Source organism: Furipterus horrens, unplaced genomic scaffold (assembly GCF_987537825.1).
Source record: "Furipterus horrens unplaced genomic scaffold, mFurHor1.1.pri manual_scaffold_12, whole genome shotgun sequence".
Taxonomy (NCBI): Eukaryota; Metazoa; Chordata; class Mammalia; order Chiroptera; family Furipteridae; genus Furipterus; species Furipterus horrens.
Window position 1 is genome coordinate 3579876 of NW_028327182.1, and position 286861 is coordinate 3866736.

The window sequence follows — 286861 nt, forward strand, 5'->3', positions numbered from 1 at the left end:
TATACCCGAGTACATATAAGTTTCTTTTATATAATAACTGCTCTTTGAGCACTTAATATTAACCTTTTTTACTGGAGGTGTTATAAATTCATGGCTTTTTACCGATGCAAATTCCTACGTATTAGGAAGCCCCTGAAAGCTGCTCTAGTCATTCTTTTACTGCCTCTTACATCTTTCAATGCATCCTTGTTTTCTGACAACTGATTTTTCTCCTGACTTAAAGCATGATGTCAAATGCATCTGATGAGAGATAGTCCCTTTTGTGGAGAGGACAACATTTGGAGGTCGAACGACATATGGACACGAAGCACCCATAACAGAAATGATGAGGGGCAGAAGGCAGGCAGCACTGTTGGGCTTGGGGGGAAAGGCAGTGTCTGAGCTAGAAAACAGTATGTGTATTCAGAAATGTGCCTTCAAGCTGATGTTTCCCGTGTTTCTCTCTCGTGTTTCTGTGCCCTTTTTCCTACACTATGCATTTCATCAACCACTACGATTTTCCCCCTGCACTGACAATGAGGACCACAATCGTTCACCAAAGGAACTAGCAGAATAAAAGAGTTTAGAATTCCACATTGCTCATACACCGCACACGATAAAGGACTTCCACGAAGCTAAATCCTGTTTCACAAGCTGCAGCGGTGGAAAATCGATGCTGCCCACGGCCGTCTTTCCCAGCCACCGAGGGAAGCTGTCTGCGGAAGAGAATCGGGTCAACCAAGAAGGAAGATTCCAGAGATGGAAATCCAGTCTGCATCTTGTGAGCCACACCTGAGTCCCAGACGCATCCCTGGGCTTGGCAATTCCATGAAGTTTCCTTTGATGGTTCTTTGACTTGGATTTCTGCCAGTTGCTCCTAATGATCCTGAATAATGCAACTGCTGTGCCTAAAAAGAACAAGCTATTTTTCATTTAATTTTTGTCATAGTATTTATTTTTTGTTTCCTTCTATTTTTTATTTTTCTCAGTTACCGTTTAGATTCAATACTATTTTGTATTAGTTCCAGGAGTACAGGATCATGTTAGACAACCATGTACTTTACAGAGTGTACCCCTGATATTTCCGGCACCCACCTGACACCACACACAGTTATTACAATGTTATTGACTATATTCTTTACGTCCCACGACTGTTTTGTAACTGCCAATCTGTACTTCTCAATCCCTTTGATGCAAAGAGAGCTGATGAAGCTCCCTGCAGAGAAGTAGGAGGGGCCATCGGAGGAGGTTGCCGAGGAAACAGAAAGCAGTCTAGGACGGGATTGGCTGAGAAGCTGAAGCCTCCAGAGCCAATGGAAATACAAAGAGGGCGGGCCCCGTGGCTCAGGAGCTTTTCTGGCTCCCGGGCTGGCTCTCCCTCTGGCTCAGGCTCCGGCTCGGACTCAGGCTCTCAGGCTCTTCTTCCTCGAGGACGCCTGGATGACGGCGCTGCAGCTGCCCGCGTTTCCCAGCGGATGAAATTTTGCATAGGAAGGAACTCCAGGCGCAGCCTAGGATCAGCTGGGCTGGCAGAGGGGGGCAGGTTTATCCCTTGGGTGTCCCAGAGGGAACGGGCTGAGGCAGAAGCCCGCCCTTCTTCCAGAACCATGTAGCTTTTGTATCGTATGTTGTTTTACTTTGCAAACTAATCCTACAGAAACAAACAGGGGAATGAAAGGGGAACTCAGGTGTCAAGTGTTTAGCCTTAATTGAGAGGCTTAAGTGATTACGGCTGTGACGTGATGGGCTTAAGTGAGTGCTTCTGAATAAAGACTCCTTTCCTTTACCCCAAACCTCTGCCTCTGGGCTTTTGCCTAGAGGGTGGCGGCGGGCCACGGGACCCCAACTTGCTGTTCAGTAACACCCTCACCTTTTTCAGCCAGTCCCCCAATCCCCTGCCCATGTGGCAACCATCAGACTGGCCTCTGTGTCTGTGAGTCTGATTCTGTTTTGTTTGTTTATATTGGAGAACAAGCAATGTTTTAACAATCTCAACTTGAAACCAATATATCTTGATCATGGCTAGAACATAAGACCATCCCTGGCTCTCTTCCTATGACTTTTAATTAAATTTTAAATATTTTAAAATAATATTCTATGTTTATAAATATAACTCATGCATGCTTCAGAAAATTTATAAAATCTAAAACATAAGAAAAAAATGACCAGATGCTCCTTGGCCCAGATGATTGCTGTAAACATTTTAAGGCATCTCCTGTTAGTTTAGGAATCTATTCGTGTGTTTCTTAAAGTTGAGTCATACTCTTATCTGCGATCTTTATCCTGCCCTTCTCAAGAATGTGTGAGCGATTTCCCACACAATGAAACACTCTTCAAGTATGTGATTTTGTAAAAGCCTCCCAGTATTTCACTTGCTCCCTCTCTTCCCTGAAATACTTTATTCTCTTGGCTCCCAGGATACCACACGGTCTGCTTGTTCTCCCTCACTGCCCGCAGCCCAGCACCTTTGCTGGCTCCTCCTCCTCGGCCTCACCTGTAAGCGTTAAGGTCGCAACTGGATTCGGCCCCTGGATGCCTCCTTCTCTCCTCTGAGACCAGGGCAGCCTCATCCTGCTTCACGGCTTTCAATACCGTCTTGTACTGACAATATCCTAATTTATACCTGCAGCCTGGACCTCCCTCTCCCCTCTGCTCCAGACCCTTTATTTAACTGCCTTACAGACACAGTTACTCATTTGTCATAAGACAGCTCAAGGTTAACCTGCCCCGAACAGGTCAGAATTCACCCAAGACGTGCTCATCCCGCAGAACTCCCCACACCAGCCGAGGGCAAAGCTATCTTTCCAGGTGCACAGATGACCTACGACCTCAGATCTAAAACCTGGTCACCTCTTCTTCCCATGCCACACCCTGTCCCTGTCCATCCACCAGTTCTGCGGGTTCTGCTTTTGAAACGCGCACGGAACCTGACGGGTTCTCAGACCCCTGGCCTCGGCCCCAGTCCAGCCTGCGATCATCTCTCAGCTGACACGTGGGTCCTGCTTCCATACTGGCCCCGACCCACCCCTCACCCTTTTCTGTTCTCAATAAAGCAGCCAACGTGACCCCGTGGACATATATCAGAACACGGCACGCTTCTGTCCTCATCGTCAGATGGCTTTCCTTGGGGCTTGGAGATCTATGCCACGCCACCCACAGCCTGGAGCCCCCACCGGCGCGTTTGTGGCTCCACCCACACTGGTCCTCACACACCCTACTCACCCCCCCCAAGGCCTTCGCAGCTAGAGAGCAAGTGCAGTCTTCTGTGTCCATTCCCCACTCCCACGCATCCACAGAGATCATTCCCTCTCCTACCTCCAGCCTTGGATCAAATGCAACCTCCCACAAAGCCTTCCCTGGCCACCTACTCCTACAAATCCTCTCCCCCCACTACCCCGCCGGTGCTCTATTTTTCCCACGAGCGTACCCCACAGTTTAGATCCTCCCACCTCACCCTTGGCGACCTCTTCCCCTACGGCTGTCACGTTGCTCTTGCACACGTTAACACTCTCAGAGATGCTGCTCTTATTCAAGGTCACCGACAGACCCACATGGCCAAGTCCCGTTGACTTTTCTTTGCCTTCATCGTAATAGACATTTCGTGATTAGGGGACTTCTCAGTGTGCTTTTCTCTGTTGGATGGTACAACATCAGACTTCCACACGAAAGCCGTCCTACTGCTTCTCCAAGGGGTGTGTCACGGACTGCCTCACCTCCAACCCTTTTAAGTTTAGAATAGAATCAGAGGTTGGCATGCTTGTTCTGGGTCCTCTGCTCCTCTCTGTGACACCCTTTGCTTTTTAAAGTCCTCTGAACTGCTAGAGTAGTGACCCCCACAGAGGTCCGTACCTTAACCCCCCAAACTGGTAAATGTGTTACCTTAAAGGATAAGCAAGAGGGTGAAGGGCCCAAGGTAGAGATGAGCCTGGGCTTTCTAGGGGGGCCCAAGGGAATCACATGAGTTCTTAAACGTGGAGGCTGCTCCCTACAGGGAGATGACAGTATAAGAAGGACCCAACTTGTCGTTTTTGGCTTTGAAGATGGAGGAAGGGCCCACAGGCCGTGACACACACTTGTCCTCCAGAACCCAGAAGCAAACTAGGTCTGAGCTGCCGCAGCCCCTCCAGCAGGAGCACAACCCAGCCTACACGTGGCTCTGGGCCCAGCGAGGCCCGTGTCGGACTCCTAACAACCAAATCTGTAAGATAATAAATTTCTGTGGTTTGAGGTGACTTGTTATGGGATAGAAAACTAGCACATTAACTACTACCTGTATAGGCCAACGACTCCCAGATGTATACCCCCTGCCGCAGCTGCTCCGGCACGTCCTGATTCAACCGCCTTCATACGATTGCTCTTGGACGTCTGGGCCAAGCCCGCTAACTGCCTCCCAGCTCCCACCCCCCCTTTCTGACTCGGCAACAGAAGCCCCCACCTGTCGCCGAGTGCCCGGGCGGCCGGAACGGAGACTACGTTTTCCAGTCTCTTCCCCGTCCCTTCCCTTGCATCCTGCACGACCACGTAGCCAAGTTTAGTCACTAGAGATACTCAAAGGTGTCTCGTGTGACCCTGGAGGAAACTGGGGAAGACACGGTCTTTCTCCTTCCTGCTGGCCAGGGGGTGCCCCAATGGCCCAGGCTCAGGCACCGCAAAGCTTCACAATGAGGGCAGCAGAGCAACTAGACAGGAAGAGCCTCCGTCCCTGTCCCTGATGATCAGGAAGGTCTCACGTCGGCTCTGGACCTGCGGGCTTTGTTCATGTGGGAAAGGAAATCCCCGTTACCCTGGAATTTTTGTCCCAGGACGCTCAACTTAATTTTAACTAAAATAATAAAATCAGACTCTCTATGACAGAATGATTGATTTCCCCCCTAAGACCCAACTCTCAGTCTTCCTTCGTTTCCATAAAATGCATTACGCTCTGCCCCGTTGTTCAGTCCCAACGCTGAAAAGCGGTCCTTGATCTTAGAGCCCTGGCCTTCCGCTCCCGCTGCCCCCCTCGCATGAAATCAGCAAGTCCTGGTGCTTTTATTTCTAAAATAGAAACATCTGTGAACGTCTCTCCACCTCCCAATCCCAGCCCGAGGCTGAGCTCCCGCCTCCTGTCCTTGAGCAGCACAATAGCTGTTAACTGAGTTCCCTGCCCTCACTCCTGTCCCCTTCTGAGCGTTCTTCCTACAGCCCCACAATCTTTATAACAGAGCATGTGATGGCACCTCCCCCCTTAACACTGCATGTGGTTTCCCACTGCACTTGGGATAAAGTCCAGGCTGTATGGATCATGCCCCAGAAAGCCTTACGTGGCGTCTGACCATCTCTCGGGTCTCATTGCTCATCTCACGCCCACCAAACCTCCTCCTCCCCCCAAAAGTCCTCAGAACCTAGTCCCTCTCCCCTCCCCCCCCCCCGCCCCCACCCTCAAGCTCGGTCCAGCCTCAGGGCCTCCCACATGCTACTCCTGCTAGGAGAGCTCATCCCTCTGTGCTCAGCTCTGATGTTACCCCCTTCCATTAAAAAACTCTCCCTGACTTCCCTATGAAAAGCTGTCCCCTAGTTTCGATCACAACACAACTTCCTTTATAGAACTTAAACAATCGGTGAAAACATTATTTCCTCTCCAAACCAAAATGTAAACCTCACGGCAAACTCTGAATATCATCTGACATCCACACGCCTACCAGCTGCTTGCACTTGAACCCACATGTAGTCTGTCTTCTCTCCTGGTGAGGTAGGGGGGGGCACCCCTTCTTGTACCCTTATCGGTGCCTTCTCACCGCATCCAGGACATTGTCCCAGCAATTCTCTCCTGCCTCTGTGACACTGTCCTGGTCCTCGTTTCTACTAAGTCATTCGCATCATCGCACACACGCACAAAGTTACAGTTTACCTTATCTTGAAAAAAACAAACAAAACTCTGCTTCCTATCACCCTTCAATGACCACTTCATTTTTCTGCTGTGTTATCCCCCGACCAGAACATCCTCAAGGCAGTTCCTAGCCTGTCTGACTCATCACCACTTCCTTCCTCTCTTCCCAATTGTCTCTCGTTCTCACTTAGTTGGGTCATTACTCCAAACACTCCCCAGGAGCAGTTCCAATCCAGGTCACCAAAGACTTCCATTTTTACAAACGTGGTGGTCATTTCGTAGTTCTCGTTGTCCCCTGCCAATCAGGAGCGTATGACCCGGCCGAGCTCTCCCTCTCCCCCTTTCCAAGTCTTTCTTCGACTGACTTCTGGAATACCACTCTTGATATTCCTCCTTCCCCACTGGCTTCTCCTTCTTAGTCTGCCTGACTGATTCCTCCACACCTTCCCGACCTCAGGACACTGGAGTGACCCCGGGCTCATTCCCCTGGCCTCTAGGCTTATACCTCTTCCCTGAACCCTACCCTCATATTTCTTACCACCATGTCTTAAGTCAGTTAATGAAGGCAGGAACCTTGTCTATCTTCAGGGTTATACGTAACAATGAAAAGAGAGCTCAGCACAGAATTCAGCACTAATCTTTAAATTTATAAGTATTGTTAAAAGAAACACGAACGTGAGAAAATTGGAAGGGTAGATAACAATCATTAGCTAGTTTCCAATAGTGGCACCTTTGGACGCTGCCAATGGCACGACAGAAGGGAATTCGGGGCATTGTTTTCCAAGCGTGCAGTGTTGGCTGATCTGGCTCGTTCCAGACCTGAGAATTGGAACATCTGAAGAAAGTGATGGATTGCATATCATTCAGAAAATTTGCTGTGAAAATCTGTTCTCATTCTCAAGCCATCTGTAAGACTTGGAAAGCAAAAATCTCAGGGATATGTTCTCAAAGAAAGAATATGGGGGAAAAAGAAATCTTTGCTGACACTTCAGAGCAAAACCACCGACAACCGATGAGCGCACGTGACGGTCGGCACTCCCTTGAAAAGTTAAGAAACCAAAAAAGACGGACAAAACAAGGGTCTAGTCTACGGTTCTTTGAACAAGACAAAAATATATAAATGATTGATTTTCAAAAAGTCCAGGGCAATTAATAGTTTCTCAGACTACAATCCATAAAAAACCAATTAATCTCAGCAACAGAATCGATCTCACATACATACTGTTGAGCAAAAGTAACCAGACGCAAAATGGGTACCTATCACGTGTTCCCATTTCAGTGCAAGTCAACAGGGAGCAGGAGGGGACTTTCGGTAGTGATGGGAACGGTGGTTTTCGTGATCTGGGTAATGGTCATACAGGTGTGTGTGTTTTCCAAAACTCAGACTAAAGACTTACAATCTTTACATTTTAAGTTGAGTTATAATTGATATTCATTAAACAAAGGAACGTGTCCTGCAGAAGGCAGGGGAGTGGGAAAGATCAATATAAGCAAATTTCTACACTGCGGGATTTCTCACAGCCTGCTACATGTTGAGGGGTTCTGCAGCTCTCTAAGAGGAGCCTATAGGGTGCAGTGTTTTCTAGAATCCATTGCTCAAGAAACATTTTTTTTTTCTCCTCACATATAATAGCACCATAAGGCACTGATGTTGCAGAAACCAATAACTCTAGCCTGGAAAATAATTCAAGCAAAGGCTCTGAATACCACTGCGGCCATTTAAAAATAAAAAGTCAGCATCTAACTTTAAGCCATCCTGGTCTGGTGAACCATCCAGAATAAACGAGTTACAGAATGCGCCCCTACAGGAGGCCTCCGCAGATCCCATGGGGAGTCCTGGGACCAAGGGGCCCTTCGGGAGTGTCCAGCCCCAAGGCAAGCGGGCCAGACTCTTACACCCTCACACCATACCAGTCACTGTGTGGGTTTTCACAGGGAGGACCAGCCAAGAGCCATCGGCCACTCATCCCAGCTACAGAGAAGGGTGAGCGCCTCCCATCTGAGGTGGACGGGGCTGAGCAGCCCACCAGTATCTGCTCCTACAGCCAAGACCTACCACTCTTTCTCCAGACCTGCAAGAAACCCATCCTACCAAGTCTGAACCTCGTGCTATGAAGAGGCAAGCCAAGAGCCTAAAGTTTACCCATATTGCCTGGCCCATAACAAGTATTCCTAAAACTGCACTAAAAACTGCAAATCATCAGACGGTTACTAACAAGGTTATTTCACAACAGAAAACATATACCGAGAGACTCATTGACCGGCTTTGCCTAGAAACCTAGCTGTTCTTCATGAAGGATGAAGGCCCGAGTACATCAGATCTCTCCAAGGAGAACTATACCACAGGGATCCATAAAAAATTTTAACATCAAAAAGCTTTTTCCCAACCCTGGAGTTTTTGAAATCACATTTATTTCCCCTTGCTTATTTTCATACAATTCAATTAGTGTCCCATTGGACAAAGTAACGAAAAAGGAGTTCAAGGGTCTAGATTTGTCACTGATTCTGCTTTTTAATCTATGCTAACAATCAAGGCATTTTTTCCTCCAAAACACGCCTTCTGAGGACTTCCCATCTGGAAACATCATGCTTGTACTGAAGGTATAGAGAGGAGTAAGAGGTGCAGCATCTAACAAAGACAGGCCCGTGAACAGGTAAGAATAAATCAGCCACCCATTCATTCAACAGACACATCAAAGAACCGATTATGGGCCTCACCATGAACAAGACAAGCATAGCTTTTGCCTCTCTGGGGTGTGCCCGCGGTGTGAGGGGTGTTAAAGACTGCAGAAGGGGTGACAGTGTTGGCCTGCGCGCAGAAGGGGAGCTACCAAAGCTCAGTGACCACCAGCTTAATAATAATCATAACACCAGCTCATCTCTGACAGCTTAAAATGCGCCAGGCACATACATAAACGCACTTACCTCACAAGTCAGTCCTGAGGTGGGTGTTATCTCCTGTTTCCAAGTGAGAAAATTAAAGAGAAGAGGGATTAAGTAGCTTAATCAAGGTCACGAAGGTGGTTAAGTGGCAGAAATGGGATTCGCAGAGGACGTAATTTGGAACTGAGTCTTGAAAACTGAGTAAAAGTTTGCCAGACAGACAGAAAAGGAGTCGGGGGGAGTGGGGTGAGGGCACCCCAGTCACAGGGAACAGCAGGTCGGAATGCTTAAGAATCACTAGCCGTAGGCAGGTTCCTTTGCATGTAGGTTGCTTGTGGGGCAGGAACAGGTGTCCGGGCCTGAGGTGTGGGAGCTGTGGGGGGCGGGCAGAGGTAAGTCATATGCCCCCCAGGGAGAGCCTGAGGGAACGGAAGCATGAGCTGATGGGCGTGGCGTTTTGTTTTTTAATAAGGATAAAAACTGGCCAACGTTCACTAAAAGCATCTTATAAGCCAGACATAGGCCAGCCATTCCCACACGTCACCTCATTGCGGCCTCACGGCACTCTTACAAGGGAGGTACAACCGTCTTCTTGACAAGAAGGAATACTTGAGCCTTAAAGGAGGCAGCTCAATGGTGTCCAGGGTGCTACTCGCTTAAGTGTTTACGGAGCTGGGATTCCAAACCAAGGAATGATGAGCCCAAGGCCAGCTCCCAGCTGCCTTCTCCTAGAAGGGGGGAGGGGTGGTTGGGGGAACAATGCTGCCACCCAGGGGACAGGACAGAGCCTTTAAGCAAAGGCAGAGCTGTGGGCTGGAGAGGAGATCTGGGAAATACGCACCCAGAGGTGACGCTGGCACTGGGAAGGAAGGCAGAGACGTGGGTGTCAGCCCGCTCTGAAGAAACGCTGAACCAAGGGAAGGGGTGGCGGAAGCCCCCAGGGGCAGCAGAGCCATGAGGATGGAGGGCCGGGGCGCAGCTGCATACCTAGGTCTGGAGCTGAGGATGGTGACCTGCTAAGAAGGGACAGATCTGGCCCCAACCAGGCTGGAGCCACAAGAGGAGCTGAAGTTGTCTAGGGAGAAGGCAAAGAGGGAGAACAGGAGGTGGTGACGGACAGAAACCTAGAAAAACCCAACTGTGCAGAAGAAAAATCCATTTTCTCATCTGTAAAAATAAGGAGCTGTGTGTGTGTGCACGCGTGTGTGTGTGCGCGCGCGTGTGTGTGTGTGCGCGCTCACAGCCACGCACACACATGTACCTGCCTTCTTTTAGAAGCCTGATGCGGGGCTTTCTCGCCAGGAAAGCAGGCTGCCTTTGCTGTTGTTCCTGAGCAAACCCCTTACTCCCTTTCACGTGTGGGTTTCTGCTGAAGGAAACCAGCTAGCGGAATGGGGAACGCACTCACCACTTAAAAGAGCATGAGCAGTTTCAGAGTTCCCAGCCCCAATCCGCTTGGCCACTCGGAGTTCAAGTCACCGACGTGGCAATTCCGCCCCCAGGCTCGGATGCTGGAGGCTCTGGGGGCGTGGGGCGTGGGGCGGGAAGCGCCCTGCTTCCAGGGACCCCTTCCCCAGGATAAACCATTCTCCAGCCTTGTTTCTGATCTCTTCGCCCTTCACACCGAGGAATATCCCAGGGCAGCTCACCTACCTTCGCTATCGGTACAAAAGGCGATTTCTCCGGTTGCTCTCTTTGAAAAACAAAGGAAAACCTCCCAGCATTGACATGTAAAAGGAGACAAAAGCAGCTCGGCCGTCCGTCCTCCCGGCTGTTGCTACCTCGCGGTTTATGACACAGGCCGAGGGAGGTCTGATGCCAGGGACCAGGCAGCCCGAGAGCTGGCCGGTCCATTCCCGTGGAAACCACACGTGCTTTCCAGGCGGCAGCTCCTCTCCGTGGCTGTGAGATTCCTTTTGTGACTCTGTGAGCCGCTGCTGAATGACTGAATGATGTGTCAATGTGTGCTTCCCTGAGGCCGGCCACCGGGGAGGGGGAACCCCGCCGAGCAGGGGGTGGGGGCGGGGGCGGGGGGCGGCCAAGGAAGCCGGCGGAGACCCGGGGACCTCGCAGGGCTGCCGCTGGCTCGACCCTTACGTGCCGTTTCTGCAATCGGCAAAACAGAAATCAAATTACAATCGCATTATGCTGGCAGCAGCCCGAGGAGCAGGGACGCGCTACCAGCTTAATTATCCTGAGAGACGGGGCCAGTCACCGAGCGGCGGTGCGCGGAACGTGGGGACCCTGAAGACAGACGTAAGCTCTCACAGCCTCACGCTGTATTTTATAGCTGTGTCATTTTCTTTCTGGCTTGAAATCACGCTGGGTCGAAACGTAATCATTTCGCAAGGAGAATTTCTAGTGTGGAAAGTTGTTAATCTTTGCCTAAGACTTTTTTTATTTTTATTTTTGTTCACTAAGCAGCCTAAAACAAGCTGAAATTCCCGGCAGCAGCTGTGGCAAGTTAGCCTAAGACAGAACTAGAACCCAAAGTACATTCAATTACTATGGGATTAACCCGGGGTGCATTTTTAATTGACTTTCTCCACGTCCACAGCGCACTGCCCTGCTGTTTCGGATTGCATGCTATTTTAATCCTGCTGTGGCTGACCCAGGGTGCGCGGCGGAGCCCACGGAACGAGATAGAGCCCCAGCAGGTTCCTGCTAGTCACAAACTTTTCTTTTTTGGCCAGGATCACATTTCTCTCGCCGAAGGCTCCACACTCGGCAGCCTCTATGCTAAAAGTTCATTCTGCCTTTCTGACCTCGCTTTGGAGAGAACAATGGAACAAGACCGAGGACTCTGCTAACGTTGTGAAGGAAGGACAGAGAAAGAGCCCCTGCAGGTCTTTCAACTCCTATTGTAATCACGGGAGGAAAGAGGCCCCCTCGGGGAGCCCAGCAGGTCCACTGGCTTCCGGGTGACCGAGTGCGGGGACATAAAAATGGATGGTGAGCAGAGCCCTGCTAGTCTCTCTACACGTCGTCTGCTCCAAGTTCCGGCTTAGAGATGGATATTCTTTGTGAAGAAAACAATTCTTTGAGCTCGAGTACAAACTCCTTCATGCCACCGAGCGATGGCACCAGGCTCCACAGTTACAGCTGTAACTCCGGAGCAGCTAACACTTCCGATGCGTTTAACTGGACCGTGGACTCGGAAAACCGAACCAACCTCTCCTGCGAGGACTGCCTCTCACCGCCCTGCTTCCTGCTTCACCTGCAGGAAAAGAACTGGTCTGCCCTGCTGACGGCCGTGGTCATCATTTTGACCATCGCGGGGAACATCCTGGTCATCATGGCTGTGTCCCTGGAGAAAAAGCTGCAGAACGCCACCAACTACTTCCTCATGTCACTTGCCATAGCTGACATGCTGCTGGGTTTCCTTGTCATGCCTGTGTCCACGTTAACCATCCTATATGGTGAGTGACGTTAGCTTCCCCACCCTAGTCATGAAGAGCAAGTGCATGTCATTAGCAGAGGAGCCGCGGCTCAGGGGGACGGAATAAACACAAGGTTTTGGGGGTAAACAAGGGGACCGTGTGACGCTAGTTCCTTAAACTCCCCTCTTAAAATGGGGCATCGCATGTTTTTAAAAAAAAAAACAAAAAACAGACAACCTATTATCTGTGATCCTGGAGAGTTTTTGTGCTTGGAAACATGTACCTGTTCTGTAGAAATAATTATAACTGCCCCGAAACAGCCATAAAGCAGTAACTTATCTGTCACCCTGAAGCCTCTTGATTTTCATTCCTTCGTATTCCAAAATGCTCCAGCCAGTGGCACAGAACAGTTTAATCTCTGTCACTGTTCTCCACACTTCTAATGGAGTGAGAAAACCTTCCCAATTGCCCTGGAACATTTTCAGGGAGAACATCGTGGTGCAGTGGATTTACGGTGAAAATATGCAGAGTCTCCATTAGAAGAAATGAATTACTCCCGGTTTCATTGTTCCCCGCCCAGGGAAGCTCATTTGGACCCGTGCCTTTGAATTCTAGCCTCCACTCTTGAAAAATGCATATGCATCCGCTCCGCAGGTCTGGCGGGGAGGAGGGTGGAAAACGCAGGCGGAGAGGGTCATCTTGCTTTCTTGGGAGCAGAGTTTGAAAGTCAGACCTCTGGGTGAGCCAGCCGGCACTGGGCGGCGGCTGCTGGGAGCGGAGTGTGATCTTCTTTCCAAATTATGAGTAATATAGTCAGAGGTCTCCTTAGAGGGGCAGGGGGTGGGGGTGCGGGGAGGGGGGAGGAGGGAGGGGGGAGAGAGAGAGAGAGAGAGAGAGAGTATGAGAATATTGGGGCTGCTGGCATCCGGAGCTAGAAGCACGTTGAGTGCTGTCTTTAAGTGGGGATTTCCTGGCAAGTCTGAAAAAATATATCAGTCCAGCCCCGGCGTGGGGCGGAGGGAGGCGGGCAGCCAGGGAGAGCAGGCACGGCTCTGCACGGGGTGGCTGATGCTCCCTGCAAAGCCAGCCGCTGGGGCGCTCCAAAGCCACAACAGGTCACTGCGTTACACCGGCCTGCCCTTTCCCAGACGTCCTGCCTGCCTAACGCCGCACCCCGCGCCAAGGCCAGCTCCGGGAGTGGGGGATGAGTGTCCACACAGCCTGTGCAGGAACCAACTGCCCAGGGAGTGTGTGGGGGCGGGGGGAAAGAACGGCAGGTGGGGGGGGGGGCAGGGGAGCCAGGCACCCACCCGCTGGGTTCGGGAGCCCAGACCTGCCCGGAGACTCTCTGGCTGCGGGGACAAGGGCGCCCCTGGCGGCCACCGCCCGGAGTGCGCACCCCTCCAGAGGGGTCCTCTGGGGGAGGGAGAAGGCTGCGGAAACCAGGACTGGGACCTGGGGCTGTCCCTGTGCAGGGAGAACGCCTGTTGCGGCCACCCGAGCAGCTGAGCGCAGCTACCCCCAAGCGCGGTGAAGGAAAGGGCTCTAGGGGTAGCTGAAGCCCTTTGCAAAGGACGGCTGTGAAAGGTACCAAGTTAGGCTCCTGTCCTGCAGCCTTCACGTCCCTAATTACCGGTGGCAGCGTTTTGTAGCGACACTATGTTTGTTCCACTCTGGGGTCTGGAACTGTGGCCACGAAAAGCTGGCCTGTATTATTTTCCTCCTCACGTGCGCACAGACCTGAGAACATTGCTCGTGCTCCTATCCACATGCATTAGGGTTATGTAGTCATCTGGTCGCCACTCAGAAGACAAACCAGGAGCTGGGCCTCTGGCGCCCTGCTTATGCGCATCAGGGATCAGCTAGCTCCCCAGTGCAGCAGGGGGCCCTGCTGCGGTTCTCCTGGGACAACCAGTAGGACAACCAGCAGGACAAGCACTAGGACAACCGGTAGGACAACCAGCAGGACAAGCACTAGGACAACCGGTAGGACAACCAGCAGGACAAGCACTAGGACAACCGGTAGGACAACCAGCAGGACAAGCACTAGGACAACCGGTAGGACAACCAGCAGGACAATCACTAGGACAACCGGTAGGACAACCAGCAGGACAAGCACTAGGACAACCGGTAGGACAACCAGCAGGACAAGCACTAGGACAACCAGTAGAACAATGACTAGGACAACCAGTAGGACAAGCACTAGGACAACCAGTAGGACAATCACTAGGACAACCAGCAGGACAATCACTAGGACAACTGGTAGGACAACTAGCAGGACAAGCACTAGGACAACCGGTAGGACAACCAGCAGGACAAGCACTAGGACAACCGGTAGGACAACCAGCAGGACAAGCACTAGGACAACCGGTAGGACAACCAGCAGGACAAGCACTAGGACAACCGGTAGGACAACCAGCAGGACAAGCACTAGGACAACCGGTAGGACAACCAGCAGGACAAGCACTAGGACAACCGGTAGGACAACCAGCAGGACAATCACTAGGACAACCGGTAGGACAACCAGCAGGACAAGCACTAGGACAACCGGTAGGACAACCAGCAGGACAAGCACTAGGACAACCAGTAGAACAATGACTAGGACAACCAGTAGGACAAGCACTAGGACAACCAGTAGGACAATCACTAGGACAACCAGCAGGACAATCACTAGGACAACTGGTAGGACAACTAGCAGGACAAGCACTAGGACAACCGGTAGGACAACCAGCAGGACAAGCACTAGGACAACCAGTAGGACAACCAGTAGGACAACCAGTAGGACAACCAGCAGGACAAGCACTAGGACAACCGGTAGGACAATCACTAGGACAACCAGTAGGACAACCAGTAGGACAATCACTAGGACAACCAGTAGGACAACCAGTAGGACAACCGGTAGGACAACCAGCAGGACAAGCACTAGAACAACCGGTAGGACAACCAGCAGGACAATCACTAGGACAATCACTAGGACAACGAGTAGGACAATCACTAGGACAACCAGTAGGACAACCAGTAGGACAATCACTAGGATCACCAGTAGGACAATCACTAGGACAACCAGTAGGACAATCACTAGGACCACCAGTAGGACAATCACTAGGACAACCAATAGGACAATCACTAGGACAACCAGTAGGACAATCACTAGGACAATCACTAGGACAACCAGTAGGATAATCACTAGGACAACCAGTAGGACAACCAGTAGGACAATCACTAGGACAATCACTAGGACAACCAGTAGGACAACCAGTAGGACAATCACTAGGACAACCAGTAGGACAATCACTAGGACAATCACTAGGACAACCAGTAGGACAACCAGTAGGACAACCAGTAGGACAATCACTAGGACAACCAGTAGGACAATCACTAGGACAATCACTAGGACAACCAGTAGGACAACCAGTAGGACAATCACTAGGACAACCAGGACAACCAGTAGGACAATCACTAGGACAACCAGTAGGACAACCAGTAGGACAGTTGTAATACCCTTCATGGTGCCTGACCTGCCGCCTCCCACCCTTCTGGGCAGCGGGACGTCTCTCCAGCTCTCCGGCTGATTCTCCTGTGAGGCCAGGAGTGAGAACCGCCGCCCTGAACAGTGGGTGCCCGGGGTGGGGGGGGGGTCTCTGGACCAGCAACCTCAGCACCCTGGGAACGGGCACCCCACTATGGACTCACAAACGGTCAGCGCCTCTGGAGGCGGCTCCCCCTGGGAGCCCCGAGGCTCGCTGAAGTCTGAGAACCACCACCTGGAAGCAGTTCTCAGGACAAGAACACCCCACTTTCCTTCACCATCATCTTCATCGCCCCAGCCCCAACCACAAACCCCAAAGCTGAGTTTAACCCTCAAAGCATTACTAGGTAATTATGTTTTATTTTTACGAGTCAAGCCCTATTCTCATTCGGGGTTTTCAGTCATTTATTCCTTCACACCACCAGCAGTTACCGAGAGACCAGTAAAGGCCCCCACAGGACAAGACTGAGCCGTTATGCTAGGGGCTCGGGGAAGGGCCCGCCCTTGGGGAACCTAAAATGCGGGAGTAAGTAAGGACCGGGCGCTGCGAGGGTTTCAGCAGAGGAGCCGAACATATGTCATAACCGATGACCTGAGTAATTGGAAAACAAACAAAGACATTAACACAAATGAAACAGCAGGAAATAAAAGACATGCTCAGTCAGGCAGAAGAGAGGGAGGGAGAGCCCATTCCCCCGACACAGCAGAGCTGCAGCCAGAAGGCACGTCCAGGCCTGGGGCCGTCGGCCGGGGACCCTTATGCAGTTCGCCACGGTGGCCAACGGGCGTTTCTGAAACCTTGAGAAGAGCCCGTGTCGCCCTTCGCCACCCCATGCGCCTTCCCCAGGGGGGCGCACACCTGCCCGGGCGGCGTAAGCTCGCTGACTGACCCTGACCCCAAGCTCCCGCCTCCCAGGTTACCGGTGGCCACTGCCCAGCAAGCTGTGCGCCGTCTGGATTTACCTGGACGTGCTCTTCTCCACGGCGTCCATCATGCACCTCTGCGCCATCTCGCTGGACCGCTACGTCGCCATCCAGAACCCGATCCATCACAGCCGTTTCAACTCCAGGACGAAGGCCTTCCTGAAGATCATCGCGGTGTGGACCATATCCGTAGGTAAGCGGGGCCGCTATTTCAGAGCCTCGTTGGAGACGACGGTGCGTGCCTTCCAAGGAGACCTTGTTCTCTTTCGTTGGAACGTCCTGAATCTGTTGTTTTGTTTGTGGTGAGCTATGTTGCAACATAGTCATTATCAGATTGGCTTTAGGAGAGGAACATCCATCCATGTCACCGGCTGACACTATAAATTTGTATTGCTGTGCACAAGTAAGAACATATATATCAGGGGCGTCAAAACTGGAAGTAACTGTGACTAGGGACCTTCAAAAACATTTTCTGCGTCTCACACTTTCAGACCCACGGTTCTAAATCTGGAGTTTTCCAGAGACCTCCGTGTTTGTAATCACTGGACTTGTGGTCAGTGTGAGAATACAGAGCCTCATACAGGAGAATTCAAAACTTCTGGAGGCCGGAAGAGGCGCCGGGGGCTGTAACTCAGTGGGAGAAGGTGGCCGGATGTGCTCGTGGGGCTGGGGTTGGAGCCTGCCTGGCGCCTCTGCAACCCTTCCTTCTTTCATGACACCTCACTCCAGGGACTTCCTTTCTTAAGTATATTTTATTGATTATGCTGTTACAGTTGTCCCAATTCTGCCATTGCCCCCCTCTGCCCAGTACCCCCCTTCTCTCCAGCAATCCCACGCCCCTTAGTTCATGTCCATGGGTCTTGCATGTAAGTTCTCTGGCTTCACCCTTTCCTATGTTATTCTTAACTTCCCCCTGTCTGTTTTGTACCAACCGATTATGCTTCTTAGTCCCTGCGCCATTTCCCCATTTCTCCCCCTTTCCCCTCCCAGCTGATACCCCTCCAGATGATCCCCACACCTATGATTCTGTTCCTGTTCTGGTTGTTTGTTTAGTTTGTTTTTTTAGAGTCACTTGTTGATAGTTGTGAGTTTGTTGTCATTTTACTGTTCATAGTTTTTTTAGTGTTCGTAGCTGTGATCTTCTTTTTCTTAAACGAGTCCCTTTAACGTCCCAACGCGCTTCCCTGGGGTTGGTGGCACCCTCTCTCCTGTAGCGTGGAATGACCTGTCCCACACCTACCTGACAGTCAGGAAAGCCCGGGTCATGGAAACCAGAGCTTCCGGCAGCGGAGTCAATTGCACTTGTCACCTCAGCGGGCTTGGTCTGTAACCGAAGCTTCCCTGGGATTTGTTTTAAAGTTGCCAAGCTTTGCAGGCAGCAATGCGGCACCTGCTTCCCGCCTCCCGGGTGTCCGTAGCTATTAACTGAGAGATGATGGGATTTGACGGCAGGCGTGAGTCTAGCCACAGCTTTGTTACAAAACTGCAAATGTGTAACAAGCACACAGTGTTAACGTCTTGTGTTTTGGTTCCCGTTGCTCCTTAAGGTATAACCTGCAGAATAGGCAGCTCTATTCCGTAGGTGAGGAAATTGGGGGTCAGGAAGTGCAAGGCCCACCTCAACACAGCAGAGTTTTCTTTTGATCATGAGCAAAATACTCACAAACCACATCTGTGTGGTTTTCAGAATCTGGAGACTTCTATCTGTTTTCTATTTTAAACTCCATGTAGCAGTCTGAGGGAGGCAGAACGAAGGATCTTGCTCCCCTTATCTGACGGACTGAGGTGGGGAGACTGGTTTAGGGCCTGCAACCAGCCACAGGGCTAACCCTGCAGCCCCAGGCTCTGCTCCACCTGCCCAGTGCGCCTCCCAACTTAGGAACGAGTTCTTGCACCCCAAACTGTTGTGGTTCCTGGGCCTCTGCAGTCCTAGACCCACTGTACTGGGAGCAAGAGAGGGAGAAGTGCAGAAGCCATAAGGAAACATACCATCATAGCTGGCTATGTGGCTAAAATCAGCTCTCAGCAACATCAAAAGAAAACTATTTCAGTGTCTATGAAAAACAGGATAAGGATTGCTCGCCTTAACATATATTTTGATAAAAAAGGAAAAGAGAAACAATCCAATAGAGAAATGAACTATATGAACAGGCAATTCCCAGAGACCTATCTTGACAGGTTTAGCCTCTTTAACAGTCATAGAAATGTAACTTAAGACAATAATGCAATGCCATTCTTACCCATCCGGTTCGCCAAATTAAAATGAAGGAAAACACAGTGCGGTGGGGAGAGGGCCCTGGGTACTGTCATAACCTGCTTGTGTGATATCAATAGTTTGTTCTGGGACAGTCTAACAGAATTTATTAAAACTTGGCCTACCACTCCCACAGGAGAAGCTTTTCTACAACAAAGACAAAAGTGCAGATGAGAATCTTTACTACAGTGATTTGGGGGAATAGCAGTTTTGAAAAGAGTAGAGAAGGTTGGGTTATGGTCTTTTTATCCAAATTACGGAATATTATGCAGCTGTTAAAAATATTGGGTTGGGGTTATTTGATATTCATGGAAGAATGTCTATGATGTTAAGTGCTAAAAGCAAGTTTTGGGGTGGTACGCATGATCTGAGCCCATTCCGATAAAATAATAACAGTATAATATAGGGAGAGAACTATGTATTAACACTGAGAGACTGTTCAGAGGCTTCACATTTGTCAAGATGGTGAAATTCAAAAGAATGGCAGGATTGTTATGTTTTCCCTGATGTACATCTGTATAGTTTTGTTACAGATATGGTGGCGATGATGAAGTGTTTTGGATGCTCAAGAATGAAAAAATCAGTTGTAGCTGCAGGTGGGAGGGAAGGCTTCCTGGAGGAGGTGGCTGATCTTCAGAGTTTGCTAGGATGTAACGGCTGCAGCCTTGCTCACCACATCATCGATTACTCAGCTTCCTCACACTGGGTATTTCTAAGAGGTGCTGCCTCTTGCCCACTGCCCCCTGCTCACCGATACCAGCATGGTCACTTGACTTTTTCCCAGGCTTCCACCTAATGCAGAGGAAAGTGAATATAATTACAAATGAGCTGCGTTTTCTATTTGCGAGCTTCTCTGCCTGAAGGAGGGGTGACAGAGAAGACCAGCACGTTAGATTAAGAACAACCCTAGGATCCTCTGGGCGTTTCATTTCTCCTTCACAAGCCCAGTGCTCATGATCAGAGGTCACAGTGATTTCGTTACATTATCCAAAGTGATCAAACCCTTCCCCATGATGTCTGCCTTGCTGATGCCAATGAGAAAAGAGAAAGGATGCTACTTACTCCTCACCCGTCTTTGGCAGGGAAAGACGTAGATCAGATCAAAAAAGAAAATGACTATTTTCACATTGTCATATTTTGACAGGCAAGCAAAGACACCAATTTAAATCTTATTGTACTTATTTCATTTCAGAAATATATTTGTACTTCATGAAGGAATTTTGAAGTATAACGGATTTAAAGAGGAAGATTTGCTTTCCCCTCAAGGCCAAACATGATTCCTTTTATAGAGAAAGGGTGAGCAGTGTCAAATTTATTAGGGGCCTCTGCCTTTTCAAACTGTGACAAGAGTGCCCGAACCCTAAACTCAATGCCTCCCTGGGTCCTGGGCCCCCACTCTGGCCTTCAGGAGGGTCAAAAACCCACCTTCCCACCTAGACAGGGAAGATTTACTAAGCTCTGAGAGACAGCAGAAATGATGTACGTCACTGTGGTTTTAGCTTCTTATTTAAGATTTTGAGTATCTTTTCTTATTTAGGAGCAAAGTTCTATTTTGGTTTCTAAGGCTGTTGCTCACGGTTTTTGCTGTAGAACTTGGCGTTTACAAGCAAGAATTCTGGAGTGAGATTACCGGTTCTGTCGCTTACAAGCTGTGTGACCGAGAGCAAGTTACTTAACCTCTCTGTGCCTTCGGTGCCACTGAATAAATGGTGATAGTAACAGCACCAAGATCACGAGGTTGTTTTCATGATTCGGTGAAGCAATGCATGTGTGTGTCATGAGTGTTACAAGTTTACAACATTATTTGAACTTTTTCCTGGAAGGTTCTTGGTTTCTTCCAACATGAATTAGAGGGATTCGCTCTTGGGCTGTTTTCACACTTTTTCTAGGTATTTTTCATGTGTGACGAGTCCCTGAACATGGCTCACAATGGCATTTTCCACATGGATTTTTATTTTTATATAGTTTTTATTTATAAATTATTTTCTCCTTTACAACTTCTGAATTTTGAATCATTATTAAAATTGCCTTTTCCACCACAAAGTGACAGAGGAGCTCTTCCATGTTTTGTTCCATTACCCCCATGGTTTTAAGGTTTTACTTTAAACCAATTAGGATTTAACCTGTGATTTAATTGTTTTTCCTACACAGCTCCTTATCCTGGCGCCAATCACTTCCCCCATCGGTCTGAGATGCCCCCTCCACCATATACTGAGTTCCCATATGTGCAGGGTGGGGCGGACGTCGGTGTGCGGTTGTGAGTGTGTGAGTTTGTTTTGGGGTTATTATGGATTAATCGTTGCATTATTTTCCATACGAACCCCTGTGAGCCTACTTTCTCCCCACCCAGTACGTAGATTTGCATCTGGCCTTGGTCTGTAGCCTCCTTTCCATCCAGGACGTAGAACTATGGCCTCCAGGTCTCCTCAGACCTAGCGGTCCCTCCTTGTTCTTCTTTGGCAGACTTCTTCCAGCCGTTTTCGTTTGCTTCTCAGATGAGTTTTAGAAACTCGAAACTCAACTTCTATCCGCAAAAAGAATTCTTTTTCATTGGAATTGCGTGTAACTTTATAAATCAACTCCTTAGACCTTTTGGCATACCTATGTACTTTGTTTTGGTCCTGTTCTTTTTTATTTTTATTTTTTTGGAGTGTGTGAGCAATCTTACATTCTAGAAGGAATAAAGTGAATATACTTAAACGACTGTAACTACTAAACATCTTAACACTTAGGGTTTAAAAAATTACATGCACATTTAGGTCCCAGAGGAATGATAATTAAATGTGCATGTTTAAGTTTTCTCTCGTGCCCTATCTTCTGAAGAAAACGCTTAGGAAAATAAAAAATAAATCAGCTGTATAAAATTGGCTCCAAACCAGATGGTGTTCTGTTGGCCTTTCTTGGGGACGTGTTGCCAGCTCTACCGCCTGCAACAGTGTCCGGGGAGCCCCCAGGGCTCCCTCCTCTGGGACCGGACAGGTCTTTGCTCGCCTCGCTGACTGCCAGGGGTCAGCCTCACAAGTAGGTGTCGGAGGCTCATCAGGCCACCTGTTCACCGTCCCACTGCTTGGAGACCTCATCGTAGGGGAGCACCTGCCCTATCGGGGTAGAGAAGGAGCCTTGTGAAGAATTAGTTTAGCTCTGCGTCTTCTCTCCTGGGTGAAAGGGACGTGTCTTCCCCTTTGCTCCGTCTTCCTGCCCCGGCCACACCGCGTTCTCTCACCCGGAGCTCCAGGACGGACTCTGGGCTCTGTCCAGCTGCAGGTGAGGAGGCCACACGCTCCGCACTGTCACTGCGCTGAAACAACAGCTCTGCAGGGCCATGTCTTGCTCTGCCACCCCTTTCTCTTGTCCTGTCCCCTTCTGCCCACAGGTGCAGGAGAACTTAGGGGCATCCCCCCTGCCTGACCAGCTCTGCCCCCATTTAGGAGCCTCGCACAGCAGGAAGGCTCCACTCTTGGAGGACAGGCTGTCCTTCAGGGTGCCCACTCGTGGGTAAGAGGCTGCTCAATGGCCCAGGCAGAGTGGCAGCTGACTTCTCTCTGCATGGCAGACTCCAGCCATAGCTGTGGGAAAACACGCTCCACAAAACAGCACTTAGTAGCATGCTCCCTCCATGGCCGCAGGACGCTGCCGAGAGAAATTAAATGATCCAGGGATACAGAAGGAGCGCTCTACCCTTGGCCAGACAGTGGACGTGGCCTACTTCGTGGACTGTGGGGGTCTTGGTTCTATGGCTCATCACTCTTTTAAGCAGGAGGAAGCAGGGAAGGAGGAACCGGCGTGGGACAGATGTTGCTTCTGGCCACTTAAAGCAGAGGACTCGTGTCCACAGACTTGGCCCTCCTGCCCACTCCCTGCCTTGGGCTGTCAGGGACCTGCAGGCTTGGGAGGCGTCCCTCACATTCGCTCCCTTTGAGGGTGCCCCTCAGACCCTTCCTACAGGCACAGCCTTTGACACAGAGGCTGTTCTCCCCAGACCCCACCGACTTGGGAGGCAGCTCTTTCTTGTACTGCTTTGGGCCGCTTTCTTCAAATTCTGTTGCTCTATAAACCAGGTCCCATCTCCTGTCTGTCTTCCAATGATTCCTCCATCATCTTTGAAATACTGATGAAAGGAGACCCTTTTTCTTTTCCCAGGTTGTTATCATTTGTTCTGATCAAGGAGATTTATCTCTTTTAATCATTAAAGGAAATTTTAGGAGTGACGTAGTATAGACCCATGTGCTTGGGTACTATCTTGATCCACCAAAAAATTTTATAGGTATGTATGTATGTATGTATGTATGTATGTATGTGTGTGTGTATATATTTATCATTCCTTATTATCCTTCTTGTCCTTTTATTTGATTCTATGAGTCGATGTCTCCTCTTCCAAACTGTCTCCTTCCTCGGCTTCTTCCCTTCCTCCTCTGATCTTTCTCTGCTGCTTTGGTAGACTTCTTTTCCTCCGACTCCTTTAAGGATCGAATTCTCTAGAGACTCATGCTCCACATTCTCATTTTTTATTCTCGCTTCCTTCGCTGGGTTGTCTCCATTCCCATGGATTCAGCTGTTAGCGGAACCCTGGTGACCTGATCCAGCTGCATTGCAGACCGCAGAGTCGCCCCTGGGGCTTCAGGCTCCTGCCTGCAGCTCTGAGAGGGGCTTCTGGCCGGAAGTCCCACAGGAACCCCGTCTTATTCTGCCAGAAGCGGGGCTCATTGTCTGCCTTTCCTCCTCTACCTGAGACCATGGCGTTGGTGTCGATGTAGTCGCCAGACGCCCAGGGTTGCTCCTCCCCTCCCTCCCCTCCACGTCCCAGGAGAGGACGAGGCCTTGGGTTTCACTCATTAGCTGTTTCGGAAGCCACTCTTCTGCTTCCATCCAGCCCCTGCCCTCTCTCTCCGGTGCCGTCATAAACATTTTCCCGTCCACGGGCTTTTTGCTGTCATTCTTCACGACGTCAACAACGTCCACCGGATAACACGCAGGTTTAACGAGATCGCTCTCCTGTTGGAAAGCCCCGAACGGCTTTGCTCCCAGCAGATCACAGACGCTGAAACGACAAGGCCCCTGTAAATGCAGCCCTGGCCCTCACCTCCGTGCCATCTCCTGCCCGACCTGGCCTCACGTTTATTCTCCAGCTACAGTGATCTGCCCATAATTCCCCTGTCGCTTCACCGACATTTTTCTATCTTCTGCTTCACATTCCCTCTCGTCCCCTTGCCTGGCTGATTTCTGCTTTTCTTTTGGCATCGCCTCCTCCAGAAAGCCCACTCTGCTTACCCTCCATCCCCAAGGATGAGGTACTTGCCCCTTTTGGGTCCCTCTGTGATCAGTCCTTCCGTTATGACCTTCCCACATACCACGTCCTGTGCGTCCCCCACTAGGTCACGAGTTTCCAGAGAATGAGAAACGGAACACAAAACAAAAAAGTGTTATACTTCCTCTTGAGTCCAAACCGTTTCACAGCTGAGGCCTATCCGGGAATGCATGCACCCCAAAGTCAGTTCTGCAGCCTCCCACTGAAAGCTCTTGTAACGAAGTTTGTTTCCTTATGCGCTTGGTTTCAAAGAGCAGTTTTTAGACAGGCCTTCATATACAGTACAGGGAAAACAAGTATTTATATAAAAAAGACTACTTTTATTTTTCTACTTTATGCCAACCATGCAGTAGCTATGATAAATGCCGGCACACTGGGCCTGTAAGAAGGAGATATTGGTGCATTGCCTGCCACCAGCTGGGGAGCTTTGGTTTGAGATTTTAAGACTTACTTGGGAAGCAAGTGGCGATCATCATTCTCTAAACCAGATTCTGTCCAGAGCCCCTCGGCGTAGTTTCCCTTGAACTTGGCTTTTTAAACAGCTGTGAGAAGGGGTGGCATGTGTCTCCTGGATGGCTCACGGGTCTCCCAGGAGGGATCTCACCATTGTCCTTGTCGTTTGTGGGGTCTCCACCCTCTACAGTTCAGGCCTCAACTTTGCAAGTTCAGGGTTCCTTTCTTTTTTCCTTTCCTCATGGATAATCACACTCAGGAAGCTGGCTTGCGTTAGGTAAATTCCACTAAACGGACTTATTTACCACATAGGTATCATAGACCCACTTTCCTGGCTCCATTCACCTGTCAGGCACATTCCTTCCCGGGAGGGCAATCCTCGCACAAAGCCAGAGCAAACAGCAGCCTGAAGCTACTGCGCGAGCCCGTGGGGGGCACAGACAGGAGCAAACGAAGGGGTGGGCACTTAGCAGAGGATACGATGCAAACATTTCCAACCTTTGAAAAACGTGAATTAAAATATAGGTACACGGGAAAATGCTTCCAGTCTGACGGAGGAAGACCAGCTGTACTAGAAAGCAGAGTTCGCCGTTGGAGCAGACTCAAAGATGGAGAGCAGGCTGACAGCTCTGGGGGGGGCGGGGTGGGGGTGGAGGGATCAGTAGAAGAGAAACGGGACTCGTGGACAGGAACAGTGTGGTGACTGTGGCCGGGGGAGGGGTGGGGGAGGCAGGAGAGGGCACAGGGGGATAAATGGTAAGGAAAACTGCAATGCAAACAAAACACTAAAGAGACAAAAGGTCAAATGCAAAACGATGCCAGGAACTCAGCAGAGCCGGGGATGAGGCTGGGGGTACAATGATGTCGAGATGTTGGAGTTGGGCTTTGAAAGAGGACCAGAAGTTGGGAAAATGGAGAATGAGGTGCTTCTCCAAGAAGAGAGAACACTGTGGAAGGAAAACATTACAACAGAGCTTGGTCAACAGAAGGCTGAGGTGTACGAACGTCAGAGTCCTTTAGAGGATATGTTTACAACTCCATTACAGTGATGAATTGCCTTTTCCACTCTAGGGATGTTTATCTCCGAATAAGCAAGAACAGTCGTCTAGACTTAGGACCTCCCTCCCTTGAACAGCACTGAGGCCATCAGACTTGTTTTCAATATTTCATCTCAGTCATCAAAGTAGTCTATTACGTATTATGCCACAGTTCTAAGACCAGCCCTTGCTTATATCCGTCATGCGATGTAGGTGCTGCCTGACTTCTAGAGAATCTTGGACACATAGAGAGCTGTGTTTTTATCAGAAACATCTTCAAACCTTTCCTCTAGAAAGTTGCTTCTAGAAGGATTTCTGCAGGTGAACCATGTCATCCATTTTTATTATAATCCTTCTTGGTTTTTATTCCAGAAGGGGGTGTTTTCTGACCTTTCCCTGTTTCCTGGTCCCTTGCTTGGCTGAGGGTCACAGCCTTTGTCTCATCCACAAGGAGGCAAGAAAGATGAAGGGCCCAGCACTTTAAAATATCTTCCTACATTTAGTTTCTAATCTGTCCTCATGGTTAGTTTTTAAATTAGTACTTGATTCCTGGAATCAGGACTGTTGGGGATGAAGGTGGAAAGAACCTTCTTGCTCAATTCCTACTAGAATGTGTCCATAGGAACAGTTATTAACGCTTGCCATGATCTAACTTTTTAAAACATCTCCAGAATGATGAGTTAATTGGTCTCCTTTATTACCCTAATTTCCATGGAATGGATTCATCATGATTTCTTTTCATATTCCTCTTCCTTTTTTATTTTAAAATCATTTTTAATTTTTAAATTACTCTTTACATACAATATTATATTAGTTTCAGCCATACAATCCAGTGGGTAGACATTATTTAACTTGCTAAATGATCATCCAAGTAAATCTTGTACCAATATGACACCATATATAATTATTACAAATTATTGACTCTATTCCTTACACTGTACTTTACATTCCCGTGACTATTCTGTAACAGTTTGTACTTCTTAATCTCTTCACCTTTCTTACCCATCCTCCCAACCCATCCCCCCAAAAAAACTGGCAACCATAAAAATGTTCTCTGTGTCTTTGAGTCTGTTCCTGTTCTGCTTGTTCATTTAGTTTTTTAGTTTCAAGTGTTAATAGATACATATTTACTTCCATTTTATTGTTCATGTTTTTATCTTTTTTTTCTTTTTAAAGAAGACCCTTGAAAATTTCATGTAATACTGGTTTGGTGGTGATAACCTCCTTTAGCTTTGTCTTTTCTGGGAAGATCTTTAGCTGTCCTTTGAGTCTAAATGATAGCTTTGCTGAGTAGAGGAATCTCAGGTGTATGTCCTTAGCTTTCATTACTTTGAATATTTCTTGCCAATCCCTTTCAGCCTGCAAAGTTTCTATTGAGAAACAGCTGACAATCTTATTGGAGCTTCCTTCTAGGTAACTAACTTCTTTTCTCTTTCTGCTTTTAAGAGTCTCTCTTTGTCTTTATCCTTTTGCATTTTAATATGCTGTATCTTGGTGTGGGCCTCTTTGGGTTCACCTTGTTTGGGACTCTCTGTACTTCCTAGACTTGTATATCTATTTCCTTCACCAGGTTAAGGAATTTTTCTGTCATTATTTTTTCAAATAGATTTTCAATTTATTGCTCTTAATCTTCACCTTCTGGCATCCTCATGATGCAAAAGTTGATATGCTTGAACTTGTCCCAGAGGTTCCTTACACTGTCCTCAACTTTTTGGATTCTTTTTCCTTTTGTTGTTCTGATTGGGTGTGTTTTGCTTCCTCGTTGCAAATCGCTGATCTGATTCTTGGCTTCACCTACTGTACTATTAATTCTCTATAAATTATTCTTCATTTCAGTTACTGTGTGTTTCATTTCTGATTCATTGTTTTTTTATGGTTTGCATGGCCTTTTATATGCTGTTGAAGTTCTCACTAAGTTCCTCTACTCTCCTCCTAAGTACATGGAGCATCCTTATATCCAGTGTTTTGAACTCTGCATCTAGTAGATTGCTTACCTCCATTTTGTTTAGTTCTTTTCTGAAGTTTTGTTCTGTTAATTCATTTCAGATATGTTTCTTTGTCTCTGCAAATTAGTGAATAAAAAAAGGAGAGAGAAAGAAAAGGAAGGAAGGAATAAGGACATAAAGGGAGAGAGAAAAACAGGGTTTCCTTTGTAGATTCACTGTTCCCTGCTCCCCATGGCGTAAAGTAATATGTCCACCTGTGGCCCACTTTTTTGTCTATCAGCAAATGGAATTTTGTATAAACATCTGTACAGTAGCTCTTCCAGGATTTTCACAGATTTAATGTCTGTTTCCATAGAAACAGGTTTGGAGAAGCTGATCATAGAGAGAAGCTAAGAATGAGAGACACATCCCAGGAGAAAATGACATTCTAACTTCTGGCAAAAGCTAAACATCACACTTCCGTCTTTTTTCATAACTTGGTGCTGTAAACTCAGCAGGAAAGAGCCTTACTGAGCCAAGCAGGAAATATTTTCATTATGTTAATGGGGTCTCATTTTTGAATGTTTATATTTCTCATAAAAGTGAAAGCAATTACAGTAACAACGTTAATAGGGACTGTTCCTCAGGGGAATGGAGAACTTATAGATTCTGGTTGTGACCTTCAGAACTCCCATCACCAGCCCTTCCCTCAGTGAACTGTACTTACAACTGCCTGTTCTGAGCTATTTTCTTCAGGTTACACTAAACCACTTGTAAGAGTATTAAACAAAAGGGAACGAAAGACTCCGAGAATGAGCCGGAACTATGAAAGCAAAATATTTCTCTAATCAACCATAAGAAGCATGTTTGGACTAGTTTCTGAAACAATGTGAAATAAACAAAGATAATGACCCGTATGTAACTGAAGACCGTTTCGCTGTTGGACCAGAACCTATTTTGTTTCTGTAAATGATGACTTCCCTATCAGGAAACAATGCAAGTGCCTTAGAATTAGTGGCAAATGTACATCCCTAGGGACTATTCCCAGATCATCTGATTTAGTAGGAATGGAGGCGAAGTCCAGGAAGCACTACCTGTACTATCTATCAGCTTAGAATTTGGATAGATTTTTTTCATGTATATTCTCATAGATTGCATTGCATATGTAAGTTTTAAAATGTCAGATTTGTACACTGCATGAGCACTTATTTGCAAGAAACCATGGAAACTCTTCTCCTGGTAGTCCACAGAGCTGTCAAACCGTGCACTAGAGCATGCTGGGTTTTTCGCCTCCCTAGAGCAGAGTAGGGCCATGTCTTATTTGCCTTTGAGCTTCTCACCACGAGCACAGTAGCCGCTCAGTAAATGCTTGCCAAACCGGCCATTAATGAGCCAGTCCCGATTTCCTCATGAAGGTGCATTGGCCTTGACCCTCTATAGTCTCTTCTCATAGGACCTTTGGTGTGAAAGCTAAATTTAAGACTAGTGCTTTGATCAATGTGGAGTAAAATCTACTCTGTCACTGAACTCCACATTGGTCAAGAGACTAAGGGACCTTCTCAAACGCCAAAGAGCGCCATGATCTTTTAAAGACGTTACTGCCCATCAATAACACATTACCAGAATTTAAGAGGAAAAATGAAAGCTACGACTAAAGTAATTTCCCCAGAGCTCTTTGGAAATAGCTTAGGAAAAATCCGGTCTCATGTGAGATTTGTCTAGAATTAAATTAGGTTCTGATAACCCTTTGCACCTCTATAATCCCATTTTCTACCGTTAGGTCTCAATACCCAAAATTGTCAGCAAGCCTCTGAGCCAAGATGTTTTTATTCTTGTTTTTTCTAGTAGCGAGGGATTCTATTTCTGTGTTTCTGCTGGACTTTCAACATCACACTCAGAACAAGGTGGGTGTCAATACACAGAGACGGGCACTGTCACCTCTTATTGGCTTGGCCAAAACCTGTGATGTATCTACAACACCCGTCTGTTCGCCTATCTGGGGAGCCTACTAACACTTTGTAATTTTTTAGAAATAGGGTTGGTTCCTGGCTGAATCAACTAAATCACTGACCCTAGAGGACGAGTAATGCCAAGCAGTCTATTTTCAGGAGGACTTGCTTGTTTCCTTTTCTCTAATGGTCGAATGCAGAGCAGACAACGGATAAGTTAGCAACCCTGTCAGAGACTTGGCCACCGGCAATGGAACTGCAATAGAATCGGACGAGAGAGGACCAAGGCACAGCAGGTGTTCCGTTGTAATCCAGCCCCTGCATCAGGAGCTGAACAGCTAGCAGCCATAAAGAAGGAAAGGTTTTATGATTGATTTCCCTTGGTTTATTTTTTAGGTTAAAACTGGCCTGTTTCAGTTTATGGGCGTTGAACAGATTTTTCACAAGGTCAGAATCAGAAATCAGAATCAGGTTGTCCTCATCATTCTTTTTGGGAAGCTTTCTCGGCATTAAGCTTTAAGCGTGTACTGAAGTTCAGTTACTGAGAAGCTGAAATGATTGTCACAATGTAACAGATTCTTAAAGCTGAGAGGGAGGGGAGAAGGGACGACGGGCTCAGTTGGTTTCGGATAAATTAACAACAATACGCTAATGGCATTTGAAGGGACAGCTTCCGTCCCAGCTCCTCTGTCTGTGGCCACCTTCACGCAGAGCTCAGCATGGGGCACGAAGCTGCCCTGGCAGAGGGTTGGGAGCCGGGCAACAGCGCTTTCTGGCTCTTGTCGGCAAGAGAGCCCCTACGACAGTCTCCTCACGTGACAGCGAGGAGCCTGGGCTGCTGGTTCCTAAGCTCAGGGTCACCCCTGCACGCAGTCCTACCGTTCTATCGCCTGAACCCTGAAGTGTGGCTATGAAATGACATGTTTAGTGAGATCCCAACCAACACTTCATAGGAATTTAACTTACCTTTATTGTTTTAAGATTTCTTTTCTTTTTTATTCTATTTTCTTGATTATGCTATTACAGTTGTCCTGATTTTTCCCCTTTTGCCCCCCTATCCACCCAGCACCCCCAACCCCCTCAGGCAGTCCCCCACCATGGTTCATGTCCACGGGGCATGTATAAAAGTTCTTCGGCTGCTCCATTTCCTATACTGTATTTTACATCCCCATGGCTATTCTGTCACTACCTATTTGTGCTTCTTGGCATTTAACTTATCTTTAAACCCCTGGTTTATCTCTACTGTTATTAATTTTAGCCCAGTTTAGGCATAAAAAAGCTTCAGGTTAAAATGGAATATAACTGAAACAGCTCCAGGATAAAGAAAATCGACCTCAAAACTCCAAAGTTACTTCAATTATACTAATAGAGAGGCAAGGTATTGAGCCAACCGATATTTTTTCATTTTTCCTTTTTATAATAAAAAAATTAAATAAAACAATAGCATTTGAAATATTTTAATTCCTAGAACCACTTTTTTTTATGTTCTTCTCCCCCACATACAATGTATTTCAACAAAGATAATATCGTTTGTGCTATTCTATATTCTGATATTTGCACATGAGGAGCTTCAACTACTGAATTCCTAAGCTAATTATCAATAATTTCCATTTTTCCAAATGGGCTTCATAATTATGATTTTAATGGCTGCAAGCTACTCCCTCATGTTGGTATAACACTAAAATCTATTAGGCATACTCCCAATTCTGTTTCTAGTTTTGTCTAATAAAGTAGAATATTCAAAACATTAATTTGGGGGGGGTGGATCTCTGGCCAGGTAGCTCAGCAAGTTAGTATTGTCTTGATACACCAAGGTTGTGAGTTCGACCTCTGGTCAGGGCACATACAAGAAGCAACCCATGAATTTGTAAATAAGTGGAACAAGAAATGGATGTCTCTCTCTCTTCCCCTTCCTCTCTCTAAAAATTCAATAGATAAAACAAATTTTGAAAAAACAGTAAGTTAGCATTTGATATGGTTTGATTTACTTTATCCTGTCTCTATAGTAGTCTGCATTTGGTTTCATTTGCCTGTTATTACCTCAGGTATATTTAGTTTGGTAATTTCCTCACCTTTTTCTGTGTAAGAAAGCTTTTCTGTGATCAATTTAGATGTTGCATTCTGTTTTCTAAATCACGGATAAAAACATGCAGTTTCACAATTCTTGTTGTAACAGATTTGCCATCTTAACTATTTTTAAGTATTAATTCGTTGGCATGACGCTGACAATCTTGTGTAACTACCACCATTATCTATCCCCCAACTTATTACCCCAAATGGCACTCTAACCACTAAGCAATTCCTCCCCATTTCCTCCTACCTCAGCCCCTGGCAACCCGTAATCTACTCTGCGAATCTGTACATTCTAGATATTTTACGTAAGTGGAATTATATTTGCCCTCCGGCATCTGGCTCACCTCACGTGGCATGTCTGCGAATGTCTTCTATATTAGAGCACGTATCAGAACTTTACTCTGTTCTGTAAGTGAGGAATCTTTCCTGCATGGACATTTTGTTTATTGTTTGTCTGCTGGTGGGCACTGGGGTCCTTCCCGCCTCTTGCCTGTTGTGGATGAGGCTGAGGTCAACCGCGGGGAACCAGGATTGGTTCTCGTCCCGTTTCCAGTGCTTTTACTGCCCCTGGGGTGGAATGGCTGGGTCCCATGGCGATTCTCTGCTTAGCTTTTTGAGGAGCTGCCAAACGTCCCCACAGCAACGGCAGCATTTTACATTCCCATCAGCAAGTTAGGAGAGTTCCGTTTTCCATCGGCAAAGCCTTTTATTTTCTCGTTTTTATTCCAGCCACCCTCGGAGTGTGCAGTAGCATCTCGGGGTGGCATGAATTTGCATCTCCCTCGTGACCGATGTCATTTCCTCTGTCCGCTGGCGTTTCACTGTCATCGGTGCTCATTCAAGTGCTGGGTCCCTGTCATGGGGATGTTTCTTTTGTTGAGTGTTAGGGGTTTTTAAAATAGATCCCGAATATTAAAATGTTCAGATATGATCTGCAAATATTTTCTTCCACTTATAGGTTATTGTTTCACTTTGATAATGGCCTTCGAGGCCCAGAAGTTCAAGTGTATCTCTTTTGTTTTGTTTCCCGGTGGCTGCGATTTTGGTGTCACGTCTACGTTTCTTTCATCTGTTTTCCCTTTTTACTTCCTCCGAGGCCTTAGGTGACTTTAACCCCACGGGTTATATTATTAAAACTTGGAACAAAAGAAGTGAACATTTTTGCCAAACGTTGTTTTCCTAAATTTCTTATTGAAAAATAGTTCCGTGAGCCTTGAAAACGTTCCGTTTGGCAGTGTTAATTTGGCCATGAATAACTTTTTACCCACCTTTATAAATGGCAATATTTTAGTAGCCAGTGAGTCTAGATGTAGTTTATAAAGCACTCCTGGATTGTTTCCGGATGAGTAGCCACGCCGGCCCTCCTTGTGGAAGTGCCTGATGATAAATAATAACAGTTGCTGCATCAGGGATAAAACAGGAGTTCGGGTAAATGTAGGAAATTTAAGATGTTTTCCCTATGAGCAGGTTTTCTCAAAGAACTGGGTGTAATCATTATAAATACGTCTCCTGGGGTGCTAGTTCCCTCCTTGAAGAGAAGTGGTGGATAGGAGGTGCTGTTATTCCTTGAGTGGACGTTTGCTTGTGGTCCTGTGGTTGATTCCTCCAAATGGGCGCCCTGCTGAGCAGTTTCTGTTCCTGACGATGTCGTCCCCCTCAGAGACCTTGTACGAAGGTGAAGTCTCAGCACCGAGGTGTCCGAGCTTCACGTCCGTTTCATCTCCAGGTCGCATGTCCAGGCGTAGAGCAGTTTTCAGCCGCTTCATTCATCCTGACTCTCTGCCCCAGCTCTGGCAGTTCTGCGCGTCTGAGGACGCTAACCTTTCAGATCATGTAAATGTTATGTGCCTCCTGAAGTCTGACCTTTCTAGGGAAAAAACATGCCTATAGTTCAAGAGAGATGAAGAGAAAGAGTGTTTTAAAATGGAAACAGAATTTCCATGGGCAGTCTGTTGAATTCACAAATTTACGACCTGGGTTTCCAATTAGCTGCCTAAGAGACCAGCTCATAAAGGATGGGCCATCTCTTTGCAGAAGGGCTGGACGATTGATGAACTATCCTTTTTATGTTCCATTTTATAATATGGGTATTGCGTACTTCAATCAGGGCAAAGAAGGTTAAAAGTTAGATTTCAAAAACCTTCAATAACTTGTTTATAAGGTTCGGCATTTTTTAAATGCCTCTATCCTCCCGTTCAAACAAAACCTCTATTGCATTCCAACAGTAGATGGGAAGGCTACAGGGCAGGCCTTGGATTTTGCTTTATTTGCAAAGCTTCCAAGTTCACCTCCCACATTTTCGGGGATGCTGGCAGACAATACGAGAGCCTTGGATCTCAGGTGGGGATCTGTGATAACAAGAGCCAGAATATTGTCAATCATTTTGTTACGCTGGGTGCCTGAGCCCCAGGCCCCACGGGGTGATGCCGGACGGTCTCGATACAGTGACACACAGGGTAGACTGCAGTCCCGAATCGTTTATGATAACCACTAAGCAGCCTGCCCTCTGCTCCCCGTGGAGACACGATCGCTGTCACTGGGAAATATTCCGGAGGAACAGGAAACCAGGGGCCCGTGGAGAATTGCCTCCTCAGTTCTGTATGACACTGAACACTCCCGTGTATACCTGGCTCTGTCCTGATGCTGATACCAATTCATCAGCGGTAAGTCACAGAGCAAGACGGATTCAAATTGAAAATGGCCTTTTCCCTGAGACAAATCATTTGTCAAGATGTTAGCCTTCACTTTCTGGGCTGAAGGTCAGCTGGCGCCAGCTTGCAGGAATGAGGTAGATGGGAAGTACTTTAGATGTAAAATACGTGCCAAATGCTTCACGATCCCCCAGTCCTGGTGTATGGTAAGCATTTGAAGGAAGCTTTCTCCCTGTTCTCAGGTCCAGATGAGGGTGAACAGCTAGTTTTTCTTTTCCTGCTTTCGTTTTTCTGTTTCTGGACTCAGACCTGCCCGGTGTGGTACATGTCCCAGCGCCTCATTCCCTTCAAGCCTTTGCTCGAGTGTGGATTTCTTAGCGGGACCTACCCTGCCCCCGGCCCCAAAAGTTATACTCTCTCCCATCTACTCCCCATCTTTTTGACCCAGATATTTTCCACCCAGCTTTTTCTCTGGAGCTTCGTTTATTTATTCCCTTCTCTTATGTAATACACTCACTTAGCTTCTATCCTCAGCTCCCCTCGCTGACATGTAAATTCCATGAGGGGGAAGGTTTCTAGTCTAGTTCATGGATGATTCTGCAGCCCCCAGCTCAGTGCCTAGCCCGTGGTCGGTGCTCAAGAACTTGGCTCAGTGAGAGAACTAAGGCTCAGCGAGACCGTCAGGACGTCATAACTAATAAGGCAACATTGGGAGTCAAATGCAAGTCTTCTGACTTCAAGTCCATGACTATCTCCGGTGCGCAATACTGACTTTCCTCTGCCTCTTAGTACCCTGACACCTCAAAGGCAGGTCTAGGCTAGCTCTGTCCAGGCGCTGAGAGACCCCAGGAAAGGGAAGGAGGCAGAGAAGGGAGGAGCGGAGAGGCCAGGCTGGGGCTGCAGGACAGGGAGGCCTTCTAGGTCAGCAGACCAGGGGGCAGGTAACCAGGTCCCACCGTATCTTCTTGAGCCAGCCTCAGGCAGGCAGAGTTCTCCCCGAACCCCAACAACGTGAACTGTCGGAAGTCTCACCTCCGTAGGTCAGGGCTGCCCGCAGTCACAGACACTTTATATAGAATTTTAATCTGCAGAGCGATTTAGAGAGCAGGCACACACGAAGCCTCCCAGGATTCCCAGGGCAGGGGCAGAACAGAGAGAGCAGAGTTTTAAATAACGAGGTGTGTGAGGGAAAGACAGCAGGAAGGCCTCGTGGGCTGGCTAAAGAAAGCCCAGAAAAGCTTACCTCAGTCTGAACGTCCAAATGTTTCATCACGGCTCACGGCTTCGGGGAGCACTTGAACTCCAGCGTTGTAAACTTTCCAGTCAATGATAATACAGTCTTCTACAGATTCTGAAATAGTGGCGTTTACATAAAATTTTATATTAACCAAAGGACGTATTATTTTTTATTTCTTGCCTTACCATAAGTCTTTGCCTAATTGTTTGTGTTACGGAAAATGTTACCTGTAACAAAAACATGGACTCACCAACTTCTGCCATAGTTAGAAAAACTAAAGCTCCTTCATACAATCCCATTAAAGGTTGGATTCCAATACTTGATAAAATTCACGTTAAAGAAAGAATCATGCCATCATTCACTTCAATGGCCCATGGACTCTGTAGATTTCATTTTCTTAAAAGGCCTTAATGCTAATCAAGTGATCAGAAGAGGGCCAAGGTTTTTATATACTCATTAAATATACATACCTATCAACCCAGCTATCTGTGGCCAGGCACTTTAGTGTTTGATTTTAGGTATTCAGCAGAATTCAGAGATATGAGCTGTGTAGGTAAAGATTTTTAAAATATCTCAATGGCTTCCCACGGCTTGGAGGCTGACCCTGGAATGCTGGCACTGGGTGTAAATGCTGAATGAGTCCTTCTGCCCACAGACACCTGTCCTTGTCTCCACCCTGGTTTCTCCTGCTCCTTGTTCCCCTAAGACCTGACTCCACTTTTTCCGGTTTGCAGGCCTTCCCTGGCTTCCAGGTTTAAATACTGTATCATTCACCCTTCACTCCGCTTCCTACTCTTCCTTCAGGGTTCGGCTCAAAGGTCGGTAAGGGGGTGTATTGCACCCCTGCAGCCTTGTTATCATCAGTAGAGGGATGCTCAGAGTTGAATGACCCAGTATCAGTTATCAGTTGTCTTAGGAGAGTCCATTTAGTAGAAACCACTAACAAAGTCTCGGCCAATTTTTATTTTTCCCATGTTCCTTTCTTATCCAGGGGTTTCTCATTGGGGGAACCTATACGTCCCTGAAAGCCACCTTTATCGCTCTCAAAGTGAATGCTACAATATTTTGTGCCCTGCTGATTTTCCTTGTTCTGTTTATATTTTATTACCCTCGATGGTAAAATAGTGTTTCTTTTCGAATAGTACATGGATGTGCGCAGAACATATGTTACACCGTGTTCACATCTGTACACTTGGGTGACAGCCCCGACCACAGAGTAGACCCTTAATAGTTGAAGCAATACACAGGAAAAAGAGATTTTTAAAAGGTACCTGTTGTGAGTCTGTCTCCTCTAAGGTGTGATTTTTGAACTAAACTGATTAGTTCAAAACTACCCATGCACTGCCTCTGTGCTATGATTTCAGATACACTTCCAGAAGGTTCAGTTGTTTTATTAAAAACGAGTCAAATCTGGCAAGGACCTTGCATGTCCCCTGGCTCTTTATTTTGCATGCTTGGACAGATGGCCTTTTGAAATCCATAGCTAATTTCTAATGTAAGAAACCAGCAGGACCACTAACCCCAAAACGAAACTAAAAGGCAATAGCGGGACAGAATCCATTTTTGTTTTACGTAAGAAGTCGACCTCATGTGTAGTCAACCGCTATCCTCATCCCAGGCCCTTTGACAGGGTGGAAAGTCATAAAACCGAAACTGGCTTTGGTTGGGGAATTGGTGATCTGGGAAGTTTTGACAGTAGAGATTGATGAAGCCAGAGAAGGAACTGCCCCTTTGGAGCTAGTGAACGGGCAACGAGGGACCCTTCCACCTCTTAAGAGTTCCGACGTTTCCCTTTTCCAAATGCTAATTTTGCCAAAAAGAACAACGCATTCCACCGGCTTCATCTGCACAGGACCGGTGAGTGCTAGCGAGTTCTAAGTCACTGCCTCTGCCGGAAATGCACATTTTACGCAGGGCATTTCAGAAAGGTCAAGGCGATGGATAGGTACGAAGACATGAATCTCGGATGGGAATATTTCAGGAAGGTGAGAGAGGAGTTGGGAACGGGCCTCTCCAAGGTCTCCCAAACTCTGTCACAGAAGCCAGGGCGCGCCTCTGCCCACCGCTGATTCTGTTTGGGGCTCAGGGGGAGGAGCTGTCTTTCATTTCTTGTTGCTGAGTCATGTGTCTGGAGGTCCTAGGAAGTTAATAATGGTTTTGAGGATAAGGACAGGAAAATTTTCATCATCCAAAAGTATGTCAGTGAGAAGAAAGCTGCTTAGAAGAGAAAAATAAAGCCACGTCCTTTGTCCGTCAGCCAAAATTTCAGAAATGCCAGCACTCAACAGGATTTCATCTTATTTATTCTCCTTTTCTTGCTCCTAAGCTGTTCTCCTCCGCATCCCTCTGAACTTGATTGCCTTCTTCATTTTATCATTTTAGCTCAGTTTTCTACCAGCTGTTGTGAAATAACTAGGACTTTGAAGAGGATAAATTCTTATCTTCCCATTTCGCTACCTATAACAAAAACACCTGGCGAGTCTCATTTGAAGTAATCAACTTTTTCCGTACAGTGATTAAATGATATGCGTCTGCGTTTGCATTTATTTGTAGAGAGTATTCCTGGGGGCCACCCTTTTCTCATTAGGCTCCCTGTGCTCTTCATTACTGCCTTCCTCCCCTCCCCCCTGTGGGCAAACCGCCTGAGTGGGCAGCCCTATCTCGCCCCAGTGCAGGGCTCTGCAGACGCAAACCCATTAGCAAGCATTAATGACGGCGACCCAGCAGGCTTCATTATTTCTGTCATGGAATCTGTCAAGGTCAGTCACGGATGGCAGCTGCTCACGACCACTTCGTGGGTAGCCAGGGGGAGACTACCACAATATTCATCTTAAGCAAATAAAACGTGTTCTGGTTAAGAATTCCTCCTGCCCCGTGGGAATCCAATTAAGACAACTTCTGGAGGACGGTTCATTCAAGGTGAAAAATATAGCCACACAATTGGCATTGTGTAAATTTGGCTTCTTTCAGGAAAGCTTTCCTCTTTCTTTGGAAGCAATAACACTGTCTCTTTCCAAGGAGAATAAAACGCTGCCCCGCAATCCCCCTCGGCCACAGGCCCCCCCTACCCGAGACCCCAACACACACCCAGACACATAGACCCACCTCCCCGTGTACCAAGCCTGGCAAGACGGTTTGCTTTCGCTTGTTGTGTGCCGCCATCTGGGATCCCTCCTAGATCAGCCTAATTATTATGGAGATTTCCATGTATTACATAAAGTAGCTTCTGGCCTCAGACAAGAAGTCTAGCCAGGGCTTGCAGTCAATTTACCAACCTGTACCACGCAGTCCCCAGCCCTAGCCCTTCAGCGTGGTGAGAAGACAAATACGTAAACAAACCCAAAGGTCATTTGAAGCTGACGGAAGTGCTGTGAAGGGACGGGACCCGGTACCAGGGTACTAATAACGGGAACTATTAAGAGACGGTATTCAGGGAAAGCTTTTCTGACCATTTTTATTTTAGCTGGAACTTGAAAAATGAGAAGAAATAAGCCACTGAATAACATTTGAAGCCTGGGACAAATGATTACAAAGCGTTAGTTGCAGAGATCCCCATGGGATTTGGAAAAGAAACATGTCCTGAAGATATACCAAGGCACGCTAGTGCCATGTTTTCCCCTCACATGTTGAGCACCATCATCCCTTGAGAAAATAGGAAGTTCTGCAGAGTATAGTGACTCCTGAACCTTCGTATTGATAGGAAAAAGTAAAACGACATCTTTACTACAAGTCCTCTCTTGCAAATGAAAGTCATTAAACTTGCTGTTTCCCGTCGTGAACACAAATGTCTAAAGCAGCGTCGCACTGCACGACCACTCCTCAGCAAGCCTGGCTGGTGGGTTACTGCCTGCAGAAGAGGGCATTACATGTGCACTGTTTGCTACCTAGCGATGGAAATGACAGAGCTGAGAAGCCCACCACCAGCCACTGCGGGAGGCAGCCTCCCTCTGCAAGGCTGGGGGTGATGGATACACGGGTTCCCTAACAGCTCTCTGCTCAGAGGAGGCACGCAAGGCACAGATATTGAAACTAAGCTATGGTGGCCCCTCGGACCTTGACCTTAATTTCTTCAGGAAGGCTGTTCCAGAAGCAATTTGTTCAAACACTGAAAGACGCGTGACTGATCACACACGTGTCTGCATGAAAAGGTTGTCGGGTTGAGAACTGAAATTTTGTTCGACAACTGAGACATGTCTTTCTGTGAACAATTTGGTCCGGAACCAAATTTCTGGAGATGGAAGATGTTCCAGAACTGAAGTTCGACTTGTCTAAGAAAGACAGCAAGCTGGTTGCCATGTCTGTTAGAGCCAACCAGGCGATGCAGGGAGGAGGTTTCGACTACAGAAAGGATGTTTGGGCAGAATGGAGACCTCGGCCCGCGATGGGATGCTGTTGAACATTCCCCTCTGTGGTTTCTGTCTGCTAGACGGGACTACAGGTGGCCCTTGAGTACACGGGCTTGAACCGCTGGGGTCTGCTTGTATGAAGATTCTTCTCCAATTGACCCCTCAATTCAGCTGACCCCCCTCACCCCCACAGCTCAAACGCATGTTGTCCAAGGCCCGCATGGTGGTTGGGAACCCGCACACGTGGAGGGCCCACTTAGGCTATACATAGATTTTCAACTGCATAGGTGCCGTTCATGCGTCAGCCGTATATTTACTACCAACGGCCTAGCAATTCTCTCGGATGTTCCTCATGATGATCCTCTAAGGGGGGTTCTATTAAATAATGCTCATTTTATAAAAACAAAGCACAGAGAGATTACGTGGCTTGCTGAAGGTCAGAGGGGATCCAGACTTGGGTTTTCTGATTCCAAGCTGATGGCTTTTTCTTCTCTATCAGTGGTTTTCAAAGTGAGCTCGAGCATCTCTGGGATGCTTCAGGAAGTCCGGAAGGTCAGTGTAATTTTAATAATAGTAATAATAATATCTAAAGGAAATTAAACCATCGTATCAATGACAGATCTGCACCCCTGTGTTCACTGCAGCATGACTCACAACAGCCAAGACATGAACGACCTCAGCGTTCATCGATGAATGGATGGAGGCGCCACTGTACACCATGTATATGACTCAGCCATGAAAAAGGAGGCAATCCTGCCATCTGTGACAAGGACGAATCTCAGGGCAATACACTCAGGCAAATAAGTCAGGCAGAGAAAGACATATATGTTGGATGACCTCCCTTATACGTGGAATCGAAACACATTAAACTCGCACTGAGAAGACTGGTGGGAGCCAGGAGGTGAGGGGGAGGGGAAATGGGGGTACAGACATTTTCTTATACGATGAATAAATTCCAGGGATCCAAGGGGACTCTAGTCAATAATACTGTATCATATCCTCGAACGTTGCTGAGTTTAGAGCTTTGATGTTCTCAGGATAGAAACAGTAGCAAAATGGTAATGATGTGAGGTGAAAAGGTGCTGACCAGCCCTGTTACAGTAAACATTTGGCTCTGTGTATGTGTATCAATCATTACACCGTACCCCTTAACCTTCCACAAGGTTACGTGTTGGTTGTAGGGAACCGGTCCGCGTGGCACTGGCGAATGTAGCTCAGCCCTGGCGCAGAAAACCCATGGACGCATCATTTCTGTGCATACACGACATTCTTTTCTTCATTAGCTGTAAACGACAACCATCTAAAGCAACCTCGGCAAAGAGATCTGCAACTCTGCTTGATGTGATCTGCCCAGAGGGGAACAAAAGCCTGTCCTGGCCAGGGTCAGTGAGCTCTCTCTCACCCTGACTGACTGGCCGTTCCGGGCCTTTTCTCCACCGGATCAGGGCAGTTCCTGTGATTTTGTTCGTCGCGTTCACAACACCGCGGTCACCTCTGATCGGAGTTCGTGGCAGTTAGTTTTATCTCAACAAAGCTGGGGAAAAGCCAGGTGTCATTGGCCCTTTCCTGTGCCGTCCTCTTCTGAGGGCACGGGGGAGAGTTCTGGAGGACGCATGGTGTGTGAGTAACAGCAGACAAAAGCAGAAACAGCTAGGAGAGCCCGGCGGTCTTCTCTGAAGGCAGACACAAAAGAGCCGTTCAAAACTGTCACACAGTGCCACTATGTGATTTGCTCTGGAAAATATATTTTTCATAGAAATTGTATTTATGGTAGGGAATGGGCTTATTTGCTTTATTTTTAAATGACATAAGTTATGATGTTTGTGTTCTCCATTTGCATTTCTAATACAGCGAATATTAAAAGAGGTGACCCACAAACACGAAAACTCTTTAGGAGCCTGAAGAAGTTTTAAATGTGTGAAGGAGCCTTGAGACCAACACATCTAAGAACTGCCATCCTACATTCTAGCTGCCTTAAAAAAAAAATCCAGGTTAAAGACAGATTTAGCTTGATTGCATTATTCTTGAAATTCCGATGCCAGGGCTAGCCTGAGCTTTTCTGCTCATACCTCTGCACACTCGTCCTGTAATCGTATTCTGGATGGATGAGCTCATGAATGACAGTGACAGGCTTGGATGGTAAAGTGGTGACGATAGACCCACGCACCTCCTTCCCCTCGAAGTCCTGACGTGCCTTGTCTACTGGATGTCCCGTGAATATCTGATTAGGGGTCAAATGGCTGAAACGGATTGCTGTCACAGAGAGAGCCCTTGTCTGCTGGATGCCTCTGTGTGTTTGCTCCAAAGGCCACAGCTGCACGCCAGGCACAGCTGGACTCAGCCCCAGCATGGCCAGGTGCACCCCGGCCCCGGTGGACAGGGGTCACATCCTGGCCTTTGGTCCTGACCCCTGTGCAGACTCCATTCACCCCAAGGCCCAATTCCTGCACAACTCTTTCCTGGGGACACTACCCCACAATGAGCATCGCGATTTGACGTCACAGAGGAGCGTCATCCACGGTGGCCCGTTTGCTTCTTGATCTCACGCTGTCCTGCGCTGCTGACATACTAGATCGCGGGTGTATTGTTTCCCTGCAAAATCTCAGGCTTCGTGAAGGGTCTCAACGGTCCCTGGCAATACCCACAGAGCCTAGCGTACTGGTTGGCAAATTATAATCACTTCAATGTTAAACTTTACAAAATAATTCCAACACGGAGCCGTACTGTTTTCTCACTTGTGCCCTCTGTGTGAATTAGGGAAGGCCTGTTTTTATGATCACCACCGTACAGAGAGAGGCTTTAAAATGAAGCTGCACAGGGTCCCCCAGCCAGTGACTGACAGACTCAGGACGCAAGCCTGTGTCCTGTGAGGCCCGTCCAGCACTTGTCCTCTGCGCTCTTGTCTCATGAACTTGACAAAGAGCTCTGAGAAAAAGAGCAGAACAGACAGTAGTAGACCCAGGTGTCTCCGGGGGACTGGAGCTGTTGAGGTGGTCAGCCTGCAGCTCTCCCGAAAGAGGATACACACCTGGCATCACAGAAATTCACGTTTTCCCTCTTCTTGTCCCACGAGGCCCACTGGCAACCTCGTCTACTGTGTCTCTGCCGCAAAAGCGAAGGAAAACATTACGAACTAATGCAGTCAATTCAAGCTGTGCCTATAACATGTACCGTAATTTGCATCCGTGATGGCTCCCTGCCCTTCCCTGTTTCTCACTCATTCGCGTGCCTGGCCCACAAGCCTTCCTCGCTAAGCCCCTGGCGATAGCAGAGCTGCATCGGACGCTGGAGCGCCTTACAGCGAGCCCAGGAAAAGGTGTCCCTGCATTACTGAGAGTCCCCTCTAATGGGTGAGATGGTGTGGCCAGAAAAGGACTTAAGGTGTCAGAAGTGTGAGTGAGCTCAGCGCAGATTATTTATGGAGGTGACGAAGGACGGTAGAGTTTTTATTCAAAAGAGAAATACTTGGGGGAAGGCGTGTATGGGGAGGGGATGTCTTGAGAGAAGATGTCACACCATATGTCTTAAAAAAAATGTAGGGTATTGTTTGGGAACATAATCTCCTCGGCGACCCACACACCACCCCAGTAATCACCACACAGTCTACGTGGAAGCGGTGGGCTTCCCCCGCAAATGTAGCTGCAAGACAGGTTGCTTGTGCTCCCACACGCCACCAGCTGCCACCCTGAGGCCCCTGCTGCAGAGAAATTCTAGGGCCACTGCTGAGGGGGACAGTGTGTCACGGAGGGAGGCAGCATCAGGACTGGTCCAGGGCCCAGGGCAGACATGAGTCTGCGCTTCCCTTTCACTATGCACCCTGCACTGCCCCGGCCTGGTGCTCAGGGCTCATAGGGACACCCCAGCACGCACCGATACCCCATCTCTCCCTGACCAGCACCCCTGGGGTGTCCTCTGTGTCTTCTCCCCGATGACCCCCTTCCCCTCAGAGGCCCATTCCCCCAGCAGTCTCCCCTGCTGTGACTCTCCCAACCCTGGCACCCTGAGCTGGGGCTGGTGGTTAACCCTCCGATGTGCACAGGTGCCGAGTGGGACCTCCCCGTCTAACAGCGGGCACCACTGTGCACCGAGGAGGCTGCCAGGAGAAGACACACGTGGGAGCAGGCAGATGGCAGGAGCTGCTCAGATCACACTAGGTGATTAGCTGAAAAAACATCAAGCTACATGTGTGTGTTCGGAATAGTTCCAGGCATCACACAAAGAGGGGAGCGCACCACGTGACTATGCCAGAAACCGAGGAAGCTGGGTGACTGCCCTGAGAGCAGATCACATAGACTTTGTAGAGAGGGCTCGGGGGTTAGGGCAGGGCCAGCCCCAGGGATGCTGCAGTGTTTCATGAAGTAGCATGATCTCCGTGGCACCTGAGAACGGTGTGTGTGAGAGAGAGGCCAGGAGAAGGAGGATTGTCTGCCTGTGGCCTGGGTTTGCGTGCGTACCTGCTGCAAGCTAATCGCCCAGACGCCCTCACGGCTTCTGCATCCCTTCCAGACCAGACTGACTACCAGAAATGAGATGTCCCAGGTCCGACTCCTTCTCCAGGGTTTCAGAAAGAAGGACTCCCAAATCTGTCTCCTTTAACACAAAAGGAAGAAAGGATGTCATACTTTAAAGGCGAGATTCAACAAGATGGAGCAGAGATGAATTTTTGTGGCTGTAGGTAAATAAATCTTTGCTCATGAGCATGTTGCTAAATATGCAGTCTAGAAAAGAACACTTTCCTATTGTTTGTGGATGCTCTAATTCCAATTATTAAAAAAGAAAGAGTCGTGGCCCTGGCCAGGTAGATTTATTTGTAAATGAATCGATAAATTATTATGTTGTGTTCTCAGTTTGCATTTCTAATACTACCAATATTTACAGACACAACCCGCAACAACAAAAACTCCTTAGGAGCCTCAGTAATTTTTAAATGTGTGAAGGAGTCTTGGTTGGAGTGTCATCCATACGCCAAAAGGCTGGGGCTGCAGGTGTGACCCCCAGCTGGGGCGCGTATGGCAGACCACCAGTCGCTGTCTCTCTCTCACATCGATGTCTCTCTCTCTCTCTCTCCTTCCCTTTCTCTCTAAAATCAATGAAACACATCCTTGTGTGAGGATTAAAAAGAAAAAAGGAAGGGGATAGTGGATGACAAGTCAAATTCAAGAATTTGCAAAGGGGCCCAGTTCCTTGGGAAGGGAGTAGGGTCAGGAGAGCAAGCGACGGCCTCTCTGGGGAACAAGGACAGGGACGCCCAGGCCACCAGCCCGGGCAGGGCACACCTGCTCGCTGCTGCAGGGCCACGAAGAACTCCTCCCAAGGGTCACAGACTGCCTGGGAGGGAACACCAGGCTTAACACCTTTATGGAGATTTAGCCTTTTTTCGTTATTCAGATAACTCCTGAGAGCAGGTCTCTTCCCCTCTCCGGCAGTTCTCTGCTTTGCCTCGGAACTTAGCCAGAGCCTGTGGGGAAATTAATAACTGTATTTAATTAAGGCAAGAGGCAGAGCTGTAGCATTTTACTTGATTCAGTTCTATTTCAAAATAAACACATTTTTGGCTACAGTGTTAACCCTATATGTCCGGGATTCTCCACAGTGGTTGGCTAGTAGGGTCCCCCGGGGGTATTTTGTTTTATTAATAATGTGCATGGGGTTGGGGGGGGGTGTTGAGCCTTACTATTTTTAAAGCACTAATACCACAACCTCCAAGAATGGAGATCAGGCAATATAAGTCTTAAAAGCTCCCAGATAATTTGTATATGCAGCCAAACTTGAGAATAACTGTTATATAAAAAAGAAAGGAGTTCTGGATAAGAACTTCAGTTGTTAAATATCAGTCTTCCCTCAAATAAAAATGTCTCACTAGAGGAAATGTAGGCTTAGAGGTCAAAGAACAAAAAAGGAAAGAGAGTGTCATGGTACAGGGAATCGTAGGGGAGAGAGAGAGAGAGAGAGCGAGAGAGTGTCTGTGTGTGTGTGTGTACTCTGGCCAGAGGGCATTGATATAACTCAGTGGTTACTAACTACATTGAGAGCAGAAGCTTTCCTGATAATCTGATGAAAACTCTTTCTCCCAAACAAGGTACACATATGCAAATTTTGCAGATTTCAGGGTTATCACAGTCTTCCCAAAACCAGTGTTAGGTCACCTGATATAGGCAGAGACTTTCATAACTACCATAAAGGGGACAGACAAGCAGGTTATAACAATCAACCATAAAAGCTGAGAAACCCAAGGCTGATCTTGATTTTGTCCCTAAATTGCTACGTGGTTCTAACTAGAGCATCGAAGCTTGCTAAGCCTCAGGTTTTCTCTAAAACGGAATGTGTATCTGCCCATAGAGCATTGTGGCTAATATTTTTACAGTTTTATTTCCTTTTAAATCAATTGAGGGCCCCAGCTGGGTAGCTCAGTTGGTGAGAGTGTTGTCTTGATATGCCAAGGTTGTGGGTTCGATCCCTGGTCAGGGCACATACTAGAAGCAACCAATGAATACTTAAATAAGTGGAACAACAAATCAATGTTTCTCTCTCTCTCTCTCTCTCTCTCTCTCTCTCTCTCTCTCTCTCTCCTAAATGTTTCTCTCTCCTTCCTCTCTCTCTAAAATCAATCAATTTTTTAAAAAAATTATTGAGAGTAAATTTTTTAAAAATTATTGAGAGTAAATGAATATAGGTGAAAGTACTTTGGAAACGTACGATTTATTATTAGAGATACTCAGAATCAACCTCAGAGGAAACCCACCATTTCTTGGGATGTAGCCCCCCCTCCACCCCCACGCGTGTCTGCCTTGGCAGCAGACCAGCGACTACACAGAGCAGCGCAGCGCCCGAGCCCTGCGGTCTGTGCTGTGCGGGCAGGAGTCCCAGCCCGGCTGCCCTGTCCCCCCATCCCTCCCTGCCCGCAGGTGCCGCCTCTCCTGCAGCACCCACCCCTGCTGCTTTCTGTCCCTCTGCTGGTAAGTCCGTCCTGACAACCTGAAAACACTCAGCGCAAGTTGAGATGCAAAAGAAACTCCAGTGGAAATGAAACCTATGGGCCCAGATGCGCCCTTTTTCACAAGCGCCCTGAGGGGTTTGCTTCTTTCCCCTCCACCCCCTGCCAGGCTGGGGGGACTCCCCCTGTCCTGCCCTACCCGAGATGGCTCCCTAGTCGAGCAACCGTCCTATTCCCCACGCAAGCACTATCCCAGCATCTCCTTCAGGCCCACGAGATCCCACCTAGAACTAAGAATAAAGGTCTTCTCCTGCAGCCGGGGCTTTAGAGTCCAGGCCGTTCGGCTATCCAGACGGCGGTCAGGGGCGAGCCGGAGGGGCAAAGTCCGTGCAAAGAGCGAGCAGGGTCCCCGGAAAGAAAGACACCAGGCAGAGCCTGTGCGTGGCCGGGTCTCAGTGTCTCCCATTCCCTGCGTTGTCTGAGTCGTCATAAAAAGAAATTAACATAGGCATGGAGTGTCCAATACAGATCCTGAATGTTGGTCGCCGTTTTTCATTTTTCCCACTCCTCGGAAAAGCATATATCAAACAAAATGCAGTGTCACGTAGTTCAAGCTACTTTCTGTTTGCTCATAAAGAAAAATGCTTGATGTGCAGAAATTTCAAGGGAGAGGAAATGTCAGCGCTCCAGCAGCAGCTGTTATCAAACAAAGCAGCCAGAAAATGAATGCGCTGTGAGGGCCAGGCCGGCAACCCCGGACCCCGGCCCGCAGCGCCGTCTCCTGGGAGGAGTGTGGTTTTGATCTGCTGATAGTCCCCGCAGAGCCCTCCTCGCTGTTCCCGTTCGTAAAATGCTGTCCCCCCTTTCATGGAGTGTTGCCTTAACTGCCTTGTTATCCTTCTCACAAACCCTCAAACCCTTGCTGAGGCTCGGGGCAGGCCCTGGAAAAGGCTGGTCGCTTCGAACGTTTTTGTTATGCAGAAAGAGCAACTGCCTGTTAAAAACCTAATCAGTCTCCAAATCGAGGTGCCCCTCCTCGACTGCCTGCCTGTGCCCCCTTGCCACATCCACTTTAAAGTGGCTCTTCATCCTGGGCAACGAAGAGGGGGACACCGCTACTTTACTGAAATGGCTGCCTCAGCCTTTCCCTCCCCAACCACAGAAGGGGAGCCATTCTGGAAGGCTGTGTGTGTGCGTGTGTGTGCGTGTGTGTGTGTGTGTTCATTTCCCCAAACAAGAACGCTCATCTGAATTGCAGATAATTGAAGAATTTGATATGTTAGGTATTCCCAGGTTCCAGCTGACACAGAATTGTCCTTACTTAATCACCAGGTTGTGACCAAATATGGCAAGAAGCTCTCAAGGTGACGATTCCCTTTGTATTAATCAGACAAGGGCCCACCCATGAGTTTAATAACAAAATAATATACCTGTTGTGGGACCGTCTGATATTTTGTTTATGTGTATCGTGGCTACTAGTAATGGCTATAATTTATCACATTAGGAAAGCTATCAACAGTTCAAGCTATGCAAAATTAGAATTAACTGAGTCCCTTTGTTACCCTGGCAGAAACTAACAATTACATCATCATTAATTATGTAGCCAATAGCCAAGATGCTTTTTAGTTCCTTTTGGGTTAAGTAGGTCTATTACATATTAAAGTCTAGCATATATGAACAAAGTGAACTAGAACAAAATTAGGGGGAAAAAATGAAAGCTACTCTAGTTGGGGAACATCCACTCTGCACTAAGCACTGTCCTCGGTCTCCGCATGTATGACTCACTTTAGCCTCACCACATCCAGAGGGACATGTGTGGGCCACCGTCATAAAGTAGATGAGGCACTGGGGCCTCCAGGGGTGAAGTTACAGGCCCAGGAGCTAAGTACCAGGGCAAAGACTCGAACCCTGATCGGCGTCCCTCCAAAGCATCCGTCCCAATCAGTGAACAACCGCACTGCAAACAGACCTGTAGGTGAGTACAGGGAACACCTTTAACAGGTATAGTTTCAAACCCTTGGACAACAAAACATTCTTCTTAGAAACCATGTCTTAACTTTTACAATCGAAAGGTTCCCATGCTCGTTGCAGCGTAATTTACAATCGCCAAGATCAGGAAGCAGCCCAAGTGCCCATCCGTAGAGGAGCAGATAGAAAAGCTGTGGTTCATACATACCATGGAATATTACTTGGCTATAAAAGAATAAAATTTTACCATTTGCGACAGTATGGATGGACCTGGAGGGTATATTATGCTCAGTGAAATAAGTCAGTCAGAGAAAGACAAGTACCATATGATTTCACTTATTTGTAGAATCTAAAGAACAATATAAATGAACAAACTAAATTGAAACGGACTCATAGACACAGAGAACAAAGTAGTGGTTGCCAGAGGGGAGAGAGTTTGGGGGGCTGGGTGGAAGAGGTGAGGGGATTGGGAAGGACAGATTGACAGATACAAATCAGTCCTGGGGATGTCAAGTCCAGCAGAGGGAATACAGCCAATAGTGTGATAACTACGCATAGGCCAGGTGGGTGCTGGACTAACTGCGGGAAACACTGTGTAAAATATATGATTGTCTAGTCACTGTGCTGTACACCTAAAACTACTAGAAAATACTACTGAATGTAAACTGTAATTGAAAACTAAAATTAGAAAAATAAAACTAAAAAAAGAAGGGTTTTCCGAAGGCTTAACAAAACTGGTGTGTATCGGGAGTTCCTCTTGGAGACACAGTTATTCCCGCTCTTCTCGGCTCCGGGAAGGTTCCCAACAACAGGCCAGGGACAGAGGGGAATGAAGGACATGAAGAGTCCTTAACCACACTAAGTGTCCTTAAGAACAGTTCTGATGCCATTGGTCTCCCCCTTCCGAGCAGACTGGGGTGGCCTTGCACAGACAAGTGACAAATGTTGTCAGTTAAGTTGGTGAAGATCTTGCGAAATGCTCCTGAGCAGGGTCCGTGCTGAGCGTCCCCCCAACTGAAGCCAGTGTCCTCTCCTGGTGAGGACGGACCCTGTTGGGGGACGGAGGTCAGGGCGGGCGGGTCTGTGGCCGGATGGAGCTGAGCCCTGCCCTGAGTGTGCCCAAATGAGATTACGGGTCTGCAGAGGAAGTGGTTCTGGATGATAGCGAGAGGCAGGCTAGCAGGAGCCCGCAGCTCTGCCGGGAACCCATGTTCGTGGCCGGCTTGCGACCACGTGGTGGACTCTGAAGGGTGGTCGGAAGCAGTGACGCTCCTGTCGCCAGCTCTGAGGGACCCGAAACCCGAGGCAGGTGTGTTAGAAGGGAGCTTGGCTCTGCCTTTCTCCCGGGGTGCCCCACTGCCTCTCCCTCTAACAAGGTCCTCCATCGCGGGGGAGAAATCAGCGTGATGAGAGGAACCGTGTGTGCCTTGACGCGGGCCACTCCCTCCTCCGCCTACGCCCTGCGGCTGAGCGGGCGTCACCGGTCCCCACATCTGAGTGACAGAGCAGCTGACATGGGCTCGTGTACTGTCTCCTTCTGTGCCTAACTCCTGTATTTGCCAGAAACAGAGGAGTCTGGGGCTGCTGCTCATTCTGTAAGGCACCCGAATGAATGTTCACTACTCAAGGTCTATAGTGACCTTGATGGGACCACCGGAAATTCTAAGGCTGACTCTATATTTAATTATATTAAGGAAATCTTACATTTCTATTAAGGAATGGGAATGGCATTCTGACAGTATTACATATATATATATATATATATATATATATATATATAGAGAGAGAGAGAGAGAGAGAGAGAGAGAGAGAGAGAGAAAGATCACGAGAGGTCTGGACTGGTCTCTGACCAACACAGGACGATGGCAGAGCAGCGAGGGTCATGGGTAAACCAGAGCAGTCCTGGAGCTGGGTAATAACTTCATTGTGCTAGGATTTGCTTTGCCCTATACTAGAATGTCTCTATAATAAACAGCTATTTTAAAAGGAATGAAAATCAGTTAGTGTTACTTTAAATTCCCATTAGAAAATCCTACTTTTTGAAAATCGTTTAACATGTGCCATTTTCACGATTGAATGGTAAAGGGGTCACGTCGGACGATCTGAAACTGTCCACGAGCTACCGCAGACATGTTTACATGTGCATGGAAGTAGAAGAAACCACGCCAAACGGCTAGAAGAGGAGCATGCCATCTCTTTGAAAAATGGACCAAACTGTTGAACTCAACATACTAGATGTGTTTGTAAATAAACTTAGGGCATGAAAATAAAATAAAATATATGGCATCATGTTGTGAGTGGTGGGGGTTGGCATTGTTGGTCATTTTTATTTTTGTTTCTTTGTCTCTGTGCATTTTCTTCAATTGACAGGGATAATGTAATGATCAGAAAAATAGAGCCTGAAAAATTAAAGCTAGATTTATTGTACTTCTTTATAAGACTTATATATAGGGTGACATAACATACAAGTATAAGGAACTATGTATTATGTTATATATAGTTGATATATATTATCTGTTAGTAGATATTATAATTAATATACAGTATTCCCTCACTTATCACGGGTATTATGATCCAGATGCCCCCGCAAGGTAGGAACCTTACATTTATCCTACACTCTTAAACCTACGTAACTTTAACAACATACGCATACAGTACCGCAGAATCCCACAATATAGCGACAAATCCGCGATAAATAATTAAATACAATATTTTTAAAAATCCCGCGATACAGTGAGGCTGCGATAAGTGAACCGTGATATAGCGAGGGCCTGCTGTATATTAGAATGAAATGCGATCACTACATGTTATAGTATGTGTAATATAATATAGCATAACTATATAATAACTAATGTCTGTAAGTAAGTTAAGAGAAGGTTCAATTTTCTTTGAAAGTATCTGTCAGGCTGTGGAACGATGTTGGTGTAAAATCCTTGGCACGGCCATGTCCTCGCTTCCTTAATGATCGTACTTCGTTTGCTGTCCGACTGCAGGTATATCCATGCCCATCCCCGTCTTTGGGCTGCAGGATGATTCCAAGGTCTTTAAGGAAGGGAGCTGCCTCCTCACGGATGACAACTTTGTCCTGATCGGCTCCTTCGTGTCCTTTTTCATCCCCTTAACCATCATGGTCATCACCTACTTCCTCACGATCAAGTCCCTCCAGAAAGAAGCCACCTTGTGTGTGAGCGACCCTGGCCCGCGGGCCAAGCTGGCCTCGTTCAGCTTCCTGCCTCAGAGCTCCGTGTCTTCGGAGAAGCTCTTCCAGCGGTCCGCCCACCGGGAGCCGGGCACCTACGGCAGGAGGACCATGCAGTCCATCAGCAACGAGCGGAAGGCCTGCAAGGTGCTGGGCATCGTCTTCTTCCTGTTCGTGGTGATGTGGTGCCCCTTCTTCATCACCAACATCATGGCCGTCGTCTGCAAAGAGGCCTGCAACGAGGACGTCATCGCGGCCCTGCTGAACGTGTTCGTGTGGATCGGGTACCTGTCCTCGGCCGTGAACCCGCTGGTGTACACGCTGTTCAACAAGACCTACAGGTCGGCCTTCTCGCGGTACATTCAGTGTCAGTACAAGGAAAATAAGAAACCGCTGCAGCTCATCTTAGTGAACACGATCCCGGCCTTGGCCTACAAACCCAGTCAGCTCCAGAGGGGACGCAGAGACAGTTCGAAGAGGGAGGCCAAGGGGACAGACAATGACTGCACCATGGTTCCTCTAGGGAAGCAAAGTCCAGAGGCTGCTCCTACGGACAACGTCAACCCCGTGAACGAAAAGGACAGCTGTGTGTGATGGACTCATTGCCCTGGCAACGGCGGAGGGCACCCGGGCCGGGGTCTTGCCTCTCCAGAAAGAAGGAGAAGCTAACGGGGAGACAGGAAAAAATGAAGCGTCAGTGAAAAGCAGGGTCGAGTGCCACAGGACGGTGCCACTTCAAAAATGTGGTGACAGCGTTTCGGCTGTGAGCTTTATGACACTCATTTTTAATGTTGTCAGTGATAGGTCTTTGAAATAATTAGCTTTTATTGTATAATTATGACAAGGCCACAAATAAATCTAACATGACTTCTGTTTTCAAGGGGAAGCCTTGCTATTATGTCGTTAATTGATGGCATGAGTCGGTCACCTGCTGCTGTAAATAAAAATAGCTGTCAAGAGTGACAAGTTGGTGCAGACAGTGGCCTCTGAAGGGAAAATTCTCTTCCACACTCACCGCGATACGCATTTGGAGCGACGACAAAAACATCAGTCGCTAAGAACAGTGTGATAAAGCCAGTCTTGCGAAGATACTTCCGTGAAATACTTGACAACTTTTTCATTCCTGCTTTTCCACGGATGCCGTTTTGAACTCTTCCCGAAGTGGCTGGCCCGTGCTGCCTCTCAGGTCCCCCATGCTTCGCTCTGGATCGACAGCTTGGTCTTGTTTCATGTTCATCCCCGTAGTTGTCCTGTCAAACGGGTAATGGCACATCCCCAAATGCGTTTCTAGAAACTGCTTCTCCTGAACCGCACCGCATGCGCGCTTTGAGCCGTCGGCAGTATGGAGGGCACTCGCTGTGTTGGGACTGAGGAGTATAAACTCAGGGCTTTGGCTAATGACAGCAATAGAGTCTTAGGACGTCTCTAAACTGCCGGTGACTTTCCTACGGGCACCAACCAATCAGGTACACCGATGCTTTCGGAGCCATGGATCTATAGTATTTACCGTTAGCTTTGGGTTCACGATCGTCTACGTCTACTGAGTGTATATGACGCGTGTATCTGTGAAGAAATGTCCCAGGTGCTAAGGATATATAAATAATTATAATTTGCCTTTAAAGAAAATGACCTCATTGGCATGCTCCTTGGCAAAAATATTAACGGACTTAGGTTGAGAATCAATTCAAGTTCTTTCTTTCTGACCTGGTTCAGAAAGTGGTTTGTTTCTACTCTGAGGGTAGTTTTCTCAGTAAGTTTCTGACTGGTTGCCAATGAATATCAACCAAACGCAGGAGGGGGACCATATCACTTGAGGTCAGAATTTGCAATGAGTTTAGAAATAATGCACTTTACCCTGGACCCAACCTGTGACTACCAGAGTTTTGGAGAATGCTTTTGTTCCACTTCCCTAAAAATGCACTCATTGGTTGCCCACCGACCCTGACCTCCCTAATTAAAAAATAAAAAAGCAGTAATATAATATTTTCTATGGAATGAAAAATAGTTTTTTGCTTTAAACCATCTGAAAAAATTATGGATTTGAAAACAAAAGAACGTGGGAGGTGCCACTGTGTGGTTTGGAAGTGTGTTTAGGGTTATCCTAATTACGTCCTTATAGATACACCGGAAGGTGTTAATTTCAAAGCTGGAATTTACGGTGAGCTCCTAGGATCGAGGCTACTTTTGATCTGAATTACTTTAATGGTTACATCATACTAACTGAGAAAGATCCAAGTGTTAAAAAGTCTCTGCTCTTACGTACTTTGCCTTAGTTTCTAACTCTGCCCATCTCATTTACATAGTAGAGAAAAGATTACAGATTCCACCCACGGACTCCATCTTGATCAGGATGAACATAAATGCTGCCTGGCAGATGTCTTTTGACTACATATATATTGCAAATGTGTATGTTTTCTCTCTCCATAAATAACTATTCAAGTGTATAATACAGACAAACATGTATCTGTATTCATGTACAGACATGTTCCCATGCACTTTATTTGATATTTATATATTTATATGGAGGAAAAGCAAGAGTCATTAATGAGAACACTCAGTATATACACATGTGTGCATGCTGGTGTCATGTTGATTAAAATGTGAATTCATGTACTGATGTTTCTATGACTTTCCACTGCTCTCAAAGCGGGTTAAAAAAAAAAATGTAACAAGTATGAGTTCTTGAAATAAACTGGAAGTTGACCTCAGTTTATGAGAAGACTGTGATACAATTCTATGAGGGTTGTGGAAACACTGGTTCTTATACATAGTTGATTGGTTTTAAATAAAATGGTTACCTTGGACCCTTTCTTGCGTCTGGAGACTTTCTGACTACGAAGGCTTTTTAAACATACCCCTCACCGCAGAGAAACACAATCCTGGAAGAATTAATGGCCCTGTAGTTAAAGAACTCAGTCCTAGTCAATGTTATTGAAATAGAGTGAGCAACCTGATTCTACTTTAAGTTGAGGAGTAGCCTCCTCCATATTTAAAGAAAAACGCCGTCATTAGGGAAAACTGGCTCGACGTGCCTCACTCTGTGGTCCACAGCGCCATCTCGTGGCCATTTTTTTATAGCGCCACCGTGGCCCAACGGAACAAGTTTGGCAAAGGGGGGCTTCTCCCGTTTGTGCATCCATGAAACCTATTTATAAAGTGTTAAATTACTTTGTGCCATATGAAACAAAAGATTAAGATTAGTTTATGTAATGATTTTAACCAAGTCTATGCTAAAAGATTTCAAGAAAGAACGAATACTCGTAAATAAAGTACACTCGAAAACAAAGGCAATTCTGTGAGTCCACAGCTGCGTCTACTGAAGAGAGTCGCCTGGAACCTTCCAGGCTGGGAGCTCCCAGCATCGCTGAACCGTGCTGAGAGCGCACAGAGCCCGTGTGTGTGGGGCTCAGTCACAGGAGCCACTTTTCTGTTATCTTTAGCAGACAAACGCTCCATGTTTGATTGCCGTGCCTGGTTCCACAGAGCCTAGAGGCATAGATGAGCTGACGCTGCTGTACCCCAACACATCTCTACAGGTGTGCCCCAAGACATGCTCAGCGCAGTCACACACCCACATTTTCCCCAGAGCTCGAGGCAGGAATTCAGCTACATCAAGGAGACGCTGCACCACTGAATAAACTCAGAAGTTGCCCTGATTCTCCATTTCGCCTGTAAGTGCAGGAAAACTCCGTGAACTAAGCACAGTAGGTAGCTTTTCCAGGTGTTGGTTGTTCCACGTATTGAGCACCTGCCGGGTCCAGGCCTTAAGCTGATGGCTCTGCCTGTTTAACCGGATGGAATCCTCACCCCACAGATGAAGAGGCTGAGACTCAGAGGTAAGTACGGTGCCCGAGGCCACGCTGCCGCAGGAAAAGTGGCAGGTTCAAGCCTGGGTCATCAGACCCTGGAGCATCAGTCCTTCCCCTGCTCAAGCCGGGAACGGGGCAAGAGTCCTGGGTTCAGAACCAAAAGGAGCAAGTCCCTCACCTCAGCTTCCCTCCTCACTGGTTATATAAACCTGGACACGTCACTTAAAAGTTCTGTGCTTCCTTTTTAATATCCCTAAAATGGAGCTTCTAGAACCTGTCCTGGCTAGAACACTAATAAATAATTAAAGCTGACAAACCGTTGTCTATCACAGAGACCCCAGCTGCCGCCCACCATAATAATAACCCAAAAGGGAAACATTTGAGGCACCGGGGAGGCAAGTGAGAAAGAAATCTGGGCACAAATTTCTGGTATTGGTCCAATAATCCACGAAAAGACAAGTACCTTCCGTTTTAGAACTTCGCATTGAATTTTAATTTACAGTAATAATGATTTTGAAAGAAACATCTGTGGCTTTTAAGATTTTATCCCAAACTGAGAGCATTAATAATATTACTAAGCTCTTTCTCAAGTTTTACAGTCGATGGATATTTGCCCCAATAAATATGCAGTATGACAAAGCTTCGTTGTTGATGTTTTCAATTATTTTCGCAGGTGTCCTGCAAGAGCAAACCGTTTTCCTTTTCTCTCTCCATGGTATACACACCCATCCTCGCTTCGTTCTTCCTTTTTGCGCTTTAATTCCAGCATGTGCACCTGAGCCAACACACGATGGGACGCGTTTACACCTGGAGGGAGCCTCGGGATCTGCCGTGAGCACGTTCGTCACAGCAGGAGACCGAGACCGGAAACCCGGGTCTCGGCGGCTGCTCCCGGGTCCCCCGGGCAAGTTCAAGCCTCTCCCTCTCACGTGCGGAATGAAGGGCGTGAAGTCAATGGCCTTTATAGAGAGTCTCTTGTAGATCCACGCTTACCTGAATCCTCAGGAAGCTTTGGGTAAACCAAGGCACAGCTTCGCGTGGAAAGAATATTCTGGAACTCACAACTCTCACATTCTCTTAATTTCTTTAGATGCAGTTCAAATAAATGACAGCTTTAACTTTTATAGTATTCCCTCACTTATCGCGGGTATTATGTTCTAGACACGCCGCCCCCATAGGTGAAAATGCGCGAAGTAGGAGCCTTACATTTATTTTAGCGTCTATATATATTTTAAGGCTTTATAAACCCTTCCCACACACTTATAAACCGTTCCCAGTCCCTTATTAACCATTCCCACTCCCTTATTAACCTTTTCCACACTTTTATAAACACTACTTATGTTCTTAAACACATTCTACACTCCTAAACTTACATAACTTTAACAATATACATATACAGTACCACAAAATCCTGTGATATAGCGAAAAATCCGCAATAAATAAATGATATTTTTTTAAATCCCGCGATACAGTGAGGTTGCGATAGGTGAACCGTGATATAGAGAGGAACTATTGTATATGAGAAACTTACAAGAAAAATAAAACTGTTAATGACCTAAGGAGTTCCTAAGATATAAGACCAAGAGTCAGATATCAGCATAAATAATTCCCACTGAAGCATTTTCCTCAGAGGTGGCCGCTCCTTTGCCCAGGTGAGCTGTATGCGATACTGGGTTGCTCTTCTAAATGCCTCCCAGGCTTTCCAAAGAACAAGTGCTCTCACTGTTATTTGAGTTCAAGTCCCTTGAAGGGTTAGAATTCAAAAGCTTAAATAATCCTGGCTGGTGTAGCTCAGTGGCTTGAGCACTGGCCTATGAGCCAAGGGGTTGCCGGTTTAATTCCCAGTCAGGGCACCTGCCTAGGTTGCAGGCCAGGTCCCCAATTGGGGGTGTGTGAGAGGCAACCACACATTGATGGTTCTCTCCCCCTCTTTCTCTTTCTCCTTCCCCTCCCCTCTTTCTAAAAATAAACAAATAAAACCTTCAAAAAAATCTCAAATAGATTTAGAATTCATGACGCAAAGAAGACCTTATTTTTAAAGCTAGACATTTTTGAAAGTGAGCCAAGGTCGTTCAAGTTTTCATTTATAATTAGGATTAGGAGCTCTTAAAAAGGTGTTTATTCTGGCTCCTACAGAACAGCACAGTGTGTACTTCCTGCCCCACATTAGTTCAGATACTGAAGGGTAGGCAATAGTATGCCATTATTCAGATGACCCGGTCTTAGTAGGGATGACCCGCAGTGCAGAGCCAAGACGTTAACCTGGGTTTGTGTGCGAAGAGATCCCAGGAAGCAGAGAGAATCAGGGAAGAAGTTAAAGTCTCTTTGAGGGTATATGGTATCAACAGTCTTGCAATTAGGACGCAGTTACGCTAGTACCAGGAGGTGGCTTGGACCCCGTCACTGTATTTGCAACTAAAATCAAGGTTGGGCCAAAGGCACCTGGCGGAGATCGTGCATGAATGTTTCACCCAGCTGCTCATTAACTGAGGTCGCAAAACTCAATAGGCCTCCTCCACAGAAAGTAGCACTATTATGGTTCGTAACAATTTTTAAATAAACAAACATTTATATTGCACAATCACATCTAAACTTATTCCTGAGACCCCGGGACCGGCACACACGTTTCACATAGAATCAAACTCAGAAGCACGTAGGCGTTTAAATTCATTGTAAGACCTCGAAGGCATGTCCCAGGGAGTTCCTTCCAGCCCTGCTCAGATAGGTCTAGCAGGCAGTACCGTTCTACTGAAGCTGGGGAAGACCTGAAGAAGCACCCCGCCCCCCCAGGACACAGGCGATCAAGTCCGTGGTCGGGTGCTACTTAGTGAGCCCGACTCTCTGGATGAGCTCCATTTGTTTAGCCCAAGTGACGGATCTAAACTACTGAAATGGAATGAACAAAAAGAAACATGCTCACTACAGTGAAGAGCGAGAGGCGCTCAGCCACCGTCTGGTCCGAGCTCCGTACTTACCAGACGTGGTGATGAAGGGCGATAAGATTTAGAAGCGAGGCGGCGGCCAGCGGCGGCTAACTTGATTCCGAGGGGAACTCGAAGATGACAGGTTCTAATGAGTTCAAGCTGAACCAGCCATTGGAGGACGGCATCTCCTCGGTGAAGTTCAGCCCCAACACCTCCCCGTTCCTGCTGGTCTCCTCCTGGGACACGTGGGTGTGCCTCTACGATGTGCCGGCCGACTCCGTGCGGCTCACCAGCACAGCGGCACAGCGGCACCGTCCCGGACTGCGCCTTTCACGCCCCAGCCCATGCCCGGAGCGGGGGATTAGGTCATCAATCGAAAATGCATGATCTGAACACTGATCAAGAAAATCTTGTTGGAACCCATGATGCCCCTGTGAGATGTGTTGAATACTGTCCAGAAGTAACATGTGACGGTCACTGGGAGTCGGGATCAGACAGTTAAACTGTGGGACTCCAGAACTCCTTGTAACGCTGGGACCTTCTCAGAGCCTGAAAAGGTGTGCACCCTCTCTGTGTCCGGGGCCAGGCTCGTCGTGGGCACGGCGGGCCGCCGCGTGCTGGCGTGGGACCTGCGGACCATGGGCTACGTGCAGCGGCGCCGGGAGTCCAGCCTCAGGCACCAGACGCGCTGCATCCGCGCCGTTCCCAACAAGCAGGGTTACGGCCTGAGCTCTCCCGATGGCCGAGTGGCCATGGAGTACCTGGACCCGAGCCCCGAGGTGCAGAAGAAGAAGTCCGCCTTCAAGTGCCACCGACTGAAGGAGGACAACATCGAGCAGATCTACCCCATCAACGCCATCTCCTTCCACAGCGTCCACAACACGTTCGCCGCAGGTGGTCCTCATGGATTCGTAAGTACCTGGGGTCCGTGGCGCAAACAGCGGCTGCGCCAGTTCCATCGGTCCCCACCAGCGTCGCGTCACTCGCCTTCGGTGACGATGGGACCACACTCGCAATAGCGTCGGCATAGAGGTATGAAACGGACGACACAGAACACCCTGAAGATGCCATCTTCATTCGCCAAGTGACAGACGCAGAGACAAAACTCAAGTCCACCTGCTCATCTCGTGGAAGTGGCTTCTCTCTGGAAAGACCTGTTTTCCTTCCTACAGATGCGTTCTTCCCCCTAAGGGACGCGCTGTAGTCGTTGGGGGTCCCTTACTCAGCGTGTGGATTTCCCTGTTTTCTGTCTGGCACGAAACCTGTCTGCGCCCTGTCACGCTCTGTGTGGGACGAGGGTCCTGGTGTCCTTGTGCAGTGGTCGGGAGAGTCATTTTTCTCCCAGCGAGCCCAGTTGCTTTTTCTGAGCAGCTTGGGCTCTTTTTGTAAAATAATCTGAACCTGTTATATCCATGCCGTCTAATAAATCAGAGATTCAGAACCTTTAAAAAAAAGGGGGGGGGGTGAGAAGATTTAGAGAAATGACCCGAGGTCACCTGGCCTAGCCAGCGGCCTCAGAGCCAGCCATGGGATTCAGGTCTCACACACCCCCAATCTCAGTTTTTCTCCTTTTATACAAAAAAAATAAATAAATCTAAAAAGGGCCCATTGGTTCATGGTTCATATAATAATTTGGTCATATAACCAAAAATATATTTAAGTCTGGCTGAGACCAGTGGGGCAGCCTCATTTATTCTCCCAATAGGTGTGCTGTTGAGGGTCCATTACCTGTATGTTCTATCTGAGACATTAAGTGTGACAAGTCTGGGGATAAAGTTACTTTTTATAAAATAAGATGGCTCTTGGGGAATTACCCAGTCCCCTTTATAAAAGTGGTGTTTATTACGTTGAGCCCACTGGCTTTGTCAGAGGCTGGCCTAATTAATGCTGACAACTTCACACACCTCCCCGAGGAGGGCCCCTGAGAGACTATGAGCTGTCCCCAGAGGCCAAGCCACCACCTGAGGCTGATGTTTCAGCTACTGCAGACCTCAGTGATCAGCAGATCCGTGTGGGTGACTGGCAGAGTGTTACAAATATACAATTTGCACATTCATTTTAAGGGAAAAAAATGAAAATTAGAATGTTCAAAATCACTATCTCCAGGCTCCACTGTTAAAGTTTTACATTCTATGACTCAGGGTTCACAACAGGGATAAATTAAAAAAAGAATATCCCAAAGGGGGAAATGAAGTCAGCATAAACAAGCAAACCAAAATGCATTAAAAAAAAAAAAAAGAAACAAAGAAATTAAAAAGAAGTAAAACAATCATTTAAACTAAAACTAATTTGCTCTGCATGTACACACTTAATCGTTGTCTATATCAGTATTTAATTTTTAAAAATAAGATAGTGGGTTTTTTCTGAATTTGCAAAAAAAAGTAGGATTGCTGGGTTGCAGAATCAAGATTCTGTAAAATGTCTCCTAAGTGTGTGTCAGTGATGTTATCTTTAAAGCAAAAAGCAGAAACTAGACATCTTGTGACCACCAACCACTATTAAGTTATCACTTTGTGCTGAACTATTTTTTTATTCTCTCAAGCAAAGTGTGTTTTTAAACATTTCTCCTGGAACCTGATTGACAGGCAGTCCTTCAGAACATGACTAACACGCTTTCTTAATCTTTGACCATAAGCTACGTGACAACCAAATCAACGGACACATTTAGTTAAAGCCTCTACCTCTATTCTAATTCAGGATTAAATTATTTAATTCTAGCTGCCAAAAATGCTCGGGGCATTAACATCACTCAGTTTGAAGAGAATTTTTGTTCAGGGATTTGTATTTTAAAACAGTAGAGAGAAAGAAACGCTTTTCATTTCAATGCTTTCTCAGGATAAAAACATTATTTTGAGTAGCTAAATATCATCTTCAGGCTGAGTCCCGACTGATCCACAGGTTCACAGGTTCGGGCCACAGGTCAGTTCATTACGGCCAAATGGCCTGGGCCGCAGGACTGGTTCTGGCACGTGATCTGTGTGGTCTCCAGATTTACAAGGTCAGTTCCCAGAGAGGTCACTCACCTCACAGTCCTTCCAGTGGCGCCCAGCGCCCGGGAAAATACGGGGCCTCTTGTTCAAAAACCATAAACAAGGTGGTAGAGGAGTGAAGTAAACCAAGCGGAGAATGAACCAGACGCAGGTCCTTTTGAGCTAGGAACGCTGTTCTGCTGCACGGGGGGGCACGCCCAGGAGACCAGCCCTGCCTTTCAGATATTATAGCTGTTGGTTTTTTAAAAATTAAGCCTTTTGGCCTTTAGATTAATTTTCGCAACAGGCAAAGTACACTCACAATCGGTTCCATCAAGCAAAAGGTCAAGGGAAGATTGGTTGCAAGCCATCAACTGGCAACTCTTACTCAGCTCAGCTTTCATTGAGAGAAGAAAAGGAACGGGGGTGGAGGTCTCCCTGGATTTAAAAATAGCCCTTGTTTTAACTCCGGGTACCAACTGGATGAACTGGCAAGAGTTTGGTGGGGGGGGGGGGGACAAAATTAGGTCCTGGTTTCCCAGTAACTTCGGAGCCACGTGCAAATCTTGGCCACCAGTTAGGCTGGACCAGAACGGGCCTTATTCAGGCCCCGGCACTTCCCTGCGCCCCCGGGAAGAGCGCGCGCCCGCGGGGCAGACAGGGCTGGAATGTGCGCACCCAGCCAGCCAGCCAGCCGCTGGGGCGCGAGGAGGGAGGGGCGGGGACCGTGGGGGGCGGGGCCTAAGGGGCGGGGCCGCGGAAGACGAAGGCGAGGATAGGCGGGCCTCGGAGGGGGCGTGCCGGGGGCGGAGCCCTGGCGACCATGTTGAGGCCCACCCTTCCCGGCCCGAGGGTGCCCTGCGTTACCGCCGCCTTCGGCGCAGCAGGTAAGGCGGGGTCCGTGCAGAGGCCCGGCGTCCTCGGCGCGCCTGGGTCTCGGGCTGCACCGGCGCTCGGCGGGGCCTGGGCGGGGCGGACGCCGAAGCCACCGGCGAGTCCCGCAGGCGCGAGCGCCGAGATGGCAGGGGGCCGCGGGCTGGCGCGCTGGCGCGGGCCTGCGTCCAAATTCCCGTCGGTTCCCCGGGGATTCCGAGGGCGCGCTGCCCGGGGCGCCCGGGCGTGCCGTCTCCGAGACGCGGTTGTGGGTTCCTCGGGTGTCCGCTGCATTCCCACCGGTTTTCCCGAACGCACCCCCAGTTTATTGAGCGGACAGGCCGCAGAGCGCGTGACGAGCGCCCCCAGGGGCCTGGTTGCGGGGGATCGGCGGCCACCGGGGCTGCGTCCGCGTCGGGCCGGACCTTCTCCGCAGATGCGCGGCTGGCTGGGGAAACGCAGCTCATCCACGCTCAAGCTTCTGTCCGCCCTTGGAACCACTCCTGCTTCCCCGTTCTTTGTCTTCCTTTGCATCCAGGCCCGTCCTGCCCACCCCGTTTAAAATGTCTTCAGGGTCCCCCTTCTTTGACTTCCCGCCCTAACGATCGAGAACAATTGGACCCAGAGGGGCCGACTGCGGCTCTCCCATCCCCGAAGCGTCGTCGGCACGGAGGGGGTGGGAGTGAGTGGGAGAGAAACACCCAGGGGGTGAACACACACGTGGCGGCCCGCGGTTCCCAGGACCGTCCTCCAGCGATGGTGGGGAGGCCTGGGCCGGTTGTGACAGGGAAGAAACCGGGGCGACATCAAGGCGCGTGGGCGACGCGGAGCAAAACCGCCAGGAGAGCGGATGGGCAGCGCCCGGGACCCCTGGAAGAAGGAGAGGATGGGTGGGCATCCGAAGAGCGGGTTTCTGGAGGCCGATGGCACTTAGTTTCGAGGGGTGAGAGAAAAGGAAAGTAACGTGTGACAGTGTGGCCTTTCGGAGAAATGTCTGCTTTTGTGAATGAAGACGACTTTGCCTGGGTTTTACCTGCTGGCTTGGCGCGGATCACGAACGCACCGAGGGACCCCTCTTCTCCGGAGAACAAGGATGGCCATGGCGTTGGCTTTCTAGGAACATGGAGCAGCTCCCACGGGCACCATGCCGTTGTTTTTGTTTGCGGTTTTTCTTGGGAAGGGGGTAGTCTGGGTTTTTGCTCTGCTCCCTTATTCTGTGACTCCATTCCTCCCACCAGAGAAGGAAAACTCTGACTCCAAAAAACCTCCGCTGCCTTGCGGCATACCTCTTCAGGGGAAAGGCTAAGGGAGTAAACCCCGACAGAAAATCCGGAGCCGGAGTCCCTAAGGCGGTTTGAAGTTGTAGTCAACACCGGCAACTCCTGCGGCGCACCTGAAGCCAAGCTGTATGGACTCCGTCTTTCCCTTGGACCCTTCAGCTGCGAAGAGAGGGGGGGGTCTGCTGCATGGGCAACAGCAGACCCTCCATATCACCCTGCCCAGGCTCTGTAGCTTCAGCTTCACTGGAGAGGACACTCCAGCGTCATCGCAAGATGTCGATTCAACACGGGAGGAGACAGATACCGTGTCACTCCCGAGTCGGACTGCACAGCCATTCTCGGCGGTGCAGATAGACTCTTAAGAAGCTACACCATCGTCTCTCGAGACGGACGGCTGCCGACGATTCCTCCCACACAAGCTGTTCTGGACCTTACGTGCAACATCTGTAAGACAGACGACATGGTGTGCACAGTGTGCGTTTCTGTTGACTTAATGGTTGGTTGGTTGGTTCGTGCCAATCACTCGAGCCTCAGCCATGAGCCCAGCCAATGCCTCACCAGTTCATCCTTTCTAGCCAGGCGGCCCCGCAGGCCGTGAAGTCTTCCCTCCGCGTTCCTCCCTGAACCACAAGTCTGACCTGCAGCTCTTGGCCAGACAGATGTGGGCTTTTTCATCTTTCCTTTTCTAGTCCTCCCGTCTTCTTCGCTCTCACGAGTGGACTCCGATGTATACTTCAAAACTTTTTTTAAAAAGTTTTATTTAAAAGGAAAAGTAGATAAACTTTGTTCCTAGGAGTCCTATTCCAGCAACAGTTTTTGACTAGACGCCAGGCCTTGTGGCAAAGTAGGCATTAGGGTGATGACATTAATGCCAAGGTGAGGTGGCGGTGCTGGTCCATCCGCGGCATTTTCCCTGCTCCTGCATCCAGGGTGGACAGTCACCTGCCTCAGGAGAAGGAAGTGTCGCCTGGGGACGATGAGTCACGGGTCTGTATAACCTTTGTGATGAAAAGTACGTCCTGTTCCTAAACCACTGGGTCTTTTTTTTCCAGGATCATCCACCCGTGGGTGCAGACAAAAGAGCAAGTAGCCGTTGGACAGGTGAATTTAAGGTTTATTTCTTGCGTGTTACTTTAAAAGTTGAATGGAAAATCTAAAAGCTTGGTTTGAAACATTATTTTGCTCATAAAAAAATTTAATGAAAAATGCAAATTACCTAGGGTACCATAAGTCAGAGTATATATCATATCTAATTCTTAGTTTATGTCATATTTCTTATTGAGCCTCACTTTTTTCTTAATTGGTAATTGAAGGTAGTTTTGAAAATGGGTGGTTAGATGGAAAAAAAAACTTTAAAGCTTTTATTTTTTTAAATTCAATCTACCAAGTAAAAAAAAACAAAAAAACAGTACTTTAACTGTTTTATCTGACCAAATAGGAAATATCTGATTTTGAATTGAATGAAGAGCAGAGGAGATAGACTCACTGTCATTGACTAAAATGAGTAATAAAGTGTAGAGTGATAGAGGACAAGCTGGTTTTTAAAACTTTTCCATAAGAGCTGGTAGGAGGCGAAGAGTGAATTAGTCAACAAGTGACTCCTAGGCACCTCTTCCGCACTAGACACAGACCCAGTGTACGTTCCATGCTTTGGGGCAGCACAAAGAGTCCGTACTAAGTTTACGAAAATAAAGTTTTCTCATAGACTAATGCAGCCAGTCAGTTTTATCCCTTAGTCACGTGTGTGTATGTGTTAAAATTTTGCATCTGTTAGTTCGTTATTTAAGATAGGATCATGAACAAGAACAGCTAAAGTTAATATTCAATAATTAATAGCCTCTGGTAAGCAGTGTATTATTTAAAAATTTGTTATAGATTAAAAGCATAAACCAAGAATCGTTTATCTGAAAACAGTTTTGTTTCAAATTTTTCAAGAACTAATTCTCTAGAAATTAATGAAATTAATCTTCCCTAATAGGAAAAAGAATGGCATTAAGACAGATTTCCAGCAACAAATGCTTTGGGGGACTCCAGAAAGTTTTTGAACATGACAGGTAACTACTAAGAAGATATAATTTGGTATCTCTTGTTCTGTTTCCATCCATTTGATTCTTTAAGCCCATGAAAGGTTATTGTTGCATGAATTACTATTTACATGGAAAAATATTGTTTATCAAAATTATCTAGCCTTGATATTAGCGGTTTTAATAAGATATTAGTGATAAAGACCAAATGAAGGATGTGGTACATACATTTCAGTGCCCATGGGCAAACATGTAATTTAAAATCTTTAGAATTTATTTTTAATAAAATGTTATACATTTTTTATAGAAATAGAAACAGTTTTTCTTTTAGTAATATAAGTGCTACACTAAGGATATTAAACTTTTTTTTTTTTTTAAACTTTTTTTGGCCACAATGACTGTTGTGTGCACAGCATAGGCTCAGACTGATTAATATATCACCATGCTGAGTTGGCCCCATTCTTTAAGGGCCAAAGTACAAAGTCCGTCCAGAAGGTATCCAGCCATGTACTATGAAAAATAGAGACATTTATTGAAGAAGATACAAGATACAAGAAACATTGTACACCGGACAATGACGTCTCAGTCCCGTTCAAGACAGGCACCTTGGGACCTCACACAGGTCTCCCAAATGCCATCAGCTGCCCCGTCGTATTTTCCTGAAGCTCATCAATGGCCTGAAATCTCTTCTGTTTCAAAGGAGATTTTAGTTTTGGGAAAAGCCAGAAGTCACAGGGCACCAAATCTGGGTAGTAGGGGGGCTGAGTCACCTGGGTGATTTGATGTTTTGCCAAAAAACTGCCCGAGACAAGATGTATGAGCGGGTGTGTTGCTTTGATGAAGCTGGCAGTCACCAGCTGCCCATAGCTGTGGCCTTTTGAATCATCTGAACAGTTTTTGTGGAGAAATATTAGAACTTAACGCAAAATTGGATGTGGATTTATTGCTGTAGTCACTCCGTCATTTTGAATGTGACAGCCACACAGTACACATGCTCACTCAATGGCATCTACCGCCCCCACTGACTAGTACAGTGAGGTCGTCATTGTTCACGCATGTGCATTCCAGTCCCCTCTCCTTGGCTGCCAGGTCACATCAATGTTGTGCAAACCGTTCTCATTATATTAACAATGGCTGGACTTATTCTGGACAGACCTCCTTACATTCCTTAAATGTTGATGGCATCGCTTACTTCGGACATTAAACCACTTATATTATGTTTCTTTTTTGACTGACGAGGAGCATTGATCTGTTGTGTGTGTGTGACTATTAAAATTACAGTGTGGAGCTGAGTTGCAAAATGAAATTTGCTGTCTACTTGCCACCAAAGGCAGAGACCGGGAAATGCCCCGCGCTTTACTGGCTCTCCGGTAAGTGGTGTACGTTTGGGTTTTACAACGGAAAGGAGTGTCTCTTTCTTTTTAACTGGCTAGTGTTACCGTTTTATCATGACTCATCAGTGTGCTTGCGGAGCCGTTTACAAAAGGTGTGAGGAGCCTGGCATAGTCTACTCTCCCTTCGTCCTGAGAATCATTTCAGGCTACTGATCTGCATTGATTTCACTGCTTTTTTGTTTTGTTTTAATTTTAGCTAAATTTCACCTGTTAAAAACTCTAGGGAGAGGAAGACTAACACCACTAGGCGTGGCTTTCCTCAGGCCACAGCTCCCCCAGGACAAACCTTGATCCGATATTGGGGCCCACCCCCAGGTAACGGTTTCCTTATGAAAGGCTGGGAGAGTAAATCTCGTGTAATCAGAAAACGTCATGACTCAAAATCACGCCTAGAAGTCTGGGTTTCAGACACTAATGCCTGATACACGTATCACCACCACGCCCCCCCCCCCAAAAGTAAAGCTGTTTTACTAAATACAAAATCACCTCTTTTTTTAAATTTATTATTTTTTAAATTAAATTTATTGGGGTGACATTGATTAATAAGATTATATAGGCTTCGAGTGTACATTCTCTGTGCATTGCATTGGCTGCCCACCACCCAAAGTATTTCACTCCTTTTTCAGTTAGACCAAGTAATTTAGTGGAGGATGTCAAGTTCTGGACTCAGGGGCCAGAGCTTAGGAAAGTGACGTACCTGGTTTGCACCTACCCAAGCGTTTCTCGTAGAGATGGTGCCGCTAACACAGACCATATTAGGTGAGACCTGGGCATTAATTAGCTATCGTCTCCGTCCTTCTGAGACTAATCCTACTGGTAGAATTATCTTCATTTCTGTGAGTCTACAGTTCACTCCCTATGACCCTAATTGAGAAATTGGTGTTCCAACTAGAAAAGTTTTTTTTTCCTCTGGTCTCTAAACAGAGGACATCTCCCAAGTGCCAGATACTGTGCCCCGTGTCCCAGACACAATGCAGAACTCTCTACATGTTATCACATGTAGTCCTCACACCGCCTTAGGATGTAAAAGTAGGCACGATTGTGCCATTTCTCCAAGGAAAGCTGAGGCTCAGAATATTGGAGTTACGGCCTGATTTTGATTAGCGAGTCAGTGGCAGAGTAACCTGTAAAGCCAGGTCCTGCCTGGCATCCAAAGCCCATGCTTTCTACACTATTAGCCTGCCTCCTGTGAACACCATCACGTTATCAGTATTTGGGGCAGTTGGCACCCTGACGTGGCTCTCATACCTCTGCGTGCAGTGGACAAAGACGTGGTTCTCTTGCCATGACTAGCGAAAGCACGTATGTCCTCACAGTTTACTTATATCCATAAACTCCCAGAATACGTCATCCAGTGATACTTTATCGCTTGAACTCATTTATTCCTTTCACAGATCTTTACTGGGCTACCGTTTTCATAAGTCTCTGTGCTGGCAGTTAGGGGATAGGTGGAAACTATGAAAGTGTTCTGTAGTTAATTCAGACTGCATTACACGCATCAGTAGCCTTTGGCAGTTAGCACTGCTCATCTCGGGTGTCGTGGGACGTCTGCCATGGGCCGCTGGGAAAGGGCTGTTGCGTTAGCTGCTGTGCAGCTTGGGCGTCTGGCGCCTGTTCCTCCTTGGCCTTCCTCACGTCGTTAGCGTCTTAGACTCCTGTAGCGAGAGGAGTAACTTGGCTTGTCTGTCACGTGACCAGAAAGCAGAGAGGTAGAAAAAAGGGGAGAAACCGTTGTAAAAACTGGGGCTCAAACTCAGTTTCTCAATTTAAGGAAGGTATACGGTGGCATTACTCTCTTCTTGGATGACGAGGCTGAATTTTGTGGTTATGAACTACTTGTATATGAAAATATTAAGTTATGTATATTATGGCGACCGTAGTATTTTCTGAATATTTATGTTTTAATGTTGAAACAGTAGCATGTTTGATAGCATCTCACTGGGGCTGTTACATTTGTTTCATGCACCATGTCGCTGTTCTACAGCTTGAGAAAGTCTGAATTCCCAAGCTCACCCCGTCCTGAGGATTTACTACTTGGAACTTCAGGGAGCGCGCCTTTCAAAGGACAGCCACGGGAGCATTTAATCTACGACAGATCTTAGACTAATACTGTTACAAAGTTTATGAGAAAGGGATCTTGAATGTCTTTAGAATTATGTCAAAAAAAAAAAAAAAAAGCTTTTCGATAATACCAAGTAAGATTGTTTTCCCGAATTATGGAAACACGAAAGCCTATGAACCATTTTTAACACAGCACGAGGTCCTGTTTTTGATCCTCAGGTTTAACGTGCACAGAACAGAACTTCATATCCAAATCCGGCTACCACCAGGCTGCCGCTGAACACGGCCTGGTGGTCGTTGCACCGGACACCAGCCCTCGTAAGTGTGCTCGCCGCTGCGTCCCTCCTCGGCGCTGGGGACCGCTAAGCCTAAGTTCTCAGTGGGGCGCCGGAGACATGGGGAGATTGATGTCATAGTTCTGCTCTATCTCTGTTAAACTTTCCAATGACGTCGTGACGCTGAGGTGCCACGCTGCATGCATTTTCTGTTCTGTAGGTAAACTGTGTATCACAAGATAATTGTGTGTGCCTCATCTGTTAGCCATCAAATAACCATAGCATTTAAACAGTACTGGCTTTAACATAAATGATTAGAATGTTTATATGAGAGAATATTCAACTTCGGGCAGCGTCGTCCATCAGATAGGTAAAACGTGTTTGGTGACCCTGGGAGTCTCGGGAAATTTAAGTGCCAGCTAACACAGTCTAGGAATAAACTTAAAATATGAAGATTAATTTTTTTAAGTGATAAAGTTTGCTAAAGATCATCAATGAAAACCTCAGTACATGGGAAAATGTCATGTTCCCAGATGGGCAGACTGAACATCAGGGAGAAGGTCATTTCCCTCAAGTTCCTCTGCCTGTTACTGTAATTCTATTGAAAATTCCAGCGGTTGGCTTGGCTTTTTACCTCGTGCCACGCATAACATAACCCCTAACAGATTAAAAAGGAGCCCAGGGAGGTCCCAGTGGGGGATGGGCAGCCACCATGGAAGGAAACATGATGGGATGAGTCCCTGGTCCCGGGGGAGACGCCTCAGTGCAGGACAGTGCACTGGGCAGAGGCGTTTGTCCCCCTCTTCGTCCCGAGGCCACCGTGGGAAGGAGAATCGTGGGCATGTTGGTAACAGGGGAGGGTTGCCCGGGAAGGGTCCCGACGCATTTCTGAAAGATAAAACAGGATGGAAGCCCCTGGACGGGTGGGACGGGGGGTTGGGGGGGTGGATGCGCAGGTTCCTAACACCCTGGAGGGCACGTCAGCAGAGACGAGCACAGCCGCCCGGCCACCCCTTGGCCGTGAGTGTCCCGCCTCGCTGGCTGGCACGTGGCCCCGCTGCAGGGGCCAGGAAGGGTGCGCCCCAAAGGGCAGAGACAGCGCCCACCGTATTTGGTCAACGGTTTTAGGGCAAATATGAACTTCCAGGTTCATTGCAGAGGGTATGATGGACCCTGGGCCGTGACTACAGAGCAGAGGGAACAACTGAGTTCTCCTTGCTGTGCCCAGGTGGCTGCAACATCCAGGGAGAGGACGAGAGCTGGGACTTCGGCACCGGGGCCGGGTTTTACGTGGACGCCACCGAAGGGCCCTGGAAAACGAACTACCGGATGTACTCTTACGTGACGGAGGAGGTGACTCAGTCCCTGCCGCGGTCATTTAGGGACGGCGGCCCGGGCCTCGGTGTGGGACCGCGCGTCCTCCTAGGCCCGAGGGCTTTAAATGAGGACGCGGGGCGGTGGGACCTGCTGGGGGCAGGTGTCTTCACTGTCTTAGTGAGAGTTCCAGAGGTCACTCATACTGTCCCTCTATTCACGGCCATTTGAATTAATTTAACAATTACACTGATGCCTGTGTGGGCTGCCCAGGTCATGCAAAGAAAATAGTTTATGAAAAATCTTATTTCTCTGGCAGCTCGTTCCCGCAGACATTTTATAGTGATTAAGCAAGGCTTAGTTAGAAAGGACAAGAGGTAAAACATTAGTTTTATTAATATTTATGTGCCGATTATGCATTTTTCTAAATTTTATTATTGTTGATCTCTACTATATCATGAAAACTCAGAAACAATAATATAAAGTTGAGTCACACATAATTCTATTGCTCCAAACAACAACTATGTTTTGGTATATTCCACATTTTTTTTTTTTGTATAACTCGTTTTTCTATAATTCTAAAACATTTTTAATGTGTTCTCTTTTTGTAAAAAAATTAGTATTTTTCAATATTCTAACCTATTTCTAACATAATTTTAATAATTGCTGTCATATGCCATAATTTACTTTTTCCTAATGTAGGACATTTATGATTTTACATATCTTTTTTACCATAATAAATATTGCTGCCTTTGGTTATCTTTTTGTATAATTCTTTTCCCTCCAGGACTTTTCTCTTAGAGTAGATTCCAAGAAGTGAAATTACCAGATCAAAAGTTTAGGACACTTTAAAGGTCCTTTCTGCATCTTCTTAAACTTGCTATCCAGGGAGGCTCTACCAGATACTCTCCAGCGATAAATTAATTACTATTGTCTATGTGAGGTTTTTAAAAAAATCTTTACTGGTTCCTGCCTTTGTAAGACTGTGATTTAGAAGTGTTGATTGTGCGATTATTTTATATAACTGAAAAAGTCTGAACTTTTATATTGTTTGTCACGCTGTTAAATTATTTCTAGCTTCCCCAGCTCATCAACGCCAACTTCCCAGTGGACCCCCAAAGGATGTCTGTGTTTGGCCATTCCATGGGAGGCCACGGAGCTCTGGTCTGTGCTTTAAAGAATCCCGGAAAATACAAAGTAAGGTTACCTGGGCTTCCAGTGGCCAATATCCCTCTTAGACATGATGATGTTAGGAAGCTCCAGAGATTGAAATTAGGTGTTATTGTAGTATTGGGACGAATCTTCCCTAGAATTTTGGGGATTACAGGAGCCTGTGAGGAGCATTCAGTCTGACCACACAGTGTGTGCTGCAGAATCAGACGCACACGAATTCCGTCACAGTGGCTTCTTGTTGGTATACTGCGAGGATTTTTTAAATTTTTTTTAAATTTTTTTAAAATTTTATTTATTTATTTTTTAGAGAGAAAGGGAGAGAAACATCGATGTGGCAGAGATATATTGATCGCTGGCCTCTCACATGTCCCGTACTAGGGAGCTGGCCCATAACCCAGGCATGTGCCCTGACCAGGAATGCAGCCAGTGACCCTTTGGCCTGTGGCCTGACCAGCCCACTGAGCCACACCAGGCAGGGCTGCTCCAAGGATTACAAACCTGTATCTTACATTTCGTTGCTTCAGTTCCGCTCTTGGCATTTTCTTTCCCTGAAGGTTATTCTTGATTAATGTTATTATTGCGATATCTCCCATTTACTTACACTTTCACCAAGAATATCTCTATGGAGTTGGTGTTGGTTTTCTGAGGGAGAAGCTACTCACGATTTATAAAAGTTTAAGAATTCTCTGCTCTTCATGCCCCTGATGAAAACTGGAATGCAGCTTGATTGAAAAACACTCCTCCCCGCCTTCCTACTCATTTATTTGAAGCTTGACTCCTATTGTTCGCTGAAGTGACCCCTGTATGTAGAGCGGGGTGCTGCGCAGCCCCGCGGGCCACCGCGCGGAGAAGGACGTGCGGCCCTGTGGCACCTGCAGGTCGCTTCTGTCTCTCCAGCCCCAGGGCTCCGTGTCCTTCCCTTAGGAAGAACTTGTCCTCACTTGAGGTGAGCTACCGAGACGCGAAACTGTTCCTCAAGGCGTTTCTTTTCGGTGGCACCAAATGCTTTCCTTCTGGTGAGCTGTGTTAGAAAGTGGGGTTAACTGATGGGGTGACAGGCTGATGGGGTGACAGGGGTTCTTAAATAAGGATGTGTGTGTGTGTGTGCGCGCGCGCAGGAATCGGATTTATTGTGTTTGAGGAAGAAAATCAAATTCAGTTGACTTTTTTTATCCTTTCAAAATGCTAGTAGACATTGATAACCGTAAGGTGGGTAAGCGCCCTGAAACCAAGATCCCATCTCTGCCTCTCATCCAGTGACAGACAGCAGCGCACAGAACACAGAAAGTCCTGCCGCATTTCAGGGCGCTGCTCAGTACGTTCTTGGCGCCATTTAAGAGAAGTCATGTGTCTCAGATTTTTTAAAAAAGAATGGAAATTTCCATCCATGCCTTATTTAACAAAAGGGTAATGTGTCACTTTGCATTATTTTAGCACCTGTAACTCATTAGCTCTTAATAGAACACACAAAATATGTGTTATGGGAAGACCTACAACTTAAGCTCGTAATATAGCCAATGGGACGTTGTTCACGGCGGTTCTCAGGGCAAGTCAGAGTTTATCATCAGGTCGTAAGTAACTTCTGAGTTGTTGAGCAGGCTGCCAAGGTGTGTTCATGTGTGATTTAGCCTAACATGGAACTTGTCTTTAATTTTTACTTTTTGTTTCGTTTCTGTAGTCTGTGTCAGCATTTGCTCCAATTTGCAATCCAGTGCTTTGTCCTTGGGGCAAGAAAGCCTTTAGTGGGTATTTGGGCACAGACCAAAGTAAATGGAAGGTAGGTGCAAGATGGCTCCCTCGGTCCTCATTCCGAAGGGCTCGGATTTGTTCAGAGGCTGTGTACTGCAGACATTGTATTTCTAGCGCACTCAAGTTAAGGATCCAGAGTTAAAAATAATGAGCAAAAGTGTAAACACAGAACGATAGCAAAACACCTCCTTTCTAATTGTATTGAATTACAGCAGATATTCTGAGGCTACTTTTTTTTCCCCTGCTAATGGTCAATTTATACATTACTTCTAAGTTAAATTACTGCTCATTAGCATTACCAAAAATGCCACATATTATCACTGAATTTAGATTTGCTTTTTATTAACTATATGCTCAATTATGTACAATAAGAACCATGAGACCTGGCTTTTTAATTATTTTGTGTATCTTTTTCCAAATCCGTCATCTCTCAGATTTGGATTTTAAAGTCCAGATTTCAAAGTCTATAAAAAGAGATATTGTGTAATGTACATTTATGAGCATATTCCCAACAGCAAGATTACTTTTTCAAGCATAAGAGCAGATGCTTCAAAACGAAAATAAAATTGGCTCTTTCTCCTGAGACTCATTTTACTCTTATGTAGAAGTGAGCCATTGGCAAACTCCACCAAGAGTGTCTATTTTACAAGTGAACTCGTCATCATGGGCCTGTTAACAAGTAGGAGCAGATTCTCAGATACTAAATTTGAGTTGTTAATATAATTCAGATTTTTAAAATCAAGTCTTCCTGAAAATTCAGGAAGACCTTTCATGCTGTACAACAGACAGGAGGGCGGAATGTATTTATATCCGGAATTAGAGCTAAAAGAAGAAACCAGAGAACAGACGATTCGAAATAGAGAATATTTGGAAATAGAAGAAGATAATGGAATTTGAAGAAATAGTTTGTGGAGGGATTTACAAAGAAAAAGTTATCGTTTTTATTATTACTATTATTATTATTATTTATTATTTTTGAGTTGAGGGGCAATTAAGAACCTGAAAGGTTTAGAAGAAGAAACAGCTACACTTGCCTGAGGTGCAGGATTCTTACCACTGGCCTTGGGCTGCTTGAAAGTGAGGGAAGACGCCACCGCTGGGGAAGAAAATTCTGAAAACCTTGTAAATAACAATTTGGCAGGTCAGATTTTAAGCTAACTGAAAAGCGTATTTCCAGCTTAATCAGCTTTAGAGTTTAAATGACTTTAAATTTCTATTTGGTCCTAGTCTAGTATAATCTGAAGTATATGTTTCTGGGCACTTTTAGATTTATTTTTAACATTTTTCTTTTTATAGGCTTATGATGCTACCCATCTTGTGAAGTCCTACCCAGGGTCCCAGCTGGACATACTCATTGATCAAGGAAAAGATGACCAATTTCTTTCAGATGGACAGTTACTGCCCGATAACTTCATAGCCGCCTGCACAGAGAAGAAAATCCCCGTTGTTTTTAGGTTACAAGAGGCAAGTCCCAAGAAGCCTTAGCTTGTTCTAAACAAGAATTAAAAAGCAGAATTCTAAGTACTTTTTAAATTTTACTTTAGAAATGCTCCCTCTAGTGAGATAGTTTTTAATTATAGTAAGACACTTAAAATAAAAGGCTTTCTATTATGTGGGCGATATCTGAGACCAAATTCTATAGACTGTGAAAGCTCGTGGTGCTGAAGATTAGTTTACTGACCCACTGAGAAAACAGTAAATAATGAGCCTAATCCTTAATGGTACTGAATGATCAACGTTCCTGGACTGCTGCTGTCGCAGAATAAAAGGGACACGGGCTCACCGTTACATGCACATCTGTCACACACATACAACTTCAACTGTTTGAATTAGATCCTAAGCTCTTTGTTGTGCTGTTTGGCATTTCTAACTGCTTAAGAATTAATGCGTTTCAACTGGTTTGCAAATTTTCCTCAACTGAAATAGCTTTTGACTATTTATTAATCACTCAACTGTCCGGCACATCCGGTTTCTCTCTGCTTCCGGGTGGTTTTCAAGGATTCATTAACTTCTGACCCGGTTTGATTTGTTGCTAACGGGTATCAGAGTTTCACGGACTATTCCTTTTCCCTTCAGTAGAGATACGATGGGCGTTTACTGTGTAGGCGGGATTCCTAACGTGATCTATGACTCTGTTTGACTCCCCAAACAGTAATGCATCATGCGGGTGCTTCTGCAGTCATTCTCTGTGGTGCTGGGTCCGCTCATTTTGTGTTTTGACGTGACCTCTTTTAGTGACTTTAGTGCCCTTCCGTGAGCTGAACCTTCTTATCCGTGTTTCTAGGCTCTAAACTGATCCTTTTAGGCCTCGTTGATGGGATCGTGTTTACTCTGTACATTTGTTAGCTCCTCTCTCTGCATATAAATGGCAGCATCTAGAAACAGCGCTTTGCAGAATTTAATTTTTTGTGCTAGTTTTGCTGCTCTTTCCAGTGCAGGATAAGCTGGATTTTGAATATAAGCCTTCCTCACTGTAATACTTTGTAAGCAAACGAAGAGATGAGAGAGCTGTTTAACGCTTCTAATAATTAATGTTTCTGAAGGGCATCGTCTCCGTTTCGTCTTCTAGGGTTACGACCACAGCTACTACTTCATTGCGACCTTCATTACCGATCACATCAGACATCATGCAAAATACCTGAATGCCTGAAAGACTGCCAATGAGAGACCCTCTTCAGGATTACAAAAATTGTAATAAACTGATGCAGGGAAACAAAGATTTCAAAACATCGTATTTCATCATGCTAAAAATGCTTCTTTGTAAAATCACCTTCTGAATAAATACGTGAAACCTGCTTCTGGCTTCCAGTTCCTTGGCCAACGCTCACACGGGGAATCTCTAATACCGGACGGCTGGCAATTCTCGCTGCCATGAGCTCAGGTCACAGAACGCGGCTCTAATCCCCCTCAGATCACAGGACGCTAACTCGGGCACAGGATTGGAAGGTAATTTAGCCAAACTCTCCCCTTTTCCAGACTCGAAGCCCCTGAAGGCGCGCACTGTGGGGAAGCAAGAGTGCGGTCCCTGGACGCGCAGGAAGTGGGGGCACAGAAGCCACTGTGACCCAGCATCAGATGGCACAGGAGGCAGCTGGGAGGGAGAGCCAGACCCTGGGGTTTGACAACACAGAGCCTGCAGGCCTCCTTGGACTCCTCCGGAGCCAGCGCCCGGGGACAGGTGAGTGCCCGCCCCCACCGCCACGCCAACAGCCCCGCAGTGAGCCACGGTGTGCTCTGTGGTCCCAGGTGAGATTTAGTGTGGAGGTTTTACACATGCACACGCACACACACACAATGGGGCTACAGTCTGTTTCAACGATGACCCCCCAGGAGTTCTTTTGTGTGTTAACCTTTGCATCACATGCGTAGGCCAATCAGAAAATGGTTTCTTTCAATTCACTTTCAATGGCACTACGTACACTCTGTCCACCGACGGTAGTGTCAGCCGGTCACGCACCTTTTACTGCTCACGGCAACAGTGTGCAAGGACCTTAGAGACGTCTTAGCTCTACCAGGGCTGCGTGGAGAAGGAAGAACGCCATTTCACAAAATATAAAAGCCGTTTGTACCATACAGACAACTTCAAGGAAATACGGAAAATGTCAAAAGAATTTTAATTTTGAAAACACGTCACAAGGATTACAGAGCTTCACGTTGCCATACATACGTTTAAGAAACAAACTCCAGGACCCTGCATTCTGAGTGCCGTCAAGGTGCAGCCATTGAAAGTCCTGTTTGCATAACCACCCTCGGAAGGCGGTTTACATGGAACACGCTCCTGGGTCAGGATGTCCCTTTTCATCACCGTGCGGTGGGACCACAGGTGTTGGAGCAAGAAAGCAGTAAAATACATCTTGTCAGGTTAAAGTGCACAGTACGTTTAGTAGGAAGTAACTGACAGCTGCCAATTCAAACGCTGTTTCCGGTAACCCTCCCACCGCGCCCTGAGCGTGGCCTTGGCTGGTGTTTGAGTGCGCTCAGGGGCACGCACGAGACCGGGACAGGCGACAGGCTGGGACGCCGGGCCTGCTGGGCGAAGGCTCGCGCAGGGAGCTGTGTCTGGGAAGCCCTGCGTGATCTTAGACCAGCGCGGGCCCCGCTCCCTTGCCTGCTGTCTCCTGGTCACGTGTCGTCTGAACTCTCTCCCTCCTGGGCCGCTCGGCCTCGCACGGGCCACTTACTTAACCTTCTCCCGAACCCACCTCGGGGCGTGGGCGGCCGCCTCTCCAATGGGTGGACTAGCTTCTAGAGTGTCCCACCGGAGATCGTGAATCTTGCAGTGTTTTACCGGCCGCTCCGAAAGCCACCAACTAAGTGACAATAAAATGAGCGTCTTGAAATAGTTTCCTCTTTTAAAATGGGCCATTGGACGAGGTGCTGGTTTCCTGACCCGGGTCTTAGGTGTCTTACGGAAGTAGCTCCCGTTCACGCCCAGTCCAAACTGTCCAAAAACTTTGTGGTTTAACAATAAGCTTCGTATCCTCTCCACTTTCCTGTCCCATTTCCTTATCATCTACCTTTGGTGCTAGGCTCTAAGGACCGTAGTTACAGTGCAAAATCAGACTGCAAGACACGCAGAAGCTAACACTTCTTACTTCTTTGTGTTAAAATGCAAATGTTTTGTGTATAGCAAAATAAGTATGAATCCCAAAAAATAATTGTTCACATTTTATCTTCAAGTTTAATAAGTCTTTTTTTTTTCTTTTTTCCCATCACAGCTATTTACAACTAACTTTGGGGAGCTCTCTTGATTTCGGTCAGTTTATTGTGCTGGGGGCAGTGGGGCTGCGGGAATGTGGGAACCGGGATGGAATGAAGGAATATAAATAAGACCAATGTTCTGGAATCCCAAGCGGAAGTCACACCTCCCAGAAAACAGTTCTTGACACAGAAGCACCTGTTTTTGCTGAATTTTTTTTTGAGTCACATATACCAGAAAACATGATTACTGAGACCCCGAACTACTGCACACCGAAAAGGATAGAAAATAACTCAATATTTATAATATTAAAATAAAGTGTTTAACCACAAAAAAGCAGTAATAAAATAGTTTCCTAATTTACAATTTGCATCCAAAGGATGAATAACAATTCACTAATAAATAATATGTATATAAATATTTTGTATGTCGAAAATAGTTGTTTTTTTTTTTTTTAAAGGCAATGATCTCAAGAAATGTCTTGAAAAATTTGGTGGTGAAAAACTCGATGGGCCCCCCTCCCCCCTACTAAATACACAAGGAGTTTGGCTTTCGTGAAACAAGTGCATTTTGCTGCGGAACAGCTGTGCTTGGTGTTTTGGTCATGGCCGTGGGCGAACGCGGAGGGGACGCGGGAGGCTGTCCAAGGCATCCGTGTGCTGCTGGGTTCTTCGGAACCAGCACCCACGCTGGCCTCAGGAGAAACGCCTGTCACATCTGAACGTCGGAGGTCAGTTCTGCGAAGGAGAGAACCTTCGCGTAGGTCCTCCTGAAATGCAACTAGAGTCATGGAACACAGGCAAGGGGGGGGACGGGGGGCTGGTGTCGAGAGCGGAGTTCAGGATCTCGGACAGGGGGCTGGGTCGGGGCAGGTCCACAGGCCACAAGGTGGCTCAGGTGAACAGAGCCTTCGTGACGGCCACGTCTAGCAGGGCTTGAACAGTGACGCCTACTTTGACCAGGCCTTTCTCCTCGAGGATGTGATGGGGTAGACACAGTTTCTCCTAAAAGAAAGAACACACGTCAGTACGCAGCCACACAGCCCCGCCACGGCACCGCGGGCGGCCGAGCTGGGCTCTGTCACATGCCTGTCTGGCCACCGCAGACGGTGTCCCCTCCCTTGCTTTCAGCCCCTTGCAAAGAGAAAATGACCCTTGTTGGCAGAGAAAATAATGCTTTTACTCCAATCATCCTCACATCTGCGAAAGATCTGAACGTGTAAAAAGCCTTCACGCTGAGTAACAGCTACACGCAGTCAGCGGCTGCAGGCCACCCCGGAGGCCACGCTAGCTTGTGTCCTTGCAGAGCAGAACCACAGCGAGCCTTTCCCACGCTCGCAAGCCGCCCCAAGGGCACCGATCCAGACCGCGCACTGTTCTGGTGACCATACACGCGGGCCTAATTCATTTCACTTCCTGTGATCTCTGAAAACGGGGATGTGCCGATGGGTGCCTGTCCCTCCTTCAGGGTCTGGGAGCAGCCTTGCAAATAGCTGGTCTTCAGCAGCCTGTTGAAGTTTCTTCACACAGCCGGCCACGACACGGGCAGCCTGCTCCCTTCCCACGTGGTATGTTTGCTCCCGGGAGAGGTCCGGCACACGCAACGCCACGCAAGGAAGACGCCCCGCACGGGCCACTCCTTGTATATCGGTCCCCGCGTGCCCCACAAAACAGTTCGCAGAGAACAGGATGAACAGGACGAAGTGACTTTACACCTTTGTCGTTTGGCTCGGGGACGGAGGGGCCACCTTCCAGCGTGTGTCTCCTTGGCTTGCACCAGACACCACCGCAGATGCCGCCTCTGGTGCCCCTGATGACGGGGTGTTCTCCACGGCCCAATTGCCGCTTTTTTAAGGAGGGTGCGCATGGGACCTGCACCCCCCCAGGCGGCAGAGACAGTGCTGGGCAGGGACAAAGCGGGGTCTCTGGGCAGACTGCTTCCTTTGCCAGTGACTCCTGCTTGGGAATCCAGAGCTTCCTGTTGCCTTAATGGTAGGACGCTCCATAAATTCCTGAAGACGCGGGCCTCCTGGTCGCAGAAAAGCCTTCCAAGGACACGGCGGCTCCAGTGACCTTGTGGCGCTGCCTCAACAGCTCCGTTTTCCTCCACTGTCTGCCTCGGCCGCTACCTCCCTCCCCTCCACAGCCCTCCCGAGCTTCAGGGGAATTCACAGCGTCGCAGACCAATTCGAGGTCTGAAGAAGCAGCCCCGTGTCAAGCTAGCACAGCTGGTTACTCAGAGCACCGTGAACTGTCTCATTGTCAGCGGCACGGTAGCTGCGCTCACGGGCTGAGGCTGCTCGTCCACGGGGCCGCCCCCTGAACTGTGAGCTGGACGCTGCGCCCCGGGCCGGGGGGCACAGTGTGGTCCTCCTCGTGCCGCTGCCAGATGCCGCAGGCCTGGGACGTCGCCTGCATCTGGCATGCCATTGCCAAGGTTAGTTCCGCCGGGCAGGGACGGGTCTTTCTCTCTCTTATGACCCCCTGACACCCACGTCAACATCTGGTTTGGTGAGAAAGTATAAATGGCCACCAGTCGGGTTCGGCTCCTAGCATAAGGCATCACTTGGGGAAAAGCATGGGAATTTTCACTTTATCCCCTCTGCTAACACTGATCTGAAATGAATTCAAGAATTGTTAAAAAAAAAAAAAAAAAAAACCACTTCTCAATAAAATATAGATTAGTGTTTAGTATTTTCTCTTACCAAAAGATGGGAAAGGATTTTCTAAGCTAAAAAAAAGCAACATAAGAAAAACCACAAGGAAAAGGATAAAAACGATTGCTTAAAAGTTTAAAGCTCCCATGTGTCAAAAAACCCCACGTTAATTAAAAGATAAAAACAACTGTGAATAAGTATTTGCATCACATTACAAGGGTTTTATGTGACACAGAAGCTCAATCAGTGGGTTGGAAAGACACTTAAGTGACTGAGAGCACATTGGGCAAGGAACACGGACAGGAATTTAAGATCGAGGGTTACGCCCAAGCGTCTCCTTCTGTTGAGCCCCGAGTGTTCCCGAATTACTGTTAGTGCTCACACCTGCCGTGGGCTGGATCTGCCTGTCCTACGTGGTCTTCATGGGCCCGTCCTGGGTCCTGCCTGCGATGGCCCAGGTCGCCACTAGCGGCCGCCCAGTCCCACTCGGGAGCAGTGGCTCCAGCAGAGGTTCCACGCTGGCAGTCATGGCTGGGAAGGGCTCATGGCTCGAGAGAGACGGGGGCGGGCAGGTGCGAGGCCTCAGCCTCCGGCTACCAGGGTTTGGGAGACAGAGCGGACTGAGTTAGCCTAAGATCACCGTCTCTTCCGGGCCGTGATTCTCCACCCAGCGTTTTTCACTTTCCTGGTCTCCTCCCACCTGAGCCAGGGGCAGAGTCCACAAGTCTCCCGTCGGCCCTTGAGGAGCCGGGAGAAGACGCAAGAAGGGACCCGTGTGCCGCGGAGGAACCCGGAGGGGCCCTGAGATGGCTCGGACAGAGAAGACCAGAGTGAGATGATAGAAGCCCGAGAAGCACACGGCAGTTCTGGGTCTTCCCTTGCATGGGCCCTGCCCCCCCGGGAGGGGCTCCTGGCGTGAGCTGGTGGCTGGGGTGGGGGAGGAACCGCTGCAGATTTACAGCCAGACCGGAGACCACAGAAAAGGGCAGCCTCACCTCGCACACAACGGACGTCAAGGCAAGATCGCCGCCCATGTACATGGACTTGACATGCATATAAATGTCACTGTCCAAGAAGTCCGATGGAACCCAGCAGTGCACTCCTGGGGCAGCCATGAGCTTCTGTTGTGTTTCTTTTTAAAGCACAGCACGGTCATACAGTACCATCCCACCGAACAGTAATGCTTCCGGGCCCCCGTGAAGACGCATGCTCTGTCTTCTGTCTCCGGCGGTGGGATCCATGAGGTTCACTCAGCCCCTCACCCACCCGCATCAGAGCCCCAGCAAACAGGGCTGCCGTGGGCGGGCAGGCAGACCAGAGAGACAACATGCAGTTTAGACTCCCTGGGTTTGTCCTGTATGCCCGGCACCAACGCGCAGGCGTGCCCTGGCCATCCCGCTAGGACGCCCCCCTGAGACAGACGCTGGGGTGGAGAGACTGTATCTAAGTAACTTCGCTGAAGGCACGCGGCTGCTCAGTACCGGGACCGGGATGTGAGCATGTGTCTCCCATCAGCGTCAAGTCCCCGTCCAGCCAGCATGCTGCCTCCCAGAACGTCCTTGATCAACAAGCAAGGACATCCCATCCTGTGCCCACGGGACAGGGGAGGCTCTGGTCCCTCAGAGCGCGCTCACCAGGGCAGGCCCAACACATCTGACGTCAGGGGCGGGGGCATTCGAGAACCCTCAATTCGGTGAAAGGCACTAGCTCTGCCGCTCAGCTGTCAGTGAGGGACAGACACCTTGTCCTGGCAGGAAATGCGTCACCACCGGCACTGCCTGGCTCTCCTCTGTGTTTCCCACGCTTCCCCAAAGCCACCCACCCACGCCCCAGGCCAGCTGCTGGGCAAAGAGCTGTCCTTCCCGTCGGCCCATCTCAACCTGTTCAGTCTGCTCTGAAATGTAAATTCCTGGCACTAAGTGGATGGCACCCTGACACAGGACGGTCTACGGTATTTTGACGTAAGAGCGCTCACGTTCCTGCTCTGCCACAGGGGACCGGGTCTAACACAGATGGAGCCGTCGTGTCTCTGTGGGCCTGGTTCCCTGCTTCCCCACCCCGCTGGCCCCCCCAGACCTTCCTCTCACCTCCCCAACCTGCACCCCCTCCCCTGGCTACCCCCACACCTCTCCTAGGTCTCAGGGTAAACATCACAGCTCCAGGGGGCCCCACAGACACCTGCCCCCGCATCATGGTTCCGTCCAGAATACACCGCACCCCTCTTTCTTTTCCCGCCAGACCCACGGCGGCCACGGTCACACACGTCAGCGGGCCGGCCATGCAGCCCATAGCCTGGTTTTACAAACAAAGTTTCACTGAAACGCGGCCATGCCCGTTATTTGCAAATTGTCAGCAGGGACAACAGGACTGGCATGGCCCACAAAACCCCTAAAATATTTACTAACTAGCCCGTCACAGAAAAAACGTTCGCTGACTCCTGGCCTAGACTGCAGCTTTTTGAGGACAGGGTCACCTGTCACGGTCACCGTTTTACGGCCAAGGCCTCCCACCAGGCCTTGCGTGAAGGACACTCATTCAGCATTTGAGGAAGGAGTCAGTGAACACTGGCATGAACAAAATCGTGATAAAAACCCAAGGAACTAAACCCTGATGGTCCAAGGGGGAAATAAAGTGCACACCCCACCTACACACCTGATTGCTTATTGAGAACCAGTGCCAAAATCTGAGGCCTCATTTAAAGAAGAAAAAAAAAAAGCTCCTAAATAAAATAATATTAAAATATTTGCCCCCTAATCTGAACTCATTTCAGGCTGCTGAAACTCTAATCCGCAGTCTATTCCCTTTACCCTGAAGGTGAAACGTCGTTAGTCCTGACGGCTTTTTTGTCCTTAGGATGGGGCAGATGTGGATTATCATTTCCTCCTCACAAAGGCGTCAGGGTATCAGATGCCTTTCCTTATCTGCTCTCAGGGATGAAATCTCTGCTCAGTTATCTTACTTGAGTCCTGCAGGGACCCCTCGGTCACCAGCCCATTTTATAAGCGTCTCTCCCAGAGGACCACAGACTGCATACAAACCACAAATCCACCGACAGTGGGAACTCATGGGAACTAGTCGTCCTGACAGAGGGGAGAGTTGCCACCTACTGAAGGGACTGGGAAAAGGAAGAAGGGAGCTTTCTCGTTCCCGGAGAAAATGTAAAGAACATGCTGAAAAGAAATGGTCCTTCTTGTCAGAGGAGGGAGATTTCGGATGCACACGTCCATCACAGCAGTCAACCCCTGCCCACCTCTGAGAGGACGGGCAGGTCAGCCTGGTGCCCCCAGGCACACGGTGATGCCAGCCATGTGAGCTGGGGAAGGATCATGGGCAGGCTTAATACGCTGAGCAGAAACGAACAGCCTGATATTGGGCAAGACAGTCCATTCCAGGTTCTGCCTAAAGGGCTAAATTACCTGTGTGGTACCAGCTGCCCTACTGCTTGCTGACGAGATGGCATCCAACAGACCCTGAGGGCATCAGCACGTGAGGGTGCCGCCACAGTGGGGTCGCGAGAAGTGAAAAGGTGTCCCAAGGGCACTGCAGACACCAGAACTGGAGGACCACGGAGCTGGAGGGCAAGGTCCACACCGAAAAGGAGACCTGATCTCCCATGATGGGTCGTCTCGGTTTTTATTGATAAAATCGTCTCTCAGGTGGCCGCCTGGGGAAGCGCCCCTCTCTGCCCCTTGGCCACCCCCGTGGAAAAGAAGAAGAAACGACCAGAGCAGATCATTCACGGGAGGGAGCTGGGTGGAACTGCTGAGCGCCACCGGGGTGCGCACACACTCAGGCATCGCCGCTGGGCTGATAAAAACTCAGAATAATCACCCAGAACGTGTTTATTAGGCGACTCATGGCTCAGGGTGCTTGTCAGACATTGTACAAAGGGACTTTATTTTGTTACAGGCTGGAGTACAAGAGAGCACCAACGGGAATTCGGTACATCCGCAGGCTATGCGTACACGGCCGAGGTTAATTCCGTAACTCCCACCACATACCCTGTATTCCCCGGCCAACCCAAAAAGCAGAAGGAAGAGGCTCAGTTAACTCAAGAGGTTCTCACATAAACCACGTCCGTTAGAAACTCTGAGCTGACTCAGGAACACACAATCTTTATAAATAAAGTCTTCGAACTAGGTGGGTTTTCTTCTTTCTCAAATAGCCTGGATTCATAGAAGTGTTCATAAAAATAACATTGTCATCTTAGCAGCCACCTGCGAAGACCACTGGCATCTCAGCAAAGTAGGAATTTACCTGGAGGACGGTAAGTCCATCAGCTCCCCAATTTTATGCACAATAATGAGCTACCAGACGTAGACTGAAAAATAGGGGAGACTGTCTTAACCTTGGGGTATGGCCTTCTCATATTAGAAAAAGACATCCCAGAACCAGGACTATGTTGGCCTACATAATATTCTACTGGTTTTATCTTTTAATTACAAGCTGAGATATTGCTCCATAGCAGATATATTGATAATTAATATATAATCCTTTAAGCTTACTTAAAAATAAAAGCAGCTTGCTAACAAAGACTAAATGGAAATTTCCATTCATTAAAGATATTATTCTTCTAAAATGAGAGGAATCTTATCATTAGCTCTTGCCAATGCAACTCAAGCCCCAGGACCCAGAATGTTCCGTGACTCATGGCTTTATTTGAAAATAAGAGTCAAATCCATCCTATTCTGGACCTGCTGTTATGATGTGATGTAGCAAAAGCCGAAATGACCTATTACGTTCTTTAAAAATAGAAATCTCTTCTGGAAAGCACTTTTCTCAGAGCCGACAGAGGCTAACAAGGAGGAAGAAGTAAGAACGTGTGGGAATGGGAGTGCAAGCAGAGTTTCCCCGGGGCGCCCTCACAGAGATGGCCCCCCCTTCCCGGGGCCCCTTCTGCACGGGCAGCATTGTATCTCAAGCAGCCGGGCAGCAGGCTGGCTCCGGGCAGAGGTGGGCAGCATCCCTCCCGGGCGCCGCTCACGGCGGCCGTGGCAGGAAACAGCGGGGACCCCACCTGAATGGCCAGCAGGCAACCTCCAAATAGTGTTTTTCAACGGGGTCAACTGAGCTTTCACTACGGATTTGCATGGACCAACCTGGGCCACGATGCCGGTTTTCTGTCTCCCCCGCAAGGGTGTTGGGGTGAGGGGGTCCCTCTACCGCTCAACTGCCCGGTCTTGAATTAGGTTGGATTTGACTTAAATACTGCAAAGGGAAAACTTTCCTCTGCCCCTTTGCTCCTGCTCTGGAAACTTCTTCCATGCTACCCAGGGCGGCGAAGTCCTCCGGGAGAAAGAAGAGGAGCCGCGAGCACTACGCGAATGAGGACAGACGAGGGAGCGTGAGACCGGCGTACACTTCGTGGTCCTCGGTTTCCAGTTAGCGAGAAGTTACCAGCGGAGGCTGCAAGCTATGGAGCTTGTGCTTTGGGAAACCTGATCGGCGAGTATTTGGCTTCAGCGCTGGAGAAGCTATGGAGGAGCTGGCGGGGAAGGGGGTCTGCGAGGCAAAGGCTGGGGTGGAGGAGGGACCCCGGGTCGGAGCGAGAGCCGAGCGCTCGGACGCACGTGCGGGCGCTAGGCGGCCAGGGCGCTCCAGCGGTAAGTGGCATAGAGGAGCGCTACACAGAGAACATGGACAAGAAAGAGGCTTAGAAGGTCCCTGGAGCGGAGGACAGGAGGAGGCTGTGGGGGTGTCTCCCCGAGGGCCAGCAGAGTGTCAACAGTCTTTCGAATGTGACGAAAGTCCAAGTGCAGGATGTCACACGCAGAGCAGAGGTCAGCCTATTCCGAGGGCAGCCGTTAGAACAGAAAGAGACAGTGCACACAATTAAAAATACACGGAGCAGCCGGAGGGAAGCACACATTTCTGCTTACTCGCAAATGGCAAGAGTAGCCTCTTATTGCAAGCAGGTAAAACCCATTCCACCATCAAAGATGTTTAAACCTCATTCCAAAATAAAAGCGGCACAGCCAATGTGTTCTATGCGAAGGGGCAGAGAGATCCTTCACCCCCAACCTCACGATCAAGGACTAGAAAGTTCTTCCGTGGACACATCATTCTGACATCCAACAACTGTAACATTCAAGTGGATTCAGGTGCATCCAAATCAGAGTTTTCACTCGGGAAATTTAGGCCTTACCCTTACTAACAACTATCCATCTATCGACACATATATATTGAAGTTTAATCCCCACCTTTCCTCGCTGTCCTCATAATGTTTTTTTTTTTTTACCCTGATTTATGAAAAATATAAAATTTTTCTCTCCCTGAAAGGTAACACATACATGTAACTTATTTTCCTTCCAGGATGACTGATAAGCTCGCAGGAATGCTCGTTTTAGATCCCTACATTTGTCAAAAAGTACGTTAAGTTTCATGCTTTTGCAACTACCCACTCATTGGATATGAGACTGGAGTAGAAGTGCATCCCCAGATCGGGCTGTTTTGTACATTTCTTCACCACCAAACAGGGACGAGGTGGGCAGAGATCTCCACACGCCTACTTTAGACACACCCTGTAAGGAGGCAGCGCTCTTACGTGACCAACTAAAGGCAAAAATCAGCAGCTCCTTCTTTTGACTTCACCTCCAGATGCCTACAACTCTCGGGAAGCGAACAGCTGGATGACACACTGAATTCCTGAACCAGAAATGACCATCTAGCGCTTAGCGATTCCAGCCGCTGTCAGAAATTAAACAAGAGAAGCTGTAGCTTTGTGTCCAAATTAAACAAGGGTTGAAGATATCTGTGATATATTTCATAAATGCAGCTTTGTTTCTAAATTAAGCAAAGCATTTAAAATATAGATGGTATACGTTTTATAACATACTTTGATGCGATATTGCCTCCTTGCTAAGCGGATGTAAATCACAGAGCAAGTGGGAGATGATTCCAAGGTAGGGATTTGTGGCTGGCTTGTATTCTCTGAAATTATCCTCATGCCCTCAGGGAAGGAGGAATACTGACTGCAACATGAAGTGCATGGAAGGAGACTAAAAACATCCTCATCTTATTTTAATTTATGAAGGTAGAGATACACGACAAAATAATTTTTAAGCCTGTCATATCTATTCAAATCTCCTAGTAGATTTGGAAGAATCAAGCCACCACTACTGTGTTCCCAGGCATTAAAACATCTACACACAGACTGGATTTCACCAGGAGAGAGACACTAGTCAAAGATGAACAGGTGGAGAGAGAGCCGAGAGGACTTTTCTATTGCAATACAACTTTTCTATTGCAATGCTGTGCTCAGCCAGTGAAATCCCAGCGAAGCAGACATAAGACAAAAGGCATCCACAAACTCAAGTGGGATTTTTCCCACAAGTGGTATTTCCAGGTCAAAAGCAAATCATTCTACGTCCAGTATATGGTTCCATCATTTCCCCAGCCCGATGCAACAGGTCTGCCAGTTCTGCGGCAGCTGCAGCACAGAACTCAGGTCGGCTCGCCCCTGCAGTTGGCGGGGCGCTCATTCGGCAGGTGCAGCACACGCCCTTGTTCTTCTGACCCTGGAGGCAGTCCCATGATGCCCCCGGTGGTGGGCTTGCTACAGACTAACACCTGGGCGGGGCCAAGGCTCCCAGTCCACAGTGATCTGTCTGAACTAAACCGCAGTCTCTAAAGGAAAAGGCACAGGTCGGGGACTGTCCAAATGAGGGGAACATGGCCGCTGCGGCCTTGAGAGCCTCTCCCCGAGCCCCCAGGCATTCCACATTCTCCGCAAGAAGCTACGATGGGAACAGCTGCAACTGCTGGGGAACTAGGGAGTTTTCCAGCCCTTGTGCTTCCCAAATTTCAGTCTTAATGAGCTGGATTTAGAGATCACACTATCTTCTCCCTTAAAATTAAAATAGTAAAATATTAGCCCCGGCTGGTGTGGCTCAGTGGATTGAGTGCCGGCCTGCAAACCAAAGGGTCACCAGTTCAATTCCCGGTTGGGGCACAGGCCTGGGTTGTGGGCCAGGTCCCCAGCTGGGCGTGAGCAAGAGGCGACCACGCACTGATGTTTCTCTCCCCCTCTTTCTCCCTCCCTTCCCCTCTCTCTAAAAACAGATAAATAAAATCTTTTTAAAAAAATAGCAAATTATTAAAAAGAAAGGAAATTTAAAGAGCACTTAGTAATTACTGCCTGGCAGCTGAGAAACACGGAGTCCCCAGAGGCAAAGGCCACAGCTACTTCCCATTACTGTGAACAGACATCGCCAGAGGGGCAGCGGGTCCTCTCACGGGCCTCGGTCCGTGTGTGACCGAGATGGTGCCTCAAGGTCGGCTCCGGTGCCCCAAACGCTATTACACAGACGGACACGTGGGCTGCAGCCGGCCAAGGTCGAGCTTGCAGGTGTTCTGGGTGTAGGTAAGTCTGAGTTCCAAGAAGTTTAGAACCTAGTCAACTTCTTTAAATACTTTAATTTTCAAAGCCAGCATGCTTACAAAGGGGTTTGTTTCAGTCTGAAATATCATACGTAGTACAGGAACGTGGATGGTTGTTCTGAAAATCTGAAGCTCTAACTGACAAAGTGTAATTTGTCAGAGAGTAGAGTGAGGTAGGAAAGGGTTGCTAGGGTTTTCTCCCAGTATCATACATGAGAACTGCCAATTTGATGAAATCAGGAGACAGCTATATAATATTGCTAATTTATCTAGAAAGGTCACTTAAAACTTTTTGAAGGGACTGCTTCTAAAGTGTTTATTTTCAGCCGTGTGCGCGTGAAAGGCTGCCAGACCAGTGACTTCAGGTGTCTACCACCAGAAGACAGCCAGAGGGAATGAATCTTCCTGATGATAAGCACATACTACCTGTAAGAAATGTGACTGACTTCACAAGCGAGACACCGGTTCTTCTTAATAAATTAAAAACTTAAAAACTGATGTTAAAAAGTAACAAACATGTTGGTCTGCCCCTCTGATTATTCAACCTCAGAATTAACCAATATAAATAGAAAATTAAAATAAATCTTTCAAGAAGAAACTCATCCTTCCCCCAAAAGTGTGGTTAGCTTTGATTTAAATTGATACTAAAGTCATTGATTGGAAGGGAAAAGAGGCATAAAACTCAGAGGAGGAGGAACTCATTTCTCCTAGTCTCAAGATTCTCAAGAAACAAACAAATTTTAAAAAATGGCAGCTTCAAGTTACAAAATGTCCTTTAACTAAAAAATTTCCTCAACGCTCAAACCAGGTGTGAAGTAAGGACGCTGTACTGTTACTTCCCAGTAAAATATCTCATTATAAAAGAATAAAAGCAAATATGAAAGCTACTGAAAACCAGACGCAGCCAGAATTGCACTTACATCAACGCGACCATTGTTAGCATCTGAACGCACTCCAGGATTCTAGGGTTACTTCTCTTTGGCTGATGCAGAAGGGGTGACACACCACATGACCTACTCCTGGGGACAGAGACCGAACCCTTCCACTCCTCAGAGTGCTGCAGGGACCCCTGGCCTCTGCTTCCCGGGCAGGGGGGAGGCGTCAGCCCTCCTGACGTGGCAATTCTTCGGCAGCTCAGCGGCTGATGAGCGAGGACATTTGTCAGAGAGCTGCAGAAGGGAACCAGGCTTCCAGCGCATATTAGAGCTCAAAGGCTCCTCAGGGGACCCATGGTTTTCAAAGTGTGTTTAGCAATAGGACACTTTTTCTTCTCCTACAGGAAAACTTGGCTGGGAACCCAACATATCCCACGGGCAAAAGAGAACTGCTCTGGCTGAAGCAGGGGGGTGGAGGAGGGGGAGGGGGGGGAGGGGAGGGATCTGCAGACCCCCACCTGGCTGTCCCTCACCCCCTGCACAGGCCATGCAGAAGAATCAACGGCTCTGGGGAATGGGTCACAGAGAGCCTCAGTCTGGGCCGGAAAGAGGGGACAGACCCCGGTTCAAACACGAGCTCTGCATGCAACCTAGGAAATCACTTAGCATCCCTGGACCTCGGCTTCCTCACAGGATGGTAATAACATCGTTTCCTCAAACCCTCAACAGGGGTACATGACTTTATTAACCCATGTCACCCCAATACATGTCATGTAAAAGGTTTTAAAAATGAAACTGACTCACGCCTGAAACACATGTCCTCATCAGTGAGCCTTTGCGCTGATGCCCGGGCAGGAAGTTCTCAGCAAGCGGTTAACGGCTCCTCCTTAACTAGGGAGCAGCACAATAGGGGGGCCCCTTCACCCCAAACCTGCGCATCACATCCCTCACTCTGCTCACAGATGGGTACTCGTCACTCACTCTTCTTCCAGGTTAGGCTCATTCGGTTCATGTCCTTTCACGGGGGCCCTGGTCCCAAACTGAGCACCGAAACCCAAACCCCAAGGGCAGGGGGCGGAGGGGAAGGGCCGCTGGGATAACTGTCGTGGCGGCTCCCAGACTGAAGATGCCGCCGCAGGGAGCAAGGGTCCCGGTCCGTTCTCAATGCTCTGTCCTCGGTGGTCCCACTCGCAAGCCCCCCTGCACTCTGCCCCCCTGCCGGCCCCCCCGGGGCTGGCCAACATGCCTGCTGCGGCTGGAACAGAATTTCGAGTTTCTCCAGGGCACCCCCCTCCTCCCGCCGTCTTTCCAGGGCATCCTCTGCTTTCCGTCTGCGGTGCCCCGGTTCCAGCCCCCAGCACTCTGCCCCGGGCCTGCGACTCAGGGGCACAGGCCCAGTCTCACTCTGCGTCCCCACAAGCAGGGGTCTGGCGTTGCGGTGCCCTCTGCACCCTCTAACCTGCCGGTCACCAGGCCGCTCCCACCGCGCGGCTCGGCACGCAGCCGCGGGGGACACACACACACACACCACCCACGCACCCCCTGCGTTCAGGGGTTAGCCACACCAGAACCGCTCTGCTACAGCGCACGGGAAAAGGCTTCCAGGACCTTGGGCGACCCCAAGGCAGACACGCGGGCACACACGTCCATGGGGACTTGTACAGAAACTACAATCCGCTGTAACAACCGAACATCCCACTGAATTACTTTAGGGGTGATCACTGAACTAAATCTGCTCAGCAACCCCCTTCCACCCACATGAGCAATGATATAAGTGGCTGATCCAGACTTGGGGGTGTAGTTTCAAGCTGCCTCGCTGTTATAAAGGACAACAAGCCCTGGCTGGTGTGGCTCAGTGGGTGGAGCGCCGGCCTGTGAACCAAAAGGTCGCCAGTTTGATTCCCTGTCAAAGCACGTGCCTGGGTTGCAGGCCAGGTCCCCGGTTGGGGGTACACGAGAGGCAACCACACATGGATGCTTCTCTTCCTCTCTCCCTCTCTACAAATAAAATAAACAAAATCTTTAAAAAAAAAGGACAACAAAGTTAGGCTCAGAGCACAGCTGTGACCTCATCCCTCTCTATGGGGTGAGGTATTATTGTCAATTAGATATTCAGTTAAAAACTACAGAACCCAAGATCTCTGTGACTTACGGGTGTAAGTCGTGGATACAGAGGAAAGCAGGAAAAGCTCACAAATGAGGGGAAATGAACTGTTTGTGGCTGGGAAGTCAATGAATATTTCGTTACCTAAATATTAAGTCTAGTGCCAAGAAGAGACCGTAATGTTACAGGTCCCCTCTTTCTAGGTAAGTCTTTTTATTTTATTTTTAAATTAAATTTATGGGGGTGACATTGGTAGGTAAGACTATAAAAGTTTCAAGTGAACACGTCTATGATGCGTCATCTGTATATGGCATGTGCCCCCCAACCAGTTGAATCTTCTTCTATCACCTTATATGGGACCCCATTTACCCTTCACTACCCCCCTGCTTCCTTTCCCTCTGGTAACCCCCGAACTGCTCTATGAGTTTTACTTGTTTTTCTTGTTCATTTTTTGCTTTCAGTTTTATATCCCACATGGGAGTGGAATCATACGCTTATCTTCTTCTGATTTATTATTTCACTTCGAATGATCATCTCAAGGCTCATCCATGTTGTCACAAACGGCAGTATTTCATCTTTTCTGATGGCTGAGTGGCGTTCCGCTGGGTATATGGACCACATCCTACTTATCCAGCCCTCCATCGAAGGACGCTTGGGTTGTCCCCATGTCCTGGCCACTGTGAATAATGCTGCAATGAACACGGGGGTGCATATAGCTTTGCAAATAAGCGGTTTCAAGCATTTCAGGGGGGTGCCCCAAAGCGGGATTGCTGGGTCATAAGGGAACTCTGTCCTTCATTTTTTGAGGAGCCGCCAGACTGTGTTCCCAGTGGCTGCACCATTTATGCTCCCACCGGCAGTGAATGCGGGTCCTTTTCCTCCCCAGCCTCTCCCACACGTGTTATCACTTGTCTTGTTGATGACGGCCATTCTAACGGGCGTGAGGTGGTACCTCATTGTAGTTTCGACTTGTATTTCCCTGATTTTCATTCATCTGTTGGCCATTTGTATGTCTTCTTGGGAGAAGTGTCTGTCCGGGTCCTCTGCCCATTTTTTAAATTGGGTCGTTTGGTGTTGAGTTAGTTGTAGGAGTTCTTTACATATATTTTTTATATTAACCCCTTGTCAGAGCTGTTCTTTGCAAATATCTCCTCCCATTTGGTTGGTTGTCTTCTATGTTTTGTTGGCATTTCCTCTTGCTGTGCAGAAGCTTTTAAGTTTGATACCGTCCCATTCATTTATTTTTGCCTTTACTTCCCTTGTTTTTGAGGTCAAATTCATAGTCCTCTCTCAGACCAGGACCCAGAGTTTAGTACCCATGTTTTCTTCTGTCGAATTTATTGTTTCAGGTCTTATATTTCGGTCTCTGATCCCTTTTGAGTTAATGCTTGTACATGGGGACAAACAGCAGTCCAGGTTAATTCTTTTGCACGTGGCTTTCCAATGTTCTCAGCGCCCCTTATTGAAAAGGCTTTTTTTCCTCCTGTAGGTGTCTGACTCCTTTGCTGAACTTTTTTTGCCCACATACATGTGGGTTTACTTCTGGAATCTCAATCCTGTTCCGCTGGCACCAGCCCTTTCCCACGTGTGATTGCCAGTGGAGAATTTCCCCAACTAGACTAGTGGTGTAACTATATTTTTGGTGTAAATCACTAACTGTAGTGTGGCACACAGACACTCAAAACTTCCACCCTCTTATAGAGAAAGAAGCAGAACTGTCTGAGTGCGAGGGTGCCGTTCCAGCCCTCCCCAACTCCGTGTCATCTGCCTCATGGAAGCATTTCTTTATTCCCAATAACTAATTCTGCACCCATTCTCTGGGAGGTGAAAACAGGCAGTTTCTAGTTTCCCACGAGACGATTCCTTCCTCCTTTTAACGCACCTTGTCAGAGAAGTTCGCCTGCTGACTAAAGCGAACCGACAGGCTTTTTCCCTAGGAGCAAGGAATTTAATGTAACTCTAGTCCCCAGCGAGGTACACCTGGCCTGTGCAACAGGATTAATGTGTGAGTACATACACACACAGACGGACACACATGTACACAGGGAAAACTTGAGAATCACCTCAAATCTTAAAAACAATTCCACAAACAGCCTAAGTGGGATACTGGCAAAAAGGCACTCGCTCCTTGTAATTCTTCTCAGGCATTATGAGATGCCTAGTAGTGCTGGAGGCATAATCAAAATTATAATAAATTTGTCTCTGCCTTTTTATAATTTCCACTTGCCCACCTTAAAGGGAAATCAAAATGGTCAATCTTTACTCACAGTAAATAATAACGTGCATTTCCATTTCATTCTGTATTCCCACACGCCAAAAAAACTTTGATGAATTTAAAAATAACACAAGGGACTAGGTCATAACTCATCAGTGCTCTCTACCCAGACATGAATAATTCACCATCTGACTTGGTGCGACAGTTTTGATTCACACGTGGGAAATCGTGTTAGCCCATAACAGAATTAAATTATTTTAAAATCTATGGGTATGAGAATTTCACAAATATCAAGAATGCATAAGCAATATTAAAATGTATATATGCTAGACAGATACACAGATTAACATTGTTGAAAGACATCTGAATTGACCACAAAGACATTTAGTTCATATATTAACATTACCCTCTTAAAAAAATAATAAATTTGTAAGCTTTTTATTGATACAACAGCTCTGAATTAACAATGTTTTAATAATTATTTTCCTCAAATGGGATAAGAAGCCCACCACTAATCCCCCACCAAAATAAAAATTAGAGAGAGAAGGAGGGAGGAAAGGAGGAAAAGGAGGAAGGAGGGAGGGAGGGAGGGGAGGAAGGAGGGAGGGAGGGGAGGAGGGAGGGAGGGAGGGAGGGAGGAAGACAGGCAGACAGGCAGACAAGCCTTTCTCAATTTCAATAACTAACTCCTATCATGGAGTAAAATGTCATTTCTTCGCCTGCTCAAAAACAGTATCTCACAACAGTCTGTAGTTACTTTATCTCTGGAACATTAGAAAAGATAGAAGGAATTACAAGAGATAGAATTCCTATCTATTTCTGTTTATCACGATAATGGGAAACTTCTCCACTCACCCCGCAATTCTGAGTGGATTGGCTTCTGTCTCCCTAAGAAACCACCTTACATTGCTAAAAGCAAAGCCTTTAAAGGCCCCACGTGGGCTGAGGCTAGAGCTCAGCTGGCGGGAAAGAGAAGCAAACCGGACTTGGCCTGGCCACAGGGACCTGCCTGGCGGGGCTACCACGGATGAAGGGGGGAAACATAAATGCAAACAGTCACACTAGAAAGCAACATACGAACGTTATTATTATTAATGGTAATGATTAATAATAATAAAAATTAATGTTTTTAATGCTGATTATTTTGATCCACTTGCCCAAAATGCAACTACAGGGAATGAGAACCAACCAGGTAGTTGTCAACTACAGCTGTGCTTTGCTTAAGAGCTGCGATGAGGAAGCCCATCAGCCCAAAACCTCCGCTCTACGGGAGGACCTGACTGAGGCTCACGGAGCCTTGGCCACCTCTGCTCTTGAGGGAGGAAACCGAGCTAATCAAATGTTTTCTCCAAGTCTGTAATTACACACTTATTTCAAAACCTTAAAGAAATTATACTCCCCTTTGCCTCAGAAGTGACCACACTGCTTTAAGACATTTTTATTTCACTGCAATAAAGCAATTTAAACTAAAATTTTATAACACATTTAGTATTATTCCTCTAGAAGGGCTGGAATTAAAAAGGATGTACAAAGTTGTACATCTAGTCAGTGGGTTCAAACACATACGGTAAATAAAATCTTTACTAAAACAAGGGTATTTGAACAAGTTTGACGTTACCTCTGGCACTCCTAATTTTCGGCATGCTTCCAAAAAGTTTTCCACATTTCTTCTGCATTTGGCCATGCTAAGCTTGGGCTATAATGTAAATATGCAGAAATAATGAATTATTAAAAAACAACTTTAACAATAACATTAAAATTTAAACTTTCTAAATGGTGCAAGTCATACATGTTCACTGAAGAAAAAATATACAAGATGATAACAACGTATCTACCCAGAAATGTACACATTAGATAAGAGTTATTATTATTTTGGATTATATTTACCCAGATACTATATGTATCCATGTTTGTGTATGTGAAGATATACATATAGACATATATAGATGTGTCTTAGTTGCAGAATTCTGCATATATGTATATATCTATACATGTATGTGTATATGCCAAATTTCCTACATAAGTATGTATGTGTAATATATACATATATCTGTATACATACATACACATATATGTGTCTGTATACATACATATATCTGTATACACATAGTTTTTGTGGGACCATATTTTTGTGGGACCTCCTTTGGTTCACCTGAAAACACACCAGGAGCATCACCTCTTCCCATGAGGAAACAGCTTTCCGTGTAGAGGGTTAAAATCACCGAGCCAACTCCTCTCCTTTCCGTTAAAGCCATGAATTTAATTGGAAAGAGGCCCCCTCAAGACCAATGCACGGAACAAGGTGGACGTTAAGAATGTCACAAGAGCCTGTCACAACAGAGCTGGCCCGGCTGGGGGCCTCTCAGGTGTGGCACTGATAACAGGTATGCCTCGCATCACACACTTTACTTCTTACACGGTGACTTTTAAAACCTTTACTGCCAAGCTTGAACATTGCACTGTTAGCTCTTTTTAAAAGAGAGGCCTGAAGCGTGGACGACTCCAGCAGCCTAGGTGGCGGAGCCATGTCATAGGAAGCCTGGCCCTATCTGTCACAGCAGGTGAGGGGAAGGAACTCCTCTCATCAGATTTGAGAAAAGAGGAAAGAAATGGGGACAAATAACGCCAGGCGAGGCCATGCTCGGAGGGTGGGGGGAACAGACGGGCCTCCCAGGGCTCCCAACGCACGCTGGGTCCGGTCGTTCCATGAACACTGTGACCTGAGATCAGGGACTCTAGGCTGTGAAAATCCACTCTGTAAACACCGATAAGAATGGCTCACATCCCTGTGACTATTTCGTCCTCACAGGAACACTTCCATGGTGGGGAAAAGCACACGGAGGTAAGGGGTAGCTAAATAACGTTCCCAAAGACACGCACGGCTCGTGGGTAGATCTGGGATTTGAACCCAAAGCCCTGGTTCTTAGCCCCTCCTGGCTGTCCTGCCTCATCTAAAATCAGCAAGTAGTGTGGCTAGAAATTCCTCTCTTTTCTCTGCTTGCCTGCACCCTACATGGGCTAGAAATGTTCTTCCCTCTGTTTGCCTGCACCCTACACAGGTGTCAAAGATGGGCTCCCCCCTGACACCCCACTCTCCGCTGTCTGGGCGCACGAGCAACGGCACAGCCCCCTTCGGGAAGGGCGCGTGCTGAGAGATCTGTAGGGGGGGGAGCCCCGGGCCGGCTTGATCTCCCCCCAGAGGCGACAGGAGTTTTAGGACGTGAGTGACGGCTCACTCACCACACTTCGCATTACCCCCCGGGGCCCCCGGGGCACCTTGCAGCACCGTGAATGATCCGGGAATGGTCGCACCAACGACTGGCTGATCAACCCCTGGCCGGACAGGTTACGAATGTTTTACTCAGAACCCACACCTTTTCAGAACTTTCCAATAAAATCCCCAATAGTTAATAAAGGAAAGAGGTCCCGTTCAGAAGAGAAGGTACCAACCAAAAAATTTAACAAAAAAGAAAGCTTTCCCACAGACATCTCACTGTTTAAATAATCCTTTATGTCCCTAACGTCTTAAACGTAGCAGCCCAACCAGTAATCTCTTAGAGGTGATTTGCTTTGTGTTTGAAATAAACTCCTTTTCTGCTATTTACCTACTTACTCTCAATAGCCTCCCTGTTTACAGGGAAGACGTCGCTTCCTGCAGACCTCTGCCTTTCTGCTCTTGCAGCGGTTTTGATGCAGAGCAGATGCAGCTCCCTGGGGAGAAGTGGGAGGGGCTGTAGGAGGAGGTTGCCAAGGCAACGGAAGGAGGTCTAGGACCAGATTGGCCTCCAGAACCAACGGAAATAAAAGAGGGCGGGCCCCGTGGCTCAGGAGCTTTTCTGGCTCCCGGGCTGGCTCTCTCCCCGGCTCTGGCTCAGGAGTGGGATCTCAGGCAGCTGCCTGCGCTTCCCAGCGGATGAAATTTTGGGTGGGAAGGAGCTCCAGGCACAGCCTAGGGTCGGCTGGTCTGGCACGGCTCTGGTGGCAGGTGTATTCCTAGAGGGAGCAGGCTCTGAGGCAGGAGCCCACCGTTCTTCCAAAACTGTGCAGCTTTTGTGGATGATGTTGTTTTAGTTTGTAAGCGAACCCTACGGAAACTAACGGGGAAAGTAGGAGAACTCAGGTGTCAGAGTTCAGCCTCCACTGATGGGCTTCAGTGATTAAAACTGTGACTTGATGCGCTTACGTGATGCTTGTGAATAAAGGCTCCTTTCCTCTCTCACCAAACCGTGGCCTCTGAAACTCTGCCTGGGGGGCCGGGGGGGGTGGGGACAGCAGGACCCCAACTGGCTGTTGGGTAACAGCTTGGGCCCCGGCAGAGAGAGGGTCTGAGCAGGGGCCTGGGGACCCCTTGCCCCCACCACCCCCAAAGAGTTCCCTTTGAGTAAAGGTCCGCGCACGCGGCATCACTTACGACTGCGGGCGAGGGCACGTGGATGCTGACGACGGACCGCGGGCGGATGTGATTTACCAGGTGGCAGAGCACCACGCCGTCCACCAGCGCGGCGCCCAGGTCCTCGTGCAGGCTGACCTTGAGCCGCATCTCAATGCTCTGCGGGGGGAGCAGAAGGGCGCTGGTTTCAAGGGCAGCCCCGCGCAGGGCGGGGGCTCACCGCGGGGCCCGGGCTCGGGGGCCTGCGCTCCGTGCTGTGCGCACAGCCCGCCAGGCAGCGCGGTCTCGGCGCGCACCCGCCGTGCAGGAGGCGGGTCTGGCAGTTCAGAAACAACGAAATGGAGCAGAAACACTGGCAGAAGCCAAACGTTAACAGCGCTTGTCTTTGAGCCGTGGGATAAAAAATGATTTACTTTTCTTCTGCATTTCTAGACTTTCTCTTTGCCTCCCATCAGGATGAGTGCCTGGTTTATTTTCAATTAAAAACGTATTTTAAAAAAAGAAGGTGACACCCAAAGGCTTTCTCAAAGAATGTAGCATTTTCCCTTAAGGATTAATAAAATATACAACCGTGAATAGATACATGATTCACGGGGTCCTCTTGCACCTTATAGAATAACCGTGTATTCAGATTGGAGGCCAAGGGCTCATCGTTTTTCTTTATAATTTGGGAAAAGTTATTAAGTGCCTATTTGGTACATAGCTCCAACATCATGATGGCAGCTCACAGCCCATCTGTAAAAAAATACTGGAAGTTTCATATCGGATTACAGGACAAAATGTATTGCCCAACCTAGAGTAGCGAGAGGCAGGTTCAAAAGAGAAGACACACTCTTCTTTTCCCCCTGCTTCCTTAGGCAAAAAAGGGGTCAAATGTTAGCCATGGTCCCTGTCATGACAGAGCTTAAAATCCTCAATGTCACCCAGCACAAGACTTCATTCTCAAATAGAGACAAACTCAAAATAGTCTGTCTACTAAGTGATAGATTAAAAAGTTCCAACCAGTATGGGATAACTATAAACATCTTTAAATTAATGGAATACTATTATTAACTAAATGAATAACGGTGCATTATTATAAGTGTACCTGAATTGAGATAATACTAGCCTTAGATATATTCATTAAATAATTCTACTTACACTCACTAATATATTACTCACAAAACCACACTACGGTAGATTGGAACTTCTTTTTTTAATACATGAAGAAACTGACGTTCAAGTATATAAAGTGACTTGCCTGATACCAAACAGTAGGCGACCTGGCTAGATTTGACACTAGGTGTGTTTGCTATGCTTCAAAATCTAGTTTTCAAATAGAGAGTTGACCCTTGACCAACACAGGTTCAAAAGGCACGGGCCCCCGTGCACGTGGATTTTTTCTGATAAATTCGCACAGGACTGTAAACATGTTTTCTCTCCCGTATCATTTCCTTTTTATCCCAGCTTACTTCCTGGTAAGACTACAGTACAAAGCGCACATAAAGTACTGAATACATGTTCGTCATCTGCTGATGTGCTCAGCAACACTTCTGGTCAACCAGCTACTATCAGTAGCTAAGTGTTTGGAGAGTCAGAAGCTATACTCAGATTTTCAACTGCTTGGGGGCCGGAGGGAGGGACCGATGGTGCTCCTAACCACCACCTTGTTTCAGAGTCAACTTCACAGAACGCTGCTGCTGTCCTGAAAAGTATCATTATTTAGGTAACATTTCTTGGTACCTCACGGAGCTGCTCCACGAGTTCTTTTTCTTCTCTCAATTGTTCCATTTTCCTCCGAATTGTAAACTGTGGGTCTATAGATTCCAAATTCCTCTGAGGTCTTAGAAACACTATAATAGAAAGGGGGAAAAAGCCTTAATGGAGGGTCTAGTCTAGGTTCCCATAACACTATTCATATTTAAATTAAGCAGGGGACTTCTTCACATCTCCCAAATCATTCGTTTACCACTCACAGAAGCAAAGGAAAGCACGATTCAGATATTCCAAAGAAGCGGCATTTCAATGCTGGGTTGTGCGGACTAACAAAAGCTGTATTTTTGGTGACAATAGACTGAAGCCAGGAAGGGTTTGGGTCACCCTTGGAACTGTTCCCGGCCACCTCTCGGAAAGAGGTCCCTCCTCTCTTATTTTTGCAACGCATCCATCCTAAGTTTCCATTTACGCTCGAGGTTCCACGGTCTATTCATTAAACTCACAGAGTCTTTTTCAAAGAAGAAGCCTCTAGAACGGCTTGACCTATTTACCCCAGGCAATTTCATGCGTTTGGGCTGAATGTTTTGGAAAGCTTGGACTGAGAACTGCGAGAGGAGCCACAGGGTTACCCGGCTGCGTGTGGAGTGGGGAAATTCTGCCTTCTGCCATGTCCCTGACAGTGCAGTCAAACGTCAGCCCTTTCGAGACAAGCACAGATTCCTTTTAGAAAACTTGGCAAGATGAGAGGCAGCTTAAGAGGTCATCCTTGGCTCCAGGTCCTTACAATTACAGCCTCCAAGAATAGCAGCTAACCGTGGCACTCCCTCTAGAAGGAGCAAAGCCTCTGGCTGCAGGAAGAGGGGATACTCTGAACCTCAGGATGACATCTTTCAAAGACCAGTAAAAAGGGTAAAAAAAAAGTTCTACATATAGCAGAATGATGATAGCAGGGTTTTTACCCATTTTTATTATGATACAAAGCTCAGGGGTCGATTTAAACTTGAATCTTTTTCTCCTCTGAGATTTTTTATCCTGTTAATAAGACTGCCAGCTTCCCTTGTACACAAGACGGGCAAAGAGCCGGTAAGAGCTGCATGTGGCTCGTGTGTGTGTGTGTTTGGGGGGGAGGGTAGAAGGGCCCTTCAGAAAGTTTGGGGCGGAGAACTCCAATTTTAAAAATCAGTATGAGGTAGAAGGTTGCATCAGCACATTACCATAATGTAAATAATGTAGAAGAAGAAGGTCATCTAACTTTTATTCTGTGTTGACAAACATTTCCTATGGGCCACTTTAAGAGCTATTTCAACTTACTATATTTTTAAGTTAAATATAGTTTACAAATATACTTCAAATAAAAAAACCAAAACCTGCGTGTACTCCATAAAATCAATGATTCCATGCTCAATCTGTACCTTTGGCCCAAACCACTTCAATAAATGACTTGCATTGTACCCCTGTCTCTTATCTCCTTTATGAACCAGTTCCGGGCGATTTGAATCGGCCCCCTGGCGCTCCATGGCAGACTGAAAGTGGACACATCTCAACACACCCTGGACTTAGAGCTCCTGGGGAAGGGGGTGACCTGACTGACGCATTTTCTTCTGGAGCCTTGGATAGGAGTCAGCCTGAGGCCACGGCCTCGCCTCCGCCACCCAGGAAAGCCACAGGCAGAAGGACCCAAAGGCACGTCAGCAAAGAGCTGTCACCAAGCCCCACAGGAAGTGAGGCCAACTATTCAAAAAGCAAAGGCAAGACCGGAGAGGAAGAAGGGCAGAGCCACCTACAGGGAGAAATGAGAAGTTCACAGAGCAAAGAGAACTGGAGGGGAGTTTGGCAGAAGAGGAAGTACATACACGAGACATTGTAAATGCATTAAAGGTGCCCGGACACGATATTGTACCAACAACAACAACAAGATCTGCCTATTTAAACACATCAACCAGAATGAATATATATTAAAATGTAAAATCTAGAAATAATCCACACCCCCAAGAAAAGAAGTCAACCAAATTGACCAAAAAAAGTCAAGGAAGAGACAGAATGGAGTTAATACCCAAACTGGCCAGTAAGGGGCGCTCCAACACTGTTTCAACAAATCTCATGTTTTCTTGGGAAGATTTATTTCCCTCGGCCTTTTTTTCTGGGGGTAATCTTATCTAAGACTGCATGTTTAATATTTTTAATATGTTTTTATTGGCAGATTTCATTCAAAAAAACGAAACAATCAGGAAGTTAAATGAACCGTGAGCTTTTGTTTCAAATCACACAATTCAAGTATCTACACCTCATTAGGGCCCTCTGGGACATGAGCTGATAATGACCTCGTTTTAATTTCTTGGTGTCGATTTCCATCATAAGTTCCTGTGCGTCTTACACAGATAAAAGGCATGCTTAGGTATGTGCTCTATGATGCTGACTGATCAGAGTGTCAAAACACACTTGAATATTTTAAAATGAACATTTCAACCTGGCTGCTGTGGCTCAGTGGATTGAGCGTCAGCCTGTGAGCCAAGTGTCACTGGTTCGATTCCCAGTCAGGGCACATGACTAGGTTGCATGTCAGGTCCCCAGTTAGGGTCGCGAGTGAGAGGCAACCACACAGCGATGTTTCTCTCCTTCTCTTTCTCCTTTCCCCCCTCTCTAAAAGTAAATAAATAAACAAACAAATTATTTTAAAAAAATAAAATGAACCTTTCAAGTGTACATAAAAATATTGGAAGCCAGAGCTATCCAACTACTAGTTTTTGAAATAGATTAATTACTGTGGAATCTATGAAACTTTACAACAAAGTCTTTAGGCTAATAATATACCTACAGAGCACATAAGCGCTTACTTCTTTTGCTGGGTTCTGTTAGGACAGCGTATTTGAACTGGGACCATTATGGTAGCTCTGATTATTTGCCTACAGTTATTTTTTTCTTTCATGTCATATTTAAGTAATAAATGCAGTGATCAACCTGGGGCAAAGATTCAGGAAAATGCTCTAGAGAAGAATTATTCTGATTTTCCTTAATTTCATATCACTAAGTTAAAAAAAAAAATCCCTTACTTAATTCAGGGGAATGAAAGTTTTACCTTGAGGCTACAAGACAATATTAAAGGCCACACTTTTGGTACCTGTTTTTCAAGTCACATGCCACCCTAGCTGTTTAAGGGTCAATAAGAGGAGAGAAGAAGGGCAAGAGCACAGAGCAAGTGTGCACATGTGTGTGTGTGCACACGCACATATGTGTCTAAGGGGTAGGACAGGGCAAGGAGGGAAGGGATTTAAGATGCAGGAAAGAAGAATGAGTGCAGCTTCACTGTTCAATTACTATCTGTCAATCCCACTCAGAGAGAATGGAAAGGTGATCTGCTCATGGCTGTCATTTCTTCAGCAGAGGAAACATTTGAGCAACGAACCTGCAGGGAACAGAACATGCTCACACGGGACATCAGCTTCATCCTTGCCGGGCCAGGGCAGATTCCACTATTTTCCCGGTACCCCCAGCTCCTCCCTCCCTCTGCTCCCCGTCAACTCCCGCACCGGGGGGTGGGCTGCCTCCTAGGAACGCACCGCTCTGGGCTCCTGTCTCTCCTGGGACTCGCCCCTCTCTCTCTGCAGAGGTCTGTTTCTCTGTGACAGAGTTGGCGTCTGCTCCCAAGTGGTATCCCCTCCCCTTCCCCACAAAGCAGTTTGCTGGCCGAATAAATGAAACAAGTGTGTCAAAAAAAAAAAAAAAAAAAAAAAAAACTTCTCTCTAGGCTGAGATTATCCTACCCTCATAATGTCATCTGAATTTCTCCTCTCATGGAAAACCTCCGAAAATGTAGTTCCCAGGTCTGAACGAATTAGACTATGAAATGAATGATCCATGAGAGCAGAGATTTTGTCCGTGTTTTCAAAGTTGTATCCATAGTAACAAGCATCATGCCTAGTATGTAGAAGACACTCAGTAGATACTGAAGGGTGCAAACAAGAAACCATTTTTCTAATGGTGGTAAGCTTATTTTTTAGTTAAGCAAGAAAAGCAGATTGCTCTAAAAATTGCCTGAAATGATACTTGATGATTACTCAAAATGTACTCATCATATAGAAATTATCAGTCTATCTTATTAACCTTGATTACCGAAAATTAACTCGAGACACTTCTTCTTTGTGGACACATGAGGTTCTGAAACTTAGCTGTTTCCTCTTAGACTGGATGTGATGTCCACGATCAATAAATTCAAGGGCAGCAATAGGGAAGCTTTGAAAAAAATATTGTAAGCTCTAGATGCGGGCTACTGTGCATTCGAAATCTCACCAGTGCACCCATTCCTTCCCTTCTGGTGCCTCAGCGTGAATTAGGTACAGTCTCTGCCTTCAAAATGCTCGAATTCACTCCCTGTGGTCTTGGGCAACTTCCTTAACTCGGTGGCTTTCTCCTGCCTGGACATCCCATAAAGAACAGCGACAAAATAATCAGCGCGTAGACGCCACTCCACGTGACCCAGCAGCTCGGAGCATCAGAACGCCTAGATGCCTCTAACAGGCACCCAAGGTTGACACCTGGCACGGCCGTTTCCTCGTTTCTGTGATCAGTGCCAGATCGCGGGAAACTAGCCAGGAGAACGTCTGCACCCCGTCCATGCGCTCGTCCTCCGGCGATAATTACAGACGGAGCTAAAGTAAGTACCACGGAGCGCCCAGCGATTCACGGCAAATGAAAAAGGGCTAATGACTCGAAAGAAGACAGGAACCGTTTCACTTCAGAACGAAGGGGCAGAGGAAAGAAAGATGCAGAGGACGCGAGAGAAGGAGCGGGAGTGAAGTTTTCAAGTTACGAACAGCTGGAAGGGGAGCTGCTGCGTCTCCGCAGGGGACAGACCTGCAGGCACAACCTCCACGTCCCCCTCCGTCTATCCCAGGAGACAGAACTCTGGAGACTGTGAATTCAAGCTCCCGGGGACACCTTCTAGCCAGGCTGTCATTTTTTAATTTTTTTTTTTTTTTTTTTTTTGGAGAATTTTTGGAGAAAAGAAGGGATTTCAATGGACATATATTTGAAGCGAAATGCTGGAAAGCAATAGTTATTGCTTTAAATAAATTCTAAGTTTTACTTAAATAATAAAATTTAAATAAAAGGGGGATTGTAAGACAAAGCAAGACAGTTGTTAACTTTATCCCAAATAATAACTAAACAATAGAAATGAAAGGCAAGTTCCATCACGCTGGGTTGAGTTGGTGATGAGATGCCGTTTACTGCATTGGCCAAGGTCAAGGCAGCTGCAGGTGGTAAGCACGGGAGAAATCAGGGGGAAACTAAGCCAGGGCAACGCTCAGCTCCACCATGCCGGGAGAGGCCGCCGAATGGGACCTCCTGCTTAAGAGGACCCAGGAGGAACAGCGTCAAAAGTAGGCTGTATCTTTCCTGCAACACTCGCTTATATACCTGGTCACACAGGTAACGGCTGCAGCTTCGTTAATTCTAAAGATGCCATGGAAAGTATATTCCTATCAGAAGGCAAAGCTGGTCACAAAGAGAATGAAGATACATGTAAAAGATCGGGTCTGGGAACCTGCACAAGTCTTTATAAAGAAGATTTCTCCATGGAAAATTATCTGATGCCCAGGGCATATTATAGACAAACTCTGCCCAGGAACAAGTGACAGCCATCAGACGTCTGACTGCGCCACCTAAGTATTGAAGACAAGGCCTTTATGACGATCACGGTCCAGCATCATAGTCACATGGGCATCCCTGAAATTTTCATTATACAAAAAGTACCGAGGAAGCATTGCAGGGTTACTTTATTTTCAGAAGGATTTCTACAATGATTACTTTTTATGAATTCTCAGGACTGTTAGTAGAAAAGGAGGCGGTCTGCCTTCGTCACGTGCAAAGAGTCCTCTGAAGCAGCTGCGCAATGGATGCACGTATGGCGGACGGTCAGGAGCCCTGGGCGTGGCCCATCCCCATCTCTGCCTCGCAATGGGGCTGGGCAGGCCACCTCCCCTTTCCGGGTTCCGTGGGTTCATCTATAAGGATAGATGCTCCACTGGTACATAAGATGTCTAGACCCTTTCCAGCTTTCAAAAAACAAAAAAAAGCTACCCCCCAAAAGTCCTTCGGTTTCACATATCACTCCTAAGGGAACACCAAATCACACATAAATCTTTAAACAGCATCAGACCCACAAATAGCCCTGTTTTCTGAAAAACAGAAATGCTCCTCCTCCCTCCTTCTTTTTATTTTTAAGTCAAGGAACAGTTTATCAAGAAAGTCTCCCTTTAACACTCTGTAACTTCCAGAATGTAAAACAGAACACTCTAAGGAGGGACTTCTGTGTCGTTGCTGATGGTTAATCATACTTACTTTCAGTTAAAAAATTTAGAAAGATAGGAAATAATAAAATCTCCTTTATCACTGAGCCTTCCACAGAAGAGAACTGGAAAAGCACTTTTGGTTGAATTTGGACCAGAAATCACAGCAAATGTTCTAAGTATATATTTTCTATGTATTGCATGTAACACAAACTTAAAAAAACAGTATTATTACTGGGGAATAGGTCTTCCTACGGCGTTTGCATTGTGGTGCGATCCCACACCTCCCTGCTCTTCCCTGTAAACCATACTCTGCTAATTCAGAACAGAGACTCAGCTATATGTGGTATGTGGCTGTAAATAATTATATTTCCTTTATTTTCATCTCTTGAGCTATTGAAAATATTTAATGACATGAAAAGATATCGGCATTAATCCCAGTGAGCTGTCCTCAGTGTTCATTCATCCATTTGATTCTCAGGCCAAGTTACTCTTCGTGGATATTATATAGATGGACTTACACTCAAAAAGGTAGGAGGTATCACAAGTCAAAATGTGCAAGTATTTTGCAAAACCACACACACACACACACACACACACACACACACACAAGAGAAGGCAAGTGATTTCTCTTCATTTTTAGGTATTTCTCAATGTCACCATAATCTTCAGCCTACCAGTCTGGGGTCAGCCACGGCACATCTTAAGTGCCTTCAACATCTCACACGGTAAACATAGATAATAAGACATCAAACTCTGAAAGCATTTAGTTCAAGAGCAGGAGCAAGAAGAGATAAACACAACGTGCAAACCCCAGATCTCTGTGAACAAGCCAAAAAAACCCACGCAGAGAAAAAAAAGAGAAGAAATGACTGTCAAGTTCTCCCCAAGTTCAGGATATTCAAGATCACTAAAAAGCAGTCGGACGAACTGCTGGCGAGCAATCCATGCCCTTTTCTGGACGCCACACCCAGGTTTGCTCCTTTTCTATCAGGCACGCAGTCTCCGCAGCTCTGTCCTCGGCTGCCCGGAAATGAGTGTCCCGGGGATTCACTGGCTGATTGGTAAGCACATTGAAGACAAGGGACAAGGCCACCTACCATTGTCACTGTCTCCTTCAGACGGAACGCTGTAGCTAGAGCTGTCCCATGTCTGTGCCTGCGTAAGTGTGTTGAAGGAGACAGGAAGAGTGAGGGCCGGGTCGGCAGGAGCACGCGAAAGCCGGTCCACGTCTAGTAGCACACGGACCCGGGAAAACCCGAGGGCAGCGGCGTTTCACCAGCGGCATAAGGAGTATATGAAAATGAAGCGGATTGCATGGTATGGGATTTAATTTCAAAGGTACAACAGGCATGAGAGATGGCGCGGGGAATGAAAAGAGTGATAGAAACTGAGTGTTAGTACTGATCAGTCGTACACTTTGCATGCAGTTAATACCGTTCATCTTCACAGCCCCACCAGCCCGCAGCGAGCTGTGTCAGCAGAAGGAAAGAGGACCCACAGATTACAGGCAAAAAGCGAAAGACCCACCAGATACCTTTTCAAAGACCTTCCAAATAACAAGCTCAGCAAATAGGATTCACACCAAAAATTTGGTGACGTAGCCCAAGCTTAATCTGTGTATCTGTGTAGCTACATCTGTTATTTAACAATAAAATGAGTATAGAATTGGTGTTTCCTACGGTGAATAGTTTTCCCAAGGCCATGTAAAACTTCTTTTTGAAGACCTCTAGGTCTACTGGCTTGCTTTATTGACAGGTGAATGTAGCTAGCTCTTCCCTCCACACCTGATATGCACACCTCTCAATAGTGTTTTCAATATTTGTCAGTATAAAAAGCAATTCTGGACACCCGCTGAGTCTTTTTAGCAACACACCCAATTAACCAGTAAGTGCCCATCAACTTCAGGCACTTCTGAGTTGGTTATTTATGTAATAATAACATCTTTTTTGCACTAAATTCCGTATAGTAATTATATGTTTAGGAAACACGTATATGAACTATAAATGGGAAATATCACTCAACCTGAAGGCGGAGGCAGTAAAATAAACGGATATGTTTCTAGGAACAGATATTTGTATGTATACACTTTCTTGGGAGGAAAACATAGGAGAAAAAAATGTTTGCCCTAAAGTTAACTATAGGCATACTTTAAGACTCTAATTTCTTATTCCCACTTGCTAATGTGAGTAGTCTGTTTTTTATTTATAACACAGAAATCATATAATCCACTTACTGAACTTTAAATTAAAAATTAATTGGCTTTTCAAAGTTCGAAAGTTACTCAATCAAAATAAATTTCTACCTTTTAAAGTTATATCATCTTCAATTAAGATTACTATCTGTATATGATTTTCTAGAAATTATGAAAAATACATACTGTGATACAAGTATTTTAAAATTATTAAATAACATATTTAAAATTCCCAATACTTAATGCTATTTTTATAAAGTTCCAAAATCTACTTATGCTCTTAAGATAAATCAGCGTTATTTATAGAAACCCAACCCTACAGAGTTCTCAACTACTAGAAGCATTTCCACATTAGTTAGTCGGCCTTATAAAAGGGCTGGAGAGGAAAGTGTCTTTGTTTTCAGCTGTTCCACACCGACACCCCACTTACTTTCCCCCACTGCAAAGAACCCGGAATGATTTGGGTCGACAAGACAAGCGCAATATTGATAAGCTGAGTTTTGACACCATACAAGGAACAAAAAGTCACTGAGACAAATTCTACAACTAAATTGCAAAACTGCACATTCAGAAGGATATTATCTTTTAAAGCTCTATTCAACGTTTGATTTGATCCATCAGACACTATCTATTTTTAAATTGTATAGAACTGCTTGTACGGATTAGGAGAAAGTCTGCCACCCCTCAGGGTACAGCAGAAATGCTCCAGACGGGCCATCCCTAAAGGCACCAATGATGGGTACCCCGAGTGACCTCTGTCCCCCCACCTCCAGCACCCGGCCAGACCTGGCTGCTTCTGCTCAGGTCCAAAAATGAGGAGTCCGGCCGTTTGGACTTGTTTCATAATAAAGCAAACACCTTCCTATAAACACCTCCTGAGAGCCCCTGCCACACCCAAAGGCTTTCTCAAACAGCTCTGCCTTCCAGCGGGGACGCTATCACACCTGCCCGCAAGGTACCCACCTAGCCGTCAACTTGCTAAAAAAAAAAAAAAAAAATTCCTTTATAAAAGAATTATCTCTGTTTTTTTGTTTTGTTTTTTTTTCCCTATGGGTACCCCTTTTCAAAATATTCATGTCTAACTTCTACTGAAAAACCCAAGAATAGCTGAGTGCTTCACGAGCTTTTGCTTAAAAGTGCCGAAGTCCTTTTTAGCGCGTGACAAAAAGCATCAGCAGCGAGTGGACGCAAAACATCTAAGAAGCAAAAACATGAAAACAAAGAAGGACTGAAAAGAAGGCAGGTAGTGCCAGAACCGAATTTTTCTGTACACAGTCCATCTTCTTAAAATCAATCGTTATTCTGCACATGGCTATAATGTATATTGGTGAATATACTAATAAGAAACTATAAGTTGGTACTATAAGCAAAAACGCTCTTAAAAAAAGAAAACAGACTCCTGGCCAGTCACGGGAGCCTTGAAGTCATCCATCACCCTGTTACGGGAGTAAAAGCATCAACCCTGCCAAGCTCAGAAAGCCTGGGAGGGGGACTCAGAGAGGAGTCACGTGCCCAGGGGCCTCTCTTGAACTTACAGGCACCAGGAAGCACGGGGGCAAAGCACGAGCTGTTTTATCTTCCTTGGGTTAAAAAACTCAATGGACTATTTCTTCTCCATGCCTTTTTTCCTCTTTGCTCTGATTCAAAAGGAGGTCGGCTATCTATTCCTGGTAACATGAACGTCACAATTAAATCACCAAAAACAAGGCTCCCAAGGCTGGTCTCCCCACGCTGCGGGCAGGCTCCAACGCCGGGACGCGAACCCACCATCAGCGGCGGTGGCAGCGTGGCCCAGGCTGCCCACGCGCAGAAGGCTAAGGAGAAACCGCGGAGCCATGTCCAAGGTGAAGAGCACCGAGGTCTGAATTTACCTGATCGGGCCTTCAGGCCAAATGGAGCTGAGCTGTCCGTGACAGGAGAGACGGCAGGGGAGTGACCTCTGATCTGCGGGGTCGCAAGGAAAGGACATTTTGTAAAAAAAAAAGGAAACCGAATCTGGGCTGTACATGCTTCTCGGCGCTCAGAAATGTCCACACAGCCGCTGCCTTTGGCCTGCGTTGTGGGGGGAAGAGGCCCTGGCTAAATAATCTGACCCTCAGGGCACCTTCACAGGGCACAGGCTTTCAGGGCTAAATCCACAGGAGGTTGTTAGTGGGGAGAACCATCCGATTGCTTATTTGCTCGTTACAAAAATATTTTACTACTGGCAACCTGTCTGCTCCAGAACAGATGAGCACATGCGTGTGTCCGCGCACACAGCCGCCTCCCTGAGGGCACCTCGGCTGCAGAATCCCACCCCACGATCAGAGGAAGACACAGAGAACACGGAGCAGACTTCTCAACTGCAGGGACACCACACAGGGAACCACGTGCGGGCCACAAGACAGTCCCCACGCTGTCAATCTTAACTCTTCCCACGCGGTTTCCCGAAACGAGGTTCCCATATTTGGTTTCCAAAATACATCTTTTCAAATCGGTCTTTATGGGTGGAGAGGGCCCGCTAAGGCCCTGTGAGCTAAGGGAAGCTGTCCGCAGAGAGTCTGCAATGCAGTGAACTCATCCACCATGACAGTCTTCGCCTGTGGGTTTCTGTAAAAGCCGCTGCGATTCAGCCTTCACAGAACACCTTAGCTTTTATTAGTGTCCAGGAAACTCACCTCATTCGGAGAATAGTCGCTCCCATTACTCTGTGATGTTAGGTCATCTTGCACCTTGAAGAAGAAGAAAAAAACGCATGGAATGTTTCATTAGACTATAAAATCCGTGAGGCGAGCACTCTCTACTTCCTTCCCCTCCCTGGCATGTAGGTGCATGATGAACGCACACTGAATTCATTCATCGGTGTGTGAGTCCCCAAGTAGGTTATACTTACATTTTCTAAAACCCTGCAGCTGTGGTCACAGAAAAATACAGCGAAAGTAGCACATACACCAAGCAAAGGGACTTCCCAGACCTGAGGTCAGCCCGAAACACCTGTGAAGGTCAGGGGCCGGAAGGCTCCCACCCCCATCCAATGACAGGCTTTCAGAAACGGTTCAGGACGGCAGTTCCCACACACACAGCGCCTCACTGGGAGCTTCCAAGAAGCACACGTGCGTGGGGAATCATATGCTGTCCATTCCAAGTCGATCTGCTTTGCCAACAAATGGTTCTTTTACCCACGTCTACTTTCTTTATATGCTAATCAAGAACCCCTTAATGCACCTTAATAAAAAAACCTGGTGATGGCTAATGTTAACATCTTCATATATACTACATGAAATCAGTATACACGTAAGACATCTTTTCCTATTCCCGTTGTTGAAGACTGCTATTAAAAAATATCCCCGACATTGGCACATCTGCATAATCATTAGCACTGGCTGATCCACGACTTTCTCTTTTCCTCCTTGTGACTTCCTTTTGCCACGAGGGCCAGCGAACACCCCTCCCCTTTTTATAATCTGGGGGATGTGTCTGTCACAAACACAGAATCACTCCAGAGAGGGAAGAAAATGCGTTACAATTTCTTACACCAAATGACTCCTCATGCACCCAAAAAGAAAATCACTTCTGTTAACACAAACGTTGTTTGTCTGAGAGGGAGTGGAGCTATCTTTTTTTTGCAGTTTTCTGCCTTCCTAGGACTCCTAAAGCCAGGCCCACGGCACGGGGCATCTGTGTAACAGGGTCTCAAGAACCTCGTTACTGACGGCCCACAGGTTGCAAGGAAAAAACAAAAGAGTAATTACACAGTGAAGTCACCTCAATGAGGTGATCAAATTAACACCGCCAGTGAGGCCCTGATGGACACAGCGTGCCCACAAATGTGGCACCCTGAGAAGACAACATCCCCCCAAAAAGCACAGAAACGCGATCTCATCGTGAAGAATTAGGAGGGACTTCGGCACTGCGGTTCGCTGCCCCAAACCCATTCCCTGAAAAGGGATGGAGCTCAAGTGGGTTGCAACCTGTCCCCCTCCAAGGTCACCAGCCCACACCTGCCTCTCCGTGGCTGTCTCTCCCAGGCTCCCCTCTAGTTGTATGTCAACACGGCTTCACACCACACCCGATTTCACCCTGCGGGACGGTCCTCACTGTCCGCGCACATCCCCACCAGTCTGGCTTTGTGATCTTCTTTCCACCCCCCTGCCCCCCGGGCATTTTCCAGCTCCTCTGCGCTGGTCTTTCCCGTCTCCCCCAGCTCATCTGCCTCTGGCCAGCGCACAGCCCTCCAGCAGGGCTCTCAGCTCCGCACCGAATGGTCCTACCTCCTGTTTCTGACACCAAGCAGGCCCCTGCGGATCTGAGCTGCTGTCAGCTGACTCAGCCAGACCATAAGATAAAAAAAAAAAATAGAGAACTGAATGGAAATAGCTAACACTCAACTTTAATGGTAAGTGAAATACACTCGCTAAACAGGGTCACGTATAAAACAGTGGAGAAATCAACCCTGAACAAAAATATCGGTCTAAGGCGCGTTCTACCTCCTGGTCAATCTTTCTAGAACATGGCTGCATGGAGCCCTCTCTAGGTCAAGGGCAGCCTTACCTCAGACGCCGGGGAGGCCTCCAGCCGCATCTCACTGCTGCGGGAACGGGGTGGGGGAGACAGAAAGTGGGATTTAAAGCATACTCATTTCAGCGTAAAAAGAGCGAATGTTCAGTTTTTAAAAGGTCCACGTACTTGAGCGCAGCATCTTGCAATTCTAAGGCTCCTGCGGATTCGTGAGGAAAGAAGTTCACAGCACCTCCTGGTGTAGTATCTGTGCTCCCTCTAAAGAGTCGGGGGGAGATGTTAGCAAATGCGATACCTTTGATAAATCCTACTGATCTCGGTCACGCTTCGTCTAAAAATTTAATATAGTAAAAAAGTTATGTTTACCATCAGGATTAAGTAACCAAATGCTGATGGTAGAAACGTCCAACTGCATGGTATGTTCCCATCCTGTGCCAAATCTAATATAATTTTACTATAATTTTCTGCCTGCTATTGGTCCTAACATTCATAGGTAGCACACAATGAGTTTTGTTCTAGAACTTGATTTTACAGAAGCAAGTAAAGCTGTTAAGGACATTACATTATGGTATATGGACCAAGGGTACTTTATTTTAAAAGGAAGACATTTCTGATAGACACTAATACCCTCATTAAAGAAAAAAGAATTCATAAGCAATTTGATACGCATTTTATTTTTTTAAATGGCCTTAGTTTCTGAATTTCTGCCATTTTAAAACGTGAAATTTCTGCAAGTTATAGAAAAGTTACAAAGCTATTTTAAAAGGTAGGAATGAAGTGGGAATGCTGGGTGGAGGGAGACCAAGGAGGAAAAGTCAGGACAACTGTACTAGCATAATCAATATAATATAATTTAAAAAATAAAAATAAAATGTAGGAATGAGTTCATATTATACATGCTTATTGAAAGATGATATCAAACCAACAATCAGAAATCCTTAAGAAACCAAGATGAAGGTGAAACAGGATAACACCTTGATTTTTTGACGTTAAGGTTGTCTACAAGATAGACCTATGAAATTTAATCATAGGCTTAACTAAAACAACAGCAAAAAAAGTCTTGATCTATGAAATATGAGATAAAGGAAAAATCTCATGTGTATGTAAAGGTTTTATTACTAATGGTCAGTCCCAAGCAGCTAGAAATAAGTAACCTCTGGAAGAGCTTACCAAGGACTAGTGTGGAATCTATGTCTCTAGTGAGAAGGTGCTTATTACCCGATATCAGATATACTGTCTTACTGAAAAACTTTTTGTCCGTGGGAACTTCATTACCCTTAACTAAGCAACCAAAAAATGAATCTACTGTATATAGTGCTTGCTACTGGCAATGGCCAATTAGATTAAAAACTACCCTGCAAGCCAGGTCATTGGAAATATATTATTTAGTTAACATGTATTTGCCACCACCAAATAAAGATGGCAGTACATGATATAACAATTCTTCCCTTTTGGGAAAATCTCCCTTGTAGTTCTATAAATCAGAGACTGAAACTTTAAGCAACATAAAATACTTACAGGTATACCATATTCTGTTTTTTTTAAGAATTATGCCAAAAATCCCCACATGAATTTCAGAAGAGGGAATACATTTCATGAAAAGGTCTGACTCTTCCTGATGGCCCTTGGGGGGACAGGAAGCTAACGTGACAAAGCGCAGACTGTGTGTGCAAAGATTTTTATAAAGTGAGACAAGGAATTAGTCCGTAGTGTCTACACACGAAGCTTCGGGGCAAAGAGACGTGCGCACCTGTCGGGACCCTGCAGCAGGTCCACGGCCTCCCTCAGCTGTTCAATCATCGCGACGTCCACGGCCAGGTCTTGAGAGGAACGTGTCCTGCAGCAGGAAATGGAGCAGGGAGTGAAAACAATCCTAGGACAGAACGCCGTCTTGGTTCTTGGGAGCTCGATTACAAGCACCCATCTAGTGTATCACACCTGATTCTGACACCTTCAACATGATAATGAAGACTCTCAGTGACCCCCCGTGGCGTGAGCTGTCGCCATGCAGGGACAGAGGTCCCGGAGGGGGAAGCCCGGCGCTGCAAGGGGCCCCCACCTGCCCCTCTGCACAGCCCGGGCGGGCAGCGGGCCAGCTGGGGGCGGGGGTTCTCACCTGCTGTCCTGGGCCCTGAGGGGTCCCCAGGGGCGCTCGGCTGGGGCGCGTCCTGATTTACAGGCACGGTTGAGAACACAGACAGAAGGTTACGAAGGAGGTTTTTAAAGCTTTATACAGTTTTAAAAAACTCTCTCCCTGTAATTCTGCAGATCTATAATCAAGTAAGGCCTCCGCGGCCTCACAGAAATACACCCACCGAATGCTGGCAACTCTGGAGAGTGATTTCAAAGGGACTGTTTAACGCTTTTTAAGGGCGCGTGAGATGTGATCGTGGTTCTGCCTTTCTTTCCGTACAGAACATGACGTGGAGAAGTATTTTAGCAGCGTGGCAAATCCTTCCCCAGGGGAGAAGCCCCATAGTCCAGGCCTACACGCCCTGCTATGGAAAACGAAATCCCATGAACCAGAATTCTACTCCAGGACATGAGGGCCAAACTCAGTTCCCCGGAGACGGTTCACTGGCTGACAAGGGTCACTCATGCCCACCCCCATAAAGCGTGCCAAGTAAATCTTCACAGGCAACAGAACAGAAAGGCTATCCTGGTGTGAGATCCCTTGGGTTCACCCTTGGAACAAAATAATCAGTCTCTCTGTGCCTCAGTTTTTCCCTCTGCGAAATGGGGGCGCACAAACAGAACTAACAGGATTGCTGTCGAGCTGTAACGGGTTACTACCCATGAAGTCTTTAAGACAGGGCCTGCCATGCAGTACAATATTTCATAAATGCTAGCTATTATTACAACAGTTAGACTAAGAATCAGGACACAAGAGGGGTGGGATTTTCTCAGATCTTGAAACTGAAAAGTCTCAATAAAAAAGGGGGACCGGAACGATTAAAGACTTTGGGTCCAGTTGTTGGCTTCTCCCCACAAAGGGAAGGAAGCTAGAATCTCCACTTTGGAACGTCTAGTTCCCTGAATCACGTTTCTGCCTACAGCCTCAAATCTGCTAAAGCTCAGGGCCACGGCGGAGGCGTGACCTTGCACCGTGTCGCGCCAATGCTGTGACAATGAGCCCCAGGCAGAGGAAAGCTGGCAACTTCCTATCGATGTCTTTGGTAGGAGTATCAGCTTGCCCCCCGCCCCCAACAAAGCGGGCCCGAATTCCACCAGGACAACGCGTCCACTCTGCTTAAACTGCGGACCCTGCAGGACAGCGGCTATCGCCAGGCCCTGGGTACTCACGCCCCCTCGGACGGCCACTGTGCGTCCTCTTCTATCCGCAGCAGCTCCTCGCAGTCTGCTGCCCTGCCCTGTGGACAGAACACATAGGCCTTCTGATAGCTGCTGGCCGTCACCAGGCAGCGGTCAGCCCAGCCCCAGCCCACGTCACAGCAGCATGGCTCGCAGCAGCCGGAAGGCAGGAGCAGCCCCGGTGTCCATCAGGGAACAAGTGGACCGACAGCGTGGGTCCCAGCCAGGCAACAGGTGCTTTTCAGCCGTAAAAAGGAAGGATCCCTGACACGTGCTCTCGTGTGGATGACTCCTCAGGACATGGCGCTAAGTGACACTAGCCAGTCACAAAAAGGCATGCGATATGATTCCACTCACTAGAGCAGTCAAACGCATAAGGATAGAAAGCAGAGTGGTTGCCACGGCCTGGGGAGGGGAGGCATGAGTACATGCTGTTTAATGAGTCAAGGATTTCAGTTTGAGCCCTGGCTGCTGCGGCTCAGTGGATTGAGCGCCGGCCTGCGAGCCAAGTGTCGCTGGTTCGATTCCCAGTCAGGGCACATGACTCGGTTGCACATCAGGTCCCCAGCTGGGGGCACGAGTGAGAGGCAACCACACAGTGATGTTTCTCTCCCTCTCTTTCTCCTTTCCCCTCTCTCTAAAAAATAAACAAACAAATAAATAATTTTAAAAACATTTAAAAGAAGAAAAAGTTCAGTTTGAGGAGGTGAAAGCGTCCGGAGCTGGATGGTGATCACGGCTGCGTAATAACATGCATGCGCTCAACACCGCGGAATTTTACACTTAAAAATGGCGAGGGTGGCGAGTGTTCCGCTATATTTATTTTACCCTAATTAAAAATAAAAAGAAAAAAGAAAAAAGAAAACCTGGCCTAGGCCACACTACCTGCTGACTTCACGTCCGAAATGTAAAACCTAATTCCTTGTTGCCCTCTCAGCGCCTCTCGATGTTCACAGTCTTCTGTTGGGCGTGGCAGCCCCATGGGAAAGCACATTCTAGCATCTGTGGCAGAGTGTGTGTGTGTGTGTGTGTGTGTGTGTGTGAGAAAAGGGGTGCATGAAATACTTAACAGCAAATGCCTCCAATGGCGTCTAACAGGTTTCACATGTGCAGCACCCAGATCTCACTGAAATGCACCCCTGCCCCATTTTATTCCCAAAGAAACACTGGCGGGAGTACTGTACTGGGAAGGTGTGTCCCCCCCGCGGGACTTCCATGCACACCCTTCCACTCCCCTCTGACACACAGAGACGCCGCCCTCACCCAGCCAGCGGCCAGCAGCCAGCACCGAAGCCGCCCCGAAGGAGGGCACATTCTCTGGCCAGGAGGGAACAGCGGCCACAAGCTCTGTCCCCTGGTCAAGGTTCCAACACGCCATCAACAGAGACCAGCTGGTTCTCTGGATGTGTCGCTGAGAACGAGTCTTTTTCCGGAGACGTGGCTGCTGCCCAACTCCAGTCTCCAGCTTGAAAACCACTCAGACGTTTTCTATACGGACTGTACTGGCAGGACACAATCAAAGCCGACCTGTCCACTTCTGAGCCACCCCCGGCAGATGACAGAAGTCCACGGCAGAAAACACACTGCCAGCCACGACTCTTCTCGCCCGGCTTCAACTACAGGAGCCTTGGGTATTTCCTTCAGATTTCCGTTTCATACCAGAAAGTACCCAACAGTATGAAACACTGGCTTTTCTTTCAGGAGGTAAAGCAGGGTGACTGAGCTTCTTTTGCTACGTTAGACAGCTGTACAGTTGATCTTTGTTATCTGTGGATTCCATATGTATAAATTGGCCTACTCGATCAAACGTATTGGTAACCCTAATCAATACACGTACTGCTCAGCGTCCCCCACGCACATGCACAGATCGGTGAGAAACCTAAGCTCCTGACCTGCTCTGCCTTCCTGTTTCAGCCGTCAGAGATTAAACAGGTGTCCCCTGCAGAGTCTACGTGGTGCCACGTGTTCACATTTCTGTGCTTTTTGGTGTGATTTCATTGTGAGGCGCGGTCTCTCGTCCCTAAGCACAAGAAGGCTGCGATGTCCCTTGCAGAGAAAAATGTGTGACAAAGCTGCGTTGCGGCATGAGCAAGTGGTGTGGGCCGCAAGTTCAGTGTCAAACGGGTCAACAAGGCATGTGGCATCCGGTGTCTTTACACAGAAACGCACAAATACAATACCTAAACCCCAACAAGCAAGGTCACGTGGGGACCACCAGACATGCACCGACTCTTTGGAGCCAGGGCTCAGTGTGTGATAACTCAGGTTGGAGGAGACACGACAGAACAGAACTACCTGACTCACGGGGAGCAGCGCAGCTACAAAAGCACAAGATGTTGATTCAGCGAAGGGGAGAGAACCGCGTTTTGTAAACCATCAAGTCTTGGTCCTCAGGGGCTGAGCGGTCGGCCCAGCCGTTGGCCGCCAAGCATACAGGCTTTCAAGGGGACGTGGCTCACGGCGAAGAGGCCTGGCGTTCCGCGTGGGACTCTCCGTGGGAGGTGAGGTCTGATTTTATCATTAGCGTCTCCTCTCGCCTCCCCGTGGCAGGCCTCTTTCAGGAGTGAACACCTGGGAAGCGCTTGCAGAGTAGATTTCTGCACCCCTAGCGACTCCTCTAGGCTCCACGCCGGGTCCATTCTGTAGAACAGCCGTTTCCACGAGGCCCGGCGCTCCCTAAAACCTCCGAGTCTAGGGAAATCTGCTTTTCTGAGAGGATACGCTTCGTTTTACTAATTGCTTTGATTGTTTCCCTTCAGGGTTTCCATCTTTAGATTCCCAACTTGAGATGAACTCTACAGAATAAAGACAAAAGCCCAACTTCCCGTATTTTGCGACAGGCTCATCCCAACACGGATAGATTCTCCACTTAAGATGAACTCCATAAACTAAAGACAAAAGCCCAACTTCCCGTATTTTGCGACAGGCTCATCCCAACACGGATAGATTCTCCACTTAAGATGAACTCCATAAACTAAAGACAAAAGCCCAACTTCCCGTATTTTGCGACAGGCTTGTCGCAGCACTGATAGACAGGGTCCAGTCAGCAGAGCCCCCGGAAAACCCCCAGCCTCGGAGCATGTTGCACGTCAGATGTGTGCTTTAGAAGGACGGCTGGCAGCAGAGCTGAGTGTGTGTGTGTGCATGCACATGTGTGTGCTGGCAGGGGGTAGGATGTTGCATGATAAGTCACCTGTAGACATCAAAAAATAATTGCCCTGGCTGGTAGCTCAGCTGGTTGGAGTGTCGTCCCGTACACCGAAAGGCTGCAGGTTTGATCCCCAGTCAGGACACATGCTAGATTTCAGGTTCGGTCCCAGACCCACGTACGGGAGGCAACCAATCTAATCTCTCTCTCTATCTTTGTCTCTCTCTCTCTCCCTAGACAATTTTTAAAAAGTCCTTGGGCGAGGATAAGGAATATTAGAAATGATAAAGCTCAACCAAAGCAATGTCACCACAGGTAGAGGGCAGGAATAAGGCCGTGGCCGCGAGGTATTTTAAAATAAGAACTGATGGACTGATGAGGGATCAGACACAGAAAGTTCAGGATTTCTGTGTTTTATCTTCCTATAGGCACATCTCATTTCACTGCCCTTCACTTTATTGAGCTTTGCAGATATTGCATTTTTTACAGATCAAAGGTAAGACCCTCCATCAGCGAAACGAGTATGGCTCACCGCAGGCTCAGGTGATGGTTAGCATTTTCTAGCCGTAATGTGTCTTTAAATTAAGGTACGTAGGCTTTTCTTTAGCACCACGCTGTTGCACACTTAACAGACTGTAGTAGCGTGTAAACGGACTTCTATGCGCATGGCAAGCCTGAAGATCCACGGGACCCACTGTATGGCACTACTTGCCTGATTGCGGCGGTCTGGAACCAAGCCCACCCTATCCCTGCGCTCCACCCGTATGTAACTTTTTAAAGTCATCTTCGTTTCTGCAAACAGAAGTCCCATGTCAGGGTCTTCACTTCTGTCTTGAGAGCGTCAGGCCCCCTGGGGCACCCCTGGGCACGTGCTGCCCAGCGTCCAGCTCAGCCACTGCCCTCCCAGGGCCCACAGAGGTCGTCCAAGCATCGTCACGCAACGCTCAGGAAACAGGATGAGGTCTTAAGAGACCTCACGCTTGGCTTTAACTCAGGCTTCCATTTCTCAGAAGCCACAAGGATTCTGAATTTTTTGGAATTGTAATTATTTATTTTTAGAGAAGGGGACAGGGAGGCAGAAAGGAAGAGAAACATCGAGGTGAGAGAGAGACATCCGTCAGCTCCCTCTCGTACGCTCCCCAACTGGGGACGAGACCTACAACCCAGGCATGTGTCCTGACCGGGAATCGAACCGGTGACCTTCCCTTTTGCAGGACGACGCCCACACGAGCCACACCAGCCAGGCACGCATCTGAACGGCAATGGTAATTCTGGACATTTGCCAGCTGATGGGATCCTCCGAGCAGAGGAAGGCGGGCTGATCTCTACATCGTCACGTGTGCCGACATACGGAGAGGCGCACGTGGGAGGGTGTGGCCCCTCGTGGCAGAAAGGAGACACGGTGCTCTTCGCAGAGAGGTCAGAAAGACCTGCGGGAGGGGGCAGCAGGCTGGCACTGAAGGCGATGGGCTGGGAACCTGAGCCAAACAGAAGTAAACAAAGAAAACAAGGAGTCGGTCCTCAACCTGCCTTCATGTAGTTGATAAATTCCGGGTGGAGACCTTCCGTTCCGTGGGGGAACCGGTCTCTTCCTGCTCCTGAGTTGTCATTGTCCCCCACAAAGGAAGTCTGTGGCTGAAACTCCTGATGGAATTCCCCTGTTAGGAAGATAAGAAAGCAGGACTTCACGAACAGGCCACAAAGCACAGACTGCCCTAAAATGTGTCATCTAACGATGTCCGTCTTCTCGAATGACCCAAGCTCTCTCCTCCCTGAATGACGTAAGGAAAAGACCAAAGAAGGAAGGAGAAAGAAAAGGAGAAAAACCAGGAAGCCCCAGCCTGAATTTACAAGTCCGAGGCCTCTGCATGGCTCAGTTCCTTACGAAAGAAAGGAAATTTCGTCCTGCCTTTTTGAAGGCCCAGAGGGAAGAAAATACAAGAGAGCTTCTGTGCTCTTAGTCATGTGGGAGGTGGAACTATTTCAAATTCAAAATTCAACAGATATTTACTGAGCAACTACCAAATGGCAGGGATGCTCAGCATTGTAGGGATTTTTTTAAAAAATGACTCAAACCTGACTCACGGTCCTTAAGCAGCAAACAACCTCAAGGAACTAAGACAAGAACACAAAATCCTAACAACAAAGGCCGTGACTACGAGGAAGCCCACAGAGGGAGAGACGCATCCTCGGAGCGAGCAGGGCAGGACCCAGGCCTTCTCTCTGACCTGAAGACGAAAAAGGACCAAGCAGGGCCCCCAGAAGACTCGTCTCTACAACACAGGGGAAAACTCACTACGGACAAATTACATAACTACTTATTCTAAAAATGTGCCTTAACCACCCTCTCTCCTACTGCATAATGTGATAAAGCTTATCTAAGTTAATAAAGGGGCAGTTATAGTTTTGCATAAAGCAGACGGTTACATTTTTGGATAACACATGGTTCCCATTATCTCTCAGACCAACATAAAGGCTAAACTTAAGTGCTCAACGTAAACACCTGAAGGTAAGCAGTGAAAGCAAACATTCATGTCTGAATGAACCGAAGCGGGTCTCCCGTCCATAAGGGGAGCATATTCAAGCTCTCAGGGAGGTAATCTGCGTACTAATTTAATTCTATACTGTTCATACCATATGAAATAGTCTCTGTCCCAAATTAGGAAACATGAAATCTTAGCAATTTTCTCTTAAAATCACTGCATAAACAGCAGCAGCTAAAATACCGTGATTGTGTAATTGAAGGGCTTCTCACCAAAGATACGAAATGTATCACGGAGGTCTGGAAGGCATGCCGCAGAGAGCGTGCTTCAGGATCGTCTGGTATTATTAAAGAGCCACACAATTTCAAAGCGGCAGAACCTGTTCAAGATCACCTGTTCTCATCACCGTATCACTTACAGGTGAGGGATGAAGGCCAAGTCACTTGCCCGAAGTCAAGGTGGGGGGGGATATGACTCAACCACGCCTCCCACCACGCACATGGTTGGCAGGGGCCATGCACCCGGGTCTAGCTTCTAAGAGATGGATGCTCCTCCTAGGCCGGGTCCCTAAAAACGTCCTGGGAGCACACCTGCGAGTCCCTCCCCTTCCACCTTGAAACAGCAGGATTCGGAAACGCTGGGAGTCCCGGCAGGAAAGAAGCTTGGGCCCTTCGTTCACCCCTTGGGGGCGGCTGCCTGTCAGTCAGGCCGTCTGGGGTGGACTTAATTTGGATTGCGTTAAGCCAATGAGATGTGGGGATTTTAAGTGTTTTTATAGCTCGAGGGGTCCTAAGTAACATACCTACATATCAGTATTTTCTTGCCAATAATGGATTTAAAGAATCTTGTCTCAATCTTCAGAATTAGAACAGCCTCAATGTTTACTAGCTGCCTTGGTCCCCTCTACAAAATTGAGGTCCTGGGAGTGGCCGCCTCCGAGTTCTGAGCCCTCAGTGAGGTCACCTTCCCAGATGAGCTGTTACGGTCCTTTTTGTGTGCAGTGTGAACACAGCCTTTGACCCTTAAACACAAGCCCTTCCTCCCATCTCTGTTCTCAGACCTTTCATGGGACTCAGGTCCTCCTTGGTGACCTGCTCTTCTTCCAGGATGTTGGACATGGGGACGCTGAGGCTCACGGTGTCTTCATCAGATGGCTGGAAAGAAACAGGGCACAGTTTCAGGGATGGAGAAGTGCTATCAACGCAGACGAAGGGAACACTGCGTGCAAAACCACCAGACTGTGATTCTCAAAAGCACAGTATCGCGTGAGAGACACTAGGCAGAAAGGCCAAGTCCGCTGACGTGAATCCAAAGACAGGCAAAACCAATCCGTGGTGTTAGAAGCCAGGACCGTGGCTGCTCTGGGGCGCGGGTCGGGCATGTGGGGTGCTGGGAGAAAGCCCTGCTTCGTGATCTGGGAGCTGGTAACAGGGTTCACTCTGTGGAAATTCATCGCGCTAACACCTGCGTGCTTCTCTGTACACGTTCTGAGCGGAAATTCTATCAGACATTTTCTAACCTAAGAGCCACGGTCGGGGTACTGGGAGGGAGCGTGTGACCCCCGACAGAACAAAGGAACACTGGCACAGTCACTGTGACGGTAGCCCCGAGTCAGATCAATTGTTTTAATAATAGTCATGTTACTGCAAGATCTGGCAACACGAAGTCCCCACCACCCGGTTCAGGTTTCCCGCGGCAGAACGCAGACAGGCACCTCGGGGGACAATGCCACGTTGGTGTACGGCGCCTCTTACGTGCTTCGTACGCTAAGCGTCGGCTGACTTCCCTGTTTCGGGATGAGGATGCTGCACTGGTGCATAAACAGGCTAAGGGACTGCAGGACTGAAACGGAACACGGGTTCTGGGAAATTTTCGGAACAACCCTCCGACTGGGAGTTTTGCTTCCCACCCCAGCAGATAACGCTTTTTTAGAAAACCTATGATTCTATCCCAAGTGATACACGAAGCCTCATTTATCTTCCTGTGACTCCACTTCAGGGTTGTTACTTAGAGAAAAGCTGCTCAGGTCACCAGGATCGGGAACCTGCTCCCCAGAACCGCTTGCTCCCCGCATTCCTGAGGCTGCAACCTTCTGAGTACAATGTTCGTTCACCTTTGGACCTGTGCACAAATTGTTCAGAAACTGGCGGAAGACAAATATGCTTTTCCTGCTTTAAACATATGTCCAGTGGGTCCCAATGTTTTGGCTTATCTTGAGAAAAATGTGTTTTCAACTTCTTAGTGACAAACGCTAAGTCCATCAGCGAAGAGCAGCAACAAGAAAAGGGACCAGGTGTGATCTTTGAACCCCACAATGAGATGTAAGTTTGGGGGGGGCGAGATCAATTGACCATAGATGTTGCCAAACAAAGCAAAAACCGACACCTACCATGGTTAATTCAGAACCTTAATCATTCTTAAAAAAGAAAAAAAAAAAAGATGTTCTCGGAGGTGTCCTCGGATAACGAGGCTCCCCTGGGAGATCGGAGCATTGTTATTCTGTGGACTGCAATCTTCTCCATCGTCTTTCTTCCCTCCACCCATCTGACAAATTCAGCAAAACTCCAGAGAGATGCGCCTGACGGAAGGGAGCGACTAAACGCTCGGCCGCCTCCCTTGGACGGCTATGAGCACCCTTCTTGTCCTACGCGAGCCCCAGGGCATAATGACGTCCTTTGTGCAGGGTTTCATTAGTGAACTTGTCCTTGGAAGGCAGGTAAAGGATAAAGCAGAGTGCTTTTTAATTTAACAGAAAATGAGCTGCAGGTGAGTAACTTCCAAAACAATGGGGCGTTTCAGGGGACTTTGGAGCTTTACTAAAGTTCAGGGGGTTGAGTTAAATCCAGCTTCTCCAGCAAAGTGCTGAGTGTTTTCTTCCCCAGGGAACCACCGTGAACTATTCGTGTGGCCCCACAGAAGTCATCTCTTTCATTGATCGGGCCCTTTTGTCTGCCTGCTAGCTCTTCTTCCTTTTGACATGATCTATAAGAAAGGGTTTGAGGTATCCCGGGGTTGTTGTTTTTTCTTTAATACACTACTTTATAAAGAATTGGAGGGGAAAAATAAACTCAAATACTGTAACTTTATATTAAACCTCAACGGTCTGGAGAGAACGGGAAATAGGCATTTTCCCTAGGGTCACGCATGATAAAGACACAGATTCCTGGCCCTGGCTGCTGTGGCTCAGTGGATTGAGCGCCGGCCTGCGAACCAAGTGTCGCTGGTTCGATTCCCAGTCAGGGCACATGACTAGGTTGCACGTCAGGTCCCCAGTTGGGGACACGAATGAGAGGCAACCACACAGTGATGTTTCTCTTCCTCTCTTTCTCCTTCCCCTCTCTCTAAAAATAAACAAACAAACAAGTAAATAATTTTTTTAAAAAAAGGCATAGATTCCTTCGATGGGGTAACCGACCTATTAATTGTATCTCAAAGAGGATTACGATGTCTCAAGCTCTACAACCACAAAGACGCCCTAAGTTTCCTCAACAAGGGAAGACGTGGTCCCCCATCACGCCCGACCCCACCTACCCCTTCGAACAGCTCCCCAGGTCAAGAAGTCCCATTTCACGGTAGTGGGGAAAGACTGCAGGGACTCTAACAGGCTATGAATGAGATAACAAACGTGCTAAATACGCTATTTTATAACCACTTTAGAAAGCGCTAGCGTGGGAGGCCTCTGAGCTTACAAATAAAAACTGTTTACCCAATGATCTGAAAAAGAGTTCCAGGAAAGAAATATTGCCATAAACATGATGGCTACTCGGACACTCATTTCCTTGGGGTAAACGTCTAAAATGCAATGTACATTTGACTCCTGGACATTCATGCCTGCATATAACAGCTTTTCCCTGAATTACTCCGTCACGGAAAAACAAGCATTTATTAAAAGTGCCTCGTGGATATCTGCAGTCGCTTAGTCATTTCATAATATTTATCAAGCACTCAAGAATATTCTAGATAAGGTAGGGATACGGGAGCAGGGGAAGGAGATAGGAACCCCACTCCTGAGATGTTCACAAAATATGAAAGATGCAGAAAAAGCTAACCACAGCTAATATTTGCATAACCCCTGGAGGATTCCAACTTGGCGCTTCCACAGACATGATCACCTGTTCCCCTGCCGAGGGTCAATGCCTTTTTCCAGGAAGAAGGGCAATAAATACCGCGGTCTGGCCAGCAGCAGAGAGGGGAAAACATCACAAACGGGCCCGGAAACTCACCTCCGTGGTGGACAATCTCTTATCCCCGTTATCACTTCCGACACCTGAATCGGAATCCTTCTTGCTGGGGTAGGCGCCATCCATGTAGAAAAAATGAAAATCGCAAAAGTCACACGATAGGTCCATTAATATTGAAATCATGAGTTTGCTGTACAAACGTTTACGATCGCCGGAAGGCAATAGAGCAGCTCAGTATGAAAGGGGGTGAAGACGAAGGGCTGGTGTGACGAGAACCAGATACACATGCTGTCTAAACAGAGTACAAATAAATCCTTTGTCCGGGGCTTGATGGATTTACACGTTAACCAGGTGGCCTGTTCTTGGAAGCAGTTAACAGTTCTCTGATTTTTCTGATTCCAGCACATAAAAAGGAAAAAAACTACCTAATTTGCTTTTTTATGTTTTGAGATGTTGGCCATCTTGACTAATTCTGTAAACTTTAATCCAGTGACTAACGAAATTGGATGGTACATTTTAAAAAATAAGGAAAACATATTTTAAGCTTTATATAAAGGTGCCATTAAGGGAGTCTGAGATTTTAAGTCCCTAGTCTTCTTTTTTAGTAAAACGTTAAGAACCAATTTCTGCAGTGAAGACTCTTCAGACCGATCTGTGCCCTGAGGAGAGCTCAGCATGGGAGTTTTGTTCTCCAAAAATACAAGGCCCGACTTGTGCCAACAAAGAGCCAAGGACTCGTGAAAGGATTCTAACACTTCCGTTCTAAACAGGAAATGGCAAAGCTATGCATACTGCATTTTTCAAAGGCAATTAAAAAAAAGAAAACCTGCAGTTTTTCTTAACAACGTTCCAGAGGCCTATTAAAAATTAATAATGAAAAACAGGGGTGTCGGAGCTTGCTATTGTTGTTTTAATGGATAAGTAAAAAATATCTACGTTTATATTATAGATTTTATGTATACGCATATATAAATATATATATTTACACACACAGTGTGTTCGCATACACACAGCACCAAGAAAGACTGATTTTTGATGAGGAGAGAGTAGGTAAGATTTGAGAGATGCCAAAATGGTACCGACAGCACCAATTTCTCTTTCCTATTCCAAAAGTTTCTGAAACTCGGATTATAACTCTGCCCTGGCTGAGGGAAGCAGGAGGATTCCGGAGCGAGTCACTTGGGACGACACCCTGGCCCAGGAAACGCTCGGAGGAGGGGCCGGCTGCCGGGGCAGGTGCACACACCTGTCTTCCACGTGCGGCTGGGACTGCGGCCTCTCCATCGTCGGCAGGTAGAGGGAGTCTGCCGTCTTAATCTGGCACGCTTGGATGCTCAGGTACTTGAATATGTGCACTTTGCCCTTTGTGCAGATCTGGAGGGGGGGGGAGTCATCACACGTATTTATTTCTGAATGGCAAACGGAACAGAAACCCTAGACAGCTGCCTGTATATTTTAATGTTTGCATTTTCATTCCAAGGAGCCCGTTAACACTAAACGTGACCTCTCCAAAGCATTTACGAATTTAGGTAGTCACTTCTTCCGCTTGGAACAGAAAACCATACTCGAGCAATTTCTAGTCTTTCTTACACTCCAAGTGTAAAACCCTAACAGAAATGTGTTTAAGTGTAAAAAGCGTAGAAGTCCGCTAACTGACCAGACACCATTCCAGTTCTGGACGCCTTTATCCTTTATTTTTTCTCTCCTCGTTTAATATTGGAGCTTGAATCTTGTCTCTAAATAGCCAATAATTATATCTCAAAATGCGGAAGCTCCACTTGCCAGCTAACGTGAAAGGAAGGAATGTGTCCCTCTCTTTCACACCATGGAAAAGCTTCAGACGCAGGTACGAACAATACAACCATCAGACGTAACTGGGATCGCAGTGGTAAGAACCCAGGCCCGGTGCTGCTAAAGGTACGCGCGGTGGCGGAGGAGAACGTCCTGCGGTCAGCTGCACCCAGGGGCTCCCCTCTTTAGGGACTATGCCTGCCTGCCGCCACGTCTGATGTGGTGCTAACCCGACAGAGCACTAGCAAAGCAGCCCCACGTGCCCCGCGGACCCCCGCGTGCCCCTCGGACCCCCGCTGGCCCCTCACCTGTGCGGGGGGCGACTGCAAAGGGTTATTTTCAAGTAGCAGCACCTGCAGCTGCTTCATCTCTCTGAAGCAGATGGGAATCACGAGCACTTGATTGCAGGAAAAGTCGAACTTGACCAAGGGAAGATCTACTAATTCTAAAGGGAGAAGAAAAAGCAAAAAAACTCAGAAAGCGACACGCATCAATGGTCAAACATTCCAAAATGTACTTTCTGCGCATCAAGAGAAATGTCCTCTAACGTCATCAAAAGCAAGATGCACGCTGAGAAGGTCTGTGTACGTACAGGCGTGATATTGTACCAACGCGGAGAGGAAATCTGTCCCTGGGAGTGCAAGACATTGAAACTGTTGGTAGTTCTGGGAAGCGCTGGATATACTTGATATTTACAATATTTATTGTTTAAAGATGCTTCCCCCCGCCCCCAGCAAAACAATCACATAAGCCATACCGCCCAGAACGTATTTTAACGTCCAATGTTTTCAAGCAGTACTTGGTACCATATGAATATAATGTGCCAGTTACAAAATATTCTCGTCCATTTAATGTATCCGGGCTGGCATGACCCTGTCAGAACTCGTTACAAGAACTACGTCCATGGTTTTTTTAACTCCACTTTAGAAGATAAATGCCATCTAATTCAAAATTTTGCCATGAACCCTGTAATCCTGATTTGATAGGGCTTTCTTCTCCTGCTTTTACACAGTCCTCTGGAGCTCCGCAAACAAGACAGAACGTTATATTTAGCCTGCAGTCCCCACCCAGGGGCACAGTGACCACCCAGTAATTTCAAGCATTCCAACCGACGCTGGCAGCTGCAAGAAGCAAGTCAAATGTATTCCCCACAGCAGCGAGGAGAGCCATGCCACATGTGCGGGGTGACAAGGGGCAAACCACTTGGATCTCTGTGCATGAGCCTCGGCGGGGGAGGGGCTTCGTGGCAGAACGGGCCTCCCCGTTTGCTAGGGGACCCAGGAAGGGTTGGGACATAGTGCTTTCAAATACTCAGGATTCCAACAGGGAGGAAGGGCAGGAACTAGGAGAATAGCAGGAAACACAGGCAGCAGCCTGGAATAAGAACGAACACTGCTCTTCCTCCCGACTGAGGCTGCCGGAAGGTCTCACGTCACTCAGCTACGCCATGTTCAAGTTCCACCAACTCTCTTTTCCTTTTTCATACGTACCTCAGGGAACTACTTTGTATTAAAGAAATAACTCATGGGCCCTGGCTGGAGTGGCTCAGTGGACTGAGCGCCGGATTGAACTAAAGGGTCGCCAGTTCGATTCCCAATCAGGGCACAGGCCTGGGTGGCAGGCCGGGTCCCCAGTTGCGGGCGTGCGAGAGGCAGCCTCATATTGATGTTTCTCTCCCTCTCTTTCTCCCTCCCTTCCCCTTTCTAAAAATAAATAAATATGTAAATAATCCTTAAAAATAAAAAGTGTCACGGAACTGGAATGCTAGAAAGAAGGCAGAAGAACATGGAACTCAGCAGGCCCAAGTTCACGTCCAGACTAGGCAGCTGGGGGTGAGGAACTCCGGAAGCCTGTTTTTAAAGTTGCGTGAGTTCACAGCTTTAACCCAGCTCTCAGGCCAAGAGCAGGATAAGGGACCTGCCTCCGCACGCTTGAGCAAAGGGAGGTAGAGTGGGAGGAAGTGAAGCTGGGGAACAGCTTGGAATCCAGAAAGTCAAAAAAAGCAGGGTGGGAAGGAAGATCCCTTTTCACTTCATTGCTTCTTTCTAAAACGAGAAAGAATCAGGGAGGCCATAGATGAAAAAGAGGCTCTCCTTGCTGTAAGGTCTGGTCACATCAGTCCTCTTCCGTGATGATTCACGTGGTTCACCAAAGTCCACGTCACCCATCGGTGGCGAGCGTTAGCCGCACTCTGGATCTTCAGGAATTCTGTGCCACTTAAAAGGAAGACAGACCTTTACAGCAAAACCAGAGGGCTGAATTCCTGGAAGACACGCAGGAGGGGGAGGGAGGCTACCTACAGGTAAATAACGTAGGGACGGCAAGGACCACGTGAGTTTAGGAAAAGCAGAAGCCCACACCTTCCCCAGGAAATGGGGGAAACACACCGTAACTGCGGCTCAGGAAACGTCAAAAGAAATAGGAGCAGAAAAAGGGAGTAAGGGGGGGAAGACAAACAAACAACCCGGAATCTCAGTCTCTGTCTGTGATAACAAGGGGCACTGAATGGCTACTGGAGCCCACTGTCCGTTCTGGGCCAGGAAAGAAGACACGAGAGTGCCCTCCGTGAAGGCAACGTCCTCAAATCGCTGCGGGTGATTAGGCCACAGACATCGCTTCCCTTCCGCAAACTGGAAGCACAGGAGCAGAGGTGCTCTGGGGGGCACACAAGTCCGTCAATACGGCACGTCTTTCAAGTCCCTGCCCGAGAGCATTAGCTTCGGTTAATGGAGCTCTCCAGAGTGAAGCAAGAAGAAACCTGATAGGCAGGAAATTATTTTTTCTTAAGATTTTTCCAGTACGCTGACGTTTTAGCTTTGAATGGATTTTAAAATACTGAACCTGAGTAAACACAATTATGGAAAGTATAGAAACGTGTAACTGATCTTTTCAGGGAAAGGAATGCTTTTAAGGGAAGAGGGTAAGGAGCGGGGAGAGAAGCAAAAATCTTGATTTTGTGGTTGTACTTTCCACACGTTTTTAAATCGTCACGGGCAGCTGGAAAGCCGTGAAATTAAGTTTTCCTTTTGAAAAGAATTCAATGACCTGTGATGATTTCTGAGCGATTAAGGTGAGCGCGTAAATGAGCGTTTTCTTCCGTGCGAGGAAAGAGGACCGGCTTATAAATGTCGTCGGAGCTTTTGCCATTGGCACTTTGCTCAAACGAAGAAAAACAATTTCGAACGTTCAGAAACGGAACTGCACGAGGACAAAATGAAAAATAAGTATTTTTATGCAAAGTCATCTCAAGTATGAAAGTCATCAGTCTTCGTGCTGAGGTTATTTTTAATTCTACGTGACTGTGGCCGAGGCTGAAACCTTCCACCTACAAAGCACATACATTGTATAACGTTCTTTCCCTTCCGTCAGCCCTGTTTTCCTGCCTCAAATAATGACATATTTCAAGCCAAAGATCGGGGAGCAGGGACAGAATAACAAAAATCAAGCAGCATGAGCGTCAGATTAACCAAATGCTGACTGTTTGCAAATATAGGGCAGGGCAAAGGCTTACGGTTGTTCGTATGGGAAATAACACAATAATTAATAAATAAGACAAGAAGAAACTCTGTAAACCTATTTTTGCCCTGGCCTGTCTATGTTTGGGCCTTGAGGTATGTTTTTAAGTGTGTGTTTGAAATGCCAGCCTGGCGTGTCCTTCGACGGAAACCACGGAAATCAGCAGGATCTCTGAAAATCAGGGGGTGTTTTGGAAAATCTGTTCTGTGTCCGCCTGCTGCTCATCGATGCATTCCTGAGTCAGATCTGAGTGAGAATCCCAGACTATGAAATTCAGATCCACTACCACCTGCGGGGTCGACTGTCAAAGTTCTTAATGGTCCAAAATGCCTGAATAAATATATCTTTTGACTTGAACTCCGACACGAGCCCACAGCTGCAGGGCGCCGCGTCCCCTCCAGAGCAGGGCTGTATGAGGAGCTTCAGGAAAGCCAGCCAGACTACGAGGGACATTAGTCCCCATGTCGCTCCAGCAGGGGCAGTGCCTTCTCCCAAAGAAGAGATTTTAGACATGGGGGTTCCAGCCAGGACTCCTGGATCCCCACCCCCGGAAACCCCACCAGTCAGACCTGCAGGACCACGCATGTCAACTACACAATGTCCCAGAACCTCACAGGCCCGTACCCAAAACAGTACACGCCACCTCCTGTTATGAGCGGAGTGGTGTGCCCCCCAATTCCTATGCTGAAGGTCTGACCCCCAGTACAGAGTCTTTAAAGGGGGAAGTTACCATATTTTTCACTCCATAAAACACACTTTTCCCCCCCAAAAGTGGGGGGAAACGTCTGTGCGTCTTATGGAGCAAATATTGCATCACAGACCATGATGTGTATGACCTGACCTGTCAGTGAAGGAGGAAACCGTTGACGGTCGTTCAGAAGCTGTGGCATTAGCAGGGCCTTAGATGGAACCGAAGATGGTGTCACATATGAAGAGAGCGAAGGAAGTGACATCAGTGACTGTGAGCAACTGAGTTTCATAGATTCTGACACCAGCGATGATGAGCTCTTGGGGTTCCCAGGAAACTAGAAGAGCACTTGAACCTTCAAGTCTCTCCTCATTTGTTAATAGCAGTGCTGATGGTTCTTAATACCACTGTTCACTTGACATGGTTGAAATATTATTCTGTTATATTTTATATTACATATTTTAGTACACCATTTGGTCCAGAATATTTTTTTCCTTGTTTTCCTCCTCTAAACCTAGGTGCCTCTTATGGTCAGGTGCCTCTTATGGAGCGAAAAATACGGTAGGTTAAAAATGAGGTCATTAGGGTGGACCCCAATCCAACAGGACGGCGTCCTTCTACAAAGAGCTCAGGACACAGACACAAAGGGCAGGGGGCATGAAGACACAGGGAGGAGACGGCCGTCTACAAGCCAAGGAGAGAGGCCTGGGAAGAAACCAGACTGGTTAGCACCTTAATCTCAGACGTCCAGCCTTCTGAAGGGTAAGAGAACAAATCTGCGTTGTGTAAGGCACTCGGTCTACGGCACTTGGCTATGCGAGCCCCAGCAAACTCGTACACACACACACACAGCCTTACACAGGGGACGGCTGATTGCCGTGCCCCCGGACCACAGGGTCACCTTGAACTTAACTCTCTTGTTATCTGCACGTGAGATTCAAATTCTAGTTAAGTAATACATGGAGAGAAACACAAAAGCAAACAAGCAATAACCCGAGTCTCCCGGTTATTCACTGCCCCCCTCTTCTTGTTTACCTTGCGGCAACACTTTCAGGTAATTTCTTCTGACATTGAGTTCTTGCAGAGACTTCAGCTGACCGATCTGCTGGGGCAGGGCTGTGATCTCATTGCAGCTGATGTCCTGCATCGAAAGCAGAGAGAGAGAGAGAGAGAGAGAGAGAGAGAGAGAGAGAGAGAGAGAGAGAGAGAGAGAGATGGATGAATAAATGCCTCTTCCAGGAAATCAAGCTCCTCGTGTGAATTCTCCGTGAGGGACTGACATACAAGGACAGCGACCCAGGCGGACTTTCCTGAAGGTCTCCAGGTTTCCAGCCAAGGAAGGCTTGGCACAGGGACAAAAAGGGAAGGTCAGCTACTGAGACCTTCTCGGGGGAGAGAAACCAGGAAAGGGACCCTGGGGGCCTCTGGCAGCCACTCGGCCACATTCGCAGGCTTCCGCCTCATCTCACACGCCCCTGACATCACGAGGCCGGGTGAGCGCCCTAAGTGTCTGTCGGTCACAACAGCGAGGCTCAGGAAAGTTACATCCTTTGTCCGAGGCTCGCAAGTGCCAGAGGAGCACGTGGAACGCACTGGTGGCCCGCTGTCGGCCACCCTCCCGCACAGCCTCTGACCGCGTCCTACCTCTTACCACAGAGAAAACCCCTGCACCCCAAGGCACTGTCTGGGTGCACGAGTCATTCAGAAGAAGCTTCACCTTGCACCTGAACACCTTTACCTCCATTTTACAAGCCAGGCCGTGGGGTGTCTGCTTTACTTTGCAAGATTGACCTCCAAGTGTGCGGTGATTTTTCCCACAGATACTTCTAACATAATGAATTTATCAAAGGTCAACTCCCCTTAGCTCCGCTTAAATACTGCTTTGTCAAGAGGAAAGATGGGAACCGATTTACTGTTTCTTTTTTAAGGAACGTCACGTAACGATCAAAGGCAGTTTTTCCTTCCGACTTCCAGGACGGGCCATCTGTAGACCGATCGTAAGCCCAACGGCCGGCCGGCCACTCACCGTTTGAAGGGTAGGTGGTGAAAGGTCAAATGATTTTAATAATTCTCTGCACTGCTGTCTGTTACTTCCTGTCCTGCCAAAAGAACACGGAAAACGTGCCCGGGCGCCTGGAGCAGGGGACTGAGGCTCAGACCTTCCCAACTGTGCTGTCAACAGCGTAGAAAACGGAGCAGAACTCTATTGCCTCCCGGTTACTGAACTCGCCACATTTCAGAGCTTACGAGGGTCATCACAGAAATGAAACCCCTTCGTTATCGTGCGTCTTAATTAGCTGGGGAAGGAGGAGGAGGAAGGAGAGGCTAATCGCACAGACGCCTGGGGATAAGATATTCCAGTTAGAAAGTGTAAAAGCAGTATTTCTAGAAGGGTCTGGTTCTATGCAGCACGTCTGTCCAGAGTTGGCCCAAGATAAGAGTGTTGTTGTGATTTTTTAAGTTCGTTAAAGAAAAGAAGATTTAAGAAAATTACCTTTAAAAAAGCACCAAGGATTCACACTTCTGAAACTAGAATTTACCGAGCCACGAATTATAGATTCAATGGTTTAGAATATTCCAATGAACTCCTTCTGAACTACCTATTAGCCCTAAGCTGCATCTTGGAGAACGGAAACTATTCTAAGCTTCAGTGACATCAAATTAGCACATCTTTAGTGACACAGTATTACAAATACACAGGTAGACCAAAAAATGAATCATCATAAACATGTCATAAATATTTACTAATTCTATTCTTCCTGACACAGAAATAAACCTAATTACGTTACAATAACATAAACACTCACACGTCCATTTTGTCTGGGCCAGCCGGGTCAGTTCTGTCATTTGGATAAAACACGAAATAAGAGGGGTTTCCCTATGACTTAAACTTACTTTCCGCTGGTTTCCTCGCCATGGGTTTAAGCAACCACATTTCATCCGAGCCCTTTGAGGCACCGAAGAAGGCTCAGAAGTGTGAAAGGCACGCTGAAGACCAACCCGCTTCCGCTGACTAAGGTTAGTCGCCCACTAACCTTTAGAACGCGAAATGACAAGGACTAAGGCAGCAGGGACGATTGTGACATTCACTGATGGGCAGTGCGAGGCGAGGCTCACTTCCAGAAAGTAATACTGTGAAAACCAACGAGGAGGGCTGCTGAGGGGGTGACCTCTGGTGAGAAGCAACACAGATCCCGGGTCAGGGAAGCTGTCTAGAGAGAGGGCGGGGGTCACAGGGAGGAACTGCACGCGGTATTCGTGTGAGCCACCCTGCGCTCACTCTCGGGTTTTAAAAAACTTAGTGTGGTTACACTGTTGCTTAAGGGGTCTTTTTGTAATAAATCTAGCTCGTTTTGGTTTTTGTTTTTTTAACGGAAGGAAACACAACTGTTCTCACAGGAAACGTAAACTGTCGCCATGGGCCGCCCATCACGTGGCCGTGCCCTTTTTCGGGGAAATGTCTTTGTATGAACCGCTGTGCAACTTTAGGTAAATGCCTTCACCTCTCTGTGCCTCTGTAAAAAGGGGGTGAGATTAAATAATCCTAATTTCCCTCCAACACCAGGAAAACGCATTTACCACGTCAGAAACAATGAGCAGACTTTGTTTGGAAGAGAGATATCGAACTGACTTAGGAGGGATGGCCATTTTGATTTCTTAGCAATCCAAAAACCTCAATGCCTGTAGTCACAACCGTTTTGTTTTGTTTTCAAAGAAAAATCAGTATGTTCATGTAAACTCCAAGATGTTAACGGAGGAAAATAGAGACAGACGCACAGATAGAGAGCAGGCTGACAGCTCTAGTGGGTGGTGGGGGCGGTTATGGGGCGGAGGGACTGAGCAAAAAGGAAAAAGGGGTTCATGGACACGGACTACAGGGTGATGATTATTGTGGGGAGGGGGGTCTAAGAAGGATAAATGTTAATGGCAAGAAATACAACAAACTCCAAGATTTTCACCAGCACCTGCTAGTATGATGGGTTGGTTACCTCCCAAGACTCACCAAATGTCTCTTTCTAGACTAAGACTCTACTTCACACCCTCCCACGCACCCACGCACGCATGTCCCGCCCCACTGCTCTTCCTAAGAAAGGCGGGAATGGAAGCCACGGGAGGAATCTCGAACAAGCCACCGGCTTCCGAATGTCCCACAGAAGCCAGAGGGGTCACCCGATCTCACCCGGAGAGACTTTTTGTTTGTTTGTTTCCCCGGATGAAAAAGTCCTCAAAGGGAGACCAAAGGGAGTCGTTCTGCCAACGCGGAAGAAGTGAAACCAGCGGAAGCGCTGACCGGCATCCAAACTGACGAGTTCAGAAACCGTGGGAAAGACGTCTCAACAGATGCGTTGCATCAGATGGAGAGCGTTTTAAAGGAGACTGAAGTCCAAACGGGTCAGCATACATCCACAGCTCTTTATGAATAAATTCTGGGGGTTTCGCGTCCCCCCTCGTACGGCCTTCATACAGCATCTCTTACTAAATATATATTTACCATCCTGTACCCTTCAGGCATGATTTGACAGCAAAATAACCATGTCTCTAATACGTTAACGTGGCTTTAATGAGACAAATGAGGGCGAGCCAATACAAAGGAGGTCTGCTGGGCCTCCCTCCTGGCTGTGGGTCCTCGGCGAGGGATCCTTCAGACGGACGCGGCCCGTTCGCACCGCACCCCCGTTTCCTAGCGTTCTCTGACTAACGCTCAGCTGGTCCTGACCAGCCACAATGTTCATGGGAACATCGGTACAAGTTGAGCCCAGGAACGCAGGACAGAGCAGCCATGGCCTCTTCTCCAGAGCGAGACACAAGGCCAACCACTGCGCTGGGCCGGGGGAAGGGCGTGGATGCTCATCAGCACCGCTCCACAGCCTCGGGTAAGTATTTCCAGAACTCAGACTTGTCTGTGCAACGTAGATGCCATACCGACCTGGCTGGGACACTGTCAAGAAATAACACGCCCCGGACTAGCAGAGGGCCAGGCGCAGAGCGGGTGCTCAGGAAGAGCCAGTGGCTTTTCCCTTCCCATTACAGGAAGCACACACGCATATGCACAGGGTCACAGAGCAGCGTGCACACATGGCCACAGCGCAGGAGTAACTCGAAGTGCCCATTAGGTCATTCCCATCAGAAACGCCTCAGGAGGGGCCAGCTCCACTCAGCTAAGATGGCGTGAGTTCTCCCGGCCTCTCTTGTGGATCCAAGAAAAGGATGTCTCGGGTGTGCTTCCGAATGGCTTCTTCCCTTTATGATCTCAAGTGGTGGACACACTGATCAGTGAATAGCAATGCTCTTTGTTTTAAGATTCTTAGGTAACTGTGATACATTTAAGAAGCTAAGATAGCCCTGGCCAGTGTGGCTCCGTTGGTTGGAGCATCGTCCCACAGACTGAAAGGTCACAGGTTAGATCTGTGGTCAGGGCACACGCCGAGGTTGCCGGCTCGATCCCTGGTCAGCGCATGTCAGGGCATGTACCCCAATCAGGGCGCATTTGAGAAAGCAGCCTGTGACGTGTCTCCCTCTCTCCCTCTCTCTCTGCCCCTCTCTAAAAACAGTGAAAAAATGTCCTCAGGTGAGAATTTAAAAAAAAAGAAGGTAAGATTTTTTTTTTCCAAACTCAATTACGCTAAAAAATTAGAAAGAACAACTCCTTTCTTGTAGATGGCCAGTGTCTTTGGGTCTGTGTTTGTTTTTTATCCAAATGATGACTCTGGAATGTTCCACTGATGTTTGGAAGAAAATAGAGTGTACAACTCAATTTAGGATACTCTGAGTGTAATGTGAAAAAGTTAAGAGTATTTCTTCCAAAATACTTAAACAACGCTGAGCCTTCAAGCCGAGAGATTGTTATCAACGCTTCGGTGGCTGAGGGTCCCCATATGTTTTCACAGGCTGGTTACTACGGAGCACAAAACAGAAGCTGCCCACGTAATTCTAGGCTTGCTTTAGGCTCTCCTGGGACTTTTTTTTTTTTTTTTTTCCGATGGCTAGCTAAAAATCATCCGACATGGCTAACTATAGTAACACTGTTACTTTAAGAAAAAGATGAAAGATAAATTAGAACAGATGGAAACTAACCTATTTTTAATCTGTGACCTTAAGCAAGGCCAGTTACCCTTTGTGGTTAAATAATGGCCACTTACTGAATTTTTACCAACTTCACAAATAAATGCTTTTTACAAAGATCCCCACAGGGGTCACTCATGTCGAAAGAACACAGGCTGCCCCATCCAGTAAGGTGGTCATCACGGGCCACACGTGGCTACTGTGCGTGACAAGCGTGACCAGCCCAACCGAGATGTGTGGTACGTATAAATACACACCGGACTTCTAAGACTTAATACAAAAAAGAAGAAAAGAAAGAATACAAAATACCTCATTAATATGAAATTGCATACATGTTGACATAGTTAGTATCTTAGCTATCTTGGATTAAAATATAGTATTAAAATTAATTTCATTTGCTCATAGATTGTTTCCGTATGGCTGCCAGGACACTGGAAATTACGTTTGCTGCTCGCATTCCCTTCCCTCTGCACGGCGCCAGGGGAGGGCCATTCTGCACACGTTACAAGTCAGCTACGCCAGGGTGACGTGCTGTGTGTGGCTCTGTCTCCGACCTCGGTCTCGTCATTTGTCGGATGTCAAGACCTTGGATCGATGCCTTGGATCTGAAACCTCTCTGGCTCTCCTGCTCCAGGACCCAAGGGTTCCATCGTGACTGCTGATGGGGAACAGGCGCCAGGACCCGTCCCGGACGCTGGTGTACCTGGGGGGGGACGGGGGGGGGCAGCCTTGGGTGCAGATCCAGAAATGTGCTGAAGGCGAGCTCAGGCCGTCCCTTACAGCCACCCAGCAGCTCGTGTGTCCCTAGCGGGGCACAGGGCTGTTCTCCCGCGAGCCTCACGGCTGACGAGGGTATGGGGGGGAAAGCCCAGCTCTGACAAGGGGACCCCAGGGCTTGGCACTGTGCCACTCAGTAACAGATGAGCTGGTCCGTGGTCCGGCGGCACAGCTGACAGGCAGCACGCTGTGGCTGTAAGCCCAGGGTGCAGTGGGACAGAAACACACTCCAGACGGGGCCGAGGGGAGAAAAGAAACAGCTTGTAATTCATATTTTGTTTACCAGACTCCTAAAGGAAGCATTAAAAAAAAAAAGTATCACTTTCAGTTTCATCCAAAGCATTATTCTGCGTTTGTTTCCTGGAGCCTGTGAAAATGGCAACCTCTGAATTAACTTGGACTGACAGCAGCACCCAGCAAACATCTGGGGGTGTCTCATCTGGGGGTGCCAGGCCCAGGGATACAATGGCAAGTAAGCCTCGGTGCCTGTCCTCACGCAGTTTTTGAGGTGGAGGTGGAGCGGATGTGGGGACCGCCGAGTGCCGTGGCCGATGTGACTGTGAAAATCTGACGTAAGTATTGGGTGCTCGGCTTTGGAGCACCTGCCTCCGGCTCGGAGGATCTGGGGAGGCTTCTCGGAGGAAGTGAGACCTAACTTAGCCTGGAACTGACGAGAGAAGAGGAGGAAGAAGTAACGGTCCGTGTAGAAAGAGGGATGTGCTCACGAGGCCAGGGCTGAACGTGAACAAGGTGCATCCCCAGAGGCCAGGACGTGGAGGGAGAACGGACCAGGGTCAGAGGGGACGGTGGCGAGGGAAGCCGGGGACCTCGAATGCCCCGTGAAGGAGCCGATGGTGGCCGAACCCTGAGGCGGTGGCCTAATCTCAGGAGGAAACTGCTTCCTAGCACCCCAACATGCCGTGCAGGCCCCCACTGTCTTGTCTTTGCAGAAGGCATCCCTGCTGCCTTGAAGGCCTTCCTGCCTCTGCCGTCTGAGAAATCCCACCTAGGCTGCCGAATGGGCCCCCCAAAGGTCTCTTCCCTTACGGCCTTTCCCAGCGCCAAGACTGAATCAACCATTCCCCACCCCACGAACACACTTCTCGTGATAAGAGAGTTGGGGGGAGGGGCCCAAATTAATAACCATCTTCTTTCCGAATTGCCCTCCTTGGTGGCAGCTGAGCGGCCAGCTCAGGGCAGTGTGACCATGTGCCTCGGGGGTCGCTGACTGTCTCAGGAGAGGACATCAGACTCGGATCTTGATTCGCTGGCTTAGAAACCGGGGCTGAGACCTGCCAGGAGGTCCTTGCCAAGTGCTTTAGCTGGGAGGACATTTACACGTGGGTGCTGTGGGCTAGGCCACTTCCCCGCTGCACGCAGGAGCAGAGAAAGCTCGGGGAAATGAACCGCGGCCACAGTTCTTGACAACTTGCCAGTGTCTTGTTCTAGTCATTTCATGGCCCCTGATCAAACGTCCTGATACTGAGTGACGGGAAGACCCCTGTATCTCTATGACCAACCCCAGCTCCTGGTGCGAGCAAGGGGAACGGGTTTCAGATGCCGCTAGCACAGAAGTCCTGAAAGACTCTCTCTCTATAGCTCCGATGCCCTGACACGGCAGTCGGTCATCTTTACACTCAAGTAAAAGTCCATACATGTGACGTGGGTGCTGTCCCCCTCCCGGCCAGTTCTCGCAGTCCTCGACCTGGGCCTCCTACGCCTACACCGCCACACTGCGGCAGGGGGCCCCCAAGCAAGGAGCCGGGGACGGCACACAGGAGAAGAGTTACTGGCCATCCGTGTTCTGGACCGGCATCTGCTTGGTGGACGGTCCTGTGTCCTTCCCATGGATGGAATCACAGTCTCTAGCTTTGTGCCTCACACGCAGTCCGTGTGAAATAATGCTGCTCCGAGGATCAGCTCTGACCACCAGGCTTTAACCTTGGATGGCTCATTCTTGCCCCTACATTCGCCCACGTTAGCTCCGTGGACGTCTACAAAGGAGTCATTCTCTCCCTCCCTCACAGACAAGGTGAGGGGCTGAATCAGGAGAGAAGGAGCTGGCATCCGGGAGGGCATCTGAATTTCAGACACTGCGCTCAGCCCACCTCTGCCCGTCTGTGACATGTTCTTCTTGTCTGTCCCTGGGAATACGGTCACATTTTAAAGTTGCCGTACTTTGGGGCAGGGTTACACAAGGCCTTACAGAATCAGGGCTCTCTGTCCTTTCTGCCTTGTGACTTCATTTTATACCTTCATGACGTGGGGCCTACTCACTTATTTGTAGATCTTTTTTCCAGTTTATCCATAATGTAGGACAAACTTATTTTCACTGTGGAAGAAAAAAAAGATCTAACCAGCGGACGGTAACCTGTGAATGTCAGGAGGTGTAAATCTGGTAAACGTAAGGAAGGAACCTGGAACCTTCAGGGACTATGTCCACTGCGGCACGGCCAGGACCGGTCCTCCTCCCGCTTCATGTCTTTATCAACATGGGCCCCTCTCAGCCCAACCGCAGCCAAACGTCGCTCTGGCTATGATGCATAAACAAGCGAAAAAGAGCATCTGAAAAATCAGTGACATACCAACTCCATTAACTGTTTGAGCTGACCTATCTCTTCCGGCAGCGATCCCAGCTTGTTGTTACTGGCGATTAGGACCTTCAGGGGCAGCGCGCATAGGCAGGCGGGCAGGGCGGCCAGCTGGTTCCGGCTGCAAAGACAATACGAGAACACGCGTGAACGGGACGGGCCACTCCACGCCGTTGGTGCACGTTCTGAACAAGCAAGGGCAGCGGAGGGAGCTGAGGAGAGACACGTTCCAAATATAAAAACCCAGTGAGGCTGCACGATGTGGAATAACTCACATCTCACGTCAGGAAGAAAGTACACGTTGCAACGAGAGAGGCACAGGCCGTTCTGAGAGGGACGGCCCCTGCCCCCGGCACGAGGAGCCCCTGCGGACCCGGGGCGCGGGGCCAGCCGGGGGCCAGGCGGGCAGCATGCCCTGCACCACCGAGAGCAACAGGAAGCTGGTGCCAACTTCCATCTTCCTGACAACGTGAGCAGGAAACACGGGGAGGACCAAAGCAAGCAGCCCGGGAGGGCAGCGGCTCATCCTCTCTCGGGGCGATGGGGAGAGCGCTCCCCTGCAGCTCACAGAGCCGCCGGCCGGTTCCCAACGTTTGGGCGCCCTGTGCCTAAAGTCTGTGTCGGTATCTGGTAGAGTTAATTCAGGAAGGAAGGAAGGAAGGAAGGAAGGAAGGAAGGAAGGAAGGATGGAAGGGAGGGAGGGAGGGAGGGGGGTGGAGGAAGGGAGGGAGAGAGGGAGGGAGGGAGCCTCGGGCTGCCATGGGGATCCTGCCCCCAACTTTGTCTCCGGTGGGTCTGTGTGCTCTAAACAGGCCCTGCCCGGAGAGAATGTTGAAAAATAAGGCCAGGGTGTCTGATAAGGTCATGGCCAACATTTATCTTCCAATCTAGCCTGCGAGCCACATCTGAAAGCAAAATTTTTTTTAAAAAAATTGAACTCACTCATTACAAAAGAGTAAATGAAGTAGGGGGGCGGGGGACTAGGGCGAGGCACTCAGAGGAAGTCACAGATTCGGTCCCGGTGGCCTGAGGCTTCCCGCATCCCAGAGCCCAGCCACCCAGCCTGCCCTGCGGGTCCCCCATGGCCGGTCTGCGCAGAGGCTGGTGCAGGGAGCCGCGCAGAGGGGCAGGGAGACAGGGGGCTCTCCCCACGGTTACGGCTAGTGCCTGTCTTCCACCTTCCTTGGCTGAGGACTCGTAGGTCCTCACCCCAAGGTGGAAGGAGGCAGCTGCCCACACCAGGAACATTTCTGACAGCCCATGGGCTGGAACACGACACCCGTCCATTCCACACAGGCCCGAAGGCCACCTTTTGAGACGGGACAGGGTCCACGTTAGAAAAGAGGACGGGAAGAAGAGCAGGCTGCAAGAAGTGAGCATCTCAGGCAGCTCAGAATCCGGGACGTCCCGAGCCGGCCTTGCCCGCGCTGTGCGCTTTTGCTGTGCATACCTGAGCCATATTTGGCTACTGCCACCCAGCTGGGTTCCCATGGTAACAGCCTATCAGTCTCCTCTTGAGTATAAATAAATCCTTTCTTAAAATACCCCATTTCTACACCCCTAACGGTCAGCAACGGCCACTACCAATGTCTGTAATTAGATTGCAAAATGCAGTTATTGACAACCTGCCCCTTCTTCTCAGGGATGCCTCCTCCTTCTTTTCTAAGGGCTCGTCAATTCTAAAAGCAAAAGGCTCTAAAAACTCAAAACTCTTACCCTCAATGTCCTCGATAATATTCCTCACAATGAACGCCCTTTCCTTCATTCGGAAGTGGAGTTAAGCATTCAAAAGCAAATGTTCAAAGAGAACTCAACATCTGATACGAGCAAGAATATTCATTTGCCACCCCCTTCCGAAGCAAACATGTAGAGTTGGGGTTTTCAGTATTAAGCCTGAGCCCTACATCTGAAACAATACCAGTCACTGGCACATCAAAAAACCATCCCCGAATGGCCAGGAAAGATGGATGAGCACTGAGAATAATTCTCCCCCTCTCTGCAGCCATGATTCAGTAGAACAGACTCTGGTTTGCTGTTACCAGGAAGGTACACCTATCCTGCTTGCTTTCTCCTCCAAGCCACTCCCCCAAAGCCATGAAACTGTGTATTTTTCCTTTAACTTTTCTTTTTTCCCAGGAAAGAAGAAAAGGATACGGATACTGACTTACGTGAGAACAGGCCATGCAGATCGATTTTTACCCAGGGACCCTGACTTAATGAAAAAAAGTGTAGTAAAGCCCTGGCAAGGTGGCTCTGTTGGTTGGAAAGCTGTCCCGCACACCAAAAGGTTGCAGGTTCAATTCCCAGTCAGGGCACAAACCTAAGCTGCAGGTTGGATTCCCGGTTGTGCGTGGACAGGAGGGAGCCAATCGATGTTTCTCTCTCACACCCATGTCTTTCCGCCCCCTTCTCTAAAAATCATCCTTGGGTGAGGATTTTTTAAAAAGTAAAACAACTGAGTCATATGTGGAGGAGGAAAAGGTCAAAACTCATTTCTGAGGCTCCAAATCGGGAGACCAGGGGAAAGCAGTATTAGCGTGGACAGGAACGAAGACCCAAGAGTTCCAATTTAAGAAAGAAGAAAGTGGGCTTTGTGTAGCACATGCTGAATGTTGAGGAGTCAATAGGCATTGACCGGATTTTGGACAGATGGGGAAATGAGGATTCGTGCTCAAATGAGCCAAAAAAATGGAGATTACATCTGAGACCCGTGGGTCAGGAGGCCCGCAAGAGGGGACCGAAGGCCCAACGGCGGAGCTTGAGGGAATTTCGTGTTACGGCGCAGGAAGAAAAGGGACGTCCAGGCACCGGAACAGAGGAGAAACAGAAAGAGAGAGAAAAGTGAGCAGGAAAACACGTGGCCAAAGTCAAAAAGATCTTGCCAGAAGTCTGAAAACACTGTCCCACACCCTCCAAGAGAAGCTCCATCCTGGAAGAAAAGGCGCTGGAAGAGAAGAAAAAACTTTGAACAAATGTCACAAAAAAAATGAACCAATGTTAAATCTGACTACCAGTGAGCGACTAATACAGTCTTTGTATTTTTTCAGCACTAAATTTTGTTTTGAAATACATGACCTATTGTAACTGACAGATGAGTGATCATTAACAAAGAAATGCATATTTATAAATATTTAAAAGGTGCTGATATAAAGAATAAGTCAGCCTGGAAGCTAGCTCTGGGCAACCCACTTCATGCTCTGGGTCTTTCTCTTTTCTACTCGTATAGCAGCGAACATGTCAGACACTGAGTCCAGACAGATTACGTGGCCCCTGAACACGACATCATGAAGCTGCATGCTTTGTACTGTCACCTTCTTCTTAGGGCTGAGGCTCTTTGCTCCTCATTTACAAACCGGCGCTCTAGAAAGCACTACTCAAAGCACAGGAACAGGCAGGCGCCACCAAGAGAGAAGAGTTAGGTGTCGCCTGGACAATCACAACATGGATTAGCACAATATACGAGCTTTTGCCTATTAACATCCACCAGAATATTTTCCGCAGAATGTATTTTGGGGACAGGACAGGGTACCGACTCCTCACTTCACCCCAAGGCGCCTGAGGTCAGAAACAAATAACACTTTCTCCCCCGCGGAGTCCAGTGGGTAAATTTTCTCCAGACCTATTCCTCTCTATTCATGAACAGACGAATTCATCGCTGAGCAGGATGGATCAGTTTTCTTCATGTTCACATTCCTTTTTGCTCTGGCTTCCTCGTTGCCAAATGCAGTATCAGGAAAACACTGCCTGATTGCATAAGGTTCAAGGAGATAAGAGGACATTCATGGATAACACAGTTCCTGGTCCAGCCCTGAAAGTGACCCAACCGTCTGATTACTGGCAGCTCACCGTTCAAAGAGATCCCCTCGTTCCATCCACCCCACTCGTCCATCTGGTCCTGGGAGCGGACAGGTGTTCCAAGGAATGACAGGAGGTGGAAAGAATGCCTTTCAGCACAAACGGCTCTGGCAGTCACGCACCTGCGTCTCCCAAACACACCATCTCTTCAGTCTTTCAAGATAGAGAACCACAGACTACGGATTTATTTCTGAATTAAAATCCCTCCCTGAATGAGCGCTCCTTGAAATTCCTGGCATTACTGTATCAAGGTTTCCCCTCCCTGAGTTTGCAGAGCACAAAGCTCCTTTCAGAAGTAGGTTATTATTATTTTTAACATCTTTTTCTGCAACTTCCCGGCCACTGTAGCATGTTTATTACTTTTGAAAATGAAGTGATGTATTTAGATGGGGACTGGGAAACTAGGAAAACCTACACTGTGTCTCTTTTCTCAGAAGCAACTCTCACAAAACCTTTTCTTATTATCCAGTGACTGTCATGCTACCAATAAGCAAATAAGAACAGAGAACCCAAGGGGAGCCCAGCTGCAGTCAAAAGCTACGTGCCTGACTCCAAGTGGCCTTAATTTCAGGCACCAGGGAAGAAGGACCGGAGGATGCTAGCCAGACAAAAAAGGCCGAGTCCAACAGAGACAGGATTGAAGAGTTCGAGGGCAAATCTTCACTAACTCCAGTTTAATGGGTCAAGACTTCAGAACTAGCTCTCATCCAGTCGAAGTGTTTAGCCAACCGACAAAGTATACTATCAGGAGATTAAGAAACCCAGCTGGAGAGCTCCGTTGCTTAGAGCATCATCTAAGCACACCAAGGTTGCAGGTTCCATCCCTGGTCAGGGCACCCACAAGAAACAGCCAATGAATACATCAACAAGTGGAACAATGATTCGATGTTTCTCTCTCTCTCTCTCTCTCTCTCTCTCTCTCTCTCTCTCAAAATTATAAATTTAAAAAAATTAGAGCATGCATAAGGTTTCACTAATGAGTCAAAATGTGTAGTCCTCGCACTACACATTCCACTCACAGACAGTTTTTTCCGTTAAAAAATCCGACGGCACCACAATTTTCGGGCATTCGAAGGATTTCTGTACTTCTACTCCCAACGTGTCTAAAACATTCCTGTGCTTGAAAACCAAAACCACACCCAGTGTAGAGAGATGAGAACTCTACAAGAGATTAAGGAACGTGAAAGACAGAGGTCCAACATATAGCAAACAGGGAGGACCCGCCGAGAATGGAAATAGCAGGGCAATATTTAAAAAGAGGCTAACTCAAATATTGAAGAGTTGATGACAGCCAGGAATCTTCAGACTCCGGAAGGCAAATAAGGTTTATCGCAAAGTAAATAAAAGTAATGTAACATACAGAGGATAAAGTTCAGAAGCACCAAAGACAAAGAAGATATGGGAAGAAATAGAAGGGAAAAATGGGGAAGCTTTTTTGCTGCAAACCCAAAACATTCAGACTCGCAAAGAATTTCTCTGCAGCAAAACAGTGGCCAGTAAACATAATGTCTTCAAATACAATAGCAAGAACTGCCAACTTAAAACTTTCTATTAATGTAGTAACCTAAAACTTTGTACTAATAATGTGAAACTTCTTTCAAGAATGGGGATTGCAGGGGACCACTCCTTGTGGTTTCGGGAATTGTAGCCCAAGCTGTGAGCCAGGCCCCCACCCCCGGGAGGCCTCTAAGGCTCAGCGGAAAACCGGGAGGCAGAGAGGCAGACAGGATCGAAGGCCACTCAGAGGGGTCCCAAGGGAATTGGGTTTAAAGAATGCTTATTATGCTTTAGAGCTTGCTCTGCTTTTCTTGTCTTAGTTAACTGTAAACAATCTGTAGCTAAAAATGTATGTAGCCTTGAACTTCATGCCAGTGTGATGTCAAGATGTGTAACAGACCCTGACACAGACTGGTCACTGTGCCCTCTATGTTTGTATCTGTACTTGGTACCTGGCAACCTGGCAAGTGTAATCGAAGCGTCTAAAAGCTTATTGATGATTCATAAGTCTTGACCTTGTATCTTCCGAATCCCCTCCTCAATAAAAGGCACGGGACATGGGAATTCTGTGCTCTTGTCCACCAGACAGATTAGCCGCCTCCCATCCCTCCAGACAAAATAGAGTGTCCCGGATACGCTTGCTTCTCCACTGTGGTCCTGAAACTGCTACGGGACAGGGAGTGCCCACCGAGCCGGGGCACTGGGGGCAGGACAGCCTTAGGGGTAAAAGACATTTCAGAAAAAGACTGTATTTACCACAAACATACCTTCACCAAATGAACTTCTTACAAAAGCATGTTATAAAGGAGATTAGACCCAAAAAGAGTTGAGATAAAATAAGCAAGAGCGAGCAAGGAATCCGGTACAAATATGAGTGACTACTAAGAAGCACCAGGTCACTAAAAACAAGGTAAACAGCAACATGAACCTAGAACAAAGAATAAAAATGCCATGTAACTTTGGAGAGAACATGCAGTTTACACTTCCTATAAATGCTACTACTTTGGGGAGGATAAGATAACTTTTAAAAAAATCTATTCTATGGAAAACTTATGGGCCAATGAAGTAATACTGAAAGTTAGAAGATATAGGAGCAATTTAAAAATACTACATATCAAAACTTTTAGGAATCTGCTAAAGAAACATAGAGAGCAATCCCTGTCCCTAAATGCTTCTATAAAAAATAAAAATAACTAAACCTTAATGAGCTAAATATCCAAAACTCTAGAAATTAGAAAAAGGATAAACCCATAATAAAGTAAAAGACAATAAATAAAATTTATATTTTATTTATCAGAAGTTAATGAAATAAAAAATAAAAAACCAAAAGGATGGTAACTAACAGCATGAGTGACTTTTTTTAATACAAAATTAAGATAAACTTCTGAAAAAATGAATAAAGGAAAACAATGTACAAATTTACAGTATTATGACTCAACAGGGGAATCAACTATAAAGATAGTAAAACATATTTAAATCACAAAGACCTTCCTTAATTAAATATTGAGCTGGTCTCCCGGACAATTCTGTAATGCGTGTTATGACTCTGACCTTGGGCTCCAGAGCATGGACTGCAATGAACCACAGGGTTAAACAAGATTACGAAGGTGAAGGGGCTGAGAAATAAATTCCACTAGTTTCTATTATTCTTCTTTAGGAAGCAGTGTGGCCTTGGAAGAAATCACTGTGCTACTGTCTGTCTCAAGTAAAGGCGGTTCTGGGGTTCCATCAGGACGATTCCCAATCCCCCCGCCTTCTTTCACGGGTCTCAGTTCTCCTCTCCTCTCCTTCCCTCTTCTCTTCTCCAGCACCTGTTATGAGCTTGGTAAACTAGAATGTTGTAAGAGGGAATAGAAGAGGCTGGTTGTTGACAAAATGCAATGTTTCTAAAGGTTTCTGTCTGTCTCATTGGGAAACTAAATGTAATTTGCAGCACGTGCATTTGGGGCTTGCAGAAAACAATCTGAGAATCACTCTAAGCAAACAAACAAACAGACAAAAAAAAAACCAACTATACATAAATTAGAAGTAGGTCTTCCCCCTTCGCCCCATTTTCAGAAAGCAAACCTGCAGCACAAAGATCTTAAAAAACTCTCTTCACTCCGAAGCAGAACTGGAAACCAAACCAACACAGTCTGCCAGCGATGCAGCTATCCAAGTCATAATGTCCCTTTTGTGTCTGGCTGCTTTTTTTTTTTTCCAATACAAACACTGATCTAAAACAACATCGGTAATCAGGTGCTGTGTGCAGTGGAAAAATCCTTTCTGGAAGCCTGGCCAAGTATTGGGCCATATGCAAAGGGATGGGACCTAATTGGGTTCCACCTTGGAAACCAAGGCCCAGGAGGCTCACTAGACAAGGCGAGACTTAAACCATACCTTGCCGGCCGCTGCTGACCTAACATCGTACAAACACCATGTGCAAATTTTAAGATAATACTTCCAAATACTGGTATTTTGCTATCTGGCTGGTGATCGGTCATTTCACAGGATAATCTAGCTACCAAAGGCCAGTTCCAAACTATATAAAGTATTCTCATTGTCCCCTCGCAGGAGATAAGATCTTCATAAAAGGAGGTAGGATTCACAAGTTTGTCTTGAATTGAACTGAACAAAACTCCTCACTTTTCCCAGATGAGGAAGCCGTGGTCCATCTTCTCCATTCACAGAAAGAAGAAATGCTCTTACAACTGAAACTTTCTTCAGAACTGTCAGTGCCAGAAGCCTTAGAGATAAAATTAAATTCTTAGGAGCAATGAAAATGAATTTATGCACAAGAAAAATATAAAATCTGCACTCTCGACGGCAACTCTAGCTGACAGGCTGCTTCTTCCAGTCCTGCCAACAGAGAGCTATCCTCTGAGGATTAAAGATTCTTTCTCAGAACGGCCCCCCTCCCCCAAAGGAATGTGGGGACACAGGTTATACAGCCACCAGGAAATAAGGAGGGCCTTTCTGCACATTGTTTAGCAGCCAAAAAGGATGCCAAGCTTCAGCGAGAGCAGCCAACACAGATTTCTTTTTAGGATGTGATAGCATTTTGTTCAAAAACTGACTGTCCTCTTCGTGACAGGCAATGCCTCCGAATCCACTCCCGGGAGCTTGGGACACAGGGGATTCCCATGACTCTGTGTATTTTGCCCTCGGAGAGTAAAACCAGTCACCTAGAGTTCTGCAAGCAACATGATCACAGGCTGTGAAGAACTTTCTTTTTTCGGCAGCTTCTATTCCCGAACCTCTCGGAGATGAAATAAGCTCAGGTCCCTATTCCCAGAATCACAACGCGCCTGAGGTGGCCCGGAGTCTGGCTCCTCTGGGTTAGTCTCCTTTCCTAAGGTGCATTTTCCTCTCTGCCTCTGGTGAACAACAACCTCTCCAACGTCTTCAAATAGATTTTAAACTCTGTGAGGATGTCCTGTGTCGCTCAGGTCCAAGATGTTTGCGCTTCTACGGGAACAGATCTTGCTTAGTCGCCTCTGCTGTTCCCAGCCACCCTTCTTGGCTTAAGACCCTGTACGTAGCAGGAAGAAGCACAGCAGCACGCAGGCTACGCTCACACACCCTGGAGCTGCAGACACCGAGAAGCCACGATTCGACGCCCAGACGCGCCGGGCACAGCCTACATCAACCGCGATCGATTAATGGTTCCCACAAATATGACGTTTCAACCGCGTGAGAAAAAATGTAGAAAGCACAGACGTGTTTTTAACTGCATTTAACAGTGGAGTTTTGTTTTTTTTTTTTAAACACGGGCCAACTAAGCCCATCTCTAGTTTAAGACAGGAATTAGGTGCCTGGCACCACGGAACCGCTTGATGTTTAAAGATAACATCTCGGAGAGATCCTACCAGCCAAGAAGCCGGGCAGGCGGGACACATCACCGCCACCTCCATCATCTTCCTTGTCATCGTTCCCACCCTCCGCATCAAATATTTGTGGCTTTGCGCTGCAGGATTACCCAGCCTGTCTCAGAGGGTATCATCCACGTGAAAGGTCTCCCATAAACACATGGTACTTTATAGTGCGTCTCTTACTTTGCAACATACGAAATTAGTAACGTCTACGTGTGACTTATTTAAAAAGAGAATGGAAGTGTATATATAGCAAGACTACGTTGCATCTTAAGAACAGACACATGAAATCCAAACGTTTGAAAAGCAGCTTTTCGGCACTCCTATCCAGCAACGATACGCCGCTAGTTCACAGAAACACGAGGGAAAGTTGTAAGTATGACGGAAAAGAACGTGTTTTCAGGTACTTACTTCTCAAACGTGATGCACTTGGCTGTTTGTTCAAGCTGTTTCAGAAGGTGCTGTATTTGATTCGTCCGCCTTAAGTGTGTGCTCAAAGGTGATTGACAGTGTTTCTTTCACTTCCTGAAATTTACATAGACTTCCCCACTATAGCTAAGTGAGCGATGATGTCATGCTTTGACTTGATACTGTCTCAAATGGAAGCTGTCTGTGACATGGAATCTCATTTATAACCACCATAGAAAAAGAAAGTGGACTGGAGGGACTCAGAAGTTCTCCGCAACGCAGCGTGTTTGCGGCATCCTGGGTCCCTTGCATCTTTCTCGGGGAAATGGAGTCTGAGCCGCTCCTCCAAAGGCCCAACGTCTACATAGGTCTACTGAGCCTCTTCACCCAACCAAAGAAGAAACACGTTTTATTCTGTTGATTTCGTTTTCACGAGGGGTAGAACAGACACAAAAAGGCCCCCGGTGCCCCACCCGGCTTGCTGTGGAGGGGACGCAAGTCACCATCACACACACGCTCATGTTCTAGACCCCTGGCTGTCATCTCGGGGGCAGCTGGGGGTGGGGTGGTAGTTCAAGGACAGGAGGGACTCACACAGCCAGTGCCACTATCGTGTGGACGGTATCACTCAGCATGTTAGAAGACCGGCAGTTTAATTAGATGCCCCTGCTATTTTCTAGTAATTATTACATATTTGCAGAGAAGGAAAACTCTGACTCCAAAAAACCTCCGCTGTCTTGCGGCATACCTCTTCAGGGGAAAGGCTAAGGGAGTAAACCCCGACAGAAAATCCGGAGCCGGAGTCCCTAAGGCGGTTTGACGTTGTAGTCAACACCGGCAACTCCTGCGGCGCACCTGAAGCCAAGCTGTATTGACTCCGTCTTTCCCTTGGGCCCTTCAGCTGCGAAGAGAGGGGGGGTCTGCTGCATGGGCAACAGCAGACCCTCCATATCACCCTGCCCAGGCTCTGTAGCTTCAGCTTCACTGGAGAGGACACTCCAGCGTCATCACAAGATGTCGATTCAACACGGGAGGAGACAGATACCGTGTCACTCCCGAGTCGGACTGCACAGCCATTCTCGGCGGTGCAGATAGACTCTTAAGAAGCTACACCATCGTCTCTCGAGACGGACGGCTGCCAACAACAACATTACATATTTGACAATAAACCTGTGACAACTGCCTATTTCACTAGCCACAAATAAATCTTTCAGGCAACTGTAACAGTTTACCTCAAATTACTCCCCAGAGAAATAACTCAAACCTAATATTCAAACAAAAGTTGAAGGCCTTATAATTGAATAAACAGGATGATCGTCTGCTGGTCATTTTAAAGATTGTCCTATTATTACTATTACTATTTCATGTTCATGAAGTCAATTGGATAGAAGGTATCAAAAATAATTATACGTGTATATATAGTTCCTGGCTTTCAAAGAGTTTAAAGGATGTACACGCTTTTTAATTTCATTTTATTTTTAACCTCACCCGACGACATGTGTATGGATTTTAGAAAGAAAGAAAGGGAGGAAGAGAGAGAGGGAGAGAAACATCAATGTGAAAGAAAAACGTCAACTGGCTGTCTCTTGTACACGCCCCGACTGGGGACCAGACCTGCAATGCTGGCTTGTGTCCTGACCGGGAATCGAACCTGCGCCCTTTTGGTTTACGAGACTATGTTCCAACCAACTGAGCCACACCATCCAGGGCCTTCATTCATAGTATACACCCTGATACAATACCTCTGAAAAGTGAGAGACATGCTTTTTCTTAATTTTTCCATTCAGTTATCAATTCCTTTAAAGAGTCATGACTCAACACCAGAGAATGTGTCTTAAAATATGGGGCCATTAAAGTAGGAGATGTGAGCTCTCAACATCAGAAACGTCTAAGCCTGTAAGAATTTTTATGAGTCTATTTGAGCCGAAATGACGACCACTGCCAGGAAGCCAAACTCTCAACGGACTGAGAAGCTGCTCCAGAGGACGGCCGTTCTGCAGCTGATTTACACACTGGAATCAAAGGAGAACACCTGACAGGGTTCCGTTGTGACCGTCGGTATTTAGCCAGGGAAGGGGAGCAAAGAGAACTGGACACTGAGCGTAATAAAATGGGGGGCAGGAGCCTGCTTGCTGGCCCAGAAGCTACAGCTTCACGGCCCACGGGACCACAGCGCTGTTCCGCCGTGGAGATGGACACCCCTCCCTTCCCCTGTCCGGGACCGGATTGTTGAGGGGCGCAGACGGTGGTGCTGGACCGCAGAGGCCTGTCCGTCTAACTCGGGGGTGAACCCATTCGCAGCGCGTGAAAGCCTGAGAAGTTAGCTGGTTCTTTTGAAAAGGTACCTGGCCGGTCCCAAACCCAGGATACTATGATCCCAGGGACACAAAGATATTCTCTCTCTCCTGCTCTCTGTCCCTCCCCCACCCTCCCACCCAGTAATGCGCTCATGTATTCTCTGTCCATAGTCACGCGGCCTTAGCGGCTGCATGGACAGCAGCCACGTTGACCTGACAGGGACCGCTCAGCGGCCACCTGCGGGCTCCCAGGGACCCCGCTCTAGTGTGCGGCAGAAGCTCCGGACGCCGGCTCTTGCTCTGGCCTTGCTGAAAATACACCGTTGGACCTTTCCCATGAGGAGGCGGAGGCAGGAGGGACATTGGAAACCCAGGGGCCACTTCTATTTCCACCCCACAACCTCCCGTGCGTGGGTCCTCGGCGGGCTTTCCTCGTGATCCCGTGGACGAGCCTGATTTCTACCGACAGCAACATCAAACCCACTGGTGACAGATTAGGGGGGTGGACGAAAGCAAAGCGGGGAACTCTCTGGGACTGGACAAAAAGTAAGACAATAAACACACTTCCGTCACATAGGTGAGTACAGGATAGTTAACAGCTAACAATTAACCAGAAAACAGTAACAGAGAGAGGTTCTGTGGTCGCTGCTGGGGGTGCGGGGTTGTGCCCCGAGGGGTCTGGAAAAGGAAATCGCGCCCACATTTCAAAGGGATGTTACTGCAGATACCAAAACACAACCGCCAGGCTCAGTGAAGTTCAAGATGACCTTTGACGGGGATGGTGCAGGCCTAGGACGTGACCGCCCACCTGACTCGCTTTGCGTTAAGAAGTTTTCATTTAGGACCATCCTGTGTGGTTACGTTTTCCTTGGAGCGGGTCAGGTTTAGTGTGTGACCCCTTTGCGTCCACAGAGCCAGGAAAAACGAAACAAAATAGAAATAGCCTTCAGAAATGGGAGAAAAGAGAGAGGCCATGAGAAATTAAACAATTCCAGACAGAAATTAAAGTTGAAAGCGTTGGGGACGTCAAGGCCCCTTCACTTCTCTCTCCCTTTCCAGTACCGAGGTCTTCATCACCAGGCCCTGCTGACTACGCGCCACATGGCCCCTCCCCAGCGCCGTCAGTTCCTGGGACTTCTCCTCTCTGTTCTTGCCCTGGAAGCCGGAGAACCGTATTTCAGTACGTTCTTTCTACCGGTCCACGCTCACCGAGGCTCAACATGAAAGTCCTACCAAAACCTCGCGTCTTGCCGGAGCGGCTCACTGCCCCTCCAGAACTTTCTCAGGAGACTTGAAGGGAACAGGCTCAGTGAGCACCGGGTAGCAAATCCAACGGTACTGGTCACTCCCAAGAGCACGGGAGGTATCCTCACCCCCATGTTCTTTCTTACTTCCTTTAGCTTTCCTCCTCCCAAATCTCTATCAACACCTGGAGACAATGTACCAACAACTTTCCAAGCAACAAGACAAAAAGTATCAATGATGTCATGTAAGTGATTTTTAAAAAGCAAAACCATCTTGTCACACCGATGTTCCGTAAAGTCTGGCACCAGAAACAATACGCATGGCACTACCGACGCCTTAGAAAATGTATTTCTTAAACGGTATTTGTGTGACTTACTTCAAAGGGTGCTCAGCCGCTGCAAAGGGGAAAAAGAGCTGATAGAAATCAAAGCGTATTTCGATGTGAATTTTATGACAACCTTAATAGTTCACCTACCTCAGGTTTAAGTACGTCAGCATCTGCAGGTTAACGATGGCCTCAGGAATGACTCTGATACAATTATGATACAGATTAAGGATTTCCAGGGACACGAAGTGGCACAATTCCATTGGAACTTCAACCAGTCTGTTTTTAGATAAATCTGTGAGAAAAGGAAAGAATGTTTTGTCAATAAATCTTCAACATGATCCAATAGAAACTTATCAACTATCATAGTTTTTTCTCGACACATTTTGAGATCATCATTATAACCTACACGTACATCAGCATGATCGTTTCCTGCACTGCTGTGAGTACAGTGTTGTGATCTCCCAAGTTCTATGGAGAAGCGAAAATATTGCCAAAACAGCTTCCGCTCTCTATAGTAATCTGTAAATTCAGGCCAGAAAGAAGGGTAACTGAATCAACATTTATTTTTCACTTCATCTGACAATTATTTCAAAGTTATTCTCCCCTGGACAAGTATCTAAAACTGTATCCTTGAATATATCTGAGTACATTTATTTACCCCGGCATTTAATGTGTTTAACTCAGCTTTGCACTCATAACATGTATTGTCTCTCAGAATATGACTTTCGTATCTTCTGCGAGCAAGCACCCCAGCGATGCCAAACAAAGACTTGGTTCACTAGGGTTACTGAGGGCCTACGAGGTACAAGAAGGACCGGCGCTGCACCTGCCACGCGGCCTGCAGTGAAACTGGGTTTTCTGGGCCGAATGTTCTCTTGGCCGACGAAGCAAAGTACACACACATAAGGTTTATAATATCACCATTTCAACCATAAAAATGTAGACTAGCCCTTCATGTCTAAATCTGGGAATGGCAGTGATTCATTGTCAAACCCCATGAAACACCGAATATATCACAAAGGCCACCACTCAGCAATAACAGACCGTCCCACACTTTATTAGGAGGAACTCAGTTAAGAAAACTTAAATAGGTCAGTACTATAATGAGACAAAAGGCAAAGGGCCACCTTCAGGACTGGCCTTCCAACAAACAAATCCATAAACAAACAAAAGCCAGCCTAGATGACCTCAGGGGGGAATTCTAAGAAATTCCAAAGGGATAATTCCGGTAATGTTTAGACTATCTCAAACCAAGTAAAAAGAAGGCAAGTTTCCAAATTCTTATGTAAACAGTCAAATGTACTATTGATGCCCTGACCTAACAAAGGAAGTACGTGAGTATCCTTTCCAAGTACCGACCTCAGTCCTAAATTAAAAAATTAGCAAACAGAACTGAGCACTCCATAAAAAGACAGGCATACTATAACTAAGTAGGACTTGCTCTAAGAATATAAGGGTTCTGGATTATTTAAACCACTCACCCTAGCAACGGAGTAAAAATGATACATGATCATCTCTATAGATACTGTGTTGTTTTCTGTATCATGAAGTCGACCTATTTCAAATGCTCGATTCCGTTCAGCACCATAAATCAGTTTTAGAGCATTTGTATTCATTCTTAATGCAATTGCTTAATAAAAGAACAGTTAAACATTTCCTTTCATAAGTTATAAACATGAGCGAGAGAATATGCTTTTATTTATTGCTACATCATGAACAGCTAGAAATGTTACCGTTAAAGTCAAGATAGACATCACTACCGCTATTACTATTACTATTTACTGTTATTCAGGAGGTATTAGTCAATCACATGGGATAGGAAAAGAAAGGACAAACCAAAACTGAAAAGGAAAGACAATATTATCATTATTTACAGAAAACATGAGTGTTTTCCTGGAAAATCCAAAAATATTAACGGAAGAACTATTACAAAAGTAAAGAGGTACAGAATAGGAAATTAATATACTGAAATAGAGTCTTCACACACAAACATACACACACGCAGACTAGAAAAACAATACAACAAAAGAGACCTAACTTACTATCGCAAAAGAGCAGAACACTTCTAAATCTGAAATCTCTTTCAAAGGTGATTTTAGTTTTGGGAAAAGCCAGAAGTCACAAGGTGCCAAATCTGGGCTGTAGGGGGGCTGAGTCACCTGGGTGTTCTGATGTTTTGCCGAAAAACTCTGCAGGAGACGTGATGAAGCTGCCAATCACCAGCTGCCCATAGCTGTGGGCTTCTGGATCCTCCGGATAGTTTCCATGGAGGAATGTTCAAGCTTAATGCAAAATTTGATGCAGATTCGTTGCTCTGTTCGCTCAGTCATTTTGAATGTGATGGCCACACAGTACACATGCCCACTCAACAGCATCTACCGCCTTCACTGACTAGTACAGTGAAGTCGCCATTGTTCACGCATGCGCATTCCAGTCCTCTCTGCTTAGCTGCCAGGTCACATCAATGTCGCGCAAACCGTTCTCATTATATTAACAATGGCTGGACTTATTCTGGAAAGACCTCATATATAGAGATATATATAGATATAGATATATAGATATAGATATAGCATGGGTTAAATATGATAACAAACACAAATTTATATATAGAACAACTTCCCACCAGCATTCTTACTCTTTCTCCACACAAAGAAATTTGTTTCTTTTACAAGAAAGGAGGCCCCGGCAAACTGTGGAGTCCCACATATTAAATTAAGAGAAATAATTGAGGCAAGCTTCCTTTCAGGACTGTTTACAACCTAAACAGATGAAAATCCCAAACGTTTTTTGCATTCACGCTTCCTGAAACACCACTGTACGTGGTGGCAATCTTTATGAGCTGTGATGCTGGATATCGGCCCAGAAAACCACTCCGTCCTGCGTCCGTCAGGTTCGGTCCCAAGGAAATTCCACCGAGAGTCCACTTTACATTCCAAACCTTACCTTTCCTGTCCTCACTAGAACTATACTATCAAGTTGTATGTTTCAATAACTATTTACAATAATGTTTTTATTAGTTTCTGTATCACTAACGCTTTTTATACCAAAAAAATATGGGACTTTTGTAGAAATCAGACATCAAATTAATCATAGCAACCACTCTAATCTGAAAGCAGAAGACCAGTTCTAAATCTACAACCACTTGAGATATTTGAGAAAGTTACTCAACTTTCTAGGTCTCTGTTTCTGAATAGGTAAAATCAGAATATAAGCACCTGGGTGAATTCAAAAATTCTCTTCAGATCTAAGGTTTCTGTGAATAAGTAAAATCTATTCAGAATTCAAGGATTTTCTGTCAAAAGCATTCAGAACCCAAGTGATTTTTTACCATAATAATCAATAGCAGCAGTTAAATATCATGAAGTTATAAAATGCAAACCACATATAATAAATATAAGCCCATCCTTTAAATGAATTTGTCATTTCATTGTAGAAACTACATCGTATCATATAATGCGAGTTTTAGAAGTACTCGGTTTTCAAAGGTGGAGAAAATGTAATGGCAGGAGAAAAAAGTATAAAAGAACTTACACATTAAGCTAATATTCAATTCTGAGCTAAACTTTCTAAGAGCGTTATTAACAAGTTGCTAGAAAACGATGTGGGAATAATGTTCTAATTAGCATATGAGTCTGGTATTTTCATTACAACTTAAAACGCAAATTTTACTCACCCCCCTCCACAAACTGCAGACTTGAGGAGAACGTCCTCCTTTTTCCTTCCATCCCACCCTCCCTGCCTAACTAACTGGCACGCAAGAGCAGAGAGGGAAAAGCCTTCATTTTAAATTGTTGATCTGAGCTCTCCCTATGTAAGTCCTGGCTTTTCACTGTGCGATTCTGTATGTATTGCTTCGGGAATGCTTTTATCAGAAGGAGTCAGGCTATACATTATAAATAAAGTTATAAGGTGTGGACAATGGGGATCTGTGAGGCCCGAGACTATTCTGCTGGGCAAACAAAGAGGCCTCCCTGTCCACTGGGTTCATGAGAATTGACCTGTGCAACATGCCCCCCTTATCTTGGGTGCATGTTCCAGTTTCTCCATGAAAAGGGAAGAAACTGAATTACAAGATGTACGCATAGCTTAGGCTCTTCCAATGCCTATAGGAAAAGTTACCTAGAGCAGGGCTGTTCAAATAAAAACAAAACTGGAAAACAAAGGTTTTCCGTTCTTATTTGTTGAGGTTAATTACCCAGATGATGAATTATTAATATATTCATCAACATACACTAAGTACTTGGTTTCTGCAGAAAAGAAAAACACATAGGTTCACTTTCAAGGAGGTAATCATTTATATTTGAAAGGTGAACTGAGGCTAACCCAGAATAAGGGAAGATGTTCTAATCGTGCTTTTTAAAAAAGGATAAATCAAGAGGGAAAATCCAGCTGGAGAAGCAACGTCCCATTCACGGAGCCTTTCCATCGGGCCAGACACACAACTCCTGCAGCTTTGCATCCATACCTCATATAAACCACAACCTAAGGAGGGGGGAAACCAGGCCCGGAAAACTCCTGTGACGTGTCCAAAGTCAGAGATAAGCCATTACAGTCACAACTCACGCAGAGGCAGACACGCCCTAAAGCCACACAAGGCCACGCTCTGGCCATGGAACAGAGTGGCCAGCAAGACGTGTCCCTGCAGCTACATTACTAGGAAGATACAGTATCCATATCTTCACGGCATCATTATTTGTCCAAAACGCAATCAAAATAAAGTCAAGTGTTCCGTGCACGGTCCCAGAGGGTGAGGATGGTATACGCATTACGCTCAAAAAGAAAGTCCTGAAAACAATATGCAGCTGATGGGCACCAGCTGGAAGTGGCTACAGGAAGCTTGGTAATTAGAAAGCGTAGCTTAAAGTGCTAATTATGCTAACCTTACATAAACACTGTTTCACGGAAGAGCTTGAAACGGGTTTTTAAAGACACGACTTACAATTCCCTACTTGTGTCTGAGTATTGTTTAATTCTCAGGTCACTGTATTACCGGAGGAGAGGACGGAGGGTCCAAAGCCCTGGGCACGTTCACCGCCCCCTGCTTCCCTGAGGCTCATACAGAAACCATCTAGTCCAGATGGGCCGGGGAAGTCGCTCTGCATTAAGGTGTTTTCACACTGATAAACCAGAGTGGATAGATAACCCAAATACAGACAGTGAAAAAAAAAATGTTCAAAATTCTCTTCTGTTAGTTGAAAGCAAAGAAATAAAACAAGATCTGGTCCCTCTCTCTAAAAAAATAATAATAATAATCAAAACTAAGAAGGTGAAGAAGAAAGAAATCTAGGACTTAAATGTAATTAAGGACAAGTGTCAGGGAACAGGTCACGAGGTGCGCACAGGTGGACATCTGTCCGTCCGTCGGCCTCTGAAAAGGCAAACCCACGGCGGAAGGCGGACAGATCCAAGCAGGAGCTCTCCTAGAGAGGGAGGGGCATTAACAAATTGGCTTAGGAGCTATTTACTACCTAAAATATCTGCCTAGCGTTTCCCAACCTTGGTGGTACGCTGGAATGACCTGAAAGGTTCCCACAAATCCTGGAGCCTGGAATCCACGGCCAGAGGTTTTAGGGTGTGACCTGAGCATCAGAACTCCTTACCCACTGGATAGCCCCTGCTGTACTCGAGGGGAAACGTGGGTGAGTCGTGACCCAACCTCTCAGTGTTCCCCACAAAAACGCACCAGCGGGCAGGAGGTGGAGCCCAGGAGGGGTCTGATTGGGACACCAGGCAGGCACCCCAACTTGATAAAGGAAACTGCGCCGACCCAGGGTTAACCATTCCACGATTAGCTTCTCCCTCTCAATTCCTCCTCCCCTACTTTTTGCTGCAACCCGAGCAACCGACGTCTGATCTGGAGTGGGGTCTTACATACTATGATCTGTCTATGATCGCAGCAAACCTGGCTTGTTCCTTACTGAGTCCTCGGCATAACCTAGTGAGGCGGGTGCTGTTATAACTCCCAGCTCCCGGTGGGCACGAAGGCCCAGAGAGGTTAGGTAACTGGCCTGAGGACACAGAGCGACTGTAAGCGAAGAACCAACTCAAAAACGATCCTATCCTGTTTGACCAGGGGCTGAGCTGCTTTTCAGGCCAGATGACCAGGAGCCGGGGTCACGCAGCAGAAGGACGCACGGAGGAGAGAGTGCTGGCCTCCAGCTGCACCTGGAACGAAAGAGGCGCCCGGTCCCCCACGCACACACGGGACCAGAAGACCGGGACGGCACCAGCACCGGAACATCGGAACCGTTTCAGAAGCCAGGGGTCCACTGTCCAGGAAGATCCCCTGTTGACGCCCCTTTACCATAAGTGCCCAAGCTCCGTGGCCCTCCAGTTAAACGTGCCCCCCAGCACTCTGCTACCTGGTCCGCCAGCCCCTTAAAAGCCTTGGCCCGGTCCAGCAATCAAGAAACCCTGGAGGCACGGGTCGGCCTCCCGTCTTCCTGGCCGGCACCTGCTCCAGCAGGAAACCTTTCCTTACTCCGAACCCTGACGCGCGAAGCTGGGGCCTTCCGAGGCCGGAGGCACGCAGGCTTTGGCCCGGTTCCCCTGCGAGGGGGCAGAGGCCAGGACTTCAGCCAGCGGCTGTGACACCAGAGCTCTGCTGACCGAGGCACGGCACTGTGACACGGGCAAGTCAGCTGGTCATGCGGGTATCTCTTCCAAAAACAATTAGGGCTACGTGTCAGATGCCTGGTCAGGAGGCATGATGTGACCCCAGAGTTCTGTATGAAAAGTGACCTCTGCCCTGACCGGTGCGGCTCAGTTGGTCGGGCGTCATCCCTCGAAGCAAAAAAGTCACCTGTCTGATGCCTGGTCAGGGCACACGCCTGGGTTTGGGATTTGGTCCCCTGTCAGGGTGTGTTCAAGGGGCAGCTCATCAGTGTCTCCCTCCCTCTCTTTCTCCCTCCCTTCTCCCTCTCTCTAAAAATAAATAAATAAAATGTTTTTAAAAATAAGTAAATAAAAAGTAAAAGTAAGTGACCTTTGACCGGGTCCCTAATATTTTTCTCCAGAAAGAAGAGCACGTGTCGTTGGGGTCTTGTTTCTGCCACTCACCCCAACTTGGACAGGGTCCTTCTCGGTGCTCCTGAGCCCTGGGGCCTCACCCTGTCCTGGGGACAGGGTGCACCCAGCCCTGCAGACACACCCACCTGGCAGCAAACGGAACCCCATGTCCGTTCCTTCCTTGAGGGGAGCGTTTGCAGGAAAGCCGTGCGACCAGAACGACAGCGTGAATTTGGCCACGGCCAGAACAAGCTCAGCAAATCCCTAAAATAAAGTTGCCAAAGGAGTAAAAATAAGCAGAGGAAGGTGGAGAAAACGGGGCCGGGAATCTCGTGGGCGGTCAGCACCTCTCGAGCACGGGGGTCTTTTCGTATAAAAGAGGAGAGCCGCGCTCAGGAGGGACGGGACGCGGCCAGCTCCACAGCAACGACATCCTGAGTCACCAGCCACCACGGCCACGGGCAGAAGCACTGACAGACCACCAGGACAGCTGTGACACTCATCTGCTACGTGTGGGCCCCTTCTGGCCAGAAGAAAGGCCTCATCTTGGAAGGCCACAGTACGCCCCGTCCCAGCAAGACCAAAGGAGGTCGTTTTTAAGCTGCAGAAGCACGCTATGATGGGTGTTTAAAGTGACAGTATCAGCACTAATCATGATGCCTCAATAACTGGGTACAATGGTGTCGTCCGCATGGAACTCTGGCCCCCCGGCCCAACTGCAAGGCCGTGAACCTGCTGTTCTAATACTAAGGAGACGCGCCCTGTGTCTGGTCATCTCCGGCATCGTCTCCTTGGCGCCTCCTGGGACCGCTGTTCAAAGACAGTCCTCAGGGGGAAGGATGGTCTGGTGAGGCGGAGCTGCCTCCCACACCCCGGCTCGGTTGGAAATTCTCGGTCCAGCAGAGGTTTCATGACCACACAGAACAAATTTATCTGGGACACTGTATTTTGTCTGGGGGCAATGGAAGGTGGCTAATCTCTCTAGTGGAGAAAGTGCAAGACCTCCGTTCTCCATGCCTTTTACTGAGAAGGGTGTGCGTGGGAGATACCAAGTCAAAATTCATAAATCATCAATTAGCTTTTAGGCGCCTAAATTACAGTTGACAGTTACAGATTACAGATATCAATACAGAGGGCACAGTGACCCGTCTATGTCAGGGTCTATTAAACATCGTGACGTCACGCTGGCATTAGGTACAAGGCTTCATACATTCCTTGCTACAGATTGTTATAGGTGACTAAGAGAGAAGAAAAGCAGAGCAAGCTCTAAAGCATAATAAGCATTCTTTAAACCCAATCCCCTTGGGACCCCTCTGAGTGGCCTACGGTCCTCTCTGCCGCAAAGCCTGATGGCACTGAGCAGGGTGTGGCTCGCCTCTCAAAAGGCCGTTAGATGGCACATTGAGAACAGCCTGCGAGGGGCGGGAACACCCACGAGGAGGCTACTGCCACACTCCAGGCAAGATAAGATCGCGAGGAGCGGTCAGATTCAGGCGCTATCCTTCGAACGTAGAGCTACCTGAATCTGATGATCGGACAGGATGTGAGTTTGAGAGAAAAAGAGCCATCAAACGTGGCTTCCAGTGTGGGCTTCGGGAAGTGGAAGAGGGACGTGGTCATCTCAGCCGGTGTTGTGGGGACAAGGGAGAGCGCGTCTCGGACACGTTAATACTGAGATGCCTATTCCTCACTCAGGTGAAGCCACCAAGGAGCGTAAGTGCACAAGTCTGGAGCTCCCAGGGCAGCGCAGCCTGGAGATACAAATGGTGGGAGCTGCCAGAGTACAAATGGCATAAAGACGTGAGTAGGTAAGGTCGCCAAGGGTTTCAGAGCCCTGGGCCACACCCAAGGGAGAGAGGAGGCACCACACACCCATGGGAAGTCCCCGAGGTCACCGCGATGGCTGCAGGACAGACAGACAGACACCTGATAGAAAGGCGGACAATTCACTATGTTAGGATGCTTGTGCTCAGCCTTAGTAACTGCCTATCAGTAAATTCAATCTGGAGACAATAAAGAATATAAATATGGGCTTATATTTTGCAGCTCTGGCCCCAGAGCACATATCTAACTGGGGACAGCCAAGCAAAGCCACCATGTAAGCCTGCTCAGCAGTAGGTCGTAGATGCTGGAGGGAGACCCCAAGGGATGTCTTCTCTGAGCCAGACATACCATGCCAGATACTGCATATAGTGACATGAAATGAAGACTCCATTCAGAACCTCAGATAACTCAGAGTCCAACGGGAGAGGCAGAGAAGTAAGAAAACAAAAGCACCACCAAGTAGATCTGGATTCATGAGTACGGTTAAATATCAGCTCTGTCTGAAAGGCTGAGAAAGGCTTCAGAGAGGCATTGCCCGGCAGGCTGAGGCTCTGGACAGGTGTCTGGGAGGCTGCCCGGGCCGAGGGGGTCGTCCCCTCCGCCGAACAGGTGCAGCCTCGATGAAGAATGCAGGCTGGGCAGCTCTTCGAGGAACCTGCTACTGCCTGAGGCACATGGGACCGCAGCTCAGCAGGGAGCCGTGGGACCCATTGCTAAAGAGAGGGGCACTAACGTCCAGGGGAGAAACGAGGAGCCCCTGAAGTAAGGTGGGCATGGTTGGTATTGGGGAACAGACACGACCGGCACCACCACCACCACCACCACCATCATCATCATCCTCAGGAGGAGGAGGCAACGGGAAAGGGAAACACCTCTGAGGCACAACTGGCAGAGCACACTGATCAGTCAAATAGAGAAAGAGCTGAGAGCATCTCAGGTTCCCGGCTGGCACGAATGCCTGGAAGCGTGCTCCTTGCTCAAAAGGAACGCAGGAAAACAAGCAGCCTTTGTGGATAACGGTGGCGGGAGAGCAACAAGGGGCGTTTCGTTTTTGACACGGGGATTTAAGGTCTCTATGGAACCACCAAGCAGAGAGGCTGCGGTCCCCTGGATTGGGGATCTGGAGCCCGTGAGAAAGGTCTCGGCTAAACTGCAGCCCTGGGAGATGTTGGCATATAAACAAGGAGTGGCCAAAGATGATGCCATCCGAGAAAAATGTGAAAAATGAGGAAAGAAAATGAGCTGGGGGAAAAAGAAAAAAAAAAAAAAAAAAAAGCCCTTCCAACAGCGGCCACCACCCAGCCTGTGCCTTTGTCTTGTCCATCAAAACTTGTTGAAACCGCGGCCCAAGGGCCGTGTGAGCCCCGGAATCCAGACTTCCTGGACCGAAGTCCTGCGTCATTTCCTCTGCAGCACGAGGCCCCCGCGTGTTTACTACACGGTTCAGTGAGGACGACATACGGACACCCTGAGCACGTGTGGGCAACATGCTCCCAGAGTGTCACAGCAACATGATCGCTCCCTTTTCAGGAACCAATCACAATCCGTCAGTTCCTAAAGCTACAAAAACCCTGCAGGCTCAGCGACCGAGGCAACTGAGAAGATGGACTCCCTTCAGCAATACTTCTGCCAGCAACTTTTTTTTTCCCTGAGCCCAAAAATATGAAACAAAGAGTCAACTGTCTACAAAGCGCCTGGTTTTCCAAGTTTTAAAGTTCACATTTAGATAGGGCAGCGCTGATAAGAAAGACAGTTTTGTGATGGCGGCTGAGTATAGTACGTTCCATTGTAGGCACGTGAATGTTAAAGCCAGAAATAGTTGGCTTCGGGTGATTTCTGCGTCTTTTCGTACAGCCCCAGTTAAACGCTTCTTGCTGAACTAAAACGTACAAAGATTGCTGATACTAAAAGAGAAACTTCCACGTTATGCCTTCCCAAAAACTATGATAGAAATGTGGTGATCCAAATTATCTAAGAAGATAAGGTGACAGGTATGTTATTTTTTAAACATATCATTTCTAGCATACTGAAATGTCAACAAAATGCTTCTTCTCTGGAGACTTCTCTTCTGCTTCTCACTTTGATCACAGGATTTGCTCCCCCAAGGACCAGGAATAACCAATTGCTGCTTGCTTTTTTTTTTTTTTTTAAGCAAGAGCTTTTTATTAAAGGTCTGACAGGGCCAGTGTTAATGGAATAGAGGCAGACATCTCCCCTCCTTAGGCTCCTGCGTCACGCTTTACACTCCAGGACACATGAGGTGTTGCCTTTTCGTTACTAATCCTTTGCCGTGGGAAACCCAAATCTTCGAAATGAATTTTCCCCTGAAGTGCAAAGGGCATGCTAGGCCCACGCAAAAGTGGACACAATAAATAATGCAAAGCTACGCAGTGTTTGCGATGAGGACTCTCTAGGGCTGCAGTCCCCGACTCAGCGGGCGACCCTTGCCGCCATCTGTGCGGATTCCTGGATACGCACGGCCCCTATGGCACCGGCCCGTGACGGCTTCCTAACCAGCACACGCGGGCCTGGTGACACTGCAAGCCATGTGGCCACTCCCCTCTCCTGGCACGTACTGCCCTGGGTACCCCGCGTGCCTTCCCTGACAGCAATCTCATAAAAGTTTAATGCGAGGGCCATCCCCACATGCAGACGAAGAAACACACACAGAGAACTAAGATAATTTGACCTATGACACCCCGCTGAAAAGTAAAAAAGTGGTGAATCTACTTAACGCCACTGAATTGTGGACCCAAAAATGTTTAAAATGGCACATTCTACTTTATTTTACTACAGTAAAAAAAAAGAAAATCATTAAAAAAAGCAGCTAGGTCCAACTTCGACTCCTTATACTAAAATAAATTGCAGGTAGATTAAAAATTTAACAGTAGAAAGAAACAATAAAATAATTAGGAAACAAAAACCTTGAAAAGCTGGGCTTCAAACCCAAATAACCTAGCTTCAGAGTCCCAGCTACCTGCTAACGGTCTTCCACAAATTGCTGCTTTATGGGTAAAAACTACCAAAGTGCTTCCTTATAGGTCCGCCCACCACCACCATCACCATTGTCAAGTTCAGTGCCATGGTAACTCAACACACTGCGTGGCTTGCTGGCCACACGCGATGCCCAGGGCCTGCCTGGCTGCTGGGCACAAGGGGCCAACTCCAAGGCCAGGTCCAAGTCCACTGGGAGCCACACTCCTCCGCGGGCACTCGGAAGAGGACTGCGTGCCAAGCGCACCGGAGAACCCATTTTTGGAGCCTGTAGTTGAGGGGAAGCGTTTGCTGTGGGAAGGATGCCGAAAATGATCACACTGGTGCTTTAAGAAACCACATGCGTCCCGCAGGGAGCAAACAGAATTACAGTTTTGCAAAAGACCTCAGGGTTGAAAGCCTGCAGAAAGCCTCAGCCTTCACAGAGGAGCTAAAATAGAGCTCAGAGAGAGGACGGAGGGGGCAGGCCCCCGCGTTAGTTAGGGCTCTGGTGGCCTTCAGACAGAAGGATGCCCAGCTCTCTCTGGAGAACAGCTCTTCCTAAAGGCAGGACCAGAGGGGCAGGGAGAACTGGAGAAAACCAGGAAAAAAACAAAACAAAACGAAACAAGTGTCCCCAAAGCCTGCGGCTCCAGAGGGAAGGATCTCTTAATGCCGCACGTAAAGGACCGCCCACCTCGGCTACTTTACCCTCTTTTGGTTTTGTTGTTATTACTTGTGCTTATTTATTTTTATTGGGTTTATCGGGGTGACACTGGTTAATAAAATGACATAGGTTTCAGGGGTGCGATTCGATAACACATCACCTGCACACTGCATTGTGTGCGCACCATCCGAAGTCAGTCCCCTCCCATCACCACTCACCCCCTGTCCCCTCTCCTGCCTCCCCCTCCCCCTTCCCTCTGGTCATCACCACGCGTTGTCTGCGTCTGTGAGGGTTTCCGGTTTGTTTAACCCCTTCACCTTTTCAGCGAGCCCCCAACCCCGTCCCCTCTGACAGCTGCCAGCCTGCTCTCTGTCTACGAGTCAGTTTCTACTTTCCTTGTTAGTTCAGCGTGTTCATTAGATTCCACACATGAGCGAGATCATATGGTCCTTGTCTTCCTCTGACCGGATTAACGCACGGAGCATAGTGCTCCCTGAGTCCATCCCTGCTGTTGCAAAGGGTAAATTTTCTTTCTTCTTTCTTTCTTTCCTCTTCTTCTTCTTCTTCTTTTTTTTTTTTTTTTTTTATGGCCAAGTTGAATTCCAATATGTAAAGGCCCCAGAGTTGTTTTATTCCCTCGTCTACGGATGAGCGCTTGGGCCGCTTCCAGACCTTGGCGATCATAAATAACGCTGCAATGAACACAGGGGTGCTTTCATTCTTTCGAACCAGTGTTTGGGGATTCTTCAGATAAATTCCCGGAAGTGGAATTGCTGGATCATAAAGCAGTTCCATTTTTATTTTTTGAGAAAATTCCACACTGCTTCCCCCAGCGCAGGGCACGAGGGTCCCCTTTCTCCACATCCTCGCCAGCACTTGTTGGTTGATGATTTATTGTTGATGGCCATTCTGACTGGTGTGAGGTGACATCTCATCGTGGTTTTAATTTGCTTTTCTCTGATGATGAGTGCTGGAGAGCATCTTTTCATGGCTGCTGCCCACCTGCATGTGTTTTACTGTCTTCCACACAGTAAATAAACCAGCTCTTTCTCACCATTGCTCTGAACATCAGTTTAACTGCGTTTCCCAAAGGAAGGGAAGTCCCTCCCCTCATGCATTCGAAGCCTCAACGCTAAGTATAATTCCCATTTCACAAACGATGCAACCCTCTCCTGGCCCCATGTTCTTAACGTGCCCAACAGCCTGACAGAGAACAGATGGGAGAGAACAGACCAGCTGCTGGGTCACAGTTCTGTCGAAGGTGGGGTGCACCGTTGTAGGAAGTGTACCCTGGATGCTCACCCCACGCGTCACGGCAAAATAAGGCCTATCTTTAGATTCAGGTGCCCCTGATTTCTGAAAGCCTAAGTCCAATCTTGCAAAATCTAAACGATCAATGTCACCCTTGGATCCATTTTTGGACAAAGTAGTCATAATAAACAGGTATAACCTTCAGTGGTTTTGGAAATGAGGACCACGAGGAGAATGCCCACTTTTATAACATCTAAGCAGCTGTCATTGGTCGGAAGAGAACAATATTCTTGCCCCATCCATCTGCTTTCCACCCACCGATTGTGCTCCAGGGACCCGTATCTTAGAGAAGCTCCGACACTTTCCATACGGCCACTACCATCTATTTTCCATGAGCATTCACTGCGTGAGTGGCAAGAATGTTGTTGAGGAGGTGGGGGCAGAGAAAATAAATGAGTTGCCCTGATCCAGGGACACCATAATTATCAGCCTCACAAGCCTTAAGAAATCTCTGTCCCCTTCCCTCATCCTCAGCTACCTTCATGCCACTGCGTCTCCACCTGCCCCAGGCCTCTCTGTTCTTTCAAGACCTGCTGGGTCACCACCCACTAGGCGACTCCTCTGCTCCATCCAGCTTTAAGGGACATCTACCAGGCATGGAGATCTTACCCAAATAGTCCTTCCAGTCTTGCTTGGGACACTTACTCCACGAACCGTCAGCCACTAGGGAAGAAGTCGGCTCCCCAGGACGGCCCTGTGGAGAAGTGGCACAGAGACAGTTGTCCCAAGGCCCCAGCAGGGCCAGTCCCAGCTAGCGATGCGACTCTTCCAGACCCCAGCCCCAGGCCTGCGAGCCAGGAGCCCCTCCTCGTGGCCAGTCCACCTCTGGATTCAGGAGTGAAAGACAAGATTTCTGCTGTGCCCAGCCGCTGTTTTGGGGGGGAGCTGCTAAGTTAAGTGGGTCCTGGCTGGTTCTCCAAGTGCTGTCCTTGACCCGGTACAGAACACATCCACTCTCAAACCCTGACCAGCCCCACCAAGCACCGGAGAAAAAGGAACAGAGGAAGCCTTTCAGTGGAATGTTCTATCTTGCCCACACATCTTTAAAATCTTACACAAACTCTGTAGACTTTTATCAAGAAGCTAAAGCTTGGGCGCTTTGCCTTCCTGATACTGAAAAGCTAACATTTTAATTAATACTCTTCTGCTGATCGCATATTTATGGTTTTCCTTATCCTGCAAAGTATCAGCTTTCTCCCCCTCATATCCTTTCATTAAATACGTGCCTTCCACCACCACGACCACCTTTACGCCAAAGCCCCTCCTCGGTCTGCATGTTCTAATAACCGCAAGCATTATCTTCCACCAAGAGTATGCGTTATTATTATTATTATTCTGAGGCCCCAGAAATAGCTCCCAAGATGAGGCAGGACTGCATTCAAGACCCCAGATGGTAGGCGCCCAGCTCCCATGGAATGTGCAGTCCCTCACCAGCTGCTGTCCTTGGAATTCTGCTGGAAAGCGTGGCCTCCAGTCCCTTGCTCGGTTTTGGTGGCAAACTACCCTGAAAGCGCCCAGCCCTGCTCACCCTGGGACCCGCGCCAGTGGGACCCCCGGTCTGTCCCCCAGCGCTGCTTCCCAAAAGGCTTCAGCTCAGTGCGGTCCCCGAGGCAACAACAAAGCTGCTTTTTCGGAAATGACTCATTGCAAACCTCTCACAGAACCGAGAGCAGATGTATCAGAGTCTCAGCAGAAAGGCCGGCCTCCCGCACGGCGTTCTCCAATGTTGCTGAAAAATTCCACAGGCTGTCAAGTTGTTCAGATTAGAAAGTAATTTTCTTAGCTGAATTCACAGCCTATAGTCATTTCAGTAAACAATCTGAGACTGTCTCTTACGCCCCATTTTATGAGTTCTTTGGTTCTTGGACAGGTCCCCTTGGGTTTATTTTTAAAATCAGTATTATTTGAGGGATACTAGTCATACTCAGCCTTCTAGGTGTAGCCTTCCATGGAGACCGGAAAAGAGGGAGGACTTTTTACTGCTACTGGAATTAAATACAATTCACTTACGACGCTCTGCGAGCTGATGCCTGCTGCTAGGGACCCTGTCGGGGGTACGCTGGTGTTCAGTGAGCTTCTGCAGGCTGTTAGGAAGCATGCAACTCACACCCACCCAAGCTGAAGAGAATTGAAATCTGTTCAATCGCCAAAACTGGACGACGGGAAATGGTTTTATAACTGGATGACGGGAAATGGTTTTATTTCCTTGGAAGGGCTCCAGTGTCCTGGGCTCGATTAAGGGTACACTCTGTGAACCACGCAGGTGTCCAGGCACCCGCAATTCAATCAACATGGGAAATCCAAAGGCCCTGACATTGGAAAAACCACGGAAGCGCGCCTGGAACATGGTGACGAGCGTGCATAGCTAGATTTTAGTTTTTAAAAGTTCTTTATTCCCCAAACGTTCCGTCACAGGGCTTCTTCTTTCCACGGCAGCTTCTTCTGGCACGGTCTACTTCATTCAAGGTGCTCAGGGCTGACTCCCACACAACCTGGCACACACATTTCTATTACGTAAGGAAAAATAATGCCCTATTTGTTTGATGTTTGGCGGCCGATGTCTGAAATGCAGACATAATAACTCTGTATCTTGCCCATCTCTCAATCCTTCTAGCTTCGAAGACCATAGAGAAAGGACGAGATGAATACCTGCAGGATCAAGAGGAGAAAGCAAACTTCTCAAAGCACCGGACGAGTCTTCTGTCTGCCACCATAAAGCCGTATGAAAAATGCAATTGTTAAAAACATGGTATCCTCACTGATGACAAAGTGGTTATGGACTCCCTAGATCACCTTATCATGCTGGGCTTCCCATAACTTTACAGTATCCGAGAACCCGGGAGAGCTGCGTGCCCTGGGGAAGGGGCGATGCAGGCTGCTGCGTATGAGAAAGTGTGCTCCCACACGGCTCTCCTGTACTGTCCCCAAAACATCCTGGGTGCCGAGGTGCATGGCATGAAGGGAAGGGCCTCGTGGAGAGAAGAAGCATACGCACACCTGCGCGCACGTGGCAGAGCAAGGCCCCGTCCCTGTCCTCACAGGCCCCGATGCCTAAAGCGAGTTTACCGGGAACACAGTCAGAAGTCCAGGAATTACACGACATTTCTTATAGACGCCAAGAAAGGTGCCAAGTTCCTCATGGCACGTCAGCATTTGATAGGAAGTAGTAAATTATCGTTAGTTACTCGGTGTTCCTACAAAGTGAGACAAGAAATGGGTGCTCATTGAGTCAAGCCATAACTAGAACTTAAATTAAATGAGAAACACGGACAGGTCCAAGTTCAAAGGCCAAATTCTCCTTGCATAATAAGGCAAACAGCAAGGTCCTACAGTCTTTGGCTAAACGACTCCTCTAGCTTTGGGGAGATATGGCGGGTCATACACAGGTCACTTCACCGCGGCCCAGCCCAGGTCACGACGCATCCCCTAACCACGGTTCCACAACGGTCACAGCCCTTTGTCCTGTGAGCCGCACACCTGCTGCTGGGGAGGCTCCTGCAGACTTTCAATTTACTCTGCACGTCCTTCCCCTCAGGGGTACACCAAACAGGAATCCGTGCACCACAGGGCAGCAGACACCGTACACCGCCATCGGCGTAAACACAGGAAGAACATAATATTCTTTTGTATCTGCTGGTGTCAGTGGAAGGATGGGCATGAACCTGGCAGCACCGGCCGCGGAGAGCTGAGCTGGCCGCCTGGGGACAGACCTGGGGAGGACTTCGCCCTCTGCACCTCTTCACAGCCATCGACTTTGCGAACATGTGAACGTTAACATCACCGAGTCCAAATATTTTAACCATCAAATACAGACACCGGAACGACACCACGTCCATTCGTAATTTAAATTATTACTGAACCAAAAGGAAATTAAGTGTACTCCTTTGTTTGAACGCAGATTGAGTCAATATTAAAAGGAGTAAAATGCAACCGTGGCATTTTGAAAAATGTGTTACTGGCAGTTACACAAGGCCTGAGTATGCGGGTATAGAATGTAGGAACTGTGTCAACATAAAAATCTATTTTAGCTAACGCGCTCGGTTCACGAAAGAGCTGCAAGGCTCACAGTTCGCTCCGTCCTCCAAAGGAAGAAAAGGGCCGTGAAAGTCATGCCAAGTCAGCAGCCTCTTCATCCAAATGTTCATTCACTGTCCTTTCGTCTGATTTCAAATGCCAAGCTTTGCGTGCGGTTTCTAAGAATAAAATTACACCGATGATGATGTCTGTCCGACTGTCTTCTCTTTATATAACTTTGTCACCTCCTCTCCTCTGTCCTGCAAACCCAGGGCCTTGCTTTGAGCCTGTTTGGAATAATTAGCTCCCTGATGGGTTTTTTTCTGGAAATGCTGGGTCACCGCGTCAGCCCCAACTGCTTAAACTAAGACGAGTCAGAAGAAAAGATTCCAAGTGGAAACTGAAGACAAAAACATGCGTCAGCTCTGAAGCCCCATCCATATACTAGTTATTCTTTCACCGACTACAATAATAACAAAATAAAACCCAGGCAGGGAAAACACTGTGGTTTTACATCATTCAGCTCTGGGCCTCCTCGTGGGAAAAACTGAACAAGAGGCCATAACTGACAGGTAAAAACGTTCACGACAAGGGAAAAAAGAACCCCGCAAGACACTCTGGGGACCCGGCGCTATGGTTGTGATTGTTGTCAGTTATCCTAACCTTGGGCTTCAGAGGCGGCGGTGGCAGGGTACCGGCAGGTCACAGTAGGTGCAAGAGGAGAGTCTCTGGTTACCATTTTTGGCAGCAACTTTTCTTGTAAGTTGAGGGAAAATTTTTCAAAGCAAAACCCAATGCAGCCAACACCAAAGAATAATCTTCCTCCACCCCGGGCTTTGCTAAAATTAGAAGCAGCTCCAAGTTCATAAATATGAGGACACACACGTACACAGCTTGAGGGCGTAGCTACCAAGGTATAAAACTTCTCCAAGACCGGGGGCTGGGTCTGATTTACCCTGGTGTCCGGGGTCCTAGAAATACCCAGTACTCAGCAGACTCAGAAATACTTACGGGGTGAATGAGCGAGAAAAAAAAAAAAAAAAAAAACCGAAATGAGGAAATGATACCCCACGATGATGACAAATGTTCAGAGGCCTATCTTGAATGAGAGCTGGTTATCCCTCCGGAACTTTCTTTAAAAACTATCATTGTCTAAGGAGAATCGGAACAGGTGGGTCTAAGACAGACAGAAAGACGTCATGACTACCTCCGAGAAGGCCTGCTGCGTGTGTGTCTCCTAAAGAGAAGGGTTAATTAGGCGAGGACCAGTGCCAGCCACCAGGGGAGACCGGAGTCGACCTCACCCTGCCCCAGGGCCCCCGGACGCTCCTCTCAGCCTCCCGGAGGCGCAGATACAAATGCCCGGCTGCAAGGCCCCTTCAGTGAAGCGTCTGCTCCAATTGTACCTGCTCCGACTCACGGGACCACACAGACTCGCCCACATCCTGATTTTACAACGGGACAAAGGGAAGCTGGGACCCATGAAGTGACTTGCCCACACGGCTAGTGAGTGAGTGACGGATCCCGGATGGGCACCCAGTTCTCCGGGACCCCGGGTCCCCGGTCCAAAGTTGTATCTAGCTCACCGCACTCCTCCACCTGGAACAAAAGGCTGGCTCCTGACTGTCCCGGTCCGAAGCATCCAAGGACCCACAACCAAAAACACATTATTGGCAGGAGCCAGAAGCCCTCCCGGGGAGCTATTCATGCAGCCCAGCTGGGTGACAGTTCTGAGCGTGTGTTCGCTGCCCCTGAAAGGCACGCAGAAAACAAGTATTTCAGACCCATTAGCATCCGCAGCAGCAAGACGTTCTTCTGGGCCCTTTGGGTTGGGTTGGGTTTTCACAAAAAAATACTTCACCCCTGTTCTCCAATACAAGACTATTTATAGTCCTCTGAGAAGACTCTAGAAGGAAGTAACTCAAGAAATTACACCTACTTTCCTTTTCGAAGCTGCACGGTCTCCATGGCCACAGAGGCGGATGCACCCCGCTGCGACATTTTTACAGGTCAGGCTCACACCCAATGACAGGGTGGGCACACTGTCCTCATATGGGCAGAGGAAAAGCTGACTGTCTGACAGCAGCTCTGTGTTCAGCTTATTTTAATAGCAAATCAATTATTTTTATGGCACTGGGAGCATAAAATGGAGTTTACAGCCGTGGTCACGTGGCTCAGTTAGTTAGTGTCATCTCAATACACCAAGGTCACAAGTTCCATCCCTGGTCAGGACACATACAAAAAGCAACCAATGAATGCATGAATAAGCGGAACATGTTGATGTTTCTCTCTCTCTGAAATCAGCAATAAAAATGAATAAATAAACGAACAATAAAATTTCATGTATAGGGTTCCATTTCTGCTCTGTACTCTTTCTTAGTTTCAAGTTTTATTTGGACGTTGGTCCTGTGCGCAGGTAGACTCATCTGGGGAGAGAAAGGACTGGCATCAGGGCCCAGGGGCTTGTATTGTTCCAATTTGCGCAAGAAAGCCAGCTTCCTCGTCAGCGAAACTGAAACTCGCTCCAGGGTATTTTTAATACACAATTCCAATCCACAACGCCTCTGCCAAGTGCATTACCACAACGTAATTCTAAGTCGCGTGTTTACCTTTCCAAGAAGCGATGTTTAATTATTTTAGGAGGAAAATATCAGGGAGCTGTGCAAACTGTTTACATGTAGGAAGTACAAGAGTCGCCTTCACAGGGGTGCAAACAGACAGGAAAGGCAGAGCAGGGACCAGAAATGGCCGCTGCCTTGTCCAGTGGGTTCTTGTGACCAGCACTTACGGCACTAAGTTTCCTAGGAAGTTTTTCTGTCGCAACCCTTAGTAATGACAATGCATTTTAAAAACCATCCACACGGAACACCATAGCTGGACACAACTGTACATGTCAGAAATACCTGAAGAAAATACAACTGAAAAATATGCGATCTTGGGGACAAAAACATCCCTGAAACGCCAAGTCCCTTTTACTCTTGGGAAACAATAAAACCAAGCAGGTCTTGCCCTGGCCGGAGTGGCTCAGTCAGTTGGAGCGTCATCCCGTAACCGAAAGGTCGCAGGTTTGATTCCCAGTCAGGGCACATACCTAAGCTGTGGGTTTGATCCCCGGTCCGGGTACATGGGATCCCTGGTCCCAGTCCAGAGCATATGATCCCCAGTCTGGGCCCATACGATCCCCCGACCAGGCGTGTAACGGGAGGCAACTGATGGATGCTTCTTTCTCACATTGATGTTTCTCTCCCTTCCGCTCTCTAAAAGCAATGAAAAAAATGTCCTCATTTGAAGCGGTGGGGGGCAAGTCCTAATACACATCTACAAGGAAGGTCTGGAGTTTTTAAAAAACAAAAAATGGTAGAGTTGCATCTTACTCCACATAGCCAAGGAAGAAATATTTTTAAGAATAAGAACTAAGTCATCAGTAGCAATAACTCAGGCTCATTGCTATGCAATGAATTCACTGGTGTGGACAAAACCTACCATAGCCCTAAACACACACACACACACACACACACACACACACACAGACGGCACTCTCAATTAAATTTATAAGGAGGTGTGGCCATGGAATGAGGCCAAAGGCCCAAATGTGCCCAAATGTCAGGCAGTAATTCTGAAATGGTTTCCTACAATACAACACAACTCCAGCAGGATTTTCTGAGTCACTGTCCTCTCTTCCTGGGACAAAATGCTTTGATGCTGTCCTGAGATACACAATAGAGGACGTCCTTCCTATGTCATTATTCACTCGAATGTCACAACCCCCTTCACCTAAGTTTGGCAGCCCCGCCAGAGGGAGGTAACGCAAGGAAGCTGAAGCAAGGAAAACCCGCTTATTATACATTTTCAAAGAGAAAACAGACCAACACGTCAACCAGAAAACACAAGTCAGGGTCAAATTCTAGATATGACTGGGGAATAAAGTCTACCACAAGAGATCAGATTTTACTAAGGCTTTTCTTCTTAAATATGTCCTTAACTGTGCCTCCTTTTCCCTCTGAGAAAGTTTGGTTGTTTAGTCTTTTATGAATTCAACATTTCTTTTCCTTTTTTCCTTATGTGGAATTGCTGGGCAGATGTTTATGACTCGTTTTACGACTTTGTTCATGGATCATCTTTAAGCTATTTCCATATTCTTTCTTCTAGTCTTTACCAATCTCATCTCTCTGGAACCAGACAAAGGGGCCCTGGAATTCACACGCCACGACGTCAAGAGGCATAATTAATGAAGCCAGCACACAACCTGGCTCACCAAAAATATATATATATTAGGATGTATTAAAGAAGCAAAACAGTCCTGGCTGCAGGTTCAATTCCTGGTCAGGGCGCGTACCAAAAGGCAGCCGATCGATGTCTCTCTCTTTCCCCCTTTCTCTCTCTCTAAAGGCGAAGAAGAAATGTCTTCACATGAGAAGAAGAGAGAGAAAGAGAGAGAAGACACAGTAGTTTGCAGACCAGTTTTTGGGTACGGATCCCACCTCCTTTATGCGCTCAAGTTAATAAAACTGCTTTGCAACACCCGCCTCTCGTTTCTGACTAGGGCGCTCCAGAGGTGGACCCCTTGAGTTCAGGAGCAGTCGGATTTTTAAAAACCCTACCATGCTGTCTAGCTCCCCCTGCACCGTGACTCCACGAGACAGGGACCGCCTGCTTTGTTCAGCCTGTGACCACGTTCCCGCATCCATCCCTACCCGGCAGGTGCTCCGGAAGTCTTTCTGGCTGAAGGAATTCATTAGCTAGTGGGTTAGTTCATCTAAGACCTCTCTTCATTCTGAAATTCTAAAACTCTCTGTGAGATCGTCCTTCGCGCTTTCACCTTCGAATAAAGAGGAAGACCAACAGCCGAGACTTCGCACACAAAAATACACATTATTATTCCCCGGTGCCCTTGTTGCCGGCTTTCTCAAAACACAGTTTTTAATCACAGCGATTAGGCAACTGACTAGCAGAGGACCCACGTGGTACCCAAACTTGGAGAACACTGATGTCCACGCCTTGTCAGCAAGACCATCACCCTCGAACGATGATGCATACGGACGTTCGGTCCAAAGCCACCGCCCCGGAGCTCCATCCCAGAACAATGGCACCCAATGGGGAAGACCTGAGGGTCTCAAGCCTAATGCACACGCCCAGATGCGAAGCATGTGACCAAGGGGCTGACCTCGGCAGACAAGGTAGCGCCCAAAGCCCCCTCTGTGCAGGAATGACCAACTCGGTTTTACATTATGGGGACCAGCTGAAGGGCACAAGCAACAAACCTCAAGTCAGTGGGGCTCTGCAGCCACTAAGAAACCACAGGGAAACGGCTGCTTCTCCCTGGATCCCTCAGAGGCACCACACAGCTCAGATCCCACAAAGACACGCCATTCGTGAGATGGTCAGGTCGGGGAGGCCATGTTCCGAAAAGAAGAGGAGGACATTGCTTTCTGCCCGTTTAGCTCAAAAGGGGGATGGATATAGTGTACAGTAAGTTCTAGAAGAAGTTACATCACACTGATTTAGGAAGTTCATTGTCAATTAGATGGAAAATCAACCCATCTTTAAAACCCCACGGCATTATATAAAAATCCATCCGAGTTAGGAAGTTCACATTATTGACTCCTTCAACAAGAGATGGATAAATTTCCCTAGATTTTAATGGTCTCTCTTTGTGGAGCTCAATTTTGCCTTCTCAATTATAGCAAGTAAAGAAAGAGGGATCAGGGAGGCTGCCCTGAAAACCCACCAATCCGCAGACTCAGGCAGAGAGCTTGGTTTGCTCTCCTGAAGGAGTACGAGCACGTTGGTCAGACACTTATGAAAAGACTGCAGAGTCCTCGGCTTCTTTCCAGAAGTGACTCCGATGGCGGCTTATGGTCTTTTCCTCACACTGAGCAGACATCAAAGTCAAAGTTACCCCAAATGGCACCAAGGCACTGTCGGTGGGAAATACAACCAGCAGCAGACACCCAGGGCAGGAGCGGCTTTGTCCTTCCAAAGCAAACCAGCCCTACTGACGGAGGACTGGCCTCCCTCTCCACGTCTGCACCACGGCGGAGAAGACAGGAGAGCCGCCTACACTGTTCTCCTGCCCTGGGACTGCGGTCACTGCAAGCGTTCAGGAAACCAGTCGGGCCTTGGACTCGGGGGAAGCAATGTCCATGGGGCCCCAAGTGCTGGCAACTTTGGAAAGGCCCCCATGACCTATGACCCACCCCCGCCTTCACAAATCTCTGGCTTCTTCCATCCCACACAGCAGCAGGGGAGTGGGAATCTCAGTGCATCCACCAACTCCCAGCCTCCAGCTTCGATCAGAGGCTTTCAACTCTGGCGGCAAAACCGATGTCTGGTGGGGAGGGATGTCCAGACCGCCACACTAGCAAAGAGAGTGCCCTGCCCTCAATAATCAGGAATTATGAGCGCTATTAGAAATGAACGCTGTGTTTCGGGCTGCAGAGTCCTCTCCCAGAGCTGCAGCTGTTTATTACACAGGGAGCCTCACCTCTCCACTCCGCCCCCCAACCCCCCTCCTTCCTCCCTCCCTCTCTCTCTCTCTCTCTCTCTCTCTCTCTCTCTCTCTCGGAGGTTGCTCACCTGGTTAGCAGACAATAAATGAGAATCATTTTCCTAAGGTGTCTGATGGCCTGAGATTTTAAATCATGCTTTAAGTGACATCCACAGACGTGTTTAACACATCGAACGTGATGTAAATGTTTGCGAGGAGCGCAGAAATGTAGGAAGGGAGGGGTCGGCTATTTCTGATAGAAAATGTCCGACACTGACCATGTGAATGAGAAGAGCTTTAATCTCCACTCCAGGGAGGCAACGGCTGTATCCTCCTTTACGTGAGCGTCCTTCTGCCGCTGGGCAGCACCTGTACAGGTGCGTGTGCGTGTGTGTGCGTGTTGCCGCGGACTGTGTAGGGAGTATGTGCGCGAGGGGTCTTCGTTTGATCGTTCGAGAATATACAGAAATCAGAAGTTCTCTGGCCTGGCACCGCATGAGCCTCCTTCTCTCCATTCAGTCCAGGTGTCCGGCGGACTCTCGGCACTCAGCCCTGCGTCACTCCAACCTGCAAACAGGCCACTGTCTCTGAGCCTCCGCTCCTGCAGGAAGCCAGAGAGTCCCCGGTGGCTACGAGCAGCTGAACGGCGCGAGGCTGCTGTGAAGTAAGTGCACGGTGCAGCCTGGGGACGGCTCACGGTTCCGATTATTCCAGAGCCAGCCAGGAGGCCCGGAGCCCAGCCCGGGAGAACGCTCTGTGGCCTCAGGCACGCCCTTCCCAGCCCTGGCCGCTGTGCGCTGTGCGTGTAAGGGACTCAGACAGGTCACTCCAGGCACGAGTGTTTTGATGTCCATCCGACTTTCCTCGGAGAATCAGGGTTTTAAACTCAGGGTCGCTGGGATTTGGGAAGGGCAGGTGAGCGACCCTCGCCCAGGCGCTTCCCGGGCTGCTGTGGCCTGCCGGGTGGCCCCCCTCAGTGAGGAACAGGTACCGTGACGTCACTGCCCACCATTCATTTTTCTCATCGACCCGAGTCTGTACGCATTACACCGCGGCCAGTACCCCATATGGCTTCGCACGTCCTCCTCCGCGCCTTCCCTCGCCGCGGCGCCTGGACTAAGTGCATTTGCCTGCGGGCAACGTGACACGGGTCAGCGTGGTGTCTGGTTCCTTAGCATAAGGGCGGTGAGTGAACTCTGTGGACGGCGCTGCGAGGTGATAAATGACATCAGAGCGCTCAGGCCCTCGGTCACGAAAAAGCAGAGGACAAGAGGGACCTTACAGGAGTCTCCAGCTGAGGGCAGAGCAAGACCTACGTGCTGCTTGCTCCGCTCCAGCTATAATTCATGCGTCCTCGGTGTGTGGGGACGCAACAGCAGGCGACTGGTCATTAACATAACTCCATCATTAAGTCAGTTTTCCAGGGGACTGGCCCACCGGGCTCCTTCCCAATGAAGCTGTCCTGTTACCCCACGCCGTACCCTTCATCGTACCGAGTGACTGCGGGAGAGGCCCCGGGCTGCAGGCCCAGGGAGGAAGGCCGTCCCGCTGCTGCAGCATCCTCTGGCTGCCACCGGAGCCCACCCGGATTTCGGAGACCCCTCCCCACCCCAGGTAGGGTTGCCAGATAAAATAAGAAACGCCCAGTTAGATTTGAATTTCAGATTAAAAAAAACACTTTTTTTTTTGGTATAATGTAAGTGTGTCCCAAATACTTACACTAAACATTTTTTTCCTTGGGTATCGGAAATCCAAATGTAACTCCTGCACGGAACATAGTTCTACTAAAAATACATTCATTGCGTATATGAAAGTCAATTGCAACTGGATGTCCTTTTCTTTGCTAAATGTGGCAGCCCCACCCCCAGTTCTTTCCATATTCCTCCACGGTATTCTACAATACAAGAAAAAACTTAATTGCGGCCAGCAAAACAGAACAAATTGGGGCGGGAGGGGTTTGGAATCTAAAGCTAATTTTAAAAGGAAGTCCTACAATAACAGCAAGGACAAATGACTTTAGAGACTATCACTCTAAACCCCCAAATCTGTGTATCATTGAAATTAAAGTGTTTCCTATCATTATTGGAAACACACAAGACATGGGGTAGGCAGAACATAACCTCTTTTCTGAGTACTTTGAATATCAAATCAGCTGAGTAAAAAGGTAAAGGTAGATGAAAACGTATTTTTAAATGCTTAAAATTCTCCAGCACTTAAGAAAAGTTTTCTAAAACAATTGATTAGGTTGTCTCTGGCAGGTATGACATTCAAACTTATTGCGGCATTCAGAGTTGGCACCCAGCATGTTCCACGTAACCACCTGCTGTGCTTAGACCACGAGCGCTCCCGAAATTCTTCACCGCGGGACACAGAACCGGCAGACACGCGCCGTGGAGACGGCCCGTCTGGGTTGCGGAAGGAGGGCAGCTGAGAGGCAGCGAGCGGGGCTGAGCGAGGACTTCAGGGAAGACCTGGGTCGGGGTCCGGAGGGCGAGCTGGACGGCCTACGGAACCTCAGATGTCCACAGTGGCGCTTTGTTCCTCCGTCCCGGTCAGACACGCCTCTGCCCCCAACGCCAGGCGCGCCAAGGGGAAGCCACCTGGAGACTGAGCGTCCCTCTGCTTGGGGGACCCTGAAGCAGGCGGACACTTCTCCTTCTGAGACCGTGGAACCGCATGAGGTGCAAACTAATGTAAAAGGAGGAGCCACAGAACACAGGCACTCGAATTATGCACAGGCAGCCATTGATTCAGCAAGAAATGAGTTCATTTACATTCCCTGGTTATTTCTTTCAAGTGCTGGGCGGTGGCGATTGATAACCAGCTCTCTGACCACAGGGGACGCCGGCCGGCTCAGAGGCGCACCCTGAAGAATTGGAAGCACAGCACTCTGATCAAGAAAGGATAGAGACGCGGGGCACATTCTGGGTGCCAGCCACGGCGCAAGGAGCTGGGCGTCGATCCCTCTCCTTCTCTCTTCACCACAGCGCCGTGAGGTTACCAAGAAAAGAAAGCATTCTCAGTCCCATTTCCTCTCAAGGGGAGATAAAGTCTGCGAGGAGCCCAGGGAGCTTCTCCCTAAGGGCACAGACACAGTCAGCTGCCGGCGGGATAATTCAGGTCCACGCTCTTCTGCCTGGGTGTGCGCTCCGGCCCGGATTTTATGACCTGTGTTCTGCGTGGCAGGAACGGCTCGACCTTTGACACAGTGAACGGAAGACACGCCCTTCAATTCCCCTGGCACTCAGTGGCACAATGATGCGAGGTCAGATCCAAAACCACCCACATCCAACGCTACCGGCTCTACCCACTTAGAACCGAAAGCTCCTGAGGTCAGCAGCGCACAGTCCCGAAATTTCACCTTCCTGACACTGTGCAGAGGGGCAGAGGCTGAGTGACTTCCTCAGGGCCACGCAGCTAGGACGCAAACTCTGAGCTTTCGACGGCACGTCCGGGGCAGTCACCATCAGCCTGCAGCTGGACCCGCGGTCTCTCACTTATGTGACGAGGTGGCAGGTCAGCGGACACAAACAACCCCAGGTTACACACCCAGCTATGCGGCACCGGCTAGTAATTCTCAGGTTTACCAAATGGGTCCTTTCTTCCTGATCAAAAAAGAAAGCAGATGAAAGTTCAGTCAGGAGCTGGATTTCAAGAACTAAGACCGCAGGGCGGATAGAAGCCTAGCATATGTGTCCCCAGCAAGGTGACTTTGGGGGAGACCCGCCCCTTCATGGCTCACCCCCTTCTTCACAGGGCAAAGAGAAACTCAACAGAGCTGTGTTTGGCAGGTTTGTGGCTCAAGACACGTAAACGCTGCTGTAGAATCCCCATGGGTTTGTAAGAAGTGGATAAGAAGACTCAGGCTACAAGAGGGCGCTGAATCACCCTGAGGGGACCAGTCACTTCACCCGTTAAAATCCTCTATATACCTACAATCAATGAGGTAACTGCTAGTCCTCCTCATCTATGGCGTTTTTTTAAATTTTGTAATCTTACTTATCCTTCATTTAAAGGGTACCCCACCTCCGACATCTGCCTCAAAGATAAGCTTTTACATATAGGCAGTCTCCACCTCCCAGAGAAGTGACCTGGCAGGTCATCCCGCATCGTCTGTCCCCTGCTGTATGTAGTTCTCCGTTTCCTATTAGGGAGGAAGGAAAAGCACGGGACCAAAGAAGAGGGAGTCAGGAGACTCTACCAGACCCAAGGCTGATGCCTCTTCTCCACACACGGCATCCGCTAAGGGTCGTAAAAAACAGAAAAAGAAATGCCACACAGTTCCTCCGCTCAAAGTGCCCATGAACAAAGTCACTGTGCCAGTCCAGCGGCCATGCACCCCAGCTTTTAAGGGCAGACGTGTGATTTCCATCCTGCTGAGCCTTCCCACGTGAACACGCACCCGCCCCAAGGACAAAGCTCTTTCTGTGGACCCTGCAATCGGCTTTGCAAGTCCCACCTTCCAAGCAGCAGCTGCCTGCGCAGGTAAAACTGAATGCACAACCAGAGCGCGCGTGACCCGGACAGACAGACCAGTTGTTCTGAGACGCTGACGGATTCACGGAGAAGCAGGTGACCAGCCCCACGCAGAAAGGCTGATGGTGGCCGGAGAACCAAACAACAAGGTTCTACGGTGCCCGCATCTGTCAGACGGTATGACAAGATAAATCAGTTCAGTGGCCAGTTTTTCATGTCAAGAGATGGGGACACATATCTTTAGCAAGAACTGGGCACACTGCAACAAATACTTTAGGTTCAGTTGTGTGTGTGTGTGTGTGTGTGTGTGTGTGTGTGAGAGAGAGAGAGAGAGAGAGAGAGAGAGAGAGAGAGAAACTGGTAAGGATGCAAAATGTATTTCTTACTGATTTTAAAAGCTTGGGAAATGCTGTCTTAGGTTCAGTAGCAAACTCGGTTTGGGGCAATAATAGCAAAAGGGAGCAGCAAAAACAACTGTGACCCAACCAAAGGCAAACAGAAATGAATAAAAATAAACCCTTGCTCTGAAGAGCTGACCGTACCGGTCACAGTCTTGACCCACAGCTCTGTTATTCTTGGCCGGATTAACCCAACGAGCCGAGGGAACAACAGCAAAACACCTCAAAGATGTCAAATGCAGGTGTTCGGAAGGCGCAGGCTGAAAAAATAAATGCTAGCATCGAGTTTTGAAAGACAGGAAGCAACCTTCCAAACCAGAAAGACGCTACTGGAATAAAACGTCTGTTTCCGCATTAAAAGGCCTTGCAAGAGCAGACAGTGCCTTCTGCAGGGCACGAAGGTGGTCCTGGGACACCACACAGACCAGTGTCACACAGGCCCTGCTCTGGTGTCAGAGAATCGAACAGCATCGCTTTGAATAACATTGAATATAATTAACACTTAGCATTTGTCATAATTAACGCATGTCACATTGGGTAACATGTACTCAAATTTTTAAAAAATCTACTCAGTTGCTTACCTTTCAATATTTAAAGCAAATATTTTGATGACTTTGAAAGAGTTATGAAGTTAACAAAGGAAGGGTTACTATTTTCCAACTCTGATCTGTATTTCAACAACATTACATTAAATGACAACATGGTCACTGAGTCATTAATAAAAATTAATTAATTAAAATTGATGGAGCACCTACAAGGCAGCAGGAATAGGTCTAAGATAAGGTAAGATAACGTAAGGTAACGTAAGGTAAGCTGGTGCAATCCGGTTTATTTTTAACCTATCCAGGGGGAAAGCTTCATGACCTTGGATTTGGCAATAATTCCTTGGACATAACACCAAAAGCTCAGAAAAACCAAAAAACAACCAAAAAAAAGATAAACTGTACTTCATCCAAACAGAAACCTTTTTTGCATCAAAGGATACTATCAACAGAATGAAAAGACAGCCCACAGGAGAGGAGAAGATCATACGGAAAAATCATATACCTGATAAGGGATGTTAATGTCCGGAATACATAAAGAAAAACTACAACTCAAAAACAAAAACAATAAAAAACACAAACCACCTAATTAAAAACGGGCAAAGGACAGAAATAGATGCTTCTCCATGAAAAGGGGCTCAGCATCACTAATTGGAGAAATGCACACTGAACCCACAGTGAGATGTCACCTCGCCCCAAAGAACGGGGCAAGGACGTGGAGAAATCGCAACGCTTGGACGCTGTCGGTGGGGACATAAAACGGTGCAGCTGTAACGGAAAACAGAATGGGGGTTCTTCCAAAGGTTAAAAATAGAAGCGCCATGGAATCCAGCAAGTGTACGCCTGGGTATCTACCTATAGAATAGAAGGCGGAGAGTCAAACAGATAAGTTACTGCGCATTCTTCGCAGCAGCCCAAAGGTGGAAGCAACCCAAGGGTCCGTGAACGGATGAATGGATCGACAAAATGTAGTATATATATATATATATATCTAAGGAAGTATTATTCTGTTCCAAAAAGGAAGGAAACTCTGATGCCTGCTACAAATTGGATGCACACTGAAGTCATCATGCTCCATGAAATAAGCCAGTAACCCCGCCCCCCAAAAAACAAAACTACGGTTTCACTTCTATGCAGGCTCCAGAGTAGTCCAATTCATAGAGACAGAAAGCAGAATGATGATTTCTGGGGTCTAAGATGGGGGGAAATGGGGAGTTAGTGTTCAGTGGGCAAAACTTCAGGGTTTTTTGCAAGTGGAAAGGAGACCCTGAGATTCCTGGCATACCTACATGAATATATTAACATTCCTGAATCGTACACTTAAAAATGGTTATGACTGTAAATTTTATGTGCATTTCACCACAATTTAAAGACACACATATCAGCCAGTGTGTAGCCTGGGGTTTTACGAACCTCAGTGGCACCCGAGGCTTGGGAGGCAGAGAATATTTTGAGGGGTCTCTGGAAGCCGAACCCCAGCTTTGATGGCCTCCCCTATTTCCTTCCAGAAAGCCCGACCTGGAAGTTCCGCCTCTTTAATTCATTGTCCATCCAAACAGCACCATGAAAGCATTTCCTTAAAACACAGAACAGGGCTGTTTTGTTTGCATCCTCCCGGCACCGCCCCCCGTCCCGCTAAGGGAAAAGTAGACAACTTTGTCCCTTGCATTGTTTGAAACTGGGTTTTTTCCTGAGCCTGCAGAACATCACCCGCTCTGATGCAAAGCGTGCATAAATCTGCAGCCGCCGCTCCCCCACAGACAGACCAGTTCCTGTGTGGTCTATTTTTATACTGATTGACACTGAACTAGGGCAGGCCGGCTGCAAGCGGGTCACAAAAAGCCACCCCAGGGGCTCGAAAGAGGCCACGTGTACACAGGCAGAAGCAGTGGTGCTCCCAGAGCGGGCGGAGGAGTGAGTCCGCGATGCACTGGCTGCCTTGGAAGTGACGGAAGTTGAAACTCTAAGTTGTCACCTTCTAGATCTGTGGCCCCAGACCAGCATACCCACAGACAGCCACACCTGTCGTGACGCCCAGCTAGAAAATGGTATCAGGAGTGTCTCAAAAGTTCCCAAACTCTCGGTGCTGTTGGTGATGTAATGTGGTTTATGACCTATGTTCTTGTTCAATGTTAAGGGGACAGGAGGGATGGAAGGACAGGAGTCCCTACATAGCGTTGATCCTGGTCACTCACGGTGATTCTGCTCTGCCGTTACCTTGCACACGGAGTTAGCAAATACAGAACCACTGTTCGCAGAAGAAATACAGGGTAAGGTCACAACATCGCAGTCAAGTGATCAGCACCTCACCCTGTTTTATGTGTGTTTCTGTTTAAAAACGCCTTATTGGATATATGGTGTAAACGCGTTAACATTGCACTCAGGGCAAACGGCACTAGAGCTCATGCCTGAAGGACTCTGGCGGGACACGTGCGCTTCCTGGCCCTCAGGAGCAGAGAGGAACAGGAGACAGCACGCGACCCTGGCAGACGGGGGTCGGGATTCGAGGACTAAGGCACAGCCTGCAGCTGGTCGGAAGTGCCTCCACGAACCACCCAGGGCCGTGGCGATGACACCGAGTTTCCGCGATGCAGTTCCCACGGGGCACGAAGCCACACTGCCCAGGTAACTGAGCGCCTGCCTTGCTGGGCCAAAGAGGCCTGTCCGTCTAGCCCGGGGAGAGAAGGGATTGGTTGGGGGGTGGACGCACCTGAAGCATGTTCATTGGTCGTAACGGGACAGCACCTGGTCAGCCCCACGCCAAGGTAATACAAACCCAGGAAACAAACTCTCTCTTGCTCGGCTCTCTTCCTTGTGGGGAGCCTGTTCCCGACCTGCACTCAGACGGGCACACTGACCTGTCTTCTCCTTTAGCCACGTGGCCCATGGCCTCCAGAAGGTAGTTTCTCTCTCTCTCTCTCTCTCTCTCTCTCTCCCTCTCTCTCTCTCTCTCACCTGGAAAACGCACTCACCATGCAGCCGTGCGACCTTGCAGCCCGTGGCCACGTGGGTCCCCTCTCCAAGTTCAAGGAGGGAGCCTGGAATGGCCAGCAGCCAGGAACAAGCTAAGCTACAGAAGTGACTGCCTGTTTAAGAGTCAAATTAAAACGGAGCAGGAAGGCGGGGCCCTGGCTTCTGTGCTGGTCTTCTGAGGACAGCGGGACTCCGGGTTGTGCAGAGGAGGTGAGCTCTGGGATGGGGAGTCCCCCATGTCCCCCCACCCAGACCACACAGCATCCGAATAAAGCCCCTTTCCTTTTGCATCAGCACCCGCCTCATGAGTTCCGCTTTTGTGGCGGCAGTAGACGAGCTCCCCTTTTTTGTTCCGTAACACTTGGGGCAAAAGAAGCCGTGGACCCATCAACAGAAAGCGCAAAAATGTAAAAACCGTGTCAGGACTGAGGAAAGGCTGTTGGCACTAAGAGAGCTGCCACAAGAAGAGAGGGCGCTGGCCCGTCCGACCTCAGCCTCCAGCCCCTCGCATTGTTCTTTCCCTATCACAGGTGTCCCGTTTCCCCCGCTTGGCTGTCCCCTGCTCCGCCCGCCTCTGCCCTCTCCCAGTCAGTCCCCATTTAGTTGGCCATGTCCACGGGTCATTCCTACTTGTTCCTTGATTGGACCCTTCCCCTCTTTCCCTGCTTTTCCCCTCGGGCCACTGTCGGTTTGTTCCTCGTTCCCACGCCTCTGGTTCTATTTTGCTCATTTGTTTGTCTTGTTCATTAGTTTCCTGTAGTCGGTGAGACCATAGGATACTTGTCTTTCGCCGCAGGCTTGTTTCAGTTAGCGTAATACTCCAGTTCCATCCAAGCTGTCACAAAGGGTAGGAGTTCCTTCTTTCTCTCTGCTGCGTAGTATTCCATTGTGTGGATGCACCACCGGTTTTTGATCCACTCATCCACTGATGGGCACTTAGGCTGTTTCCAGCACTTGGCTATTGTAAATAATGCTGCTATGAACATAGGGGTGCACAGGTTCTTTTAAATTGGGGTTTCAGGATTCGTTGGGTATCATCCTAGCAACGGAATCGCTGGATCAAAAGGCACATCCATGGTCATGGATGGGAAGAATCAACATCATTAAAATGTCCATACAGCTCAAAGCAATTTATAGATTCAATGCAATCCCTATTAAAATATCAATGGCATATTTCACAGACCTAGAACAAACACTTCAAAAATTTATTGGGACCAAAAAGCCCCCGAATAGCCTCAGCAATCTTGAGAAAGAAGAACATAGTAAGGGGAATCACAATACCTGATATCAAACTATACCATAAGGCCCCTGTAATAAAAAGTCTGGTACTGGCGTAAGAACAGAAATATCCATCAACGGAACAGAACTAAGAGCCCAGGAGCTACTACACAATTGCAAATGACCCCCAAAGCCCCGCGAATATGGATTTGGGAGTTACAAATAAACCTTAGCAAGTAGGAGAAATCACAAATAAACTCACAAATACAGAATCCACGATTAATGATGATGAATTATATTAGCCAACTGGGGCACTTTCCTTGACTTAATGCTTAGCGTAATCAATAGGACACCCACTTAACCTTGAACGTTCAAGTGTTCGGAGCGGCATATACTGCCCACAAGTGACTGTCTCCCGGAGGCAGGGGGGGAATGCTCCCCCAAATTCATCTGGCTGAGCCCTGAGCAAAGCGTGGATGGACCACTACAGACCTAGTGGTCTTGATCACCAGCGCCTACCGCCACGATGTCTGCACGCCTTCGATCCCCTCGCAGCCGTGGGTGGTCTCCCCACCACAGATGCGCCCACAGTCTGCAGAAGGCACTTCCCTTTGTCTATTGAGGCCTGTAAGCCCCCATCTGAATGCGACTCCAAGTGAGAGTCCACTGGCACCGCTCACGCTCCGACAAAGACATCTCTGTTCTTCTTCACACTTCATTTCCATGGATGTCCTTAAGAGTCAAGATTTAAAAAGGCCCCGTTTTTTCCTACTTCCTATCCATGGCAACATGGAGCGTCTTCCATCATAAAAATGAAAATGTATGTACATCATAATGCAACTAATACAGGATCCTTGCAAAGTAACAAATGATTGTTCATCTCTCTAGAGTAGTGAAGACTCTGATTTACTATGATTATGTTCAGACTGCACCAAATCATGCTGCCTCCTTGAGGCAGAGAATGTGTGGGCCATGGGACAGGTACCAGGGACCAGCTACCCTGGGAGTTCATGAAAATCACAGTTATTTCTTCAGAGTTGCTGAATTCCCCAGCCCAACACTCTCGGAATGAGAGAGGTAAGCATTCAAGAGGTGCTTCCGGAGAAGGAACCATCTTTTTAAATGAAACGCATTGGAATAACGTTGGTGAGTAACATTACATATGTGTCGGGCGTACAAGGTCAGAATACAACATCTGCATGCGCCGCGGGTGCTCATCGCCCCACGTGTGGCCTCCTTCCGTCTCCACCGTCTGAACCCCTGGGTAAGGACCCAGGTTTGATGGTCTCAGCTCCCTCCCCTGTCACAACCACTCAGGTCTCAGCTCCACCTTCCTTCCCGTCACGCACCAAAACAGGAAGCCCGGTGCCCTAAAACTTCTGCTTTTAGAAAGTCTCAAAGCGGGTTCCATGTCCAAAGTCAAAAAGCTTTCAAGCCTTAATTGAAGATTTATTGTGTTTCCCTGGAAAGATGTTTGCCGTTCTCAATGGCGTCCCCCACCTTACATCCCTCCCCTACCTGTAACAGTCAAATTTAAAATGTGGAACATGCTTTGGTGTCACGTGGCCAGTTACGCTCCGTGCCAGTCGCCAGCAGGAGTCTGTGCGCGGGCCAAGCCCTGTGTGCCTGGAGCCTTTCCTGTCCTTGTTATTTCCTTGAGCCGATCAATGTCAGGTGCAAACGCCCCAGAGACTCCGCGTTCTGACACAGGAACTCCCCGAGCCCATGTTCTCTTCCGGGTCCGCAATGAAAAACAAATGCCATCTAAAGTTACATTTCAACCAGAGAGGCAGGTGGCAGTGGAGGTATGTTCGGGGGGAGCACCCAAGGCTGGTTTACATCCATCGTTAAGAGAGCTGTAGGAGCCCTGGCTGCTGCGGCTCAGTGGATTGAGCATCAGCCTGCGAACCAAGTATCTCTGGTTCGATTCCCAGTCAGGGCACATGACTAGGTTGCACGTCAGTTCCCCAGTTGGGGGGGGCTCGTGAGAGGCAACCACACAGTGATGTTTCTCTCCCTCTCTTTCTCCTTTCCCCTCTCTAAAAATAAATAAATTAAATTAATTAATCAATAAACTGTTTAAAAAAAAAAAGAGAGCTGTAGGAAATGTTACAGAGCGCTACAAGGTCTGTCACATGGTGGCTAGGAAGTGGGCAGCGGGACAGGACGCACGGTCAGGAAAGCTACGGTTCCTTCTCACGGTCGGCATGCCGGGTCTGTTCACCCCCTTGGTTCCCCAGAGGAAGAAACGTGTCCCCCACGGCCACGTTCATTCCGGTCCACCATCACGCAACGAGGTTCTCTGCGGGGCCCGGGAGGCGAGAGAACAGAAGTACGAAAAGACCAGGAATGGTGCAAAATGACACCTGCAGGGACCAGTGGGAAGAGCACACCTGAGCCTGAGCATCACGCCGAGGGCAGCTAAGCAGAGACGGTGAGCTCAGAACGTAGCCGGAGAAAACCCAGAGCTTGAAACAGAACAGGTAGTGAAAGCAGTAAAACTAAAAACAGCGTTTATGTGACAGAGAAAACCCGTTCCTGGGACTGAGTAGATATGGACCAAAGAGTCTCATACACTGGATTCAATCACGCTTTCCTAAATCAGGCCCTCACGTGATCTTCTTCCAGCCTTTGACAATTCCGAGCTGGATAGGGTTTGTGTTTAGAAAGCACCAGCTTGCAAGTAGGGGTGAGCATCTTTTTCATATTTTGCAGCATTTCCCACAACTTGGTGATTTTATTCACCAATGCTAAATGAAGCCGTCGCTTAAAAAGGCACATGATCTCATGAAGTCAAACTGAGAAACTTTAAACAGTAAAGTCTAATGTAATGCCCAGCTGGAAATCATTGCTCCCTCCATCAATGTCCCAGGGCACCTGGGACTAGTCTTAAGGCCCTGAACACTCTCTGCTCAAGAAGAGGCATCACGGTGACTTTCAGGATATGAAACATAATGTGTTATTTTGTAAGGATCACGTCACTGAATTTTTCTTTGGGTCAGTAACACTCAGAAAACAAGGTCCCGTGTCTGTCTTATACTGACTTCCTTAAAAACCTCATCAGTAAATATATTTTGTGAACAATTCCTTAACTAGCTTGGCAATACACTACAGTCTATGTGTATTTTGCTTAACTGATAAGTATACCTTTTCACTTTTTTCCAAAATTAAGGAAGTGCCCAGTGTCAAACAGTAAAACTAGAGGTAAGAAAGGAAAAGACAATAAATGTCTTGACTTGTTTTTTGGCATCGGACTGCCTGGGTTTAAATCCTAACTCCGCCACTTCCTGGCTGTGTGACCTTGGCCAAGTTGCTTAAGCTCTCTGTTCATCAGCGAGGATAATAATAGTTACTACCTCGTGGGACCGTGAGAATTAAGTGAGCCAACCAAATATGTAAAGCACTTAAAATCATTCCTGTCAGATAGTAAAAGCTATGTGCAGGTTAGCTCTTATTTATTATAATTATTATTATTTACAGGACTACATCATTCCAAATCCTATAACATTCAAAATTATAATATTTAACTCATAATGATACCCTTAGATTTTACCATATAGAAAATGATGCATGATTAAAAAAAAATAAAAAATAAAAAATAAATCCTAATAAAAATAAGGTTTTTTCTCTATCATTATTGTGGGCCAACTGAACCAAAGCTACCACAATGAATACACATGAAATCAGACCCAGGTAAGTTTAAAATTCAAAAGAGCAAGAAAAGAAGCTGAGAGACGTTGGGAGTGAAATATGGGTCCGCCAGGGGCAATCCCAGTCTCCCCGGACTCGATGTAGTGGTAGTACCGGCCTCAGGTCAGATGGTCCCCACCTGGATCACGTTACGGGCAGGGCAGGATTCTCAGGTGTGCCCACTGGTCTGCTACACAGCCATTAGAAAAACCAGCCACCACGATCAACCCACAGAACAAATGTATTCAGAATGTGACCTCACTTACCTGCGATTGCGCTTTATTCAAATCACAGTGACGGGGCATGAAAGGCACTTTGGTCTCTCCCAACTCTATAAGAGTCAGCGACTCTCTGTGTAGATTTTTCATTTCTGCCTTTGTATTCTCCAGCATGAGAACCGTCTTCAGCTACCAAGTACTAGGATTTGCAGAAAAGTTTGAAGAATGGCATGTTCTAGTTAACTACACGTGTCTAATGTAAAAGAAACCACCTCAAATTGCCTTTGTTTCAATTCTTGTTGAAAAAAGTTTGAAGATACATCGGTAACTTTCATGTTAAATTCATGGAAGTACTGAACACTGTTAACTATTTTGTAACGACTTAAAGCCTAAACTTTCTTAGGGTTTGGGGGTTAGAGGGATGACGGTACCTTCAATACAGAGGGAAACAGGAAAGGCTACTTGGACTTCGGGGCACAGGTCTGTGAAGGCACCAGGGGAGCTGAGCAGGTGGAGGCTGGAGGGGACAGAGCAGGGCTGGGGTGTGGGGATGAGGGCACACGAGGGCCAGTCATGTGGGAGTTTTAGGTAGAGAAAAGCCACGAACTTATGGAAGCCATAAACTCAACAGTATGCTGGACGTGACAACTGGTCCACATCTCCTGTACCAGTGCAAGCGTGAAGGGCATCATGAGTCTAGAAAAGGGGTACAGGGCCAAACCATTACCGTAAAACACTCAGTCTGAGCACCGGGGACTCTCCCCCATCCGCCAAGATGGCGGCAGGAGGAGGTTCTTACACGGAGCAGACAAAAAGCTAGCAAGAGAGTTGGATAGAGAAAAAAGAAAAAGCCTTGCCCCATACCAGGTTGGGGGTGGGACCAGGGAAGGCAGGCACATGCATCATACAAGTCAAAGTGGCACAGAGAGGCCTGTCAGTCTAGCCTGGGGAAGGAAGGGATTGGTTGGGAGGTGGACCCACCCAAAGCGTGTGAAAGTTTGGGAAGCTGATTGGTCATTTTGAGAAAGTGCCTGGTCCATCGCTCGCTCTCTCCCCCACCCCCTCACCTGCTGAAGCTCTGGCCTGTGCAGTCACATGCTCTCTTACCTGGGAGCACACAACTATGTGCTCCACATACAGGTTCCAGGAGGGAGCCTGAAACTGACAGCAGCTGAGAACAAGCTGAGCTCCCTGGATGGGAATTAAGGCCGATGAGCATCCACAGCGGCTCCAGAGGCCTGGACTGGAAAATGCGGCGGGAACTCTGGGCGCTGGCCTTTGTCTCGGCCTTGCTGGGGACAGGACGGCTGGTTTGGAGCGCGCCGTTCTCCCAGGTCGCGCGGCCCCTGAGTGAAACCTCTTTCCTTTGCACCAGCACCTGCCTCGCAGGGTTGGCTTCAGCGGCGCAACGCAGCCGGACCTCGGCACCAGACCACCGGGAGCCTCGCACAACAAACTAAGGAGTTTGGATTTTACCCCCTAAGCCGCAGGGCATCACCAGAGGGGGTTCCGCTCACAGAACAGAGGCCAGGAAGAGGAGGGACGTGATCGGAGGAGCGGTTCAGAATAATACAACTGGCCGAAGTGTGGGCAGAGGGCATACGGCCAGGTGCCATCCGTAACACGCCTGCTAGGCACTTAGCACCCTTTCCAAGTTGAACCTCACGTTATAGATAAGAAACGGACACATCGAGGGATTAAGTAAGTTACCAGATCAGTGTGACTGTGAAGTCCTCTTGTGACAGCCACCAGGACCACCATGTCCTTGTTAAGGAGAGCGTGTCCCGAGAGGCACACAGCCAGCCCTCCACAGGTGGTAGCTCTCCCTCCTGGCCCTTCCTACTCGGAACTGGGACAGGAAAGTCCGGCGGCTTAAAGCATGGAAAGACACAGTGGCCCGTATCACTGAGGCACTGTCCTGGCGTTACATTTTCAGGGGCCATACGTGGTTCACTCGGGACATAGTCCCCCGGAAAACTGCTGTGTGTACCCGTTGGCTTCACTCTAAATCAGGAACCCGTCTGTGTTGAGCAAAACTGAGCAATCCAAAGCAGGAGACCCGCATTTTCCATTCATGGCAGGCCTTGCTGAGATAATACACTTTAAAAATCGATCACAGCAACAGAAAAGGTGTAAGGCCCCTGGGACGAAGGGCAACATTCAAACGGAAGACTGATCCACGAAAGTACTGCTGGGAGGCAGGTTTGGCCCATGGCGACGGTTTTCAGACAAGATTCTATTGTTGATTCCAATACCACACGGCCCTAGGGAAGCCTGAACACCGGCCACAAGTTCCCCCCAGTTCCGTTACCAAGTTCAAGAACGGTGCCAAGGCGAAGGGTTAAATGGCAAATAGATGACGGAATCCCTCCAATTCCTCCAACTGTAACTCCTAGTAGCCACGCTGTTAACCTAATGAACTGACCTGGAGATGGAATTACCATTAGAGAAGGAGCAGTGCCGTGGAAGGAGACAACCCAGGCTCCGGGCCCCTGGGAACCGCGTTTGTTCAAAACGCCATGACTGCTTTCCGATTCTCACCAGGGAACAGAGGTGAGGGTCTCACTTGCCTAACGGCGAGGGCCCTGCTCTGGGGGCCTCCTGCAGCCCCTTCCAGGTCTGAGACACCCACCTTCCTTAGATCAGTTGGACAGAGAGCGCGCCAACGTCCTGACTCTCATCATAATCGCCTTCAGGCACCTGGTGGCTGGCCTGGCTGGCGTTCTGGCTGCGTAAACGACACTTAAAAGCTAACGCTGCCGGCAGCCTCGCCGAGGTATCCAGTGCGTATTCAGGGTCGTATTTCTTGTTTTGTTCTTTTTCCAAACTTGATGAAAATATCCATCCCATTATGCCCTTCCACAAGGGAGTCTCCGTGAAGCCATGACACTCCTACAGGAATCGTCCCCATCCTAACAAATTACATATTAATAAAGGCTTATTTTTACAGTGGGAGAAAGGAACGAATTCATTACAAAAACGAGTAACACACACACACGTGCTTATCAATGGCCCGTTAAATAAATATTTTCAAACAAACGCTGTGTTTTTACATCCTAAAATTACTTCCAGCATCTGGCACGAGGCCACCGCAAGTCAGTAACTTTGCCATTTATAGCCACGTTTAGGCTACGTTGCAGGGCACACACAAAAGAATATACTTACTTGACATTTTAAGGCCCCGGGGCTGATGGGAATGTCCGCACAGGAAGGGACTTGGCCCTAACCGATACACTGAGCTCTCGGAAAGCGAAGGGGAGCTCGTGTGTTCCCACAGGTAAAGCTGGCAGAGCGCTTAGGAAAAAATGCACAAGCCATGGAAAATGAAGTTCACAGAAGGGACACCGACTCCTGAAAACTAGGACACCTGCTGATACACACACCGACCTTCCGTCTTCCCTGGCAGCCAAACTAAGGACGAGAGAGAGTGAACCCACCCAACATCTGAGGAAACAGCCACCCACCACACAGGGACAATACAGTCGTGGGTCCAGACAACCCCTGTCCCATCCAATTTAAGAAGTTTGGAATGGAAATAGATGAGCCTGTGCTAACACTGCGTGGGGCTTCAAGAAGTTCCAGAAAAAGCCACACGATCCCTGCTGTCAGATTTCACCGGTTAAAGAGGACCAGGCGGAGAGAAAAGTACCCGTGACTGTTGCACATGGTCTCCCGGTGACCGGTGTCCAGGAAGCCCAAAGGGGAGGGGCCGGGAAGGGCCGGGAGAGGAGGGTTCACTTCTCCTTCTGGCCTTTTACAATAAGGAAGAGGCACGCATCAGAAGCTTACAATGAAATCATTCTTCTTCGCCACTTGACTCAGTATCACCGAGGCCCCGGCTTTAAGAACACTTGCCCTGAAAAGACAGCATTGATTTTACTTAACCTCCTCCGCCCTGTCCGCTAAAAGATTAGAACAAATAATAACCTCCAAACTTTCTGCCCAACGTCCAGTTTATAGGGAATCCCGGGGCGAGAGAAAACGGAACGGCCCCAGGGAAACAACCCACCAGTCACATCCTCCAGGTGGGACGCTCTCCAAGGCAAGCAGCCCGCACTCCTTTCAACAGTCAATGTCACAGGAAAACCTGAGGGCGGGGCCACGCTCTGAAATAAAAGTCAGAGAGGCTTCAGGTCACAGCATTATTGCAAAGCATGAACTCTGAGTGGCTCTCAAGGCAGGAAATCAGTGAACGGCTCTAAAAGACATTTTAGGCAGTTGGGGGAATCTGCACAGTGACTAGATATCCGATATCGTGCAAGTATTACTGTTCGCCTTTGTATCTTTGAAATGGCATTTTGCTGATATAGGAGACTGTCCTTATTTTTAGAAAGTAGGGGGTAATTTGCTTACCCTGATTTGCCTGAAATTGCTCAGCAAAAAGTACACACAGACAGTCAAAGCAAGGGGGGTAAATCTACGCCTGCTCACTGTGCTATTCTTTCAGCTTCTCTATGTTTGAAATTGTTTATAATCAAAAACGGGGGGGAGAAGGGGATGTTGCTAAGACCTAAAGCCTGTGGAAAGAAAGTAAATCTATCTATAAAGAAAACGGAAAGAGGGAACAAGGAAAGTCATGTATTATTGATCACGTAACTAACAGATATTTAATCAGACTAATGGGTAACTTATTTATCTCTGAGAGTTGCTGACTGCTTTCAGGATCTCAGATTTGTAGGTGTTTTCTACTATAATCTATCCCAGATTTACTAGGTAAATAAAAAACATTTTAGGATTTCAGATGGTAGTAAAACAGGATGGTTCTGGTTTTCACCCTTTTGTGCAGAGCGTGTTGGAAGTATACTTTACTCCAAGATAAGTCAGTCAGAAAAGATAAAATAATCCAGCGTTTATGATTCATTTGGAGAACTATGACTGGATTTACCCCTAAAAGAGAAACACAGCCTCAAGTTTGCCCAGTCCTTTGATTTTCTCGTGTTAAATTACACTGAAATAAAATGAGATGTTAATAATCACAGCCCTGCCACCCCTTAGCTGCTCTGTGGTACTAAAAATGAAATGGAAACTCTCAGACTAATTTCAACCATTGAGAGGAGAAGGCAGAGAGATACTAATTGCAGACACTGTGTATAATAACGTCATAATACGTTTTTCCCTGTTTATCATAGCTCTCTAACCTATGCTAAGATTATAAGTTCAAGTTTATATTGTCATAGATGCTAACCATCAGGTAGATTTGTTTCAACTTTTCACCAACGAATCAGTGACGTTTGATGAAATTCATCCCCAACAGAAAACAACAATAACAATAGGCTACTGTGAAATGAGTCGCTAACTCCTAATCAAAGCTGCCAAAGGAAGTGTTTACTAAGAGGCCCACTCGTTAATTAGGGCCCGTCTAACGCGGCTGGGGTCCAACGCTTCCCATCAGGCACCCAGAGTACAATGCCACACACTACTTCAGTTTCTTCTGAGCCTTCTACAATGTCCTTCCCGGACTGCAGGGTTATCACAAGTGTCCCGAAAGGCTGTCTGATCTGCCTGAACTCATCAGCTCTCAAGCCTCAACACTTTCTCCATGTCGTCAGGATTACCATCTGCACATTCTGTTTGCGACGCATCCCTCCGGACCTTCGCAGAAAGTGCAGGACACGTGTGAGCATTTCTTGCAATGGGTTTGCCACTCCACTGACAAAGAAACTGAGGCACATAAATAAGAGTCTAGAATCAGACCCAACGGTGACTCGCCGCGTCCCCTGCAGAAACGTCCCCTGCACCAAGCAGCGTCCTCAGGGGGCCTTGGTTTGGAACACTCACAACTCGGGGAACTTGGATCCGCAATGAAAGGGCTAGACTTAGACATGTAAGCCTCTTCTCGGATCTGTCATGAGCTGCTTGATCCTCAGCAAGTCACACAGCAACTCAGGCGTCTGAGCTCGAAGCCACTACTGAGGTCATTTCACAGCCGGCTCCTCATTTTCCTGATCACAGGGAGACCCAGAGCGGGGCCCCCTGCTGACGCCGAAGTAGCAGCAAAACTCTGAGTGAAAGGAACCTCCTCTCTACAAAAGGTGGAGCGATCCTTTCTGCCTGGGGACACGCAAGCCTGGGAAACGCTGCTCAAGCCAACAGAACATGGCAAAACCCTCTCCGGACGCCTGACACTTGCTCTTACAATCCTTAACCCAGGGAGGGGGATCCCAGGAAAACGCTGGCTGAACAAAGTTCAACACGAAGTTTGTGGCCCTTGCTGGGGCCACGCGCAGCTTCGGACCCCACACGTGGCCCTTCCTGGGCGGGAATTACAAGGCTGACTCTGCAAGCTGGGCCGGCTCTCTCTGGGGTCCCGCCGCCCGGGTCTCTTTATTTTTCCAACCATATATTTTGTATCTCCTACAACCCAAGTTATTTCTAGATGCTAGACCATCATGAAACATTTCATCCTGGTGCGAGGGCCTGGGAAAAGAATGTGTGACGTTCTTAACGTTTAAAAACTCAAAATGAAAAGTAAAAATCCATTGGAAAGTGCAGCATGTTTTTCCCAGGACAGACCCGGAGGAGACCCCCGCGAGGCACAGCCCAATGTGCGTGTGTGGTTTAGATTTAAAAGGAAAAGGGGGGGGAAAAAATAAAACGTTTCCAAAGACTCAAACCCCAGTCTTTGTGGTCTGTCCCTCCAGCTGGAAAGGGTTTCTGGGTACTGCAATTATATTTATCATCCTGAATTCCTCAGGGGAAGAAACGACAGTGTTTAGTCTGCTCCCTGGTAAGTCCAGCGACAACCCAAGAGACGGAGATAGAACCTACAGGATGAAAACCGAGGGACTAATCCGCATGTCACTGAAGCACAGTCAGGAACAGCGATTTCAGATTCCATTCGTTCCTACAAAACTGCTGCCGGTGAGAGAAATGCTGACTGCGCTCCGCACGGGGCAGAAACGCAAGCGTCTGCTGCTAGGAAAACACCCAACTGTAGCAAGCAGACTCCAAATGTTTTGAAATCTATTTCAGAAATCCTACCAACTTGTTCCCACTCATTTCCTTCCTAATCATAAAAGAAAAGAAAAAAACCATCTGTTCCCTTTAAAAGCTAAAAATGTTTCCAGTTACCTATGAAGAAAAGCAGTTCTCTCAAACGATTATTTCTCAGTCATAGGACCCCCTTCATTTCCCCCCACTTTTCAACAGAGGAGCAAACAGGGACCTCTCTGCCTTTCCACGGCTTTGCTGTGTGGAAGCCGCCTGAGGGAGGAGCTGGGACTGCAGACCCAAACCTCCTTCTCCACCAGTTCCCGCGCGACATACAAACTCCACCCGTGTTTCACACACGGCTTCGTCTCCGAAAGATCTGCTCCTTTTCGTAACAAGTGGGGCTTTGTAAAACAATATTGAATAGATACCATGTGGCTGTGAACTATAAAATTGTCACCAGGCTGCAATGGCCTTGTTAAAATTAAGGGAAAAAAAAAACGGTTCCATTCAGAGCACTTAAGAACAAACCACAGGGACAGAAATCGTAAAGGACAAAAGCATACCAGGGCCCAGTTAAAAGGCTTTGCCAGAGAAGTGCAGGGTGCAGGGACCCTCCCAGGCCCCCTCGGGGCTGCAGCCCCACAAGCAGTGCCCCCCAGACTCTGCGGGCTACATGTGGTCACGTGCCACCGGGAACAACGGTCCCTGCCGGCGCCCTGGACAGGACTGAGCAACTTGAATGTGCCTGCACATCTCGGGCGCCTTGCTAGAATCCAGACTCTGGTTAGGGGGTCCGGGGGGCGGGAGCCTGGGAGTCTGCATTTCACCCGTGCTCCCAGGCGATGCCAAAGCTGCTGGTCCATGGACCATCGAAACGGGGGACCTTCCGTGAGAGGGGGCTCAGCACAGAAGCTACAAGAAGGAGTGAGGCTCTGCAGGTTCCCTTAAGCAGACAGACCACAGCAGTCCAGCCAACACTGATACAGTGTTCATGGGATTCGAAGAAGCCAAATGGACAGGCAGCCCGTGTTTCAGAGGGACGGGCAGTTCTCTGACGGCTCATCGTGGACGGCAGAGCTAGAGCAGTGTTCTGGGGGTTCCTGGAGGTGGCCACCCCATCTGCAAACCCCGCCCAGCACCGTTGCTACAGCTGAGCACGTGACCGCACTCCAGCTCAACGGAGTCAAGCGGACCAGGGTCGCCAGAGAACAGTCCTAGGGCATGTTCTGTTTTTATTTCAAGATCTACATACGAATTCTTGAAAAGGCAGTCCTTGCCCTGCACGCAGTCAATTCCCCACCCACACCCCAAGGAAAACGTCCCAACATCCTTCGTAAGAGCAGGCGCTTTCATCAGCATGAGGTTCTCTCTGCAACGCTGGGAGGCTGCAGTGGGGCCCTACCTGTTAAAGTCAGTAAGATAAGGAAGGGAAGGCCAGCCTCTCCCCCGCAGAGAGCTCCCCCCGAGTCTGCTTCCCTGTCCTCTCTGGAAGGGGTCCAAGCATTCGTGTTTCCAGCTCCTGGGACATTTGCATCAACAGCCCTGACGTTCCCAAATCCAACCTAGAGACTGCCGGGTGGGCACCAGCGTGCATAGACCAGCCACCAGGACATTCGCGTCCTCCCGGGAGCCCCAAGGACCAGCGTGTTCGTTCTGGGGGGTAGAAGAAAAACAGAAAACCGGGGATCTGCTATCAAAGGATGACACAGTACTTCTGGCTGAAGTTCGGGTTCTTCCCATCCAGAAAGACACTCAGAAGGCACCTGATTGCTCATCAGAGGAGACAGACTCTTACTGTGTGTGCACGACCGGGCTCCAGCCCTTGTATTCTTCTCCGAATTGCAATGAGATCCTCCAGGAGCGGCTCGTCAGTCGCCAGCAATGTTTACACAGGGTGGCACCCACGCCTGGGAACTGTCAGGGAAGCAAGCCATTGTCTCCACGGGAAGCTTCTAAGGCTGGGCAGAGTGCTGCTCCGTCGCATACCAGGCAGGCAGCACAGAGCACGTGTCCTCTCAGCCCTTCCAAATCAAACACAGACGGCGGGATGCAAGCTGATTTCGAAAGCCAGGAGATTTGAAACAAGGCTTCCCTTCCACACCCAACGCACCTCGCCGCCGGGAAATTCCACGGGGACGCTGCCTGTGCACATGGTTGCGGGCTGGAAGGGAAACCGACACCAGAGTGGCGTTTCGGCCTAAGGCGGTGGTGACTCCATCTCTGGAAACTAAAAGCGAAGCTGAGCGTGGGTCCCTCTCCTGCGTGTCCCAGCCCAGGAGCAGAGCTGAGGACACTCACAGCCTGCAGGGGAGCGGGCAGAGCTCGGAAATGTCACCTGGAATCAGCCCAAGACACGATCTCCTCCTTCTCCCCTTTTTCCCTCCTTCCTTCCTTTGCGGCTGTTTCTTCTCTTGGTTCATGCCTTCATAGTAGCCGGGAAACAGCTCGTCAGTGGGAGAAAAGATGCTGCCCGCCGCACTCTGCCATAAGGAACTCAGGAGCGCCTCTCATCCTACAGTAAAGCGTGCTGCTGTGCCATCGCTTCATTCATCCATTTCGGTCACTTAATTCTTTCAACATGGCTGAGCCTCCTGGAAGGCGGAATTTTAAGATGGCCCCCGAAATACCGGCCCCCTGGCCTCTGCACCCTGTGTAATCCTCTCCCCGAGTGTGGACAGGACCCATGAATTCGAAGGGAGGCCACTCCCACGATTACACCATCTCATATGGCAAAGGGAGTTGGCCAAAGCAGATAAGCTCTCCGGTAAGTCGACTCTGAGTTCCTCAGCCAGGACGAGATCCTCAGAGGGCCTGACCTACTCAGGGGAAGCTTTCAAAAGAGGAACTGGGACCCTCCTTTAGAGGAAAAATAACGAGTCGCCATGAGTTCTAGGAGTCCTCCAACTGAATTCTGCCAAGAATCTCAAGAACTCGGAAGGGGACATCCAGCCCCTGATGACAGCAGTCCCGGACACCCCCTTGATTTCAGTCCTGTGAGACCCAGAGCAGGGGACCCAGCGAAGGCGAGCGCCCCTCCTCCTGACCCAGGAAAACGGTGAGATAAGAAATGGAGGTTGTTTTAAGCCGTAACACTTTTGATGTGAATTTCTTCTCAGCAGTAGAAAACCGGGACCCACTCAATGGGGGCCTATACTGTGCTGGGATGCTGGGGACACAGAGCAATAGGGAAGTGTGACAAAACGAGGTGCGGACGACAAAGGCTAGGTACAGACTTCTCTGGGACCAGAGGAGGGACCTCCCGTTTGGGCTGGGAGAAGCCGGGCGCTCCTGCTGGCCTTTCCGAGGGCGCCAAAGTTGTCCGCGTTTAACGCCCAGAGCCCTCACCGACCGCAGCATTGCGACCACGCTGTGGGGGCTGTCTGAGGTCTCGGAATACACGCTGATCGTCGGGAGAAATATCGCCACGACTTCTGCTAGGTCCGGCAGCAGCAGACAGCTCCAACCAGGACTCCCGGTTATCAGAAGGGAGGGCATTTAAATCGATTCCCTTGAGGATTCTAACAAGATTTTACATTGACACCCAGAACCCTAGAGGAAAAAAAAAATAAGAGAAGGACGTTCTCGCTGAGGGCGGGCATTCAGGGAGCGCCGTTACCAAACGTGCCACCACGCGTGAGCAGCTCAGCCACAGGGTCCTTCTGAGGCTTGTTTCTCTGGCTCCGGCAGAAGCGGCAGGAACACGAGGCCCACGGCGAATGCATCCTCCGTGTGCATGGCTCTCCCCAGGTCCACAGCGCCCCTCCGGCTGCCCTCTCTGGGCTGTAAGCAGCGTGGGCTTAAGGAATGCCGACCAGCCCCACGCTGGTCCAGGCAGAACAGAGGAGGGGAATCCACAGCCAACACACAATGTTAGCTGCTTTCGGGCGATGGGCTGCTCTGCACGGCCCCTGCCCGGCCTTCCCGCAGTCCCTGCTGTCGTTCACGGTCATCGCCTCCAACCTTTCCAACAGAAGGTCCTAGTTCACCAGACGCAGGAGCGCAAGGGCTCATCAGTTGGCTTCGCTATCTTATTTCTGAGATTCCTGCAGGCATCTCAGAAAACACTTACGTAGAAAGAAAACAGGATGACCCTAAATATCAGTTGGGCAATGGTTTCCGTATCATTCAGTTCAACTTAAACAGATCCTACCCTTTAATGCAATGAAGGAATCCCTAAGCACACACTGATCTCCAAGTGTTTTTATGGCTCAAGGAGCTCTGCTGACAACCAACCAAGAAGCAGAAATAGAGGAGCCCAATGCAGGGCTTTAAAAATCCCCGCCTGAGGGTTTTTACAAGTAGGAAGGAGGCCACTCCGCCCTCTCCCTCCCACACACACAGGCACTCAGCTTTGATTTCCCAGGCGCCTGCTACAGAGCAAAGTGCCCTTCAACCTGAAGGAGAATCGTGGGTGGCAGAGCACAGGAGTGGGGAGCCCGCCCAAGCCCAGTCCCAGGACTCTAACCCAGGCCACACGGTGAGAGCTCTTTATGTAGATAGTTCTACATACATCCTGTGGTTCCACAAAGCTAACCCCACAACAGGCAGTGTTCGCTGAGGTTTGGGGTGCAGATCTGAGCTGAAAACCCCACGCCTGTGAAGTCACTAACCTGCGGCAGAGACGACGACCCTCCGTGCTAGTGACAGGTGGGAAGCAGCAGCAGGGGGCCAGCCCCCCAGCAGCTCTCTGCCCACGGAGCCGTCCCCACGGCAGGCAGGGCAGGGACGGCAGGAGCGCACGCGCCCAGGGGAGGACGCCTAATGCAAGAAGGCGCTTCGGGGCCAGCACGCGTCTTTTTCTGGTCTGATTTTTTTCAGTTCTCTCATATCCTTGGCCAAGAGAACCTGTTATTGTAACGTTTAAGAACCTATTTGTAAATATTTAATGTAAATCGCATCCAAAGGCTAAGACGAAGCAGAATCTTTATTATTCCTGCCGCCAAAAAGAATGTGGCTGGCTGAATTTATCCAAACAGACAAGAAAAAGATGAAGAGAAACCAATAAATATCCCATACACCAGAATGAAAAAAAAAAAACAGTAGACAATTCCAAGCAACCGAAAGTAAACAAGTGAGTGTGTTTCATAATCAGTTTTAAGTAACAGGGGTTGACTTTTTAAATATCTTCTCAGGCATTAAGGTTTGTTTAAGGTGCTTTTTAAAACTTTAGAACAGGTACACAATGGTTTCTATGTCTGAGGGGAGGAAATAATTGATATGGAAATGCCTTAGGAAGCAGGAGGAGGAACTCACGAATAATTAGTTTTTAAGTCTTCCAAAGGATGATAAGGGAAAAGGTGTCCTGTAAATCCATTGCACAACATAGCCTGAAAATGCCACTTAGTGCCTGATGGTGCAATCCAAAAACAGTCCCACCTGGCTCTCTCCCTGCCTGTCCCCGGCCACCACGTGCCATTCTGCGACACCAGTCTCTCCTGCACCAGACTAGCGGGCAGCTCCGGGAAGGCAGGCTCTGTTCACCTCTGCACAAGAAGCATCCAGCCTAGAGCCTCTGCGGCTCACCCACACATCCATCCTTCCAGTCATCTATTGAATTCAAATGTGTACGAAGCTCCTACCAGGGGCCAGACGCTGTCCTGGGAATCAGGAAGAGTAGTTACAGGAGAAAAAGTGAAACAAGGCTTCTCTCAGCATTGGTGATGGAGCGGGCCGGGGGTGAGGAGACCAAGTGAGAGCTAACAACGATTGAGATTGAGCGCCGCTCCGACGCCACGCACTCTGCACCGCTCCCCAAAGCCATCTGAAATAGCACGATGGCCACTTCTACTCACAGGCGAAGAAACTGGAACACAGAGAGGTCACGGGGCTTGCCCGAGGTCACCACGCCAGGCAGCTAAGGAGCAGGAACCCCAGCCTTGGCAAGGAGGTCCCAAGCTGCGAGGCAGGCAGCTTCACTCAACACACACAGGGAGGTAAGGGGGGGGAAGGGCCACGTTCATCAGCAAGTCACGTGTACTGGATGATAAGTGATGGACGAATGAATGAAAACAGAACACAGCTCTTCTGCGTTCATGAAGGGGGAGGTGCGAATGCAGACCTTGAAAAAGCCTTTAGTTTGCGGGTGTTTCACTGCCTTCTTCTCCCTCGATCCCCCGCATCACCCACCCGTGGGAAGGTTTTATCGAGATTTTTTCCTTCAATCAATATAATGATAATAATGGTTATACATATTGTTGCCAAACTATATTCCGTCCTTTCAGAATCATCCCTCTAAGGTATTCATATTGCTAAGCAAAGTTTCCCCTTTATTTCACCAAGGGAAGGGGCGGGCCGGGCCGGGCCGGGCCGGAGAGAGCCGCAGAGGAGGCTGGGCCAGGAGCAGGCCCTGCATGTGGTCCCAGGGCTACTGGCTACAAGCAGGGACCCAGCCCACGGGCCCAACGCTCTTCGGTCCCAGGCGGTTCTTCCTAAGGACGGTGTTCTCGGTGGGAAAGGCGAGCACCATCAGCAGACAGCTGGTGTCCCCACTGGCTCCCTCCCCGTCCGCGTGGGGAGAGCAGGCATCTGTGAGCTGCAGCCTCTGCCCTCAGCTGAACGGAAGGTACAGAACGCTGACCTTGGATGTGGAGCGAAGGAGGAGAGCAAGTCTGCAAAATCCCCCACACCCAGGAGCGCTCAACACATGCCCTCAGGCCTTGGGCTTCGTCAGCGCTCATCGTCCCAGTGATCCCTAGACAGCTTGGCTTCGTCTCCATTTTTTCCATCAATAAAATAAACGCCCCTCGTGGAGAGAATTAGAGTAGTTTGTTCATCTGACGGCATAGACAGCGAACAGGCTATTTCAAAAGAGAAGAAAATGAAGACCAAAGAGTCTGTCCACGACCATGGAGCTATCGGCCTTCTAACAGCAGCCGCTGGTTGTGCCACGTTCGGTGTCTTAAAACAGCCTGTCAATCAGGGATACGGAGAACGCAGAGAGCGAAAGAGGTGGTGGCAGTGTTCCGCTTTTCCAGTTGAATAATGGGTATGCAGGTGCATCTTCAGTCTACTTTATCAAGGTATAATGTATACAAAACAAAATGTACCCACTTTTTTTTTTTAGATAACTTTTCAAAAGATTTCACTTATTTATTTTTAGAGAGAGGGGAAGGGAGAGAAACATCATGTGGGGTTGCCTCTCACTTGCGCCCCCAACTGGGAACTTGGCCTGCAACCCGGGCACGTGCCCTGACTGGGAATCAAACCAGTGATCCTTGGGTTCGCAGGCCGGGGCTCAATCCACTGAGCCACAGCAGCCAGGGCAAAATGTACCCAGTTAAGCGCAGGGTTGGACAGGTTCTGACAAGTGCGTACACCTGTGCACTCAGGCGCTACCTGTGCCCTCCCAGGTAATCACCGCCCCAGCCCCAGGCGCACTGTTTACCTCCTGGCTACACTGTGCATTCACTCCTCTCTGTGGGCGCGTTAGTTCGTGATTTAAAAACGAATGCTGTTGTTTTCCCCCTGAAATTAAGGACAGGCGCCAAGGACTTTCCCATGAGGGTTTCTGGGTATGAAAGTAAAAAAGAGAAGCCAGCCAAGCATTGTCACTGCTGCGCGGGACAGCCGGGCACACAGAGGTGACCAGGAGAAGCTGTCCGATTCTGCGCCCGCTCCGACACTGCCTGGCTGCGGGGTACACGTCACCTAAAAGATGGTGTCTGTGGTCCCACAGGAGTGCGGTGACCAAATAATTTGTCACCCAAATCAGCATGTGTGGAAAGGAAGTGCTATTATTCATTGGGCCAGAGCAAGAGGTATAAGTCAGACTGTCCCCAGCAAACCCGGATTTTAGATGGCACTACTTAGCACCTATAAGGTACCTCCTGGGATGTCCACAGCAACCGTAGGTTCTCCTGAAAAATCCCAGAGCGTTGCATAGAATTACGAAAAGCAGTTATGTCCATCCGAAAGCGGACGACTCTCCTTCAGAGGTGATGGGGCTTGTCTGAGCCACGTGGTAGAAAGAGATGGCCAGCCCGGCGGCCTGCCAGTGTGTGCGCTCTGAGACCCTGGGACGCACCCTGATTAGGAACGCCCTTAGCTGGGCTCCCTGGTCGTCCTCCCTCACTCACTAGGAGGCAGATATTAAGGGCTCTATCAGGGCACGTCACCCCGGAACTCCCACGGTGCAAATTTCCCTTTGAGATACCAAGTCTTCTAAACATACTAATTCCAAGGACTTCGCCGGTTAGGGCGGGGAGCAACAGCAAGCCTGCAGCTGCCAAAGGAATCTCACGAAACAGATCAGCCTTAGGAACATCAAGGTTACATAGCACGTCACCCTTTAAAGTAACACACGGATACAAGAAAGGATTAATCGCAAAGATCTTGAACAAACCAGAGCTAGGCATTTATTACCAGGCTATAAGGTGTTTATGACCAGACTATAACCACTAAAATGACGGGCACAACTAAAATTAACTTTGATTTAATCAGGCTTTCTATACAGACCAGGAAAAAAAAACACATAATTGCTTCAACTTGCGTGGAGAGATTATCAACCACACCTCCAAGGGAAGTGCACAGAGAGAGAGCCCTTGGCCTTCAATTGCTTCAACTTGCGTGGAGAGATTATCAACCACACCTCTAAGGGAAGTGCACAGAGAGCCCTTGGCCTTCAATTGCAGGATCAGATGCATCTGAATTACATCAATTTGCATAAACACGAAAAACGTGGGCTATTTAGTCATCAACCACGCTGCCATTTTAGTCAAAATGCGCCACTGTGCTATTTCATTTATAAAACTGTAAACGCCACTAGTCAATGCATTCAAAGATCTTTGTTACATAATAGAGCATTTTTATATATCAAATCAATGATAACTACCTAATAAAACAGCTTTTAGAATATACTATATTACAAAGGCAATATTCTACAAAGTAAACTTGGTCACTCACCCAAAGGCTATTCATTCATCTCTCGATGGAAGGAATTAAAGTCTAATAAACTGTAAATAGGTTGTTTATGTAGGTGACACATTATAAAGTCTAACACAATTTTACATCAAAAATAAAAACCCAAACGTGTATTTTCGTTTTTAAATCCCAGACACCTTGGAGAATTTTTAAAACGATTCATTGTCACTTGCTTTCCAACACGGTTCTTGAAAATGGAGCTCATAACTGACCATGACGAACAGCGGAGGACCAGGCGCAAACTCTCCAGCACACCCCTGGGCCCCGCATCCGCTTTCAGATGAGCGGAGGAAATGACCTGAGTCCGGGAACTCAAAGATCGCTCCTCAATCTCTGAGTCACCCCAAGGATTGCTGTCAAGACGCTCCAGGCTTGAACCTCCGGGCAACACATCTGCTTGTCCAATCCTGCAGCTCCGACTATTGCGATGCCCTGAACGTGGCTGGGTCTCGGGCATGTCCACGAGGGCTCTGATTCCAACGTGGGCTCTGTCCTTCCTGGATCCACCAACGTACTGATTGCCTACCTGACACGTTTCCTTCTTGGCAATGCAACAAGGACACACCTACCTGCCAGGTAGCAGTGAGGACTGAATGGGCAAAGATCCAGAAGGACCGTGGACCTGCACGGTCTCTTATCGGCACCTTCAGGCTGATATGGAATCTATCACAAAGCTTGTCATGAGCTGAGGTCTGACTGAAGTTCAGAATAAAAGCAGGATGCCAGCAAAACGGCCACAAGAGATGTTTAAATCTATATACCTGTTCTTAAATCCTGGCCTCCTTGCAGATATTTTCCCACTTATAGAAAAATTATGAGCTGTACGCCTTCTGAGCGGTTGCCAAGAACATAAAAAGATTCACAGGATGGCTCTTTGCCAAGAACATAAAAGGGTGATCAATTTATTTATTTTCACATGGAAAAGCTTCTACATCAATGGTGGGATGCTTGCAGAGGGCAAAGAGCTGCTGTGAGGCCGCGGCCGCTCCTCGCCCCCACTCGGATCTGCTGGCCGGGAACAAGCCCGGGGCCCCAGCAATCCCCCGCCCCCACCCCGAGTCCGCAGTGCGGCCCTAGAACACGGCTCCCCAGCTTCCCCACTGCCATCCCGACCTCCTCCTCGGCCATCGGGCTTCTCCTCCGAAGGCTTCTCTGTCCTGGTAGAATCTCCCCGGACCTCAGAACGCTGCTAGCTGGAACAATAAGAAAACCTCCTACACGACGATCCTCCGACAATTTTGTCAAAAGGGCGTAACTATCCCGTCCACAAGCTTTCTGGGTGTTAATATCATTTTATTCATGTCACCGACTTTGAGGAAGTTAACCAGTCATCTTGTGCCTTGTAAGCGGGAATCCCTTTGCTAAAGACGACGGGCCTAATAGGGGCGAAGGGGAAGGCCAGACCCTGACGGAAGCCCTGGACCCGTATATTCACTCACTGTACCCCTGTTAGGATTAGTACCCCCACTTGAGGACGAGGGAGGCGAAGGGCTAGCCTGTCCCGGGGGCACCAGGACGGAGACCCGCCGCAGCCCTGTGCTCAGCCACGGGGCTCACCATGCATTCACAGCGCGCCGTTATTTATTTTCCTGCAGAAAGCGACGGCACGGTGTCACGGGAATCAAGGAAGGCAAGTCACATCTACAGAGCACTTTGTATCTATTTATTTTTCTTATCCTCACCCCAGGGCCTGCTCAGTGATTGGAGAGAGAGAGGTGGAGAAACATCGATCGGCTGCCTCTCGAAGCGCCCCAACCGGGCACCGAACCAGCAACCCAGGTATGTGCCTTGACCAGGAAGCAAACCGGCGACCTTCTGGGGTAGGCAGAACGCTCCAGCCCACGGAGCCACCCGGCCAGGGCTGTACCGACCCTCTACTGATGACAGCCTTGCCTCTGCCTGGTGCCACCCGCGCCTCATGCGTCGTCACAACCCCCGGAGGAAGGGGGGTGTTTTGATTTTTAACAAATCACAAGCCTGAAGTTCAGAGAGATTCAGGAACTTGCTTCAAATTCTAAAATTAATCAATCGGGGAGGGAATATACAAAACATAAAACTGGAGTAAAGAAGAGTTGACGTTCCCGTCTGTCGCCCTCGGGGGGCGTCTCCTGAGCCAGCTCCTCCTCAGCCTGGAAGCGCCATCGAGTCCCAGAGCGGCCCCAGGCACCTCCACGCCACACTGCTGCTCCCCACGCCAGTGAGGTGGGATCCAGTCTTCTGGGCCCAGCGACCAAGGGGCCTGGAGGCGGGGTTGGGGGGCAGTAAGGACTCGCCACCCACACGAAGACCCGCCTCTGCCACCGTGAACTAGACGGTGAGCGGGAGAATGAAGGGGACGCTCTCTCACCTCTAACTGCAACGTTCTGAGAGAAAAGAAGGACCCCAGGGGGCTGCCTGCCACACAGCAGGAAGGGGGCTCTCCATGGGAGAGACGGTGAGGGAGTGGGGGGCCCAGAGGAGCCAGAGTCACCCGCTTTTAAGTATGAAGGTGGCCCCTCCATGCTCCACGGCACTTACGGCGCCCGGGCGGGGACCACGGCGTGCTGCGCTGGGTCCTGAGGCTGGGACGGTGAGCAGGACAGCCCTGGCCCCGGACCTGAGCCTGGGCAGCTCGCAGAGGTCCGAAGTCAGCGCACCCGGCTGGAGGGGTGGCTGTCCCTGCCGGCTGCGCCAGGGGTGAGCGCACGCTGGGCTCAATTGTGTCCCCGTGCGTTTCTGGTGAAACACTAAACCTCGACCTCAGAATACAGTTGTGAGCCCCTGGCTGCTGTGGCTCAGTGGATTGAGCGTCGGCCTGTGAGCCAAGCATCGCTGGTTCGATTCCCAGTCAGGGCGCAGGCCTGGGTTGCACGTCAGGTCCCCAGTTGGGGACGCGAGTGAGAGGCAACCACACAGTGATGTTTCTCTCCCTCTCTTTCTCCTTTCCCCTCTCTCTACAAATAAATAAACAAACAAACCCATAAATAAATAAATAATTTAAAAAAAAACAAAACAAAGAATACAGCTGTGCCTGGAAGCCAGGCCTTGAAAGTGATCAGGAAGGTCAGGTGAGCACCTACAGGCGCGACCTCAGAAGATCTCAGGACCCACGGAGATAGCCCAGGAAAGGCCACGTGGCCACACAGGGAGAAGGCGGCGGGCGACCAGCCAGAGAAGGGAAGGTGCCGCGGGGGAAACCTGCCCCGCCACCCCTTGGACCCTCAGCCTCCAGAAGCAGAAGCACACTGCTGAGGTTTAGCCACCCGTCTGCGGGGCTGTCGGCGGCAGCCCACGGCGACTCACAGGGCGGGCGACGCTGAGAAGCGGAAAAGGTGCCAAAGGAGAACGGATAAGGTCACCTCCGAGAACATGGCAGGCCGGCCCCGCGTGCACAGGCAGGGGCCGGCGTCAGGAGAGAGCCCTGATGATGGAGGGCCAGTGTAGAGGCCAAGAGGGGGTTGTGAGCAGGACAGAGAGAGGGTAACCCTCCGGTGCGCACCCAGCACTTTCCGTGGGAGCCATGAGGGCACATAAGAAAACAAGGGAAAAACCCTGCCCAGCCAGACCTCCAGGCCAGGGAAGGCGGGAAGAGGCTCAACCTGGGAAAAGTACCAGAAGAGGAAAGCAATCATTAACAAAAGCGCCACAAGGAAAGAACGCAAAGGTGCGTGAAGGCTGGCCTAAGTCAGTGCACGCAAGTCTGCAGGGAGGGGCCGGCAGGGAGCCTGCGCGTGGTCAGCAGACCCGGGACGCAGCAGCCGAGAGCGGGTGAGCAGAATCTTCCAGGGCGGGGATGTGACCTGGCAAGGGGAAGGCAAGACAGCAGAAGGCCGGGCAGGCAGGCCATGGAGGATGCTACCTCTGAACATGCCACCGCTGCTCGCAGAGCTCAGGCCAATCAAATCGGAGCTGAGCCGAGGGGACCGGGACAGAGGGACCGAAGCGGCTCCTGATGCGGCATGGTGTCAACATGCAAGATGCGGAGGAACGCTGGAGAGACCCACTGTGCGCAGCTGTCAAACACGAGGCCACAGGAGAAGCCAGGGGGTCAAAGAATAAAATAAAATAAAGAAAAAACTACGACGGGGCTTCTTTCTGACCATTTGGGGAGAACAGTGAAGCTGGAGGGCTCCTGGCCCTGTTTCATCTCCAGGGTCTCGGGTCCCCTCCAGCAAACACGCTGATGAAACACAGCAGAAAAAAAAGAACAGCAAACAGCAAGGAAGATTCCAGAATCGCACAGCCTGACCCCAGAGACTTGACAATGTCCCAGAAGAGGACCGGGTGTGATCCACTGAGACAGCTCAGGGTCAGCACCGTGTGAACAGAGAAGCACTCACTCCTCAACAAACAAAATAATAAAATACGTCTGTTCTGCCAATCAAACACGGCTCTTCTCCAATCTGGTTGTCTTTTTCCTGCCTCCATCCTCCTTTCTGGCCGTTGGACCCTGGCAGAAGGCTGACTCTGAAAGCATTTCCCTTCTGTTGCAGAGAGAGGCCACATTCTCAGTCCGTCGAACTCGGTTCATGTAAACAATTTCCCTTTATTTCTGAATTACTGAGTGGGAACACATGGCTTACAAATGTATGCCCTCTGACAGCATGCATGGAAGCCGTGCTACTGAACCCTGAGGTCAAGATGAAGAAGCCACAGGCATGCTCCAAGTCTGCATCCCCATCAGTCGGCCTCGTTTTCCTATAATTCTGACCTTTCTTTTTGAACTCTTTTCTTGCTTTTTTTTTTTTTTTTTTTTTTTGGTTAAACAAATTACATCACACACAAGAATAACGTAACTGACAATTCTGGAGCATAAAAACTTCCAGGCAACAAAAAACTAGTAGCGATGACTGAGGCCTTTCAACTTTTTATCAGTTATACATTATACAGGAAGGCATCAGAGATGGAAATCTAGTTGAGTTTTATGTCTGACATTCTTAAACTTTTTTCTGATAGAAGATAATTTTATCATCTGAAATACACCCTGCAACAAACACCCACTTACCTTGACTCTAACCGCGGACACAGTCACAGAGTTCCCAAGTGGTGACCTTGGTGGCATCACCAGATCCAAACCCAGGCCAGCGTCCCCTGATGTCGCTCTAAGGCAGAAGTCTGGTTTTCCAAAAAGCACAACCAGATCGGGACAGCGGCCTCACAAACAGGCGTTTGTGACATGCACACAAAAGCTCCAGTTAGGTGGCCTGACGAAGGAACCCATACGGCCTTCAGTAGAGTCGACAGAACCTCTGCCATATAAGCTGCCAAATCTCGGCAAAAGCAGACTCAATACAGTCACGACTTCGGGGAGTGCTGTACTTAAGAGAAAGGAAGTGCTGCCCAGTCTAGACATAATAAGCATTTATAGGCGTATCTAGAGCTACAGCTATGTAACTATATCCATGTTGACAGATATAGACAGAGATATAAAAAAGGGGGGAAACAGACAAATACACACAAAACAGGGAAACAACTTACGTTTAAATAAGCAACAACAAAGTTAAGTAACAGCATACAAAAAGTCTGTACACACCAGGACAGCAGGAGCAGGAAGAAATCAGTATCAACGTGGATTTCGAAAGGTATCTATCTACTCTTTAAATGCTTACACCGAAGACTGGCTAAACCACAGCAGGAGAAATTTCAGTTTGCAACAAAACACACACACGCACATTTAATCAACTAATTTGGATAAAGTTTAAAATAGTGGTGGGTGCCGAAAATCAAATAAGATGCTGCCTTGACTGACAAGCTATCCAGTAGAATCATTTCAACGGTGAAGGTCAAACCCTGGGCTGTCCTTTATAAACTGGCACAGACTGAACCTTTGCAGAGCTTCTGTGGCCTATAATCGTATGCTGTTCTTCTAGAAACGTGAGCAGTGTGCTCCTGCCTTTTCAATAAAGAGCAGTATGTCGGTGGAGTCTGTTCCCACCATCCACAGGCTCATGGAAAAACACATCTGAACGTTATTCCAAAACACCATATGTTGTCCAAACTGTTCTAAAGCTTTCACTTTTTGAAGTCTCTACACCTTAATGAGGAGGACATTGATCAACAAGAGAATAATAATAGCAATCGGAAGGGAAAGAATGTGACTAATCATTACGAATGCAGAAGAACTTTGAACACATGTACTGAAAACAGGCAGTCATATGGCAGTGAGTACCACAATAAATAGTTACAGCAGTAACTAATAACTTTAATTCAATAGCAGAAGAACAATTTGAAACTAGATATGGCTAGATATGACATTTTAAGTATGTGATTTCAGAAGTGTCGTTATTACATTTGTAATGAAAAATCTTTATGGCCAAGGTGATGAAAGAGAACATGTGTTTCAGAAGGAAAAGCTTTCTTCATCAACTGTTGTGTGAATTCCAGTAACTGAAGAGCCCTAATATCCCAGGGATTCAGTTGCTATAGAGTCCCAGGATGGAGGAAGTCAGCCTTCAGTAGAGAAGCCTGCCCACAAAGCTCGGAGAAGATTCTTTCAATGTCTACAGACACCAGAGAGAGCTAGCTCAGACTAGGGCACGAGTCCCAGGGCTGGCAGGTCCCAGGCCTCAGCCATCTCTAGATCCCCATTATATGGTGAGAGCGGGGTGAGAGGACACAGCCCAGGCCCCGGCGTAAATGCCCTCTTACAGATCTCAGACTGTCAAGTTCTCAGTCTACATTTCTGAATTATCTTTCCAGCCACGGAATGCTCGCGGGCACTTCTACCTGAAATCTCTCCATCCTGCAAAACCTGGCCCAGATCCCACCTGTGCTATACAAGTCCTTCCTAGCCAGCTTAACTGAAATGGCCTTTTCCTCTAACTTTTGCAAACAACATCTATCCTTGGTGTCTGGCGTCTCACCTTGGTCGTCTGTCTGCTGACTCCCAGGGCTTCCCAGAACTGTTTGCTTCTCCTTCGTTCCTGTCTGCTCTTACACTCGACATCTCTGACCCATCCTCTGGGCTCACACAGGCAGGACCTCGATGAATATTTTTCATGCTGCACTTCTATATTCCTGCCTGAGTAAGCTCTTCATTCCCCACACCGTCTTCCTGTTTCCAGCCACCTCCGAAAGACATTGGCAATGGTATATTCCACCCGCCCCTGGACCACAACTGTTCTGCCCATCAAGTCCTAGGGATTCCTCTTCATTTTCCAGACCCCCTTGCACTCAGCTAGAGACAGATACTTTCCTTTCTTGCTCATTCCTTTCAATCTGTTTTATTTCAATCATACAAACACCCTTTTGACTTCCTTCATCCCAAAATGAGCTTTAATAAATCAGCAATAGGAAAAAACATTTGCTTTCCTGAAGCACACACTGGCGCAACACTTTTCATTAGGCTCAATTTTATGCCTCTTGATGCTGATTACTAGTTATCATCTGTGCTGTTGTTACAAGCTACCTCGTCACCCTTAACAGAAAGCAGCGTGGATATGTCTAAAGCAAAGATGCTGTACCTATCCTATACCTCTTCCTCCTCATCCCGCAAAACAAATTTCTTCATTAACTCCCCAACCACCTCCAGCTAGAATGAAAACTCCCTAAGGATGGAGACAGGGAGTCTCTGTTGGCCACTGATATGTGCCTGGTGCCCAGAACAGTGCCTGGTACTTAGCGGTACTTGGTGGGTGTTTGGGGGATGAATGTTGGTTGAATGAATCCCCAGATTCTGCTCCTCTCCAGCTCTTCCCCGCTTAATAGGGACATGGCCAAGAACGTAAATACTGAAGTGAAATCATCAGGGGCCAGTCACTGGTTCACCCTCCAAGTGGGAGGATGCTCTTGACCATATTATTTGACGGCCCTTAACTGCGATGTCCCAGCTGTAAACAAGGACAGGAATGGGCATCTAGAGAGGACCGAGAGGACTCATGCAGATGGCCCAGTGCGCACGCACCTGCAACCTAATTGGATTCACCAACGTCACCCCTATGTACTCAATAAAAAAATTTTAAAAAACACACGTTTTTCTCAAAGTAATGCCCACGCGGCAGATACATCGAGTTCACTCAACTCTGGAAATCAAGGGCAGCATAACTGAAGCCGAGGACCCACTTGCAAGCCCCCCTCCTGGAGGTACAAACTCTCGTCATTACTTCCGTGCCAGCCCCATGTCTGCAGTCCCATCCAGCCCTTCCATAGCTCATGTACCCTCTGTGGCAAAAAGGAACTAGAACGTAACAGAGCTTTTTAAAGTTGGTATGCGGGCAATTCTTGGACTAACTGCCACTTGAGAAAATGTAACTGAAAGGTTCTATCCAAGAGACTCCCCAGCTGTTGACAGCTCCACTCTGGAAACGTCCTCCTTTTTTTTGCCTATTCCTGACTGTCCCTCAATCCAAATTACGAAGTTTAGTGACCCCGAAGAACCCTGTTTGCCTCCAGTCCTCAGAACTCTGTCTAAATATATTCCTTGGGATTCTCAATAAATGTTTATTGAATTAAAGGGAGAAAAAAAAAGGCACTGGAACTCTAGCTTCCAAAGCCAACCGCCTGCTTCTTTCGACCCACTCCTGACTTCCCCAGAAGAGGAAGCTGGGGATCGGGGGCCCAGCGTCCATCCAGAAGGCCAAGGGTCTGACACTGGCTCACGAGGTGGTGACCGCAAGAAGGTCCGGGCAGTGGTTCCAAAACGGGGCACTGGGGAACGCTGGGCGCTTGCCAAGATGGAACCCCTCCCCCAGGGAGCTGAACCGGATGGCAGGAAACCGAGTGAGTTCTGCAGGGATCCCAAGGCCCGACGCGCGTTCCACAGCCCTCCTTCCTGTTTATAGGTCCCGCTGCAGGCACTCCAACCACCAAAGAGAAAGCAGACGTCTCCGAAATATGTCAACACATGACATAACTTGAAAGAGCTGGCTGCTCATTGGCGCGAGTTCCGACTTGTCCGGCTCACGCAGGAAAACCGGCCCCCTTTAATTACTTTTCTTTTACTTGCCACGCCGTCCCTCCGGGGGCCCCCGCCGAGATCGGGTTACTGAGAACGAGGTCGCCTCCGCGGCAGGACCCAGACCGTGTGGGCGGCGAGCTGAAAGCGAGGAACCAGAGCCCGCCGCCCGCCCGCCCGGCGACGGCGGGTTGGGCTGCACGGCGATCGCTGCGGCTCTGTCCTCGCACAGGCGCAGGAAGAGGAAGCCTGGCACCTCCGAGCGGTCCGCGCTGAGCGGCCTGAGCGCTCGGCTCTCCGAGGGCCCCCGCGGCCCTCCGGTCGGCCAAGGGCGCGCCACCTTTGTCAAGGCTTCCCCACCGGCATGGGCGCCGCCTTGACGCAGAGGGCTTGCCTGGGCCGGAGGCGCAGACGCGGGGCCCGGGTGCCCTGCCCCTGTGCCCGGGGGCCCTGCCCTGCGCCGAGCCCAGGGAGCCCGCGCGACCGCCGCTGGGTGGGAAGCCCGGGACCCGCGCGCTCGCGGGCGCGGCGGGAGGACGCACCCCAGCTCTCCCCGGGCGGGCTGCACCGCCAGCCGCCGATCGAGGCGGGGCTCACGGTGCCGTCGGCGGGGCCCGCCTTTCCCGCGCCCACGCGGTCCCTTCCTCGGGAGGGCACAGACAGATGGCCCCCCCGGCGAGGCTGCATCTGGCCGCCGCGGCGGGGAAGGCGCGACAGACAGCCGCTCACACCCACTGCCTGGCCCTCGGCCCCCGCTCACCTGCCTGCACCGTGTCCGAGAGATCGTGCCCGGGGGCCGCGGTCCTGGGAAATTCCTTCAATTTCCTGGCGCTGAGGTTCAGCCCCCCGGAGTTGGCCGCTTCCTCCAGCGCGCGCTCCAGCCCCCGGTTCAAGGGCAAGTTGAAGCCGCCGCCGCCGCCTCCCCCAGCCCCGCCGTTGGCTCCGGTTCCTCCGTGGTGCTGGTGCTGGTGCTGGTGGGCGTGATGGTGTGGGGGCGCAGCGGACCCCGCGTGGGGAGACACGAAAGGCTGGGGTTCGCTTCCCGGCGTCGCCATCTTCTCCCGGGCCCCCACCCCGCCCCGCCGCCGCTGCGGGGGGGGCGTCACAGCTTTCCCCCGGGAGGGGGACGGCTCCTCGCGCCGCGACCCCGCAGGGCTCCGCCGAAAGCAGCCGGGAGACGGGCAGAAGGGCGTGGCGCGCGCGGAGCGAGGGGCTGGCGGCGAGGCGGCCGCGGCAGCGCGGTCCGGAGGTTTCCTGTCCCGGGGAAGCCGCGGACTGCGGCGGCGGCGCGCGCCCGTGTCTCCACCCTCCCCTGCGCCCTCCTCCGGGCCGCGCGCTCCTCCGCCCCCGCCCCCCCAGCTGTCAGCCGCGCTCGGGACTTCCTCCGCCGCGGGCCGGGCTGGCGCTCGCCGCTGCCCCGCGCTCGGCCCCGCAGCCGGGGGACTGGGAGCGGGCCGAGCGCCGGGAGGGGGGCGTTTTCGTTTAGACGCCGAACTCCTCTGGCTTTTTTTTTTTTTTTTTTTTTTTTGGTGCCCGGGGCGGGGCGGTAAGGGACAAAAGATTTTAGAGGGTCTCGCAAGCCGGTGACAAGGCAGTAGATGGGATCTGAAATACAGCGAGGTCACGGGGAGGTGGGAGGTTGTCCCAGTTCTGCGCATGATTCCGGCTCTGGGGCCCAGCGCTGCCCCAGACGCAGCTCCTGGCCCCGGGGCGCCCGCGGCGAGCGGGGCGCGGGTCCGTGTGGCCTGCGTTAACTCTCTCGTTCACTCAGGAGCCCCACGGGCCGAAAATGGTGTTCTCCCCAGTCGGCAGAGCAACTACATTGTCGCAGGTCCCCCGGGGCATTCCTACCCGAGTGCTCCCAGACCATAAACAAACAGGAAGGACAGGTTTTCTGAGTGACGGTAGCAAACTGCCACCCAAAAAGGAAGGACTTGCAAAAGGAGGGTAGTTTTTACGGGGGACAGACTCCATCGTCCTGGGAGGGAGGGAGAGAGGCTGCCTGGGGCTGACGGGGCCCCAGAACTGGGTGGGGCGAGGCGAGGGGACAGACAAGCTGGTAACTCAGTGGCAGGTGGAGCCTGTGCACAGGTACCTCGGGTCCTGGAGCAGCTCCTTTTCCCTGCCCCTGTGGCGCATGCCAGGTGACATGACTGCTTGCAAAGAAATTCGTGTCTGCTCCGCTCGAGGCTGGCGCGCCAGATGCGACCCAGCGCGACACAGGAAGGGTGGGCCAGCTGGAAGATGGATGAGTCCCCCTCTTTCCCCAGGTTTCAGCACCAACTCTGTAGGGCAGCGCTTGGCAACTGGCGCTTGGCCCCAAGAATCTTCAAAAGGTGCCCGACCTGACTATGTCGTCAGGTCACTGACCTCTTTCCCATTAGACTGTCAGATAAAAAATTGACAACAGCCAACACAACAGTACCCGTCTGGTGGGAATGAATCAAAAAGATACCTAATGTTTGATCAAAGGGGCAAAAAAATATGTTATTTTAGTAATTAGTTTATGTGACCCACGAGATGAAAAAAAGGTTGGAGATCGCTGCCTTCGGGCCTTTATTTTTGCCCTCTACCCAAAGCTGTCCCTGGAAGCTACTTGGCTAGTAGTGGACATGAAGGGGCAGGTTAAGGAGGAAAATATAATACACCCGCTGGAGTAGGGGAGCCGGTCTTTTAGGTGGTGATGTTGAAGCTCTGAGCAGAAGGCTGGGACTGGTGGTTTCATCAACCCCGCGCCAAGGCACGGCTGGGTCTTTGTCACGCGCGTGGCCTGCGCGCCTAGGTGCCCTTGGTCTGAAGGGCTTCTAGGCCAGCAGAACGTTCGGTCTCTGAGGGGGGCAAGCGCCACCTGCTGGTAGGCTCCCCACCCGCGCCCCCAAACCTCCTCTCGCACCCTCTGCTTTTTCCACTTGGCCTCCCAGTCTTTAAAAATCAAGGCTGGAAAAAGAATAATAATAATAAAGGAGAGCTTACTTACATCATTTATGAAAACTAGGCTACCTTCCCCTTTCCTCACTGGTCTTTCCCCAGAAGGGAAGTGAGGAACATAGAAAAAAATGTCATTTAAATCTTCAGCTAGAGCCAGATGGTAGTGTTGTGAGCTGTGTGCAGGGTATAGCTAGGACATCTGTCAGACTGCAGTTGTAGTTTGACTGTGGTCTGTGGTGATGCATCATATACAGTATAATCTTCAAAAAAAAAAAAAACCAATTCTTTTTTAGAAGAAATGATGGAAGATGAGAGTAGGATTTGCTTTTTAACGAATTATCAGTCCTTACGTTAGGTTGACCCAATCAATATATATAGCTTTACCTTCTACAGATTACCAACGGGTGAACTCGAGGACGGGACCTGTTCATCTGTGCAAGTCCCTCCCCATGTTCCGAAATCTAGAGGAGTACTTTGTCCGTAATAAGTACTCAATGAATATTAGTAAGTAATTAGTACAATAGACCAAATGTTCTAAGGTTGTCATTTGTTGGTATAGCTTTCAAACGATGACCCTGAATAAAGGAGTTTTGCCCTAAAATGTGGAGAGTACTTGACCCTTGAAACCGATCTCAGTTATTTCTAAATATTCAAGAAACTGGACAAGCCATTTTTTCTTGTTACTTTGCTTCTTCATTCCTTTTTTTCTTTTTACAGTAAAGTGGACAGCTCTGTTTTGTTTAATACTCCTTTTATGTCTTCTGAAAACAGTGCCTCTTCTTGTCCCACCCACCCCCCCTGCACCCCTACTCTATGACATACAGTCCGCTGGGAGCTGCTAAGTGACACTGGCTGTCTCCGCGTGTCCAGAAGTGAGCTGACAGAGCCCCCAGAGAACTCACATCTTTGGCTGCTTTGGGATATGTAGTATATTTAATACATTCTGATGCTTGCTTAAGTCAATTTTATTTCGTTTTCTGTCAATGCAACCAAGAATTCTAAATAATATAGTCAATGTACCCTATTTTGATCCTTAGTCCCTCTTGTTTTCCTATATAACCTCATTTTTGGATAGTCCAAAAAATAATCTTTTACAAACTATTCGGATGATGGCTGCAGATTTTTTTTTTTTTAATGCTTTGTCTTTATACCTTCCAATGGTTTCACAAAGTTGATGGAATTCAAATGACCAAGGAAATGGGGAAAATAGAAATAGTCTCAGCTTAAAATATTAACTATTAGGAGAAAAGTGATCAGTTTCATTAACAAATGAAAAAAATGTGAGAAATCATTTCTTTACAAAAAAAGTTTATGACCAGAAAAGTTACCAGATCATAGACCCTTCCACGTGTAAGACCCAGCTCTTTTATTCTCCCCTGAAAATGGAGCTGTGGACCAGCTTCCAAGAACCGCACTCATTAAGAGTGGCAGACAGCTTGGGACATAGTTATTCAGCCCACACCACCTTCTCAGGAAATCACGGAGGATTCTTTTTCGGTTGGAACTCAAAGCATTTGCTGAGAGGTGGCTGTAGCCAGCCGCGTGTCCTTCCCTGTCCTGTAGGCCCTCTGCAGCCATATCTGATTGCACAAGAGGGGCTGACGCAAGTCCAGTCACCCCCAGGCGGAGGTAAGAAGGCGGCAAGGAACTAGAAATAGTAAGTGTAAGCTTCTAACTGCAAGGATTTGGAGGTTGGGGGAAGGATAAAAGAGTTAAAGGGGACCAAAATAAAAAGGCAAATAAGGCAGAGGAGAACTCATAGAATGTTTAAGGCAGGAAAGATCTGAAAAGATTCAAAGAAGACAAAGGCTGGGAGGAAGATGGGAGGCCCGGAGAGCAGAGGCGGGAGCAGAGGTGGAGGGGATGATTGTAGGTATGAGGACCAGGAAAGGGGAGGAGCTGAGAAGGGTGGAATCCCGCAGAGACAAAGCCTTAGATGCCTCCCGTGAGCCTGGAGGGAAAAGGTCAGGAGAAGGTAGGAAGAACATTAACGTGCCGAAGCAGTGATTCAGACACCTTTAACATCGTATACTGAAGGGTCAAGAATCTAAACACATACCGTCTGCTAAGAGCAGACCTGGAGGTGGGAGGTGAGAAGGGAGATTTATGAGCAATATTTATGAATCAAAAAACCACAGAGCATGTGCTCCATTGTACTTAGTAATATTCGATCTTTAAAAAAAAAGATTTTATTTACTTATTTTTAGAGAAGGGGAAGGGAGGGAGAAAGAGAGGGAGAGAAACATCGATTGATTGCCTCCCGTATGCACCCTGACTGAGGACTGAATCCAAGGCCCGGGCACGTGCCCCGACCTGTGACCTTTCGGTTTGCAGGACAACACCCCACACACTGAGCCACACCGGTCAGGGGGGTATAGTCAGTCTTTGACTTTCAGCCCTCACTAGCATGTTAGCCCATCACTGAAATCTTGATTCTGCCTACAAGGGAACTTTTTCCTCTTGGGTATGTCTATTTGTTTAGACGCCTATGGATTGCAAAGTGCAACATCTCTAAAAACGTACAGATAGAAAAATAAACCGGCTCCTAATAAAAAACCAGTTCTTCCCTACTGTCTCTCTGCAGACAGGGCCACACCATAGAGTTTGCACCCAGCCTGTCATGTCCTCGGCCAGGGAGGCTTCAGGAATCTTGTTCCCCTTCCTCATTCTTCAGACTGGGAAACGGAGTACATGCATGAAGGCGAGTTTCCCAATGTCATTCCTCTGTCCAGTGCCGAAGGAGGACTAGAGCTCAGGTCTCCTCTTCCTATCCATTGTGTTCTCCTGGTCTCTCGTGAGAACAGACACCATGGACTATGCCACTAGCTGCCACGTTTGAACATCTGTTCCTGCCCCTCTGTCATTGTGGTTCATTTGCTTTCTGCCCGGATATGACTTTATCACAGGGAAACCCCCTAGGATGCTAGTCTACAGGGCTGAGGCTGGCTACAGGCCGTGGTGGGGACTGGTGCACAGGATCTGAGGCTGCTTGTCTCTAGAACAGGGCAGGCAGGGTGAGGGGTCATATAAGTACCCAAGGCCAGGCAAAACCCAAAGCCATGGTTAGTCAGGATCTCTTCTGTAGTGATTAGAAAGGCTGGGTTCGCTTGGCCTCCATACCAGTGGCTACAAAACATTCGAGGGATTGCAGGTCTTTTGAGATTCTTTGACAAAAGATATACTCTGTTCCCAGGGGGGAAAAAAATGAACATGAAATCACACACACACACTAATTTGTGTATCATTGCAAAGCTGTGAGAGACGCTCCAAGCCTCCAAGGGCTGGTCAGACATCGTCTACTCAACTCTGACTCTGAACGGACCTTCCCTGTTGAAAACAATCTCAAGAGAAGTCGTTTGTTTCACGAGACCATCTCAGGAAATAGTCTAACTTTTTACCTACAGCAAGTATTTCTTCTGCCGAACCCCCGACATTTTTCTTGGGTGCAGAGGGAGTTGAGTGGCGTTGGAACTGCCTTCCAGCCCGTCAGGGGAGCTGCGCTCATGCTGCTGGATTTCAGGTACGTACACCTGCTGGCTCAGATACGTGGCTTGCCCCAAGGCTGAACTCAGGCTTCCTATTCTCCCTGACAAATCTGCCCATCACAGGTTGAAAGGCGGGGGAGTCGAAGCTTCCTTTGCGGAACTGGGGAGCTCCCTGCTGGGCTTCCCAAGGGAGAGGGGGGAGTGGGAAGGACCCCTTCTCTGCGCCCTGAGCCAGCATCTCACTGTTCCTGCTGGTTACTCTCCACTGTCAGGAGGAGCCAGTGAGGGAAAACTTTCCTCCCTGTTCTTCCCCAAGAGGCTCCAAGGCAGGAGCAAGTCCCTCAGCACCTCCCGGAGAGGCCAGGAGTGTCCCCTCTCTGGCTGCGGTAGAGCGCCAAGGACAAGGAAAGGAACCCCCTTGACTGCAAAGGAGACTCCACTCACACGCTTTCCCCTCTGCTCGTCGGCCCGCTGGCTGATGGAGGGATGGTGGCCCTCCACCAGAACAAGTTCCTAAAGGCGGGGAACTATCTGGATGGACCACATATAGAGACTTCGGTGGGAGATGGAAAGGAAATCGAGCCATTTTCTCAAGGGCCTGACACTGTCAGAAGGTAAATGACCCACATCCTGGCCTCTGTATGAAAGGCTGTCTCTGGTGGTAGCGCAAAAAAAGACAAGGATCTGGAGAACCCTGCAAGCGATGCTCAGGCTTTCCTCTGTCCCATTGAAATGCTGTCTGGCTGTTTCCGCTGAAATGTAATTAAATGGGTCATCATGGTGATGGAAGCCAGGCGTGCAAAATGAATATCAGACAGACAGAGCTGTGACCTTGAAATTGCATGAGAAAATCCAAACAGATTTTTATCTTGAAAACTTCTCTCTCCTCACCCTCTTTTTTATTCCCGTTTTTATTTCAGGAAGAGGAGGGATGTTTACGAGGGAAAAACACGTGTAACAGAGAGCGATTTTGCCCAGCAGATTCCGTTTAGTCTAAGAAACAACACAACTATGAAAATACAGATTTAAGTTCTTAAATCCCTTGAAGACACCTTGCCTTAAATGAATCAACAAATGATTCATCAAAGAGCCCCGTGTTTTCAAGAGTCTGGAAGAATAAATATGTGAAGTTAAATTAGTTAAGGACTTCAAACATTCACATACACACACACACAAAAAAAAGACTTAAGCACATTCATAGCATTTATATTATTTTTTAAATATGTTTATTAATTTGAGAGAGAGAGAGAAACATCAATGTGAGAGAGAAACATCGATCGGTTGCCTCCCATACCGTCCCCAGCCGGGACTTGAACCCACAGCCTAGGCATGTGCCCTGACCAAGAGTCAAACCTACACATTTCTGGTGCAGAGGACAATGCTCCAACCAACTAAGCCACACTGGCTGGGGCACATTCATAGCATTTAATGAATGTAATCTAATAGTAATTTAATTATTGATTTAGTGTGTCCACTTGACTGGGCCACAAGGTGCTGAGACGTTTAGTCAGACATCATTCTGGGCGCTTCTCTCAGCCCGTTCCTGGGTGGGCTTCACGTCTGGGTCCGTAGGCTGAGTAAAGCAGATGGCCCTCTCTGGTGTGGGTGGGTGGGCCTCGCCCACGCAGTTGAAGTCCAGAGAGGACAATAAAGCTGACCTTTCTGTGAGTCAGAGAGGTTTCTTCCTCCTGCCTGACAGCCTTGGGCTGCAGCACTGGTTTTTCCCCGCCTTCAGACACTGAAACATTGGCTCTTCGCTGGTCTCAAGCCTCCTGACCCTCAGCTTTCTGGGTTCTCAGGCCTTCAGACCTGAACTGGAACATACCATCAGCTCTGCGGTGTCTCCAGCTTGTTCTCTAAAAGTTTAGGACTTATCCACCTCCATAATCATATGAGTCAATTCCCAACAATAAATCAGTCTCCCCTCTCTCTCCACCCATCCATCTATCCTGTCTCTGTATATAGCCTATTGCTTCTGTTTCTCTGGAGAACGCTGTTTACACTGATACTTGTGTTTATTAGATTTATCGGGGACAAATGACAGCAAACTGTACCCAAATTGCCTTCCATAGTTGGGAATTCAGGAGGTAGATGGTTTGGGCTGAAGCCTGGCTTTATGCATTGGTTCAAATGATGACATCAGAACCCAGTTTCCCAGCCTTATCAGTTCCCAGTTCTGCTTTCTTTGAGCGGACGCCACTGTCTCAAAGGATTTTCCCTGTTGGTCAGAAGGTGACCCTCCTAGATTCTCATCTGAGGTGGAGATGGGGTAGGAACTAAGACGCTTGTCATCTGAAACAAAAGCTTCGAAGGTTTTATTTCATCTCAGTAGCTCTTGTTGGGCCGCCTGCACATCCTCATACACGGCCGAGAACTGAGGCCACTGTTGGCAGACACGTGGCCCTGGGGTCGGTCACGCGCCGCTGGCTGGTCCACAGGCACCTGCGCAGGTCAAGGCCCGGCAGCTCCACCGCAGCTGCATGAAGGGAGCAAGGGAGGAAAGGCTGAGGCTTGTTGGTGACAAGCTGGTCCCTGCTGGCTCCAAGTGTCCCGGGCCCTCAGCTCTGAGTTTCCCGGCTGTCACACGATCTACTCCGTGTACAGGTGTCATCTGGCCCTTTTCGTCACCCTGGGAGATTGGAGCTCGGTGGACCAGTGAAAACAGGCTGACACTCAGCTACTGCTTTTGGATGAACAACACGTGTGTGTGCGTGTGCGAGGGGGCGGGGGGGTCTCTGTCCAGTAATCCTGTGTTCTCTGTCAACGTCCACGAAATGGTAGCAGGCAAACTTGCTTTTTTGCCAGTGGAGTGAAATCTCGGAGACTTCGTGGTTCTGGGCAGGTGTGCTGATTGACTTCCACCCGGATGACCTGCTCTACCAGGGAAGTGGTGACCGAGGTGGGGAGCGGGAGGTCTCCCCGAGGCAGACGGGGCGCAGGCACCGGAAGAAGAGCAAATGGATGGTGGGCAGAGAAAAAAATGGGGAACTGGGCCAACTTGCTCACTTGTGTCCCGCCCCCAGGGCCCCACCTCTGTTTCAGTTGCAGCAGCTTTAACTCCATGTCAACATTTGGGCGATTTCTCCTTCAGGTAGCTTCACTGGCCAGGACTCGGTGAGGACTAACGGGACCCCGGGAAAGGGACAAGGATGCCACAGCTGTACAGGTGTCCGGGAAAAGGACGCCTGGGAGTGATGAGAGACAAAATGCCCTTTCTCTCTTTCATTTTAAAGAAAGGCGTGTTTAGAAAATAACTTTAAACCCTGACACCACTAACAGAAATTAAACTAGAATTTTAAAAAATTCCCCCAACTCCAGCACTCCCAATAAAGCAAACTGTTTTTATCTGAACGACCTTCCTAGTTCTTCTGCACAGGCATAGCTACTGTTTATGAAAGTGTAGCAGGAAGATATAGGAGTAATCCTCTTCATTTAACCCGGACCACAGGCATTTCCCCGTGGTTTGTGTTGTTACATTTATTGGAAAAAATTAAATGCTAGAATAGGAAGAGTTACACAAAGCTTATTTATCATTCTCGTCTACACAAGGACTTCAATTATTTTCCACTTTCTGCCAAACCAGCACAAGGAAATAATATTTATATAGCTTCCGGCTCTTTACATTTTATGTCACTGGATTGTCCTGGCAACCCAGCGGAGATGGCCTTGCTATTCGTTGCCTTTGTACAATCGAGGACAGACAGGCTGAGAAAGACGAAGAAATCCACGCTCTGATCCAGAGCCCGGCGCCACGGGGGCGTTATTCGAGGGCACCCTGTGATAGCTGCCCCTGTAGATTCCATTTGCTTTGCATTTGTGGGTGCAGACAGACTTTTCCTTTTGGAACCCAAGTGCCCCGTAGCTTCAGTCAGGGACACAGGGTCGATGTCAGTAAGTAGAGCTCTCTGGCTTTGTGAGTGACGGACCCTCGCAGCTCCCTACAGGGGGCAATAGGAAGGCTCTTAAGAAGGTTTTCATGCCCCTGAATACCACATCTTTCATTAGGAAGGCATTTCTCTGAGGTCTGGTGACCTTTTGGTTTGTAAGGGGCCCTCATTAAAGTCTGCAAAACCATGAGAGAGAGGACAGCAGAAATGAGGTTTTGGTGACCCCAATAAAAGACTGTTTTTAAACCTTTAACGTCAGTGGACCGTGAGGACATCTGTTGCTTTCTTTGCTTGGCCGCTCACACCCACTCTCATTGGATGGGACTGTCCCTCCCTCCCAATGATGTGGTTATTATGGGCACAGCTTGTTAGAATAATGTGATTATCAGCCGTAATGGTTCTAGTGTCAGAAATGGGTCCATGGGGTCCTTCTCTGGGACGTGGAGATTGAGATGCAGAAAGAGCCGTGTGTGTGTGTGTGTGTGTGTGTGTGTCCCTCTGTTTCATTAAAGGCTAATTTCACAGCCCACACAGAAGGCAAAAGCAGAACCTCTCCACCCAGAGGATTGTGGAGACAAGAATCAAGCGTCTTCCTAAGAAACCCACAGAGGCAGACGTGAGGACACTTGGAAGTCCATGGAGGTGTGAAATGTTAGTGACTCTCACACGTCGTTACTGGTGCGCATTTAGTCCCTCCTTTATTTAATCAATACCAACAGAAAGCCCACTGTGCCACCCCTAGAGACACCCCTTAAGAAGCTCCCAGGCTGGTGAGGGAGCCAGACGGGCAAACAAATTATCTCAAAACCCATGACCAGCTAAAGACAGGAAGCGTGTTGGGTACTGGAACCGAGGCAGGTGTGGCTGCAGAAGAAGAGGGAGCCGGCCTGGGGTCAGGGGGACTTCAGGGAGGAGTGGACTTTTGAGCAGCTCTTGCTGGATGAGTGGGAAGTTCCCTTGGAAAGATGCCGGGCGTGTAGACTGTCATTCTGGACACATGTGATGCTCTGCGTGAGGAGAACAGGGTGTGCAAATGTTGAGGAGAGTGAAAAAGTATGTGTTTGGGGGCAGGCTTGCAGTCTGCGGGGCTGAACCCCAGGTGCATGGCGGGCCCTGGAGCGCAGGACGCATAAAGACAGGCCAGGGCCATCTGGGAGCGGCCTTGTGCTCTGGGCCCGTGGATCCATCCTGTGTTTGAGGACAACCACTCTGAAGGCAGGAGGACAGGGAGGGGCTAAGCGCGTGGGCTCTGGAAGCAGGCAGCCGCGCTCGGGGTCCCTGCGCTGACGCCCCCTGGCTGAGGGACCTTGAGCAAAGGGATGATCCTGTCTAAGATGCAGCTGCCTCATGTGCAAGTCGGTGCTCAGTGGTGTCCATCAAAAAGCCCGCTTGAGAGAATTAAATGTCGTGTCTTTCAAGCACTTAGCACTGACTCTGACAAACATAGTGCAAGCCGAGTGCTCAGTACATACCATTAGCGATTTGAGTAGCAGCAGGCTGATGGCTCCCACAGGAAGTCAGGATGCTTAGGGTGTATCTAGGGTCTCCCAGGGAGGAAACGGCTGCTACCCATCCTGGAGAGAAAGCTTGGAGTGGCTCCCTGGAGACCCCCTCAAGTACTCCTGGCTAATGATCTGCAAAATGTATTTCTAGGTGGCTGGATAAGAGAAAAACAATTAGAAATAAGGGTGAAATAATTTTCAATGAATAGTCTATGTCCAGTATAGGATAGAAAACCAAAGACGTTGGAAAGTTGCTAAGAGAGTAAAGCTTGCCTGGCTGCTGTGGCTCAGTGGATTGAGCGTCGGCCTGCGACCCAAGTGTCGCGGGTTCGATTCCCAGTCAGGGCACATAACTAGGTTGCATGTCAGGTCCCCAGTTGGGGGCGCGAGTGAGAGGCAACCACACAGTGATGTTTCTCTCCCTCTCTTTCTCCTTTCCCCTCTCTCTAAAAATAAAATAAAATAAATGAAACAAACAGATAAATAAATAAGTTATTTAAAAAAAGAGAGAGTAAAGCTTAAAAGTTCACATAAGAAAAAAAAATTGTCACTGTGTATGGTGACAGTTGTAAACTAGACCTTTTGCGATCATTTTGTAATATATACACATACTGAATCATGATGTTGTACCCTTGACACTGATACAGTGTTATATATCAATTATACCTCAATTAAAATAATAATAATAACAATAAAACCAAAGACAGAATAAAGGAGGTTAAAACAGGCCTTGCTTACATTGGTTGGGGCTTCATCACACCAGGGAAAAGCAAGATTTTCTTTTTCCTCTCATAAGTCAACACATCGGACTTCGATACAGATGTGGTCAGCTGATTAAAGAGGTTGAAAAAATGCGGGGGACGCTTTTCCCTTTGTGCGCTGGAAAGTGGTGTGGGGAGACCTGCAGTGGGGTACTCTTGGGGAAGCTGAAATGTTAAAGTGTAATCATTTCTGAGCAAACAGCGTGTCTGCGGGACACCGAAGCACTCCAGCGTGTGCTGATTGATTCGATGACAACAAAATACTTGGCCAATGAATCAAAGTTTGGACGGCAAACATCTGGATACCTGGAAGCAGCTGTTTTGCATTCTGTGGACCAAACAGAAGCATAGTGTACCCTGTATAACCGTGAAGGCCCTCGTGTGCTTTTTCTCCGATCTGCTCATTGTCCCTGAGGTCCCGTCCTAGGCCACTGCTGACTGAGCTGGGCCAATACCAGTTTGGGCTAAGAGCCAATGTATTGGGAGGGCTGCACCTCCTAAGTGCAACAGCTCAGGACGCCGTGACGCACGGGACCAAGGCAGGCGGTAGTCCGGGAACCAGGCTGGAGGGACTGCTCCTTGTTTCATTCTTCGCTGCCCATAGCATCGTGTAGCAGACGAACCCAGGACCCGGGACCCAGAGCTGGGCTCTGCCCCTGGCCCCTCCCGCACACGTGGCCACGTGCCATGCCCTACGCCTGAGCTTTCTGGTCGGTGACACGGAGACCGTACCAGCTCCCTTACCGAGCAGTGGGGGAGCGCTGTGACCGATAAAGTGGTACGCAGCGCGAGCGGTCATGACTAGCCCTTCAGTCCCCGTTTTGATATCATGTAAAGCTTAAAAGGATCAGCTAAAATTGTGGGTCCTGGAGTAAGAACATTTGAGAGAGTTCTCGGTGGGAATGCGTTGTCCTGAAAGGTACTGGGAACCGGAGTGAAGAAAAGCTTGGGGTTTGGAGACAAACAAACAGTTTCCCTCCCCAGACACAGCAGCATCGCTGCGCATCAGCTGGCCAGGGGCTTCTCCGGGCTTCGCTTTCCTGCTTTGTGAGGTGGAGTCGATCAGAGCAACCACCTCCGCCTTGCGAGGACGAGACAGGAGGATGCTGGCGACGCCATCCCTGGCTCAAAGCGCCCAGAAAGGTCCTGTCGACGCCACCGGTGTCAGAGAGCTTCCTGCCACCGCAAGGGTCCAAGCGGAGATGAGCCCCAGTCTCTGCAAGGTGCTGATGGCATGCAGGGGGGCTGGATAAAAAGACTTCTCACCCTCCTTTCAGTTCAAAACTTCTACGAGTTTCTGACCTCAAAATTCACACTTGTAGGAAAGGAACAAGAAAGGAAGTTGGTCCTTGGAAAAGGTCATTTAACTTACGTACAGAATGAGAGACTCTACATGAGTTAACATCAAAAACTAGGCCCCACAACTTCTTTCTGGCACTGAACCCGGCCTCGTATTGAGCAAAGCCCAGCACAAACGACTAGCGAGCTTGTTCACGGTGTCCTGCGCTGTGAAGTCTCAGAATTTCAACTTCTCTCGCTCCCATTGGGTTGACCCCAGAACAAGAAAGAGAGACCAGAGGATCTTGTTGGCACGGCAAAGAATGAAAAGGGTAACAGCGGTTATCAGTGTAACTGTGTCATTAGCCCTAACTTAGGGTGTAATTGCTGCCCAAACAGATAAAGTACTTGGAGGCAGCGCTATCAGTGTTTCTGGCCTGGCAAACAAAACACTATTCTTCCCGTTAAGCTCATCTCTTAGGAGAGAGGAAGGACAACCCAGCTTTGGATACCACGCCCTCGTTGAAAAATCTGTGTATGGAGAGAAAAATTCTCCTTAGAACATGTGCATGTTTTTTTCTCGGAGGTCAAGTTCATTGGGAAAACATCAATACACCCAAGCAACTTGTACATTCTTGACCTCATTCATTCTTTTTTTTTTTTTTAATGCCCCGCGATGTTCTTCAGCACACTGCTAAGCCTTCTGCGTGTTCTGCAGGCATTCTGCACGGGCTGCTCCAGATCTGCTTCCCCCCCAGGCTCTGGGACCCCAGGAAACTAACCTTGTATAGACAACACCACCCAGGTGCCGCTGACTTCTGATGTGTAGTTTAGTTTGACCCCTGGGAGGCAACAGCAAGATCTAGTACAGGAGCAAAGAGAGGTTAGGTTACTTATTCCAAGGCTTCCGTCTCCCATCGCCTCCCGCAGTTGCACGTCCTGAAAATCTAAGACCTGAAATGAGCTCTTGGTAGCCCTGTGGTTTCTCTTAAACCTGACCACAGCTTTAATCCGTTAAACAGGGACCCTATAGGTTATACACATGCCCGTTGTCCATGGACTACAACCAGAGAAGATATGGTCACCTTGAGGCCAAGGTAGCTGCTCCGTTCATCAGCAAGCGGAGACGCCCAGATGGCAGAGTCTCTATCTGGGGGCAGCCTAGGCCTTTGAGCCTCCTAGGAGGACAGCCACCTGCACCACTTCAAACTGCGGCATTGGCTGGGTGAAGCCACTGAAATGTTGGGATGTTTTTTGTTACTGCAGCAGAACCTGTAATATCCCAACTAACCCTCTTCTTTAAGTTAACTCTTCTGACCACCCGAGGAAGTCGATGCCAACATCAATCCCCCTTTTGCAGATGGGAAAACCGATGCAAAGTGCTCGCGCCACTTGCAACATCACTGGAAGCAGCGGAGCTGGTCCTCAAACCCCATCTTCCTGACTCCGAAGCCCAGCTCTTACCGGGGCATAGGAGACCTGTCCCCAAACCACACTCTGTGTGGCCAGGTGTGCGAGATCCACTTTCTATGGGAACCTAAGCCTGTGGGCCAGGCAGACAGTATCGTCAGCACATGGTGAGGGGCCTTTCCCAAAGCTGACCAACGAGTGGTCAGTCCCACCATCCCAGTGCTCACCTTCCCTACCTGAAAAAGAGGGGCGTGGGACTTTTCTTTATTTGCTTAGGCTGATAAATTTCCTGCGGAAGTATCACATGTTTCCGTTCTTCTCTAGAACTAAAATGTAGCTTTCCCTCTCGCCCACATTGAGTATATCTCTTCAGAGAGGCTAGGGGCCCATTTATAGCTACTTGTTTTTAAAATATGATTCTTAATGTACGTAACGTCACTGAAGCATCGCTGGAAATGGTTAAGTGGTGCATTGGTTTAGGTGTGTTTTCCCGCCCCAGAAAAAATGGCCTTGAACCCTGCCCCCCAGCGTGTGATGACTTCCCAGCGCCCCGCCCTTGCCGGGGTTCACTGGCTGGTGCGCGCCCCTGCATCCAGCATTGGCGCAGGTTCGGTATCGGCTGCAGGAAACGCGCTTTGTCACTTGCAGGAAGACGCCATTGACCCCGGGTCACGTCAGTTCCTTGCATTCAAAACAATGACTCTTTTCTCCTGTCACCAAAGGAAATGCAGCAACAGTGTGACTTCTGAAATGGCGTGCGTAGGAAGGAAGAGCCGAAGCAGGACAGGTGACCTCTTGAGCTGTTGGCCGGCAGCCGGGGGTCTGAGAAATCCTGCACCCCCTGCGCAGGCCGGTGAGCCTCAGCAGTTTGCCGTCCGTGGGTCGTCCCAGGAGGCCACCTGTGATCCATGGGCCCTGCTTCCTTCTCTGAGTTTCCAAGGCCCCCCGGAGCGGGTCTTAGTGTTCAGAAGCTGTTGTCTCCTATTTATATTTTCTGAGACATGACGTGCTCTTTGGAAACGAAAGCAGGAATTTAGGCGTATTTGGAAGAGCCAAAGACTTTATTTAGAATCGTGTCTGAACCAATACATACTTGCCCGGAGTCCTTGTGAAGAATGGGCGTGATAGGTCAAGTGGGAGTTTGGGGTCAGAGTCTCTGTGCAGCATTCAAAGCCAAAGCGGGCAGGAAAGGGGCCCAGGCTGAGATGACTCCCTCACCTGCGGGTTCTCGCTGCTAACCCTGACCTTGCCTGGGAGGTCAGAGTGCCCAATAGTGGCTTTTTTGTCAAGAATGGCTTTTCCCTCGCTTTGTCCTTAGGGCTGAGACTGGCTTTTCCCCCACTCTGTCTCTAGGGTTGACATGTTTTTAGGTAGTCACACACTTCTATAAATAAAATGAGAGTTCTCCATGCAGTCTGAGCCTCTTATTTCACTAACCCACGCACACTCACGGCCTGTCCTTTTCTGTCTCTCTCTGTTCCCTGGGGAACTGACTCCTTCTGGGCCATACCCCGGGGCTCTTGTTCTTTTTCTCTTCCTATAGGATCTGGCCAACATTGGTGACCATTGAGGGGAGACCGAGATTGGGGTGTTTCTCCCCGCTTCCCTCCTCCTTGCTTCAGCACCACACTTCTGCCCACAGCTGAGGGTCCCCTCTAATGTGACACAGTGCCCATGGTGTGGCCCCTCAATGGCCCCAGGTGTCATCAGGTTCTTATCTCTGTCTCTAGTCCATAAGCATATCCTCAGATTTATTATTATTTTTAATAGAACTAAGCAGGAAACACATCATTGATCTGGCTACAGTGTGGGAATAAGGGGCTTGTTGCACCAAGTTCAAACGCGAAGGAACATGTGCTCCCGAGAACCTGCAGGCTCGGGCGGTTTGCCTGCTGGGCACGGGGCCCCGCCCTCTGTCCTCTGTCCCTGGGCTAGAGGGCACCCTCCTGCCACACCGCCACTCCTCCTCGCTCCTCACTCCGGTCCTGGGTGCAGAGTGGATTGTAGCTGCCCACCCCCATCCCCCAGTCCCCATACCTGGTCGCGTTTGGGCAGAGCATGTAAGCCTTCGGTTTGGGGTTTTCACGCCAACCCCTATAAGAAACAAGAGGAGGAGAGTAAGCAAAGCAAGAACAGACGTGGTCCCTTGTGCAGTTTTCCTACCAGGAGGAAATAGGTTTTCTGACCGACTCCGCTTGGCACTTCTCCTGGACAGCAAAACGGCCCCTTGGGAATCAGACGGGAAGGGAGGCTGAGGTCGGCTGACGCTGCTGAGGGGAAAGACAAAGGGCGTCCTCATAATACAACGTTTCTTCTGGGGTTCATAGGTTGCTGATCTTTTTCCTTTTCGTTTTTGTTAGTTTGTTTTTGTGTTTTGTTTTGATTTTTTCTTTATTCTCTTTTGCCCTTATCTTGGCAAATCCCATGTATGCAGGTCGCAGTCTGAGGTCTCCCCTTGCTCTGGAGAAGGAAATCGGAGACTCCAATCTAGGCATTACGAACGCAAGGCTACAAACTCATAAAGGAATCCCAAACGCTGCCCTTTGCGTGATGAATAACAAAGTCTTGCACTAAAACTGGAAAAAGGATTTATGTTACATTCTGTGCTAAGCAATAAAGTGTCACTAGCAGGGAAAATGGCTTATGGCTTCTCCACCTACTTCTCCGTTAACTGAGCTTTTTTTCACTTTTTGACAAAGAAAGAAAACCCTGGACGATGCGTTCCCCCGTGTTTACCTTTTAGCCTCCCTTAGAAAATGCTGTGCAACATGAAGTCATGCTGACATGCATTGACGTTCAGTCATAAAAAGACGAACCCGAACGGTCCTACACACATAGCCAGCCCTTACCCTCCGTTACTAGAGTGATTTGGGTGAAAGCTATTTTTCCTGGATTTAGCAGAATAGTTGTAATGTGAGGACAGTTTCCTGGGAAGGCGTCGGGGAAAGTCCTTCGGATTTTTCAGATGAGAAGCAAACACCGCCTTTTACATGTGATTGCCAGGGATGACTCGTGAAATTCCTCCTAACAGCAAAAACGATCAGTGCAATTCTTTTTCAAAAAAAAAACATTTTTAAAGACTTTATTTATTTTTAGAGAGAGGGAAAAGGAGGGAGAAAGAGAGGGAGAGAACTATCAATATATGCCTGATGGGACACCCCCGGTGGGGAATTGAACCAGCAGCCTCTCCGTTCTCAGGTCAGCGCTCAATCCACTGAACCACACCAGCTGGGGCGCAATACAACTCCTCCACAGGTATTCACTCCGTCACATTCCTCGGAAGCCGCAATGGACTCATGTTATACTTGGTGTGGAGAGATCCTTGCCTTTGGGAACTCCACGTTCTTGGCAGGAGACAGATGATGCAATTCTACTCCTAGATATGTGCCCAAGAGAAATTAAAACGTATGTCTATACAGAGAATCATACATGAACGCTCATAGTAGCATTAGTCATAATAGCTATAAACAGTAAAAACGACTCAAATGTCCATCAGCTGAAGAATGGGTAAATACAAGGTGGTATATCTATAAAATGGAATACTATTTGGCAATAAAAAGTACTAAACCATGAATTGATTTTGAAAACATTATGCTTTCTGATGGACGACACTCTGAGAAGGTCATATTTTGGTTTGATGACAAGAGAGAGAGCAGCTCATGCCCTACAATAGAGAATTTATTAATGGGGATTTGATGGCATTACCAACCTCTTACTCTTTCTGTAGAAGGAGAATCAAGACTTTCCCATTCTAGTTACTAATAGACTTAACTTCATTAAGGTCCTTTTTATTTTAATGGACACCTTTTCACGTATAACTATTAAAGAAAAGTGACTATGTTGTCACAAGCACTTTGAAGTCCAATTCAATTAAGTTTGATGATAATCATATTTATTTGTGTTCTTATTTCTATCCTAATTAGCGCATTGTCCAAAAAAAAATTAATGTAGGGATTACACCCAAATTCTTACTGTGTTCTATGTGACTGTTAAAAATTTCTAAACAGAGCCTTATTTTATCAATATTAATATAAATATCTTTGTTATTTTAAAATATATGGAAGATAATGGTGTTAAATTTAAGAAAGAAAGAAAAATTATGCAAAGTAAAGGAAGCCAGTCACAAAAGGCCACATGTTATATGACTTCATTTATATCAAATGTCTGGAATAAGCAATCTATTCAGACAGAAAAGGTAGATCAGGGGCCACTAAGGTTTTCTTTTCGGAGTGATGAAAATGTCCCACAATTGATGGCGATGAGGTCACACATATCTGTGACTGTACTAAAAACCAACGAACTGGGGCACACGAGTGAATTTATGAACTGCAAGTCGCATCTCAATACAGCTGTTATGAAAAATATCCATGGAGACGTAGATATTGAAATGCTTTTGTGAACCCCTTCGCAAGGGTGAGGGTTCAGTGGAGACTCTCCTGGGGTTCAAGGCCCGGGATCGTGTGTCATAAAGACCTGAGATGCGGCCGTGACGCTGCGTGCTGACACAGCTGTTCTGTGAGGGGCCCCTACAACTGCCATAGCAGTGCGTTCCCGCCCCCCTGTGCTTGTCCTCTGATCCCCAGGCCTCAGACCTCCAGGGAATCGGTTGATTCTGGGTCTGAACCTGGGCCCCAGGTGCTAGGAGAGTTCCTGGATTCAGCATCTGGTGATGTTTCATTTGGCCTCTGACCTCAGCAGCTGGAGTCTAACAGTCTTGGTGCAGAAAATAAATCAGTGCACTCTAGCTTTGCTGTAAAGATCCGGGCAGGACAGCATTGCCATCTGAGGCCAGTACTGTCCCACATCAATCAGAGTAACTCAGAACACCCAAGGTAGAGAGCTGCAGGCCTTACATTGTCAGATGAATGAATGGGAGGAATAAAAACCACGTTTCCAGACCTGGTGTAAGGGGTTTGAAGACTCAGTCATACCATTAATCATTAATATTCTAAAAGAGAGATCTCCAAAACAGAATGTGTTCACCCCATTGGGGGCCCAAGATCATCTGCTGGGGTGTAACGACATCATATTAGACTTTTCATGTGTTCCTTAGTTCACCTTGTAAGTGTATTTTTATTTCTGTTTTAAAATACACATAATATTTTAGGACAATTGTACACGCATATTACTTATAAATATAAAAATTAATATTAATGAAGGTGCTCAAAACTTTTTACTGCTAGTTTATCGCATTTTTCCTTTGAAGTTCCAGTAGTTTGGTTCACTGCTGGATGAAGGAATGAAGGTTGACTTAAATTAGTGGATTTGCATTTGGAATCTAGCCCCAGAAGAAAAACTGGTTCAGAATGCCTATTTGCAAAGATTTACTTTTTTTAGTATAAATGGATCATAACAGCTCAAATCTCCAGAGTTCAATTGTCTCCCCACATGGAGAAGAGCGAATCCCACTTGGCCCGCGGTGCGCGTGGTTTCCTAAGCATTTACCTCTCTTCTTCACTAATTGGGTAATTAGGCCCAAGCAGAGGTTCAACCTGGTGTTAGGGATCGGCTTTGACTTTGAACTGATGGATTTAAAATGCTCTAGACCCATGTCCTCGGAAAAAATATCAACTCGCCCCCATTGCTGGTCTAACTTAGGGCCAGTTCCCTAGTTCTGAGAACAGAGCTTGTGTTTTGGCCTCGAGACCAGTTCCCAGCCAACACCTGGTCCTAGTAAATGAATTCAGTTTTGCACCCCGCGTCTAAGTCTGGGTCCAAAAAGCCCGCACCCGATTCATTCCCACAGTGATGGCGACCACGATGCGCCTCAACAACCTCCAGGTGCATGTTTAAATTCTGGGTGCCCGCTGGCAAGAGTTTTCAGTGTTTTTGAGTTCTTGGAATGTTTACATGTAGATAACAAAATGAAGTTATGCATAATTATCTAAAGAATCTCATCCTGAATTGTTAGTACCACGAATTAATAACCAGGAAGAATGTTCCTGAACAGCATCTAAATATTCTCTTCCGTGAACAATGATCAGCATTTCAACGCCCTGTGTAGTGAACAAAGCTCTTTTCCTCTAAGAGCACAAAGCTGTCGCACAGCATCAACCCCCTTTACATATTAAAAAATAAAAAAATCAAAGAGAATTCTGAGCGTATCCAATCTGGAGCGCACAGGGCCAAGCCACTAAGCTCACCTTGGAGACGCGGGCAGTATTCGCACCGGTGAGGAACTGGCAGGCGCCCTGAACTGTGTGCACCTGCAGGCGGCTTCTCGTCTTCTCCGCGTGCATCCTGTTTGGGTCGGTGCTTAACTCCGCCTCCATGAATGTGATTACCTCTGATTTCCATTAGCAATGTCTTTCTCCACTATTTTCACTTTTCCCATGCTCTCTGGACTTAAAAAAATTGTCTGCAGCAAGTACCCACAGGAGTCACCATAAAGTGTTCTGAAAAGAGCTCGGATTTGCCTCGTCCGTACGCCCTGGTTTTTTGCTGAACTCCTTTGTAGGCCCGCACACATGAGCCTTCATTAGATTTCATGGCTGACGGAGAGAACCAGATCTCATTCCGGGTCAGGCGGAGTCTTGTTGATGGAGACCCATTCCACCCCCTCTCACCACACCTATCAGAGAAGCAGGCCCGGTCACTGGTCGCCTGTCAACCAAACACGCCCTGGAGGTGTAGCCCGAGTGACGACATCTGGTCGCGTTACTTCATCTGGCAGTTTCCGCATGTCTTCATGGCTATGATTACCTACCTCCCAGGGTGATTGTCGGAGCAAAGGCTTAAAATTACTACAAAACATTCTTACCGGGTGTCACACTAGTGAACACAACATATATCAAGGTCTTCAAATTTTTCATAGATTGTTTCATGCGGATATTTATGCATAATGTTTTCATCTGACTGGATAAGATATCATTTCTTCTTGCCATCTGACCTAAGTTCTTCTTCACCAGCCCATCGCCCTTGCTTTCCCAGGGGGTGCTCACTATCAATCACCAAGACCAGGCCTTTCGGTGGATAAAAACTAACTGGCTTTCTCCAAAGTCCGCCTGGTAATAAGTAATGCTCAGATAACAAGCAGCTCATTTTTAAAAACAATTTTGATAGTTTATTTATTATTAGGCCCTCACCTTTGACTTTAAATTTCTATTTATTCCTTCAATGAGAAGTAACACTCAGAGGCAAGCTAAGGGACAGGCTGAAATTCTGAAAAGAGAAACTAGGGCAATTTCAGAGGGAAAAGTATATATAGTCTCTGATACCTGGAGTTGAGTTCCCCGAGGGTTGGCGTTCTCGCTGTATAAACTCGGGAAAGTTGTATGACCTCTCCCAGCTTCCTTTCTTTCTAAGATGGACATGTGAACTAGAGGAATGTTAACCTGCTGTAGCAAAGAGACCTAGAGACACATTAGCCTAAAACACACGGACACTTACTGCTAACACATAATAATTCCTAGGCTGGCTGGGAGCTCGACTCTGCACGACCAGGTATGTAACACGATCGTACTTAAAACCCATATGTAACCCCAGGAGAGTGTCTACTTAAATCCATTCTTCGTTCTTTGGGGTCAAGGCTGCCCACTGTGCTGTCTCCTGCTTTGTGACACAAGGTGGCAAAGAAGTTCTCAAAACACTATCTTGGAAATATAAACTGTAAGGAAAAATTTGATTACATAAAAATTAACGGTTTTCGCCGCCTTGCTGTAAGAAGTTCAGATCGTATGGAAGGACCGTGAATCAATGCCGATCAGCTCCCAGCCAAGAGTCAGTGCCACCTGCTGGCCAGCCCCTCTGATATGCATCAATGTGAGGGAAGAGGCCATCAGGAAGTGGCTCTTCCAGCCCCAGGGACTTAGCTGATGCCACAGGAATCAGTACTGACCACCAGCTGAGCCATTCCTAAATTCCTGACCCACAAAATACAAGAACACAAAATGGTTGTTTCAAGTCCTAAGTTTTGTAACAGAATTTAAGAAACAGTCTAAGCCAAAAACATATAGCTGAGACTTATGGTGGGGGGCTCGAAAAAAAAAAAAAACAAAAAAAAACCAACAACAACCAGATTTATCTTCGGAGGGCAGGCCCCTTGTAAGTTAGGCTTCCCCTGCTGGGTGAGTGTTCTAGGAACCCATCTGGAGCTATGTACCAGCTGGTGTTGTTGTGAGAGGCTGCGTTTGGCTTCAGTGAATTTTTTTGAAGACTCTTTCAACGCTTTTGCCCATTTCATGGTGGGTGATGATGAGCGCACCTGCCCACACCACGCTGAGTGTTCAGCAGTTTTTGACCAAAAATGGCGAGACCCCATGCCGCACCCTCCCTATCCACCCAATCTCATCCCGAGTGTCTTTTTATTTTTTTTCCCCAGATGAAAGAGGTCCTCAAAGGGAAACGTTTTGCCAATGTGGAAGAAGTGAAACAAAAAAACAGCAGAAGCACTAAAAGGGATCTAAATCGACGAGTTCAAAAGCTGTTCTGAGCCGTGGAAACGTGTCCCGACAGGTGTATCACATCAAATGGAGAGCTCTTTGAAGGTGGCTGACGTTTAAACATGTCAGAATACAAACACAGTTTTTTATAAATAAAGTACGGGTTTTTTGGCTCCCCCCTCATATAACCATATAAGGAAGGGGTCCTTGCAAAGCCCTGGAAATGAAGGCTATCACCTGCGGATGGAGAGGAATCACAGGCTGGAGGCAGGACACTGATCCCGGCAGGTGGACTGAAGAGGAGGAATCTGCAAAGAAGACTGGAGAGAAGGGAACAAAGGACGAGGAAATAAACAATGAGTTTGCTTTATCCGCTTATTTTCATTAGTTTAAGTCTCTGAGGATCATCTGAAACTCAAATCACTCAAATCAACATACTTATTCAGAAGACACGTGTGTGGCCTCTGTGTGAGGCAGCTGTGAAGCATTTACTATCTGGGCGAGAGCCGGCGCTCCATGCCTTCCCAGTGTGCTCTTTCCCTTCCTTTTCGTCTTTAAGGATTACGGGGAAATACAGTGACATTCACCCTTTGCCAGTAAGCAGGCCTTTGTGTTTTGACAAACACCAAGCGTCCCTCAAAAGCCAGCCCTTCTTCCAGACACAGTCCCCAATAATCCGCGACCTGTCTCCTGTCCTGATAGTTTTGCCTCTTCCAGAATGTCGTATAAATAGAACGACCCAGAATTAAGTGTTTTGGTCTGAATCCTTTCACCTAGACTAACACCTCTGAGGCTCATTCACATTGTTGGCTACATCGGAAAGTCATTCCTTTTTATTGCTGAAATGGTATTCTACTCTACAAACGTACCACAGTTTATTTATTCATTCCCCGCTGGAAAGAAATTTGCATTTTTTCCTGTTTGGAGCAATTATGAATAAAACTGCCATAGATATTTTCATACAGGTTCTTATGTGAACACAAACGTTTATTTTACTTGAGTAAATACTTAGGAGTGAGATGCTGGGTCCTATGGTAAGTGCATGCTTCACTTTATAAGAAACCATCAGCCCTGGCTGGTGTGGCTCAGTGGATTGAGTGCTGGTCTGTGAACCAAAGGTCACCGGTTCTATTCCTGGTCAGGACACAGGCCTGCGTTGTAGGCCAAGCCCCCAGTTGAGGTCGTGCAAGAGGCAGCCAATCGATGTATGTCTCCCTCTCTTTCTCCCTCCTTCCCCTCTCTCTAAATAAATAAATAAAATCTTTTAAAAAGTTAAAAATAAACCGTTTGATTCTTTTCTATAGCGGGGCCACCATTTTGTATTCCCACCAGCAATGCGTGAGAAGTCCACGTGCCTGGATGTGAGGTCCTCAGGGCGTCGGTCCCTTTCCGTCTCAGCCGCCCTAGCAACCCGTTGGGAGGCCCTGATTTGCGTTTCCCTAATGGCGCCTGGTGCCAGTGACCACCGGCTTTTCACCTACTGACCTGCCACCCACTTTTCCTTTTTTGGTCAAGGATTGGTTTACATCTTTTCTCACCTGAAAAAAAGGGGGAGGAGGTGATTTGTTTTTCCTCTTATTGAGTTTTGGGAGTTCTATACCTATTCTGGACATAAGTCTTTTATCAGCTATGTAATTTGCCAATGTTTTCTTCTGGTCTGACTTGTCCTTCAATTCCTTAACAGTCTTTCAAAAAGCAGTTATTAATTTCAATGAAGTCCAGTACGTCATTTTTCTATGGTAGTGCCTTTTGTATCATTTCTAAAATATTCTCCCCTAACCCAGGGTCACAAGGTTTTTCTCTTATGTTTTCCTCTAGTTTTAGACTACACACACACACACACACACACACACACACTGCACTTTGAGTTAATTTTTGTATATAGAGAAAAGTATGGACCAAGTTTCTATTTTTTTTATGTAGATATTCAATTGTTCCAGCACATTTGTTGAAAAACCTGTCCTTTCTCCAGTGAATTAAGTGAATATTGCCTTTCTCTGTTTAAAAAAAAAAACCAACTGACCATATGTGTATGAGTCTATTTGTGGACTCTCTGTTCTGATACATTTTCTACATGTCTCTCCTTTCCCCAGAACCACACTGTTTTCACTCGTGTGTCTTTATATTAAGTCCTAAAATTGGTTAATAATTTTCTTTACAGCTTGATTACAACACAGTCAAGAAGTGGCAGAATAACCATTATACTAACGAAATCAATTAACTTAAACTAGGGAAAGCAAGTGGATGATTAACCTTTCATTATAAACTCTCAGATGAATGAATAAAACATGTTTCTTCTAAGTCAGAACAAGATGAATATGAGTCAGGACAGTGAGAAGCCAGGAAAATCCCTCGGCGAGTGGAATGGGGGGACCAAGACAGACAGCCGATTCACGCTGGCCTCATCCAGCACCCTGGCTCACCTGCCTCCCTCTCCCTTGCAAATCCACTCCCTTAAGCATTAAACCCCCAGGACAACGAGGTTCTGATCAGCATCAAATAATCTTAGGAACAAAGACTTGGGTGTGTTTTGGTCAAACTAGAGCTAACACCTAGGCCTCCTACCCTAGTGCGGACAAATCAGTACAGACCCCCACTCTATGCGCTCGTCTTGATGAATCAGCATATTTCAAAACACACCTGGAAAGCTGATGACTATTCTACTGAGATCCTCCCCTAAAAATCCTGCTTTCAGGGAGCAGATAAAAACACTTAACACAAAGGACCCAGTGCACGCTCTCTCTCTAGAGCAAGCCCTTACCTTCTTTCTTCAGGTGTGTATCTTTGATTTCTTTCTCCTAAGCTCTAAGAGGCCACTGGAGACTTGCAACCGTGGGCGCGGCGGGCAGTGGCAGCTAGCCCCTCGCTAACCCCCACACCCCCAATCCTGTCTCCAAAGGCCCTTCTTTTCCCTCCGTAACTTGTTTCCTGAGTCCACCCAGCCCAGCTGACTTTCTTTCTAAAAGGCCAAGGCAGCTCTCTGAGCAGACTGCTCAAATCTTCTCTTCAAGTGGACTTTCCCTTGCGTGCTAAATAAACTTCCTCTTGCACTGGGGCTCTTGGCTCTGAACCCTCTCTTTGCTGAACTCAAGAACCGAGAGCCCACATCACTGGCACCGCATACATATCCAAACCAGATTCCTAGTCCTTCTTACAGCACATAGCAGCTACAAAATAACTTAAGACCAGAAAGCGCGGCCCCCTGCTTTAGGATCGTGTTCATGCGCTATCTCTGAAAGTCAAGCGACTTGTCATGATCATCTCTCCTTAGAGACCCCCCCAAAATGACGGTTTTGTTCTGTGGCTGACCTCCGCGCAGACAAGACGCCACTGTGATTTCAAAACAGAATAAACAGAAAAACAAGATAAATAAAGAGAAAGGCTGACATAGGAGTCACTCCAACTTTCCCTTTGGTATGGCAGTGGTATTGCTTCACGATTATTCTTAGACTGGAAAGAGAGAGAGAACCTAAGAGCCGGGAATCAACCTCAGGCAGTTTTACAATAATAACTTATACACACTGAATTTTTAAAAGAAAGCCTGCGGTGAAAGAATGAAGGCAGACAGACATCCCAGCAGGTGCTTTTCATCCTCCCCCTGCGTAATCTGCTCTCCCGATTAATCCGGGGCCTGGGAGGGAGTCGGAGTTCACACCTGCAGAATGTCAACCAAATGAATCTCAGGTTGCTTTCTGGGACAGAACTATAAATAGCACTCACCACACAGCATTGTGAAAAAGATTAAGTGAAACTATGCATAGAAGGCACCTAACACCAGGATCCATATATTTAAATATTCGATAAATTATGCTGTTATTATTAGCCATTTTATGAGTGGCAATTTACAGTTCCCTCTGCTAACTACAGGCACGATGGCTAAAGCTAGGAGCCTTGGCGGGGTGGTGGGGGGAATGGACAGAGAGAGGCCTGAGGACTGTGGAGGAGCTGGGGCCTAGAAAGGAGCAGAGAAGGCAATGTGACCGAGGACAACCCCCCAGTGTGCCCAGGAGGAAAGAGGGGACAGGCCACTAGATTGACAGGTGCTGGCTAAGTCCCTGATCTGACCTCTACTTCCACCTCCTGACAACCTTGCCAAAGACCAGAGCTCCCTTTGGAGGTCTCCGAAATAATCCAGGGGCATCAAAAAGAGTAGTGAGCTAAGTGGGATTTACTAAACATTTTAATAGGAAGAGACACCAAAGGAAGGGATCATATTCCCCTAACACACAACCTCGCCAGCTCCACTGCCACGCCCGGCCCCCTAAGAGAAGCTCCTGCCCCCATCCCGGCGTCCGTACCAAAGCCCCCCCACCCCACCCCACCACCACTCCAGCTGAGTCTCACAGCTGAGGCACTGTGACAATGAAACGGTATTATTTTGTTGTAGCTTTGGCAAACGCATTCAAAGCCAATATAGCCCTTGTCATTTTGCCAGTGGTCGCCTAAATGTGACTAGCTACATGTGAGTAAGGCATCCATCAAATGCTATTTGAACAAATTGGCATTGATTTCCTCCTTCCAGAAAGCTAATTTCTCAAGCCACGTTGCTAAGCAGTTCCACCTGGTTGCCATTAAGACCGCGTGTCCCCTACTTGATTCTCTGGTCTCTGATAAACTGCCTGCGTAGAGTATTCAGGTTCTGAACATCCTGAACGCATCATTCATTTTACCCCTGGACTCTCATCTTGCTGCTCCCCCAGGTAACAGAGGTATTGTGGACTGAATGTTTATCACCCCAAGACTTAAGTGTTAGAAATCCTAATGCCCGATGTGACGGCTTTAGAAGGTGGGATTTGGGAGGTGGTTTGGTCATGAGGGTGGAGCCCTCGTGAATGGGATCAGCGCCCTGACAAAAGAGGCCCAGAGAGGTCTCTAGCCTTCTCTTCCCACCACGTGAGAACACGTGTTAAGGCAACCAGGAAAACGTCCTCACCTGAGTCTGACTCTGCTGACACCGGATCTCGGATGCCGGACTCCAAACCTGTGAGAAATAAGCGTCTGCTGTTTATATGGCACCCGGTCTGTGATATTCTGTAATAGAAGCCTGAATTGCTGAAGAAACAAAGCCGCATGACTTCATTCTCTTGCTCTTCCCTGTCCAGGACACTGGCGTGATGGAGCATGTTCGTACTTGTGAGGGAAGGGGACAGGTCCCTGGTCAACAAACAAGCAGCACCGAAGGCCGTTTCATGGGCAGGAGCGGAAGCACATCCTGGGACAGGACGGGGCTCCCCCCGCAGACCCAGCAGGGCCCTGGAGACCCCAAGGTCTGAACTCCCTGTCCCAGATCAAGAGGGATGACCTGCCAGGCTCTGCCCGCCGCATCGTGCAGTTGCTGGGGCCCGAAACAGACACTTCAGAAGATCTCTACGGCAGTGGGATGTTCCTCAGCCTTAACGTGGCAGGAAATTCTGACACAGGATGCAACATGTATGAGCCTTGAGGACGTCATGCAACTGAAATAAGACAGTAACAAAGGACGAGGATTGTACGACTCTGCATACATGTGATACCTAGTGGTGACATTCACAGAGACCGGAAGCAGGATGGCGGTCGTTGGGGGTGGGGAGTTTCAGTCTGGGAAGTTGGAGACACTCCGGAGATGGTGGTGGTGACGGTCGCACAGCAGCGTGACCGCTCTTCATGCCACCAAGCTCTACACTTTCGAACAGGCAGCATGGTCAGTTTGGTTGTGTGTGTTCTCCCCTAAGAAAAACAAGACCTTTGCATTGAAATTGAAGAGGTCAGTTTTACACGGACGCTCACAGATGGTCGGGAACACCAGTCAATTCAGAGGTAAGTAAACTGAGGCGAAGGGGGTGCAGTAGTTTCCCCACAAGCCCCCACCTAACGAGAGTCCCAGCCATTGGCTGTCCCACAGCCGCTTCAGCGACCCAGGGCTTCCCCGCAGCGTTGAAGCCCCCCCTTAGAGCAAGGACCTCATGCTATTGCTCCTGATCGTCCAGCTCTCTGCTCTCCCTGGATCCTGAGCTCCCTGAGAGCAAGATGTAGGTCTTTTTTGGTTTTTTATTTTTAGAAAAGACTTTCTTTTTTTTTTTAGATACATTTTATGTTCACAGCAAAGTTGAGCAGCAGGTGCCGGGATTTCCCTTCTCCGTAGCCCCTGTGCCATTCGCGGCGCCCTGCACCAGGAGTTACATTTGTTAGAACTGCTGACCCTGCATGAGCACACAGTCATGCCCGGAGTCCGTAGTGTATCTTGGGGTTCGCTGCTGGTGTGGTGCATTCCGCAGGTTTGGGGAAATCCGTAATAGCATAGATTCACCTGTACCGCACAGAGCAGGTCCCTGCCCTGAAGCTCTTCTGGGCTCCGCTGATTCACCCCGCCCCTCCCCCACCCCTGGCAACCACTGAGCTTTCCACTGTCTCCATAATTTTGCCTTTTTAGAAAGTCATGAATTGGGATCGTGCCTTACGTGGCCCTTTCAGGTTGGCCTCTTTCGCTCAGGGACAGGCCTCTAAGCTTCTTCCAAGTCTTGGTATCACTTGATAGCTCTTTTTATTTTCCATCCCTGAAAACAATCCATTCATTGTATGGACGTATCACAGTTTATTTATTAATCATGCAGTTTTTACCTTTGTATTTCAACACCTGGAAACCTGCCTAGCCCATAATAGAATAGGAACAAATATTTGTTAAATGAACGCGTAACTAAACAAATCTATCAGTGGGCAGAGGGTACTCAGCCGGGAAGACAAGTATCAAGAAAAGAATGGTCTGGAAGGTTTGTTATTTTATTTATCGATTTTTCAGTAAGGGGGCCTGAATCCAACTCTAAGACATAATTCTTAATGTATTTTTTGTTTATTTGCCTTGTTTCTTTGGATTTGTTTGCTTTGGGTTTTAACTTCACGTAGGAGTTTAGTAAATAAACCAGTACTCATATTTATGCAACATTTCTTTAACCCAAGGTGGGAGTTTGGGCAATCAACCAATACTCCTTTTTATGCAAAATATTATGAGAACTTGTATATGTAATTTTATTAGGAAGCCAAAATACCCATTAAACCAAGCCAGCCCGCTTGCTCTTGTCTTAACCCAGAAAACTGAAGTCTGACGCCCCCTTGCGGTCTTTCATTTTTAAGAGAGACGGGCAGTGAGAAGTTTGGTCGTCCCCCTGGGGAAGTGTTTATCCCCCAAACAGCAGCTGGCTTCTCTCGGGAGGAAGACGTCCTTGAGAGTCACTGTTTCTAACACTAACCATGTCTCTCCATAACTTCAAATCAGAACGTTCCCCCTGCCGAGGCCGGTTGTGAGGTTTCTGTTAGGAGCCAGGGCAGGTGCTTTGAGGTCGTACGGAAGAGAATAACGTTAAATAAGATAAAAAAATTATAACCCTTTTATAATCCCTCAACCCTGGAAGGTCAAGTCCACATGTCCTACAAGAACCTTCATGATCTGGCGCTTGTTGAACTTCTAGGCCCTCCTCTCTCGCGCCCTCTCCTCCCCTTGACCTTGTGGACCCCCCAGAAGACCAGCCGCACGACTCCTTACGTGGCAGAGTTCAACGAACTCTGGAAGCCATGTGAGCAGTGAAGTGTTTTAGAAAACAGGTGAAGTACAGGACTAGGTCCTGGGGCAGCGGAGTTATAGGGGAAGGAGTTCAGAAATGAGTGAGCTCCCCCGGGGCCCACAAGCTAGTGCGCAAGACAGAATACAAACAACTGGTTATTTTTAGTTCTAACGGCAGATTCCTGTTTCCCATCGCGCTCATGTGAGAACCCCCCTTTTTGTGTATCTCCCATATTTCATCATGGAAGTAAGCCCCAGAGCAGGTGCAGCTTCTGGTTTCTCCTAGCCCAGCGAAAGGCATCCTCAGAGAGAAAAGGCGGAACTCGGTCATGAGATAGAGGCGGGGGAGGACTAAGGACAAGGTCTGTGCAGCTGTCAGACCACAGGTACATGCGCCCTGTCCTGCCGTCTCCATGGGAAAGGCTGGCCCTGGGATCGGGGTTTGCCGGAAGCTGTGGGGTTGTAGCATCTGGTATTCGTGGGTGGTCAGAAGCAAACAGCATTTTCACCTGGGTCCACAATCCTTGTGTGTTAACTTTGCCTCTTAAAGGCAAAGAGTCTCTTTCAGGGCATGGCCTCTCTGAATATGCCCGCCAAGCCCCAAACTACCGATCACCAGCAGAAGCAAATAATAAAATGGCAGGACTGTTCCCCCTTCCGAATGTGGGACGGCCACAACCCCAAGCAGGGCTCGTACGTTCCTGAAGGACCGCAGAACAGGGCAAGAGTTACAAAAATTCAAGGAAAGAATTTCCATATTGCTTTTCCTCCGAAGAAGTATTACATCATGATAATAGTGTTTACATATTATGCTAATATACACATAACATAACGTTTACTATCTTAAATATACAACTCGAGGGCATTAAGCATGGTCACAATAATGTGTACCCATGACCATCATTCATCCCCAGAATCACTCATCTCAGCAGAAACTGTACCCATAAAACCGTAACTCCCCATTTCCCTTCCCCCAGCCCTTGGGGACTCTAGTCTATTTTCTGTCTCGACAGATTTGCCTACTCTAGGTTCCTCATATAAGTGGAATTAGACAAATGTCTAATTCCTTGTGGACAATGGATGTTTCAGACCGAGAGACAGACAGACAGGAGGAAAAGGACTTGAGACAAGCTACATGTAGCTTCCTCCGGTTCTTGCTCTTCCCCCAGACACGTCTCAGCTTGCTTCCCACGAGGGTCACGCCTCCGTCCCTGGACAGCTGTGTGCTAACGATGCCAATAGGCTCCCTCTTGAAGCTTCCGATGCATCGCCTCTCAGCTCCTTCCTGTTTTGTACAGAGACAGTTCCCCTTTGCTGACTCCATCAGCTCAGCTCAAATACAGGGTCGCCTCTCTGCTCACGGTGCAAATTGCTTCTTGGGAAGCCTGGTGGGGTCTGGGCTCTCGCCCCCTAGGAGGCTGTCCTGGCCACAGTGGAGCTTTGTGTGTGACCAACGGTACAGGCCTGAGCCAGGCTGGCTGAAGCGGTGAGTTGTTCCTGATACTCAAACTCTGATCTGGGAGGGTAGCATGACCTGGAAGATGACTCTCCTTGTGAAAAAAAAAAAACGAAGCCAGCCTCTGCTTTTCCTGTGTGGTGCCTGGCTCATAATTACCAGCAGCTTTCTCAGAGCTGGCCAATCCATCAGGCAGTGTTGGAAAGCCCATCTCTCAGCGTTTAAGGCTTGGGAAATTCTTCTTCCAAGTCCCGCCAGAGACAGAGCAGATGTCCAGTGGGTATTCCTAACTTGGAAAATCTGTCCTTGGACTTCCTTTCTTCGTTCTAGAGCTACTCTCCCAGAGTTGGGGCCTCCTTTATCTGTGGCTATGTGTTCTCTGTGTTTGCCCAAAGGTATAGGAAGCCACACACAAACATGCTCAGGCCAGACTACGGCAGTCCCGGTTCAGATGATTTCAAAGTGGCTTCCGAGGGAACTCCCTGTACCTTACAGTCGTGGCCCCACATCTCCTGGTCTTCTGACAAGAGTGCTTTTCTTGCCTTGGACTATGTCCAGTCTGTTACCCTGGTACAGTTTGCCGTTGTTTGGCTAGTAGACTTGCTGATGTACTTTGTTTGACATTTGTTCTTGTTTTACAATTCTTTTTCTTGGCGTCTCCTTGATTTCTATTCTTTAATATCCTGGAATCAGGCGGTTGCATGGCGGCTTCGTCTGGTCAGTCGTCTGTCTCGATAGTGAAGATGGTTTTGGCGTCAGATACACCTGCCTTCAAAGCCTGGCTCTATGACTTCCTAGTCATGTGACCAGAAGCAAGTCCCTGAATCTGTGAGTCACAGATGCCTCCTCAGCAAAATGGGGACGAATGCTCTGTTATTCTCGGGGATGCTGACTGCATTGCTTAAGATAATGAGGACAAGTACCTGGCATAGCAGAGAGTCCACGATTCCTAGCTCACACCCCACGCCCTGATCTTTCTGAGTTAGTGTAATGTGGGCCCTTCCCTGGCTGTCTTTGGCCAACCTGAAGTCCTGGGACAGAGCCCCAAATGTCCAGAGTTCCTTGAGGTCCAAGCGCCACATGGGCTGCCCCTGACAGAGGCGGGGTGATCGAGCAATACTCTTCGCCTGGCTTTGGCTTTGTGAAATTGGCTCGTGGGGTCTTCATCTGAAGCCCCAGTGACTCTGGGCCGGGCTCCTGAACCTCCCCACGTCAGGGAGGGTGGTGTTCCAGAGAGACACCTGGCAAAGGTAGCCCAAAATAACCTGGGATGGGTTCCACAACCTGAAATCGACGGGGGACAAAGCTGAGGAACCAAAGGAAGTGGGATGGGGTTTGGTTTTACCAACCCCCGGGGGCTTTCCTAAGCAAGCCAGGGCCGGCTCACCTGGGGGGAGGGCAGAAGGTGGGAGCTCAGGGCGTCCCCACTCGCCTAAGCTGACGGCGCGGGAGTGCGCTTCGCTTCCCCAGGTAGCTTCTCCTATGGCGCGGGTAGCCTGGGGTTTGGTGGGCTGGGTGTCAGGGTTGCGGTGGGGGTGTGTGGCGGCGTCGGGGCGCAGCGTCCTGTCTCTGTGCGGCTGGTGTTCTTGCAACGCTGCTTTGACCTGCGCGAGCCAAGTGCAGACGGTCGCGCGCCTGGAGCAGCTTTCCACCTGCTGGTGGCGAAAGAGGAGCCCAGGTACGGGGTAGGCGCGGGGAAGTGACTGGAGAAGTGGCGTGCTGGGAGGGGCGTTGGGGCATGCAGAGGTCCCAGGTTAGGTCGGGGCAGCTCCGAGAGCCTTTGGAAAATGTAGGCAGTGGCCCCTCTGCGGGGGCTGACTTGCAAGGCAGGGCGCGCCTCTGCTGGGCTGGGGGGCGGGGGTCCGGAAGGGCCGCAGCGGGAACCCAAGGACTTTTTGCGCAGCAAGACTCTCAGCACAAAGCCTGCGTGCGCCCTGCGCGGTTCCGGGCGCGGTGACTTTTCTCGCTTCCTCAAAAGTGCGCCCGCCCGTGGAGGACCCCCTCCCGAGCTTAGCCAAGCGCAGCTGGAGCGCGAAAACACGCAGTGCGGTCCGGATCGGGCGCACCTGCTGGGACCGCGGCGGGTACCCCTACTCTGCCCCCGGCCCTGGCCGCGCGGTGGCGTTGCTGCAGCCCCTGCGACACGGAGAGTCGGCTTGGAGAACGTGGCGAGCTTTTCGAGGAGGCGTTCCTTACCTCTAAGGGCGCTGAGACTCCAAGGGAAGGGTATATCCAGGAGCTGCCCTCACCGTGTTATGACAATGGAATGCGGAAGGATCCTGGAGTTGAAGGCGGGCTGGGGAAGTGCACGGAACCGAGGGTTTGGGAAACTTAGGTTTTCTTAGCCTCTTTCCTAGGGTGGAACAGAAGGGAACTTCGGCTTGCCCTCGAACTGGTGTGAGACGTGGGTAACTCTGAAAAGTATAAAGTGTGTTCTCTACAAATCAAGGTGTCACCACACTGCTGGCCACCCACGGGACCTTGTGGGCAGCACACGGTTAAGGCAGCAACTTCAGGGCAGCTGGGATTTTCCAGATCACCTGTCCAGACCGGCCGGGTGTGCCTGCTTCTCGGCGGCCGGTTTCAGTTCCTAGTCACTGCACTGCCGCACAAAACCTCCCAGCCACCCCCTGTCTCCTCGGGGGACCGGAACCTCGCCTTTTCCAGCAGCCGCTTTAGGCCAAGTGCAAAGTGGAGGAACTGCTAGCAATGCAGGTGGAAATGGAGAGCCGTGGCCTCTCGGGAGTGTAGATGTGATTAGACATGTTTTCTATGACACCCTTTAACTCCGAAAACATCGTTTGCTTTCTGAGGTTGGAGTTCTTCATGTCTGGTGTGGGAAATTCTGTGAGAACCGAGGTTAAATATCCAAAAACCCCGTTTTCATTTGAATGGTCTTTAGAGGAAGATCAGTGAAAAGCTCCAGAAAGAGAATATTTTCCACCTTCTCACCTGAAGGCAGACAAAAAAATAACAGGTCTGACAGATTTGAATAGCTTCCCGTTGAAACCGGAAAAGCAGTGTCCATCCTGCCTGTCACCAGCAGACCCAATAAGCAGAGACAGGGGTTGCATTTTTATGGGCGCTGTATTCAGATGGTCGGTGATCTGAGAAGACCGCGGGTTTGTACCCTAACAAACTGTCTTCCATTCCATTATAAATGGACCTTTTTTATAAGAAGAAGCAAGGTGTAGGTAAGGGGTTTGGAATGCTGGGAAAAGGTTAATCAGATAAAAACTGCAGCATTCCTTCATCTGTGTCCTGGGCGTGGTCTTGGTCCTTGTGCCCTGGACGGTGGTCTTTGTGTCCTGGGTGGCAGTCTTGTGTCCTGGGTGACGGTCACCTCACCCTGGAGCACAATGGCTCAGATACCTTCTTGATGGGCTGCAGTCCTGCCGGGGCACAAAGGTGGAATTGCTTGTGGCCTCCCAGAGTCAGGGTGGGTCATACCTCCAGTTCCTGAAACAATAGCTTTTTACATGCATTCATCCCTGAGCTTATTAGCTGTTACCCGAAACTAACATTTTCCCACAGTTGAGTCCCCCCATCCCCTTGTAGTACTACATGTAGATTCACACTGAAAGGAGAGGCTCACACGGCTGGATGTGTTCCTGTTAAAATGTAAGCATTATTTATACACGAGCCTGTCCGGCCTGCCAGAGGTTGTATACATGAGTGAGACTAGAGCCTACGTGTCTGACCGTATCTTTCCACGGTTCCAAATAAGGCCTCGCAAGGGTGTTTCTGTTTTCACTAACGAACGGGAGTTGGAGGCGCACTCAGTTAAGAGGTTGGACGATAGCCCTGAACGGTGTGGCTCCGTGGGTTGGGCGTCTTCCTGCAAAGTGAAGGGTTGCCATTCAATTCTCCAGTCAGGACACGTGCCTGGGTTGGGGGTTCGGGCCCCAGAAGGGGCGCGAGCAAAAGGCAACTGATTGGCGTTTCTCTCACACATCATGTTTCTCTCCCTCTCTTTCTCCCTCCCGTCCCTGCTCTCTAAAAACAAATAAATAAAAAACCTTTAAAAAAGAAAGTGGTTGGAAATAAAACCAGGTCTCCTTAATTGTGCTGACTGACACTGAACCGTAAGCCTTTATATAAAGTCAAACTGACGGTGATGAGAAGGCTGGTTTTTATAGCACAGAGTGTCAGACAGAGCCATGCCTGTTACAGTCTGTTCAGTTCTCGCCAATAAGCCTGCGATGAAACTGAAGCACGGAGAGACGTGCCCAAGATGACGTAGCTAGTAAGTAATTTCTCCTGGGCTAGTATAAAGGTTACATTTAATCGGGACTCTTGGTTTTTTTTAACTTCTGTACTGTGTTCAGTCCCCCACACAGAGAGAGGCGGACGAGGGGCGAGGCTGAGCGCTCTGGACACGGCCCCAGAGTCCGGGCCTGCGACTGCCACCCTGTTGCTGTGTGGCTTTTGCCTTCTCCCCTCTTCCTGGCCCCCAGTTGTTCTCATCCACAAAATGACGGTAACAACCCCGTATTGAATGAACGCTTTCGCTCTCGCTAGACGCGTGAACTGTGGAAGTGAAATAATTCTCGAAATGAAAAAGAAGTGTTCGAGTCAAGGGTTTGAGGGGGTTTGTGTGCCCGCATCCACCAAAGCCCAGTCGGATGGGAACAGGAGCCTGCTGCAAAGGAAGCAGAGGTTTGTTTAAGGGCGTGGCAGCAAGCCGGGGGGGGGGGGGGGGGGGGGGGGGGCAGGTGAGCCGCTTCTCTACGGCCTGCCTGCCTGATGGTGTCTTGGGGATGGATTCCAGGGGAAGATCGTTAATCGCGGGGACTAGGAAGTTAGGATCGTGGGCTCTACTAATTGGTCCGAGGCAGTGTAGGGGGTCCTTGGTCGTTGCATTTGGCCCTGGTGTCAGCCATGGTGTCATTCTGTCTGGCTCTGCAAGGATGTGGCCGGGAGGGTCCCTCCGCCTTTCTGGGCCCGGAGCTGAAACGCAGCTGAGGCCTGCAAGTCAGCTGTAGTTTGACTGAATCTCTGTCTCTGTGGTCAACAAAAAGCATTGGTTTTAGCCAAAGGAGCTGTAGCTCAGAAGTCACAGATGATCCTTGTATTGGGTTGGCCAAAAAGTTCATTTAGTCTTTCCTGTAGTTTTTCATTTTCACCAATAACTATTGATTTGGATATTTTGCATACATCCGTTACCTCCCACTGTGGGCTTCCAGTGGGCAGAGGCCAGGGGCTGCTGCGCATCTTCCAGTGCGTCAGATGGCCCCACAGCAGAGAATTATTTGGTCAAAATGTCAATAGTACAGGAAACTTTGCAAACCACTTTGGACACATTCGATCAGTCACGGCACCTTCACCACACACGACACAAATCTTTTTTTCCATTTCAGTTGTGTTTTTACCTTTCTTGAAATAATAAAGCATACTACACTCAAAACGTGGCGTATTTTCTTCTATCTTCAATATTAAATTGGCGACACAAAAATTCACCAATTTTGATAAGTTTTTTTTAATGCACGCTGATATGATGGCTGTCACAATACAAACTAAATGGTTTCGAATGAAGTTAAAGACAGCTAAGTACTGCTAGAACCACTGTACGGAAAAAACTAAATGAACTTTTTGGCCAACCCAATAGAAACCTAAACTGTTCCACCAAGAGAAGGCAGAGCTTGCCTTTTATAGCCAATGTGCCGGTGAGGTCCGTTTACCCGCACTGCGCCGTTCTGATTGGACGGAGCAGGCCTTAGTCCTCTGGCCAAAAAGAGGGAACTAGGAACTCCCTTCTCACAGGGGACTCAGGTGGAGTAACATGGGAAGTGAGAGTTCCGTTGGGTGCAGGGGGGTTCTTCCTGGGACACGAAATATGTAAGAATCCCTCGTTAGAAATGGCCCTCGGCTCTTATGATTCATAAAACTGGGGCCCTCAGTGGACCATGGGGTGTCCATCCCAGCAGATAAATTCCTTCTTGGGGTCCACATCGAATGAGTCTTTCTTCTGAAGTCCACGGCCTTGACCTCTGTTTCCGCCCTTGCCCTCCGACCCCTTTGCCCACTGCCTGATGCCCAGCTGGCGCCCCTTTAGTCCCTGTAACTGATGCCATGCCAGCGCTCGCGAGGCTTCCTACGCTGTTTGGGAAGGAGCTGGGGACTTGGGCATCATTCCTGAGATTCATATAGAATTCACGTAGCACACAATTAATTCACCCACGTGCAGCGTGCAGTTCAGCGGTTTTAGAATGTTCACAGGTGTGTCCCACCATTACCACGGCTGATTTTAGAACACTTATAACCTCGAAAAGATACTCTGTGCCCTCTGCACCCTATCTTCCCACCCCCCCTTCCTGCCCTGAGCAACTGATGATGTACTTTTTGTCCCAATGGACTTGCCTATTCTGGATATTTCATATATATGTATTATATATGTGAATAATGCTGTCATTAACAGTCATGTATAGATTTTTGTGTAGACACACGCTTTCATTCCTCTTGGGCGTACACCCAAGAATGGAATGGAATTGCTAAAGCAGCTGGTGACTAACTATACATTTAACCGTTTGAGGAGCTGCCAGATGGTTTTCCAATATGGCTCCCCTTTTTATTTTGCCCAAACGTGGGAATCTAGCCATCTTTCTAGTGATGGAAGCCTACCTCACATTGGATAAATTTTTGTATTTCTTTTTCTAAGGCTTGTTACCTTATTATATATGCCTTTTTTTGTTTGTTTATGATATTACATTTTTTATGCATACGGTTTTAAGTTGAACATTCTTGAGCAGTGGTCTCTGAAACGAAGGGTATATACCTTCAGGATACAAGATGATTCATTGGAAAGCAAGAACAATGCTATTTTCATGTATGCTTTATAATTACAGAATAGCTATGCACCTGTGAGGGTGATAAATAAATATTTCTATATCAGAGATATATGTGCAAAGATTTTTTTTTATAAATAGGAAGGCATAATCATAAAATTCTAGGGAAAACTGTTTTAACGACATAGCAATATGATTCTTAAACCTGTTTTGTGGCAACTCTGATGGGGAAAGTTTTGAAAAACTTTTTGCTAACAAAATAGGAAGTTTCTTGCTAATTTTAGTCCAAATGGAACATGTCAGTACCAGTGGGAAGGGCTTTGGATCAGGTGTCAGGTTCTGGTTTTTGTTCTTCTTCTGCTCATTACTAATAGTGAGACTTCCGGCAAGTCCCATCACATGTCCACTTTGGTTCTCAAACAGGCATAGTAACACCTGAGTGAGGGCGGAGAGCGTGATGCAGGCAGTGACCACAGCAAGTTAGTCATGTTTGTGTCTTGGGCAACCAGGCGGTATTTTTAGACAAAATATCTAACTCCTTCCTTGGGTCTGCCCCTTGGCACCCCAGCCCGCCTAGTTCTCTTAACTGTCTTCTGCCCTCCCTCCGTGTTCTTCGGACAACGGGCCTTCAAAAGTAAGGGTCATTGCCAAAGCGTAAATTGGTCACAAGGAGTTCACGTGACGTCACCATGGCAGGGTTTCCTTCCTTGTGCTTTTGTGTTAGGACGTGGTGTTCAGCTCATGCTGCGGTGACAGGGCAGTTCACGCCGAGTCCTGGCCGCTCTGAGGGAAGCTGTGGTGTCACGTGACTGAGCATCTTCATGGTTTCTGTTGGGTACGTGCAAGTCTGAGTCTGTCACCATCTCTGGGGATGTGGGTCTTTGTTTCAGGTCCAAGCATGAGGGGAAGTGGTTACAAAGAGAGGTGAAAGGGATCTGGGAGCCGTGTTAACCAAACAGCTCACGTGCCAGGTTCGAGACCCATACGCTCTCTGTTCCCCGCACTTGGCTGTTGTTGGGTGTGCTCAGTAAGACACCATCAGATGCCTGGAAGTGAATTTGACCTTTCACCCTCAACTCTTGCTTGTGGTCTCTGTTCTCTAACATCCTTGCTAAGGGAGTGGCTGGCAGACATTGCAGGTCATGATCTCTAGTTGATTCAAAAGGGGGACATCTTTTCTTCGCTTCTTTTCAACATAACCATACTTGGGTGCTGTTCGCGCACCTGTTCATTTTTTCACTCATGTACTCAGCATGTATGCATTGAGCACCTATTATGTGCCTTTGTTCTAGGTTCTGGGCACAGAGCAGTCTCCGAAATAAAAACTTTTAAAAACTTGCTCATAGGGATTTTACATTCTAACGGGTGTCAGTCATTGAGGTTAAATAAAATGGGGATCAGTGCTAGGAGTACAGAGAACACTAAGAGTTGGCAAGGTTGGGGGAGGGACTATTAGGGAGGAAGGGCCAGTTGGCATTATTTTTAGGGTGACCAGGAGGCCTTACTGAGAAGTAACATTTCAGATGAATCTTTACTATGATGGTTCCACTTATGTCTTCAGTTCCCATTTTAAGCAACACGAACAAAGATGTTCATTGCCGTGTATTTTTAATAGTGAAAAACTAAAAGTTAATTTCCCCCACTAGCAGTCTGGTGAAGTAAACTATGATCCAAATATACTATAAAAAGTGGTAAGACCGTCACGAAGAATTATAGGACACACACCCTCAAGACATATTATTGAGAGAAAAAGAAGGCAGGTTATAGAATATGCGCAGTGTAATCCATGTGCGAGTCTAGGAGAAAAAACAAATCCTATCTTCTGATCGGACCTTGGTCTATTAATTCATAGAAAACGGTCTGGGAGGAATAAAATGGTTGACAGAGTTATGTCTGGGAATGAAGTAGGGATGATGGGTTTGGTGTGGTAAGAGTCCTTCATTTTTTACTCTAGGCTTCTGGGATTTTGGCATTTTATAGCAACATTGTCATGGTTTCCTTTTGTAATTATAACACCTAAAATTACTGGAGAGGGGAAGACGTGTGAGGAGGAGACACAGGACGTGAGGTGGGATTTGAGGTCAGGAGAAGAAAGACGAAGCCCTTCAGGGCAGCGAGGTCCGCCCGTCACCACCACATTCTGAGACATTTGGGGAGCGGTGCCTTGGAGGTTGGGCCGTGGTTCAGGATGGCACCTAGACATACCTGGATCCCTCCTAAAAGTATGACCTTGAGGGGAAGGCCCCTGATCCACAAAACCCAAGGGTTTCCCATAGAATTTTCACACGTGCTTCCTTTTCGTCTATTTTGTGAGCATCCAGTGAGACAAATGTCTTATCTTTGGGAACCATGGATTTACCTCTATTCCTGCGTGAATAATTCTGCCGCAGTAATAACGCAGTTGAACGCATCACAGAAGTTGTTTCCCCAGCTCGTGACTTGATTTCCGTTTCATCGGATGTGTCCATTTAACCCATAACTTTTCTTGAGCCCCTGCATGCAAGTCGGAGACCTGGCAGAGGACAGACAGAGAGCCCCCTGCTCTCAGGGAGCGCATAGCCTGGGGGGCAGGGCGGGGGGGGGGGGGTGACGGCAGCAGCTAAACAACAGCAGGAAGTGTAAGCTCCTGTGATGAAAATAAAGCAAGATGCTGTGAGGGGGGGGTGACGGGAACCGCTTTAAGAGAGGCTGTGAGGAAAGACTTGGTGAGGAAGTAATTCATAAACCCAGGCGTGTACCAGAGAGGAAGGAGCCAGACGTGCGACCGTTCGGGGGAGCAGCACCCCAGGCAGCGGGGTTAGAACAGCACTGGCCGTGTGTGCAAGAGCTCGTAGGACTCAAAAGCTTGCTGCGTGGTGGGAGCCAAGGTCGGTGAGGGACGTCTGCAGGTCAGGACCTCGTCACGCTGTGAGGACAAGGTAAGAAATGTGGATTTTATTCCAGAATTGATGGGCAACCTTCGGCATGGGGGGAGCTCGATTAGGGAAGCATGATTTTAGTTTATAGAAAATTCTCTCCAAATACTTTTTGATTATAAATAGACAGGAGTAGAAGCAGAAAGACCCGCTGGGAAAATAGCAGGAGGTCCAGGTGGGAGAAGCCGGTGGCTGAAAATCGAGGGTGTTGCTGTAGATAGAAACCTGCTAATAGGGTAAAGGCAGGGAAATAAAGGACCAGAGGTGAGTCCTGGGTTTCGTAGCTTCCGCTCTTGGAAAGTGTGTTTCCTGAGATGAGGCCAGCCGGGGAGGAACAGGTGTGGGGGGAGTCCGTGTCGGACCTGGATGTGTCGGGCTGGGGGGGCCCACCACACAGGTGTCAAATATGCTGGCCCGGAGTTCACGGGGAAGTCAGAAACTGAGGTCCCCTGCGGGAGCTGCCTCCCTACAGGGCTCTGGCATTGAAAGTCCTGGAGCTGACCCCAACTCTCACCCTCGCCCCTGCCTGCGCACCCCTCCCTTTACGGAGGCTAAGCTCACCTTCTGTCTCTGGGTCTCCCCTCTCTGGCCTTGCTTTTGCTGTTTTACACCTACTTACAGGGCTGAGCATGCTTCTCCCTAGCGTAGCTCCTGAGGTTTGCTGAAGCTAAAACCTGAGCTGACGGGGAGTGGACTACCTGTTTTAGGTCCTGGATTTACGTTGTGTTCTTTAGATGTTATAAGCTCAGCATAACGTTGCTAGTATAGTACCAATATGTATCGCAAGCTAATGGCAGTTCCTGAAATGATTTTTAGTGGTATTGCTTGCTCTTAGACTCACACGCCATTGTCTGCTTGGTTGAAATACAAACTCAAGCTAAATAAAAATAAGAAACTGCAAAAATGTGTCTTTATTCTCATTTTGGGTTTGACATTCAATTTTATTGAAATAGTGCATAGATGTTTCGCACTTTTATTTATCTGTTTTATCAATAGTAACCTTATACTTTATACTTCTAGTATCCTTTATACTTCTAAGAAAAACAATCTTCTATTATTTTCTTACTTTGAAAAGCCTTTCTTACCCCCTGGGTTCGCTGCTAGTTTATGACTTTTATTTTTTTTAACTTATCAATCCAAATGGATTTCCTGTGTTGTTTAGGGCAAAGTATAAACTTTTTTATTTTGGGTTTTTTTTTATCCTCAAAGGAACTTGAAGGTAAAAATATGATCAAGGCTGTATTTATCTTGAATGTTTATTGCTCTCTGCAGGGAAGCTCTACAGCCCGCCTGCTCAGCACACGCTGAGTTCGAGGGCCTGACCTGCTAAGACAACGGGGTTCTCCTCAGCCCCGAGCCTGGGAAGATGGTGTCACAGTCTTCAGGCCACCAGGATTCTCCTGTGGACCCCTTGGAAGGGGTCAGCGGTGACTCTGGTCACATGGATAGTTCCCCCGGCCTCCTGGACACTGACCACCGCCCTTGCCAATCAGACGTCAAGTTCACAAGGCACAGAGCTGCCTGGATTAACCCCCAGGGTCCTCAGCAGCAGGACTGGCCCCTCCAGGCGCCCAGAGTGGGGAGCAGGGGCTGCCACCTCGTGAACGACTCCGCCTCGCCCTTGGGTGCATGTTCTTCATCTCTTGACAACTCCATGGTGGAAACATCACTGTGCAAGGACTTCGGGCGCTCCGTGGGCAGCTCCGGGGAACAGAGCAGGGACTCCACTTTTATCTCAACGCGAGAGCCGGCCACGCTCCTGGGGCGCTGTCCTTGGCAGTCTCCACGCCCAGGCTCCAAGGCTCCGGCTGCTTCCCCGGGCTCTGAGGCTGACAGAGCTGGTCCCAAGCCTCCCCACCCGGCAGCGTCCGCTGGTGAAGGTAACGTTATCAGGGCCCCCCTCATTCCTGTCCCCTCACACACTTGCGCTGTCTTGGTCTAACGGATTCCACTTTGGCCAGAAGCCAGTGTGTTCGCTCCTCTAATACCGTCTCTGGCCCTTTCTCCTTCAGTTTCAGGGAAATGTCATTTTAGCTCAGCATAGTTGATAACCGGTGCCACCTGCCACCTTTGGGCTGGGGTGTGCCTCCAAGAATTCCCTGGTCCCTAAGCTGGCTGCCGGGGCACGGTGCTGGCGGAAGGGGATTCCACACAGAGGGGGCTCTGCCGCACACCCCCACTTACTAGGAGGTGAACTCACCCCATCTGTTACATTCACCAGGCCAGAGAGTGAGTGGAAAAGAGTGAGATGTAGAAACAGTAACCACAGTTGCCCGAAGGCTATACAAAACCTTTTTAAAATTTATTTGTGTTAAATCAAGGGCTCCCATTGCCACGAGGTACCAATGCACATAGTGTCCTAAAATACTGAAGGGCCTAAAAGGAGATCGTACATGCAAATGCCACTCAAGAGTCAATGAATTAGCTCTTGTTCTTGTTATAATTTGTAGCATGCTTATTTTCCTTTTAAATATTCATTATGTTATATTCACACTTTGCAGGAATTTATACTTCTGTTAGGGCCCTAGTTCAAACAGTCAATGAAGGTTTCTCTGTCGAAACAACTGTCAAAGCTGCCTGCCTGCCTCTGTGCGTGTGAGCTTGTGTGTGCGTGTGTATGTAAGCATGGATGCGTTGGAATAGTTGTTTCTCACCAGCAGGAACCGGCTTCCCCCTTTCCTATAGTATGTGGTTTATTTGTTTTAGTGGGAACTTTGTAAAGTCAAAGACGATGATAGTCTTTAATTATTCATTGCTTAAGAATAGGAGATTTTCAATGGGCTCCCTTTGAGATGAGACCCAAATAGGAGCAAAATGAGACACTGATTATGAGCCTCTTTTCTATCTTCTTGTCCATCTGCTGGGAGAGTTCTCCGGAAAAGAATAATCTGCAAATTTAGTGGTTGCTGGTAAGAGATTAGTCTCCTGTGAGGTTGTCTGTCCGGCGAGAATGAGGAGAACTTGGAGAAATGGGACAGCCCCCCCATCCCCCGTCCCCCCTGCAAACCACCACCACCACCGTGAGGACCTGTAGGGACAGGAGGTGACCTTAAGGGCCTAGTCACCCCTGCCCCAAACCCCCTGTCGCATCCTGCACAGGAGCTGGCTCTACAACTCAGAACTGTCCTGCAGCTTTGCCTCCATAGCAAACAGGTGCCCCGGCCCCTTTTGCCCAAAGACGGTGACCCCAGCGACCTCCCTAAGTATTTTAAAAAGCCACTCTGTCTTTGGGGGGGTATCTCTTCAACTTGGTAAAGGGATTCATGCCATGGGATTAAAAAAAAGGGGGGGGGGGTTAATGAGCAGGCTCTTCCTCTCCTCGGTGTGGGGCAGAGTAGGGAGAGCAGACGTTGGCCACCAGGACGTGGGATTTTCCTATGACTCTTGGTCTCCGGTCTCCAGCGGCGGCGGCAGGGTTCCCTGTCCTAGGTCAAGGGCAGGGAAAGGCTGCCGAGCTGGTCAGCGTCTCCAAGGCTGTCAGGAGCAAGCCCACCGCTCCTTTGTCTGCGTAGGGTCTGCGCATTGAGGACACCCTTTCAGTTCTTCGCCTCCTTTAACGTGATAGGTAACCGCCCCGGTGTAAGGGGTGAGGGGATGCTAATGCAGATGCACGGCTGGGTGCTGGGGGGCTGGGGCTGGAACCCACACAGTCTGCCCCGGCTCCGTGCTCTTCTCCCCGTTCAGAGTCCAAAGGCTGGGAGCAGGTCCCAGCTGGCCAGCCCCCTGATGTTACAGATAAGGCTCTGCCCGTGCAGCCTGTCCCTGCTTTCTCACGACAGTGGCAGAACGGAGCAGGCGGAACAGATGCTCTCCGGACCTCGGATCCTGCAACGGGTCCTACTCAATCGTCCTTTTCAGAAGCAGCTTGCCCACCCCCGATGGCTCCCGAAGCTAAGAGGTCCGAAGTTTTCCATGGGACAGCTGCTTCCTGGATGAGGCCAGGGATTTGAGGGTGCCTGCTGGCCTCTCTGTTCGTCACCCAAGCGCTGTGTCGTCAGAGGACATGGGTAGCATTTTGCTCCAACGCAGCGGACGGGGGCCACCAACCCTTCAGGCTCTCTCGTCCCTGCTTTGCCCTAAACGCTGCAGGCAGACGTCACACGGCAGAAGTCCTGTGTGCTGCGTGCTCTGCCGGTGCTCAGTGCCAGGAACGCAGTGGCGTAAGGCAGGAAGCACGTTTTAGGGAAGCGATGCTGACGGTCGTCAGCTGTCTCGTTCCCGCCAGCAGGAAGCTTTGGGTCGGCAGCGGTGAGGTGGAGAAGCGACGCCCTCATTGTCATGGCTCTGTGTCTAGACCGTTCCTCCATCTCCCGGAGGGGGTTTCCCTGGCCCTCTTTACTCTCGGCTCCTTCGCCTCATCGGTCTCCTCGGATCCAGCAGTTCTTCCATGTTTTCTCCGTTGGCATGGAAACGAAGACCATTAAGGCAACATCTGCAGGCCCTGCCCACCGAAGCCACATTCTTCCTCTGCCGCCCTATTGATTCTAGAATTCTGCTAATTTTTTTTTTTAACAAAGAAGCATTGAAAAGCCACTCCCTAGCACTGTTTTGTTTTCTTAGGTGATCTTTGGGCCTGTTCTGCTCCGTTTTAATAACCCGCTGTATTGGCAGGGGCCGTTCACGTCGGTAGGAGGAGCCGTTCCTTGAATTCCTTCTCCCCAGAAGTATTCCTGCTCCCTGTGGATGTAGAAAGGGTGAATATTTCTTCTTTTTCTTTCTTTCTTTTTTAACCACAGAGTATTAATCCTTTAGATAGTGATCTCATGGTTTAAGTTTGGCGATTTCACTGCATGAGGCAGATAGTGGCCGCCCCCAGCCCCAAGCTGAGAAGGCTCTGAGGCCGGGTCTACACCCTGCTGGAAAGGTTGGGGTGACCGATGAGCCACGTCCATCTTGGGGCCACCTCCAGCCTGGGGTTCTATATCGCAGGGACTTCAAACTGGGTTGTCTGTTGATTACACTGGGTTAAACCTTCTGTCTCTCAGAGGCACGGGCTATACTTGATATGATGACCTGTGATAATTCAGTTAAAGGGACATTTATATTTCTGTGCATTAACTCGCCTTAAAGACAGCTTCTTGATTTTTTAATCTAAGGCACCTCCCTGCCAAGGAGCTGATGAGGCTCCTGTTTTACCTGCCGCTTGTTTTTCTGTAGGAGAACAGGCACTTCCACGCTGCCGATATGCTGATCTCAGCCATGGAGACCATGAAGTGGGACCTCCTGAGTCAATGGCGCATGGACCATGGCCATGGCAGCGTAGAAGAAGCCAGCGGGTCCCCCGGGAGTGACCGAGGTGACCCCGCAGGGACCTCTGACACCAACAGAGGGCCGGAGCCCGGGTCCTCCACTTCTTCAGACAGCGGCTACGGAGGCAAGTGGGGGGTGGGGGGGGCGGAGAGAGCTCTGGGCTCCGTTCTCTGCATACCTCTCTCTCCTCCGTGGGATCTGGAAGTACGACTTTAACTCCTTCGTCTGAAGCTTCCTGAGTAACGGCTATCGCTGGGCTTGGGGTCAGTTAGCAGGCTCCACTCTGCGGTCGCATGGATGGGTGTTTGTTTGCGTGTGTGTTTTTCCCCGTGGACTTCACCCTGCAGTTCCTCCTGGCAGTGGCCGGCCCCTTCCCTCTTCCTTTGTTTTCGGTCACATGCGTTCTCTCGGCTCCTGTTCCTTTTCCAAGTGGCCCCCTTCCATTCACTCCACAAACAGGGAGCCTGTGAGACACTGGATGTCCATCGGAGACAAGGTGGGCTCACTCCCTGCAGGAGCACAGGCCAAGGAAGCCCGGGAGCGTGGGGACCCCTGGGTAGCAGGCAGGGCCGGCGCAGTGGGGCCCAGAGCAGAAGGGGCTCCAGGGCATCCACCCCGGGGGGGCAGGGGTCCCTAAGCTGAGAACTGAAACTAGAACTCATCATTTTCTTATTGTGTCCTACATGTGAGTCCTGCTTCAGCCCTGCTTTCCTATATCCTCTTCCTGGCGATTTTATCCGCCGCAGCGTCTTCCCGTTAGTCCCTGCCTGCTTACATGTCGCCCCCCTGCGTCTTCGGCCCTGCGCCCCTCCTTGGGGCTGGGCCCCGTGGACCACCTCCTCCTGGATGGCCTCCCGGAGTATCTCAGTCAGCACGTCTAACACAGTCACCCTATCGCGCTGCATGGCCCCTTTCTGCAAAAAAAAAAAAAAAGAAAGAAAGAAACCCCTTCCCGGAGGGCGGCACTCCACCCCCGTGGGACGATGGTGGCCCCACGCTCTGACCAACGGAGCCACCCGGTCAGGGCTAACAACTGCCTTCATTTCTAGGTTTGCTCAAGTGAGTACAGTTTTATAGCAATTCGATAGTCATGCTAACGTAGGAACAACAAAAGAGAGCTCCTTGCGTTTTAAAAAAATTCTTGAAGCTGAAATTTTAAATTCTCTTTTAAAGTAACCTCTCAGTCCTTTCTATTCCTAATCTCTCTACAGTGGGGTGTTGCAGGTTGTGTGCCTTTTTCTTGTTGGTGAACCCCTTCTCTTTGTCTCTCTAGGGTGTGCTGTGTTACAGGTCAGCCCGGAGGTTAAAGCACCTGCTCACTGTGACGTGGTGGACGGGGCCTGTAACCGTGACCTGGATGAATTTGTCATTGTAGGTAAGAGTCAGAAACTCCTCGGATATGACTAGAAACCTCCCCCCTGTCCACTCCCCCCACATACTGATGTGCATCACAAGCAACACCACATGGTGGTGACATTCGGAGAAGCGTCTCCCCAAATCAGATGATGTCCCGGATGTCAAAAAATAAAATAAAATGTTCTTTTGTTTTGAATGTCTGGACAGTGAAACCTCTCATCCCGCTTCTAGAATGGAATGCAAAAGCAGATACTCACTGTGGTCTGGTATCTGTCTGGCTTCCATTATATTTTGGTGAAATTTCAGAGGAGTGTATTTTGAAATCCCACGTTTGGTTACTGGCTGTAGTCTCCGAACAGAAACCCTGAAGAACCTCGGGCAGAGGGATGCTGGGTAATTGGTACTTTCTGACATGCAGGGAGCTGCTTGTGTTCTTATAAAATGGACTGTGACTAAGGGAAGCAGACTAAACGGCCCGCTGCTCTTTCTTTTATTTCCCCGCAGAACTTGGAGAGCGTGGCGATCCCGCTGAAGCCTGGGGATGTCCCCGCAGCTCCTCTGAGGGGTATCGTATCTCTCTCATGTCCACCTGCACACAGACCCCTGGGCTGTGACCCTTGGGGAGCCCTGAACGCCGCGCCTCTGTGAACATCGCAGGCCAAGTTCCGCCAGTTCCCATGACAGGGATTAATTACTTCGTAGAAATGAAACAATCACCACTCCAGTCTCTACAATATTTTTATAGTGTTTAAGAGACTTCTGTATACCACGTATTTAATGCTCAGGGATGGGCTATGTAGGGTTTTTTTAACCCCATTTTATAGCTGTAGAAACTGAGGTCTAGATGGGGTGTGTGTCAGGGTACAATGCTGTTATTTAAGAGAAGCAGGGTTTGAACTCAGGTCTTCTGACTCTAAATCCAGTGCTCTTGTCACTGTGCCCCTCAGTCTTGATACCCCCCCCCCCAAATAAAGCTGCTCTTCTGAGCATTGTGGTGAGTAAGACCCCCATTGGTACCATGGCTGGTGCTGGTCTCTTACATGAGGCCCTTCTAGTTTTTGGACGGGAAGGAGGGTCGAATACTTGAAGACCCTTACACTCCTCATGAATAAAGATTTTAATTTTTTTTTTTTTTTTTTTTTTTTTTTGCGTCTCTTACATTTCAGGGTTATTTATGAGCCAAACTTTAATTCTGCTGAGCTTCTAGCCAAAGAATTGTACCGAGTGTTCTGGAAGCGCTGGGTGCTGTCCGATGCTAACAGTCAGCTGGCAGCGTCCCTGGACGTGGTCGGCGCGACAGTGAGTACCGAAATAAGTCGACTGGGAACGGAAAGTTCCCGAATTCGCATTTTGCCTGCTGTTCACTTCAGACGTGCATGTGTTTCCTTCACTAGGTGTTGGGGGAGCCCTGGAAAGGAAGGATGAATCTGAGATTCATCGAATATTTATTTTGCGCCAGGGACCATGCTCAGCAATTCACACTTTAATCCTCAAGTGTAGCCTATGAGGCAGGGCTGGTGGGTAGAGCCAGAGTCATGCCGCAGGCTGCCTTGTTTTTTTTAATCCTCACCTTAGGATATGTTTATTGATTTGAGAGAGAGACAGACACAGGGACAGAGACAGAAAGAAACATCGATGTGAGAGATCAACACTGATCGGGTTGCCCGCTGTCCATGCCCCAAGTAGAGAGGCTGAACCTGCAGCCCAGACATGTGCCCTGACCGGGAACCAAACCCCAGAGTCTTTCTCTAGTGCACGGGATGATGCTTCAACCAACGGCGCCACCCAGCCAGGGCCAGGCTGCCTCCTCTGAAAATCCAGGCTGGTTCCCTGGAGACCTCTGCCGTCAGACAGCATGACAGTCACGGGGGACAGAGAACTTGGTGCAAAGGCTAAAACAGAAATAGGCCCCCTTCTCCCAATAAATGTAATATAAATGAGTGAATGAATGAATGAATGAATGAAGTAGAGGCAGGCAAAGCCCTCTGCAGATGCAAAGAAAACAAAGGCCAGCTGGAGCACGTGCTGGGGAGGTGTGAGCGGCTTCTTGAGCAGAGTGATCTGCTGTGGCTGGGTAGTGTGTGTTTGTGTGTCTGAGTGTGTGTTGGGGGGAGGGGCGGGCGTTGGGGAGGTGGAGACAGTGTTGACCTTCCTGGGAAATGAGGCTTGAGTGCTAGTGGCCCAATTATGGGGCATAGAATGTGACTTTGAGGAGCGTGGCTTTTAAGTGATAATAGGGACGGTTAGTGGTTCAGGGGGCAGCCAACCAGGGCAATGGTCTTCAAAGAGCTGTTTCTGGGCCAGTGTGACAGCCACAGGGGTTCTGAGTGGCAGCAGCTGTCAGCCTGTTGAGGTGAAGGGAGCCCGGCTTCTGCTTCCATGTAAGTATTTCTGGGTCACAGTGACCTGCCTGCAGTAATTTGAAGTCTGGAAACAAATGAAGTAACTGAAAGAACTAAGAAAGTAAGAAAAGGGATCTCAACTTTTCCGCAGATGGCTTGGGCTCCATGAAGGGCTTCTGCCCCGTCCTTTCGCTCAGTGGAAAGCAGTTCTAATTTTCTGGGGTCGATTTTAATGTTGGACACCCATTTGCGTGTTCTTTTCATTTCAGTTCCCGTGATAGGCTTGTTGGAGTTGCTCCTAAATTCCCTTCTGTGCTATACAGGTTGTAAATGAGGAGCGTGTCCGAAAGGACTTTGAACCCAGTGCGGATTTCGGAGAGGAAATCGACTTTACGTCGAGGATCAGAGGGACCGAAGACTGGGAACCCCCTCGATTTCAAGTCATATTTAATGTTCACCCACCCCCTAAGTGAGTCTGGGTTGCTGTTTGGGCTTTCAATCCAGTTAAACAAGCTGCGATGGCTCTGTTACCCATGGGGGCGGGGGTTCTTGGGGTCTCCAAGACAGTGAGAGGAAACCCCAGAGAAATGTCCAGACAGATTTTATGAAGCTTGTGCTCGAGCAGAAGAGAGGCAGCCCAGGGGAAAGGAAGGTCCCGTGAGCTGGCTCAGGGGTGTGCTCTGCCTGGCTGCTTTTATACGCTGGGGACAAAGCAGGCTTCGGGGAAAAGGCAGACTTTTAGGGGTGATTTCATTTTCCAGATGAGTTGCCACAGGTGCTGGGGAGGCAAGATGGCGACTCCACCCGAGGGAGGATGTGGAGAGGCCCAACCTTGATTCCCTGTGCGGGTGGGTCGGTCCATTCAACACCTGCACGCAAGCAGACAGTTAGAAGGGAGACAAAATCAGCTACGTGTCTCTGTGTTTTTAAGTCGGGAGTGGAGGGGCGGTAACATTCTTGCGGTCCATTTATTGAGCATTCCTTCTGGGTCACCTGGGCTTCACTTGGCTTCTTGGCCACCCCGTAGATTTTATTCCTGGGCCCATGTCCCTAAACTGTCCCAGTGCCCACCTGACTCTGTGGAAGTGGGTGAAAGAAAAAGTAGGCTGAAGGACACACACGTTTCTGTTTTTAAGAAAAGGTAAGTTGGGCATATTTTCTGAGTCAGAGTTCTTGGAACCCTGTTTAGCGTGGGCTTTTGGGGGGGCTCTGTAAGTTTGGGTAAGTTGAGAACTTAACTATCTGTCCTTAATTATGAATATTACATAGCAACTGAGAGAGGCTTCAAGGGGATCTTTTAAGCGGCAAATATTGAACCTGAAAACTCATGTACAATAATGTTAGAAGACTCGTCTCTTCTATTTTTCTGTGCAATGGGAAACAAAAATCAACAAACAATTCTTTCTTAAGGAAACTTAATCTCGAGGAGAGCTCCTTTAGTGCGGAAAAGGCACATGGGCAGGGTTCTGCATATTTGTACCATGACCATTTTTGATGACCCTAAATTATAATAAAATTGTGTAACTTATTCCATGTTTTTGGATCTCATGGGAAATAGTGGCTCCAACAGTTCAATAGAAAACATTTCATGAGATGGTCTCACACCAGAAATGTTGTACAGTTCTGTCTGACATTATCTCTTATTTATCTAAAGTTCTTCGGACCCTTCGTGGGCTTCCCAATGCACGGCCTCTTGGTGCCTTTGTGACTGAGTTGTCTCCCTGCATTGCTGGTCTCTAGTTCTCTCTCGAGAGAGAACTTCTGCACGTGTGCAAGCGAAAAGCTCGATCCCTGGAGGAAGTGTTATTTGTGACGCGAACTTCTGCTTTGGTGGCAGCAGGGGCTTTGAAAAGACCCAGGGATTTCAACCAGCAAACTCTACGGAATGATTCTATTTCCTTCACAGATGAGCAAGGACAAAATTAAGGGTCCAAGCCAAGAAAAGTATCTTGATGCCCATTTCTTTTTCCAATCCGCGAAAAAGGCTCCATTGGCCTTTGCTGAAATGCCGCCGTTACTGTTTTCTCTTCTCAGGAGGGATCTCATGGTGGCGGCCCAGAATTTCGTGTGTGCCGGCTGTGGAACTGCAGTAGAACCCAGTACGTATGGGACAGGACCAGCTGCTCGTCAGGGGGTGGCGGGGCAGAGAATAGCGAGGGTGGGCAGGGCACCGACGGGGCAGAGAGGCCTTGGGTGACCAGTCAGTGTGCGAGCTTCATGACGCTTCCCTCGCTTTCAGGAAGGGACCCCTGGGACCTCCGGGGGGGTTGACTGGCCTCTCAGATGCATGTGCTAGTTGCCTCGCCACCTGGCACCCAGCTCCGGCCACATGGCCTTCCTGCCGGTCCTCAAAGGAGGCGGGCTCTCTCCCGACTTGGAATGCCAGACACCCCCCAGGCTGCATGCATGTCTTCCTTCCTTCCTTCCTTCCTCCCTTCCTTCTTTCACATCTTCACTCAAAAGCCACGGCGCTTTCCCCGCTGCCCCACTGGAAATGTTCGCCTTGCCACAAACATGCCTGCGTGCCTTACACTACCTTCCTGCTTTCTTTTTATCCTAGTATTTATCGTCCTAAAATACCCTTTCAGATTTCACTGATTTTTGTCATTGCTGTCTTTCTGCCTCGCTAGATTCTAAGTTGCACGACACGAGGACAGATGTGTTGTCTGTTTTATTTGTTGCTTTCGTCCCCGCTCCTACCAGGGTGCCTGGCACACTGGTGGTCCCCAAGAGATAAAGCTGTTGAAGGATTAAACAGCGTACCAAGGAGCTAGCCGAACTCCTTGGACGGGCATTGAAAAGGGGCCTGAGGGGATGATTCCTGGGCTGGCTGAGGCCTAGAAAATCAGGCTTCCCCAGTCAGAAATGCAGGTCACCCACTTGAGACTGGAAATCACTTGGTCTGAGGTGAGGGGGTCCACAGGTCTGGCCTGCGGGAGACAGGGGAGCGGGGCTTTGTAGAAGAGGTCCCCTGGAGCTTTCACGGGCAGTGTTGCAAGGAAAGCGACTTTGGGGACCTCCACCTCAAGAACTGAAACTGGAAAGCAGAACTCTATCTGGGCTTCCTTCTATCAAGTTGAATGATTGTGCCTGGCACGCAGCACGGTTGTAACTAATTTTACTTAAATAACTCATCTTCCCAGTCGAGTAGGGACCACATCTCTTTGGGCCACTGTAATCTGGTGTCTCAGTAAATATTGAGTCAGAAATGAGGAACCCATGACTCCGATTCCACCGATTTACCAAGCACTTCCCTAAACGTATTCAAATATGGGCGTGTATTCCTGCACTGGTGATGCAGTCGTGGTCCCTCCCTTATGGAGCCCGCTGACAGGGCGACCTAGTCACCAGCCAAGTAAATAGCAGGAACGACTCGCAATGAAAGAGAAAGTCAGTCGTGCTCAGGATGTACAGCAAGGGAAATTTATCTGGTGGGCGTGGGGCTGGAATGGGAAGTTGTGTAAGGAAGTGATTATCCCCAGAAGAGTGGGGGCGGGTGGAGGAGGGGCCCCCATGTGCAAAGGGCCATTGCAAAGAAAATCTCCAGCCGATGCTGAACAAAGCAATGCCCTGCCTCTTGTGGTTCGTGGAGGAAGTCCCCTTCACAGGCCATTCAGTACCTTTTTAAAACACTTCTATGCTTTTTGTTGGTGCTTTTGCTATTTTAAATGCCCCCAAGGATCTCGCTGAAGTGCTGTCTAGTGTTTTTGTTTCTTTTTAGATTTTATTTATTTATCTTTAGAGACAGGGGAAGGAAGGAGAAAGAGAGGGAGAGAAGCATCAATGTGTGCTTGCCTCTCATGTGCCCCCAAATGGGGACCTGGTCTGCAACCCAGGCCTGTGCCCTGACTGGGAACCAAACCTGCGACCCTATGGTTTGTAGGCCGGTGCTCAACCCACAGAGCCATGCCCACCAGGGCCTGTCTAGTATTTCTAAGCATGAGCAGGCTGGTGACCCTTACAGAGAAAATCCACACACGAGATAAGCTTCCCTCTGGCACTGAGTCACAGCACTGTTGGCCCTGAATTCAATGACATGAATCAGCAAAATATATTGAATAACGTGTCTTTAAACAAAAAACACACATGAAAGAAGGTTATGGATGGATCGTTTGACGACAATATTTTTCCCAGAGACTCACAGGAATGTAACTGCCCCACTACCCCTAAGTGTTGCTTCAGTATTCACTGAGTCTGCGTTCATGGCAACTTTACAGAACACTGACTGCTACAGAGGAAATCAGAGGCACTTACTTGTTGGTATTCAAGTCAGCTCTGTGCGTGACCTGGGTCCGAGGGTAATCTGTGCAAGTGCAGACATTAGCTCCTCTCCCTATCCATCCACCAGGTGGGGCAGAGGGGGAGTGGGATAGGAAGCTTAAAACCTGGAGCGGCCCCCGTCCGGACTTGGGTAGCCGTCGGCTTGCTTGCTTCTGTGTGTGTGTCTGCCTGTGACTTCACTTCCCTAGGGGTGCTTCCATCAGTGACCTGGGAGAGGTAATAGTCCTGACCTCATAGAGGTTCCGCACAGAATGCTACAAGCTATTTAACAGGTGCGTAGCACAGACTAAATGTTCGATAAAGGTTGGCTTCTGTGGTCCCTCAGACCTTGTTTATTTTTGTAATGTCCTCGTAGGGAAACTATCTTTAGAATCTGCAGGAATCTAGCAGAGACTTAACTGAATTGCTGTTTTCTTCCTTAAGCTGGGTGACGGGTACCCAGGTATTTGTTGCGTTAGTCTCTACACCTTTTTCTGGTCAGGACACATGTTTAATTGTGGAGGTGTTTCCCAAAGCAATGCACGTCCGTTTCAGCAAATTAAAAAGTGCAAAAAGCCAACATCCTTTTCCCCCGCGTCTGTAAGCGTTCGCTGTTGACTTCCTGGTGGGGATCCTTTTGGAAGGTGCGTGGATGTCTTAAAAACAAAATCGAGATCACATGACACATGCCTGTAACTGAATGTTCGCTGCCTGTGCTCTCCCGTGTACTTCACAGGCTCTCCGGCACTTCACTGTGGAGCACGCCAGCCACAGTTAACCAGCGGCTTCCCAGTGGACACTTAGAGTGTTCCCCCCTCGTGACGCATGTGTTGTAAGGGGCACCTTTCGGTGTCCCCACGGGGGCACGTTAGCACTTCTGTCTGACGTCTGCACGAGGATTCATGTCGGCACTGGGAGGGTGTGCCCACCTCTCTAGCGTCACCAGCTCCATAGTCTCTGCATCTGTGACCGTCTGAGGCAAAACTCACTACTTCAGTCTTTTAATGCGCACGTCTTTGCTTGCGACGGAGACGCGTACGCATTTCTTCATGCCGTGCATTTATTGACTGTTCTCAGCCTTTGTGCGTTTTTATGTATTTTTTTGTCACTGATTTATCCACGGGTCCTGCTGGACACTACCTCCTAACGCTGTCGCGTAGCGCTTTATACTTCAGAAAACACGGGTCCTGGGGTGGCGCCCTGGAGTCGCGTTCTGGGTTGCTGTCTGTGCGTGGCCTGGGGTCTGGCGGAGGAGACTGGGCTGTTTGCCCCTCCTTGGCCTTCCTGCCAGCGGAGGCCCGGACCCTGATCTCACGCCAAGTCCAGCTGTAGTTTGGGAGCGGCCTGCTTTTCCCACGTCCGTTCCCCCAAAGCGGAGCTCGTGAGTGGCAGGGATTTAAGGCCCCGGGCCCGGCCCCGCTTTCCCAGCTGCGCTGAGCCGCATGCAGCGCGGCTTCCGCAGCAGCCTGAGCCCCGGTCTCGAGCGGAGCTGGGGGCGGGGGGCACCGAGGGGAGGCGTTCGGGGGCCCCCTCCGTGGGTGCTCACCCGCCGTGCGCCCCGCAGAGTTCGTGAAGCGGCTGCGCTACTGCGAGTACCTGGGCAAGTACTTCTGCCCCGGCTGCCACTCCTACGCCCAGTCCTGCATCCCCGCGCGCATCCTCGCCACGTGGGACTTCAGGAAGTACTACGTCAGCAACTTCTCCAAACGGCTGCTGGACGGCGTGTGGCACCGGCCGCTTTTCCACGCGCGGGACGTCGGCCGCCGCCGGGGCACCAAGGCCAAGAAGCTGGACGCCGTGCGGGTGAGCGGCCGCCTTTCGGGGGGGGCCAGGCCCGCGGCTGAGAGGGGGGTCGGTGCAGACAGACTTCGGGGGGTGGGGGGCAGGCTGACTCCTGTCCGGGGGATGGAGCTTACGCCCCCGGGCCCTGGCCGGTGCTGGCGGTGGCAGAGGCGCGTGCCAAACTTTCCATTTAGGCATCGTTCTGTGTTTATACAGAGCTTTTCAATGTTATTTTGTTTTTTAAAATAAAAACGGTATATGTTTGCACGCACGGCATCACTTGATGCACATGGTTAAGTGATTACTAGTCAGTTAACATATCCACCTCCTCACGTGGTGACCTGCGTGCGTGTGTAGAGAGAGCCCCTGAAGTCCAGTGCGCTCACACATTCCCAATATTCAACACCGCATTGTTAAGTAGAGCCCTGCTGTGCGTTAGAGCGCTAGACTTACCCATTCTGCGTAACCGCAGCTCTGTGCCCTCGTGCCGGCATCTTCCCACTTTCTCCCCCACGCCCCCTCCCCGGTCCCTGGGAACCAGCGTTCAACCCTGCGTCTATGTATTGGACAGTTTTTAAATTCCACGCACAGCTGAGACCAGGCAGCTTTTTCTTTCTGAGTCTAGCTTATTTCACTTCAGGATCATCTATGTTGTTGCAAATGACGGGGCCTCCTTTTATCCATAATTACGTATACTTCTTAAAGAAAGTCTTCAGCGTTGTGTGAACTTCAGGGTCCACAAAACCTGGGTCCATCCTGGACCAGCTGTGAATCGTGACTCAGTCGTGAGCCCCTGCTGCAGAGACTTCACTTCAAAGGCTTGTTTTTATAGAGTGGTAGCATTTCCAGGTTAGAAAGAACGTTTCAGTTAGGCTTATACATTTCCAGTGTCTCGGATCACATTATGATTATCCCGTTTTCTTTCTCACGTTAGGAAATCCAGGAGCAGCTCTTTCACATCAAGAAGCTCTTGAAGACCTGCCGATTTGCTGAAAGGTACTACCGTTGGCCGGGATGGTGTGGGCATGTGAGCTGGGAGGACTCATAACCTGCACACACTTGCTAAAATGTTCTGTGTGGCTCCTGGTTGGGCCCCTCCAATTCACAGAGCCTCTCAGCACAGTGCAGTTGTCCCTTGGCACCTGCGGGGGACTGGTTCCAGGCCCCACCCCTGCCTCCACGGTGCCAAAATGCTCAAATCCCGTCTATAAAATGGCATAGTACTTGCATATTACCTGTATTTGTACATGAGCTACAGCAGAGTATGCCCACAGATTGATCATTTCATTCATGTGAATGCAGCATTGTGCCTGGCACCTGGCCAATTCAAGTTTTGCATTTTGGAACTTTCCGGTATTTTCTTCTGAATATTTTTGATCTGGGCTTGGTTGAATCCTTGGATGCTGAACCGAACCTGCGGGGACAGTGGGCTGCCTGTAGTTACCTCGCGTCTCCCCTTACGAAACAAACCCTCTCTTTAAAGTTAAGTGTTCTGACTCACTACTAGTAAATTTGCTTTAAGAAGGATGAGTCAGTACCAGGATGAAGGAACTCTAGCCAGTGGCCTTCTTATTATTTTCAGATTGTGGTAAAATAAACATAACATACAATGTACCACCTTAGGCTTTGTTGAGCATGTGGTTTCGTGGGGTTACGTGCATGCGTCTTGTTGTGCAGTCACCACCACATTCACCTCCAGAACTTTCTCGTTGCGGGAAACGGGAACTCTGTGTCCGTTAAGCGCCAGCGCCCCAGTCCCCTTCCCCGTGGCCCATGGCAGTAACCATTCTATCCTACGTATCTGCAAATGTGATTACTTACGTACTTCATGGAAGGGGGATCCTACAGTAGTTTGTGACTGGCTTATGTCACTGTACGTAGTGTCCCCAAGCTTTGCCCAAGTTGGAGCATGAGTCAGACCGTCCTTCCGTTTTAAGGCTGAGGGTACGTATCGCACACACCACATTTGGTTCCTCCGTTCACCCGTCTCGGGTTGCTTTCCCTTTTCAGCGATTGTGACTAGTGACCCCATGAGCGTGGGGTACAAAGGCTCTTTAAAGCCCCTGATAGCATGGCATGTCCAACGTGTACTGGCCATATCGCATCTAGACTAAGGTGGGGTGACCATTTAAGCAGTGTCCTATTACTAATAGGTTTTTAGCCCCGTAGATTTTAAACATCTTAATATTAAAATGGATTTTAATATTTTATAGAGATTAAACCTAATAGAGTTGTAATATTTAATAAACCTAATAGAGTTGTAATATTTAATAGATATTTAAATATATTTCTAATATCTTTTATTTTAAAATACTAGTTACCTAGAATAATACCCTCTAGATCCATCCTTGTTTTTGCAAATGGTAAGATTCCATTCTTCTTTATGACCAAGTAGTATTTCATTGAATGTATGTACTTGATCTTCTTTACTCGGTCGGCTGTTGATTGATGGGCACCTGGGTGGCTTCCACAGCCTGGCTATTGTAAATAGCGCTGCAACAAACGCAGTGATGCAGACATCTTTTTAAAGGAGTGCTTTGGATTTCTTCAGATAAATACCAAGAAGTGGGATTGCTGGGTCATATGGAAATTTTGTTTTTAATTTTTTGGGGAACCTCCATACTGTGAAATGAGTCAGTCAGTCAGAGAAAGACAAAGACCCTATGGTTTTACTTATATGTGGAGTTTAAAAATAAGCAAACGAGGCTTATCAGGGGTAAGCTTCTCTGCTCTGCAGTACACCTGAAATTCATATAATATGGACTGTCAACTGAAATTGAAAAAAAATTTTTTTTAACTTTAAAAAACCTAGGTTTTAGCTGAATCTCTGCCTACATCCATAGCAATATCCTTAGGATAAACTTCTAGAAGTGGAATTTCTGGAAGCCATGGCCAGAAAAGTATAGGCATGAATTTTCTTGACAGAGATAGAGATTTTTAAGTGGAAAAAGAGTAAGCTACTCAAGGAGTTAAGATTATTTGTTGTAACAGGAGCTTAGGTTTAAAGATTTATTTTTGTTTTGTTTTAAAGTTTCTTTCCATTTCTAATCTTTACATAATGATGATGCATTACTTTGGAATGAAATTTCTTGGGGAGGAGCCTGTCTTCTGTAGTGACTGGGCCTCATGATATTGGGGTCACAGGCTAATTATTACCCCTTAGGCCCTCAGTTTTCTTGTCTGTAACATGTAACCCCCACGATTCATACCATCTGCAACTGCTTCTTGAAATCCATTTTGTGCTTCACGTTGAAAAATCAAAGGGACTCATATTAAATCCAGAGGGAAGATCAGCCAACAGCTCCTTGCCGGCCTGCGAGCGGGACACGGGTACAGAGCCCTGAGGGTGCAGAAGGGCATTTTGTTCATTGGGATGGGGCACGGGGAGGGGCAGCCACGGCCCCCGGAGGAAAAGCCTGAGCAGCTGGTGGGAGCAAGCACCCCACGCTGGATGGAGAATTAAATACAGTCTGATAGCGCTAGAAGCACCATCCAGTGTAGGGTGCTGGCTTGGGAACGCGCGCAGTGATGCCACCCCCTGATTTAGGGAATTTGGGAGGAGACTCGGAGAGTGTGGAGAGCATCACGCTCAGTTTCGAAAGTCCTGGGGACATCCAGGTGCCTGTGACCAGCCCATGGTTGGACCCCTGAATCTTAAGCTCAGTTGTGAACTCGAGGATATGGAAGTTTCACGGCTGCGTGAGAGCAGTTATTTTTTCTCCTGGCAAACATGAACTTGAGCTGGAATCAGTAAGGCAGTGAGTTATTTACCCCAGAACCCATGGTTAAGACTTGAAATAACATTCAGGGGGTTTTCTGCTCGGCGTGTGCATGGGCAGGATGCCAGAGGCATGTTTCTCTTCCAGTTTCGTTTTTTGAAATCAGCACGGATGGAATTTTAACTTCTCGGCTTCCAAGCAAACTTGCCAAATGTAAATGATGAGCAAGGGTAACTCGTTCTGGGGGCTATTGAAAAAATTAAGTTAAGAAGTCAGAGTGAGGGTCAGGAGGAAGTAGCTGCCTGCTCAGCCCTCCCCTCTCCCACCGCGGTCGCTGCAGGGCGGGCTCCTGAACTTTCTTTGTCTCCTCTCTGGCAGGGCATTAGAAGTGTGTGACCAGGTGCCCAGACACTTGACTGAGGAGCTCCACCTCTTCTCCCTGGAGGACCTGGTCAGGGTCAAGAAGGGGCTACTGGAGCCCGCGCTCAGGGACGTCCTGGCCGCCTCCCTCGCCCACGTGGCCGGCTGTGAGGTGAGGTGCACAGGTGGTAGGTATGCCCCCGGGCTGTCCCAGAGGCACTCAGGGCCTGCACATGACACTGTTTAACCTTTACAAACCCTGAAGGAGGTGCTGGTAGTGCTGCTGCCAGATGGGAAAAATGGGGTTCCCAGCTGTTATGTGACAGGCCCAGGGCGTCCTGCTGGCGTGTAAGTAGCACGGCTGGGATGCAAACCCGGGCCAAGCGTCTTCTCAGTCCGGGCGCCCAGCCCTGCTTGGGGCCGACCTTGACTCCCGTGTGCCCTGATGTGCCAAACACAGCAGTGCTGACTCAGCGCCCAGCGGCACGGGAGCCCAGGCGGTTTCGGCATCCATGTTTAAAATCATGGTCTCGCCCTGGGGCCTTGGTCACCTCGTTGGGAGAGCACTCCATGCAGAACAGGTGCACACTGACCGTCCTGATCCAGCCATCGCAGCCTAGAACAGCCTGTTCCTCCCAGAGGCCGGAATCGTAGACACTTAACCCTTTGAGTGCCAAGCGTAATTCGAAATTAGGGTCAACAGGAGAAAAAAGTATATCAATATATAACCTGAGGTACAAAAAAAGAGAACAAAACATAACATACGAATTATTCCATTGTTATTTCCATTCATAGCCATCAGAAAAAGAGCCGCTGGGAGCGACGCTGGCACTTTTGGGAAAATTTGTCAGCGTCGCCCACAGCGGCGTTGGCACTCAGAGAGTTAAAAATGGATGCTTATAAAGTTCCCTAAAAAACGGTGCCTCCGAGTCCCCATCCAGAGGACCATGGCCGATGATTCGCACTTCTGACCCCTCTCACAGCTGTGCCAAGGACAGGGCTTCATCTGTGAGTTTTGCCAGAGTCCAGAGGTCATCTTCCCGTTCCAGACCACCACATGCAGAAGATGTCCAGGTAGCGTACGACGTGCGTCACAGAAACGTAGGGGCTCAATAACGCGTGGTTAACAGAAGCTCCCTAACAAGCACAAAATTAACATCAGCTTCCTGATAGCTAAAGGGCCGCAATTTCAATGGCAGTGCTGCTGCTGTGTGCTTGCATGTCGAACTGGGGCTAATCAAGGGTTGGGTGCACAGGGAGGGGTATCGGGGATGACAGGGGTAAGGGGGGATGTCTCCTGGTGCAGGGTTTGTGGGGAGGAAATGGACCCTGTTTGGCCTGTGCCCTGATTCTGCTGCATCGGGACAAGCTGCAGCACCCCATTTCTTGATTGGATGGTGGTCACGCCCAGCACTGAAGTGTTCTCTCTGGCTTCTTTTGTGCGACAAGGGCGGAGCCAGTGGTTGCCATGGAGACCATATGGCCCACACAGCATGTCACATTTGCTGTCTAGCCGTTTACAGAAGAGCATTGTGGACCCCGTTCTGCTGCACTAGGGCCCCAGGAAATCCCGTGTTCTCTAAACTGTTCCACGGGAGAGATCTGGCCCTGAAATCTGCCTTCACTGGTGATAGGTGCAGGCCCTCCTCTTAGACCGCTCAGGTGTTGCGTCCCCTAACTCCTTAGGATGGTGGGGTGTGTGTGGGGTGAGGGGCAGGGAAACTCGGGGGCAGGACCTTGCACGCAGACGGGTCCCTGGGGTGTACTCTTGGGCTCAGCACCCACAGGGTGTGAAGGTGGCAGGGTCCGGCAGAGGGAGGAGCTGCCCTGGGCTGTGGTTGAGTGGAGGCTCAGCACGTGTCACGGGGAGCTCAGAAGCCGCGTGGCCTTCCGCGTCATCTCAGATTGAGGATGAAGGGCCGGTTGAGTCTTTGAACCCATGTTGACCAGTCAGTCACCCCCACAGACCGGTGCTAACAAGGGGACGTGACCTTGAGCCCAAGAGCGCTCGCCCCTTAGAGCCATTCCCAGAGAAGGGACACTACCTCCTGAGCAGCTGGGGGAATGTCCCCTGGATCACGCTGGGGGCCCTGCAGCATCCGCTCACCTCCGGACCCGTTGGGGATGTTATGTTCCCCTGACTGTCCGCCTGCCTGGTTTCTTTTCCGAAGACCCCAGTTTGGGGGCTGATGGCTGTCCTCCTTGCTTGCAGAGTGCAAAGCCTGCTTCCACAAGCAGTGTTTCCAGGCCTTCCAGGCTTCCGAGTGCCCCCGGTGTGCGAGGATCACAGCCAGGAGAAGACTTCTGGGAAGCTCACCCCCGGCCGCGCCGTGACGCCTGAGCGCGCTGAGAGGGACCCCGGCCTGCCCACCGTACACGCATCGTGTCCGTGACTGATAGCGGTGCTTCAGTGGCGAGTGGTGTGTATCGAGAAGAAGAATGGCCGTTTTCTCTTTGTCATACCTTGAATATTTTCCAAGAATGCAGATTCTTGGTCGTTCAGGGAAGGTTTGGGACTGGTGGTTTTGTTTACAGATGTTCAGGGTTTTCGCTGCTACTGTTTATTTTAAGAGTTTTTTTTTTTTTTTTTAAGTATTTATATTGTACTTGAATAGCTGTATTTAACAAATGTTGGAGCTTATTTTTTTATTGTTGTAACTGACAAGGTGCATGACTGAGTTCCTCTTCCTGTAAAGCTGGTTTGTGAACGGGATTGGAACGTCCATAGAATAAAAATGCAACCAGACTCTTTGCTCAGGCTTTCTTTTCAGCCTTTCTGTACCGGGTCAGTCCCATCGACTTGCCCTGCTCCAGGGTTTGTATCGGGCGCACCGATGACCTCGGATGTTGCCTCTCTTTCAAGATGGGCTTGAGTCACCTAAGCGCCCTTGGCCGTGCCGTCTGAGGAAGGTGCCCCCAGGTGACATTCCTTCCAATGGCTCCCATCAAAGCTGTTCCCATCATCTCTGTTCAGCACACTAAGCTGAGGGGTGCACAGCGGAGGAGAGCCTTATCCCTGGCCTGGAGGTTATTGCCTCGTGGATATAAAATTGAACGTAAGATCGTGGAAGACTTTAAATAAGATGTGGAACAATATTGTCGAGAACAATGTGATCCAGCGGTACAGGCTGTCCCCAACCCCCTCTAGTCCTGCGTGTGTTTTTCTTTGCTGCGTAATATTGAGCCCAGGAAAGAAACAAGTGTCTCCCATCCTTCTGGTGTCCGCTCATCCTGTCACTTGTCTTCCCATCCCGATGCCTCTGCCAGATCTGCACTCCCATTTAGGATTTAAGGCTTATCTCTTTCCAGTGGAAAGATTGTCCCATGGGGTATGATGGAAAAGATCAACATTAAAGCAGTGTTTTATTCTTACTCATAGCTCATATTCCATGTTAGGCATCAAGGGTCAGAGTGTGTCTGGATATCCCGCACGACAGCTCTGTGAGGCTCACGTCCACATCTCCATCCTACAGGTAAGGAAACGGAGGCTTTGGAAACAGAAATAACGCACCTAGGTCCCCCCGAGGGGGGCGTGGTAGCGCTGGGCTTGACCATGGACTCAGCCTGCCCCCGAAGCCCGTGTTCCGACTCCGTGCGTCCTCGGTGATGGTCCGAGCAGGACGAGCAAGGACAATGTGAGCCTGTCAGTGCTGCTCCCTCCGCGGCGAGCGGCGCTGGGCCGAGGGCTTGCTCCCATCGCCGAGCGTCTGTCCCATACGTCTCTGCGGCATCTGCATTGCTTGACGGTCTCCGTGCTTGTAAGGCGCTGATGAGTTGGGGGGGGGCCCTCTTTGATGTGGAGGAAGAGTGCACAGGAAGTGATGCTCCTGATTTTCTACTTTTGAGCAAGAATGACGTGACGGTCCCTCCCCATGGTAGTAGCAGAGGCTCCTTCCTGGTCAGGTGCCTGTTAGAACAGAGAAGTGGTTTCTGCCCGCAGGGGGTGCCCTATAGGGGAGTAATTAATTGTGACACATATTACTCTTTAATGGGATTTGCTCCCTACGTGGCTTTTACGTGGACCTCCTCCTTGGCTTCCAGAAGGACAGTGAAGACTTGGTTTTTCTCATCAGCCTGGCAGTGTTGTGATCCCAATGACACCTTTTCTGCCTTGGGACATGCCAGTAACATGTTCTTTATAGCCATGACGCTCAGCTGCAGGCAGGGAGTTACGTCATACCAGGGGAGAGTATCCTGGAAGCGAGGGGCGTGAGGCATCTCAAAGACGGTCTGGTGTGCTGACCGGTGAGAATTTCTGGACTGATTCTCAGATCTGCTGCCTCCCACCTGGGTGCCTCTGGACAAGCTACTTAAATTCTCTGAGTCTCTGCTTGTAAAATAGGGGTAATAACTATATGCAGCTGATAGAAGGATTAAGAATAAGAAAGAAGAACCCAGTAGAGGGCCCTGTCCAAGCGGGTGCCTAATAAGTGGTAATAATTCTGTCCAGACAAATTAAAAACTGAGCTATGCCACCTCTTTTCTTCTTTATAAAAATTATTATTTTTTTGTTTAGATTGTATTTATTTTCAGAGTGAGAGGAAAGGAGGGAGAAAGAGAGGGAAATATCAATGTGTGGTTGCTTCTCACGCGCCTCCAACCAGGGACCCAGCCCACAACCCAGGCCTGTGCCCTGACTGGGAATCGAACCAGCGACACTTGGTTCGCAGGCCAGCGCTCAGTCCACTGAGCCACGGCAGCCAGGGCCTCCGCTGCTTGTCTGCATCTTTGTGGAAGTTACTCCCTGGGTCTCACTTTGATATGAGAACTGTTCTAATGTTTTCCTGTTATGGGCTGTGTTCCCCCAAAAGATATTGTGACTTCAGGAACCTTATGTGTGGGACCGGATATGGAAGCAGAGGGTTCAAAGGTGAATGGAGCTCGCATGTCACGCTGGACTGGGGTGGAGCCCGGTTCGATGTCTGGTGTCTCACCAGACAATGGCTGCCACCGGGGAACAGAAAGGAAGGGGCACAGAGAACGAGGGTCCAACTTGAGGCCCTTGTCTCAGGCACCAAACTCATGGAAACCCCCAAACTCAGGACTCAAGGAAAAGCCCATTTTCATACAATTAAAAAAAAAATTAATGCCAAGAAATCTACGATACCATCTCAACATTACAAATAAAGACAGGACCTGACCCTCCCCTGGACGACCTTGGTCTCACCCACCTCACCCCACGGGAGCCTGTGGGAAGGACGCTGGGGGGGCCCCGCAGCCGGAGTCGGGCCTGGAGTGGGGAGAGGCTGGCAGGCAGAAGCCCCAGCGGCTGAGGGAGGCTGTGAAGCCGGGAGGGAGGAGGTCGCCAGGTTAACGGGGCGGGGGGCACCCCTAGGACAGAGGTGGGAGCCGACGGGGAGCCCTCTGTGGGAAGGCTTTGCAGTCAGCTAAGAATGAGGGTTTGGGAGACAAGCAGGTGCCAGAGCTCCTGAGTGGGAATGGGGTGGGGGCAGGGCCCCCCGGGGGGAGGAGGGGAGCCTGGGTTCCCCTGGGTGGGGTGGGGGCCGAGGGGGGGTGCGGGCAAGGCCGGAGGCCCATGTCAGAGCCTGAGAGAGAGAGGATTTGTTTGGGCTGCACCTGGTTCTCAGAGCTGTTTGCAGGGGAGCAGTGGGGCAGAAGCAGACGTCTGAGCTGAAGGAGAGGAGGGGTCGGAACGAGGGGGAGGGAGCCGGGGCACGTGTGCAATGCGGCTCGGACGGGGGAGGGGTGGGCAAGGCCCCCCGCGAACAGAGCCTGCGCCAGGAAATAGACAGTCTCACACCCTGAACAGCTCCCTATTTAAACGTGAAAATACGGTCCTCCTTCCTACCAGCATGAGGACGCATACCCTCCTCAGGCCCCGGGAGGGCAGGTTTGAATTTTGAATTCTCAATGCCCTGGGCGCTCTGCTCCGAACTTGGGGGGTTCGGGGGTAGCTGGTGAAGGGCGGGGGCTGCCCCCTCCTCTGGCCACCTCTGCTGCGTCCCCAAGCCGCTGCCCTTGGCTGCCTCGTGGTCTTGGTGGAGCAGCTCAGCTCACCTTTAGGGGGCCGGACCCTGGGGAAAGTCCTGAGCAGCCCCGCTAAGGGCTCCGGGGCCCCTGGGAAGGGAATTCTGGGATACCCTGAGCACAGTCTAAAAAAAGGGGGTGGCTGGGGACTTGGGATGGGTGGATCCCCTTGGCTTCTGTCCCATCACCTGGGGAGAGGGACATGGTCAGGCAAGGCCACAGCAGGGCCTGAGTTCTGGGATCTGAGGGCACCCTGACCCCAGGCAGGGGGCTGGGGAAGAGCAGGAGCCACACAGGCAGGACCACGGAGGGAGAAGAGATTTGGGAGATGCAGGTGCAGGCCGGGAAAAATGCGGAGAAAGGGGGAGACTCTCCCTGCACGCTGTGGCCAATCTGTTCGATCCTCAGTCCCCTCGGGTGGGAGAGCTGCCCCTACCTGCCCAAGGCAGCGGAGGGCCTTGTTCCCTCCGTTTGACGCTGAGGTTTCCCAGTGGTTTGTTGTGCCTGCATCCTGTGACATCGCTCGTGGGAGCCTTATTTCAGATTTCAGGGCGAGAAAGGGAACCGCGGTTCCTCTCTGCAAGCCAGCTGGGGGATTCTTTCCTTCAGGAAAGACGTCCTGAAGTGCTGTCTTCAGGAAGCACGCTTTAAAGCAGGTTGACAAGTGAGAAGGTGGAATTCTCTCCTCCACCCCCCTGTGCGGACGATCTCAGAAGGCTCAGGACTGAGGGGGGCCTGGGGGTGGGGCCTGCCTGGTGCTGAATCCCGTGGGACCTCGGGGCGTGTCTCCAGTGTCCTTGCAGCAAGATGAGAAAGTTGCCTGGCTACTTAGATCACCAATCCCGGCTTCCAGACATGGGGACGCAGCCTTGCACCTGCGGAGCCTCCGCAGGCCACCGCCCCCCTACCCCCAGCCCAGGCCAGGAAGAGGCACTTGGCCTTGCTCCCTGGAGAAGCAGCCCCTTTGGCTACTGCCTGCACCGTTTCCACCCTCGGGACCGTTCCTTGGAAACAACTGTCAACCTTAAAAGCAAATTAACATGACCATTCAACGGGCCATTTACTGAGCAGGCACAGTTGCCAGACGAAGTCGGGGCTTGACTACAGACTGGGAACTCTTTCCCCCGACCCTGTTCATCACGGGCTCCACGGGTCAATCCAGAGCGCGTGGGGTTTCCATGCTCGCTAGATCTGTGACCC

The 286861-nt window shown here is 48.6% G+C and overlaps 4 protein-coding genes and 1 pseudogene across 7 annotated transcripts; 4 read left to right on the plus strand and 1 right to left on the minus strand.

The window, feature by feature from the left end:
• Positions 1-10931: 10931 nt before the first annotated feature.
• HTR2A (5-hydroxytryptamine receptor 2A) lies at positions 10932-53078 on the plus strand. Its single transcript, XM_090258724.1, has 4 exons — positions 10932-10984; positions 11422-12147; positions 16554-16754; positions 51687-53078. Exons 2-4 carry the CDS (start codon positions 11739-11741, stop codon positions 52484-52486), a joined length of 1410 nt encoding a protein of 469 aa, XP_090114850.1. The 5' UTR covers positions 10932-10984; positions 11422-11738; the 3' UTR covers positions 52487-53078.
• Positions 53079-58760: 5682 nt separating this feature from the next.
• On the plus strand, positions 58761-59829 carry LOC149995816 (mitotic checkpoint protein BUB3 pseudogene; annotated as a pseudogene).
• Positions 59830-62394: 2565 nt separating this feature from the next.
• Positions 62395-76532, plus strand: ESD (esterase D). 2 transcript variants are annotated; one of them, XM_090258527.1, is made up of 10 exons: positions 62395-62481; positions 64800-64849; positions 65728-65801; positions 67053-67141; positions 69446-69544; positions 70730-70854; positions 71893-72012; positions 73667-73765; positions 75034-75201; positions 76307-76532. In XM_090258527.1, exons 3-10 carry the CDS (start codon positions 65734-65736, stop codon positions 76385-76387), a joined length of 849 nt encoding a protein of 282 aa, XP_090114653.1. In that variant the 5' UTR covers positions 62395-62481; positions 64800-64849; positions 65728-65733; the 3' UTR covers positions 76388-76532. The 2 variants fall into 2 exon arrangements, with proteins under 2 accessions (XP_090114653.1, XP_090114652.1); XM_090258526.1 differs by lacking the exons at positions 62395-62481; positions 64800-64849 and having other exon boundaries at positions 65703-65801.
• Positions 76533-79119: 2587 nt separating this feature from the next.
• On the minus strand, positions 79120-219584 carry LRCH1 (leucine rich repeats and calponin homology domain containing 1). Of its 3 annotated transcripts, XM_090258702.1 has the most exons (20): positions 219043-219584; positions 155907-156051; positions 142273-142399; positions 133883-133988; positions 128952-129088; positions 128099-128226; positions 126895-126958; positions 123732-123825; positions 121719-121846; positions 117032-117099; positions 115479-115565; positions 113897-113986; positions 113762-113798; positions 111889-111942; positions 111103-111175; positions 108138-108269; positions 100778-100887; positions 99077-99214; positions 96284-96361; positions 86322-86878 (listed from the first exon to the last, which is right to left on the minus strand). In XM_090258702.1, exons 1-20 carry the CDS (start codon positions 219335-219337, stop codon positions 86672-86674), a joined length of 2298 nt encoding a protein of 765 aa, XP_090114828.1. In that variant the 5' UTR covers positions 219338-219584; the 3' UTR covers positions 86322-86671. The 3 variants fall into 3 exon arrangements, with proteins under 3 accessions (XP_090114830.1, XP_090114828.1, XP_090114829.1); XM_090258704.1 differs by lacking the exons at positions 86322-86878; positions 108138-108269 and adding an exon at positions 79120-79440 and having other exon boundaries at positions 219043-219407; XM_090258703.1 differs by lacking the exon at positions 108138-108269 and having other exon boundaries at positions 219043-219407.
• Positions 219585-261880: 42296 nt separating this feature from the next.
• Positions 261881-282122, plus strand: RUBCNL (rubicon like autophagy enhancer). Its single transcript, XM_090258112.1, has 13 exons — positions 261881-262484; positions 265216-265298; positions 265762-265978; positions 267128-267229; positions 267715-267775; positions 268377-268509; positions 269876-270021; positions 271587-271651; positions 275377-275615; positions 276529-276590; positions 279692-279845; positions 280657-280747; positions 281886-282122. Exons 1-13 carry the CDS (start codon positions 261971-261973, stop codon positions 282005-282007), a joined length of 1989 nt encoding a protein of 662 aa, XP_090114238.1. The 5' UTR covers positions 261881-261970; the 3' UTR covers positions 282008-282122.
• Positions 282123-286861: the final 4739 nt, after the last annotated feature.

What these genes read in the sequence shown, in the direction of transcription:
- HTR2A (XM_090258724.1), top strand. Translation starts at nt 11,739, where the DNA reads ATGGATATTCTTTGTGAAGAAAACAATTCTTTGAGCTCGAGTACAAAC. An exon ending in CACGTTAACCATCCTATATG is followed by an intron (nt 12,148 to 16,553) that starts GTGAGTGACGTT and finishes CCCGCCTCCCAG; the next exon opens with GTTACCGGTGGCCACTGCCC. An exon ending in GGTGTGGACCATATCCGTAG is followed by an intron (nt 16,755 to 51,686) that starts GTAAGCGGGGCC and finishes GTCCGACTGCAG; the next exon opens with GTATATCCATGCCCATCCCC.
- ESD (XM_090258527.1), top strand. Translation starts at nt 65,734, where the DNA reads ATGGCATTAAGACAGATTTCCAGCAACAAATGCTTTGGGGGACTCCAG. An exon ending in AAAGTTTTTGAACATGACAG is followed by an intron (nt 65,802 to 67,052) that starts GTAACTACTAAG and finishes TTAAAATTACAG; the next exon opens with TGTGGAGCTGAGTTGCAAAA. An exon ending in CGCGCTTTACTGGCTCTCCG is followed by an intron (nt 67,142 to 69,445) that starts GTAAGTGGTGTA and finishes TTTGATCCTCAG; the next exon opens with GTTTAACGTGCACAGAACAG.
- LRCH1 (XM_090258702.1), bottom strand. Translation starts at nt 219,337, where the DNA reads ATGGCGACGCCGGGAAGCGAACCCCAGCCTTTCGTGTCTCCCCACGCG. An exon ending in AGAGATTGTCCACCACGGAG is followed by an intron (nt 123,826 to 126,894) that starts GTGAGTTTCCGG and finishes GTTTCTTTCCAG; the next exon opens with CCATCTGATGAAGACACCGT. An exon ending in TGGCCTGAAGGCCCGATCAG is followed by an intron (nt 108,270 to 111,102) that starts GTAAATTCAGAC and finishes GTGTGCTACTAG; the next exon opens with ACGTGGACCGGCTTTCGCGT.
- RUBCNL (XM_090258112.1), top strand. Translation starts at nt 261,971, where the DNA reads ATGGTGTCACAGTCTTCAGGCCACCAGGATTCTCCTGTGGACCCCTTG. An exon ending in GGCAGCGTCCGCTGGTGAAG is followed by an intron (nt 262,485 to 265,215) that starts GTAACGTTATCA and finishes CTGTATTGGCAG; the next exon opens with GGGCCGTTCACGTCGGTAGG. An exon ending in GGATGAATTTGTCATTGTAG is followed by an intron (nt 267,230 to 267,714) that starts GTAAGAGTCAGA and finishes ATTTCCCCGCAG; the next exon opens with AACTTGGAGAGCGTGGCGAT.